General features: G+C 35.8%; 1 pseudogene; it reads right to left on the bottom strand.

The window, feature by feature from the left end:
- Positions 1–63,424: 63,424 nt before the first annotated feature.
- Positions 63,425–253,018, bottom strand: LOC116758373 (annotated as a pseudogene).
- Between the last annotated feature and the right edge of the window lie 35,340 nt (positions 253,019–288,358).

Here is a 288,358-nt window from a genome sequence, read left to right as displayed (position 1 = left end):
TTATAGTTTAGAGTGGGCCTTTCATCTACCACAGCAAAAAGGCAGCATAAGAGCTGCACACTTTAATGTAATTTTAAGCCATGTTTATTTTCTCAGAAATATAGAGAAACAGCAGCAAATTTTGCCCTCTTTGTTTGCTGGTATTTTTATGGCAGCTACACAATTACTCTTTTTCCCTAAAAAAAAAAAAACCTGCGTCTGCTGAGGAATGGAAGCATTTGGAGTAACTTTAGTTAATGCACTATTAATTTGTCAATTATTTGTCAGAACAATTGTCACCTTATGGCCTCCTAGACGTTGCGTACTATTTAGAAACAAACACAAGATAAACAAAAATAAACAAATATACCATGTCTTCTGAAAAGTGTCTGAATAATGATAAACTAAATGCTGAAATCCCCATCGATGTATTTAGAGATGTTTGGGCTTCTGGGGAGATTTTAAGGCACCTGTGAGATCTCACCTCACCTGTGAGATCACTGTACATGAGTCTTCAGTGCAGGATTTTCAGAGCCTCAAAAGTTCCCTCTAAGATCCATTCATGGGAAAAAAAAAATCTTCAAATTCTATTGCTGCTGATTCTAATCCTTCAGGGTTTGGAGCCCAGAATGCAGTAGACTGTATCACGATTACTTCCGCGTTTAGAAAACTTTCCTAGACAAGTAGCCACATCCTGGAGAGAGCTGATGACAGTCACATGTCCTGCCTTCACAATGATTTCGATTTATGGGCAGCTCAGATGTAAACCAAATCCTCCTTCCTTCTCACTAGTGATAATTAACAATTAATAGAGCAGGAGAGAAGTCAATCTTACAAGATTCCTTTCTCTCCTAAGAGATCTGCATATAGGTCATGTTTTCCGTTTACAAAATTTACTCACACTAAAATTGTGTTTAATACAGAAAAAAAACATGACTACTTTTCTGAATTAGTTACATCATTTATCAGTAAAACCTCAAAAATGTTGACTAATTTCAGGGAAAGGGTAATTTAGAATGGAGAAAACTTTGCATTATCTAATTTTTAAAAGGATGAAATATAGTCTGGGTACATTGTGATTAAGAACAAAAAATCAGGGCATGAGATGAACATGGATTTGGACTGTGAGTCCAGGTGTAGGGCCTGATTTGTCTAAAACTGACCCTTTCATTCTGACCCTTTCTTGGCTCCTACTTCAGTGTTTTTTTTTTTTAATACTAAGTAAAGTTATTGCCCCCAGTTGCTCAGACCAGATATTGTGAAGTTCCACATTGTTTTTAGCCTAACAGCTACGAAGTCTATTGATTTCACCTCCTAACTATTGTTAGAATTTGTTTACTTCTTTTTTCTCCTTATTCACCACTCAGGTCTAAACTACCAGCATCCCTAGGTGTGCCCTGCAGAAACAGCTTGTAACTGGCCTCTCTACCTTGGGGTTTTGTTGTTCTTTTAATTATTTCTCAACCATGTAGCCAAAGTGGTCCTCAAAATCTGATTATGTCAATCCAACTCACTCTACCTCTCTCCTCCCTGGCAAAAAACAACTACAAACACACACACACACACACACACACACCCACACACACACACACACACACACACTCGTCTTGAGAAATTTCTCTTAGGAGAAATTCTCTACTATGTTGCATGGCTTATGGTTTCCTAAATATTCTAGTCTCTTGTCTGTCTCTCCAGGCTCTGAAATCACTGTATTTAAGCCCCCATACCCACACTTTAACCAACTGGCATTGAAGCATAAAATTTTATGCCAACATTCCCAGCAAAATGCAGAGACTCACTCTGATGTGATGTATAGTTTAGTTTACTGTGGACTGTATAGCTAGGTATGGAGCTACCTTTGCTGGAACTATGTGGCTTTCCAAATCAAAATTATGAACATTTGGGAAAAAGATGGAATGGACACTAAGAAGAGAACCCACCAGTATACATTAGAATAGTATTTCTAGAATTTTAATGTGCATATGAATCACCTGGGATGTTATTAAAAAGCAGATCTGATATAGGGTGGGACCTGAGATTCTGCATTTCTACCAAGTTCCCAGGTGATAGTGGTGATATTGCTGGTCCACAGATCTCTGAGTAGTAAGGCATTAGAGTGTTTTATTCATATGTGTATCAGATAAAGTAGAGCCATTAGAATCTGGGTTTGGCAGTCAGAGAGGTCAGAATCCAAATCCTGAATCCAATTCATTTTGGCTGACTTCGGGCAGTTCCTTAAAATATCTAAGCCTCAGTTTTCACATCTATTAAATACAATATACCCACCTCAAAAGGATGTTATGAGTATTAACTGAGATGATATATTCATATCACTTCCTATAGACTTTCAAGCCATTAAATATAACGTGCACATAGTAAGTATTCAATATTGTATTATTAATATTGATTTATGAGATAAAACATAACACAATAGTGAAGATCATTACTCTCAAAGAAGTTACTGTATTCAGAGAAAGAACAAACATGGCTATGTGAAGTCTCACTCAACTCAAAAATTCCATTAGCAATGATATAAAAATAAAATTATTAGTAAAATCAGTAAAATATACAATTTTTGTAATTCATATAAATGGCGACTGAGTTAATGAAGTTTTCTCTAGGCTGAATTTCTTTTTAAAATCTATTAGGAAAAGAAAATTTGGAATAAAATTACAATTCTTTCCAAAAGATCAAAAAGGATTTAGTCTCAATTTGTTTATCTGCTTACAGAATCAACATACAATTTAAAAAGGAAACTAAAATTTATATATTGGCCAGATTAAAGAAATATTTTTTTCAGATTATGCTTAGAATTCCCCTAAATAATGTACATGTACATAAATCTAAATTGCAGTTAGGTGCCAAATTATAACTTACTTTGGGAAAATTAGCTCTTTTCTTGAATTTTATGGGAGTAGCAGCCTATGTTACTTTTGCCTTGCTTGTCCAGTTGGAGCAAGTAACTGACAAATAGATTAGAATGCAAGTGTTTTCTTTTCCCTGTGATTACTATTTCTGGTTGAAAGAAAAGAACTTAGGTATTTACTATATGAATTCATTTGCATTTGGCTGCAAATTGAGGATAAAATCAAGGGTGGGGAGTGGGTGAGGAATGGATTTAGCCAAATTTGAGATAAGTTGGAGGGAAAGAGAAGAAGAAAATGCCACGAGACCTTCTAACTGTCTTCTTTGGGTTAAATTAGGAGCATACACTACAATAGTAAGGTTTTTGAAAATTACAATATTTGCATTCAAATTATTGTGCAATAAAATCCCATCTCCATGTTAAAATTCAGTGCTAAATTTACAAAAATACAAATGGAGTGGGAAATAAAGGTATATTATAAATTCAGATGCGTATTTTTAAAATGCAATATCTGGAGTAATATTCCTTAATTTCCCACTGAAAGGAGTTAATACTTTATATAACGTGGATGTAATAGATATGGCTTGAAGTTCAACCCCAAACTTAGTTTCAAAAAAAAGATAGGGCTTCCCTGGTGGCGCAGTGGTTGAGAATCCTCCTGCCAATGCAGGGGACGCGGGTTCGTGCCCCGGTCCGGGAAGATCCCACATGCCGCGGAGTGGCTGGGCCCGTGAGCCATGGCCGCTGAGCCTGCGCGTCCGGAGCCTGTGCTCGGCAACGGGAGAGGCCACAGCAGTGAGAGGCCCGCGTACCGCAAAAAAAAAAAAAAAAAAGATAAAGTAGTGCATCTAATGAAGGTCTGACGGTATTTGCTTCCTGAACTTCACTTAAGTTTGATTTTCATGAAGCTTAGTTTGGGAAGAATATGGGAGATGGTTTGAAGGCAGTAGGATGTCTCTGGACCAATCCTGTTGCTCCTAGCTGTGAGTTGTCCTCATCAATTGAACTATAGAAACAGATTGGAAAAGAGCAATAGAAGTTTTATGCACAGGTTGCAGGATGGAGGATGAGAGTGAGAGCAGTGTGTATATTGTGGGGATGAGGGTGGGGGAACCCCCCAAATCATTTTTCATCATAGCAGAAAGAAAAGGGAAGTTAGATCTACCTATGTGTCTACGAGAAGCAAATATTTCTAATCAGGTTTTCTCCCTTGTTTCAAAGGTTGCTTCTGTATTATGTTGCTTATCTATACAGCACATGAGAAATACTTTTATAAAGAAAAAGATGATAAATATAAGGTAGGGCTTTAAGGTAAGATTACTTGCCTTTACTTTTGGACAGGGATTCTGCCTCCATGGGACACTTAGCAATGTCTTAGAGACATTTTCAATTGTCACAACTCCAGGAAGGGTGCTCTTGGCATCTAGTGGAGAGAGGTGAGGGATGCTGCTAGATATCCTATAGTGCACAGGACAATCCCCCACAAAAAGGAATTATTGCACCCAAAATGTGCCAACGTTGAGAAATCCTACTTGAGGAAATACTCAGAGCTTGCTTGCTTGCTTGCTTTATCTATCATCTATCTATCTAGCTAGCTAGCTAGCTAGCTATCATCCATCTATCTATCTATCATCTATCTATTCATTTTAACGGGAATAAAAGGTGACTTTACTAACTGTGGATATCCCATCCATGTTTTGGTGTCTTTTTAATTTCCCACCAAGTCAAGACAGCCAGCTGTGATTTTTTTTCTTTCTGTACCTAATTGTCTTCTAAAAAGTCAATTTGCTTATTATAAGTAGCCCAAGTTGAGAGAATTAGGTTGAATTTTCTCAGGAACTTATTGAAACAGGTATTTAGATTTGATGTTTTCTAGAGAAGATTGATGTATCCTTGGTTCTAGAGTCAGAATACCTGAATGTTAATCCTGACTTTAAGTTTCTCATCTGTGAAATGGACTTATACTTCAACTACTTCATAGGAAAATTGTACAGATTAATTGAAATAATTCATATAAAACACTTAGAATAGTACCTAGCATAAGTGCTAAATAAATGTTAGCTATTTTTAAGGAAAACTACTCCAAAATGATGACCCATGACAGCCTTGATGGTAGGCTTGATTGTACATCCTCAAGCTCCTCACTGTATGAGTGCCGCTAGACGAATGTAAGTGCCATTATGTGAATGTATGTGCCGATAAGTTGAGTTCTTTTATCCTCTCATAGGGGACACTAGCTGCATATCATAAAGTAATAGTGGATTATATAACTATAAATGCAACCAACAAATTTGCTAGATCGCCTGGAATTTTACATAGCTGAGGATTGTTGAAGATTCTTTGCCAAGTTGTAATAATAAAAATTAGAATGTATTCTGTGTAATTTTCCTTATGGGACTAGCTCCTGTTGCTGCTATTGTAGAATATGCTTAATCCTCCTCCCACTTGGCAGCATTTTTAGATATTTTACTGAGTTGCAGTTGTGCCCTTTGTATCTATATTTCATATTATATGAATACATTAATACAAAAACCAGTGTTGTTTGTGTACAAAAATCATCATTTATTCAGCAAGTGGCATTGTGCTAGGTGCTTGGAATACAGAGACAAATAAGACAAGCTCCAGCTGTGAAGCAGACAGACATACTCTAGTTTCAGAGAGAGACACAGAGAAGTCACAGCACAGCATGGTAGGTGGTATACTAGACACATGAGATAAATGTGCTGAAATGCACCATTTGTAAACTATGTTTAAGTCAACGGATATAACAGGCAACAATTTCAAGCATCAGATTCAGAATGGATAAACAACAAGGTCCTACTGTATTGCACAGAAGACTATATTCAATATCTTATGATAAACCATAATGGAAAAGGATATTAAAAAATAATGTATATATTTGTATAACTGAATCACTTTGCAGTACAGCAATAATTAACACAACATTTTAAATGAACTGTACTTCAATAATTAAATAAATAAACAAACAGAAGAAAATTATGGAAGTAAACTCCTGCTGCACTTTTGTTTACTTATCTGTAAATTCAGGTAATGCTGGTCAAGAGTAATAGAGATGGGAGTTGATTTACTTAAATGTATCCATTTTACATTTTATTCTCCATATTGGAAGTTTCAAGGACAAAAGATGTCAACTATAGAAATGTGTTGTAACATTACCCACCACCAGAAAAAAAAATTAGTTTGCATACAAGAAAGTATAAAAATATCTGCAACAGAAAAGTGAAGCTCTGGTCTTCCTTTGTCCCATAGACACAACTCTAAAAGTATTAGATGCAATTGGGGGCACCTCATCTTAAAGGTTACAAACACAGTGATGGGAGAGAGAGTAATCAAGGTAATACAGTGAACCCAAATAGTGTAATATGGAAAAAAGTTAAAAAAAAACTGGGCATAAATAGACCAGCTATAAGGAGTCTTGTGGGGCAATATAATAATTGTTTTCCAATATTACAAAAGGGATTAAACCATGTTGTGAAATAAAGTGTAGAAGTAGAACTGTTGGGTAAAGTATTCATTTCATCCTATAAAGAAATGTTAAAAAAAGTTTAAAAATATATGAAATGAACTGTCTTAGGGATGCAGAGAATTCTTTCTCATTCGAGTTGTTTGTCCACAGGAGTGAACACAGGTGGTAGGATTACTGTAGAGGAATTCAAACATCATATGGGTAATAATGAATTACTGCTCTTTCCAACATTGAGAAATTCTGATTTTAAAATGGAACACAATTAATTGGTACTTGACTAAATTTACTAATGAAACTAGAAATGGATTAAATGTTGAATACTATTCTGGGCTGCAGTCAAGTACAGAGAAATAAAATTACATCACTGGTGACCCTTGGGTCTGCCACAGAAATGAGATATCTATCTCATGAGTCTATTACAGTCAGCAAAAAAAATATTTTTAAATGACAATTAAAGGGTGACTACCTTCCCTAACTAATGAAAGTTCAATGTCTTCTAATTATATTGGTGGCACAGTATGGTTGCAAAATGTGACTTAGTAGCTGTAATGCAGTACTGTAATGAGTCTTCTCATTTTGGCTCTATGCTGTATGCTTTTAAATCTCTTGGGCCTATGAAATAGGCCATTATCAGAGGACAAGGAACTCAATGCTCAATGTTTTTGACATGGTATGGGAAAGTGGCTGCTTAGGGAACAACAAAATATTTTTAAAATTCAGTTTATTTCAGCAATCATTTATTACTGTTTACCCTGTACCATTCTGCTTGTTAGATGCTAAAAGTAATAAAAAGATCAATAACGTATGCATATTCCCTCAAGGTGATCACTATTTAGTGGGAGAGTAAAACATGTTAAAAATATCTGTTACAGAGTGGGGAAAGTGTGTTAATGAAGCTGTGATGATAACACCATGGAGGGGACTTCCCTGGTGACACAGTGGTTAAGAATCTGTCTGCCAATACAGGGGACATAGGTTTGAGCCCTCGTCCGGGAAGATCCCCCATGCTGCGGAGCAACTAAGCCCATGCACCGCAACTACTGAGCCTGCACTCTAGAGCCTGCAAGTCACAACCACTGAGCCTGTGTGCCACAACTACTGAAGCCTGTGTGCTCAGAGCCTATGCTCCGCAACAAGAGAAGCCACCGCAGTGAGAAGCCCATGCACCACAATGAGGAATTAGCCCCCAGTGGCCGCAACTAGAGAAAGCCCATATGCAGCAACGAAGACCCGATGCAGCCAAAAATAAATAAATAAATAAAAATTTTAAAAGAGGAAGAAAACAACTCATGGACAGGGTCTGTTAGATCTGCTGGTGGATGGTGATGACGGTGGGGAGGAAGGTTGGAAATCTACGAGTAAGTTACATCTGAGCAGGGTCCTAAAACAGAATTTGTCAGACTAAGCCTTATAAAAACTGTAGAGTAGGCATTGTAAACACAGCTCACTACACAAATGAAAGCATGTGAAGGCGTGACAGGGTTGGTGGGATTAGGTATTGGACGTCTCTGTTGGCAAAGACCTGAAAGTGAAGCTATAAAGTCAAATGGAATTGCAACTAAACGAGGTTGGATCCGCCAAGGATCTTAAACTTATTTCCCTCAATCTTTGTTTTTAATCCAGAGTTTACTTACTTCCCAGCAGACTGAGATTGCTCTTCATGACTGTTTCTGGGCTGTTACTTTTCTATCTTGATATATTAAAAACAAATCTACTCCTTTGAGCTGCACACCATTTTACAACATTCAACTTTCCACTTACCCACACGGTTGCGTTCACTTTCTGTGTTTTAGATTCAGTCTCCACAATTTATCAAGAACCTCAGCACCTGTTCATGTTATTTGACTAAAGCCCATACAATTTTGATTGAAGTCAAGTCTATATGGATAGTAATCCTCCTAACATTTTGGCCTCTCAGTTTTCTTAACATCCTGACCCTCAAGGACCTTCTCACTTTCTTCACTTCAGCCAGTCACCTTCGAATTCCTACCTTTTAATTTGTTATCTATTGCTTTCCTTTTTGTCTCAATTTTACCCCCCCCCAAAGACATTACTTCAAGCATTTTAAACTCTGACCACAAGATTATCTTTACCCAGATGGAAAGCTTGATCATGTCCAATACATCCATTCTTTATCTTCATTTCCACCTGTAGGCACTTCTTTCTTCTGTTAATCCTTCAGCTCTCAGATATCTTCATTTCCAATCTACCCAATACAGATTGCTTGGTCCATCCTTTTAAAAACACAGCTGTATCTTCTCTAAACATTTTCCGTCAGTGTTCCTACAGAAGCCCTGAGACTCGACGGTAACTGAGTTAATCAAAGTACCTGAAACTTGAGTTGTCCAGGTTGTTCTCACTGTCAGAGAGAATGGCCCAGCACTACCTTGAGAAGAAAGAGATTGCTATTAACCCTCCTATAAAAAGTATTTCAGGACTAGTATTCCATATAAGCTAGTAGTAAAGTGAACCCACTTTAAAATTGTTAATATAAGTTGGAGCAGTAAGATTTTAACAGTTGGTTAGAAGAGTAAAAATGAATTGAAACTCGTGAGGTTCACATTTGGACATGAAAACTTCAGAACCATCTGAATTTTTATATGCAGATGGACCTTTTTAAGTAATATATACCATAGAACTGAAGAGTAATGTGTTTCTGGTCTTGTTTTATTAAATTCGTGGCTATTGTTTTTCCTACATAATTCTATATATTAGAGATTATCTTCTAACCATCTTTCAAATCCACACATTCCTTTCTATCTCCACTTCAACTATTCTAGATCAAACTTTCATCATGATGAGACTGTAATATCCTCCTAATCAGTTTCCTTGATTCCACCTTTTCCTCCTTTCCACCTTCTAATTCATATAGATGCTATAACTGAAGTTACATTTTTCAGCTATAAATCTTTCCCTTTTGCTCTTTAAACATTTCAGTTCCTATCTGTCCTTCTTCTGGTAAAGGTCTAAATCCTTCAGATAACCTAAAGAGTCATGCCCTGGCCCCTATCTTCCTCTTTATCTGCAACCCTTGGAATACCCTTGTTTCCTCTCTCTCTAGTCTCTCTCTAGCCTCTTTCCCAAACTTGGGATGCACCACATTCTCTTTGGCCACTTCTATATTTGCTGTTTTGCTCCAGAAATGTTGAGAAAAGATCAACCTTTACTCATGATTTTGTCCCCTTTGCTGATGACAGCGCTTGGCATGTAGAAGTAGTTCAGTAAGTATCTATTTATTTAATGAAAGGAAGACCAAAGGAACTCTGTCCGTACATAGAACTAATATTTATTGTTACATAGTGTATTTCATTCTTCTAAAATAATCCCCCTACACACACATTTTTAATATTTCTGGAATTCAAGGTGTATCTTTTAATTGATAATATTATATAGTCAACTTTGTGCCCAGTGGCTTTCACATCATAGTAGTCAAGACAAGCACTGTATAAAATTGCTTTTGCAGATGACGTGATGGTACAGTTATAACTTCTTGACTTTGCTGTCAACAAACCATTGGTGAACCATTTAAACAAGGAATATGAGTCCTGGTTATTGTCTCAAAACCTTGTGTTGAAAGTGTCTGTAGGAAAAGTTACAGAATAGGTGCAGTGGTTTGAGAGGCAGTCTAAGTGATAATATTGGAGCACACTTTAAGAAATGCCACATTATCAAAACTCTTATTAGAACAAAGGAGGATACCTTGTAGAAAAATATGGAAACTAATAGCTCTGAGTTGAAAAGTGATTCACAAGAGTAGAGCCCTGAATGAGATGATGTTTTAGGAAAACCACAATCAATGTATTCTGATTATATATTTCTTATCGTGTTTGTACAACACATTTGTACAAACGTTATATATGACAGAATATTTTTAAATAAGTTTAAATAAAAAATTCTAGCCATCATCAAAAAATCTACAAACAATAAATGCTGGAGAGGGTGAGGAAAAAAGGGAACCCTCCTACACTGTTGGTGGGAATGTAAACTGGTACAGCCACTATGGAGAACAGTATGGAGGTTCCTTAAAAAACAAAAACTAGAGCTACCATATGATCCAGCAATCCCACTCCTCAACATATATCCAGAGGAAACCATAATTTGAAAACATACATGCACCCCAAAGTTTATTGCAGCACTATTTACAATAGCCAGGACATGGAAGCAACCTAAATGTCCATCAACAGAGGAGTGGATAAAGAAGATGTGGTACATATATACAATGGAATATTACTCAACACTGAAAAAGAACAAAATAATGCCATTTGCAGCAACATGGGTGGACCTAGAGATTATCATACTGAGTGAAGTAAGTCAAACAGAGAAAGACAAATATCTTATGATATCACTTATAGGGGGAATATGAAAAAAAAAGGGTACAAATGAACTTATCTACAAAACAGAGTTAGAGATGTAGTAAACACACTTATGGTTACCAAGGGGTAAGGGGGAGAGGGATAAATTGGAAGATTGGGATTGACATATACACACTACTGTATATAAAAGAGATAACTAATAAGGACCTACTTATAGCACAAGGAACTCTACTCAGTACTCTGTAATGGCCTATATGGGAAAAGAATATAAAAAAGAGTGGATATATGTATATGTATAACAGATTCACTGTACTGGACACCTGAAACTAACACAACATTGTAAATCAACTCTACTCCAATAAATTTTTTAAAAAATTTCTAAGTGATAAAACATTGTATTGATATCATAGTTTATGTAATAGCATTTATTCTTTCTTAGTGGTTAATAAAATACACAATGGGATCTTTAATAAAATTTATTAATATCCACTATTTTAGAAAGTTTGGGGCATTTCATAGATTTGTTTTTTTTTTTTTTTTTTTTTAAAATGGGTGTCATGCTTTTTTTTTTTTTTTTTTTTTTTTGTTGGGGGTAGGAGTTTATTAATTTATTTATTTTTGCTGTGTTGGGTCTTCGTTTCTGTGCGAGGGCTTTCTCTAGTTGTGGCAAGCGGGGGCCACTCTTCATCGCGGTGCGCGGGCCTCTCATTATCGCGGCCTCTCTTGTTGAGGAGCACAGGCTCCAGACGCGCAGGCTCAGTAGTTGTGGCTCACGGGCCTAGTCGCTCCGCGGCATGTGGGATCATCCCAGACCAGGGCTCGAACCCGTGTCCCCTGCATTAGCAGGCAGATTCTCAACCACTGCGCCACCAGGGAAGCCCCATAGATTTGTTTTTATTAGAAAAAGTCATAGAATCATAGCTACTCAGATGGGATATTGGGTTTTCTCAAATCAACACTACAAATCTTAAATGATGATTAAAAAGAGTTACTTTACTATTTTCAAGTAGCTAGTTACTGACCCCATAAATTCAGTGATTTTTTTTTTCTTTTCTGTTGGATCCATATTGAGTCATTTCTCTCTCTCAATATTATATGGAAGAACTGTATCTCAGCAATGTGGTTTTGTACTAGAAAGAGCTGGATTCCCAAGCAGATGGTTCTAAAGACATACCAAGATGGTAAGAAATTCCTGAAGCCTATTTTATCCTTTCTGTTCCTCATAACTTGCCTACCTGCCATGTGCTATGAGGCCTATGATTCAAATGAGCTCTCTGCAAAAATCTGGATACCAAAAATACGCCTTGCTTCAGAAAAACCTCACCATCCACTCCCACCACCAAAAGGAGGAAGACAAAAATTGCCATGGTTAGCAGCCTTTCCACAAGGAATACTTTACACTTCATATTAATTCACTCTGAGCTTCTCATAAGCAATAGGAACCACTGATACACTAAGAAGGTTTTGATTTTCCACGATTCAAGTTAGTCAACTTGTTATTTTAGCTTTATTGTCATTTCACAGGAATTCAGATTTAGGTTGGCAACTTGAGAAGTACTCAAGAAAATGTACTTTTTTTCTCTACTCTTTTTTTAAAATTTATTTTTATTTTATTTTTAAAAATTTATTTATTTATGACTGTGTTGGGTCTTTGTTGCTGCACACGGGCTTTCTCTAGCTGCAGTGAGTGGGGGGGCTACCCTTCGTTGCGGTGCGCGGGCTTCTCATTGTGGTGGCTTCTCTTGTTGCGGAGCATGGGCTCTAGGTGCACTGGCTTCAGTAGTTGTAGCACGCGGGCTCAGTAGTTGTGGCTCGTGGACTTAGTTGCTCCGTGGCATGTGGGATCTTCCCGGACCAGGGCTTGAACACGTGTCCCCTGCATTCACAGGCGGATTCTTACTGTGCCACCAAGGAAGTCCCTATTTTTATTTTTTTAATTGTTATTTTATATTGGAGTAGAGTTGATTAACAATGTTGTGTTAGTTTCAGGCTCCATCTTTAGGATGAAAACTGACAAGCCTGGTGATCGGACAATAGCTGACATTTAATCAGCATCTGTTAAAATGAAAATAGAATGAAAAAGAAAAAGGATTATTTTCATTCAGTCTGAGGCTGAAAGTGAGCTTAATAGTCACTGCAGAGCCAAACATTAGCACCAAAGTGAGTCCTGCAAAAGGGCTTTGCTGGGAACTTTGTTTCTGGTGTCAGATTTCTTTAATGGCACTGCTGTGTCTCCTGGACCACTGACTCAGTGGGTTTGATGGGAGGAAAAACCTACTGTGTCAAGGAGCTAAGAAAAGCTGACTCCAACTATTTCTAACAAGCTAGATATGGGCAGTAATACAGAGCCATTTCTATGTTTTTTCTCTCTTTTTGTCTCTCCCTGCCTTTTTTCTTTCTTCATAGCAAAAATACTTTAAAAAAATCTATCAGTTTGCATTTGCATTTCTCTTCTGAATGACTCTAGAGCTCCTGCTTGGAGTTTCAGAATAAAAATGAGACTGAAGTCCTTATTGTTGTGATTGTGTAGCGTGAACCTAGCATAGCTGACTACGGTAGGAGAGAGATGGATTCTTGAGACCCATAAATTATCTAAACTGGAAGCTATGCAGATCATAGAGTCCTTTTCTAAGAAAGGACTTATTGCCCCCCACCCATGTCACCCAGTTAAGAGGACAAAGTAGTATTTGGGTCTTGTGCTCAGTGGTAGGAATTATTCAAGACCAATCTATTCTTTTATCTTAAATTAGAGAAACTACTAACACTGAACCTGGATAGAGTGGTATAAGTAACAACCCACAAGGAAGGGAGTCATTGGGTTTTATTTTTACTCTTTCAGGGAATTGTGTAATGACAAAATCTGGAAAGTTGAGTGCTGAATATACACATAATTTTTGGATAAGTCGGCCAGTCTGAGGGATTTCTGTTAGACCATGGCAATACTCAGCTGATTCCTAATTTGACCCCATTGATTGTTTTATAGAAGTATACTAAGTACGATCAGTGTTTCCCATATGAATGATGTTAGTGGAATAGAATTATATTTGACATTTTCTGCTACAGGTTCTGTTTCGTTGTTAGGTACATACATGCTTTTCTTCCCAGTGTCAATTTCTTCTTCTCTTGGTTATTTCTCTGCTGTTATCCAGATGTCCACATCTCCCCTGAGGAGTCTCCATGCTTTGAGAAAAGTGGCTTCACCATTGGTTTGCTGTGGAGCATGTGGCTGATGCCTAAGCTAATCAGGGAAATACTATCTTTTGTATTATTGATTCAAAGATAAACGACTACCCCAGTGCAAGCCAGTGAGATGCAAGTTGTTTCTGGGGAATTCCTTAGAAGGAATCTTACTCACTTTTCAAACTCTCCCTCTTTCTATGGACTTAAAGGCAGAGCAGGTAGCCAGGGATTTACGGCAATCATCTTGTGACACGGAGGGATGCTTTTCTTAGAATGATGTTGATACCACAGGGCAGAACAGAGGGCTGAAAATTGAGAAGTTGAATGCTAGGTCAGTGGAAAACAAATTGTGACACCTGCTCTTCTTCTGGCCTCTGAAATTGTAAGGGATAATAAATCATTTTTATTAAGTGGGTTTGAGTTGAGTTTTTTGTTACAGGCACTATCAAGTCCTAACTGCTAGATTATATATTTAAAATATTTGACATAACTAAATAGAAATGAGGCTTATTAATAGAAGATTCTTCAAAAACTACTACTAACATTTTTTGTGAATTTAAGAATCATAATCTGAGCTTCATTGTTTAGTTTGTATCTTCACAACCTGCACATCGATTTAGAATGAACACAGAACTCTTTGAACTCAACAAAAATATTCTTTGGGAGTGATGATTTACAATAAAGAATGAAAATGATATGCATTCTATTATATCATTAGACATAGTATGTAAATACGAGTATTAAATTTTTAGGACACACTTTAGAAATTCCATGGATGAGAGTGTCCCCTTGACCTGCAAACACGAGCTACTTCCAATTATGGGAGAAAGTTTTGTATGTTTTTCCGTAACATTTCAGCTTTGTATCTCTCTCAGTCCTTTGATGTAATACTGTGACCTAGAAAGTCTCTCAAACTTTTTTTGGCAGGAAGAGTCATTAGGGTTTGAGTCATTTCATGAGAACATGGTGCACATCCTAAAGGAAGCTGGCACTGTGCGGAGACAACTTGTCATGTGTGCTCCAGAGACTGTAAATATCTGAGTCAGTCTGCTCAGGGACACACTCCAGATTATCTTTAATAGATGCCAGCTAATCTATTTACCCCCCAAATGAAAACCCAGCAAGATTCACCATTCCCAGATTGTCTGAAGTGTTATTCCCCTCCTTTTTCTACCCTGTCTTATCAATCTGCTTCCTTCTTTGTTTCATAAAAACAGTCCAGAGGCATTCTCTCACATCTGTGTATACACTTTGCGCAACAGCCCAATAATATCGCTGACTAATATATCCAAGTTATTTTTTAATGACTAAATAGTTCTCGGTTATTCTTTGACAGGTCCAAGCTGAAACGTATTCCCATTTCTTCTCTGACACTGTTCAGAAACATGAATTACTATGATTCCTCTATACCTTTAGACTAAATAATCAGGACTCTTGCTTAAAATAGCTGTCCACCTTTTCAGATGAGACTGTCATGTCTTATACAGCTGTATCTCAGTCAGGTAGTGCACAAAGTTCAATCCTTCTGGTCCACCTAACAGTATGCAAAACTGCACACACATGCTGCTCTGCACAGGCCATATTCAAGTTTGATTCATGCCCCACACCTCTCAATCCTCTGCCACAATGACTGTAGCCACATTTATTGGAACTCTTTTAAGGGTTCCTTTTCTCTTTCTTTTCTTTATCTCTATTTCTTAATTGAAACCTGGCTGTCTACCAAGCTCACCCTCTTCTCTGCAGCTCTCTCAAGTGGAAGGGGTTTTTCTTCCCTCTCTGAATCTTACAAATTGTGGCAAGTATCCCACCCCCGCTTCTTATTATGGAAACTTCCCAATCATTTTCGTTTCCTTTCTTAAAACAAAAATAACATCAACAACAAAAGCAAAAACACAGATCCTTTGAATTTCATGCATCTTGTGCCACTTGGGAGCTAATATCTCCAGCATTCCCAGTCACTCCCACATATTAGTTGGAGAATTTTGGTTTTGGCTCACAGAACTAGGTATGACATTCTGGTATTTTCTGCATTGATTTTGATGCATGTAATATATATTACATGTTCACAATCTGCCTAATACATTGGATTCTTAATATCTCGGATTTCTATCTTCTTATAACCTTTTCTGCCATATTACTTTAACAACCTACTCCCTACTTACCCCCAAAGTGTAAGCTAACACAGAATGCTCATCTTCCAAAATCTTAGCTACAGGCCATCACTTCCTATTCTCCCAGTGTATTTTTTTGTAGTGTCCAAATTATCCAAACTGATATTACATAAAATCTATTTGGATATGCTTCCAATTTTATTTTCAAAATATGTCTAAACTATTATTCCTCACCACCTCATCTGCTACAAATCTATCCCAAGAGTGCATCATCTTAAAACTGGGTTATTTTAATGGCTTCTAAAAATGACATTTACACTTTTCCTCTTGTGTTCTCCTCCCCCAGCCCCAGGAAGCATTCTGAATACAGCCAGTGGCGTGTGTGTGTGTGTGTGTGTGTGTGTGTGTGTGTGTGAATTCAGAAAAAGCATTCTAATAGTTCCCTTCTCACTTGCCATGAAATCCAGCCTTACCTATGTCTTGCAAAACTTACAGCTTACCATGCTCTGACCTATGGCTTTCTCTTGGCTGCCATCTAACTCTTCCAGTCACACTGGTTTTCTCTGCATTCCTCAGTTTCCCTGGGATACTTGTTCCTTGCTTCTATTAATACTCTCTCATTGTTTCTCTGAAATCTGTGTTTTTAAAGAAAGATATTTTTACTCAGTAATGTAAGGATCAGAATTAATATTATTTTATGTATTTTCTAACTCACATTAATAAAATGTTATAAAAATAATTTGTAGAATCAAAGTATAGTTATGTGACTAACAGTGGGCAGTTTATACAACAGCTTGCTCAGAAAAACATGACATGGAGATTTGGGGAGGATAGTCTATAGTAAATATCCAGTGAGATACTATAAAGTGACATTGGATAGCGGGTTAATTAAGAGCACTTTGGCGTCAGACCTGCGCTTAAATCCAGGTTTCGCTAAGGTTGGTTGTGTGACAGTGCAAAGTGCTTAATGTACAAGGTTGGAAAGGCATGGTAAGAGCACATCCTTCACTGATTCCTGATCTTAATGGAAAAACTTTGAGTTTCTTGGAATAAGTATAATTTAGGCTGCAGGTTTTTTGTGGATATTCTATATCAAGTTGAGGAAGGTCTCCTTTAATTCTAGTTTACTGAGAGTTTTTATCATGAATGGGGGTTTTGTCAAATGCTTTTTCTGCATCTATTGATATGATTATGTGATTTTTTTTTAGCCTGGATATTATGGTTGCTTTAATTGAGTTTTGAGTGTTGAACCAGCCATGCATGTCTGAGATAAATCCTACTTGGTCATGGTATATAATTCTTTTTATACATTAATGGATTCAATTCACCGATATTTTATTTAAGGCCTTTGTATCTATGTTCATGAGAGATATTGAGCTGCAGGTTTTTTTGTCTTGTCTTTTTCTGGTTTGGGTATTAGGATAATACTGACCTTATAAAATGAACTAGAAAGTATTCCTTCTGTTTTTATCCTCTGAAAAAGATTGCAGAGAATTGGTATAATTTTTCCCTTAAAATATTGTAGAATTCACTAGTGACCCCATCTGGGTCTGGTTCTTTCTGTTTTGGAAGGTTAATAATTGTTGGTTTAATTTATTGAATAAATATAGGCTATTCAGATGGTCTGTGTCTTCCTGGGTGAGTGTTGGCAAGTTGTGTCATTCAAGGAATTGGTCCATTTCATCTAGGTTACCAAAATGTAGGGCCATAGAGTTGCTCATTGTATTCTTTGATTATTCTTGTTTTTTCATTGAGAAATAAATGGACATATAACCTTGCATTAATTTCAGGTGTACAATGTAATAATGATTCGATCTATGTATATATTGTGAAATGATTACCATGATAAGTACAGTTAGCATCAATCATCACACATAGTTACACTTTTTTTCTTGTAATGAGAACTTTTAAGATCTACTCAGCAACTTTCAAATATATAATACTGTACTGTTAACTATAGTCACCATCCTGTGCATTATATCCCTAGGACTTATTTATTTTATAAATGGAATTTTGTACCTGTTGACCACCTTCATTATTCTTTTAGTGCCTATGGTACCTGTTGTGATGTCCCCTCTTTCATTTCAGATATTAGTACTTTGTGCCCTTTTTCTTTTTTTCTTAGTCTCATTAGAGGTTTATTGGTTTTATTGATTTTTTCAAAGAACCAGCTTTTGGTTTCATTGGTTTACTCTATTGATATCTTGTTTTCAATTTCATTGATTTCTGCTCTAATTCTTATTATTTCTTTTATTCTGCTTACTTTGGATTTATTTTGTCATTCTTTTTCTAATTTTCTAAGGTGAAAACTTAGATTACTGATTTTAACTCTTTCTTCCTTTTGAACATATGTATCCAATGCTATAAACTTTCCTCTAAGCACTGCTTTTGCTGCATTCTGCAAATGTTGATAAGTTGTGTTTTTATTTTAATTTAGTTCAAAATATTTTAAAAATTTCTCCTGAGATTTCTTCTTTGACCCATGTGTTATTTATAAGTGTGTTGGTAAATCTCCATACATTTTGATATTTTCCATTTACCTTTCTATTATTGATTTCTAATTTAATTTCATTGTGGTCTGAGAGCAGACATTTGTATGATTTATATATATTTTTACAGTTTGTTATGCGGTGTTTTATAGGATGGAATGTGGTTTATCTTGGTGAATGCCCCTTGCAAGCTTGAGAAGAGTGTGTATTTGTCTGTTGTTGGATGAAATAGTCTATAAATATTCATTATATGTGGTTGATTGATGGTGTTTTGAGTGCAACTATGTTCTTACTGATTTTCTGCCTGCTAGATCTGTCCATTTATGATAGAGAGCAACTGAAGTCTCCAGTATGGAGTCATCCAATTCTCTATGAATCATTATGAGTTTTAGCCTTATCTATTCATAATAACTTTCCTTGCTTTGAGGTCTGCTCTATCTGAACTTAATATCACTACTCCAGTCTATTTTTATTCGTGTTTGCATGGTATGCTTTTCTCCACTTATTTACTTATAATCCGTATGTATATTTATATTTAAAGTGGGTTTCTTATAGATAACATAGAGTTAGGTATTGTTTTTTGATCCACCCTGGAAATCTCTGTCTTTTAATTGGTGCTTTTAGACCATTGATATTCAAAGTGACTATTGAATTATTGATATAGTTAGATTAATATCTACCATATTTGTTACTGTTTTTTATTTGTTGCTCTTGTTCTTTGTTCTTAGATTTTTGTCTGCCACCCCTTTTCTGAATTTTATGATTTTAATTGAGCATTTTATATGATTTGATTTTCTCTCTTTCTTAACATATCACTGATACTTCTTTGAAAACTATATTTAGTGGTTGCCCTAGAGTTTGCAAAATATGTTTACAACTAATCGAAGTCCACTTTCAGGTAACACTATACTGCTTCCCTAGTAATTTGAGTAACTTATAATAACAATGTAACTCTAATTCCTCTCTCCCATCTCTTGTATCATTGCTGTCATCCATTTTTTATATATAAGCATATATATAAATATATATATGCCTATATAATTAAGTACATCGTTGCTATCATTTTGAATAAACTATCTGTTCAATCAACTAAGGATAAGAAAAATCAAAGTTTTTATTTAGTCTTTATTTATTCCTTTTTCAATGCTCTTCTTTCTTTATGCAGAACCAAGTTTCTGACCTATATATTTTCCTTCTCTCTAAAAAAACCTTCTTTTAATATTTCTTGCATGATAGGTCTACTGGTAAAAAATCTCTCAATTTTTGTTTGCCTGAAAAAGTATTTAACACTCCTACACTTTTGAGGGACAATTTCACAGAGTACAGAATTGTTAGTGTTTTTTCTTTCTTTCTTTCAACACTTTAAATATTTCACTCCAAATTTTTCTCTTTTTGCTTGCATGGTTTCTGAAGAGAAGTCATAGGTAACTCTTATTATAGTTCCTCTATATTTAAGGTGTTTTCTCCTTTTTTTCAGAATTTTTTTCTTTATCTTTATCTTTGATTTTATATAGTTTAAAAATGACTTGCCTATGTATAGTTTTCTTGGCATTTATCCTGCATGGTATTTACTGAGATTCCTGGATATGTGGTTTAGTGTCTTATATTAATTTCAGAAACTCTGTCATTATTTCAAATATTTATTTTCTTCCTCTCCTTTTTTCTGTTCTTTCTGGTATTCCCATTATGCGGGTGTTCCATCTTTTGTGTTTGTCTCAGAATCTCTGAATTCTATCCTTTTTTTTCATTTTTTTCTCTTTGCTTTTCACTTTGTGAGGTTTCTACTGAGATATTCTAAACTTAGAGATTATTTTTCTCAGCTACTAATAAACCCATCAAAAGCATTCTTTATTTCTGTTACAGTGTTTTTGACATTCAGCATTTCATTTTGATTCTTTCTTAGGGTTTCTATCTCTCTGCTTGTATTATTCATCTGTTTTAACATGCTGTCTACTTTATCCTTTAGAAACCTTAGCATAACAATCATAGCTGTTTTAAACTGCTGGTCTGGTAATTTCAACATTTTTTGCCTTGTCTGGTCAGACATTTGCTCTTCTTCAAATTGTACTTCTTGCCTTTTAGTATGTCTTGTAATTTGTTCTTGATAGCTAGACATGTACCAGGTAAAAGGAACTGTTGTAAGTATAACTCTAATAATATAGTTGTAGGGGAAGGGAAGCTTTCTATAGTCCTATGATTAAATCTTATTCTTTTTAATGAGTCTATGCTTCTAGACTGTGAACTTCACCAAGTATTTCTCAGTTTTTTCCTTCTTCCATATGTGGGACAAGATTGCCAGAGTGGGCTGGAATTGGGTAATTCCCTTCTCCCACGTGGAAGTCTACAGATGACTATAGTTGGGTATTTCTCTCTCCCAGGTCAGTTAGGCCCTGAAAATACTCCAGCAGATTAGGTTCTGGTTGACTAGTTTCTCCTGAGCAAAGGCTTGTTGAGACCACCAGAATGCTCTGGTGTATTTCAGAATTGTTCCTTTTCACCTCCCCTTGCCAAAAGCATAAGGAGATTTTTCTCTTATATTTACTGTGAATACCTGGTGGAGCTCCTGGAAGCAAAACTCACAATACTGTGGAGCCCTCCATATGACTGAGCCCCCTTGGAGTTTTTACCTTTCAGGGTTGTACACACTGAGCCTCCAGCAATTCAATTGCAGTTCAGGTTTTCCTACCTTCACACTGGTTCCCATGATGATCTCCTCTCCTTAGTCTCTGCTCAGAGAAGCCACAGCTCCCTGTATTTGACTGCCTATTTCTCCAATCTTCGAGAAGTGAGTTTTTCCCTCACTTTTCTTACAAATGCAGAAGAGTTGTTGATTTTTGCTCTTCTTTAGCTTTTACTTGTTGTTAAGACAAAGTGATGACTTCCAAGTTCCTTACATTCAGAAATGAAAACTGAAAATTTATTAATTTATTCTAATTTTTCTCCTCTGTGAAATATAGCTATTAAGTTTGTTTTGACTAAAAAACTGTTACTGATAACTTATGTATTCCCAACTCTTTGGGAACTTAGGATAAGGAAATTAAAGATTCAATGTGAAATGCTTGAATCGTAAAAGTGTTTTATAAATGTGACTTATTACATCATATCAATTTTTAAACCCAGACAGTAGATGTGGTAGCCATTATATTACCTTGCACTTTATATTTATATCACATTATTATAATGTAAATTATGTTTATATTATAATTTATTATTCCCCTCATTATCATATATTTCCATAAAACTTACATTTGGTTCTTGGCCATTTTCAATATATTTTTATTTTTATTATTTATGTAGTACTTGACCATTTTAAAATTTAAGTAGGGGCTTCCCTGGTGGTGCAGTGGTTGAGAGTCTGCCTGCCGCTGCAGGGGACACAGGTTCGTGCCCTGGTCTGGGAAGATCCCACATGCCACGGAGCGGCTAGGCCTGTGAAACATAGCTGCTGAGCCTGCGCGTCCGGAGCCTGTGCTCCGCAACGGGAGAGACCACAACAGTGAGAGGCCCGTGTACCGCAAAAAAAATAAAAAATAAAAAATAAAAATAAATAAATAAATTTTAAGTAAATTAATGATCCTTAGTTAATTACTTAAATGAAAATTTATAAGGTACAGTATAAAGAACAAAAAAATCTTCTGAGTGATTGATAAGAAAAAATACTCGAGCTATAGGTGATTATTCTATATTTGTTTAAGACCTTCACAATAATGAAACTATAAGGACCAGCTTCATTTAGGAAAAAAAAAGAGTACCTTATAACTATGATAGGTGGTATGCTAGAGAAACCTTTAATTTTATTTTGTTTTATTTGTCTCCAAATGCATGTTGATAAATCAATGTTTAGGCAAAAATAGTTGAGTTTCTCTTACTTTTCATTGTTAAACAATCCTGAATATTAGAGCAAATTCTATCAGAGCATCACATTAGTTTTTCATTTTTTGAGACCTTGACTTAGGTCACAGTGAAGAAAATGAATTAAGATTGGAAGCTCATTTGGGATGGATAGGGCCTTGTCTAGCAAAAAACTAATCAATGCTCCCTGCCTCACAGGATAGAATTTATTATCCATTACCTACTGCTAAGAGATGGCTGTCCATGGTCCTCAACTGGGGGGATCTCAGTCCATTCGCCAGAGGTCATATGTTTCCAGGGAAAACTACTGCCCAACTGGTATCACACCATTTTAGTATAGCAGAAACTGGGTCAGTGAAGACAGAAATCTATGGGTCAGAATTTAGTTGCATTGTTAATTGGTCAAAGAAAATGCATGTTTGGAGATTCATAGGTTGCAGATATAATTCTCCCTATTTACAAACCCAAGCCAGAAATCAAATCACTATCTTTAGGACACTTTTTTAAGAATACTGTTTCTGAAGTAATTTGTCATTGACAGATACTGCAAGAGTGTATTAGGAAGAAGACAATTCCAAAGATTAAAATTTGCATGGGAGTATGCAATATTATCAATTTTAATGGAAGAACCTTTCTCTGAAATAATCCTAGAGATTATAATTCTGTTAAATTAAGCTGTGCAATACACATAGACTTACAAATGTAAAATAGTAGAAATATCTGGATTGACTGCATATTGCTAATCTTAGCAAAGGGTTGAGGATGACAAAGATGCACATTTCTCGTACAGTTTCCAGGGCTTTTTTACATTGATTATTTCATTTTATCCTCCAGACATCTTTTTAATTAGTTACTTCAATCCACAATTTTTCAGATGGAGATATTATATAAATTTCTCAAGAACACACATTTCATAAGTGGTGGAGCTGGACTCAAACTCGCATCTTTGGACTCTTAAGCACTGGTCTTTTTCAATAAACTTCAAAATTAAAAATAAATTTATTTTTCTTTCATTGGAGTGATATTTTACTTTCCCTTGAGACAATGGCTGTCTTTTTTTTTGGCTGTCATATTTTACTATCACTTCCACAACTCACTTCAAGGGAATTTATACTGAAGAAGAAACAATAGAGAAATTCATGAAGATCCAGGAGGATATTCTTACCTACACATTTTTTCACATCGGAGATAAATCATAAAAGGTTGTAGAAAAGGGAAATGATAGGAGCCGCAAACAGTCTTTCCACACGTGTTCAACCATCTTAATTCTTGCTTTTCCACCTTTACTTCTTTTCACCTATTTGGGCCTTTCTTGTTGTCTTAGGAAGAAAAACATCATCTGATTCCTCCAGTTAACACAAAATTATTAGTGATCTAGTAATTTATACCCCTATGATTCTGAACATTTCTAAAAGATAAAAGTATATAAAATGTCTATACATAAAGAAAACCAAACAAATGAGATAAAATCCATGCAATTGTATGTGGTGCTAAGGGTGGAGGTGGGGGAATCTCAATATAAAGAGGACAGAATATTCATACTAATTATTATATTTGGGAGTTTGGCAGCTGCATGATTAAAAGGTAAACTTGGACTGTGTTTCTGTTTTGTTTTTTTTGCATTATTGTTTTGTTCTCTTCATGTTAATACATTTACAAGAGAAAACTAATAATCCCACTCAAAAAGACCAAGTAGAATGGGAACAGTTTAGTTCTCCTCCCTATGCCTGAGACTTCACAGACAGTGTGCCCTGAAAAGAAAAAAATCATATTTCTATTTGTCCCTTCTGTATTGACAACATCTAGAAATCAAAAGGTAATTGTAGACAGATTGGATTTTTAATTTAAAGATATGCCTACTTAAAAATTGTCAAGAGCCACTTACTTTTTTTTTTTTTTTTGCCGTACGTAGGCTTCTTACTGTTGTGGCCTCTCCCGTTGCAGAGCACAAGCTCTGGACGCGCAGACTCAGCGGCCATGGCTCACGGGCCCAGCCGCTCCACAGCATGTGGGATCTTCCCGGACCGGGGCACGAACCTGTGTCCCCTGCATTGGCGGGGGGACTCTCAACCACTGTGCCACCAGGGAAGCCCAAGAGCCACTGACTTTTAATCATTTCTTCTTTCCTAGCACAGAACAAAAGATATATATATATATATATATATATATATATATATATATATATGTTTTTTGTTTGTTTGTTTGTTTTTGCATTTTTTTTGGCAGTATGCGGGCCTCTCACTGTTGTGGCCTCTCCCGTTGCGGAGCACAGGCTCCGGACGCGCAGGCTCAGTGGCCATGGCTCACGGGCCCAGCCGCTCCGTGGCATGTGAGATCTTCCCGGATCGAGGCACGAACCCGCGTCCCCTGCATCGGCAGGCGGACTCTCAACCACTGCGCCACCAGGGAAGCCCAAAAGATATTTTTTAATAATAATTTCTTCCTACATAGAACATAAGGCATATATATTTTTTAAAGTGAACAACAGTATTCAACTTTTAGGGGGCTTTCCCCCCCAACCAATGCAAAGGAAGTATTAAAATTACAAAATAATTATACAGGTAAGTTTCAATGACAATAGTAATTTAGGAAATGTGTTCAAATAGAATCAAATCAATAATACTGAATCTCCTGTGAACACAGTTTTAGATATTGCTCTCTGTCCTTTCTAGGGTTAGGTTATGGATTACAAAAGTTGCTCCCAAACCTCCCTTTGGAATAATTATACTCTTACTTGCTTGTCTTTTCCCCCCAGTGCCATGAAAATTACAGCATTCTGATCAATAATGATACAAAATGAGAGAAACAGAAACAGTGATTTCTGCCTTTCCCAGGCACTTCACCTTTTTGTAAACACAAATATTTGTCTGCAATTACTTTTCTCTGAGGCTTGTGTTTTCTGAAACCTTTTCAAATGAGAAATACTGGATAAGTTTTCGTTTTGTTTTGTTCATTTCTCTTTTCACATCCCATTGGATTTTCAGCTAGTTTCATTTGTTTACATCATGCCTCAAAATATAATGGTGAGAAATACGAACACAAGTTTCAGCTGTAGTTAAAAAAATGCTACAAATGCATTTAAAATCAATACAAGCATCTAAAATCAATGCAAGCACTTAAAATCAGTAAGCATTCATACTATTGATTCAGATTTGTTGAGCTTAGTTTTATTTTCTTATTGCTAATGTGCCAATCCGATCTTAATTGGGTTGGGTATTAGAAGACCAAGGATACATTGAACCATATTCTCTTTAGCTAAAAGTAGGATTCAGATAATTTTAGTGATTCCTAAAAATAATGTAAAAGAAACTATGTCACTGCTTCTTGATGATAGGTAGAGGCATATCAAAACAGATTAAGTGGAAATTCTACTTCAGTTTGAGGTTTTCTAAATTGTTAAAGGAAAAAAAAAACACAAAAAAACAAGAAGCATTCACCTCACCCAGAAGAGGTCCTTTAAAACCCAACCCCCTGGGACTTCCTTTGTGGTGCAGTGGCTAAGAATCTGCCTGCCAATTCAGGGGACACCGGTTCGAGCCCTGGTCCAGGAGGATCCCACATGCTGCGGAGCAACTAAGCCCGTGTTCCACAACTACTGAGCCTGTGCTCTAGAGCCCACTAGCCACAACTACTGATTCCAAATGCCACAACTATTGAAGCCCAGGCACCTAGAACCCGTGCTCCACAACTAGAAAAGCCACTGCAATGAGAAGCCCACACACCGCAGTGAAGAGTAGCCCCCCGCTGGCTGCAATAGAGAAAGCCCAGAAGCAACGATGACCCAAAGCAGCCAAAAACAAACATAATTAATTAATTAATTAAAAAAACCCCAACCCCCCAAAAAAAATTCACACACAAAATTTGGCTACCAGACCTTTATTTTAAGTATGTGTTCTAGAACCAGGTGCACATGGATTTGAATCTTATCCCCACTGCTTTTTGGTTGTGTAATTTTGGCCAATGTTTAAACCTCTCCAAGATTTGGTCTCATTCTTTGTACGCTGTGGTAACATTAATGCTTATGATGAAGTTGCTGAAATAATTAGATAATTTGTTTCTTATAAAGTGCTTGACAGAGTATAAGGCAAGTAGTAAGTATTCAGTAAATACTATTAATTTTGTAACTTTATTATTATTATTATTAAATAGTCCATGGTAGCTGTCAGCTACTTCAATCAGGGACTACTCTATCTCCCTCTCTATTGAACTTACTGCAATACCTGGTAGATAACAGATTTTTTAGAATGAATGAGCAATGATGATTAAATGAAAAGAAATAATGAGGAAAATGGGAGTTAGTAGTACTACAGCCTGTTTCCTTTGCCTGTCATATCTCCTTTGCCTTACTTTTCTTTTCTTTAAAATTATTTATTTATTTATTTATGTTTCTGGCTGTGCTGGGTCTTCGTTGCTGCACCGGCTTTCCCTATTTGCGGCGAGCAGGGGATACTCTTTGTTGCGGTGCGTGGGCTTCTCGTTGTAGTGACTTCTCTTGTTTTGGAGCATGGGCTCTAGGCATGTGGGCTTCAGTAGTTGTGACACGTAGGCTCAGTAGTTGTGGCCCATGGACTTAGTTGCTCTGCAGCATGTGGGATCTTCCCTGGCCAGGGCTCGAACCTGTGTCCCCTGCATTGGCAGGTGGATTCTTAACCACTGCACCACCCGGGAAGCCCCTCCTTTGCCTTTCTAAACTAAGAAAAGTCTACTTGACTTAGCATAAAAATATATCTTTAGTTTTTAAGTATTGATTACCCGTCCTGATGCTGCCGCATCCTAGTTTGTTACTGATTATATTAAAATCCATGGTTGCCGACTCATAACCTTTCATGAAGCTGCCATGTCCCTAAGGACCTTTCTCCATACATTTTTGATCCCATGGACTGCATTCATTTGGTAATGAGATGTAGTTACACTTGTTGATGACTCCCCAAGTTCTCCTGAGAAAGAACAGTGTGTGATTCCAGTGGAGTGTGGGAGGTCAGAAGAAGGAGAGAAAAAGACAATGCACTAAGCTCCCAGAAATTCAGCTCCTTTCCAAATTGCTTTTTCTTTGAATGCCCTGTCTATTGTCTAACTTTCTTTTTGTCATACCAGTCTAGTTAACTTTAGAGATGGAGTGTTGGGGATCAAGAAAATTCTATTAGTTCAAAATAGTAGCATATTTTCCATATTATAGAATTTCTTGCATCCCAAACTCTGCTCTCCTTTTAGAAGAGCAGAAGGCACCTTCAGGAGGATTTTTATAAGTTTGTGATATTATTTTGTGATCTCTCAGTTGCTGTATCTTGAATAACAAAGTTCTGCTTGGGGTACATGTATTAGTGGGAAATGATCTCAATCAATGCTTGTTCATGACGCTTATAAAAGTCAGTTGACCCAGTCAAAGTAACAAGGAAAAAAATTGGAGGGGAATAAGTTTAAGTCAGATTGAGTGATAATTCCTGGGAATTGATCCCTTAGTAGCAGGGAGAAACAACAATTGTAAATAGGCCTTTTCAAAATCTCCTTATTAATAGCAATAGAGTAAGTGGTTACATTATAGAGCTCATAAGCATAACTTTGTATGAAAAGTAAAAGGCAAACTTGTTCTAATGCATATGAATGGGTCCCAGTGGCTTGGATAAAAGTTTCAGTGATGGAAACATACATTATGCATAATTTCACAGAACTCTTGATGAAAGTGAAAATTATATATTCTAAAAACCTAGGTGATTTAAAATGTGAACCCAATAATGACCCATACACTAACACTGAAGAAGGACAGGGAGAGTTTTAACAAGTTGTTATAAAATACCAGTATAAAAATAGCAATATTTCTAAATTGCTACAGTACTCTCTATGAAAATTTCATGCATTATTATAATGAAGTTAATGAACTAAGTATCTTCAGAAAGTATTGTACCAACATGTCAACCAATAAAACATTGAATGTTCACTGTATATATAGAAGCTTGCCTCACATTCTGGTTTTTATTACATTCAGGCATATGGCGTAATTTATATTTATTATTACTTAAATCTTTGAGCTTTCTGCCAAGTAACCCAATCGCTTTACTTTTGGTGAGTGTGTATGTGTGAGTGTCTGTATGTGTCAGGGAGGATCTAGGGGCGGAAAGGACAGTTTGAAATGCCAGTGACAGGGAAAGTGACCTTATATTACCAGATAAATTATGGATTCCTTTATTCCCCTGTTTTTAAAAATTATTATCACTTTCTTTGCTTTTTCCATTTCTATTTCTCCATATGAAGCTCCATCCATGGCTTACTAAGAAGAATTTATAAATTCAGGTGTGTATGTGTGTGTGTGTGTGTGTGTGTGTGTGTGTGTGTGTGTGTGTGTAATTTTTGGGGTGGAAGAGGACCAGAAACATCTAATAACCAACATTTTTCTTGCCCGCAAAAATTGCAAGAAGCCGAAGAACATGTTGTGAAATGAAACAAATATAGGACTTTAACCAATATCAAAAGGAGAGAAATAAATCCCTTTTCTCAACAATGGTCTAAGTGTTCAAGAATAAAGAACAATTTTTGTTAGAGCTGTAAAATAGAGCTTGCTGTGGTGAAGGGCCATGGTGGATTTAGATGTTGAATGAGTTTTTAGCAGGCGCCTTACATTAAAATACTTTTATTTCTAGTTTTGAAAGAATATGTTTTGCTCATTTGGAAAATCCTGTACCAGAGTAGTTCACAAAGCTGCAGATCTGAAACATATTATTTTAAATAACTAGACAACTTTGAGTATTCAAAACAAAGTACATTCAAATTGAGGTAGAATGTATAGGATATGCTGACAACAAGGATTCCATTCAGTTCACACTACTTTAAATAGACTTTATTTTAAATGACTTACTCCACATAACTGTGTACTTTGAGTGGTAATTACATTTAAGTCTTTGATGCCTCTTCTGATAAAATTTTTATTGAGCAATGAGCCATACTGCATAATCACCAAAAGGCAAAGGAATAGTCACTTCTCTTGTTAGTTAGACCTGGTGCCTTTGCAATACAACTGAGAATGTTGTATTTTTATCTGATAGTATGTCTGATTTTCTTCTGTGGCCATTAGACTGAAGTACTGGAGTCAGATAAGTTAGTTGAATGCTGAGCCACTCAACGAATTGCTGGTTATTACATGTATAACATGTAATTGAGTAACATTCCTTGTTACTCAATAAAACTCAGCAGTTTTGCATTTTCCATCACTTAAGTATGTGATTTATCACATTTTAATTACTTAAACAAATAGATACCTTGCATTGTGTGGTCTCCAAATAAGAATGTTAACTCTTAGGTTATCTTTGAAACAACTGGTAATCATACAGGTACATACTTGGATCCTGTCCAAATCAAAAGATAAAACAATTGTCCTTTAGTATATTTATCCTCCTCCCAAATATACATGAACCATCATGGTAACTTTGTAGTGATTCTAGACAGATATTTGAATAAATAGCTATTTACATTGGATATTAAAGTACAAAAGTATTTCCATGGAAACCTCCTAATGATTATTTTAGATAGAAAAATAAAAACTGTGTGCCAAACCCCATTTTAATTACATTTCTGATGTAATGAACTTTTAACTGATGATTCAATTGGTATGTATGAAATAAAAAGTGAATCTTTTCTTTGTTCTTAGAAAACTTGTTAAATCGTGTGATTTCATGAATAGAGGTATTTTTTGGTAAAAATCAGTCTTTAATTTAAAAGGAAGTTGGCATTTCAGCATCTACCTTAAAAAGGAACATTGACTCAATGAGAATGCCAAATAAGTAATTTTTTAGAGTTCTGTTTTTAGAAATAAAATATATGGTACTTTTCACAAGAGGCTTTGGGAAAGATATTATAGATTGAATATTTTCATTCTGCGGGAAAAACATGCCCTTTCATTTGGTAGCAAAAGAGAGCATCAACATAATATATGATTCTAAAATCATCTTTGATTATGTGCATATGATTTTATGTGCAGGAATTTTGATAAGATCACATCATACACAGAAAAAACACTCTGGAAAATTGGGCATAGAGTTTTGAAAAAAAATAGGTAAAGATGGAAGATATGAAGAGTTGATGTGTTCATTGTTTGGAATGTATGAATACTGTTAATTTTTTAGAATTTACTTTAAAATTTATCTTAAAAAAATTCTCTTCTTCTTTGTATTACTCCTGTATATGTTCATTTTGTTAATCACTCTATTAATTACTCCCTCACCCTTCTTCTTTTCCAACACATATTTACAATCTCTGGAATTAGGAAAACCATGTTTGTTGGACAAATTCTGTACCTCTCATGACTAGCTATGAAATGGCAGCAACTGGTTACTTTCTAGTGAGGGGAGACGAGAAGTAAAGTACATAAGTAGATTTTATAGCAGGCAAGATACTGACAAGTGCTAAGGAGAAACTTTAGGCAGTAAAAGAGGATAGGAAGTATGTACATATATGTATGTTGGGGTGGGGGAGTTAGCATTGTCATTTTTAACAGAATAGCCAAGGAAGACGTCAACGAGAATATGAGTAAATATGTGACAGAAGAAAGGAAGGTATCCATGAAGATATTTACAGAACTATCCATTTAGACAGAGGAACTACAACAGTCCAAGGGAACAGCTCCAGTCTTTATGGTGGGGCATGCCTGGGATGTTTGAAGACCATCAGAGAGACTGGAAAGAGTAGAGGGGACAAGAGAAAGAGATGCTGTCAGAAAGATCACAGCAGCCTTACCATCTAGACCTCATGAATATATTAAAGACTTTGGTATTTCTCCTCTGTGAAATGGGAGACTGGGGAAATTTTGAACAGAAAAGTGGCATGCTGTAATGTCTGGTTTTTGTGTTCAGAATAGTCTCAACAAGGCTGAGGACAGAGAACAATAAGAAGGAAGCAAATCATCTGGCAGATGACTGTGGCTTGGAAGAGCAGGATAACAGTAGGAGAGGTGAGAAGAGATCAGATTTAGATATTTTTTGACCATAAAACCGATAGGATTTGTCAATGAATTTGATGTGGGTTATAAAAGAAAAAGTGGATTAAAATACAGTTTACCCTTGAACAATGCAGGGGTTAGGAGCATTGGGGCCTCCCTCCTCCCCTTCAAAATTCCTGTTATAACTTTACAGTTGGCTCTTCTTATCCATGGTTCTGCATCTGTGGATTTAACCAACCAGGCATCCTCTAGTACTGGAGTACAGATTTATTTTTTAAAGTCGACATATAAGTGGACCAGCGCATTTCACACCCATATTGTTCAAGGGTCAAATGTATTCCTTTACTGTTTTTACCAAAGAAATGAGAAGAATTGAGATGCTGTTAACTGAGGTAAGGAAGACAGTGGAAAGAGCTGAGTTGAGGGGAGGGTAGGCCTATTGGAAGCCCAGTTTTGGACAAGTTGACATTGGGATGCATATAACACATTCAACTGGAGAGGTTATATAGGTAATTGAGTTTATGAGTCTGAAATAGGGATCCTCAGCAAATAGGTGATATTTATATATTCCATTATTCTTTTATCTGTTTTGCCTTTACTTTAGTGAAGTACTGAGGATCAAGACTGGGTTTGAATATTAGCTTAGGTGTAGCAGGATGTAAACTTAGGCATGAAAGTTAGACATTAATCTGTGGTCATTGTTCACTTATACAGTCTTAGCTAGAAGTTAAGAATTTGTTTTTATTTTCCATTTTTATGGAAGTTTGTAATATTGATTGTTTTAAAATAAATATAACAACAATTATGTATCTTTCTGACATTTTTTTTCACAGTTCCAATGGTTAGCACTTATGGGTATGAGGCTTGGAGAAAATGATGACCAAGGAAGCTACTGATCTTGATGTTAGTTTAGACATCTGGCCAGAGATGCCACAGTACCCATTCACTATTGGCAAATTCACCAAGAAATTATCCTGAACTTTGGATCAAAACTTTGGTTAGTGGTATTTTCCTCTGCACATATATCTCTCTCAAAGGTGATTGTAGTAGGAACAGGATTTAGAGTTTCTAATCCTGCCCACGCTCTGACACCATTAACTGGGGCACCGTGGTTAGTTGGGTAATTCTCAGAAGACCTCTTTCCCCTCTTTCCTTCACAATGTTCTTTCCCTGAGGCAGCTCAATCCATGAAAGCCACAAAGCAAGATGTATGAGGCAGTTACCCAGAGTCTTTACTCTCTAGGGATGGTTCTTGCCTACACTTGACCTACATCTAGCACCAGAAGCTTCATCTTTTTCTCTTATGATGAAATTTTCTTATTAATTGGCACAAGTGCTCTCCATAGGGATAAGAAATTGTTGGGTGAGCATTATTGGGAATAATTATTTCCCTCCAATCTACTAGCTGTCAGTTCTGTAAAAATTAAAAGACATATAAATATTATGCAGATAAATACTCTAGAGGGATATTTAGATGCCATACACTTTAATTTCTAATTGAAAGAATCAGAGAGTGGACAAGGTGTTACCTATGGTAGAGGGTGTGGAAGCATAAAAAAAATGCATTTGTTCCCACCCCGGGTTATGTGACAGGCTTTGCAATCAGAATCTGTCATGTGTTGTGGCTGGATTTCAAAGATGTAAACTCAGTAGCTCAAAACTTAGTGAGAAATGCTGCAGGAATGACATTTTCAAGGTGATAGCTTGTTAATTGAGAATACTGGTGGTTTTCTTCAGTTCTGTATAGATGTTTGTTGTTCCCCTGCAAAGATAGTTCTGCTGGCAAAATTCGTATTTGTGTGTGCAAAGGCAATAGCCCCTTGACATTGAGGAGAGAGTCTGAGTGGTTTTTATTGAGATGCAAATAATACAAGGTCCCCTGACTCTTTGCCTCGCTACCTGATTCTGCCTGCTTAGGGGCAGCAGAATAGCAAGTGTAATTCAAAATCACGCTTGACATGTATTGTCTTATTTAATCTTAACTACTCTGAGATATAGAAAGTATATTTTCATTACAAATAACTACATATCATGGGTGTTGGTGCTCCTTGCTAAAATGCCAAACCTCAGCTGTTAAGCATATAAATGTATGTGGATTAATACACTCACTTCTGTATATGACAGATAACCAACAAGGACCTACCGTATGGCACAGGGAACTCTACTCAATATTCTGTTATAACCTATATGAGAAAAGAATATTAAAAAAATGAATATATGTATGTGTATAACTGAATCACTTTGCTGTACACCTGTACATCACTAACACAACATTGTAAATCAGCTATACTCCAATAAAATTAAAAAACTGTAAGTGGTTTACTCTTATGTATATATGACAAAGACACTGGGTTATGGAATTTTATTCAGGTGCATATTTTTCATAAGCTTATTTTGAGGCATCTTGTCTTTAGACTATTTTTTAGAAGACCCGGTGTTGCTTTAGGTTCCTTCTTTCTTTATGATTGCTTACTCATTTGTCCAAAATGATACATTTCATAAAAATGTCTATAGTGAGCTTGGATTTCTGGAATCTTTCTTGTTTTCATCGTTGAAGTTTCCACAAATCCTGTTGCAGAATAAAGCAGGATGAAGTAAGGCTTTTCCCTTGGCATTCTTAAAGCATATATTTATTCTGTAGCCATCCAGGAAGTGAGAGCTGGTCCTTGACAGCTTGCTCAAGTAGCTATACATAGTTGCCTTAGATACTTCTCACTGAGCTTTTAATTCTGTAACTTGAATTTCCCAATTTCTAAAGATTGGCTAATTAAGGTATGCTGACATTCTTCTTCACAAAGCATACAAAGTTATTCTTGAGTTTTACCATTTAAGATGGTTTATATGAGTCCTCCAGTTTCTTTATTGCCAGAAACCTTCTTGGCTTGTAGGTATTAACCGAAATTACTTAATGGCAATTGCAGATTGGGTTCAGAAAAATACATTGTGTTAGCCAATGTTAAAAAAAATAAAGTAAAACACAAGTAAACCTAAAAAAGATATTAAGGTAACATTGGCTTATTTGCCCATCACTTAGTAGTTTCATTCAATCTATCATCATGGATTTCTTATATTACTGTTACACTAAAACACTTCTGCAGATTATTTTATGAAAACACATTCCAGGGATTTTGCAAGTGCATGTAAGTGGATGAAGAATTTATTTGACATTAATTAATTTCTAACTACTTTATTAATGTCTATGTGTTTTTAAATGTCCAATATGATGAAACAAAGAGAATTGTTGATCTTTTTCAGTGTTTTTGCTTGCTACTCCTTCATCAAGATGCCTGATGTGGTGCCGGAAGGCTGCACCAACAATGTTTTCTTAGAAATGTTGGTGGTGAACCTGGGGCAAAAAGTACCATACTCCAGTGACACCATAGCATGACATATTAGGAATTACTGAAGTACATGGAAGATCCCATCATAGAACATATAAACCTACCAAAATACTTTTCTATTGCAACTTGAAGAATGCACAAAATTGTCAGTATGACTTACCATATGCATACTTTGAACATAATAATAATATGAATAAGAATACTTTTGCTTCAGATTTACTGCCTAGATACTCAACTGGTTCTGAACTGTATAAAACTATTAAGGATTATGTTGTCAATGAATAAATTTGGTATGGAAGTATGTTCTGATGGTACAGCTGTAATGATGGGACAACATTCTGAGTAATTACCCAGATTAAGAATCTTTCTCCACAATGTAAATCAACTCACTGCTTTCTTCACAGAGAAAGTTTTATGATGGAAGAAAAAGGCAATTGATATAACCACTGTACTTAGCAATGTAGTAAGATTTGTGAATTATATAAAGACTATTAGAGTCTATTTTCTTTAGTATCTGATAATATAAATGTTGATTATTAAGAATTACATTCATAAGTATGATGGTTATTGAGAGGAAAATTTCTGCTGATCGTATTTGAACTATGCAACAAGTTCTTTGTGTTCCTGCAAGACAAGAAAATAATTTGGTCCAACTTTTAGTATAAATCAGCAGCAAACATGCTTATTTTTCTGATTTTTTTCTTGTTTTTGTTTTTAATGGCTTTAAAACTTTCCTATAAGTCATGTCATATATATATATATATGTGTATATATATATATACACATATATATATATATCTTTTTTTCCCCAATGCCAGATGACATCAAAGGAAAAAACAAATTTAAAGCTTGAAAGAACAAAGTGTCTACACATCATTATGGCATGCTCCATAATTTAAAGACAATCATCAATCTATATCACACATATGGAAAAGTAATCACTGAGCATTTTCCACATTTGATAGAATGATTTGAATTTTATTTTTCACCAAAAGAAGATTCAAATGTAGAAAATTCATGGACTTGATACTCATTTTTAAGATGAAAATGTAATTTAAATTTAGCTATATTTTTATGGCATAAGTTGCTGAAATTGGCTACTTATGAATGACTAACATTAACTTTTGAAATGATGATATTCTTCACTTTATTTTGGATGAAATAAAATTAATATCCTGAGATTGCTTTAAAATATCTTTTTGATTCGTATCAATATATCTATTTTCATCTGTTTTTTTCTACTCTGAGTGTTATTAAACACACATTATAAAATTTAAGATATACATTATGGCCCATGAGTAGTGTTGTAAGGGTATGTGTGCTGCCTGCAGGAGACTGGGCAGATTTCCATGAGGTCCTTTCTAATTTTCAGAAGTCACTGTTGACTACTTCTTAAATTCTGTCTACATTCTGCCTTCCCATGACTTCTAGTGCCTTTGTGTACAATATTCCTATATCGCATGATGTATACCTGAATAAAACCTAACTGTAGGAACTTTACATATAATATCACTATAAATTCCACAAGATTGGAGTATACAAAGCAAAGTCTTGCCATCAGGTTTTTGCTTTACACAAGAACTACTATACTTTTGCCCTAATTTGAATGTGATAAAATAGTTCAGTGTGTCAGTTCTTACAGGGAAGTGATTGTTTCCCAACATATTTAGGTATAGTAATTTTGGATAATCATCTGCCATTTTTTACTCATTCCCTGTATTATCCGCTCCCTGCTTTTTTTTTTTTTTCTTAATGACTTTACAGTACCTTCCTCTTGAGTAAGTGGAGCATATTTCTTTCTTTTTTATTTTATTTATTTATTTATTTATTTACTTTGCGGTACGCGGGCCTCTCACTGTTGTGGCCTCTACCGTTGCGGAGCACAGGCTCCGGATGCGCGGGCTCAGCAGCCACGGTTTACGGGCCCAGCCGCTCCGTGGCATGTGGGATCTTCCTGGACCGGGACACGAACCTGTGTCCCCTGCATCGGCAGGCGGACTCTCAACCACTGCGCCACCACGGGAGTCCACGTATTTCTTTCTTTTTTGTTTTCCCCCCATAGATACTGGCTTGGCCCCATGACCAATGAGATATCAGTGGATTTGATATGAACAGAAGCTTGAAATGTGCTTATGTGGTTTGACTAGCTCACATTTGCTTTTGTGATCTGTTGCAAAAAGAATATGCCTCCAACACCTGGTGGCTCAGGGATAATGTGGACACATTTGGAGTGGACTGGAACACAATCCAGAACCTGAAACTAAGTCCAGATGAGCCCAGCTGACCCAGCAGAGCTATGGCAAACTCACAGACTAGTCCGTTGAAACCACCAAAATGTTGATGGCCATGGATATTTTGAAGCAGATAATTAATATATAGATTCCTAAAATTTAAAAAAACCTTTTTAATTTCTGGCATTTCTTGGGCTCCTATGACTATCATTTTAAATCTTTTCTTCTAGAAACCATCTCTTTCAGCAGGGTAAGATGAAGGAATTATTACAGCTCTTCCACCTGAGTTTACATGTTATGTAGTTTGGTGTATTACAAAAAATATACAAAAATGGGACCAAAATGATGGGTCTTCTGTCATCCATTCCCTGACAAAGTAGATGAGGAGCAAAATAGCAGTGGTGTTTTTGTAGCAAGATTTGTTTGGAATGGATTCTATTGTTTATAGCTAAGAATCCTGGCATTGGCCACGAGAAAGCAATATCCCTCTCCCTCTCCCCCTCCTTCTCTCTCTTCCTTTTCATTTATAGATTCTGTGTGAGATGGTAGAACCATTTTCTTAAATCTTATAATGACCCTTTCTAGATGGCTTTCATTTTGTCCCAGTTATCAGTGATTTTAGCACAAAGTGCTATCTGCAGTAACACGTCCTCCTTCAATAACTGCTGTACCATCAGGATTTGACATGAGCATTTTCATGTAAACATACACCTCTTTCTTTTTGCTACACTGTTTGTATCATGAAACATCTTTGCCACATTTACATAGATCTTTCATTCTACAAGGCTGTGCTTCACAAATATCACCATTGAGGGATAATTTTTAAAGTTTTTCATAGTCCATTGTGACATTTTGCAAAATATAATAAGAATGAATTGCTAGAAAAATAAAACAATTAAAAAAACAGACATTCATAACAGAAGCTCATTTATCTTTATTACAGATTCAACAGGAATATAATTACATTTCAGTAAATATAATAAAAATAAATAGGGTCAAAAACATAATTTTAAAACTGTACACATTGTTTATTGAAAGTGTGCACATAGGTGATTAATCTAGAGAATTTCTATTATGTGTGTAAATTTGCATGTTATACAATACTAACGAAAAATTATGAGTAAAATGGAAAAATTTTTATATCAAATGCCTATTCACACCCTGAATGAATACCACATATATTGATATTTAAACTCTGTTACAAATGAGCTTGCTTCTTGCTTGTTAACTTATACAGTCTCAGGTGGATCTGGATTATGAGTGAAATTTTTCCTCTGATAACCTATGACATATAAGTTTATTATTCTGATAGTATAAGTGAATTGATCGTTAGAGAAGACGAAATTTGACTTACAGCAATTTTGTTTTCTACACGTCGGCAGATATGCTGTGGTTCTACTGATTAAGCTGGAATCAGTTTGCCTTAGTGAGATGGGCTGGGACCTGGGACCCTTTGATGCAGTGCTGCAATGCTTGTACCTGGACACACCTCTCCTCGAGCAATAAAATATAAAGAAACTATATGGGACTAAAAATAACTGTGTGCATGCACAGTTGGGGCAAATTATTGACAAAAAGATACAAAAGACCAAAGCACTCAACTGCCACTTCTAAAGAGCCAGGAGCAAAAGCAGGGGGTCAGAAGCAAAGGTAGGGTACTGCCCATGCCCCCTGCACACAACACCACCTAAGGGGTGGGCAGACCACCTAAGCCACCCCTCAGGCCCGAACCCTGGACACACCCCTACCTTCACCCCATATAAGGAACAAGCTCGCCCCCCTGAGGGAGAAAGTGAGCAAGGGAACTTGTTTATTATAGCTCCCCCCTACTGCAGCAGGGGCCCCAGTAAAGCCTTGCCTGAATTTCTTGTCTGGCCTCTAGTCAATTTCTATTGATTGGGGAAGGCCAAGAACCCTGGTTGGTATCATTAGTGCCAGATGTGCTTTGTTTTCAGGTCCTCCCCATATGCCTTCATGTCCTTGGACTGAAAGCTACTTGGAGGGAGTATGCTTTTCTTGTAGTGCATAGGATCACACAGAGCAATGCAAATGATGCACAATTAAAGCCTCTACTCAGATCAGGAACACTGACATCCCATGGTTTGAAGCAAGTTCCATGGGCAAATCCAAGTTTAATAAAGCATGTCTACTTACTCATTGAAAAGCTGTTGATGCCAGAAGTGACTGACGACAATTATCTAACCTACCACATCTATTTTCACTAGAATCCATTTACCAAATTCAGTGTTAGTGCTAAGACATGGTTATTGATTAAGCCAGCACAAAGCAGGGTAAAAGTGTAATGATTCTTGGCCAAAGTCATAATCCTAGTGGCAAGACTTCATATTGTAACCACAGTTCCTCTGGTATTCTTGGTGGACTTTGGGAGCAACTGTAGAAATGGGGTTTGCTTTCGGCATCTACTTTCTTTCTGGTTTAATGTTTATCTTAGATTAGCATTTAGAGTTTATTATCGTTGGTAGATTTGTTTATTGGAAAGTTCCCACATTATGGTTCTGTTTTATACACTATATGTAATATACTACTACGATATAACAACTAGAACGCACAAGAGAGCAAACTGTAGATAGAAATTGAGAGGAAGTCAAATGGCAGGTGAGAAATAACCTTAGGGAAATGTGACCGCTCTCCTCCAAGACAGGCCATATAGCCATCACTGGCTTCAGAAAAAATTATCCTGACCCTCTTTATGAATCTCACAGAGAAAGGCAACATATAATATCACATTATATCATAAAAGACCACATTATTTTAGTACATTTAGAAAAATGCACAACCATTACAATGCCACTATTAGTGATGAGCTATAGTGGAACTATTGCTACATTTTTATTTATAGTACCTGAACCTTTAGTAGTAATACAGCAATGTGAACTTCCTGAATTTGATGGCTTGCACAGTATTATGACTATATAAAATATGTCTTTGTAGAAAATACGCAATGATGTATTTGGGTATAGGGGACATTGTGTCAGCAACTTACTCTCAGTAGATTCAGGAAAAAATAAAAAATTTCCTTGAACAGTTTTTTCAAACTCTCCACAAGGTTGAGAATTGTGTCAAATTATTTTTTAAAAGCTACACCAGTGACAAAAATGTAATATAGTTAGTAATAAATGTAACAAAAGACATTAAACCTTTTGTGTAGAGATAATAAACTTGTATTAAAAGATATTAAAAAGTAGAGACCTTCAAGATGGCAGAAGAGTAAGACGTGGATATAACCTTCCTCCCCACAGATACATCAGAAATACATCTACATGTTGAACAACTCATACAGAACACCTACTGATGCTGGCAGAAGACCTCAAAGCTCCCAAAAGGCAAGAAACTCCCCACGTACCTGGGTAGGGCAAAAGAAAAAAGAAATAACGGAGACAAAAGAATAGGCACGGGACCTGCACCTCTGGGAGGGAGCTGTGAAGGAGGAAAAGTTTCCACACACTAGGAAGCCCCTTCACTGGTGGAGATGGGTGATGGTGGGGGGTCAGGGAAGCTTTGGAGCCATGGAGAAGAGCGCAGCCACAGGGGTGTGGAGGGCAAAGCAGAGAGATTCCCGCACAGAGGATTGGTGCCGACCAGCACTCACCAGGCTTGTCTGCTCACCCACCAGGGTGGGCAGGGGCTGGGAGCTGAGACTCAGGCTCTGGAGGTCAGCACCCAGGGAGAGGACCGGGGTTGGCTGCGTGAACACAGCCTGAAGGGGGCTAGTGCACCACAGCTAGCTGGGAGGGAGTCCGGGAAAATGTCTGGAACTGCCTAAGAGGCAAGTGACCATTGTTTCAGGGTACGCAAGGAGAGGGGATTCAGAGCACCACCTAAACGAGTTCCAGAGACAGGCGCGAGCCGCGGCTATCAGCACAGACATCAGAGATGGGCATGAGATGCTAAGGCTGCTGCTGCCACCACCAAGAAGCCTATGTGCAAGCACAGGTCACTATCCACAACTCCCCTCCCAGGGAGCCTGTGCAGCCCACCACTGTCAGGGTCCCATGATCCAGGGAAAACTTCCCCAGGAGAACGCACGGCGTGCCTCAGGCTGGTGCAACGTCACGCCAGCCTCTGCCACTGCAGGCTCGCCCCACATCTGTACCCCTTTCTCCCCAAGGGCCTGAGTGAGCCAGAGCCACCTAATCATCTGCTACTTTAACCCCATCCTGTCTGAGTGAAAAACAGACATGCTCAGGCGACCCACATGCAGAGGCGGGGCCAAATCCAAAGCTTAACCCCAAGAGCTGTGCGAACAAAGAAGAGAAAGGGAAATCTCTCTGTGCAGCCTCAGGTGGAGCGTATTAAATCTCCACAATCAACTTGATGTACCCTGCATCACTGGAATACCTGAATAGAAAATGAATCAACCTAAAATTGAGGAGGTGGAATTTGGGAGCAACTGTAGAAATGGGGTTTGCTTTCAGCATCTACTTTCTTTCTGGTTTAATGTTTATCTTAGATTAGTATTTAGAGTTTATTATCATTGGTAGATTTGTTTATTGATTTGGTTGCTCACTTCCTTTTTTTATATATAGATATATTTTTTTTTTCCTTTTTCTCTTTTTGTGGGTGTGTATGTGTATGCTTCTTTGTGTGATTTTGTCTCTTTAGCTTTGCTTTTACCATTTATCCTAGGGTTCTGTCTGTCTTTTTTTGTTTATTTTTTAGTATAGTTTTTAGTGCTTGTTATCATTGGTGGATTTGTTTTTTTGTTTGTTTGCTCTCTTTCTTTCTTTATTACATTTCAATTTTTCTATTTTTAATAATTATTTTAAAAACTTTATTTTATTTATTTATTTTTTCTTGTTTGCTTTTTTTCTCCCTTTTCTTCTTAGCTGACAGGGTCTTGATGCTGCAGGCCAGGTGTCAGGTCTGTGCCGCTGAAGTGGGAGAGCTGAGGTCAGGACATTGGTGCACCAGAGACCTCCCAGCCCCACATACTATCAAATGGTGGAAGCTCCCCAGAGATCTCCATCTCAATGAAAAGACCAGGCTCCACTCAACGACCAGCAAGTTCCAGTGCTGGACACCCCATATCAAACAACTACCAAGACAGGAACACAACCCCACCCATTAGCAGAAAGACTGCCTAAAATAATAAGTTCACAGACACCCCCAAAACACACCACCCGATGCGGTCCTGCCCACCAGAAGGAAAAGATCCAGCCTCATCCCCCAGTACACAGGCAGGCACTAGTCCCCTCCACCAGGAACCCTACACAACCCACTGAACCAACCTTAACCACTGGAGGCAGACACAAAAAACAATGGGAACTATGAACCTGCAGTCTGTGAAAAGGAGACCTCAAACACAGTAAGTTAAGCAAAATGAGAAGACAGAGAAACACACAGCAGATGAAGGAACAAGGCAAAAACCAACCAGACCAAACAAATGAAGAGGAAATAGTCTACCTGAAAAATAATTCAGAGTAATGATAGTAAAGATGATCCAAAATCTTGGAAATAGAATGGAGAAAATACAAGAGATCTTTAACAAGGACCTAGAAGAACTAAACAACAAACAAACAATGATGAACGACACAATAAATGAAATTAAAAATTCTCTAGAAGGAGTCAATAGCAGAATAACTGAGGCAGAAGAACGGATAAGTGACTTGGAAGATAAAATATTAGAAATAACTACCACAGAGCACAATAAAGAAAAAAGAATGAAAAGAACTGAGGCCAGTCTCAAGAGACTTCCTGGACAACATTAAATGCACCAACATTCGAATTACGGGGGTCCCAGAAAAGAAGAGAAAAAGAAAGGAACTGAGAAAATATTCGAAGAGATTTTAGTTGAAAACTTACCTAATATGGGAAAGGAAATAGTCAATAAGTCCAGGAAGCACAGAGTCCCATACAGGATAAATCGAAGGAGAAACACACCAAGACACATATTAATCACACTATCAAAAATTAAACGCAAAGAAATAATATTAAAAACAGCAAGGGAAAAACAACAAATAACATACAAGGGAATCCTCATAAGGTTAATAGCTGGCCTATCAACAAAAACTCGGCAAGCCAGAAGGGAGTGGCAGAACATATTTAAAGTGATGAAAGGGAAAACACTACAACCAAGATTACTCTACCAGCAAGAATCTCATTCAGATTTGACAGAGAAATTAAAAACACTTACACACAAGCAAAAGCAAAGAGAATTCAGCCGCACCAAGCCAACTTTACAACAAATGCTAAAGAAACTTCTCTAGGCAAGAAACACAAGAGAAGGAAAAGACGTACAATAACAAACCCAAAACAATTAAGAAAATGGTAATAGCAACATACATATCAATAACTATCTTAAATGTAAATACATTCAATACTCCAACCAAAAGATATAGACTGGATGAATGGATACAAAAACAAGATGCATATATATGCTGTCTACGAGAGACCCACTTCAGACCTAGGGACACATACAGACTGAAAGTGAGGGGATGGAAAAAGATATTCTATGCAAATGGAAATCAAAAGAAAGCTGAAGTAGCAATTCTCATATCAGACATAATAGACTTTAAACAACTATTTACAAGAGACAAAGAAGGACACTACATAATGAACAAGGGATCAATCCAAGAAGATATAACAATTGTAAATATTTATGCACCCAACATAGGAGCATCTCAATACATAAGAAAAATGCTATCAGCCATAAAAGGGGAAATCAACAGTAACACAATCATAGTAGGGAGCTTTAGCATCCTACTTTCACCAATAGATAGATCATCCAAAATGAAAATAAATAAGGAAACACAAGCTTTAAATAATACACTAAACAAGATGGATATGATTGAAATTTATAGGACATTCCATCCAAAAACAACAGAATACACTTTCTTCTCAAGTGCTCATGAAACACTCTCCAAGATAGATCATACCTTGGGTCACAAATCAAGCCTTGGTAAACTTAAGAAAATTGAAATCATGTCAAGTGTCCTTTCAGACCATGACGCTATGAGACTAGATATCAGTTAGAGGAAAAAATCTGTAAAAAATACAAACACATGAATGCTAAATAATACACTAGTTAATAACCAAGAGATCACTGAAGAAATCAAAGAGGAAGTCAAAAAATACCTAGAAACAAATGACAATGAAAACACGATGACCCCCAAACCTATGGGATGCAGCGAAAGCAGGTCTAACAAGGAAGTTTATAGCAACACAATCCTACCTCAAGAAACAAGAAACATCTCAAATAAACAACCTAACCTTAGACCTAAGGCAATTAGAGAATGAAGACCCAAAATTCCCAAAGTTAGCAGAAGAAAAGAAATCATAAGATCATATCAGAAATAAATGAAAAAGAAATGAAGGAAACAATAGCAAATATCAATAAAACTAAAAGCTAGTTCTCGGAGAAGATAAACAAAATTGATAAACCTTTCACCAGACTCATAAAGAGAAAAAGGGAGAAGACTTAATAGAATTCAAAATGAAAAAGAAGTAACAACTGACACTGCAGAAATACAAAGGATCGTGAGAGATTACTACAAGCAACTCTATGCCAATAAAATGGACAACCTGGAAGAAATGGACAAATTCTTAGAAAAGCACAAACTTCTGAGACTGAACCAGGAAGAAATAGAAAATATAAATAGACCAATCACAAGCACTGAAATTGAAACTGTGATTAAAACTCTTCCAACAAACAAAAGCCCAGGACCAGATGGCTTCACAGGCGAATTGTATCAAACATTTAGAGAAGAGCTAACACATATCCTTCTCAAACTCTTTCAAAATATAGCAGAGGGAGGAACACTCCCAAACTCATTTTACAAGGCCACCATCACCCTGATGCCAAAACCAGACAAAGATGTCACAAAGAAAGAAAACTACAAGTCAATATCACTGATGAATATAGATGCAAAAATCCTCAACAAAATACTAGCAAACAGAATCTAACAACACATTAAAAGGATTATACACCATGATCAAGTGGGATTTATCCCAGGAATGCAAGGATTCTTCAATATACACAAATCAATCAATATGATAAGCCATATTAACAAACTGAAGGAGAAAAACCATATGATCATCTCAATAGATGCAGAAAAAGCTTTCAACAAATTTCAACACCCGTTTATGATAAAAACCCTCCAGAAAGTAGGCATAGAGGGAACTTTCCTCAACATAATAAAGGCCATATATGACAAACCCACAGTCAACACTGTCCTCAATGGTGAAAAACTGAAACCATTTCCACTAAGGTCAGGAACAAGACAAGGTTGTCCACTCTCACCACTATTATTTAACATAGTTTTGGAAGTTGTAGCCACAGCAATCAGAGAAAAAGAAATAAAAGGAATCCAAATCAGAAAAAAAGAAATAAAGCTGTCACTGTTTGCAGATGACATGATACTATACAGAGAGAATCCTAAAGTTGCTACCAGAAAACTACTGGAGCTAATCAATGAATTTGGTAAAGTAGCAGGATACAAAATTAATGCACAGACATCTCTTGCATCCCTATACACTAATGATGAAAAATCTGAAAGAGAAATTAATGAAACACTCCCATTTGCCATTGCAACAAGAAGAATAAAATATCTAGGAATAAATCTACCAAAGGAGACTAATGACCTGTATGCAGAAGCCATAAGACACTGAAATTAAAGATGAAAGAAATGAAAGATGATACAAATAGATGGAGAGATATACCATGTTCTTGGATTGGAAGAATCAACATTGTGAAAATGACGATACTACCGAAAGCAATCTACATATTCAGTGCAATCCCTATCAAACTACCAATGGCTTTTTTCACAGAACTAGAACAAAAAATTTTACAATTTGTATGGAACACAAAAGACCCCTAATAGCCAAAGCAATCTTGAGAAACAAAAACGGAGCTGGAGGAATCAGGCTCCCAGAGTTCAGACTATACTACAAAGCTACAGTTATCAAGAGAGTATGGTACTGGCACAAAAACAGAAATATAATCAATGGAATAGGATAGAAAGCCCAGAGATAAACCCACGTACTTATGGTCACCTTATTTTTGATAATGGAGGCAAGAATATACAATGGAGAAAAGACCACCTCTTCAATAAGTGGTGCTGAGAAAACTGGACAGCTACATGTAAAAGAATGAAATGAGAACACTCCCTAACACCATACACAAAAATAAACTCAGAATAGATTAAAGACCTAAATATAAGGCCAGACACTATAAAACTCTTAGAGGAAAACATGGGCAGAACACTTTATGACATCAATCACAGCAAGATCCTTTTTGACCTATTTTTGAAATAAAAACAAAAATAAACGAATATGACCTAATGAAACTTAAAAGCTTTTGCACAGCAAAGAACCACATAAACAAGACAAAAAGACATCCCTCAAAATGGGAGAAAATATTTGCAAATGAAGCAACTGACAAAGTATTAATCTCCAAAATTTACAAGCAGCTCATGCAGCTCAATATCAAAAAACAATCCAAAATTGGGCAGAAGACCTAAATAGACATTTGTCTAAGAAGACATACAGATTGCCAACAAACACATGAAAGGTTGCTTGATATCACTAATCATTAGAGAAATGCAAATCAAAACTACAGTGAGGTATAACCTCACACCAGTCAGAATGGCCATCATAAAAATATTTACAAACCATAAATGCTGGACAGGGTGTGGAGAAAAGGGAACCCTCCTGCACTGTTCATGGGAATGTAAATTGATACAGCCATTATGGAGAACAGTATGAAGGTTTCTTAAAAAACTAAACATGGAACTACCACATGACTCAACAATCCCACTGTTGGGCATATACCCTGAGAAAACCATAATTCAAAAAGTGTCATGTGCCACAATGTTCATTGCAGCTCTATTTACAATAGTCAGGACATGGAAGCAACCTAAGTGTCCATCGACAGATGAATGGATAAAGAAGATGTGGCACATATATACAATGGAATATTACTCAGCCATAAAAAGAAATGAAATTGAGTTATTTGTAATGAGGTGGGTGGACCTAGTGTCTGTCATATAGAGTGAAGTAAGTCAGAAAGAGAAAAATAAATACCGTATGCTAACACATATATATGGAATAAAAAAAAATATATTCTGAAGAACCTAGGGGCAGGACAAGAATAAAGACGCAGATGTAGAGAATGGACCTGAGGACATGGGAATGGGGAAGTGTAAGCTAGAACCAAGTGAGAGTATCGCATAGACATATATACACTATGAAGTGTAAAATAGATAGCTAGTGGGAAGTAGCCACATGGCACAGGGAGATCAGCTCAGTGCTTTGTGTCCACCTAGAGGGGTGGGATTGGGAGGGTGGGAGAGAGATGCAAGAGGGAGGAGATATATGTATATATATAGCTGATTCACTTTTTTCTAAAGCAGAAACTAACACACCATTGTAAAGCAATTATACTTCAATAAAGGTGTTAAAAAAGCAAAAGATATTAAAAATTAAATAAGTACGTATACCATGTTCATGGATAGGACGTTGTAATATTTAAAGATGTCAATTATCCTAAAATTAAGCAATTCATTAAATTGATTCCCTTATAATTAGTAATGGAGTTTTTCATGGAAGTTGGCAAGTCGATGCACAACTTCACATGGAAGCGCAAATGGCTGGGAATAGCAAAAATTCTTTATAAGAAAAATAATAACAAAAACACAAAAAAGATAAATTTAGTTGTATAAAAATCAGGGAACTTTTCTATGATATAACAAGTCTTATTATAATGCTTCAAATACAGAGTTCAGAAATAGATTTATATACATATGGAAATTTAGTTCAAAGCAGATTTGACACCTATATCAGTGAGAATAGGATATCTTTTTCAAAATAATATTATGATTACCAGTCATACAATTAGATTAATATTTCTTACCGGAAAATTTTAGTGCTTTTTCAATTCTCTCATTGCTCTCAAAATCATGAGTATGTCCCTTTGTGTAGATTATTTTTATTAACTATGCAGGAAGTATGGTAAATATTTTAAATATGAAAACTAATGCAATTCATTTAGTCTAAATAATTTTCTTGAATTAATTTTTTGGTAATTTCCTAAATTTTATTTATGATTTTTTTCTGATTTTCTTGCAGGCACTCTCATTATTCACATATTGGTCCTTTTGTACTTATCTTCTAATATTGTTTTATTTTCTCCTATTTTAAACCTATTTTTTAGTATACTTAATGGAAAATTACCACAATTTTATTTCTGTACCCCTATATTTAGTTTTAATTTCTCCTATATTTTTATATTTCAAGGGCTGGTTTTGTTCTTTAAATATTCCTTTTCATAGCAGGCTGTTCTTTCATATGTGCGATGTGTTCTTTCTTTTTGTTTTTTTTTTTTGCAGAAATTAATTATAGATCCTTTTTGCAATTTTATTCTCCCCACTTTGTTTCCACTTATTCCAAAATCTTTTTGGAAATTTGTTTTCTATATGTTCTGATAGGTAATTTCCTCAAATAGCTATTGGTATTTGGCTGTTGCCTAAAAATAAGAAAGGCACCTCTCCAAAACTGATTGGAAGCTCTATGAGTTGGTGAGGTCATTTCTCTGGTGGGTTTTACTCTACATGACCTGCCTGGGGTATTTCATTTGAGAATTGTATGTGTATGTTTGTGAATATATATGTTTATGTGTGTGTCTATATATATATATATATATATATATATGTATATATATATATGTATATATATTCACATATACATATTTTTTCCCTCTGTGAAGAATCTTCCATTTTCAGCCTGTAGAGTATAAATTTCTCTATCATTATTCTGGATCCTGAGTAGGGGGATAATAAGAGTAGTTAGCACATATGTAGTACTTATTTTTCTGCCCAGCACTAAAATATGTACTTTACATGTATTCACCCATTTAAACTTTGCATCAATCTAATAACTGTGTACCCATTTTTCAGTTAAAGAAATTGAGGCACAAAGAAGAACACTAACTTAGCCAAGGTCATAGAACATGTTACATGCAAAGCTGGGATTCCAACTCAAGAGGCTACACTCCTAAGTGGGATATACCTGGTTTCCTATCTAGACATACATTTAATCCCCCACCCCTGCTTTCTTTTTTGATGAAATCACCCTCTTGTCTGCCTAGTGTTCCTCCTGTTCTAACTATTTATTGTTGACTCTTTGTAGATGATATACCTTCAATATTTTTCTAGTGCAGGGAAAGGGTCATTGCCAGTCTGAGTCAGGTCGGTGAAGATCAAAGTGTCCAACAGCTTCTTAAATAGATTTTCAAACTATCCCCTGTATTTAGCTCCCTCTAACCCCATTTACAGAGGTCTGGAATTCAGCAAATTCTTGCACATTTCTAGGGTAATGCAATGCAAAGCAGGCCATTCTCTGTCTTTCTCTCTGGCTATCTTAAGTTTCTGCTTTCTCTGGTCTTCTAAATTTGTTACCACTAGCCATCTGTTTTACATTTCCTTATATTTTCTTTGCCATTTTAATTGTCCTTATATACTATTTCTTCTTTGAAAAAAAATAACTTTACACTTGTTTCCATGGGAAATTAGGAGGAAATTATGTTGGTTGTATTTATGCTCTTATGTTTAATACAAACCCACATTTATCTATTTTTCTTGATACAAATTTACTTGCTAATCACCTCATATTTGTAGGTGGCAGACTCCATAGCTGAGAATGATGTACTGGATAAAGAAAATTCTCTTTTATTATCTAAGTTTTTAAATTTCAGTTTGTCGAGGAGATAGCAAATCAGATGCCTGATCCTAGAGATTAGCTGGAAATAATGATTTTATCGCATCAGTTAGGGGGTTTCTAGGGCACAGGGTATGCGAGTCTTAAATCTAAGTTTAAGATGGGGGGAATAAGAATGACACTTTCAGGCTCTACTCAAAAGAGCAGGAACCAGAAGCTTTAGGAAGATGAATATTGATGCAGCATTTCTGTTTGCCTATTTAAAGTTCCTCCGTCTTTAAGCTACTACAGCCTTAAGGCTACACAAATTGTCTGTTTAAAAACCAGACAAAATAACTGCTACAAGGACGAAACTATGATGAAATTTAACTGTGTAGTGCAGTGGTCTTTAGCCTCTGCTTCATATAAAAATTACCTGTGGAGTTTTTAAAAGTCCCAATTCAAAGTGTGCCTACAAGCCCAATTAAATATGAATCTCTCGGGGTTGGATCCAAGTAACAGTATTTTTTAAAGCTTCACAAGTGATTTCAATATGCAGCCTTGTGCATTGGTCTTGTGCATGATTTGAGCAAACTTGGCTCTAACAATGAGTATTTTAAAGGTACCTAGCTTTCAGTTTCTCTGCAGCCATCCCTGGCTCTTTTGGTATGAGACTAATGCAATTACAGAGCAAAACTGAAGACAATTGATCTGCAGTAGAGTGTTTGGCTAGTCCCTCTCATTGGTATTCCTTTCAGAACTCACTCCAAGCATTTCTTCTTTTATGAGAAGTTATTTTTTCTAAGACCTCTTAAACTCCTGCTATAGGCTTGTTAAAAAAAAAAAAAAATATATATATATATATATATATGTATATATGATTTTTTTTCTTTGTAGAAAACTTTTTAGCAATTAGAGACAACTCTTACAACAAGGTGACTTGGAAGGCTGAATATAAATAACTCCATCCTGAGCTGCTGCATTAATTGGTAGAGATGGGAAGTGGGAAAGTGAATTTCAGGCCTGTTAGATTTTGTTACGAAGCCACCTCTTTCCCCAGCAGCCATCTTAATTTAATTACCACTTTACCCATTATTGGCTGAATTTGTGACAATGGCAGTTTTATGTGTCTCTCTTAATAGGAACTGAGCTCATCTTCCACTTAAAGTGTCAGGGTCAGAGGAGCAGTTGTTGAAATGCTTTGGTATATCACCTGAGTGGAAGAGCTTTCCAGTTAACATACTTAGGGGAAGTATGAACCACTCCACTCCCTCCCCTTCAGCCCTTTGAAAAAGCATCCTGCTGAATCCTAACTGTGTTGGGAAATACTAAAGCTCATTTAAGGAAACAGTTTGTATGGCATATAAGGAGAGAGGAAGGGCACGGAATCTTTAAAGAAGTTGACGATGAGAACAGTGTTAAGCTCCTTGCCATATGGGAGACATACATTCAATCAGAAATTGGAAGTAGTCATTATGGGAAGGATAATATCCCCTCTGAAATAAATGAAAACTCCACAGTGCAAACACATGCTTATGTTTATGTCTGGGGAAGTGGACTGCTTGAGGAATACGAATGCGAAGCACTCTTTCTCATTTTTATCACCTGTTATGGCCACAGATTTACATGAGATTTGTCTCAGGCCGGTGTGGAATCTGAAACCAGTTTCAACAGTGCAGATTCAACAGATAAATGACCATGTAGGATCTTATTTATTTCTCATTTCATCCCAACTTTGACCCTAAAATTTCTCCATTGGATAGTTAGAAATAATGGTAATAATCTTGTAGTGCTTGATTTTTATTAAAACTGAGGATTCTTTTATTTGTGCTTGAAATAAAATTCCTGAAATTAATTGACAATAAAGGTAAACACTGTATGAACCAAACACAGAACCCTAAGAGATTTCCATTGGCCAGCTCAGGATAGAAGTTGGGTGAGCAGTTGGGGGATGAATGGTAAAAAAAAGACTAAAGTTAGGAAGCAAAAAGCAAAGAAAATATGCTTGCAAAAACTTTGCCAACCAAATTCCTGAACCACTTTATTAAAGAACTGATGACATTATAAAACAATTTTAAGACAGTCAAAGAAAAAGAGTGAAAAACTTAAAATTGTGTTAAAATATATATCAAACAGCACGGTATTGAAGTTTATTTTAGAAAAGTGGAGGATGGATGCCATTTTCCAAACCCACATATAAATAACTTTGGAAATTACATGTTAAAAAGATGCAGGAAAATTAGCATGATACCTGACACATAATGGGTACTTTTACTGGTCAGAATTCTTTTGGCTGCAATTAACAGAAAGCTCAAAAATTTAAGAAAAAAACAAGAAATGTATTGTCTATATAATTAAAAGTCCAGTGTTCATCAGTGAGCAATTTGGAATTAAACACTTGACCAAGATAAATGAAATATGCTGATTGGAGAAGTAAAATCAAATGCACACCACCAAAGGAAGGAGGTCAGATCTAAGCCTTCTGAAAACTGTGTTGGAAGTAAAAGGAGGGGTGATTTTTCCCAAAGGAAAATCAAGATGCTGTCATCAGAGTAAAATGGGATAGATAACCGGAAAAGAAAAATAGCCGATGTTACCATCAGCAATCAAGTCATGCTAACTGAATGAATGACTATGTCATGAATGGGGCAAAAAGAAAATAGTGAAAACAAGTACATGAACAAATTTAGAAGACTGAGGCAAAATTAACATTCTGCAGTGCCGCAGAAGTGTACAGTGGTGTCCTGTTTACTTTTATCATTTGGATTAAAAAGATCTTCTTTTTTCCATTTAGGTACATACAGTTGGTTTGTTTGTATGCTTTTGTTTTTACTCTCTTCTTTTCCCCCTTGTTTTCCTCCATATAACAGGATCTCCTCACCCTTACACACTTTTTTTTTTTTTTTTGAATTAGGGTTTAGGGGAAAAGGAATAGAAAATAATCTAACTTTGTAACAAGAGCATGCAACACTGATAACGATGTTTTCTTTAGGACCTCTGATGATTAGGTGAAGAGCAAATCAGCTGTGACCTGGAATGGTCATTCCCTGCTAGATCTCAGGATTCCCAGTGAGGGCAGCCACGTGAAATTTCAGTAACAGTTCTATTTCCAGTGTTTCTTAGGGGCCCACAGAAAGATTATACTCATTCTTAGTGCATCTTGTTAAACTTGATAAAATGAAACAAGTTCAAATAAAATAATACTAAGAGACTAAGAAAATAAAATCTCCTCGAAAAAGTACTTACATAAATGAGAAAAACTTCTAGAGTCTATAGAACTATTGTTTTAATAAAATTTGAGATTTAAAGTATTTTAAGTAAATATCTTAAATAAGGACAACATGGGATGCCCTAGAGCAAGATGGAGGCTTTCAAAATGTGACTGTGTCATTTGAATTTCCTGTAGCACTGAAAAGAGCATGAAAATCAGCTGTCCAGGAGAAATACTCAAGGAGAAATGTAGTGAAAGTTAGGAGATTCTTTGATGAACTATTTTATTCATTTGCATGTTTATATACTTTTAAACTATATGTGTATGTAGTTGAATATGTATCTCTACATCTACATCTATTTCTATATCTATATTTATATCTACTTCTTTATCTATATCTACATCTACTTCTATATCTACCTATATCTATATCTATATCTATACCACTGGAATGTAAGTTCCTTGTGTGCTAGAATACTGTCTGTCTTGTTCACTTCAATATTATTAGCATTTGAGATAGTGGCAGGCATATAACCATCATTTCAAATAAGTATTTGGAAATGAATAAATAAATGAACACTCGGGTAAAGATTTTTGAAAGAGTTTGGAAACCTAGTTGGAACATAACAAAGAATGATTGGAAAAAAGTGACTTTGTGTTTTTTGCTCAACCAACTGAATATATCAGAAAAGGAGACTATGGAAGGATGGATTTAAAAGCAAAAAGCAGAGATTACATGTAAACATTTAAAAGTCCCTCTAGGGCTTCCCTGGTGGCGCAGTGGTTGAGAGTCCGCCTGCCGATGCAGGGGACACGGGTTCATGCCCCAGTCTGGGAAGATCCCACATGCCGCGGAGCAGCTGGGCCCGTGAGCCATGGCCGCTGAGCCTGTGCGTCCGGAACCTGTGCTCCGCAACGGGAGAGGCCACAGCAGTGAGAGGCCCACGTACCTCAAAAAAAAAAAAAAAAAAAAAAAAGTCCCCCTAGAATGAGTATATTTATAGCTTAATTTGGAGTGCAAAGAAATTTCAGACTTTGCTGCATGCTCTACTCTTCAATATTTAAGGTGGGATGGAAGGAATTGACATGATGTTGACTCAAACAGTTTATCCTTATTATCTGCATGCTCTGTTATACTTGTCCACACAACAGGGAAAAATATCAACCATCATCAGCTAGTGTGGGATGGTACCTTAACTCTTAGGCTAAGACTTCTATATACCCTTTAACAGACAGAACTTCTTTGGGGTGTGGGGAACACACTCAGTTCATTCCCACCCTTGAAGCAAGGGTTAATTTACATACTCATACATACAAATACACACATTCACACATACACACACACATTTAGACACATAAACATACATCTTAGTCCTTCACATTGAGCCAGGAGTGAGATTTCGGAGGGATCTGGTTTCTAGGCTCTTTCTTAAAAGGTAGAAGAAAGAAAGGACTTCAGGAGGAAAACTTAAAAAAAGTGTTATTAAATTCTCACTAAAGTCCTGTCCAGCTGTAAAGTATCATATAAATGTATATAACGTTACCAAATATTCCATATTCTTATACTTTGCAATCCCCATGCAGCTTGGTGAAATCAAATGCCTGTCCCTCAGCTTTCATTGTCTGATCTCACCACCAAAGGGACTAAACAGTGAGAGTGAGACCACAGAGAGTAGACCTTCCATCATTCTGAATCTCAGAATTGCTCTATGAACACTGGCAGACATTCAGTGTAAGTGATGACAAGACACTCTTCTTAATGTAATTTTAATCAGGCTCCTTTGAGCCCCCTGCTGGACCCGGGTGGACATTGGGCTCCCTCTCTCCCCTTGAGAAGAATCCTTCTAAGTCAGTTTAGCAAAAATCCCCATCCACCCTCAGTGTCCGACCACCCTCAATATCTCATCACCTTGGCCTCTCTTCAGCAAGAATTCTGTTGAGTTAGTCTAACAAGACTCTCTCTTACTCCTGATGTTTTCTCAGTAATTTTCCATTCACTGACCCCCACCCTGCTCCTTAGTTATAAATTCCCACTTATCCTTGTTGAAGTCAGAGCTGAATCTCATCTCTCTTCCCCCAGGGCAAGGCCCCATTGCAGTGGCTCCCACACCCATCTCGATGTCTACCTCCCTTGAATAAGGGCTGCCTTAAAATTCTTAAACAAGGGTCATTAAATATTTTTTTCTTTAAGCATGGGCAATACATTTTATTCATTGAAATCTTGATTTACTGAGATCTTGTGGTTATTTTATTATTACAATAGAAATTAATCTTTTCTGTCCTTGTGGAATATTGCATGGAAAGTAATAAGGTTGAGAACAATAAGTATGGATGGATGTGTCAAGCACTTCTTGGGTTGATTTCTTGGTTATGTGATCTTAGCTTAAGACTAAGTTTAACTCAATTTTCTCATTGTACTGATAACTATTTCCTAGAAGAGTTAGGAGAATTAAACTAGATAAAGCGATTAGCATTTCACCTGTCACCTGGTGGCTATCAGAACAAGGATAGTACCCTTCATTTTTAGATTACATAATTTATCAATCAGTCTTAGATTTCTAGAATGTTATTTAAGAAATATTTTTCTGGAATGTCAATTTTTTTGTCATAGGGAATAATGAAGTAAATAGTATGTTCTATTTAATTTTTGAGGAAATATGTTGTTCAGTTTAATTTCTCTTCCTTGTAAACACTTTATTATTTTTAACATGAAATTATAGATTCAACTTAAGAAATGCCAATTTCTAAACAAACAATGTTTTATCTAGAACCTGCTTTAACAGGAAATAAGTTATTCCTAACTTCATGCTATTTTGATCTAGAAATCGAGCTAGAATTCAATACGATGTGATTTGAACCTCACTATGACAAAGCTCAGATTTCTTTAGCAACACAAAGTATTTGCATACTTGAGAGAAATGTTAATTTTTAAGACAACAATGCAAAGAACAAAGGGGTATAATAGTTCAATGCTTCCAGTGTTCTCCAAGTAAAAACAGAGCAATTAATAAATACCCACATCACCGATCTAAATTATACTCCTTTATTCTGTCAATAATTGTGACAGCCTCAAAAGGGATTACTTATGAAAGATTTTGTCACATTTCTGTTAAAATGTATTTAATGACATGCATCCTACCTTGGATCTGAGTCATAGTTACTTATTTTTTGAGACGTTTTAGTGAAAATTGTACAGAGATGAGGAGGTGGGTTAATCAGAAAAAATATATTGCCACATACAGTGTTTTTCTGTTTGTGTAGTGTAAGACTGGCAGTATCTTACCCTTGTTCATTATTATTTTATCTCTAGAATATTTGCTTCTCCTTTTTGTTGTATTCATTATTATTATTTTCAGATCACTGAATAATAATCTTAGATTTCATCAATAATTTTAATTTCTAATATAGCCTTACCTATTATAGAGTGAAAAAAAATCCTTTAATCTTTATCCATTAAACACTACTGAAAATACAGAAGCTGGTATTAATGCAAGATGTTTTTGGAGAGAAGAAAAATATTCTGCGGTAGGCTTTTACTTGTCTGAGAGAACACAATTCTCATGCATGAGTTTATATTTTCTTATAATCAGCATCTACAATCCAACTCCAAAGCAGCAATGTCTATGGATGAAAAATAGCCATTCCCCAATGACTCATTCATACTTTGCCCTTCTGATCAGAAACATCAGAAAACATGCTAATACATGTCAAAATATGTGACTTCTTAGATATTCCAGGTTTTTCTTGGTTCCTTGAATAAATGGGCTATTTTGGCTTTTTGTGGTTCTTTGGTGCTTATTATGTTCCTTTTATGTGCCAGCTACTTCATTAAATGAGCACAGCCAAATTTTTTTTTCAGATTTAACCAGTATTAACATTTTGCCATATCTACATATATATATTCTAGGTTATATATATAGTTTTATATTAGGTTTCTTTTTTTTTTTTTTTTTGTGCGGTACGCGGGCCGCTCACTGTTGTGGCCTCTCCCGTTGCGGAGCACAGGCTCCGGATGCGCAGGCTCAGCGGCCATGGCTCACGGGCCCAGCTGCTCCACGGCATGTGGGATCTTCCCGGACCGGGGCACGAACCCGTGTCCCCTGCATCGGCAGGCGGACTCTCAACCACTGCGCCACCAGGGAAGCCCATATTAGGTTTCTTTTTTTAAAAAAAGACATAAAATATTACCTCTAAAGTTTCTCTCCTTCCCCACCCACTCACTGTCAGCCATCCCCAGAGGTAACTGTTATCTTGAGGTTGGTTGTTAGTCCTCCCATGCATAACTTAGTACTTTAATTTCCTATGTCATTGTCCAGTCATAACGTATTGTTTTGTGAATTTTTAAATGATTGAAGACTGTGTAATACTTTCATATCTATTTGCAATTTGCTTTTATACAATTATATTTTTATGACATATCTGTGAGGCTATGCCTAGCTCTAGATCATTTAACAGCTGGATGGTATTCTATCCTATGAATGTGACATGTTGTATTTGTTCGTTCTTCTGTTGGTGGCCAAAATAAATTAATAAATATTTTTTTAAAAATTAGAAATAAGTAAAATTGAGCACAGCCAAATTTTATACAACATATAAAAGTATCAATGTAAATGATAAATACAACAGGAAATACTGGAACTAAATCCAGATCCTGGTTCTACCATGTAGCAGTTTTATCATTTCTGTGCCTAGGTTCCTTCATCTGTAAGACCTAAGGTTGCTGTGGGTATAAATTATACTCTATATAGTATAAAATAGTTATACTATTTATAAACTATAATATAGTTTATAGTATATATAAACTATATACTATTTATAAACTATATAAATAGTTTATAGTATAAAATAATTATCCATATTTTTTTGATTTCTCTTTATCTACCTTAGAACACTGCCTGGAATATATTTTTTGCATAGGTATTTTTTTTTTTTTTTTTGCGGTACGCGGGCCTCTCACTGTTGTGGCCTCTCCCGTTGCGGAGCACAGGCTCCGGATGCGCAGGCTCAGCAGCCATGGCTCACGGGCCCAGCCGCTCCACGGCATGTGGGATCCTCCCACACCGGGGCGCGAACCCTCATCCCCTGCATCGGCAGGCGGACTCTCAACCACTGCGCCACCAGGGAAGCCCTGCATAGGTATTTTTATTCATCTAAAACCACATACTTATTTTGTTTTAATTTGTTTTTGTTGTTTATTATTGTTATAAATGTATCCACCATTGGACTTGAAATTGTTTGAATATACTTCACTGGGTCATAATCAAATGTCAAATTTACACCACTGCTACTTTATCTAGTACAAGTACTGGAGGCATAAGCTGACTAAATGTTGACTTGAATTGCTAGAAATCCAACCTATACTTAGACAGGCTAGTTTCAAAAGAAATTGGAAACTGAATGATGAAGTAAAGGATGAAAACTAGACAGTTATAGGTAATGGTTTACTGCATGTTAATTTACATCAAAATTGCCTGATGTTCAGTATCTTGATAAGCCATGTTTCATGTATTTCATGGAGATTTTTTGTTTGTTTTAGGCCAGAGCATAAATTCTGTGTTTGTTACTTGATATTGGGTGGAGTAAATGTGTTTCTTAGGAAAGGAAACATATCTTATTAAATGAGATTTATTCTCCAATATGACACTACAGGTGTGATATTGGTTACACAATCAATTTGACAACTTATGAGTCTGTTTTTCCAATTATATATCTTGGTAAAAAGGAGGATAGATTTTCATTGAGCCTATGTAAGTAAAGTGATTGCTTGGAAAATGTAAGGTGATTCAGCAAAGTATTTCTCTCTCAATTCTGAAGAGTTATTGAGAACAAATTTTATTTAAAATGGCTAATTTCAGTTTGGAAAAGCATAACCTACTATATTAAGAATTAAAAGGGTTTCCTCATTTTCTTAGTCCATTTGGGCTGCTATAACAAAATACCATAAACTACGTGGCTTATAAACAACAGAAATTTATTTATCACAGTTCTGTAGACTGGGAAGTCCAAGATCAAGGTGCCAGTAGATTCAGTGTCTGGTGAGAACCTGCTTCCTGGTTCACAGACAGCTGTCTTGCAGTCTCCTCACATGGTGGAAAAGACAAGGGAGCTCTCTGGAGTCTCTTTTATAAGGGCATGAATCCATTCATGACAGCTCACAGTCATGACTCAAATCACCTCCCAAAGGCCCACCTCTAAATACATCACATTGGTCATTAGGATTTAACATATGAATTGGGGGCAGCAGGGTGGAAACAAACATTCAGTCTATAAAACTCATATATACATAAAATTAGGACAATAAAATGATACCAACAATATTTCCAAAATATCACCACAATTGAATTTCCTTCATCATTTCATTATGTAATTTGTAATTTTTTTAACTATGCATCTTGAGTAAGTGGTCTGCTTTTATAAAGTAGGTCTGCTTCCAGATAGAAAAGAGTTCTAGAATTACTGACTCAGACCACCTATATTGTACGAATGTTTCCTAAGCGTTGTCAGCTTGGAAGATACTTCTAATTATCTGTTCCTTGAAGCAACAATAATTTAGAGTGTCTGGTGAAGTCCTTTCAGTAGGCATTCTGACTGCCTTTTTAAATCAGTATCACAAAGTCCAACCTATAGTTTATAGCAAGTCTTCTGGCAAATTACTTGAGTGCTGCATAATTTCTGAAATACTGATTATAATAATATTTGACCTATATAAACTTTAATAAAGAAAAGGTTGTGTGTTTCTGCTGTTTTGATGATTCTTCCCACACAGATTTTACAATAATGTTAAGCTAATTATGAAATATGGAACACAGCAAACAACCCTAATTGTTACTATCATCTTTTTTTATAAGGTAAAGCAACAGATCTTAGTACTTGTCTAGAAGACCTATAAAGACCCCCTAAATATATTGTTTTATTTTTTTCTAAATTTGGGATCTGATATTTGAGGCAAACCAAAAAATTAGAGCAGATTTGATGACTCAAGATAGGACCATTGATGCGGAGAAACAGTATTTGGCTATCTACTTAAAGGGATAAAATGCTTTAAATAAAGATAAAATTATAACAGTTTTGTAAGAAACTTTCCTTTTTCCATAAGTGAATAAATATTTTCCTTTTTTGTTTTAAATTAACCAGTTGCATATAAAGTCAAACCTAAGCAGAGAATATTATTCTGATAAGATATGGCATCTCTGCTACGTGGGAAGTTTATGTAGAAGATAAAGAATGATATTTTATTATCCATTAAGAGTTTCTAAGACTTAGTTTTCAATTTGACAGAGAAAAAAGCCAAATTTTAATTTTGCATCAATGCATGTTTGACAGCAAAATTTTCATGAGTCTCCCCAAACCTCTTTAAATTATCTGGTGAGTAAGTCCATTGAAACTGACTTAACTTTGCCAAAATTTAAAACTCTTCATAGAGCCTTTCAAGCCCAGGTATTATAAACCAAGGCAAACAAAATTAACTTCCCTCATACCTTCTACTACTTGCTGTACACAGCAAAGTCTTTTTTCCTTTTCTGTGTTTTTTCTTATTTTGGATCAAACTTGTACTTTAAGACAAAATTACTCTCCTTTTTTCTTTGAAAGCAAATGCCTCAATTTTACATACACAGTGATTTTCTCAATGATTATTACTCCTAGTATAGTCTCAGTAACCGATATTAGTTATAATTTTTAACCAAAATTACCATCTTCTATTGAAAGAGGAAACTGGAAGATGGTACTGAAACTTTATTATATCTAAGCACAATTTTAGCAAATTATCACAGCTCATAAATACATATAACATAAGTATAGCTACAAACATCCATTTTCTGCCTTATTAAAGTGGCAAGAAAGAACAGGTTCATTACTATGAACCAAAGATAAAGCCACTCCACACCACATGCAAATAAGAAGTAAATAATATAAAATTAAAATTATGCTATGTAACCAGTTGTTCACTATTCAGTGTAAGAAATTATCTAAGAATTTAAAGATTATTCACTAACTCATTTTAGTATTAGTTGAAGGATTTTGGTTATCTAAAGATCTAAGAAATTTTGTTCAGTATGATATACTATAAAACATATTTATACTTTTTATAAAAAAATCTTGTCAGAATTATGATTCAACTTAATTAAATCCACACTTACATTTTTAAAAATCATTTTCACATTTGTTCTCTTTTTTCAAAATTTGTTTATTTTTGGCTGCGCTGGGCCTTCGTTGCTGCCTGTGGGCTTTCTCTAGTTGCTACAAGCAGGGGCTACTCCTCATAGCGGTGCACAGGCTTCTCATTGTGGTGACTTCTCCTGTGGTGGAGCATGGGCTCCAGTAGTTGTGGCATGTGGGCTCAGTAGTTGTGGCTAGCGGGCTCTAGAGCACAGCCTCAGTAGCTGTGGTGCATGGGCTTAGTTGCTCCGTGGCATGTGGGATCTTCCTGGACCAGGGCTCGAACCCATATCCCCTGCATTGGCAGGCGGATTCTTAACCACTGTGCCACCAGGGAAGCCCCTCACACTTACATTTTTATGAGCTTAAACATTATATAGATTTAATGTTAGTAAACCAGTATGAGAAGTTTAGAAATTTCAGACTAATTTATCTCTTTATGAGAAAACAAATCCAAATTTTATAAAAAATAAAGCTGTTATAAATCTTATAAAATAGATAATATTTTTATAATCTTAGAAAAGGTTTATATTTTATGCCATATTGAAACAAGTAATAAACATATAGTTATCATTTATCTTTAAACATAAAATTATTTAAGTAATAATATAATTTTAAAAATTCACATTGTTTATATGATCTTGGACTCTAAATGTTTCTATGATAGCAGTGTCTATAATAAACATATGTCTTAGTACTTTTAAAGGATCATTGATTCATTTTACTTATTTACTGTGAAATTTAAAAATATTCTAATTTTTATATGTGCATACATATAACTAAAACAATTGGAAGATAATCTATTTAATTAAGAAATGTTATAATCTACTTTGTACCCTCTGGAATTAGGAAAATATTTCACACTCAAAATGAAAGGTTAAAGCTTTCTTCAGTTACAGACACATAGACAAATTATGTTTCAATTCTACAAACTAAATCCTGAGTCAAAAGTAAACACAAGGGCTTCCCTGGTGGCGCAGTGGTTGAGAGTCCGCCTGCCGATGCAGGGGACATGGGTTCGTGCCCCGGTCCAGGAGGATCCCACATGCCGCGGAGCGGCTGGGCCCGTGAGCCATGGCCGCTGAGCCTGCGCGTCCGGAGCCTGTGCTCCGCAACGGGAGAGGCCACAACAGTGAGAGGCCCGCGTACCGCAAAAAAAAAAAAAAAAAAAAAAGTAAACACAAAATGAAAAATCATCTTTTCAGGTTTCAAAGAGCTGTTTTCCTTCTCAGTGCATATGCAATTTTTAATTGATATACACTCACAAATAAATCAACAGGCTAAAAAGCAATTTTAAAAAACTAACAAATAAATAGACTAACAAGCCATATACTCCTTCCTAGCTCAAACAACATAGAATAGATCTCTATAATCTTTTTGATGGAGATTATCAAATATTTAGACCATAAAATCAAATATTTGATTTTTATTATTACCATAGTAGAATAACTTGTTGTCTGTGTACAAACTAGAAACAAAAACAAAATGATAAAAACAGTAGGAAGTAAAGAAAAAAAAGTCACAAATATCTTAGTACTATTGTCATTTGGGATTCACTCATGGAACCAAGAAAAGATATGCCTGGGTTTAAATCTGTCACAGGGTACACTTCTCTGCCATTACTGCTTACTTGCTGCCATCAGGTGTGTCCATCTGTCATTTCAGTGGATGATATACAGTTTTCTTTCTTTCTTTCTCTTTCTTTTGTTCTTTTTTCATTTTCTTTCTTTTTGCCATTGACATAGACTTTTATTTCCCTGTGCCGTGGTAGTATGGGGCTTTAATATCTGACTTTTCCTTATTTTGTTGACACATTACAAAAAAATAATGCAATGTAAAATGACCTACTTCCAGTTCATAAGCCATTAAGAAACAGAAACAGCAAATATCATTATTCAAGAAGGAGTCAAAGGTAATGAATGAGTAGGATCTACGTACCATTCACTTTATGTGTGCAATGTCATTTAATCCATACACCAGTCTCATGAGATAAGATTCCTATTTTATATATGAGGACCCTGAGTCCAAGGTCTCCTTAAACAGTGGTGGCGTTTAAGCTGTGGTTTGCCTAACCAAAAATCCTGAGTATATTTTCCATTGACTATACTATTTACTAACCTCTCCATGGGATTTACTGAAAAAAAAAAAAATCTTAAATACAAGGAAGTGTTATCCCTATTTTAGATTCCCTAAGTATCAATCTTTGATTTTCACAAAGGCACAAGATTACTTTTGAGCACTTATTTGAGTTTCAAGCTTTGTTTTAGCCATATGCCAATAGAACTATAATTTACTCAACAGTTCTCTTGTATGAAGTCATTTTTAATTTAAATTTATTTAAAGAGGAAGCTTTACATCACTATTATAAAGGTAAATCCACCATGTTTACCAGAAAGAGAACAAAAAAGAGAAATAACTATGAAAATATGGGAGTTCATACAGCTTCTAGAATGCTCTTAGGCAGGCATCCTCAACTGTGTCTCCTGGAACCCTGGGGTGGTAGTGGTGATACAGGACTGGCAAGTGAGAAGGCTTCTTGCAGGTAGAGGAGTGGTCTGCTGGACGAGTTTCTTGAGAGTCCCATCCAGGCCTCAATGTCATCACATCATTTACTTTTCTACTTTCAGACATCAGAGATTCATGGTATTATGGATGAGATTCAGCCCATTACATGAAATTTTCTCTCTTAAACATGACAAAATTACAGTAACAAGGATCCATATGTTATTGGAGCAGGAGCTTTAGAATTTCAAGTGTAATAATAATCAGAATAAATTAGTTTCTGCTGTGTACTTATTTTGGTTTTCCTGATATAAAAACTTGCACTGAATGCTGATATATATACATAACACCCAGTGACTGTGTAATCAAAGATTCTAAAATGAAAGTTTAAATACACTGTATCTCCAGTACAAATCTGTTCAAATGGCTGCTTCTCCTGGCTCTTGGCTCCAAACTTACAGTTCCATAAAGAGTAATCTTCATTAATTTTGGAAACCTTGGGTCAATAATCCAGATCAATAAAGTTTTCTCTTAAAACCTCTGAGCTGACGAAACTAAATTTGTATTCCAAATATGTGATTGGACTTCTATTATAAAAAGGCATATGAGCTTCACAAAATTAAATTATCTTTTATGTATATTTTCATGAAGTTTTAAATCAGAAGTTATTTTTAATTGAATTTTTTTATCTGATTAAAAATAAAAATTGGTGGGTCAGAGGCCTGGAAGCCTCTGATAGCATCAGCTGAATGACTCTAAAAGGTGAATTAAAAGGAAATTTGTAGACTTTCCTGGTAGTGCAGTTGTTAAGAATCCACCTGCCAAAGCAGGGGTCACAGGTTCAATCACTGGTCCAGGAAGATCCCACATGCCGCAGAGCAGCTAAGCCTGTGCACCACAATTACTGAGCCTGCACTCTAGAGCCCAGGAGCCACAACTACTGAGCCCACACACCAAAACTACTGAAGCCCGTGAACAAGAGCCCATGCTCTGCAACAAAAGAAGCCACCACAATGAGAAGCCCGTGCACCACAATGAAGAGTGGCCCCTGCTCTTCTCAACTAGAGAAAGCCCTTGTGCAGTGACAAGGACCCAATGCAGCAAAAAATAAATACATAATTAAAAATTTTTTAAAAAACAGGAAATTTGTAAGGCCTATTAAATGTAGAATCATCGGTTGCATCAGTACTACTAGAAATCAGAATGGCAGAGTCAAGCAAAATCACACAAGGATGAGCCAGAATATCCTAAATGGAAACCCACTGGTGGGAGCAGAATGTTTAAAGTTAAATTTTTTAAAAGGTAAAATCATGACTTTCAGGCTCATTCAAAAACAACTTTTTTTTTTTTTTTTTTTTGCGGTACACAGGATTCTCACTGTTGTAGCCTCTCCCATTGCAGAGCATAGGCTCTGGACGCGCAGGCTCAGCAGCCATGGCTCACGGGCCCAGCCACTCCGCGGCATGTGGAATCTTCCCGGACCAGGGCATGAACCCGTATCCCCTGCATCGGCAGGCGGACTCTCAACCACTGTGCCACCAGGAAAGCCTGAGAAACAACTTTTGTCATAGATTTTATTTAACTCATTAATTAATGAGGAAACTGGGAAGATGTTAAAACTTGTCCACACAACACTTAAGAAACTAGGGTATTTGTAGTAAATTTAAGAAAGTAATGTTAGAATAAGATTGCCTGGTTACATACAAAACTTGTTAATATCTCACAGAGCAATAAAATAAAACTGTGTACACACTACTATATATAAAATAGATAATCAACAAGGACCTACTATATATCACAGGGAACTCTACTCAATATTCTGTAATAACTTAATGGGAAAAGAATTTGAAAAAGAATAGCTATATGTATATGTGTAACTGAATCACTTTGCCATACACCCAAAAATAATACAACACTGTAAATCAACTATACTCTAATATAAAATAAAGATTTTTAAAAAAAGATAACCTTGTGGTTATCTGTTTTACTGAACAAAAATTGGCACCTCTTCTAGATTAAAAAAATAAAATACCTAGGAATAAACCTACCTAGGGAGACAAAAGACCTGTATGCAGAAAACTATAAGATATTGATGAAAGGAATTAAAGATGATACCAACAGATGGAGAGATATACCATGTTCTTGGATTGGAAGAATCAACATTGTGAAAATGACTATGCTACCCATAGCAATCTACAGATTCAATGCAATCCCTATCAACCTACCAATGGCATTATTTACAGAACAAGAACAAATCATCTTCAAATTTTATGGAGACACAAAAGACCCCGAATAGCCAAAGCAGTCTTGAGGGTAAAAAACGGAGCTGGAGGAGTCAGACTCCCTGACTTCAGAGTATACTACAAAGTTATAGTAATCAAGACAATATGATAATGGAACAAAAACAGAAACATAGATCAATGGAACAAGATAAAAAGCCCAGAGATAAACCCACGCACCTATGGTCAACTAATCTGTGACAAAGGAGGCAAAGATATATAATGGAAAAAAGACAGTCTCTTCAATAAGTGGTGCTGGGAAAACTGGACAGCTACATGTAAAACAATAAAATTAGAACACTCCCTAACACCATATACAAAAATAAACTCAAAATGGATTTGAGACCTAAATGTAAGACCAGACACCATAAAACTCTTAGAGGAAAACATAGGAAGAACACACTTTGACATAAATCACAGCAAGATCTTTCTTGATCCACCTCCTAGAGTAATGGAAATAAAAACAAAAATAAACAAATGGGACCTAATGAAACTTAAAAGCTTTTGCACAGCAAAGGAAAGTATAAACAAGATGAAAAGACAGCCCTCAGAATGGGAGAAAATATTTGCAAATGATTCAATGGACAAAGGATTAATCTCCAAAATATAAACAGCTCATGCAGCTCAATATTAAAGAAACAAACAACCCAATCCAAAAATAGGCAGAAGATCTAAATAGATATTTCTCCAAAGAAGACATACAGATGTCCAAGAAGTACATGAAAAGCTGCTCAACATCACTAATTATTAGAGAAATGCAAATCAAAACTACAATGAAGTATCACCTCACACTGGTTAGAATGGGCATCATCAGAAAATCTACAAACAACAAATGCTGGAGAGGGTGTGGAGAAAAGGGGACCCTCTTGCACTGTTGGTGGGAATGTAAATTGACACAGCCACCATGGAGAACAGTATGGAGGTTCCTTAAAAAACTAAATATAGAATTACCATATGATCTAGCAATCCCACTACTGGGCATATACCCACAGAAAACCATAATTCAATAAGACACATGCACTCCAATGTTCATTGCAACACTATTTACAATAGCCAGGTCATGGAAGCAACCTAAATGCCCATCAACAGATGAATGGATAAAGAAGATGTGGTACATATATACAATGGAATATTACTCAGCCTTAAAAAGGAATGAAATTGAGTCATTTGTTGAGACGTGGTTGGATCTAGAGACTGTCATACAGAGTGAAGTAAGTCAGAAACAGAAAAACAAATATTGTATATTAACGCATATATGTGGAACCTAGAAAAATGGTACAGATGAACCGGTTTGCAGGGCAGAAGTTGAGACAGAGATGTAGAGAACAAACGTATGGACACCAAGGAGGGAAAACTGCGGTGAGGTGGGTATGGTGGTGTTCTGAATTGGGCAATTGTGATTGATATGTATACACTGATGTGTATAAAATTGATGACTAATAAGAATCTGCAGGGCTTCCCTGGTAGCACAGTGGTTGAAAGTCCGCCTGTCGATGCAGGGGACACGGGTTCGTGTCCCGGTCTGGGAAGATCCCACATGCCACAGAGTGGCTGGGCCCATGAGCCATGGCCGTTGAGCCTGCGCGTCCGGAGTCTGTGCTCTGCAACGGGAGAGGCGACAACAGTAAACAAACAAACAAACAAAACAAAACAAAAAAACACAGTTAATCTACACCCTCACTCAATTTAAGACTTTTAATCAATTGGAAACAAGTCAAACTAAAGACATTTCCTTTGGTTTTCATCTGGTGGCCTTCAGTCCATCCCACCCATCTTTTTGATTAATTCATATATTTTGGTTTACATTTTCACAACAGTATAACAAGAGAATAGTGATCCCTGGCACAAAATAAAGATATCCTGAGCATTATCCGACTCATTTCCCATCCCTTAAGTTCAAAGCAGAGGTTGGGATGATCAAAGGTAAAAAGAAAATCCCTTTATTAACAGCAATCCAAACGAATATGATAGGGGTTTCCTGCCACCAAGGAGCTAAGTGTGGAAGTTCCAAATGTATTGATATTTGGACCTATACCGCTATGTTGTGGGTACAACTGAAAATAAGGGAGAAATTGCCATACTACCTGGGAAAAAAAAGGAACACTGGAGAACAGGAGTCAGGTAGTCACCCAGCTGTAAATACTTGATGCTGGAAGAGTACAATACATGCCTTGAAGTGCACTGTGGGTAGACTGAGTATCACCAACTGAGCTGCTTGAGAACTTGCAACAGACAATCAGGAGAAGTGCAGACAATGATTTTGAGGAAAAATTGAACAAGAGTTTAGGTGATGATGAGTACTGGCATGAACTTGTTGCAATTCAAATACTGATGACCAAAACAACTGTTGATAAAGGTGAAAAGCAGTTAATGGAGTGTTAGGATAGCAGAGAAGTAAGTACTTTGACAAAGTATCTGTCTTGGAAATTCCCAAGGGAAGACCAGAATGAGAAGGGACTTGCATCCTGTTTGTGAGTTATAAAATTGGCCCTGTGGACTCTAAGATCAACTAAAAAAGCACATTTCCATGGAAAGTACAAGTTGGTGATGACCGTGTGGTATTAAGGTTACAAATAATACTGCATAAGGGGGTGAAGTCAAAGAGTTCTAAATCTAAAGTTACTATATGCAGAGACGAATTTTATCATTTCTCCTCATCCAGTCAGGGAAGAATAGATATTTCCTGTACTTCTCAGAATGTAATTAATATACGTTTCTCTCAAATAGAAAGCCCTGATTATCCTACTGAAGCTGTCCTGACACACCCATAGTGTGTTAATCTCACCTGATTAAAAAAAGGAGGAATATGGAGCTTGGCATCAGATGAAATTTTGTGGGTAGAGGGGGTTAGCAAAATAGCAGAGGTTAGATCAATTTTTGAAGAGAGAAAAAAATCTGAATGAAAGAAATTAAGATGAAAATAGTCCTTCTCTATAAAGGGACCTTCTTCCCCGCCTGCCTCCTTAAAGCTTAACCTCTTGAATAAGTACCCTTATTTTGTAAGAAAATTATTATGTGGCACATATACCAAAGTTTTCTCCTCCTACACTGTAATTACATTTCATTTTCTCAAGGCTTTAATTAAGTCTTATACACCTGTATGTTTTATATAATAGTGTCATGGAAAATAAAGATAGAGAACAGTAAATAAAGTGTGACTTGCCCTATAGTAACCTCTCCAATGGCACTAGTTGGAAGAATTTTGAGTCCTATCGAGGAAACAGTGAGACCAGACAAGGCCTTGATCCTAAGGAACTCCTCTTCAAGACTTTGGTAAAAGTGGGTGACAAGCAGAATACCCCAAGGAGCACTAATAAACAGACAACAAGAAAAACTAGAATAAAATCTACACTAGACAACGGACCATTGATTGTAGTGGGATAGAAGCTTTGTAGAAGTCTCCTCAGAAATGAAGAAACTGTACATGAGCACGCATGACCACAGGCAAGCTGCTTGTCCACAGCAATATCAGATAGAGCCTGAGATTTTTCAGATGCAGGTACAATATTATTTTCACTGGATTAGTTTTCACAGGAAGAGACTTAATGGGAATACAACCCTGACAGGTTCCATGAAGGTAAGAGCATACCTCATCTTATTGTGCTTTGCTTTATTGCACTTCACAGATAGAACGTTGTTTAAAAATTGAAGATTTGTGGCAACATTTCTTCAAGCTAGACTATCAGTGCCATATTTTCTAGAAGTATTTGCTCACTTCATGTCTCTGTGTTACATTTTGGTGATTCTCACAATATTTCAAACTTTTTCATTATATTTGTTATGGTGAACTGTGATCCGTGACCTTTGATGTTACTATTGTAATTGTGTCGCGGCACCACAAACTGTGCCATATAAGGTGGTCAACTTAATAAATATTGTGCGTATGTTCTGACTGCTCCACCAGCCGGCTGTTCCCCCATCTCTCTCCCTCTCCTCGGGCCTTCCTATTCCTGAGGACAAAACCATATTGAAATTAGGCCAATTAATAACCCTAAAATGGCCTCTAAGTGTTCAACTGAAAGGAAAAGTCACAAGTCTCTCACTTTAAATCAAAAGCTAGAAATGATTAAACTTAGTGAGGAAGGCATGTTGAAAGCTAACATAGGCCAAAGTCTGGGCCTCTTGCACCAGTTAGCCAGGTTGTGAATGTGAAGGAAAAGTTCTTGAAGGAAATTATAAGTGCTGGTCCAGTGAACACACAAATGTTAAGAAAACAAAACAGACTTATTTCTAGTTATGGAGAAAGTATTAGTGGTTTGGATACACCAAATCATACACAATATTCCCTAGAGCCAAAGCCTAATCCAAAACAAGGCTCTAACTCATTTCAATTCTGTTAAGGCTGAGAGAGGTAAGGAAGCTGCAGAAAAAAGATTTGAAGCCAGCAGCGGTTGGTTCATGAGGGTTAAGGAAAGAAGCCATCTCTGTAACATAAAAGTGTAAGGTGAAACCATGAGTGTTCACGTAGAACTGCAGCAAGTTATCCAGAAGATCTAGCTCAGATAATTAATGTAGGTGGATATACTAAACAACAGATTTTCAATGTAGATGAAACAACCTTATTTTGGAAGAAGATGCCATCTAGGACTTTCATAGGTAGAGAGGAGAAGTCAATGCCTGGCTTCAAAGTTTTAAAGGACAGACAGGCTGACTCTCAGCCTGTCTAAGGGCTAATGCATCTGGTGACTTAAAGTCAAAGCCAGGTCTCATTTACCATCCCCAAAATCCCAGGGCCCTTAAAAATGATGCTAAATCTATTCTGCCTGTGCTTTAGAAATGGAACAACAAAGTCTAGATGATGGTACATCTGTTTACAACATCATTTAAGCCCACTGTGCAGACCTACTGCTCAGAAAAGATTCCTTTCTAAATATGACTTCTCACTGACAATGCACCTGGTCACCCAAGATCTTTGATGGATATGTACAAGGAGATTAATGCTGCTGTCATGCCTGTTAACACAACATCCATTCTGCAGCCCATGGGACAAGGAGTAATTTTGACTTTCAGGTCTTATTTAAGAAATACATTTCACAAGGCTATAACCTATAAATGGCGATTCTTCTGATGGACCTTGGCAAAGTAAATTGAAAACCTTACGGAAAGGATTCATCATTCCAGGTGCCATTATGAATGTTTATGATTCCTGGGAAGAGGCTAAAATAACAATATTAGCAGGAGTTTGGAAGAGGCTGATTGCAATCCCCATGGATGGCTTTAAGGGATTCAAGTTTTCAGTGGAGAAAGTAACTGTAGATGTGGTGGAAAGAACTAGAATTAGAAGTGGAGCCTGAAGATGTGACTGAATGCCTGCAATTTCATGTTAAAAATTGAACAGATGAGGAATTGCTTCTCATAGATGAGAAAGAAAGTGTTTTCTTGGGATGAAAGCTACTTCTGGTGGAGATGCTTGAAGATTGCTTAAATGACAAGAAAGGATTTAGAATATGATGTTAACTTATTTGATAAAGCAGCAGCAAGATTTAAGAGGATTGACTCTGATTTTGAAAGAAATTCAGCTGGGTGTAAAATGTTATCAAACAGCACTGTGAGCTACAGAGAAATCTTTCGTGAAAGGAAGAGTCCATCAATGGGGCAAACGTCATTTTTGTCTTATTTAAAGAAATTGCCACAGATACCCCAGCTTCAGCAACCACCACCTAATCTGTCAGCAGCCATCAATGTTAAGACAGGAACCTCCATCAGCTAAAGATTAGGACTTCGCTAAAGGCTCAGAGGATGGTTAGCATATTTTAGCAATAAAATTTTTTTTTTTTTTTTTGCAGTACGCGGGCCTCTCACTGCTGTGGCCTCTCCCGTTGTGGAGCACAGGCTCCGGATGCGCAGGCTCAGCGGTCATGGCTCATGGGCCCAGCCGCTCTGCAGCATGTGGGATCCTCCCCGACCGGGACACGAACCCGTGTCCCCTGCGTCGGCAAGCGGACTCTCAACCACTGCGCCACCAGGGAAGCCCTAAAGTATTTTTTTAAATTAAGGTATGTACATTGTTTTTTTAGACATAATGCTATTGCACACTTAATAGGCTAGAGTATAGTGTAAACAAACTTTTTATGTACTGCGAAGCCAAAAAAAATTTGTGTGACTCACTTTATTGTGATTTAATTTATTGATGTGATCTGGAATTGAACTCACAATATCTCTCAGGTGTGCCTGTAGTAGAGAAGATGCACTCTCTTCCATAAAGTAAAACAAAAGAAACCACCAGAACCTGGGTTCAAGATTCTACTTGACCCCTAATAGTTATGGGAATTTAAGCAATACAATTCACTACTTTGAGCCTTACTTATTAATGAAATGGTTATGTTAATACCTTCTTGGAGTGTTGTTGTGAGGTAAAATAATAATCTGTAAATATAAAGTTTTGATAAAATAAATGTTCTATAAATCTAAAGTATAGATAATATGCATACAATAAAAAGATTCTTTCCAAATCTTTATGCCTATCTGAACTTTCTCCCCTTCTTTAGTTGAATTTACCCAGGTAGGTATAGTCATCCATTTAACAAACACTATCCTTATCACTAGAATATGATTCCCTTACCTTTATATCCCATTCCCTCCCTCCCCCACATTTAGAAGACTGCCATAGTAGAAATGTAATATTTGTTAAATGATTAAAACCATGACGAATTTATTTAGTGCCACATTTTTCCTGATTCTTTGCTTACTGCTTCGAATGAGATAAATAAGAAATATCCCTTGTCCCCATCGTCTTCATCTTTTTTCTGTCTTAATTATATAAACTTTTAATCATTGCATTTTGACTTCCTAGTTTACCACCAAATGTGATTCTTTTCAGTAAGGAAGTGCACCTATGCAGAGCAGTTCACATTTTATGCATATTTAAGGAGCCCAGTGAATTGAAATCTGTGTATACATCTTACCACGTTGTGGTGCCATTTTAGGTGATAAATACAAACCCAGTGTGTGCTTATCTGGCTCAGTTTTAAATAAAGCACATTTTCTATCATGTGTCACCTATGAACACATCTTTGTTTTAAATGTGGCCACAAAAAGGAATCTTAGCAAAATTAAATCAAAAATTAAATCAATTATAATTATCATTATTCTATTGTGGTTTTCGTAATACATAATACTATGTGAATTTAGCAAGTGTCCTTTGATAACCCCTCTGTATCTGCCACAAAGTACACATGGCTGCTGGAAACCTCGCAGAGTATCCTCCTCCTCCTGCTGGTACATATGTGAGGGTGGTGAGAAGTGAAGGTAAAATAATAATAAGGAATAAAAGGTCCTTCTCACCCTCAGATGATGTCTTAAACTTCAGTGGGTTTCTGTAGGCCCCCCCTCAGAGAGGAAAAGGGCTACTGTCAAGTGAAAGCCTGCATTTCAAAATCGTCTCTCTGAGGCTGGTGAAACCATGATTAATTGTAACTTCTTACATCATTTCTCATATCCTCTCATTTTTTCCTTTATCATATTACATGTTTCCATTCACTCAGTGCTGTTTTTTCCTGCTGTGTGCCTACCATTTGCAAAAGACATATGTAAAAGGCAGTATTTGATTACTTTGGAATTTTAATTTTGCCATAACTTTATTTTTATTTTTGTATATAAAAATAAAATGCTAGCTATTTTATCTTATGCCAAAACAAAAAGAATAAAATATCTAGGAATAAACCTACCTAAGGATACGAAAGACCTGTATGCAGAAAATTATAAGACACTGATGAAAGAAATTAGAGATGATACAAATAGATGGAGAGATATACCATGTTCTTGGATGGGAAGAATCAATATTGTGAAAATGACTCTACTACCCAAAGCAATCTACAGATTCAATGCAATCCCTATCAAACTACCACTGGCATTTTTCACAGAACTAGAACAAAAAATTTCGCAATTTGTATGGAAACACAAAAGACCCCGAATAGCCAAAGCAATCTTTAGAACGAAAAAAGGAGCTGGAGGAATAAGGCTCCCTGACTTCAGACTATATTACAAAGCAACAGTAATCAAGACAGTATGGTACTGGCACAAAAACAGAAAGATAGATCAGTGGAACAGGATAGAAAGCCCAGAGATAAACCCACGCACATACGGACACCTTATCTTTGATAAAGGAGGCAGGAATGTACAGTGGAGAAAGGACAGCCTCTTCAATAAATGGTGCTGGGAAAACTGGACAGGTACATGTAAAAGTATGAGATTAGATCACTCCCTAACACCATACACAAAAATAAGCTCAAAATGGATTAAAGACCTAAATGTAAGGCCAGAAACTATCAAACTCTTAGAAGAAAACATAGGAAGAACACTCTATGACATAAATCACAGCAAGATCCTTTCTGACCCACCTCCTAGAGTAATGGAAATAAAAACAAAAATAAACAAATGGGACCTAATGAAACTTCAAAGCTTTTGCACAGCAAAGGAAACCATAACCAAGACCAAAAGACAACCCTCAGAATGGGAGAAAACATTTGCAAATGAAGCAACTGACAAAGGATTAATCTCCAAAATTTACAAGCAGCTCATGCAGCTCAATAACAAAAATACAAACAACCCCATCCAAAAATGGGCAGAAGACCTAAATAGACATTTCTCCAAAGAAGATATACAGAATGCCAACAAACACATGAAAGAATGCTCAACATCATTAATCATTAGAGAAATGCAAATCAAAACTACAATGAGATATCATCTCACACCAGTCAGAATGGCCATCATCAAAAAATCAAGAAACAATAAATGCTGGAGAGGGTGTGGAGAAAAGGGGACACTCTTGCACTGCTGGTGGGAATGTGAATTGGTTCAGCCACTGTGGAGAACAGTATGGAGGTTCCTTAAAAAACTACAAATAGAATTACCATATGACCCAGCAATCCCACTACTTGGCATATACCCTGAGAAAACCAAAATTCAAAGAGAGTCATGTACCAAAATGTTCATTGCAGCTCTATTTACAATAGCCAGGACATGGAAACAACCTAAGCGCCCATCATCGGATGAATGGATAAAGAAGATGTGGCACATATACACAATGGAATATTACTCAGCCTTAAAAAGAAATGAAATTGAGCTATTTGTAATGAGATGGATAGACCTAGAATCTGTCATACAGAGTGAAGTAAGTCAGAAAGAAAAAGACAAATACCGTATGCTAACACATATATATGGAATTTAAGGGAAAAAAATGTCATGAAGAACCTAGGGGTAAGATAGGAATAAAGACGCAGACCTACTGGAGAACGGACTTAAGGATATGGGGAGGGGGAAGGGTGAGTTTTGACAGGGCGAGAGAGAGTCATGGACATATACACACTAACAAACGTAGTAAGGTAGATAGCTGGGGGGAAGCAGCCGCAAGGCACAGGGATATTAGCTCGGTGCTTTGTGACAGCCTGGAAGGGTGGGATGGGGAGAGTGGGAGGGAGGGAGACGCAAGAGGGAAGACATATGGGAACATATGTATATGTATAGCTGATTCACTTTGTTGTAAAGCAGAAACTAACACACCATTGTAAAGCAATTATACCCCAATAAAGATGTTTAAAAAAAAAAAAAATTCATTTTTCATTTGTATAGCAACTTTCTTAATATCTCCAAACTCAACTTTATGTAGTTTCATCCCGTATGGATCAGTTTACCATTTGCTTGTTCATAGTTATTTCTAATTTTCAATGTAGAGAGATTCTCCCTTCAATGACACCAAAAGTTCCTGGAAGTATGCTATCTTTTCTTTTTTTCCGAGTTTTGAAAAATGAGATGATTCTCTAAGCAGAAAGGAAGAGGAAGGTCATTCTTGACAGAGAGGACATTGTAGGCTTAGGGTCATATAGGTGGAATATGGCAACTCAGAGATGTGAGTCCAGCTCAGTACCACTGCAAAACCCACAGAGGCCCTCTGAGTTCATATGCAATAAGAAATCTAGTTGTTTGAAAAGTTCTCTAATAAGTATACAAATTTTGGCAATCATCTATGTGAGAAAACATTTCCAGGTGACCCTTGATTTGAAAGTCTAAGCAGATTCTGGAGATATTTTTGTCTGTTTCTTTTTCTGGTGCTATTTACATAAAGGAAACATTGGCAGAAATCCTCAATCCTGGTGTACATCCAATTTCTTTTTGTTTTGATTGGCTAGGCTTCAGTAAATGATTTTCACATTAACAAAGAGATATTGAAATACTAATTTGGAATCCTGTATTCCTTTCTGATGCTGATGTTGATGAGTCTGAAGTTCATGAAGGTAATGTACACAGGTTTTGACTTATGAAAAAAATATGGCATTTATTTCAGATTACCGGTTATATTACAGTAAAGTAGACTTCATTTTTGACTTGGAGAAAGGAAAGGAAAGGTAATCAGATGCCACTTAAAACAAATTTCTAGATTGGAAATATGTAAAAAAGTTTAATTGTCTGCCATAATTTTGATAGGTTATATTCAATTAATAAGAACTATTTAATTTGTTTACCTCAACTACTTTTGAGAAGATGCAGATTTGTGTGGTTATATGTAATTTAGCTCTAATTGTTAAGTTTTAAGATCTTAGAAACAGAAATCAGCAGAAAAACTATATTCTTTGAGAAACTGATTTATCAGTTGCAGAGAGGTTGGAAATAGTAAAGACTTTTGATGAAATTTTAGTAGTTTAAATACATGATTATTTGTGGAATATAAGGAGGAGTAGTCCAATATGATCTAGTAGGTGAATTAATGAATAACAAAAAATTTCCTTTATACATGATGTGCTATTCTGTGCTGGCTACAGTGTACAAATATGCATTGTACATGTACATTGTACAACTGGCTACATTTTACAAATATACATTGTACATGTACATTGTACAACTACAGTAAGATAAGAAAAGCAAAGGTGAAAAAACTTAAGAGGAATGAGGCCATTTATTTTCAACAGTTTATTCTGATTTTAAAAGTATTCCCTGAGAAATGTTGGACAATATAAGAATATAAAAAGGAGATTAAATTATTGATAATTCCAATATCCAAAGTTTAATATTTTGTTATGCTGAAAAGTTTTTCACTACTCAGATGATTAATAAATAGATGGATAAAAAATAATGAAGGTAGAAATAGATATACATTTATAAAATTGGCATTAAACTACTATCCTGCAAATACATTATTGTATATTTTTTAACTCAATACTTGCTTTTAGCATTAGGCTATATTAAATATTCTTCAAAAGTATAAAATATTTGATGAATAACATTCTATAACATATGAGTAACATAAATTACTGAACAATCTCATCTATTAATTTGTAGGTTAGTTCTTTTTTTCCCCTGTAAACAATTCTATAATGCATATTCTCACCTAAATTGCCACACCTATGAATGAAGTTTTGAGGAATTTAATTCTGGCCCAAAGGATAGAAAAATACTTTTGTCCTCTCTATATAGACCTCCAAAATAATTTCCAGACCTGCACCACAATTTTATCTTTCATCAACAGTAATAATTTCTGGTCACACCATACCCTCTCTTACAAAGTACTAGTCCTAAAAAAAATTTTGGCAGCAAATAGAATTTAGTTATTTTAAATTAAGTAATTATATCAATATTAAAGTAAAACACTTCTTTAAAAAATTGTACCCATTCTTTCACATCTATTTTTATTGCTGTATATGTTAATAAATTTAGATTTATGACATTTTTACATATTAAAAATTAACTTCGATCATACTTATTACAAAATTTACAAGTTTATTTTTTAATCTTTTAATGTTATCTGTGACTATTCAGGGTTTAAAATATCTATAAAATGTGTACTTAATATGTCACCTTATTCACCTCTGATTATTTTCCCTTAGAACATCATCATTTTACATTTTGTTTGTACTGTTTTTGGTGTTTTAAGACTGTTCATTTTTACACATAACTTGTAAATTTATTGGGCGGCATATAGTTTAGTTGTTCTATGATGTAAAGATCCAAACTTAATTTTTTCCAACCACTTTTCTAAAAACTGTATTTTTTAAAAAATACTTTTCCATTAGTTTGTAATGCTCTCTTTAAGATAACATTTAATTCTTACATGCCAAAAATATTCAACAACATTTGTAGGTTTCTCCTGGCTCGGAGAACATAGGAGATTTAACTCCTCTTAAATCGGATGAGAGGTGCTACGGGGAAATTAGTCATAAATACCAGCGCTTACTTGGGAGCAGTGTGTGTCACACTGCCCAATCATTTCCATCTTGAGTTAGTAAAACACTAAAAACTCTTTAGCTTCTTTAGCAGGTTTCTTGTACAGTCTGAATGAAGAGAAATAAATGGTGTTTTGGGGGAGAAATCACAATAACAGGACAATTTTTAATGAACAATTATGTCTCCGGATAGAGTTTGGAAAAACCAGATATAGCTATAAATAAGTTTGAAATTGCTTCGCATAATAATATAAAGGAGTTTTTTTCATTTCTGGCATGTCATATTTCTACCAATTATTGCTTTAGGAAAACAATCATTCTTTATTAATATGGATTTAGACCTCATTGAATCTGAGAATAATTTTATTTCCTTAGAAGATATATGTGAGTGTGCGTCTCTGGGGTGTGTGTGTGTGTGTGTGTGTGTGTGTGTGTGTGTGTGTGTGGCATAGCCTAGTCTGAATCAACTCTTTTGCTGAAATTACTTTGCCCCTTTAACACACCGTATTAAATATGATAGGGCTTCCCTGGTGGCACAGTGGTTAAGAATCTGCCTACCAATGCAGGGGACACGGGTTCGAGCCCTGGTCCGGAAGATACCACATGCTGCAGAGCAACTAAGCCCGTGCACCACAACTACTGAGCTTGCACTCTAGAGCCCGCGAGCCACAACTGCTGAAGCCTGAGCGCCTAGAGCCTGTGCTCTGCAACAAGAGAAGCCACCGCAATGAGAAGCCTACGTACCGCAACAAAGAGTAGCCCCTGCTCACCGCAACTAGAGAAAGCCTGCACACAGCAACAAAGACCCAACACAGCAAAAAATAAAATTAATAAAAAATTTTTAAATGATATTATTCCTAGATTGAGCGTTGCAATTTGGGGAAACGCATTGGTGAAAGATTTTGAAAAAATGTTAAAGATATTTTTTCTCCTTTTTTGACATTTTTGTGGAAGTATAATATATATATATATACAGAAAAATACACAAATCAGAAATGGGGGGATTAATTTATAAATTTACTACACCTGTAACCAGCACTGGCATGTAGGAACAGAACATCCTAGCAGCATCCTAGAAAAATCTAGCATGTAATCATCTATTCATTTCTCCCCCAGGGTAATCACTATTCTGATTTTTAATATTATAGATTCATTTTGCCTGTTTTAAACTGTACATCAATAGAATCATACACTTTTGGTATCTGGCTTCTTTGGCTCAAAATAATATATCTGAGATTCATCCATGTTGTTGCAAGTAGGTGTAAATCATTTATTCTCATTTCTGTAGAGCATTCCATTGTTTGACCATATCATATTTTATTCATTCAACTCTTGATTGGGATTTGCGTTGTTTCAATTTTAGGGTAACTTATGAATAGTGCTGCTATAAACACACTAATATATGTCTTTTGGTGTGCACATTTCTGTTAGTTACACACCCAGAAATGGAGTCGGTGGGTAATAGATTATGTTCAGTGTAGTTTTGTGCTACCAAGTAATTTTCTAAAGAGTTTGCTAACAACTTATATACCCACCAGCAGTGTATAATGAGATTCTCTTTTACTCCAATTCCTTGATACCTGTTGCTATGATCCCTTTTACATTTTACAATGTCCCTTGTGTATTCAGTGAAATTTTATTGTAATTTAAATTTACATTTCCCTGATAACAAATGAAGTGGGACACTTTTCATTTGCTTTTTGGCCATTTATGCACATCCTTTTTTATAAAGTAACTCTTCAAGTTTACTTTTTTCTACTGATTTTAATCAACTTGTAAAATTTTCTTTTGCTATTTTTTGAGAACTAGATATTTATCAAATATGTGTGCTACAAATATCTTATTCCGTTCTATGTATTGCCTCTTCATTCTTATGACCCATCTATTGATGGAAAAATGTTCTTAATCTTCTTCATACATTGCTCTTTATTTTTTATTTCCTTTTTTAAAAGTATTTTTAAAAATTGAGCAGGAGATGGCTACGCCTAATCCAAGTTCAGGAGACATTCTCTATGTTTTCTTCAAAAGTCTGTATTAATTTACCTTCCATAACAATGTCAGCAGCATATCTGGCATTGAATTTTTGTTGTTATAAGAAGAACAAAGTTCCTTTATTTCCTGTATGGAATCAACTTACCTAGCACCCTTCATTTTATTTTTTTGAATTTTATTTTATTTATTTATTTATTTATACAGCAGGTTCTTATTTGTTATCTATTTTATACATATTAATGTATATATGTCAATCTCAATCTCCCAATTCATCACACACACCTCCCCCACGCCACTTTCCTCCCTTGGTGTCCATACATTTATTCTCTACATCTGTGTCTCTATTTCTGCCCTGCAAACTGGTTCATCTGTACCATTTTTCTAGGTGCCACATGTATGTGTTAATATGTGATATTTGTTTTTCTCTTTCTGACTTACTTCACTCTGTATGACAGTCTCTAGATCCATCCATGTCTCTACAAATGACCCAATTTTGTTCCTTTTTATGGCTGAGTAATAGTCCATTGTATATATGTACCACATCTTCTTTATCCATTTGTCTGTTGATGGGCATTTAGGTTGCTTCCATGACCTGGCTATTGTAAATAGTAGCACCCTTTATTTAAAATTCTACCCTTTCTCCATTGTACTGTGGTGTCACCTGTTTCATGAATCAGTTTACCATGTATGTATGCATCTTTATTGTGCTCCATTGGTCAATTTGTGTATTCTTGTTAAATTACCACACTCTTTTGAAAATTATAATTCTATAATAGAAATCAATATCTTGTACTGGCTCACTTTGTTCTTCTTGAAAAATACCTTGGCTATTCTTGGCCATGAAAATGTAATTGTGTCCTAGTTTACCCTGCTGATGTGGGTGATGGAATGAAGGATGCAGAGAGGTTGATAGAAGTTATAGAGCCAAGCCATACCCTGAGAAAAGAAAGGTGTTTTTTTCTTTGTTTGTTTGTTTTTTAATTTCAATCAAGTCCTCTTTCTCAAACATAGAAGAGGACATACTTCAGGTCAGGCATGCTAGTTTGTATGTGAGCTGAGTATGTGAGTAGTCTCTTCTAAAAGTTTTGGGTTTTTTTGAAAGACTTTTTTTCCTTAGTATCCAGACATATTTTCCTTTAGTTTTTCCCCAAGTAATCTATAATGTTTCATATATACAATGTTTTTATTTAAGTTGAATTGAAGCCGATTTAGGGATAACACTGTGAAAGGAAGGGTGGTTTTCCCCTGGTGTTCTGTCTCTACAATAAAATTTCACAGCTGCAAAGAAATTTAGAGACAATTTTCTGCCTTTGATCTTAGCATAAGATGAAATACAGAACTTGAGGAAAGGGCAGAATTTGAGGAATCTGCAGACTTTAAGTTTGAAGATTATACTCAAGATTTTATTTGAGGAACTACTAGTCAAATGTCTCATTGGTTATTATTAGTGGCAGGGCACTATAAATTCGATTGCAGAATATTCCATGTTAAGATAATAAATGGAACTGTCAGAGGTGGCTTTTGTCTTAGCTTTAAAACACATTAAAGCAACACTAGTTATATTTATAGTACTGGAATGGAATCACTTCAGCATACTGATTTCATTTCTTCACATGTCAATAACTAACATTTTCATTTCCTGGACTTAAGCCAATCAGGAAAGAAAAATAGAATACTCATCATTTATAATAAATCATTTACCACTCAGTCAAGAAAGTAGGGTTGTATATTACTTTCTATAGCTGTCAGAAGCTTTAATTATTAATACAATTGCATCTTGGGTTATGAGGGCTTAAAACTATGGGGCTTATGATTTCTGAACTTCCATAAGTGACTTCAAAAAGACAATAGAAAGCTATAAGCATATTTTTATCATTCTTGTTTTTAAGTTCTCTCATTTGATACCCAATAGTTACAAGATAATTGTTCTTCTGTTTTTTGCCAAAGGCTTTTAAGTAGTATCTTTTCTTTTGTTATTGAATCCCAGGGTTAGTTTGTCTGAACTCAGTATTTCAACTAGCTCCACGCTGAGAACTATACTTGAATTGGTTCTGTGAAATGTGAAGGAAACAAAGACTGGATACATTGTCATTTAAACTTTCACTAGCCTGGACCCAAAAGGTTAGAAAGGTATTTTCCATATTCCAGTTTAAATGGGTATGTAAATAATATTTTAGAGACAAAAAATGTATAATATACTATTTATTGCAAATATATGCAAATTATAAAGCATGATAAATTATTTAAATTTTGGGAGCAAGAACAATGTGAAGAACATGACCTTTAAATACCTTAACTAATTGTTTAAAGCACCCAATAATCACTTAATTTTTTAGGAGAGTTTACTTTATTTGATTTGACTATTTGCTGTTAAGGGCTTAGACTACAGAAGTAACATGTTAACTTGTAGACCTGTCTAGTCAAAATAATAAATTTCTGGTAGAAAATAGAACTCTAAAGATTACAATTTTATTGCCCTATGCTATTAACCAGTTTGATTTAGTACACATATTTTGTACTATCTTCCCAAGTGGATTATAAATACTCTGTTCCTAAAAATATCATTTGAACATGCTTATTAATTAGTAAGCTGCCTAAGTCTGACATATAATCACATTTTAAAGTGTTCATAAATTGTATTTTGACAGTTTTGGAGAACCCACCAAAAGTTCAAAGGACTCACCTGCCAGAGACAATTAAATCGTCTTGTCTGAAAAGCACACTTCATGGACTCAGGCAAATCTTTTCATAGCCCCTGAAATGATTCTCAGGTAACACTAGGACCTTACTTTCACTGACTCTATTTCTCTAAGTTTGTGTCCTTTCTTGTAATCTTGATTTTTTTGGTTTCTTTTTTTTCTTATTGAGTGTGTTATTTTGTTTGTATCTTGCCTAACTCATGGTCATGTCCATGCCTTTTCCATAAAAAGGCCCAGGGACTTATTAATCTGTATCTCATCCTGGGATATACTACGTTGTCTTACCTGTATAGCAAAGAGAGTACTGCAGGTATGTGTCAAGCTGATTTGTACACAGTTGATAATTTATTCCATTATGAAGCGGCAAAGATTGTATTCTGGTTTATGTGACCATTTGATGATCTCAGTCAGGTGGATGATGGGATCTATTCTTTGTTGGATAAGAGATGACAAAGGATCAAGTTTTTTTAGACTATTTCATTTTAGTCTATTTGTGAGATTTACTGCCGACTGGAAAGGAGAACGGCTCTTTGAGATATGAAACTGTGATTTTTTTATGCTTCTGTGTTTACTTTGACTAGGGTAATCTCTGAGCTTTCTGTAGGTCTGTCATCTGTAAATAGAAAGGGTCTTTATATCTCCTTGTATGAATGTGAAACATTTTTTCTATGTTTAAAAGTATTAATAAATTAGATTAAAATACCTCTTAAAATAAGAATATTTTAATTGGTTCATAAATAAATGTATATAAATTAAATATTCCAACATTTCCAGGAGATAAACTAAATTTCTAATACTTTAATCATGCTCAGTATTTCTCAAAAGTGTGTTGTCTATGAGGTCAAAACTATTTTCATAATAATATTAAGACATTATATGCTTTTTTATTCTCACTTTTGATGGGAATATAGTGGATCTGTCTAGATGTTGCATGATATTTGATGAGAATATTTTTCAGACAGCTAATGGAAAATGTTTTTATGATTGCTAGAATTTCTAAGGTAGTAGCTTTTGTATGTAAATACATGCATATTCAGACATTGACTCAGTATATTCTCAGTAGTATTACTATCCTCTTACTAGCTGTACCTACTGCTATCTCCGTAACCCCATCATTGTCCATTTTTACTTGACAGAATGATAAATAGACATAGTTATTCAGATTTGGATATTTAGCACATATTTTCTTAAAAGTGAATACGTACATCTATTAAGTCAAGGAAAAACTGACAGCACTTGTTAGTAAAAATTTTTGAGCTTTCAAACAAAAATTATAATTTTGGAAAACTTGTATCTGTCACCAGGATCTTAAGAACTTGCTAGTAGTAAGAGATTTTTCTGATGAGATCACTGGTGATATTAACTAATACAATTTCTGATATCATATGATCAGTTGTGTTTACATTTGGAAGATCTGTATAACCCAGTGAACTAATATTTTCCAAATGACCAATGGAAGATCTTACAAAAGGAAGGGCAGAGAAAAGATCCATTCAAAAGACAGAATACATCAATGGATTTTAAAGAAACAGTATGAAAAATTTACTGATATGATATCAAATTCCACATTGCAAATAACCTTTAGAAATAACATATCATGTTTTTGAAGTAGTATCAAAGGAAAATATCTACAATGATCTAAAAAAGCTATTCAAAATACTCTTTGTTTTTCTAACTACATATCTAGTGAGGACAGACGTTCTACATAAACTTGACAGGTTGAATGCAGATATATATTTTATTAAGGAGGTCTATTTTATTAAGGAGATATTAAAGTATAAAATACTCCCATTCTTCTCACAATTTTATTTTGGAAAATACAGTTTAATAAATAAATCGTGTTTAGACATTAATATGTTATGGATTGATTATTGTTATTTTTAAATAAATTAGTAAAAAATATTTAAAATGGCTAATACAGTAAACGTTGAGAGATAAACCCACCGAAAACACTTAAAGTTTTTCATATATTTTTAGGAGTTGTAGAGAGTTCTTGAGTCCAGAGTTTGAGCACTGATGATATTAGTCTTTCGAGAAAGAAAGAGAGTCAGAAACTGCTAGCTCAGAAACCTTCTTATGTAAGATTGAAAGTTCGTATTAGTAAGAAGAATCCTTGGTTGAATCAGACTAGTTTGATACTTTCAGTTGAAAAGAGGAGAGAGAAAATCACTGAGGTCAAAAAGCACTATAGGAGGGCTTCTCTGGTGGCGCAGTGGTTGGGAGTCTGCCTGCCGATGCAGGGGACACGGGTTCGTGCCCCGGTCCGGGAAGATCCCACATGCCGCGGAACGGCTCAGCCCGTGAGCCATGGCCGCTGAGCCTGCGCGTCCGGAGCCTGTGCTCTGCAATGTCAGAGGCCACAACAGTGAGAGGCCCGCGTACCGCAAAAAAAAAAAAAAAAAAAAAAAAAAAAAAAGCACTATAGGAGAAATACAGTGGAGAGAATTTTTTCTTCTTGGTTAGCCTCAAGATGAAAGAGATAATAATAAAGGCTTTCACATTATACAATTTGAGATTCCTTGACGAAATTTTGAGACAGAAGTTAATTCTCTTGCTTCAGAATGTGCTCAATACTGTATACTCAGAGAGCTTTATATGGTTAATTAACACTTCTTGTAGCCCTATGTAAATAATTAAGCCAAAGCCCATTGGGACTATTTTTTTTTAACATCTTTATTGGAGTATAATTGCTTTACAATGGTGTGTTTCTGCTTTATAACAAAGTGAATCAGTTATACATATACATATGTTCCCATATTTCTTCCCTCTTGCATCTCCCTCCCTCCCACCCTCCCTATCCCACCTCTCTAGGTGGTCACAAAGCACCCAGCTGATCTCCTTGTGCTATGCGGCTGCTTCCCACTAGCTATCTATTTTATGTTTGGTAGTGTATATATGTCCATGCCACTCTCTCACTTTGTCACCGCTTACCCTTCCCCCTCCCCATATCCTCAAGTCCATTCACTAGTAGGTCTGTGTCTTTATTCCCGTCTTTCCCCTAGGTTCTTCATGACCTTTTTTTTTTTCTTAGATTCCATGTATATGTGTTAGCATATGGTATTTGTTTTTCTCTTTCTGACTTACTTCACTCTGTATGACAGACTCTAGGTCCATCCACCTCACTACAAATAACTTAATTTCGTTTCTTTTTATGACTGAGTAATATTCAATTGTATATATGTGCCACATCTTCTTTATCCATTCATCTGTTGATGGACACTTAGGTTGCTTCCATGTCCTGGCTATTGTAAATAGAGCTGCAATGAACATTTTGGTACATGACACTTTTTGAATTATGGTTTTCTCAAGGTATATGCCCAGTAGTGGGATTGCTGAGTCATATGGTAGTTCTATTTTTAGTTTTTTAAGGAACCTCCATACTGTTCTCCATAGTGGCTGTATCAATTTACATTCCCACCAACAGTGCAAGAGGGTTCCCTTTTCTCCACACCCTCTCCAGCATTTATTGTTTGTAGATTTTTTGATGATGGCCATTCTGACTGGTGTGAGGTTATACCTCACTGTAGTTTTGATTTGCATTTCTCTAATGATTAGTGATGTCGAGCATCCTTTCATGTGTTTGTTGGCAATCGGTATGTCTTCTTTGGAGAAATGTCTATTTAGGTCTTCTGCCCAATTTTGGATTAGGTTGTTTGTTTTTTTGATATTGAGCTGCATGAGCTGCTTGTAAATTTTGGAGATTAATCCTTTGTCAGTTGCTTCATTTGCAAATATTTTCTCCCATTCTGAGGGTTGTCTTTTGGTCTTGTTTATGGTTTCCTTTGCTGTGCAAAAGCTTTTAAGTTTCATTAGGTCCCATTTGATTATTTTTGTTTTTATTTCCCTTTCTCTCGGAGGAACTATCATTTTTGTGATGAAGAATAACCTTTGGAGACTATATATTATCAAATTGGCAGGGTCATTAAGAACAATTATTTACAACTTGGAAATAAAGCAGAAATGTGGACAGTATATTCTTTCAAATTTATATAGAAACTTCTGCAACAAATAACGCTCTAGAAAAATGTAGCTGTGGTTGATGTTGCTATTAAATAAAGGCTCACACACTCATAAATTACCTGTTAAACTTGTAGATCTTATCCAATAGAATTGCAAATAATTTCTGTTTAGTAGAAAAATAACTCCAAAGGTTATGTACTGTCCTGTAGGTCATTAATCATTTTTGTTGCTAACTAAGTAGACTATTTTAGAATGCCTTTTACAGTGGACTTATAATCATTTTTCTTCTAATTCTTGTTTGAACCAGGTTTACCATCTGATCAGTTCCCTCCTTCATTAATGAGCTGAATAAAATCTTTCTCATGTTTTCATTGTATATGTGTCTGAAAATCATTTTTTTAACTTTTTGAAAAAATGAACACTTTTTAAAGGTTTGCATTTTGCTTTGTAGAAATATTTAATTGCTATATCACCTGTGAATGCAGTGATATGTGGGGACCACTGAGTATTGGCGCCAAAGAGCTTATTATTTGCACGTTTTCCCAATTTCACTTTCAGATCTGCAATGTTGCTAGTTAGAAAATCAGCCATGATGGCAGTATTTACACCACAAAAATCAGTATAAACTAAAAATCATGACTTTTTGTTCTCTGAAGAACCAATTTACCATCACACCACTTTATGCATGTTTAAAAAATTGCTTAATTTTGCTTGTTTGAATTTTAAAATGGTCTTGTACTTTCTTTTTTCACTAAATATGTTTCTTAGAGTTATCTGTATTGTTGCATCTAGTGGTAGTTCACTCCTTTACCCTGATGTATTATATCAATATGTGAATATTCTATTTATTCATTCCCTTACTAATGAACTTTTGTGTTGCTTCCAGTTTATGTTGTTACAAACATATTGTAGAGCTATAAATACCAATGCACATTATTTAAAATACTAGTTTAAATCTTATTCATTTTCCTACTGGTTTTCTTTATGTTAAATTCATTTGTGGGATATTTATACTTACATATTATAGATATGTGGAATATATACATATATATGTATGTTTTATATATATACATTGTGTGTGTGTGTGTGTGTATGTGTGTGTGTGTAGCTTGTGAGATATATTTGTTGCAAGTAATTTCTCCCACTCTGTGGCTTTCATTTTCATTCTCTTGGCAGGAGTCTCTTGATGAATTCAAGTTTTTAATTTTAATGTAGCCCAGCTTATTATCTTTTCTCATTAACTTTAAAAATATTCTTTGTGCTTATTTATTTATTTATTTTTTTTTAAACATCTTTATTGGGGTATAATTGCTTTACAATGGTGTGTTAGTTTCTGCTTTACAACAAAGTGAATCAGCTATATATATACATATGTTCCCATATGTCTTCCCTCTTGCGTCTCCCTCCCTCCCACTCTCCCCATCCCACCCTTCCAGGCTGTCACAAAGCACCGAGCTAATATCCCTGTGCCTTGCGGCTGCTTCCCCCCAGCTATCTACCTTACTACGTTTGTTAGTGTGTATATGTCCATGACTCTCTCTCGCCCTGTCAAAACTCACCCTTCCCCCTCCCCATATCCTTAAGTCCGTTCTCCAGTAGGTCTGCGTCTTTATTCCTATCTTACCCCTAGGTTCTTCATGACATTTTTTTCCCTTAAATTCCATATATATGTGTTAGCATACGGTATTTGTCTTTTTCTTTCTGACTTACTTCACTCTGTATGACAGATTCTAGGTCTATCCATCTCATTACAAATAGCTCAATTTCATTTCTTTTTAAGGCTGAGTAATATTCCATTGTGTATATGTGCCACATCTTCTTTATCCATTCATCCGATGATGGGCGCTTAGGTTGTTTCCATGTCCTGGCTATTGTAAATAGAGCTGCAATGAACATTTTGGTACATGACTCTCTTTGAATTTTGGTTTTCTCAGGGTATATGCCAAGTAGTGGGATTGCTGGGTCATATGGTAATTCTATTTGTAGTTTTTTAAGGAACCTCCATACTGTTCTCCACAGTGGCTGAACCAATTCACATTCCCACCAGCAGTGCAAGAGTGTCCCCTTTTCTCCACACCCTCTCCAGCATTTATTGTTTCTTGATTTTTTGATGATGGCCATTCTGACTGGTGTGAGATGATATCTCATTGTAGTTTTGATTTGCATTTCTCTAATGATTAATGATGTTGAGCATTCTTTCATGTGTTTGTTGGCATTCTGTATATCTTCTTTGGAGAAATGTCTATTTAGGTCTTCTGCCCATTTTTGGATGGGGTTGTTGTATTTTTGTTATTGAGCTGCATGAGCTGCTTGTAAATTTTGGAGATTAATCCTTTGTCAGTTGCTTCATTTGCAAATGTTTTCTCCCATTCTGAGGGTTGTCTTTTGGTCTTGGTTATGGTTTCCTTTGCTGTGCAAAAGCTTTGAAGTTTCATTAGGTCCCATTTGTTTATTTTTGTTTTTATTTCCATTACTCTAGGAGGTGGGTCAGAAAGGATCTTGCTGTGATTTATGTCATAGAGTGTTCTTCCTATGTTTTCTTCTAAGAGTTTGATAGTTTCTGGCCTTACATTTAGGTCTTTAATCCATTTTGAGCTTATTTTTGTGTATGGTGTTAGGGAGTGATCTAATCTCATACTTTTACATGTACCTGTCCAGTTTTCCCAGCACCATTTATTGAAGAGGCTGTCCTTTCTCCACTGTACATTCCTGCCTCCTTTATCAAAGATAAGGTGTCCATATGTGCGTGGGTTTATCTCTGGGCTTTCTATCCTGTTCCACTGATCTATCTTTCTGTTTTTGTGCCAGTACCATACTGTCTTGATTACTGTTGCTTTGTAATATAGTCTGAAGTCAGGGAGCCTTATTCCTCCAGCTCCTTTTTTCGTTCTCAAGATTGCTTTGGCTATTCGGGGTCTTTTGTGTTTCCATACAAGTTGCGAAATTTTTTGTTCTAGTTCTGTGAAAAATGCCAGTGGTAGTTTGATAGGGATTGCATTGAATCTGTAGATTGCTTTGGGTAGTAGAGTCATTTTCACAATGTTGATTCTTCCCATCCAAGAACATGGTATATCTCTCCATCTATTTGTATCATCTCTAATTTCTTTCATCAGTGTCTTATAATTTTCTGCATACAGGTCTTTCGTATCCTTAGGTAGGTTTATTCCTAGATATTTTATTCTTTTTGTTGCAATGGTAAATGGGAGTGTTTTCTTGATTTCACTTTCTGATTTTTCATCATTAGTATATAGGAATGCCATAGATTTCTGTGCATTAATTTTGTATCCTGCTACTTTACCAAATTCATTGATTAGCTCTAGTAGTTTTCTGGTAGCATCTTTAGGATTCTCTATGTATAGTATCATGTCATCTGCAAACAGTGACAGCTTTACTTCTTCTTTTCCGATTTGGATTCCTTTTATTTCCTTTTCTTCTCTGATTGCTGTGGCTAAAACTTCCAAAACTATGTTGAATAAGAGTGGTGAGAGTGGGCAACCTTGTCTTGTTCCTGATCTTAGTGGAAATGCTTTCAGTTTTTCACCATTGAGGATGATGTTTGCTGTGGGCTTGTCATATATGGCTTTTATTATGTTTAGGAAAGTTCCCTCTATGCCTACTTTCTGGAGGGTTTTTATCATAAATGGGTGTTGAATTTTGTCGAAAGCTTTCTCTGCATCTATTGAGATGATCATATGGTTTTTCTCCTTCAGTTTGTTAATATGGTTTATCACATTGATAGATTTGCGTATATTGAAGAATCCTTGCATTCCTGGAATAAACCCCACTTGATCATGGTGTATGATCCTTTTAATGTGCTGTTGGATTCTGTTTGCTAGTATTTTGTTGAGGATTTTTGCATCTATGTTCATCAGTGATATTGGCCTGTAGTTTTCTTTCTTTGTGACATCCTTGTCTGGTTTTGGTATCAAGGTGATGGTGGCTTCGTAGAAGGAATTTGGGAGTGTTCCTCCCTCTGCTATATTTTGGAAGAGTTTGAGAAGGATAGGTGTTAGCTCTTCTCTAAACGTTTGATAGAATTCACCTGTGAAGCCATCTGGTCCTGGGCTTTTGTTTGTTGGAAGGTTTTTAATCACAGTTTCAATTTCAGTGCTTGTGATTGGTCTGTTCATATTTTCTATTTCTTCCTGATTCAGTCTTGGCAGGTTGTGCATTTCTAAGAATTTGTCCATTTCTTCCAGATTGTCCATTTTATTGGCATAGAGTTGCTTGTAGTAATCTCTCATGATTTTTTTTATTTCTGCAGTGTCAGTTGTTACTTCTCCTTTTTCATTTCTAATTCTATTGATTTGAGTCTTCTCCCTTTTTTTCTTGATGAGTCTGGCTAGTGGTTTATCTATTTTGTTTATCTTCTCAAAGAACCAGCTTTTAGTTTTATTGATCTTTGCTATTGTTTCCTTCATTTCTTTTTCATTTATTTCTGATCTGATTTTTATGATTTCTTTCCTTCTGCTAGCTTTGGGGTTTTTTTGTTCTTCTTTCTCTAATTGCTTGAGGTGCAAGGTTAGGTTGTTTATTCGAGATGTTTCCTGCTTCTTAAGGTGGGCTTGTCTTGCTATAAACTTCCCCCTTAGAACTGCTTTTGCTGCATCCCATAGGTTTTGGGTCGTTGTGTCTCCATTGTCATTTGTTTCTAGGTATTTTTTTATTTCCTCTTTGATTTCTTCAGTGATCACTTCATTATTAAGTAGTGTATTGTTTAGCCTCCATGTGTTTGTATTTTTTACAGATCTTTTCCTGTAATTGATATCTAGTCTCATGGCGTTGTGGTCGGAAAAGATACTTGATACAATTTCAGGTTTCTTAAATTTACCAAGGCTTGATTTGTGACCCAAGATATGATCTATCCTGGAGAATGTTCCATGAGCACTTGAGAAAAATGTGTATTCTGTTGTTTTTGGATGGAGTGTCCTATAAATATCAATTAAGTCCATCTTGTTTAATGTATCATTTAAAGCTTGTGTTTCCTTATTTATTTTCATTTTGGATGATCTGTCCATGGGTGAAAGTGGGGTGTTAAAGTCCCCTACTATGAATGTGTTACTGTTGATCTCCCCTTTTATGGTTGTTAGTATTTGCCTTATGTATTGAGGTGCTCCTATGTTGGGTGCATAAATATTTACAATTGTTATATCTTCTTCTTGGATCGATCCCTTGATCATTATGTAGTGTCCTTCTTTGTCCCTTTTAATAGTCCTTATTTTAAAGTCTATTTTGTCTGATATGAGAATTGCTACTCCAGCTTTCTTTTGGTTTCCATTTGCATGGAATATCTTTTTCCATCCCCTTACTTTCAGTCTGTATGTGTCTCTAGTTCTGAAGTGGGTCTCTTGTAGACAGCATATATAAGGGTCTTGTTTTTGTATCCATTCAGCCAATCTGTGTCTTTTGGTGGGAGCATTTAGTCCATTTACATTTAAGGTAATTATTGATATGTATGTTCCTATTTCCATTTTATATATTGTTTTGGGTTCGCTACTATAGGTCATTTCCTTCTCTTGTGTTTCGTGTCTAGAGAAGTTCCTTTAGCATTTGTTGTAAAGCTGGTTTGGTGGTGCTGAACTCTCTCAGCTTTTGCTTGTCTGTAAAGGTTTTAATTTCTCCATCAAATGTGAATGAGATCCTTGCTGGGTAGAGTAGTCTTGGTTTCAGGCTATTCTCCTTCATCACTTTCAGTATGTCCTGCCACTCCCTTCTGGCTTGTAGGGTTTCTGCTGAGAGATCAGCTGTTAACCTTATGGGGATTCCCTTGTGTGTTATTTTTCCCTTGCTGCTTTTAATATGCTTTCTTTGTATTTAATTTTTGACAGTTTGATTAATATGTGTCTTGGCGTGTTTCTCCTTGTATTTATCCTGTATGGGACCCTCTGTGCTTCCTGGACTTGATTAACTATTTCCTTTCCCATATTAGGGAAGTTTTCAACTATAATCTCTTCAAATATTTTCTCAGTCCCTTTCTTTCTTTCTTCTTCTTCTGGAACCCCTATAATTCGAATGTTGGTGCGTTTCATGTTGTCCCAGAGGTCTCTGAGACTGTCCTCAGTTCTTTTCATTCTTTTTTCTTTATTCTGCTCTGCAGTAGTTATTTCCACTACTTTATCTTCCAGGTCACTTATCCGTTCTTCTGCCTCAGTTATTCTGCTATTGATCCTATCTAGAGTGATTTTAATTTCATTTATTGCATTGTTCATCGTTGCTTGTTTCAACTTTAGTTCTTGTAGGTCCTTGTTAACTGTTTCTTGCATTTTGTCCATTCTACTTCCAAGATTTCGGATCATCCTTACTATCATTATTCTGAATTCTTTTTCAGGTAGATTGCCTATTTCCTCTTCATTTGTTAGGTCTGGTGGGTTTTTATCTTGCTCCTTCATCTGCTGTGTGTTTTTCTGTCTTCTCATTTTGCTTATCTTACTGTGTTTGGGGTCTCCTTTTTGCAGGCTGCACGTTCGTAGTTCCCGTTGTTTTTGATGTCTGTCTCCAGTGGCTAAGGTTGTTTCAGTGGGTTGTGTAGGCTTCCTGGTGGAGGGGACTAGTGCCTGTGTTGTGCTGGATGAGGCTGGATCTTGTCTCTCTAGTGGGCAGGTTCACGTCTGGTGGTGTGTTTTGGGGTGTCTGTGGCCTTATTATGATTTTAGGCAGCCTCTCTGCTAATGGGTGGGGTTGTGTTCCTGTTTTGCTAGTTGTTTGGCATAGGTTGTCCAGCACTGTGGCTTGCTGGTCGTTGAGTGAAGCTGGGTGCTGGTGTTAAGATGGAGGTCTCTGGGAGATTTCCGCTGTTTAATATTATGTGGAGCTGGGAGGTCTCTTGTTGACCAGTGACCTGAAGTTGGCTCTCCTACCTCAGAGGCAGAGCCCTGACTCCTGGCTGGAGCACCAAGAGCCTTTCATCCACACGGCTCAGAATAAAAGGGAGAAAAAGTAGAGAGAATTAGTAGAAGTATGAGGAAAGAAAGAAGGAAAGGAGGAAAGGAAGGAAGGAAGAAAGAAGCAAAGAAGGAAAGAAAGGAGGGAGGGAGGGAGGGAGGGAGGAAGGAAGGAAGGAGGGAAAGAAGGAAAAAAAGACAGAAAGAAAGATGATACAGTAAAAATAAAATAAAGTATAATATAGTTATTGAATTAAAAAATATTTAGAAAAAAAAAGGGACGGATAGAACCTTAGGACAAATGTTGGAAGCAAAGCTATACAGAGAAAATCTTACACAGAAGCATACACATACACCTTCACAAAAAGAGGTAAAGGGGGAAAAATCATAAATCCTGCTCCCTGATACCACCTCCTCAATTTGGGGTGATTCGTTGTCTAAAGGAGGGAGGGAAGGAAGGAAAGAAAGAAAGAACGAAGGTAAAGTATAATAAAGTTATTACAATTAAACTTAATTATTAAGAAAAAGAATTTTTAAAAAAAAGTCATGGACGGATAGAGCCCTAGGACAAATGGTGGAAGCTAGAGTATACAGACTAGATGTCACACAGGAGCATACACGTACACCTTCACAAAAAGAGGAAAAGGGAAAAAAATCATAGATTTCGCTCCTAAATTCCACCTCTTCAATTTGGGATCATTCCTTGTCTATTCAGGTATTCCACAGATGCAGGGTATATCAAGTTGATTGTGGAGCTTTAATCCGCTGCTTCTGTGGCTGCTGGGAGAGATTTCCCTTTCTCTTCTTTGTTTTCACAGCTCACAGGAGCTCAGCTTTGGATTTGGCCCTGCCTCTGCGTGTAGGTCGCTGGAGGGCGTCTGTTTTTTCGCTCAGACAGGACGGGGTTAAAGGAGCCGCTGATTCGGGGCCTCCGGCTCACTCAGGCCGGGGGTTGGGGGATGGGGGAAGGAGGGGCACTGTGTGCGGGGCCGGCCTGCGGGCGGCAGAGGCAGTGTGACGTTGCGGCAGAGGCCGGCGTGACGTTGCACCAGCCTGAGGCCCGCCGTGCGCTGTCCCGGGGAAGTTGTCCCTGGATCCCGGGAACCTGGCAGTGGCGGGCTGCACAGGCTCCGCGGAAGCGGGGTGTGGAGAGTGACCTGTGCTCGCACACAGGCCCCTTGGTGGCGGCAGTAGCAGCCTTAGCGTCTCCCGCCCGTCTCTGGGGTCCGCGGTTTTAGCCGCGGCTCGCGCCCGTCTCTGGGGTTTGTGCTTTCAGCCGCGGCTCGCGCCCGTCTCGGGGGCTCGCGCCCTCAGCCGCGGCTCGCGCCCGTCTCTGGGGTTCGCGCTTTTAGCCGCGGCTCGCGCCCGTCTCTGGAGTTCCTTTAAGCAGCGCTCTTAAACCCCTCTCCTCGCGCACCAGGAGACAAAGAGGGAAGAAAAAGTCTCTTGCCTCTTCGGCCGGTGCAGGCTTTTCCCCGAACTCCCTCCCGGCTAGTCGTGGTGCACTAACCCCTTCAGGCTATGTTCAAGCCGCCAACCCCAGTCCTCTCCCTGAGCTCCGTCCAAAACCAAAACCCGAGCCTCAGCTCGCAGCCCCGCCCGCCCCGGTGGGTGAGCAGCAAGCCTCTCGGGTTGGTGAGTGCCGGTCGGCACCGATCGTCTGTGCAGGAATCTCCCCGCTTTGCCCTCCGCACCCGTCGCTGTGCACTACTCCGCGGTCCCGATACTCCCCCCTCTGCCTCCCGCAGTCTCCGCCCGCGGAGGGACTTCCTAGTGTGTGGAAACTTTTCTTCCTTAACAGCTCCCTCCCACTGGTGCAGGTGCCGTCCTTATTCTTTTGTCTCTGTTTTTTCTTTTGCCCTACCCAGTTACGTGGGGAGTTTCTTGCCTTTTGGGAGGTCTGAGGTCTTCTGCCAGCCTTCAGTAGGAGTTCTGTAGGAGTTGTTCCACGTGTGGATGTATTTCTGGTGTATCCGTGGGGAGGAAGGCGATCTCCGCGTCTTACTCTTCCGCCATCTTCAAGGTCCCCCTGTGCTTATTTTTAAAAAAGGGTTTTGCCTATCCTGTAGTCAAAAGCATGTTTTACTAAATAATCTCCTAAAATACATATTTTTCACATTAACATTATTTTACACATCTCTTGAAAGCGTATCGCAATTTTTTCTCAAAAAATCTGAAGTAGGATTATGTTCCACTCTTTTTCCCATGTAGGTAATTTTCCAGCAACTTTTATTGAGAACTTTATTATTTGTCTATCACTCTGCAGTAATACATTCAAGGGTCCACTTATATGTGAGTTTGTATCTGAGTGTTTATCTCTTTATTCTTATACCAATGTGTATTGCCATATTTATTATAGCTTTATAATTAGTCTTGGCATTCAGTAAAGGAAGTCTTCTCATCTTATCCTTTCAAAATAAATATTTGGTTCTTATTGACCACTTATATTCCCAAATAAACTTTAGTTTTACCTCGTCAAATTTCCCCAAATTCTTATTGGATTTTGATTGAAATTGAACTAAATCTATGGGGGAAAGTGTCAAATTCAAAATATTATCTTCTGTCTAATAAATCTGATAAATCTTGCATTTTATGAAACACAGCTTTTATGGGTTTCTGTGTAGAAATCTTTTACATCATTTGTTAAATTTATTCCCAGGTTTATAATATTTTTGTACTATTATAAATGGTATATGTTTTTACATTTTATCCTATATTTGTTGTTAATACACAGAGTGAAATTGTATTTTTTTAGAAATTTGTTTTATATTATCATCAAACAAAAATATATAGAATATTTTCATAGAGAGAATTGTACTTTAGATATGAAGAAAATAATTTTGCTAATTAATTTTGAAATCTTTGCAAGTTCATTAGCACAAAACAATCAAATTCTAGGATTATTTCTTAAATAGGGTGATATGCAAGAAAAATTAAGAGTAATATACTATACAGGATATCTGGCTTAGGTAGTATCCATTTATGTACCATAAAGCCAGAATAATTTCAAGAAAATAACTTGCTGTTTTGTGGTTCTTTAAAAATCTACCAGTTTTCACAGGTTTTCAATCAGACAATTATGTCGATGTGTTATTTGTTATGTTTTTGAGATGAGGAAGACTAGAGGTGAGTATGTAGTGAAGAAAGTATTTGTGTTACTACTTGTACATAAAACTTGAGATGCTTATTAGACATTAAAGAGGAGATTGCAAGTAGCTTGAAACTCATAGAAAGCTTGCCAAGAATAAGAATTTAAGAGTTATTGGCTTATGGATGGTATTAAAACCTATGGGTATGGATGAGATCACAGGAAGTAAACATCATTTTCATCAGTCTATTCACATTTCCTTACCTCACTGTCAGTATTTCCACACCTCATTGTCAGTATTTCCACACAGCTCATGCACCTATCATTCGGTAATGTTCATCCCAGTTCATGTAGGTGCCTAATTGCTAATTACCACTGAATTTAACAAAATTGTTAGGGGACAGCTACGAAACAAGTTCAGTTAAAAGGCATTTGCTGAAATCTCTGAGCTGTAATAAACATTGCATGCTTACTGGTGTACTAATAAAGGTCTAGTTTTACTAAAATAATTTAATTTTCTTTCCCCAGAAAGAGTTTAATAAACATTTGGATTAAATTGGCAGCTTAAAATACTCTGTATAATCATGACTGCAATAGGAAATGTAATTGTGGTTCTCAGGAATGAAGTGAATAGTGATCAGTTATCAGGAAGAATAGAGAATATATATGGAGAAGGAGAGAGATCCCTGGTGCTGAATAAATCATCCCTGTGAGGTCAGGAGTTAGTATTTGAAAATCAAGGTTTACAGTGCATTCGTATTAATGACACTTTCTTCTATTACTTTGTCTCAGATGCAGAAATGAATTGAATAGGGGATGAGTGAAAGGTGCTGATGGTTTTCCTTCCATTCCTTTGGGAAGGAAAAACGATTTTGTAAATAAAATTTCCCCAATTCAACTCCTTATTGGACAAGATTTTAATTGCTAATGAATGGGAGTTTATAGACAACTGTCCTAATGGTAGGTGAGATATTGTTACCAAACCAAACTTGGGTCCACTTGCCTGCTTGCAGTAAAGCCAGTCTACTGACACCAAGTCATGGTGAAGGAGAGTACAGCATTTATTGCAAGACATCCAACCTGGGGCCAAGCAAGGAGAATGAGCAGCTCATGCTCAAAAGACCTGAACCCACTGATGGCTTTCAGGGAAAGTTTTTTAAAGGCAAGGTGAGGAAGAGGGCCACAGGGTGTCTGATCAACTTGTGGACATTCTTCTGATTGGTTGGTGGTTAGGTAACTGGGTGGTATTTTGGGAGTCAACATCATCAACCTCCTGGTTCCAACAGGTCTTGGGTCTACATGCTGGTGGTCAGCATGCAGTTAACTTTTTCCACCTGGTGGGGATTTTATTGTCTGCAAAACAACTCAAGGATATGGCTAGGGATATTATCTGTAGCCTCTGAGGAGGAACTAAAAGTCCTTGACTTTTTATCTTATGGCTAAACTATTATCATTTTGTTTTGCATGAATGTTTTCCTTTGATTCTGCATTTTCTTACTTCTCTGATTAAATGCGCTCTTTGGAACTCAGGGAAGCCCCAGGAGGCTAAAGCTGAAAAGCTTTACAAACAAGAGGCAGACAGGGGACACCTGGGATCTGTCCCTGGGAAGGCCCTGCAGGGTCCTGCTCAGTTTCAATATCACATACCTGACACTAAAGATTTAGTGTAATCAAGACACCCTAATTTCGATTCAGGAAAATGTGGAATGTGAATTTTAAAATTAGATGGCAAGACATGCATACTGCTTATTACAAATGATGCACATTGTGTATAGATGTGTAGGGTTACACTGGAATTCTTGAAAAAGTCTTGAAAAATTTGGAGGAGTTCGTGGCAAAGAGATATTTTAGGCATCTTTTTGTGCATGCTTGAGGACAGAAGGCATTTTAGGAGAGAAATAAGTGAACCAAAGGATGGGATGGACTCTGCTAGGGAGAGTAGCTGAATAAATACTCTTTATAATGATAAAATTTCTACATTATGTGGGAATCATTCTTTTAGGGCTCCCTCTATATTAATTACTATATTAACTTTCATGCTTTATCTCATGTAATCAATTCAACAGCCCTATAAAATTGGTAATAATTGAGTTTTAGAGGTTAAAAAAACAGAGACTCAGAAAATCACCTAATTATTGAATAATTAAGCTTAAACTTGAACCTGGGCTTAGTTGATTCCAAAGCCTACATTTTATATGTACATTTATGTGCAGAGCATACACATTTTAACCATTGTATATTCTGATAAAATGTATATTCTCGCAAGTCTAGTGTAGGTGTATAGAGTCTCTGGTTACCTGAATGATGTTTTAAAAAATCTCTCATCCGTTGAATACCCTTTACTTATATGACAAAAAGGAGATTATTAAACTAGGTCTAATTTAATCACACAAGTTCTTAAACTCAGAGATAGAAGAGGAAGTCAGGGAGAATTGAAGTGCAAAAAGAAATTGATGTACCATTGCTGGCTTTGAAGATAAAAAGAGCAATGTTAAAAGAAATGTATTTGGCCTTCAGGAGCAGGGGAGAGCCCCACATCCACCTCACTGCCCCCAACTGACAGCAGGTAAGGAAATGGGACCTTAGTCCAACTGATGCAAGGAACTGCATTCTGCCAACAACAAAAATGAGTGTGGAAGACGATTCTTCTCCAGATAATGTGGAAAGGACTAGCCCATCCAACCTTTTGCATTTGGCCTGGGGAGACTCTGAGCAGAGGACCCTGTTGAGCCTGCCTGGATTTCTGACCTAGAGAAACTATGTGATAATAAATGGATGTTGTTCTAAGCTGCAAAGTCTGTTATAATTTGTAGACAGTATAGGAAACTAACACAGTAAGAGAATAGTCAATATGCAGCACTCTCATTTTCTTGTATCTGATAATCAGATGAGACAACTGCAAAACTTTCTCTCTGGAACCAGGGATAAGATGGGTTCTCAAGAGACTTTCAGTTCTATACAATAAAGATGGCAAAATAAAGTTTTATTTTTTTATGCTTTGAATGGTCCTCAGTATCGATACCAATTTGAAATTCTGTTTCCAGCATCTAAATGATAACAAATCTCAGTTGAATAGTGTGACATTTCTATTGAATGTAGTTAGAATTGTGAGGTGGGGACCAAGAATTACACTTTGCAACTCTTGGTTTTAATATCCATTGACAAAACATAGACATGACTGATAAAACTGTAAGAAATATCTCCCTTTGAAAGTGAGCACTGTACATTAGGAAAGACTGAGTAATAAGAAATATTGTCATGCAAAGAAAAAAACTGGGCAGTGATCCAATTTGGGGACAAAACACATCAAAAATCTGGTTTTAAAAATTGAATGTTTTTGGTCCAAATCTCCTTGATGTAACATAGATCCAAGCACACACACACACAGACACACACACACACAGAAGCAAATTGAAATATTTTAAGCTAACTATCCTTTTTACAAGTATGTATATGCTGTTTAATCTTTTTGATATATTCTTAGTGTAATGTTAATGTAAGAAGAAAGAAAGATTGCCTGAGTGGATTACTTTAATAAAATTAAAATGAGTTTCATATGGATGCTAATACAGCCCAATGTCCTCAACATCATTTTCCTGCATCAGAGATGCTCCAGAAATGGACACTTACAAGGGCTCTCCAACTAGATGAGTAGGAAATAAACTCAAGTGAAAATGTTGGTTTTTATCATGGATAAGCCTTGATAAATTATGACTGTAAAAAGCTTCAATTTTAATGGCACCACTTTATCTCTAGTAGGCATGCATTAACAATGAATCCCTTCTTCATCTTTTTTGCTCCATAAACTTTTACACCCAGTGTAGCCTAGTGACTTCCCTGGGGAGGGTGATTCAAATAATTGAAAACAGAGGCCCAGGCTATTCCAGTTATGACTCAGGAGCATCAATTACTCTCCTATTCATAAACACACCCAACTCAAAAAAGTATTCATTTACTCTGCCCACTTTCCATGAGGATTCTGCTTTGGGACTAGAGAAGACAAAATAGGCTATTTCTCAATTTTGTTAAAGAATGTGTGAATGTGCAAGCAAGCTTGAAAGTTTTCAGTAATCTAATCTAAAAATAATTCACTTTTATATAGCCCTTGCTCCACTGGGTATCTACTAGGTGTTAAAGAACTGCTTCAATAATCCTGTGTCTTCAATATAAAGCATGGATGATAAATAATATTTATGATCATAATAACCAATGACATTTTTCATTGTTAATATGTTTTGGGTATACATAAAACATACTTTATTCCCTTTAATCTTGACTACAACTCTGTAATAGATACTAGTCTTAAACCTAGATATTACATATTTCAGAGGGTAAATGTCTTACCCAAGGTAAGAAAGTGAGCATATTTCAGAGCCCAGATACTTGATAAATTTGGTGAATGTCTGGATATTGATCTAATCTCCATAGGATTCTTCTACTAAACTCCATTATGATTGAAGTATCATTGAGATCTGTGGATCTATTTATGTGATATCACTAATTAATGTCACTAATTAAATTTCATTATTTTATTTTATTTTTAATTTTTATTATTATTCCCTGTGTTAATCCTATTACTAGGGCCCATGAGATTACTATTATATACCTTTATGTAGGCTTTCCAATTATCTCTCTTTTCTTTCAACTATTCAATTGTTGCTTGCTTGACTCCTACCCCTTTAATGATTAAAAATATTTTCATTGACTACTTTACCTATATTGCCATTCTGACTATGCATCTTTATGATTCCTCATTTTCTTATGTAATATGCTGACATCTCAGCAGATTTCTTTAAATTCTTCACCCATCAAATGGAACAATGTAATTACCAAACAGTTCATATCATATGAATAAAAATATAAAACATGAATCTAAAATGAGACAGTATATATTTTGTTTTTCTATTTTTATGTCCCTAGTTTTCTTATTTTAATTTATATATTAGTAATGTAACAATTATTTGATGTGACTGAATATTAAATCTTAAAAAGACAGTGACTTCTATTCTAGTTGATTTTTAAGTAAAGCCATTCAAGCTAGTCTACCTGATGAGACTTAATTGACACAATAAAGATTTCTTAATACTAATATATTAGTTTAAATCATATTTATTGGTTGAGTAAAAATTCTGAAGAATACACATCAACTACATGCACATATTTGCACATATGTATTTGCACATGCCATGAGAAAAATGAATTCCATTGTCAAATAAATTTTAAAATTTGGGAGGATACACAGTGTTAAATCATTATCTTTGTTAAAGATTTTATCACAGTAATTAGTACATACCATGGCTCTCTAAAAAGGAGCTTTTAGATAGATTTGCATATATATTATCAATGAGAAGTTCTATCAATTAGTCATATCCATATTTTTATCAATATCTATAATTTTTCATCTATAAAATTAAGGATTATTTATAATTGGGGTACACATTACAAGGCAAGCCAAGGTTAAATATACGTTTTAAGAATGAAATTATGATTGTATATTTATTTGACAGTCTCTATAAATAATATGGCTTATTCCAAAGGGTTGCTGATATGTAAATTATATAATTTAGCTTAATATTAGCTTGAGACATCCAGCTTGTGTAGAGTATTAGTAGAATGACAATTTTCACCATAGGTTATCTTAAATTTATACTATTAGCAAATCGTGTGTGAGAGTTCCCTAGGGCCATTTAGCAAACATAACCTTTTGTAAATGAAATTATCAAAATATAAAAATAGAAATAATACTATCATGAAATATTGTATACTTCATTATGCTACAACAAGTATAAACTTTTTGCCAGTCTGTATCCTGTATCCCTCCCCCCCAACTTTTTTTTTAAATGCTAGAGTATTTTCAATCAATCCCAGACAGTATACTGTCTCATATTTTCATATATTTCCACTTTTTCATAAAGACTTTATACTGGTATAGACTTTTCTTTTATTTGTTAGCCAACATGACAATATCAATCTTTAAAAAAATTAATATTACTTACTACCGTGTAACATCAAGCCCATATTTCAATTGTCCCAACTGACTCATAGAATTTATTTTACACTTGCTTGGTTCAAATCAACTTCCAAACAAAGTCCAAACACTACATTTGTTTATTAAAGCTGTTTAAGTTCCCTTTATTCTCTCTATAATACTACTCCTCCCCTTAACTTAAATTTTTATTTGTTGGAGAATTAAATTTGTTTTATAGATTCTCACATATTGTGTGTCTATCTGATTTTTGAACTGTTTCTCTAACCCTTCAATTTCTGGTAGATTTTTGTCAACAGAAAAAATTAATTAATCTAATTAATCTAAGAAAGAAATAGAAAATTTTATTTGAGCCAAACTGAGGATTATAACCCAGGAGACAGTCTCTCAGAGAGCTCTGAGAACAGTTGCCAAAGGGTAAGAGAGGAATGTCAGTATCTATATGATTTTGGAGAAAGGGGTACCTGCAATCAAACACACATCTCAGTAGAAGGTTGCTGCTACCCACAAGGAATAGACATTTTAATTAATGAATTTAGTGCTTTTCTAAGTACGGGAAATGCAAGAATCCAGGTTCATAAAAAATTTCTTCGGAAAAAATCTAACTATGCCTGTTAGTTAGGAAGGGTTCTGCCAGTTTCCTCAGAGAACACAGTGTTTCTTCCTGATCTTCACCCTGAATTCCTTTTGGGGTGTATTGTAGGTCAGCAACTGCAGTGGCTAATGACTTGATTCTTGTAGAACTGGATGGTGGGTAACATTGTTTATTTTACAATCCCTTGCCTTTCGGTCTTAATTTCGACCAAGATTTGGGAGGCATTTTGTGACCAGTTTGCCCCAAGATGCTAGAAATGCTCATTCCCAGGTTAGGCATGGATTTCATTGATAGACTCTCAGTGTACTATCACCAGACTAATCCCTGTTAACAGTAGCCAGAAACCTCTAGACCACCTGTCTTACTAGTCTACTATGGTCTTTGAAATTTTTCCCTCTTGTTGCTTCTGCCCATATCTAGAGTTACACTATTACAATCATTGATCTTACTGAACTGTTATATCCTGTCAATCGTTTTAAGTTGACTAATGATCATAAATTATATCTGAGGCTCAGTCACACATTTGGTAATGCAAGAAACAATAGTCAATAATAATAAATAATAATAAAAACAATAATAATGCCTTTGTAAAAGTGACCCCACAGAGCTCTCTGACTCTTTCTGATATGCTAACAGATGAGGAAACTGCTCAGTGTAGACAGAAATTCCCCAAGGTCACATGATTTGGTCTTATCACCAACAGAGTTGATTTCAAAGCAAAGATTCCTGAACTCCATATCCAGTGTTTTTAATACATTTTTGCTTATGCCACCACTGAACTTAAAAAACAATGACAGGCAAATTATCAGAGGAAACATAAAGTGTCTATAATGCAAATTAAGAAACAAGAAATTAAAATATAAATAAGTATTAAAATATATTAAATTAAGATTTTCTGTTTGTTTTTTAATTTCTTACATGAAGGTAATTATTAAATTATGTATCAGTAAAAAACAATACTAGCTTAAACACCACAAACTTACTTTAATATTTTTAATTAAAAGATTTTTCTTTTTTTTGCAAATAACAAAAAAGTGATACAAAATATCCAATGTAATTTTATATATCTTAATCAAAAGAAAAGAATTTTAATTTGCAATTTTGCTAATTAAATGCAATTTAAATATACATTATAAAACTTTCATGAACAAATTGAAGCCTATAATATATATTTATAATTCATAAATGTAATAGATTTTCTGTAGCTTTGTTTCGACTGACATATATTTGAACTTTCTAACATTTCCAATATTTGTTCCTCTGTAAGACAGGACAACGTCCTCTAGAAACTATCTGCCTTCCAGTATTTCCAGAAATTTTCATTTTCCTGTGTATAGCTCTTTCATGATCTGAAGAAACATTTGTCAATTGCAACTGGACTTGAAGAAGTTGGAACACATGCTTTCTTTGTGATTTGGTATATTACAAGGAGGCAGAGTGAAATGCACTTGAGTAATAAATTGGAACTAAAGCCATAAATAAGACTTTTTTGAGTTAGTTTATGATTGTTCCCAAATTCAGATATAACTGTCCAAGAGAGTGCATAATAATAAATTCTCTGGTTTTCTAATTCAAGATGGAATTAGTAAGAACTCCCTAGTACTTTATCAAAAATTTCTCTACATGTAGCATAATATTCTTGGTATTGCAGGAAATTTAAAGAACTGTAACACAGAGGCCCAGCCCTAAAATAGTTTATACTTTATGGGAAAAGACAGGTGTTTAAATATATACACAGCAGTGTGAATTAAACAACAGCTGTCTCACAATTCAGGTCATGACAATTTGGCTAGTGAACAGAAGAGATAATAAAATCTCCGAGCAGAGAAATTTCTAAGGTATAAAGCATCATTTACTAAGTCCTACCTCTCACTCCAAAGCATAAAATAACATAAAAGATTTTATATATATCCAGGTGAAGTCTTCAAAGCCACTTGCTAGCACCTAGCATGGTGATTTGAATTTAGATAGTTTTTGATAAATATCTTGTAACTCAAATAGATAAATATAGAGCAATATTCAACTTGCACATTGATGGAGCTAAACCACTCCTGGAGGCTGAAGCTTGGAGGCTGGGCCATGTGGTAGGCTTACATCATATCAAGTCCCCACAGCATCTCTGAAATTAGTGGTATTAACTCTATTTCATTGATGCAGTAATTAGAGGTGAAAAAGCCTTGTTTCTTCAAGTTCCCCCAGACAGCAAGCCAAAAAAAGAACCCAGATAATTTGTTTTCAAGATATCTTTAGTCTTTCTTTTTTTTTTCTTAAATTTTTATTGGAGTACAGTTGATTTACAATGTTGTGTTAGTTTCAGGTGTACAGCAAAGTGAATCAGTTATACGTATACATATATCCACTATTTTTTAGATTATTTTCCCATATAGGCCGTTACAGAGTATTGAGTAGTGTTCTTTGAAGACTGGGATTGACATATACATACTACTATATATAAAATAGATAACTAATAAGGACCAACTGTATATCACAAAGAACCCAGATAATTTAGACTTGAACGTTTATGCTCATTCCACTGAACCATTCAATGTTGTTACCAAACATTCTTATTTAAATGTATAGGAGTCATTTCCTTGTTTTTTAGAAGCTCTGATAATTCCCATACTTAATGTCTCTTTAAAGCCTATCCACATAGCCCTTAAGAGGGACCCCTTAAGGAGAGAGAATTTAAGATTACCCCTCTAGTTTTTAAATAGTTAAAAGAGGAGATATAAAACCTAGAGAGCTTTCCCTATTTGAGACCAATCCTTTTTTCTAAGCCACTTTGGAGAAAACATTTTCCAAAGAAATTAGATGTAGCCTGAGTTAGGCTAGCATTTTCTCTTGATGACATATTTAAGTAGCATCTGATAACATACAGCTATTATGCATTAATATTATTAAAGGGAGGAAACTTGGTTGCTGTTGCCTATCTCCTGCATCACAGGGCACCCTAAGGGTCTGAATGTAGGCACAGGTCTGGCATCCTCCCCTACTTCCTGCCTGTACCTGTCCCTTCATTTTCTCCCTTCCTTTTTAACTCTTTTTTTCACTCCCTCATTTTTCTCTTATTCTTTCATTCCCTTATAACTTCCATCTCATCCTCTCTCCTTCTCTCTCCTTTTCTCCCTTCTCTCTCTCTCCTTCTTTCTTCTCTTCTCTTCTCCTTTCTTTCTCCTCACCTTATATCCCTTTTAGGTGAAAGCATCTTGTTTTCTGATTCTGCACAGTAAAAAACATTGTCTTTCCCAAGCTGTTTTTCCTCTGCTATTCCTATTTGTCACTTGGATCACTTTTTATCTGGGAAATAATCAAGTTAGGTTTTTATCTCTATAATGAACACTCGCCCACTGGTTGTTGCACCAGCCCAAAATATTTCCTCTTCCCTAGGAACTACCATTCCAATCTTTTTAATTAATTGTTATTTATTTTTAAAAAATTTATTCAATTTTAAGTGTTACATTCCATTTACAGTTATTACTCAATATTGGTTACAATCCCCATGTAGTACAATATATCCTTGAGCCTATCTTGCAGCCAATAGTTTGTACTTTCCACTCCCCCACCCCTCTGTTTCCCATCCGCTCCTTCTCCCCACTGGTCACCACTAGTTTGTTCTCTATATCAGTGAGTTTACTTCTTTTTTGTTATATTCACTAGTTTGTTGTATTTTTCAGATTCCACATATAAGTCATATCATACAGTATTTGTCTTTCTCTGTCTGACTTTTTTCACTTAGCATAATGCCCTCCATGTCCATTTATGTTACTGCAAAATGGTAGAACCTCATTCTCTTTATGGCTGAGTAGTATTCCATTGTGTGTATATAATACCACATCTTCTTTATCCATTCATATATTGATGGACACTTAAGTTGTTTCATATCTTGGAAACTGTAAATAATGCTGCTATGAACATTAGGGTGCATGAATCTATTTTTGTGAATCTGTCTCCTAAATCCAAGGAAATAAAAACAAAAGTAAATAAATGGGATCTACTCAAATGTAAATCTTTTGCACAACAAAGGAAACCATGGACAAAAAGAAAAAACAACCTACTGAATGGGAGAAAATATTTGCAAATGATATGACTGATAAGGGATTAATAGCCAACATATGTAAATAACTCATACAACTCACCATCAAAAAAACCAAACAACCCAATTAAAAAATTGGGCAGAGGAACTGAATAGACAAGTTTTCCAAAGAAGACATGCAGATGGTCAACAGTCACATGAAAAGATGCTCAACAACACTAACCATCAGGGAAATGCAAGTCAAAATCACAATGAGATATCATTTCATACCTGTCAGAACGGTTATCATCAAAAAGAACACAAGTAACAAACATTGGCAAGGATGTAGAGAAAAGGGAACACTTGTACATTGTTGGTGGGAATGTAAATTGATGCAGCCACTATGGAAAACAGTATGCACGTTCCTCAAAAAACTAAAAATAGAACTACCATGTGACCCAGCAATTCCACTCCTGGGTATATATCCAAAAAGAACCCAAAAACATTAATTTGAAAAGATACATGCATCCCCTGAAACTTTGATATAAAATCTGATCCTCAGAGAGTGGCCTGCTAGGACCACTTGTAAATGTTCCTGTGATAGAACATTTGATGAAAACAGCTGCATTCAAACTAAAAGTTTCTGACAAGGGAGATATGAAAAAACACTTACAGCAATCACTTTCTCAACGTTGGTTAAGCCACAATGTGTTTTATGTTGCTGATTTTTCTGTAGTAAAAACTGCCATCGATGAACAATGCTTTCCATTCTTAGCACATTTAGAAATTATGTAAATTAAAAGAGGAGACAAGAATATTCTGATGCGCTTGAGTATATCTCTGTGTAATGACCATAGTTGGCCTATTTATCTCTTCAAACTGTCAGTATCAGAGGCTTCCAATGAAGAGCCTAGATTAAAAAGGCAAATGAATCATAAATACGCTTGCTCATCCTTTCTGCAGATAACTGTCTAGAATTTTACTTTAGCTTTATTTGAAATATACATGTCTGGTGGAAGCTAATATGGGACTTGGAAGGGATAATGAACAGAGAATGCATCTATTTATAATGGTAAGAGAAACTTTAACTATTGAGGCTTTTAAGTTTATTTGGGATCTGTCATATAGGATTATCTGTATTTAGATTTAGAGCTATCAAAATATCCATGAAAATGACACAAGGAAAAGATAGTGGCTTAAAATATGAGTAGACTCTTCAAGTCAAGAAGTAAATACTTCTTGTGTTGGCATCAAATTTTATCTGTTGTAAATGCAAGTATATTTTTTGTTACTAATTCTACCTTGCTAAATTTGTATATTTAAATTAAATATTAAACAGACAAATACGGTGAGACCTATTTCATGGCAGACAATGTCAACTGCCTATCTGAGAGCTAGCTATCATACTTCTCCAATAACCCTGTCTTTAAATATCTGCTTGCAATTCCTGAGATGCTGAAGTTAGATCGGGAGGACAGTCATCAGTGACATGTTTAGGGTGGCACAGTGAAAATATGCAAAGCTCTAGGAATGTTGATGATCTTCTGAGTTAACTTTGGAATTGTTCAAACTCAATTTTAGTTGGGCAAGACCAGAGGCTGGAAGGCCCATGTTAGAGAGGATTTTATTTTTTTCGAGTTCACTGTGAATCCTTTGTATTCCTGTGATTCTAGAGGATAGATTTATTTTTGCAGCAGAATCATGAAACAAATGGTTGAATTTTGACAGCTAGTGTAGGCTTTTGATGACACATGTCACATCCCCTTGGAACGATGTCTCAGCCCTTTGCTGTCTTGCAGACAATTTTAGAACAATCCTTAATTCTCTAAGATACTGGGATAATCAAGACCCTGGTGCCCATACCAGTTCCCTAAACACATCCTAAATCCTCCTTCCCTGGCTTCGTTTTTCTGACCCTTCTCTGCTGATTTTGCAGAGAACTTTCCAAATAATTTACCTGTACCTCTGTCCTTGTATCAGGCTTTGCTCTTAGGTAGGCTGCAACTAATATACCTACTGTCAAATACATGCAGCATCATAGTTTTAGAAATTTAAGTTATATAATTTTCAAAATGATAAATATTCAAACTAGAAAAGTTTTTACTTTGCTTGGTTAAACTGACCAGTTGTAGATTAACTGTTGTTAAGGTCTGCAAATTTCACACCTGTCTGGTGAAGGAGGATGGGCATGGGTAGGGTAAAAACCGGGGCAAAAATCTAAAGTTTAGGTAACGATCACTACTGGAAGTAAAATTAGATCTCAGATATCTGAATCTCCTTAAATGTAATGAATTGAAAACCTAGTTAGAGTTCTTCTATGTAACTCAAAGGTAAATATAGTTTTAGTTTAGCCAGCATTTAGGAGTTTGAAAGTATTTCTTACATTCTGTTCATCACATTCTTACTACCAATCTTCCCGCTTTATGACTCCCTCCCATACTTTGTAGACAATTTTCTGTATAGAGTATTATATCATCTTAGCTTAGTTTAATTGGCTATTGTCATGCAGTAGGTGTAATTACTATATATAGACATTATATAAAACTCTGATATAAAATTTCAGCATGGAGCAGTTTAGTTGATGTTATATTTTAAATGTTCTTTTTTAACCAATAATGGATGAGCAGACAAGGTATATAATGGAAAAACAAACGAATAGGTATTAAAAGTACAAATATTGCACATTTTTATCAACTGTATTTTGTTAAAACAATTCAGGAACTGAATACATGAGACATGCAAACAATTCCAAGAAAATTTCTGTGGTCATAATACACTCTTCCCCCTCGTGGCAACTTTTTCATAGAATCGTCAATACTTTACTAAATGTGTATTCTCTACTAAAATCATATGTTTTTTTGAAGACAGGTGCAAGGTCTGATTTATCTTTGCTGCATTCACTGTATATCAGGGTACTGCTTCACATAAATACTTTCTACTTCACCTCCCCCCACACACTACCCTGAATTTCAGCTTCATATTTCCAACTGTCTACTTTGCATCTGCACTTGGATACCGATACACAACTCAAGCTAACCATGCCCACATCCAAACGCTAGATTCTTCCCGTTGTCTTGTCATCTTAGTAAGTGTACATGTTATGTGTTGGTTGCTCAGAACAAAGACTTGGGCATTCATCCTTGACAACTTTCTTCCCATCACAATACACATCTAATCAAATAAACAAACAAAGAAACAAACAAAAATCTCTATTAGCTTTACTTTCAAGATAATCTAAAATTTAACCACTTCTTACCATCTCCACCCTTAACATCCTTATCCAAGCCACGTGTGTCTCATTGAGCTATTGCAGTTGCTTTCTCATTGATCACCTTCCTCCTATTCTTCCTCCTCTATTCCCATCTCAGCTATCAGAGCTTCCTTGTGTACGGAATCTGGCTATTAAATATCTGGACCTCCATTACTTCTCTTACCTTATCTCCTGATAACCTCTCCCTTATCTACTCTGCTATAGGAACGTTACCCCTTTACTCTTCCTTTGAATCTGCCAAGGATTTTCCTGCCTCCGGGCTGTTACCCTTGCCATTCCTTTTGCCTGATATGGTCTTATTTTATATATCCTGTGGCTTGTTCCTTGTATTTGTGTTCTAGAGCTGTCATAACAAAATGCCATAGATGGGGTGGTTTAAACAACAATAAAGAAATTTATTTTCTTATGATTCTGGCAGCTGGAAGTCCAAGATCAAGATATTGACACAGTTGGCTTCTCTTGAAGATTCTCTCCTTGGCTTGTAGACTGCTACATTCTCTTTATGTCTTCACATGGCCTTTCTCAGTGCACTCCTGATGTCTCTTCTTATAAAGATGTCACTCCTATTGTATTAGGACCCCACATTTATGGTCTCATTTAACCTTTATTACTTCCGTAAGGGACCTATCTCCAAATACAGTCACATTAAGGTTAGGGTCCCATGAATGTTGGGAGGACACAATTCAGCCCGTATTATTCCCTTATTCTCTTCATTCATCACTCTATCAGTGAGCAGTGAAGGTTTCTCTGACTACTCTTCAAAAATTTCACTCCCCTCATCATCACCTTCTTACCCACCCCATTCCTTCTTTATTCTTCTTTATAGCAATTATTACCACTTCATCATAATAAACTTACTGTTGATTGTCTGTGTCCTTCATTAGGTGATAAGCTCCATGAGATCAAGGACTTTTCCTTTTGTTCCCACCTGGTGGTTTTATTGTCAGCACAGGGATTGATGCTCAGCATACATAGTTGTCAAAATAATAAATGAACTATTTCAATTGATAATTTAAAGATTTAAAGGTACCAGTAAGTGTTTCAGTAAGATGGGAATATTCAGAAAGGTTTAACTGAAATGTGATAAGTGGGGGGACTATTTAGAACGGGGTAGGCAGAGTTAAAGGAGCCAACAGATGATGGTGAGACACCAAGGACCTAGCCACAGGGGGAAAGCATCTCCCTTTCTAGACTGGAAGTATCAAAGAGGGAACGACATCTGTAACTGGAGTCAAGGAAGAGAGTTAGCCTAATGGATCCCTGACCATAGGGATTGGAGACCTTGCCAGCCATAGTGAAACAAGGCAGGTGAAGGGAGAACAAATAGATATCTCTCTCCCTTTCCTCTCTAATCTCCCTTTGGTACCATCCATTGGCCTAAAGGAATTGGACATTGGAGAACAAGAGAGTATAAATGATGTAGCGTGTAGTTAGCCTCCTGATGGGCCCAATCAGGGCAGCAAAGTGAAGAAAATAGATCTGCTTGGAGAGGGGAAGGGGGAAAATGGAAATTAGACAACACAAAGAATTAATATTTTTGAAATTATTAATATGTCTTTCTATTTTTCATTTTGTCTACAGACCTTCTCCCTAGTAATCTTGAGACACTCTCCTACTACCAGGGATAACCCCATTAGGGACTGGGTGAGACATGTACAGAATTGTTATGGGTGGCATGCAAAGAGTAATAAAGAATTGCTATTCAGCTACTAGAATTCCCCCAAATCATCTTGCAACAAACAGAAAAGCTTGTAATCCAGGACTGAAAAAGAGATGGAAGATTTTCTAAATTCTCTCAGCATATCATGAACCAATTCTGGAACCAGATCATAATGTCATAGTGTATAGATAAGAAACCTATGCTTACAACTAGCTCATGAGGTTAACACCCTGAAATAGAGTGAAAGAGCAAGAGATAAGAATGCCATCCCAGAGAGGGTGACATGTATCTGTTAAATGGAGGGACCACTGAAAGCAGGGAGCTTTTCCCTTTAACCAATATGAAACCCTGGGAGACAATATTGATGTACCAAAGGGGTTAGTGATATGGGTTTTCCATTAGTGTAAACTCAGTGGCACGACATGACATTGTTACAGGCAAAAGAGCCTGAGTGTAGCTTCCTTTATTCCCATATAGTGTGAATGTGTCCATTTTCTTTTAGGAGGGATAGTGGCATGGGAGTTAGTTCAACATCTGGCTTAGGAGGTTGGCAGAAGAGGGGGCTCTCCAGAGGGGCAATGGGGATCTTATAGGTAAGGGCTGAAGAGTAGACCACGTGGATGGGGTCTATGGACCTCACTGCCAGACCAGGAGCCAAGGGACAGCAGCAGTAAGAGTTGAGATGGAGGCCAAACAGCCAAAGACCCACCCTGACCAAGCAGGTAAATATGAAAAACTGACACCAGCAGAGGTCCCAGGATGAGCCAGTCACACTTTAGGAGTCTGGTCCAGGGAACAGCAGAACACACTTCAGTCAGTTTTGAGACTCTCTTCATTTGATGGCATGTGTGTATTCAACCCCTTCATACCAGGAGACACTAAAGGGAACTGTAGCAGGAGCAAAGGTAATCTAAAGCACTGGGTGCTTATCCTAGGGAAACTCATCGTCTAAACACTCCAAGAAACTAAACTCCTCAAAGTATATCTCAAATTATAAAATTAAACCAGACTTGACCCTCCCCTCTCAAAAAAATTAACTTTGATTCCTTTTTACTCTTCTTACCCAACAGTGGCTAGAGGTACGCATGAAGATAATATGTCATTTTCAGAGAATAAGGAACTATATTTTTCTACAAACTTGAGTATACTATGCACAACTCTGTAATTCCAGAAAAACTCAAAATCTTATTTAAAGCTACAGATCACAAGTAAGTGTATGGATGTTTAAACTTGTTCAGGCTCAGCTATGCTTTAAATTCACTCTTGGTTCTATCAGATCATTGATTTGACATTGATCTGATTTGATTATACTTAGATGATATCAGCTGTAATATTGAGGAAGTAGACAATGCAAAGTAATTAGTCACAAAGCTCTCTGTAAGCCTCCAATATAATGAACTCTGGGCAAATTAGACCGTAAGCATAATATCTCCCATTTTAATTTGATTTCTGAGCTCCAGAATTAGGAAGGCCATCAGTAAGATCCGTTGTTATTTTTCCCAATATAATTAGAGGGTCAACAATTTGATCTTGCCTTGATGACAAAACAATTATCTTTGGCATCCCCTTTCCCATTTAGAAAAAAATAAAAGCCTGTGCTTACTTAAGTCTCTTTTCTAATTAAGGAGAGTTAGTTCTGCTTTCACAGCCTTCTCTTTTATCTCCATGAGTATGAGTGACTGTTGGTTGCTCTCTTTTCCCATCTGACCTATGTTTGCACTATAAGCTCCCCAGCTATCCTGGCGAATGTCTGGTCACTTCAATTTTCTCCATTTCTTCAGTTATCTTGGTTGGGAGTTTTTCAATGGAATTTCTCTAGCAAGCTATAATAAAATAGAAAATAATTCAAAATAAGGACATGTTGAAGATTTGTGTTTGCTGGTGTTTTGTTTGTTTGTTTGTTTGTTTTACCATACTGCAAGTGTGAAATTCTGTGAACTCCTTTGGCAAACCATTCCAATTGCTTACACCCTTGAATGAGGAAGTTCTCTTAAAAGACTAATTTGAAACTTTTGACATTCAGTTAATCCCACTTCCTTCCTATTAACAATCAATATTCAATACTGTGGCATGTAAGTAATATGATAGTTCTTACATATTATTTTATATTTACCACATTAAAACTCTTGGCTGTTTTTGCTCCCCCACTTACACTTTTTTGTTTTTCCTCCGCTTACAAATGAAAGTATGGACTATATACAAACAGCTGAAGTTCTACTTTTATTATGAAATCGACAGTGTCCTAAATTACTTTTTTGGGAAACAGTCTCAATAGCATGAGTGACAGCAACCTAAATAGAGAGAATGGAACCAAAACCCACAATAAGCCCTGTGGACTATGACAGAAAACAAAAAACAAAACAAAACAAAAAAGAAAAAACAGATTTCTATTGCACAGAATTCTTAACTTTAAAACAAAATGAAGTCCTGTAAAGCTCTGCTTGCGTGGTAAAATTTGCCAAGTATGTGAACCACCATCTTCCCTTTTAATCTTATTGTACTTGTCTTAATTAAAGGATTACTCCTCATCTCTAGTAAAATACCTGATACCTATTTTAGGGCAGAGGAATTAATCAGTTCTTGCCAAAACCACATCCCTGAAGCTAGAGTTCATAGACGTTAGAAGAACATGGGTAAAGACACCTGCTGTAGCAAATTTAGCTCTGTGCCTTGGAGCAAATTGCTTAACCTTGCTAACTTTGTTTTTATCTGTGTTATATCTATGTTTGTTTTATGTATAACAAGAACCATTGCACAAACTTCATAAAAGAGTTCTGGGAATTAGTGAAATCATAAATAAGGTTAAGCCCTCAATATGGTGCCCAGCAAATAATAAAGGCTCAATAAATGTTCATTGTTTTGATTATTTAGTTTTAGTAGTATTCCTAATTTTCATCTGGAGAAGAAATTCTTTATGGGATTTTTGTTCTCTCCAAGGACTGTTTGAAGCCACAATTAAAAGGCAGTTTCACCTATTGTTTTGGGAAAATAGGTCCGTCTAGGAAACCCTCTTGTAACCACGTGTCCTTCTGAAGTACTGAGGATTAAGACTTCTAGAGAAATTTTGAGAGAACATTTCAACCCATAATAGTTCCTTAAGAGTAAGTCTTAATTTTACCTTTAGTATTCAATTTTAGATCATATTTCCTTCCAATTTCCTAAATTGCAACTGTTAGAGCAAATTATAGATGGGGATATTTCTGTATGGTTTAATATTTCCAAAACATATAATGATTTTGACATCTAGGTATTTCAAAAGATCCTTCCCTGCATGTTTTCTTTTTCTTTTTTGTCTTTCTTTGTCCTTTATAAAAGGGCAAACCATGCAAGAATACATCCCCAAATGATTGAATTTATCTGCAAATTGCTTCCAGGTGCTCATACCACTTTCTCTCTCTCTTCAAACAAAAGGAGAAAAAAAAAGATTCAATATCACAGAAGAGCAGAACCATGAGGAATTTAAATGGTTTTCACCTTATTTTCCATCTGAAATATTGCTTGTTTATACTTCTCCAGTCCATATTTACTTATGCTTACCAGTTTATACCACTAGTATAGTATGAGGCTTTTTTTTATTCTGATTTTCCAGTTGCCAACATAGCACATGACTCACAATAGGCACTAAAGAAGTGTTGACTGACTTAATAATGTGGGGTTTTCAAGTGCTTTAAATTCACTCACTTGAGGGTACCTAATGTACCACAACTTCAGAGGATGTATTGGTAATGACAGATCAAAAGAGATTAGTCACCAATACAGAAAAGAAACAGAGTTTAAACTCTGACAATCTCTGTTTATATTCTATTTTCTTATTGTAGATGTAGATGGTACTGTAAGGGGGTTTGAAACAGTATTACTCTGTTATAAACTCAATATACAGCTTTGCCAATATACTTGGCATTCCTCCACCTCTGTTCCTCTTAAGAAATGCAAAGGTAAATATGATAGAAGTTAAACCACCATCTAGTCACTTAGACCAAATTGTTCGTTTTTCTGGTACACAAGAGAGCACAAAAGAACAAAGGCAAAAATAGACCAGCTACAAATAAATCCATATAACTCTGTTGGCCTCTAAATTAAATATGCACCATACAGTATATAAGATTATAAATAATGTATCCATATGTGGATTCATATTGTCTACATTTGGAACTTTCATTAATTGATAGTGTTGCTTAACTTCAGTGAAAATTAAGAAAAACTCTTAAGGACATCTAAATTAATGAGTTAGTATTATTACTTTCTTATTTTAATAGAGTATGTTAGTTTACTGGATAAATGTTTAGCATGTGGGGTGATATATTGAAACTACATGAACAATATTCACTTTCAACTGTGCATCAGGATTTTTTCCAGTTGTATATAACTAAAAGCTAACTCAGCTAGCTTTAACCAAGAAGGGGATTTTCCAAAAACTGTGCCATCAAGGAGTGGAACTAGCCTTAAAGACATCTGAAAAGTAAAAAATGTCATTAGAACCATGTTCTCTCTCTCTCTCTCTCTCTCTCTCCCTCTCTCTCCCTCTGTCTACCTGTACTGCTGGACCTCCCTTTCCCTCTTTGTTTCTTTCTCACTGCTTATTTTTTATGCCTTGGAGATCTTGGATTTGTGGTGGGTATCATTAGCCCAGAAGTTGAAGCATGCATCCTTCCAATTTAGCAATGTTTGAAGGAAATAAAAGATTCCCTTGATCTGAGATGGCACATAAACTCCTAGAGAAACACTCTGATCTGTTTAGTTTGTATGCCTGTCTCTAGGCTGACCACTATGGACTCCAGGGAGAGTGAATACAATAATTTTACTACCCTCAATAAAGTGTCCACTCTTAAGTCACAGAGTTTGAAAACTATGATTTCCAATTAACTCAAACTTCTTAGGTGCAAGATTGAGCAAGCATCCCAAAGAGGAATTGGTAGGTGAAGAGGACTCTATGTACACAAATACAACACATCCTCTAAAGACAGCTAGTCAGATGAGTGAATATCATCACAAATTTGGAAACATTAATTCATCTTTAAAATTACAGTGAACCAGAAGTGTCAAAGTGCTGTCAATTTGAATACACTCAAACACTATTGTTATGGTGGCAACTAAAATACAGATGAGGTGATTTTGCACTTCATATGTTTATCCCTTCATTCATTCAGACACGTGTTTATTTCCCTCTGCCATGTGCTTAAGGGTCATCCTAATCTCAGTTCAGTTTATCTATTTTACATTTTAATTTTTTTCTCCTGAATTTTTTTTTTGCGGTACGCGGGCCTCTCACCGTTGTGGCCTCTCCTGCTGCGGAGCACAGGCTCCAGACACGCAGGCTCAGTGGCCATGGCTCACGGGTCCAGCCGCTTTGCCACATGTGAGATCCTCCCGGACTGGGGCACGAACCTGCATCCCCTGCATCAGCAGGCGGACTCTCAACCACTGCGCCACCAGGGAAGCCCTCTCCTGAAAATTTTAAACCCATAGAAAAGGTAAAAGAGTGATACAGTGAGCCTTTTAAAATCCAAGATCCAGTAAAAGTTGATGCATTTGATTTGTATGCTTTATTAGTTGTTTTAAATCTAAGACAGCCCCTCTACCTTTTCTTTTTTTTAAATTTCAAGGTATATAATTTTTTATGGAGTTTATGCCACTTATCTTGCAGAACATCTTGCATTCTATATTTATCCATTTGTTTTGTCATTATCAGATTTAGATTAAATGCTTTTGGAAAGAATATTACAAAGCTGTTGTTTGAATATTTTATTGCATCAATTCGGGAGGCATGTAAATTCAGTTTCACAAAATTGGTAATGCTTAATTTGATTACTTGGTTAGGGAGAGGGTCAATAGAAATTGTAAAAGATAGTCTTTTTTTTCCTTTTTGCAAGAGGGTATGTAAATATTCAATTCCTCAAAAATGGTTCATCAAAATGTTTTAGCATCCTTTGATGACCTTTACCTGAATTAATCATTACTTTGGGGCTTATATCAATAAAATGGTGGTTTTCCCATTCTATCATGTCTCCTACAATTATTAGCCAGAATTTTTCTATAAAGGAAAGTTTTCCTTCTTTTCCTCTCTCTTGTTTTCTAATATGGTTATTATCATCATCACCATCATCATCATTTTTTCTAGTGTCACTGTAGGTCTATGAATTTTTCAATTCCATGTGTTATGATCTGTTTCTGTTATTATTCACTATTCATTTTAATGCTCAAATTGTCCCACATTTAGTTTGTGGAAGTACCATCACACTAGCTCCTGTGTCCTTGTTTTCAGGCATTAAGTGTTCTAAGTTCACTTTATACTTTATCTGCCTAAACCTGGAATCATTCATTTCTACAAGGAGCCTGGTTTCTTTCATTAGGGAATGGTGTTTCAGAAGCAATATTTAAGACCTAAGTGTGCTTATGATCCTGAAGTGTCATTATTTCTAAGCCTTTTTAGTGAACAGATGTAGAAAAATATTTTTACAAAATATGAACCTATATTAATATTTTTCATTATCATCACACTCCACTGCATTTTTTCTCACCTTCTCTAGTTCACATTACTTTTACCTTCTTAAGCAATGAAAGCTGGTTTCCAAAAATATTAGTATATATACTCATATGCTATAATTTACAATATACTAAAAACAATTTTGAATCACACCTCCAACGCTTTTATCAAGAACAAACAGATAACTCAGTCTTGAGTTTTGTTTTTTTGTTTTTAAGATTTTTTTTGCCCTTAGAATACATTCCTTGAGGAGAGTAGTGTTCAAAAGTTATGTGAAATCATGTGTTCTCACGATTTCAATTTGATATGAAGTTAAATGTTATAATTTCTATTTGCAGTCAATATTAAGATTTGGTTTTTCTTTCTATTTTGTTTATATATTTTATATTTTGAATATGCAAAATATTGACATGGTTTAAAATTGAAACCATTTTAAAAATTAAATCAAGAAATGTCACACTCTCATCCCTCGTCCTTATCATATGTCATCTACCCTCCAGAAGCCACATTTTCCCTTACTTTCTAGTTTATCTTTCTATAATTTATTTTTGCAAACATAAACAAACATCAACCCCCCCCCCCCCACACACACACACACTCTTATTTCCCTTTCTATCTCAGGCAAAAAGTAGCCTATAGACATTCTTTCATTCCTTTCATTTTTCATTTAACAATTCATGCCAAAAAATACTAATGTCAGTTTGTAAAGGTTCTTCCTCATTTCGATTAAGCTTCACTGTACAGCACTATGTGAATGTACCATAGTTTATTCAGTCCAGTCTCTTATGAATGACATGCATGTAATTTCGGATATTTTCCTTTTCCAACTGACCCCAATGTGAACACATTTGTGCATATATTTTCTCATACCAGTGGACATATAGCTTCACGATCATTTCTCATAAGTGCAGTGCATTATTCTAATAAATTTTCATAAGGTAAACGTGTATGTGGTTTTGACGCAAATTTATTTAATTCCTCTCCATAGTGGTTGCATCACTTTGGTCTTTTTTTTTAATTAATTTATTATTTTTTAAATTTTTTAACATCTTTATTGGAGTATAATTGCCTTACAATGGTGTGTTGGTTTCTGCTTTCTAGCAAAGTGAATCAGTTATACACATGTCCCCATATCTCTTCCCTCTTGCATCTCCCTCCCTCCCACCCTCCCTATCCCACCCCTCTAGGTGGTCACAAAGCACCGAGCTGATCTCCCTGTGCTATGCAGCTGCTTCCACTAGCAATCTATTTTACGTTTGGTAGTGTATATATGTCCATGCCACTCTCTCACATTGTCCCAGCTTACCCTTCCCCCTCCCTGTATCCTCAAGTCCGTTCTCTAGTAGGTCTGTGTCTTTATTCCCATCTTGCCCTTAGGTTCTTCAGGACAATTTTTTTTTTTTTTTTTAGATTCCATATATATGTGTTAGCATAAGGTATATGTTTTTCTCCTTCTGACTTACTTCACTCTGTATGACAGACTCTAGGTCCATCCACCTCACCACAAACAATTCAGTTTCATTTCTTTTCATGGCTAAGTAATATTCAATTGTATATATGTGCCACATCTTCTTTATCCATTCATCTGTTGATGGACACTTAGATTGCTTCCATGTTCTGGCTATTGTAAATAGAGCTGCAATGAACACTTTGGTACATGATTCCTTTTGAATTGTGGTTTTCTCAGTGTATGCCCAGTACTGGGATTGCTGGCTTGTATGGTAGTTCTATTTTCAGTTTTTTAAGGAAACTCCATATTGTTTTACAAAGTGGTTCTATCAATTTACATTCCACCAACAGTGCAAGAGGGTTCCCTTTTCTCCACACCCTCTCCAGCATTTATTGTGTGTAGATTTTTTGATGATGGCCATTCTGACTGGTGTGAGGTGATACCTCCTTGTAGTTATGATTTGCATTTCTCTAATGATTAGTGATGTTGATCATTCTTTCATGTGTTTGTTGGCAATCTGCATATCTTCTTTGGAGAAATGTCTATTTAGGTCTTCTGCCCTTTTTGGATTGGGTTTTTTGTTTTTTTGATACTGAGCTGCATGAGCTGCTTGTAAATTTCAGAGATTAATCCTTTGTCAGTTGCTTCGTTTGCAAATATTTTCTCCCATTCTGAGGGCTGTCTTTTGGTCTTGTTTATGCTTTCCTTTTATGTGCAAAAGCTTTTAAGTTTCATTAGGTCCCATTTGTTTATTTTTGTTTTTATTTCCATTTCTCTAGGAGGTGGGTCAAAAAGGATCTTGCTGTGATTTATGTCATAGAGTGTTTTGCCTATGTTTTCCTTTAAGAGTTTTATAGTGTCTGGCCTTACATTTAGGTCTTTAATCTATTTTGAGCTTATTTTTGTGTATGATGTTAGGGAGTGTTCTAATTTCATTCTTTTACATGTAGCTATCCTGTTTTCCTAGCACCACTTATTGAACAGGTTGGTTTTTTTTCCACTGTATATTCTTGCCATCTTTATCAAAAATAAGGTGACCATATGTGTGTGGGTTTATCTCTGGGATTTCTAACCTGTTCCATTGATCTATATTTCTCTTTTTATGCCAGTACCATGCTCTCTTGATTACTGTAGCTTTGTAGTATAGTTTGAAGTCACGGAGCCTGATTCCTCCAGCTCCGTTTTTCTTTCTCAAGATTGCTTTGGCTATTAGGGGTCTTTTGTGTTTCCATACAAATTTTAAGATTTTTTGTTCTAGTTCTGTGAAAAATGCCAGTGGTAGTTTGATAGGGATTGCATTGAATCTGTAGATTGCTTTGGGTAGTTGAGTCATTTTCACAATGTTGATTCTACCAATCCAAGAACATGGTATATCTCTCCATCTATTTGTATCATCTTTAATTTCTTTCATCAGTGTCTTATAATTTTCTGCATACAGGTCTTTTTTCTTCTTAGGTAGGTTTATTCCTAGATATTTTATTCTTTTTGTTGCAATGGTAAATGGGCGTGTTTTCTTAATTTCAATTTCAGATTTTTCATCATTAGTGTATACAAATGCAAGAGACTTCTGTGCATAAATTTTGTATGCTGCTACTTTACCAAATTAATTGATTGGCTCTAGTACTTTTCTGGTAGCATCTTTAGGGTTCTCTATGTATAGTGTCACGTCATCTGCAAACAGTGACAGCTTTACTTCTTCTTTTCCGATTTGGATTCATTTTATTTCTTTTTCTTCTCTTATTGCTGTGGCTAAAACTTCCAAAATTATGTTGAATAATAGTGGTGAGACTGGGCAACCTTGTCTTGTTCCTGATATTCGTGGAAATGGTTTCAGTTTTTCACCATTGAGGACAGTGTTGGCTGTGGGTTTGTCATATATGGCCTTTATTATGTTGAGGAAAGTTCCCTCTATGCCTACTTTCTGGAGGGTTTTTATCATAAATGGGTGTTGAAATTTGTTGAAAGCTTTCTCTGCCTCGATTGAGATGATCATATGGTGTTTCTCCTTAAATTTGTTAAGATGGTTTATCACATTGATTGATTTGCGTATATTGAAGAATCCTTGCATTCCTGGGATAAACCACACTTGATCATGGTGTATGATCCTTTTAATGTGCTGCTGGATTCTGTTTGCTAGTGTTTTGTTGAAGAGTTTTGAATCTATGTTCATCAGTGATATTGGCCTGTAGTTTTCTTTCTTTGTGACATCTTTGTCTGGTTTTGGTGTCAGGGTGATGGTGGCCTTGTAAAATGAGTTTGGGAGTGTTCCTCCCTCTGCTATATTTTGTAAGAGTTTGAGAAGGATAGGTGTTAACTTTTCTCTAAATGTTTGCTAGAATTCGCTTGTGAAGCCATCTGGTCCTGGGCTTTTTTTTGTTGGAAGAGTTTTAATCACAGTTTCAATTTCTGTGCTTGTGATTGGTCTGTTCATAATTTCTATTTCTTCCTGGTTTAGTCTCAGAAGGTTGTGCATTTCTAAGAATTTGTCCATTTCTTCCAGGTTGTCCATTTTATTGGCAAAGAGTTGCTTGTAGTAATCTCTTATGATCCTTTGTATTTCTGCAGTGTCAGTTGTTATTTCTCCTTTTTCATTTATAATTCTATTGATTTGAGTCTTCTCCCTTTTTTTCTTGATAAATCTGGCAAAAGGTTTATCAATTTTGTTTATCTTCTCAAAGAACCAGCTTTAGTTTTATTGATCTTTGATATCATTTGCTTCATTTCTTTTTCATTTATTTCTGATCTGATCTTTATGATTTCTTCCCTTCTGCTAACTTTGGGGGCTTTTTTGTTCTTCTTTCTCTAATTGCTTTAGGTGTAAGGTTAGGTTTATGATTTGAGATATTTCTTGTTTCATAAGGTAGGATTGTATTGCTATAAACTTCTCTCTTACAACAGCTTTTGCTGCATCCCATAGGATTTGGGTCGTCGTATTTTCACTGTCATTTGTTTCTAGGAATTTTTTGATTCCTCTTTGATTTCTTCAGTGATCTCTTGGTTATTAAGTAGTGTATTGTTTAGCCTCCATGTGTTTGTATTTTTTACAGATTTTTTTCCTGTAATTAATATCTAGTCTCATAGCATTGTGGTCAGAAAAGATACTTTATATGATTTCAATTTTCTTAAATTTACCAAAGCTTGATTTGTGACCCAAGATATGATGTATCCTGGAGAATGTTCCATGAGCAATTGAGAAGAATGTGTATTCTGTTGTTTTCGGATGGAATGTCCTATAAATATAAATTAAATCCATCTTGTTTAACGTATCATTTAAAGCTTGTGTTTCCTTATTTATTTTCACTTTGGATTGTCTGTCCATTGGTGAAAGTGGAGTGTTAAAGTCCCCTACTATGATTGTGTCACTGTCGATTTCCTGTTTTATGTCTGTTAGTATTTGCCTTATATATTGAGGTGTTCCTATGTTGGGTGCATAAATATTTACAATTGTTTATCTTCTTCTTGGATTGATCCCTTGATCATTATGTAGTGTCCTTCTTTGTCTCCTGTAATAGTCTTTATTTTAAAGTCTATTTTGTCTGATATGAGAATTGCTACTCCAGCTTTTTTAAAATTTTCATTTGCATGGAGTATCTTTTACTATCTCCTCACTTTCATTCTGTATGTATCCTTAGGTCTGAAGTGGGTCTCTTTTAGAAAGCATATATATGGGTCTTGTTTTAGTATCCATACAGCCAATCTATGTGTTTTGGTTGGAGCATTTAATTCATTTATATTTAAGGTAATTATCGATATGTATGTTTCTATTACCATTTTCTTATTTGTTTTGGGTTTGTTATTATAGGTCTTTTCCTTCTCTTGTGTTTCCTACCTAGAGAAGTTTCTTTAGCATTTGTTGTAAAGCTGGTTCCGTGTTGCTGAATTCTCTTAGCTTTTGCCTGTCTTTAAAGGTTTTAATTTCTACGTCAAATCTGAATGGTATCCTTGCTGTGTAATCTTGGTTGTAGGTTTTTCTCCTTCATCACTTTAAATATGTCCTGCCACTCCCTTCTGGCTTGCAGAGTGTCTGCTGAAAGATCAGCTGTTAACCTTATGAGGATTCCCTTGTGTGTTATTTGTTGTTTTTCCCTTGCTGCTTTTAGTATTTTTTCTTTGTATTTAATTTTTGATAGTTTGATTAATATGTGTCTTGGCATATTTCTCCTTGGATTTATCCTGTATGGGACTCTCTGTGCTTCCTGGACTTGATTATCTATTTCCTTTCCCATATTAGGGAAGTTTTCAACTCTAATCTCTTCAAATATTTTCTCAGTCTCTTTCTTTGTCTCTTCTTCTTCTAGGACCCCTATAATTCGAATGTTGGTGCATTTAATGTTGTCCCAGAGGTCTCTGAGACTGTCCTCAATTTTTTTCCTTCTTTTTCTTTATTCTGCTCTGCAGTAGTTATTTCCACTATTTTATCTTCCAGGTCACTTATCTGTTCTTCTGCCTCAGTTATTCTGCTATTGATCCCTTTTAGAGAATATTTAATTTCATTTACTGTGCTCTTCATCACTGTTTGTTTGCTCTTTAGTTCTAGGTCCTTGTTAAGCATTTATTGTATTTTCTCCAGTCTATTTCCAAGATTTTGGATCATCTTTACTAACACTACCCTGAATTCTTTTTCAGGGAGACTGCCTATTTCCTCTTCATTTTTTATCCCAGATGAGTTTTTGCCTTGCTTCTTCATGTTCTGTGTGTTTCTCTGTCTTCTCATGTTGCCTAACTTACTGTGTTTGGGGTCTCCTTTTCGCAGGCTACAGATTTATGGTTCCCGTTGTTGTTGGTATCTGTCCCTAGTGGCTAAGGTTTGTTCAGTGGGTTGTGTAGGTTTCCTGGTGGAGGGGACTAGTGCCTGTGTTCTGCTGGATGAGGCTGGATTTTGGCTGTCTGGAGGACAGGGCCATGTCTGGTGGTGTGCTTTGGGGGTGTCTGTGGCCTTATTATGATTTTAGGCAGCCTCTCTGCTAATGGATTAGGTTGTGTTCCTTCTAGCTAGTTGTTTGGCATAGGGTGTCCAGCACTGGAGCTTGCTGGTCATTGAGTGGAGCTGGGTCTTGCTGTTGAGATGGAGATCTCTGGGAGATTTTCACTGTTTGATATTATTTGGAGCTGGGAGGTTTCTTGTGGACCAGTGTCCTGAACTTGGCTCTCCCACCTCAGAGGCACAGCCCTGACACCTGGCTGGAGCACCAAGAGCCTGTCATCTACATGGCTTAGAATAAAAGGGAGAAAAAGAAAGAAAGAAAGAAGAAAGAAAGAAAATCAAGGAAAGAAAGAGAGAAAGAAAGAAAATAAAGTTATTAAAATAAAAAATTATTATATTAAGAAAAAAAAAAAAACACGACAAACAGAACCCTAGGAGAAATGGCAAAAGCAAAGCTATACAGACAAAATCTCACCCAGAAGCATACACATACACACTCACAAAAAGAGAAAAGGGGAAAAAAAAATATATATATATCATTGTTTCCAAAGTCCACCTCCTCAATTTGGGATGGTTTGTTGTCTATTCAGGTGTTCTACAGATGCAGGTACATCAAGTTGATTGTGGAGATTTAATCCGCTGCTCCTGAGGCTGCTGGGAGAGATTTCCCTTTCTCTTCTCTGTTCTCACAGCTCCTGGGCTTCAGCTTTGATTTGGCCCCGCCTCTGCATGTAGATGCCCTCGCCTGAGGGCATCTGTTCTTTGCTCAGACAGGAGGGGGTTAAAGGAGCAGCCGATTCGGGGGCTCTGGCTCACTCAGGCTGAGGGGAGGGAGGGGTACGGATGTGGGGCGAGCCTGTGGCGACAGAGCCCGGCGTGACGTTGCAACCAGCATGAGGCGCGCCGTGCGTTCTCCTGGGGAAGTTGTCCCCAGATCCTGGCAACCTGGCAGTGGCGGGCTGCACAGGCTCCCAGCAGGGGAGGTGTGGATAGTGAAAACATCTCTTGTCTCTTTGGCAGCTCCAGACTTTTCACGGACACCCTTCCGGCTAGTCGTGGTGCACTAACTCCTTCAGGCTGTGCTCACGCAGCCAACCCCAGTCCTCTTCCTGGGATCTAAGCTCCGAACCCCGAGCTTCAGCTCCCAGCCCCCACTCACCCCGGCGGGTGAGCCGACAAGCTTCTCGAGCTGGTGAGTGCCGGTCGGCCCTGATCCTCGGTGCGGGAATCTCTCCGCTTTGCCCTGCACACCCCTGTTGCTGCACTCTCCTCCGTGACTCTGAAGCTTCCCCACTCCGCCACCCTCAGTGTCCGTCCGTGAAGGGGCTTCTAGTGTGTGGAAACATTTCCTCCTTCACGGCTCCCTCCCACTGGTGCAAGTGCCATCCCTATCCTTTTGTCTCTGTTTATTCTTTTTTTTTTTTTTTTTTTTTTTTATTTTTTTTGCTGTACGCGGGCCTCCCACTGCCGTGGCCTCTCCCGCCGCGGAGCACAGGCTCCGATGCGCAGGCTCAGCGGCCATGGCTCACAGGCCCAGCCGCTCTGCGGCATGTGGGATCTTCCCGGGCCGTGGCACGAACCCGTGTCCCCTGCATCGGCAGGCGGACTCTCAACCACTGCGCCACCAGGGAAGCCCCTGTCTCTGTTTATTCTTTTTCCTTTTGCCCTACCCAGGTACGTGGGGACTTTCTTGCCTTTTGGGAGGTCTGAGGTCTTCTGCCAGCATTCAGTAGGTGTTCTTTAGGAGTTGTTCCACATGTAGATGTATTTCTGATATATTTGTGGGGAGGAAGGTGATCTCTGCGTCTCACTCCTCCTGCCATATTGAAGCTCTTCCACTTTGCTCTTTAACAAGCAAAGTCAGATAGTGACTGCTTTTTCAGAGATTGACCTAAGAATTTGCTGTTATAATTTAAAAATTTTTGTCAAGCTGCTGTCATGGTGAAAAATATCTTACTGAAGTTTTATTTTCTATTTCTTCTACTATGAGTAATTTGGATTATCTTTTCACATGTTGAAGGGCCTTTGGTGTACATTTATTTGCAAAGTACTTTCCTTGAGAAATATTTTGGTAATTGTTTCCTTTAAAATTTTTTACCTTTTTATTTTGAACTAATTTGGTATCACAGGAAAGTTGCAAAAAAAATGCAGAGTAATATCCCAATGTGGTCTTCACTCTATTTCCCCGAATGCAAATTTCACACATAACCATAGTACACCTAATGAAACTAGCAAATTAACACTTTACTCAACTACACACCATATTCAAATTCTATCAGTTTTTCCACTAATGTCTTTCTTCTGTGCTAGGATCCTATATAGACCTCTTTGAGTTTGAAAAGTATTTATATCTTAAGGAGATTGGCTTCTTTTTCTGTGATATAAGTTACCAATATATCCTTCCAATTTGTCATTTGTCTGTGTTCCCTCTCACTGGAACAAGCATCTGTCATTCACTACACTCCATTTCCATATGCCTGGCTAATTTTAAGCTAGTTAAGTTCTTGTAATTCTCTGTTCACAGCACTCTCAGAGTTTCCCTCATTGCATTTTATCAACAAACTTCTTCATCTGGTTACTGCTTGTTTTTTTCTCTCTCCTCACTCAGTTATAAAAGCCATGAATGCAGGATCTATGTTTAGTCATCACCATACAGCCAGCTCCTGTAAGAGTACCTGCCACATATTCACGTTTTACTTGTTACCATTATCTATTGAGTTCATTAACTAGATCATCAAGAAGCTATGTCATACAAAGAATCATTGAAGAAGTAAGAATATTTAGTTTGGAACAGGGAAGGTTATATAGAAACATGATATATGTCTTCAAATATTTCAGAAGTAACCATGTAAAAAATTAGATTTATTTTATGTAACTCCGGAGGCCAATCAGGACAGCAAAATTCAGCTAATTTTTTTCCAAAATTAGAAACTGTTTTTCTAATCTTTCTTTTTTAGCTAGAAGAATAAAAAAAGCTGTCTGACAATGGAAGTGTCTTCTTAGCCATAGAGTATTTTTAAAGAGAAAATGAATCTCAGTCTGATGAACAGGTTGGAGAAGAGGTTCATGAATAAAATTGGTTTGACTAAATAAATTCTAGCAAGTATATTTCCAAAGTTAAGATTGTATAAAGCCATGAAAAAGAACTTTAAGGGTAAATGTTGACATAGCTGTTCTTTTTTGAAGAAAGAACTAATTGATGAATGAATTCATAATGGTAACATTTTAGCAATTAAACAGCTAAATGAGAATGCATTTTGGGTAGTAAATATTTCTGATCACCAGAAAATAATACTATATTTGTAGTTTTTTCTCAGCTATTGTTCTAGATGATACCAATTTGTGTGAATCATGCACTAATCTGATACATCTATTAAAAATTGAAGCTATTTGCATCTGTTGTTAGTTTCTTTTTTCCTAGATAGAAAATCACACCAACTATAAGCATGTTAGACTTTAGATGGGGGTTTGGAATTTATATATGAATTAATGAAAAAGAGCTAAAAACTAAGTCTTAATGATAGAAATATACATTTCTACAGGTACTTGAGTAGTACCTGAAGTAAATGAACTAATGCATATGCTTGAAGAATAAGAAACTTAATTTTATGTTTAATCTCAAATTTTAAGTAATGGGTTTTGGGAAATAACATGTCCCACTAATTATACCAGTGTTGCCATGGCATCCCAAGGTACCCTCAAAATGTTTCATTTGTGAACCAGCATGTCTTTAACCCATATTTTATTTGTTCACTAATGACAAATTCAGTGCTGATATCTAATTGAATTTGATTCAAATTCATTGATTTGAATGATTCAAATTCATTGATTGAATTTGATTCAATCAATGTGTTGATTCGAAGGATATAAACACACTAAACCTAATGTTAAAGCATAGCACATATGGCAGAAAGAGCCAAAATCTGTGAAATGCAGTGGAAGTGAATTATTAAATCAAATATTGAACACTAGGAGTTTTTTTGCTTATGGCTAGCTACCCAGTTGGAAGGGCCAGTTATTTTTCTGTTTTCTTTAATACAGACATTCTGCACATCACCATATGCTCAAAGAAATTCTGCAATTCATAATCTATTCTACATTTTCTGAGTACATTTTATTTGCCTCAGAGGGCGAGTTTGCAAATGCACCTGCACAGTTTGATGTTTATAAAAATGGCAATTATGATGATGTACCATTGAAATAAAACTTTGCTGGATAGAAATTAAAGAGTGAAAACAATGATCTGCTAAAAACTATTATTTTGTCAGGCTTTCCATTCATCACAATTGCAATTAATTTCTTCCTCTCCAGTGTCATTGTGGTTGAAACAAAGACCAGTAATCTAACATCTGGTTGCAGATTTAAAAAGAGAACACTGCCTTCTTTCACAAAGCTCTGTAAGTATTGTGTTTACATTGTTAAATGAGATAGTTAAAATTTTCTAGTGTTCAATGTTTTATATTTATTCTGATTTAGACTCTGGGAAATTTGCAATCCAAGTATGGAAGATGTGTTTGATAAAAAAATGAATGTCTTGAAGCAACCTCTCTTGCATTTTAGTTGCTTTGAGATGTCTGCAATATTAAGATTTTAAAAATAATGTTAGTGCGTTGTTAGCATTCACTTTACATTTCATATGAAACAATTACTTATTGTACATAAAGAAATCCAGAGTTTGCAAGGGCTAGTCCTCATCTTCTCATTTTACTTGCAACCCACCACTTCATTCTGAATGAATCCCCTTACTATGTATGTTCTTTCTTGTTCCCTGCTCTTATACATTTATACCTTTTGCTTTTCGCATTCATTTCCTCCCCTCTCTCCATCTGTTTGTCTGAGAAATTCTTTATTTCTTCTTTACTTCTGAAGGATAATTTCATAAAGTACAGAATTCTTGGTAGTGTTTTTCTTTTCTTTTAACACTTTATGTGTTTAACCGACATTTTCCTTGCTTGCATGGCTACTGAGAAAAAAGTCAGATATAATTCCTATCTTTGTTCATCTATGTGAAAGTTGTTTTCCTCCTCTGGTTTCTTTCCGATTTTTTTTTCATTATATTTGACCTTCTATAGTTTGAAAATTATATACCCAAGAGTAGTCTTTTTGTTTTTGCTGTTTTTGTTCTGTTGGCATTTATCCTGCTTGTTCTCTGAGTTTCCAGGATCTGTGCTTTAATATCTGCCATTAATTTGGAGGAAATTCTTAGTCATTATTTTTTCAAATATTTCTTCTCTTCTCTGTCTCTTTTCTCCTTCTGTTATTCCCAATTATGTGACTACAGCTATCTTTTGTAGTTGTCCTAGAGTGCTTGGATATTCTGTTCTGTTTTTTCAGGCTTTTGTGCTCCTTGCCTTTTGGTGTCCAAGGATTCTCTAGCTCAGACATTCTTTCCTCAGCTGTGTCCGGGCTACAAAGTATCAAAAGCATTCTTCATTTTTGTTACATTGTTTTTTATCTCTAACATTTCTTTTTTTGGGTTCTTAGGATTTCCACCACTCTGCTTACATTGTTCATCAGGCTTTGCATGTTGTCTAGTTTATCCCGTAGAGCCCTTAGCCTAAAAATCATGGTTGTTTTAAACTCCTAGTCTGATAATTCCAGCATCCCTGCTTTGTCTGATCTGATGCATGCTCTCTCTTGTTAAATTGTGTATTTTGCCTTTTAGTTGGCCTTATAATTTTTCCTTGATAAGTGGACAAAGTGTACAGAGTAAAAGGAACTGCTCTAAATAGGCCTTCAGTGAGATATGGGGAAACAGGTAGCATTCTATAGTCCTATCAGTAGGTCTCAGTCTTTTAGTGAACTTATTTGTCTGGATTATAAATTTCATAAGAGTTTCTCAGTCTTTTTCTCCCCATTTGGTGGGACAGGATGGCTGGAGTGGGCTAGAGTGGCATATTACTCTTCTCCCAGGTCAGTTAGGCTCTGATAATACCCCAGCAGGTTAGGCTCTATTTAATTAGTTTCCTCTAAAAGCAGGCCTCATTAAGAATAGAATGCTCAGGCTCCCCGGGAGGCGCAGTGGCTGAGAATCTGCCTGCCAATGCAGGGGACACGGGTTCGAGCCCTCGTCTGGGAAGATCCCACATGCCGCAGAGCAACTGGGCCCATGAGCCACAACTACTGGGCCTGCGCATCTGGAGCCTGTGCTCTGCAACAGGAGAGGCCGTGACAGTGAGAGGTCCGTGCACCATGATGAGGTGTGGCCCCTGCTCGCCGCAACCAGAGAAAGCCCTCGCACAGAAACGAAGACCCAACGCAGCCAAATAAATAAATTAATTAATTAAAAAAAAAAAAAGAATAGAATGCTCTGGTGTATTTAAAATGGTTTCTTTTTCCCTCTCCCTGCTAGAAGCACAAGAGGATTATTCTTCATTATTCACCTTGATAAACTGGTTAAGCTCTTGGAAGTGAACTCTTTACTGATTTTTAACTCTGTTCACCATTTTACTTGTTGTTAGGACAGTGTGGTGACTTCAAGTTTCCTTACTTGTGGAACCGAAAATGAGAAGTATTTAGATGGCTGTTTTTTGGCTAGAGAGGAATGGTGGTATAGACCTATGGAACTTCTAAGTTGGTATATGTAACCCTAGCTGCAGTTAGATTCATGTATTGGGGTCACAGTTTGTCACTCATCACTCTGTTTCTTCTGTTTCCTTAATTGCAAACTTTGCCTAGGAATGACTGTTGCCTACCCTCAAAACTCTGAATCAATACTGTGTCACTGTAAGAAGCTCAGACTGGCTTTTATAATTAAAGTACTAGGGCTTCCCTGGTGGCACAGTGGTTGAGAGTCCGCCTGCCAATGCAGGGGACGCGGGTTTGTGCCCTGGTCCAGGAGGATCCCACATGCCGCAGAGTGGCTGGGCCCGTGAGCCATGGCCACTGAGCCTGTGCGTCCAGAACCTGTGCACCACAGTGGGAGAGGCCACAGCAGTGAGAGGCCCGTGTGCTGCAAAAAAAAAAAAAAAAAAAAGACTATCACGCCTATCAGCTCAAGGGCACCACTCAAGCTCTCTTTTGCATACTAGCAAAGGACAAAGTACCAAGTACTACTTTAGAATAGAAATGGTTACAAGAAAAAAATGGAAATTCTTTGCATAGGCTTCTGAGTATGTAAGACTTTTGTTCTCTTTCACTATACTTTTTTGTGGTTCATTGAGATAAACATTAGGATGCTTATGCACTTTAAGAAAATTTAACATTAGAAGTAAACATTGTTTTTCATATAACCCAAAATAAACTTGAGGGTTGTTTTTTTTCTTCTTTTGCTCTCTTTCTTTCTTACCTCTGTTTGAGAAACCAGAAGCCTTCACCAAAATATATAAAAATGAATTTGGGGAGAGGAAGTGGTAAACAGACTAAATGTATTTTTACTTAAGGGAAGTAGTGTCTATGATTAATATAAATATATCTGTCTGAAAATAAGCAATTTTCAGAAGTCATTCAAAAATTTGCCTCTGAGAAATGCAACTATTTGCATATACATAATAGTTTCCTAATCCATATTGATGTTGGAAATACAGTTTATAAAATACAATATCAATCCATGTTTAGTTAGTCTGTTTCACAACTGAGAAAACTGAGACTTCCCAAAGTTCAACTTTTTTAAAGTTCTATGCCCATGGGTTTGAGTTGGGAGATCCGAATCTGACAACTTTCCCTTGCTGCATGTTATAATCTTAATACAGTTTGAAAATCTTCCTAAGTATTTTGTCTTTATTATATTAATTAATTTATTTATTTATTTTTATTTTATTTTTTTTGTGGTACGCGGGCCTCTCACTGTTGTGGCCTCTCCTGTTTGCAGAGCACAGGCTCTGGACATGCAGGCTCAGTGGCCATGGCCCACGGGCCCAGCCACTCCGCGGCATGTGGGATCTTCCCGGACCGGGGCACAAACCCATGTCCCCTGCTTCGGCAGGCGGACTCTCAACCACTGTGCCACCAGGGAAGCCCGTCTTTATTTATTTTTGATCTTCTTCATGAATTTAGAATTTTTTTTTGTATTTTTCACTTGTTCTAAAAATATTTTGATTAAAATATTTATTCATAAAATAGTTTTGGAATATTCTTTTCCTGAAGCAAGTTTTAAAAGTTGCAGCTTGTCTGGAAAGTTTTTATCATCAAACACTAATAGTGAAATTCTCCATGGGGTTCAGGGAAAGACGTTTACTTGATTCACTTTTGATAACTGAGAGAATAGTCATTAGCTACTGTTTAGTCTTTACAGGGTAGAGATTTACTTAAAATCTTTATTTTTTTTTATCCCTTTTACCTATTTATTTTTCCCAGAATAGTAGGAAATAGAAAGATTCAAAAGTGGTTGAAATAAAGTAAATTAGTTCAGCAGAAGGAACTAAGCCAAAGGTCAGACAGTTAAGCCACAGGGATCATCTAATCAAATCTGTACAATGAACAGATGAGCGAAAAAAAACTTAAAAATTTTGAATCACTTCCCTTATTCCCCAGTGACTCATGCCTCCTAATATTGAGTTTTTCCTCTGACACATTCCAGGCTACCTGTACAGGTAGTTTTAAAGAATGGTTCCTCTACTTCCCTGGGAGAACACAAAGCGTGCCTCAGGTGTTGCAACGTCACGCCGGCCTCTGCTGCTGCAGGCTCACCCCATATTCTGTATCCATTCCCCCCCAGCCTAAGTGAGCCAGAGCCCCTTAGTCAGCTGCTACTTTAACGCTGTCCTATCTGAGTGAAGAACAAATGCCCTCAGGTGACCTACACACAGAGGCAGGGCCAAATCCAAAGCTGAACCCCAGGAGTTGTGTGAACAAAGAAGAGAAAGGGAAATTTCTCCCAGTAGCCTCAGAAGAAGTGGATTAAATCTCCACAAGGAACTTGATGTACCCTGAATCTCTGGAATACCTGAATAGACAATGAATCATACAAAAATTGAGGCAGGCAGTGGCCTTTGGGAGCAATGATATATATATATATATTTTTTCCTTTTTCTCTTTTTCCGTGTGCTTGACAGGATCTTGGTGCTCCGGCCGGGTGTCAGGCCTATGCCTCTGAGGTGGGAGAGGCGAGTTCAGGACATTGGTCCACCAGAGACCTCCCAGCTCCACGTAATTTCAAACAGCAAAAGCTCTCCCAGAGATCTCCATCACAATGCTAAGACCCAGCTCCACTCAACAACCAGCAAGCTACAGTGCTGGACACCCTATGCCAAACAACTAGCAAGACAGGAATACAATCCCACCCATGAGCAGAGAGGATGCCTAAAATCATAGTACATAGTAAGGTCACAGACCCCAAAACACACCACCAGACACGGTCCTGCCCACCAAGAAAAAAGATACAGACTCATCCACCAGAACACAGGCACTAGTCATCTCCACCACAAAACCTACACAACCCACTGAACCAACTGTAGCCACTGGGGGCAGACAGCAAAAACAACAGGAACTACAAACTTGCAGCCTGAGAAAAGGAGACACCAAGCACAGTAAGTTAAGCAAAATGAGAAGACAGAAAAACACACAGCAGATGAAGGAACAAGGTAAAAACCCACCAGACCAAACAAATGAGGAGGAAATAGACAGTCTACCTGAAAAGGAATTCAGAGTAATGAGAGTGAAGATATCCAAAAGCTTGGAAATAGGAGAAAATACAAGAAACATTTAACAAGGATCTAGAAGAACTATGCAGCAAACAAACAATGAAGAACAATACAATAAATGAAATTAAAAATTCTCTAGAAGGAATCAATAACAAGATAACTGAGGCAGAAGAACGGATAAGTGACCTGGAAGATAAAATAGTGGAAATAACTACTGCAGAGCAGAATAAAGAAAAAAGAATTGAGGACAACATTGGGACACCAACTCTGGGACAACATTGAACATACCAACATTCAAATTATAGGGGTCCAGAAAAGAAGAGAAAAAAAAAGGACTGAGAAAATATTTGAACAGATTATAGTTGAAAACTATATATAGTTGAAAACTTTTCCCTAATTTGGAAAAAGAAATAGTTAATCAAGTCCAGGAAGTGCAGAGTCCCATACAGGATAAATTCAAGGATAAACATGCCAAGATACATATTAATTAAATTATCAAAAATTAAATACAAAGAAAAAATAGTAAAAACAGCAAAGGAAAAACAACAAATAACATACAAGAGAATCCTGAAAAGGTTAACAGCTGAATTTTAGTAGAAACTCTGCAAGCCAGAAGGGAGTGACAGGACATATTTAAAATGATGAAAGGGAAAGAAACTACAATAAAGATTACTATACCCAGCAAGAATTTCATTCAGATATGATGGGGAATTTAAAACTCTTACAGACAAGCAAAAGGAAGAGAATTCAGCACCACCAAACCAGCTTCACAACAAATGCTAAAGGAATTTCTCTATGCAGGAAACACAAGAGAAGAAAAGACCTACAGTAACAAACCCAAAACAATTAAGAAAATGGTAATAGGAACATGCAGGTCGATAATTACCTTAAACGTAAATGGATTAAATGCTCCCACCAAAAGACATAGACCAGCTGAATGGATACAAAAACAAGACCCATACATATGCTGTCTACAAGAGACCCACTTCAGATCTAGGGACACATACAGACTGCAAGTGAGGGAATGGAAAAAGATATTCCATGCAAATGGAAATCAAAAGAAAGCTGGAATAGCAATTCTCATATCAGACAATAGAGATTTTAAAATAACGACTATTACAAGAGACAAAGAAAAACACTACATAATGATCAAGGGATCAATCCAAGAAGAAGATGTAACAATTGTAAATATTTATGCACCCAATATAGGAGCACCTCAATACATAAGGCAAATGCTAACAGCCATAAAAGGGGAAATCGACAGGAACACAATCATAGTAGGGAACTTTAACACCCCTCTTTACCAATGGACAGATCATCCGAAATGAAAATATATAAGGAAACACAAGCTTTAAATGATACATTAAGCAAGATGGACTTAATTGATATTTATAGGACATTCCATCCAAAAACAACAGAATACACTTTCTTCTCAAGTGCTCATGTAAAATTCTCCAGGATAGATCATATATTGCATCACAAATCAAGCCTTGGTAAATTTAAGAAAAATGAAATCATATCAGGTATCTTTTCCAACAACAGCACTATGAGATTAGATATCAATTACAGGAAAAATCTGTAAAAACTACAAGCACATGGAAGCTAAACAATACACTAATTAATAACCAAGAGATCACTGAAGAAATCAAAGAGGAAATCAAAAAGTACCTAGAAACAAATGACAATGAAAACACAACAACCGAAAACCTAAGAGGTCCAACAAAAGCAGTTCTAACAGGGAAGTTTATAGCAATATAATCCTACCTCAAGAAACAAGAAACGTCTCAAATAAATAACCTAACTTTACACCTAAAGCAGTTAGAGATACAAAAACAAAAAAGCCCCCAAAGTTAGCAGAAGGAAAGAAATCATAAAGATAATATCAGAAATAAATGAAAAGAAATGAAGGAAACAATAGCAAAGATCAATACAACCAGAAGCTGGTTCTTTGAGAAGATAAACAAGATTGATAAACCATTAACCAGACTCGTCAAGAGAAAATGGGAGAAAACTCAAATCAATAGAATTAGAAATGAAAAAGGGGAAGTTACAACTGACACTGCAGAAATACAAAGGATTGTAAGAGATTACTACAAGCAACTATATGCCAATAAAATGGGCAACCTGGAAGAAATGGACGAATTCTTAGAAATGCACAACCTTCAGAGACTGAACGAGGAAGAAATACAAAATATAAACAGATAAGTCACAATCACTGAAATTGAGACTGTGATAAAAATTTTCCAACAAACAAAAGCCCAGGAACAAATTGCTTCACAGGCAAATTCTATCAAACATCTATAGAAGAGCTAGTACCTATCCTTCTCAAACTCTTCCAAATTATAGCAGAGGGAGGAACACTCCCAAACTCATTCTACAAGAGCACCATCACCCTGATACCAAAACTAAACAAAGATGTCACAAAGAAAGAAAACTACAGGCCAATATCACTGATGAACATAGATGCAAAAATCCTCAACAAAATACTAGCAGACAGAATCCAACAGCATATTAAAAGTATCATACACATGATCAAGTGTGGTTTATCCCAGAAATGCAAGGATTCTTCAATATACACAAATCAATCCATATGATAAACCATATTAACAAATTGAAGGAGAAAAACCATATGATCATCTCAATAGATGCAGAAAGAGCTTTCAACAAAATTCAACACCCATTTATGATAAAACCCCTCCAAAAAGTACGCATAGAGGGAACTTACTACAACGTAATAAAGGACATGTATGACAAACCAACAGTCAACATTGTTCTCAATGGTGAAAAACTGAAACCTTTTCCACTAAGATCAGGAACAAGACAAGGTTGCCCTCTCTTCACTATTATTCAACATAGTTTTGGAAGTTGTAGCCACAGCAATCAGAGAAGAAAAAGAAATAAAAGGAATCCAAATTGGAAAAGAAGAAGTAAAGCTGTCACTGCTTGCAGATGACATGATACTATACATAGAGAATCTTACAGATGCTACCAGAAAACTACTAGAGCTGATCAATGAATTTGGTAAAGTAGCAGGATACAAAATTAATGCACAGAAATCTCTTGCATTCCTATACACTAATGATGAAAAATCTGAAAGAGAAATCAAGGAAACCCTCCCATTTACCACAGCAACAGAAAGAATAAAATATCTAGGAAGAAACCTACCTAAGGAGACAAAAGACCTGTATGCAGAAAACTATAAGACAGTGATGAAATAAATTAAAGATAATACAAACAGATGGAGAGATATACCATGTTCTTGGATTGGAAGAAGCAACATTGTAAAAATGACTATACTACCCAAAGCAATCGACAGATTCAATGCAATCCCTACCAATGGCATTTTTCACAGCACTAGAACAAAAATTTTCACAATTTGTTTGGAAACACAAAAGACCCCGAATAGCCAAAGAAATCTTGAGAAAGAAAAATGGAGCTGGAGGAATTAGACTTCCTGACTTCAGATTATACTACAAAGCTACAGTCATCAAGACAGTATGGTACAGGCACAAAAACAGAAATATAGATGAATGGAACAGGTTAGAAATCCCAGAGATAAACCCACGCACATATGGTTACCTTATTTTTGATAAAGGAGGCAAGAATATACAACAGAGAAAAGACAGCCTCTTTAATAAGTGGTGCTGGGAAAACTTGACAGCTACATGTAAAAGAATGAAATGAGAACACTCCTGAACACCATAGACAAAAATAAACTCAAAATGGATTAAAGACCTAAATGTAAGGACAGACACTATAAAACTCTTAGAGGAAAACATAGGCACAACACTCTATGACATAAATCACAACAAGATCCTTTTTGACCCACCTCCTAGAGAAATGGAAATAAAAACAAAAACAAACAAATGGGACCTAATAAAATTTAAAAGCTTTTGCACAGGTAAGGAAACTGTAAGGAAGACGAAAAGACAACCCTCAGAATGCGAGAAAATATTTGCAAATGAAGCAACTGACAAAGAATTAATCTCAAAAATTTACAAGCAGCTCATGTAGCTCAGTATCAAAAAAACAAAAAACCCAATCCAAAAAACGGCAGAAGACCTAAATAGACATTTCTCCAAAGAAGATATACAGATTGCCAACAAACACATGAAAGAATGCTCAACATCACTAATCATTAGAGAAATGCAAATCAAAACTGCAAGGAGGTATCACCTCACACCAGTCAGAATGGCCATCATCAAAAAATCTACACACAATAAATGCTGGAGAGGGTGTGGAGGAAAGGGTACCCGCTTGCACTGTTGGTGGGAATGTAAATTGATACAGCCACTATGGAGAACTGTATGGTGATTCCTTAAAAGAGCTGAAAATAGAACTACCATACAACTCAGCAATCCCACTACTGGGCTTATACCCTGAGAAAACCATAATTCAAAAAGAGTCATGTACCACAATGTTCATTGCAACTCTATTTACAATAGTCAGGACATGGAAGTAACCTAAGTGTCCAGATGAATGGATAAAGAAGATGTGGCACATATATACAGTGGAATATTCCATATACAATGGAATATATATGAAATATATATTCCATATACAATGGAATGTTACTCAGCCATAAAAAGAAATGAAATTGAGTTATTTGTAGTGTGGTGGATGGACTTAGAGTCTGTCATGCAGAGTGAAGTAAGTCAGAAAGAGAGAAACAAATACCATATGCTAACACATATATATGGAATCAAAAAAAAATGGTTGTGAAGAACCTAGGGGCAGGACAGGAATAAAGATGCAGATGTAGAGAATGGACTTGTGGACACGGGGAGGGGAAGGGTAAGCTGGGACGAAGTGAGAGAGTGGCATGGACTTATATATACTACCAAATATATAATAGATAGCTAGTGGGAAGCAGCCACATAACACAGGGAGATCAGCTCAGTTCTTTGTGACCACCTAGAAGGGTGGGATAGGGAGGGAGGGAGGGAGATGCAAGAGGGAGTAGATATGGGTTTATATGTATATGTATAGCTGATTCACTTTGTTATAAGGCAGAAACTAACACACCATTGTAAAGCAATTATACGCCAATAAAAATGTGGAAAAAAAAGGTTGCTCTTTTCATATATGTATGTACATGTACATCTATGTATGTATCCATTCATTTTTAGTCCAATATCCTAAAGGTTGATGATTAATTGCCAGAAATTATTTTACATTTAATTATCCAAAGCCAGAACACCACATATCAGTATCAGAAGAGATAAAATTAAAATCTGTATTCAAAAAATATAGAAATATTTTACTCAATTCTGAGCAGGGGAAAGAGTATAGGTAGGTAGCAGAGCTTAGTTGAAAATACTATCAATTATACCCAGATCTTGGCTCCTTAAAAGTCTTTCTTATGATTATCATTTTCAGCTATGTTATATTTTCAAGCTTTTTTTATTACTCTTTTTTTTAAAGGTTTATGACTTTTTTCAAAAATGGAAAACTGTAGTTGAATGTAATTTCTAAGTAAGAACATTCCTTTTAATTGAGACAATGAAACTTTTGTGAACTGAGGCAACTCCTTTCACTTATCAGTATCTTTATTTAAATGCCAAGATTCCTAAAGAGGAAATCAAATGAAGATCAAACTAGCCTCAGAAAACATTACAATGCAATTTGTGGAAAAAATAGTTTTTGTTTTGTTTTTTATTAGTAATAGTACATGAGTTCAATCTTAATGAATCACCTTCCATATGTGATAACTTGTGACTGCTGATGTATAACCTCTATGATCATACTTTTTGTCAGAGCTACACCATCTTGTGTTTTTCCCAGTTTTTATTTCAATTATTTTCTTGAATTTAAACATGATCCAAAGGTGTTTTGTGCCGTTGAAGTCAATGCTTAATTGACACATTATTTTACAAAGCACTATGATTCAGATAGAAAATGTACTGTAGTAGAGTGATGATTGGCTTTGTATGGAGACAAAACTTAATGTGAAAATCCCTGCTCTACCATTTTCTAGTTGTAAATATGTAGGCAATTTATTTAAACTCTTTCTATAATCTCGTTTTTCTCATCTGTAAATAGGGATAGAATATTTTCTTCACTCTTTACTTACGAGTATTAAATAAAATACCATATGTGAAATTTGTGCTCCACACATTTTGACATAGAATCAGTAATAGAAAGTGTGGCTTTTCCTTTCCATCTATTTTCTTCTGTTCAGCCCTCCTCTTTCCTTATTTCCATGGTAAGGCTCCCATTCAATCTTGGGGACAGACTGTTCTTTGTTTTTTAGGGACATATATACCTGAAGGTTCAATCTCTCTTTGGTTTCTGCCATCTTCAAATAACTAAGAGGATTTTGGCTCTTTTCTGCAATTGAAAATCCCTAAGCATATAGGGATTTCCTACTTGATTGATCCCTACTATGTCAGCCAGGGCAGTTGAGGGCCAGGGTGCGGCTGATAAATATGTCTAAATGTATGCTTTACTTGGACAATTAAAGGAGAAGGAGGGGGCTTCCCTGGTGGCGCAGTGGTTGAGAGTCCATCTGCCGGGTTCGTGCCCCGGTCTGGGAAGTTCCCACATGCTGCGGAGCAGCTGGGCCCGTGAGCCATGGCCGCTGAGCCTGCGCGTCCGAAGCCTGTGCTCGGCAACGGGAGAGGCCACAACAGTGAGAGGCCCACATACCACAGGAAAAAAAAAAAAAAAGGAGAAGGAGACAGGCAGCATTCAAATTAATTCTTGTCTCTAATATTGATGAAGAGTTAGCCAAATAGAATGGGCCTGCCTCACTAAAATATGAAAATCCAACAATGACCACAAAATTTAGATGGAAATCTGAACAACAGAATTCCTTCTAATTCATTGGTTTTATATTAACAGCATAAACCATATGTCTTATGTATTGTTTTGTTTTTTAAGATCTGATATCGTCCCCAATTGATATAAAAATATATCTGGCTCAGAGTGTTTTGACTGTATTTTGCCCAAAAATTATAAGTGGCAGAGGTAAAATTTGAATAAATAGCTGTCTACAAAGTCTATATTTAAAATATGAGTGGTCAACGGTGACCGCAGGTCTTCTAATGGAATTATCCCTATTGTTTTCATTAGCTTTAGATCCAAAGCACATGACAGAGTTGAAAAATTTTCAAAATTCCCAATTCCTAGATGCCTGAATTGTTTTCTGAAGTATCAAAATTATTTCCCTTCTTTTTTGCTGTAATTCAAATATTGTTTTTCCCTGAAAGATGTATGAATGTGTAGCAACTTAATCAAATTGTCTAGAACTGAAGAAGAAAAAAGTCTCACTATTATATATTGATCTTCTGTGAATAATATTTAAGTAGGAATAATATATAAATAATAGTTAACGGAGATTGTTCAGCTTTCACATTTCACCTTCCTTCTAGTGATAAAAATCATCACAGGAAGAAATTCCATGTTTTATTTGTTAGGACCCTGAAGAGATCAAAATGAATAAAAAATAGGATGTGGGGCTGGCGGTAAGATTGATATGAGATTTCACTGAAATGTTAAATATTCTGTTTATGATAGATTCACCCCTTGTCTTCTCTATTGTCAAAGTTGTTAAAGCTGAAAGGCTTTGAGGCAAGAGATGAAGAGACTACAAATGCACCAGAACATAGTTAGAAGTATGACTTGTTATATGAGTTTATGTATGACACCAAGGAAATCATGTTTTTGGAAATAAAACTACATAGAGAAGATATATGATCAATACAAATGTGTATTGTGTCTTATGACTACAACAAAGGTCTACTGTTGTCTTTTGGGATCCACATTCTCTGCTCTATAACTTAATTTCCAAAAAGCATCCAGAGTAATTAAAATGTAAGTTAGATTATATTGCTTTATACTTAACTATTTCCAATCTCCTAAAACAGGTTTTTTTAACCTGGACACTATAACATTTTAGGCAGGGTAGTTCTTTGCAGTGAGAAACTGTCCTGCGTATTGTACAATGTTTAGCATCATCCTTCAACTCACTCAATGCCAGTAACATCTCCACACACTCCCCCAATCTGTGACAACCAAAAATGTGTTCACATTGCCAAGTGTCCCCTAGAGAGCAAAACTGTCACCTTGTTGAGAATCATTGTGCCAAAGACTGTACACAATTCAAAATAAATTTCACACTCATTATCCTAGCCTACAAAATCCCATACTGATCTGTTCATATTTGCACAGGCCACATGCAAGGCCCCACCCCCAATGGCAGGAGAAGAAGAACACTTTTGTAAAGGGGAAAAGGAAGTTGGGAGGGCTATCATAAGGGAAGAGTCCATGGCTTCTCACTGGCTGAGTGCTTGCCCAGAAAGAAGAGGAGTCTTTCATCTTCCTGTTGGGCTCTGCTATGGTCACAGGTCATGAGATCTCTCCATACTGGTCTCCTGACACTATTTAATTGAATTTTCTATTAATTTTTACAAGCCGTTAAATAAATTGTTCTCTCAATTTGGACTACTTGATCTCAAGATCTTCAAGTAAGTAGCTCTTTCACATCTCTTATCGGGCTTCCCTGGTGGTGCAGTGGTTGAGAGTCCGCCTGCCAATGCAGGGAACAGGGGTTCTTGCCCAGGTTCGGGAAGATCCCACATGCCGCGGAGCGGCTGGACCCGTGAGCCATGGCCGTTGAGCCTGAGCATCCGGAGACTGTGCTCCACAATGGGAGAGGCCACAACAGTGAGAGGCCCACGTGCCACAAAAAACAAAAACATCTCTTATCAATTGTCACTTTCTGAGAACCTTCCTTGTCGACTCTACTTAAATTAGCCACCTAGTCCTTTGTATGGCATCACCTTGTTTTATACCTTTCATAAAACTTATTACTGTATTTTGAAATTTTTGTGTTTTTTTAATACCCTTCCACTGGAATATAAGGTACATACAGACACTTTGAGTTTTTATACATTTTTATTAAACCTAAACATTATTCTAAGCATGAGAAGCATAGTATTAAAATGCCAAAAACATGTCTCAATAAACACACAAGCTGTAAAAATCAAGTAGAATTTAATTATTTAGTCATATCAGGACTGGACTAAGTTACAATAAATATAAGAAATGTGTTCAAGTTCTATAAATCTGTATCGAAGGTGAGAGTTGTTAAAAAGTTTTAATTCCTCTCTCCAATAAGATAATTAGCTTTAGTATCATCCATGTGTATGATATGATAATGAATGGGAAGATGACAAAAGAATGAAAGAGAATGAAGGTATGAGAATAAATAAATGAGAAGCTCCCTAACTGCTCCAGGTGGTAAAAGATGCTCTATTCTCTCTTTTTCTATTGCACTAATGTATCTACACTATAATAATTAACATGAGGTCTCCAGCTGGTTATAAGGTTTTGAGGGCAGAACCATGACTTTTCATTCAGTTCTCTGCAGCATATTTCAGTCTTGATATAAGTAGACCACCAGTAAATGTTTCTCTACTGACTGGTGAATACATAGCATTTGCGTATTGATTATTTTGTTCATGAATCATGGTTTATGTAATCAATCAACATTTATTGTTTACTTTGTAATCCTCAAGCACTGTTTTAGGCACTAGGATTTCACTATTATGCATGTTTTTACCTTTACCTTCTCTTCTCTTGGGTATCATGAAAAAATGCTTGAACAGTAAGAGCTCTGCCCACTTTCCCGACCCTCCCAAAAAAAGGAATAAAGAAATTCAGTAATACTAAACTGACAGAACTTCACTGTTTGAGCTTTACTTTTCTTTAATTTGAAAGCCTGCAACCCAGTCAGTGAAATTAATGATGGGGAAATCGAGAATCAATGAAAGGAAATACGTTCTTTGCGTTGTGTATAGTCAGGCGATAGAATTCTCTGACTCAGGTGAAATCAAGTCAAATAATGTGGTTGGATATGAAAGTAGAAGAGAAAGCTTTATCTTCATTCTTAGCACTTGTAGTTATTAGGCTATTGATCAAACACAGGGGAAATTTATCTTTTGCTTCTAGGCATATTGATATGTTGATTGTCTGCAAAGATAAATGTGTGATTCTTTGATCTTCTGTGGAATTTATGTTTCAGTGTGCAAGCAGGGGAGGATTGATGTATGGGATTGATCTTAGTGCTCCAGAAAAGCTAGAGATCAGATACCTAAATTGAACCTGTGTGACAAACAGAATGTTCCAAATCATGTTTTATAAGACCTTCAAAAGTAAGCAATGAAATAGCTATTAAAGAAAAAAAGGAATTGAAAGATAAAATGTATTTATGGTAAATTTCCTTTATGTAAAATAACCCTGGATTGATAGAAAAAGAGAGGGAAAAATGTGTATTGAGTACTGATTCTGTCCTAGACACAATTTAAATGGTCTTATCTAGTTATTCTAATGAGCCTAGAAAATGATAGAGGAAAACTACTGACTTAAAGTAAATCATGTATAGGGGCTTTCCTGGTGGCACAGTGGTGAGGGTCTGCCTGCCGATGCAGGGGACGCGGGTTCGTGCCCTGGTCTGGGAGGACTCCGGCTGGGCCCGTGGGCCATGGCCGCTGGGCCTGCTTGTCTGGAGCCTGTGCTCTGCAGCAGGAGGGGCCACGGTGGTGAGAGGCCTGCATGCTGCAAAAAATAATACTAATAAAAAAATAAAAAATAAACCATGTATTAGCAAAGATTGCATTCTCTGTATATTGGTAAAATTTTAATATTAAAAACAATGCATGAAATTTTATATTATATTTTCTTAAGATAAAATAACTAAAGAAAGATGACCTGAAATGAAATCAGTAAATAAAATTATGGCTCTCTGATACCTAAGCTTGTGTTTAAGCCTCTCAACACCATTTTGCCAAGGAGAAAATTGAAGCTCATAATGGATAAACAATTTAGTTGTGGTGTGTTACAGTAAAAGAGGAGGAGAGAACATTTTGCGAATATCTGGAGTATGTTCTTCAGAATAAAAATCACAGTAGATATTTTACTTTTATTTAGAAAATGCCCTGGGCCATTACTTTACCGCAAAATAAACTAAAATGAACATTTCAAGTGTGCTTTTAATAGAAAAGTCTGATTTTAAAAAGGAAATAATCATTTGAGAGTAAAATTTAATTTAAATATTATCCTGAAAACCTCCTAATAATGTTTCTCACAGAACAGAATTCCACAAGAAGATTTATTTATATCACATCTCACTGCTCATTCTAGTGTCCCAAAGGCTTTATTCAGAGTAATTTAAGCATCAGGAACCAAGAGATTGTGTGTATATAAAGACAAAATCATGTTTTATAGCAAAGAGATACACAACACTGAGTGGGAGAAGAATTTGAGGGAAATTATCAATACACAACTTTTCTAATTTCAAGCTCACACAATGAACGGGCACAAATTAGTAAAATCCTCAAGAAAAATATGCAGGCATTGGTAGTTATACAGATTTTGTGGCTTAAATTCATTAGTATCGCTATTTGGGTATGCTAATTTAGACAGCACATATTTGTTGAACTTGTTCTAGGTGTCAAGCACTGTTTCAGATTCTGGGTATGTAGCAGAGAAAGAAATTGACACCGTTCCTGTCCTTATGGAACTTGCAGTCTAGTTGGAGAGATCAATATTTTTCAAATAGATATATAACCAAAAATATACAGATAAAAATGTCTTTAGTTTTAAGAAAAAGTAAAGTGCTATGATGGCATATAACAGGTGATGTCTAATTTGAAAGATCGGGAAGAACATTCCTAAGAAAACTGGGAGGTGAAGACTCTTACAGAAGTGCCTGTGAGGAAAGGATATGGGCAGTGTATTCAAGTAAGGGGAAAAACAAATTTACAGGGTCTGAAAAAGGAAGAGAAAAAAATGCCAGAGTCTAGTGAAATGGGTAGGGGCTGGAGAGAGAATTTGTGACTAAGACTTACCTTATGGCCAAAACAACCTCCAAATTTCAATCTCTTACAGGAACATCTGTTTACTTCTTACCATGTAATATGAGTGCTACATGGTTGCTGTAAACTTACTGCGTTCCTGTCACTTCTCATGGGCTCATCTGGAATCAGTCTGGGGTTAGCTTGGCTCTACATGGCTTCCCATTTTGGTCCCCAGCCACTCTGTTCTCATGGTGGGAAAATACACTGCACTTACAAGACAGCATGGGAAGGGGGAAGAACAAATAGATCATTGTTAACAAATGACATAATCTACTACTACTGCCTTCTTTTTTATTACAAATATTTGCTTCCCTCCTATGAGCAGAATATACTCAATATCTTCCCCCAAGCCACCCAGGAAGTTCAGCGACATATCTGACTCAAATTACAAGATCTCATGATCTACCTAAAGTGAGTTTTGAGTTCCTTTTGATCATGGAATCTCCATACAGAAACTACAAGGCATCCAGAGATACATGAGGTAAAAATACCTAATATACCGAAACATGGAGTGAAAAGGGAGTGATACTCCCTGTGAACCCCTCCATTCAGAAAAGGGAAGGAATGGGAGGGTGGAATAGTCACTGGTTCTAATCATTTTTGAAGTAATTCAGGCAAATGTTGTAATGTCTCTTTACTCCTGTAACAAGGGACTTTCCTCCCCCCAAATATTATAGAGCTTCCTTAAAAAAAATGAACTACTTTATTCCAGTCAGTTTTGCATACCAAAAGCAACATCAACAATTCTTTTTTTGCTAGAATTAATAAAGGGTACTTTGAGCTTACCAGACTTCCACACAATCTTACACTTGATCTCTTTTTCCAAGTCATTTTGTCTGACAGGATTTATTGGGGGCCAACTTCATGCAAACAGACCTTAATCTGGTCTTTGCCCAGCGTCTGGGTCTTAATCTGAGAATCTTTTACAAAATGAGGATAAGAAAAGTTGACTCAACACTGAAACCCATGGAATTTCTGGTTCCTTTCTTTTATATTTCATCTCTAATCACGAAAAGACCAATTATTTTCTAAACATTTCATGTAACCGAATGTACCTAATGACCCACAATTCATGATATACAGCCACAGTTTCTTTAGATACATTTTATCTTCCTACCAGTTTATCAATAATGACAGCTGTATCAAATATTTCATCACTGCAAGTTTGGGGTAATATTTTTCATCCTCCTATAATGGTTTACTTGTAACCTGCCACCCAGCCTTAAAGCCAACACCATATACTTTTTATTTTATGTTAGCCTCTACTTTTAGATTCCAATTAATGTATTAGTTAACTTCTGCTAGGTTATTTGTATGATAACCCACCTTAAAATCTCAATTGGTTACAAAAACATTTATTTCTAATTTGCGTTACATGAGAGTTGTGGGTCAGCCATGGTTCTCCTGGCTCAGCTGGGGTCTGCAGGGCTCTGATGAGCTCATGTGGGCTCTTATAACTCCACAGGTCTTCTCGTTCTGGAACATAGGCTAATTGGATATCTTCTGTTATAGGCTACTCTTCTCATAAGAAAGGTCTGGAGGAAAAGAGTTTCCAGATAAACCATCCAATCATATATTTTTACTTAGATATGACAGATCCTAGAAACAAAAATGTCACATGAAAAAGCTCAAAATTAATGGGGCAAGTAAAAATGGCAAAGGTATGGAGAGAACAAATAATTATAAACAAATAATATAATCTACAATCCTCACAATAAAAAATATTAGGGAAAAATCAAAGCATTTAGAATCACATAAACCTAGTTTCTTGTGTTGCTATTGTTCTCTACCAGGTGTTCAGTCTTGGGAAATACCATGACATTTATAAAACTGGTTCTTTATCTTCAAGAAAGGGATAATAATTTCTTCTGTGTTGGATGTTTGGTAAACTAAAAACTAGAAAAAAATATACAATCTGGAGCAAAAAACTTTACATTTAGTAGATGTTCAGTAAGTGTCAGATAGAATTTATGTACTTATTCATTCATAGGAGTAGAAATTTTGAGTAGCCATATATTCATTCTAATTCTATTCATATCTAATCTAACAATAAGGATAGATCTTTAATAATTTACCTAAAAATTCACTAATATGAAGAGAAAAAGAAAGTTGAAAAGAGAATCTTGTGGTTTTGAAAACTGGCTCACAGGTAACACATCAGATGTTTTTATATCCTAGAATTAGTGATAGGGTATTAGGCTTAGGAGAAATTTACTTACATATGAATAGGTTCTGCAGGAAGACATGGGATTAATTTGACACCTATAACATTTCTTATCTTACTCTTAAATGTACCTTAAAGATCTCATAGAATTGTTGAGATTCTCAAAACACTGGCAAAAATAATGTGAAGCTGATGAAATTTGGAAAAGAATATTTTAAATGTTGGGCCTTGTTTCTAGTGAAATCATGATATATGTCATTATTCTTATTTTAACACTAATTGATGTTTTTAAAAAGTTCATATTTTTACATTCTAAATTGAATTTCAAACTTTCTAAATATTGCAGTTCAAAAATCAAACTTTATATTTTTTTCCTTAAATTAGTCTTAAACTAAATATATTTTTAAGATCTCAGAAAACTCATGGCCAATCCCTTGCAGAGGTGGAATTGCTCATTTAAAGAAAAAAATAACCAAATTGTAACGTATCCATAGAAAAAAAATTATCTCCAATGTAGGAGATCATTTATGGAAAAAAATGGTAAATAATCAGTAATTATTTGGCAAATATAACTAATATTTTGATTGAAAACCTAATACTAACCTTCCTCAACATTACAGAAAAAAAAAGAAACCATTAAATCAATGTTAGAGGATTCTTTCCCTAGTTCTACTAGAAATTAATACATGCTCGCTTAGATTTTAAATAAATTATGTTTAATTTTCTTTACTTATGCTTTATTTTCATAAAAATATTTACTAATTTCCTAATGGGAATTAGAGTGTGTCACATTTAAACACTGTATTAGTTAGCTATTGTGACACAAAGCCGTATAACAAAGCCCACCAAAATTTCAGTATTTTATAACTGCAACTTTTTGATTTTGTTTCTTGCCCACGGTACATTTTGGTTGCAGGCTCTGCTTTACTTCTTTTCCTCTCTAGGTTTGAGGATGGAGAAACAATAGAGGGAAAAAGGAAGGAGGTAGACTACTCAGGAGCTATTAAGTATTCTATTTGAAAATTGAATATTTCACATCCATTCACATTCCATTAAACAAAGCAAGTCATGTCACCAATCTGAAAGTAAAATGGGGTAGGGATGTAAAAATCCTTCTGATATGGGGGTGGGGATATATCATAAAGAGATAAAGTGAATATATTTTAAATATTATAACATCACAAACATTTGTCAGACGTTAAAGATTTTCATTTACTTAATTTCCATTTCAGGTGATTGTGCACTTTTATTACATGCTGCACATAATTGAGTGTATATGTATGTGTCATGAGCAAGTATATCAGGGAGTAAACATTTAAATATTTCAAAGAAAAGGTTGGAGAGATGTGAAATGTCATGATAGTGTAATGTGATAGGAAAACTATATTTTCAGAATGATTACTTGCTGATTATATAGAGAAAGGGATAAACCAATAGGCTTTCAGAGTTTGTGACTCAGATAACAAGCTTACATTAATTAGTGTTCCCCTCCGGCTCCAGTCTCTCTCTATGTAATGAAGTGCAAAATGAGATTGACTGTGCCAATAAGGCATGTAGCTGAAAAATACTACCTAATTGGTTTGTTGTGCTTCTACTCAGCCACATCATGTATGAAGGGCTGTGCTGATGTCATAGGGTTACAGGGTTATAGGATTGCAATCTAGGACAAGAAAACATGAGTTTTGCCCTTCCTATGATATAAAATAGATTTGGGGGAAAATCTCTCCAATTTTATTTTATGGTACTATTAGCCCAAAGGAACAGAGAAACTAAAGTACCTAAACATCTACTCAATTCACATTTACCACAGTTGTCGATTTTATAAAGTATCCTGACTCAGATCCTCTCAGATCTTTCTGAGTTGCACTACAATATGTTCCACTGCCCATTTTTATTAAAAATCTTATGAGTTTTTTTTGCCTGTGACTGTATTAGACAATGTATTTTTATTTAAAACATTTAAAAAATTTTCATAAAATTTTTAAAGGCTACTTTCCATTTTCAGTTATTACAAAATATTGACTAAATTCCCCATGTTGTACAATACATCCTTGAGCCAAACCCAATAGTTTGTATCTACCACTCCTCCACCCCTATATTGTCCCTCCCCCCCACTGGTAACCACTCATTTGTTCTCTCTATGAGTCTGCTTCTTTTTTGTTATATTCACTGATTTCTTGATTGTTTTTAGATTCCACACACAAGTGATATCATACAATATTTGTCTTTCTCTGTCTGACTTATTTCACTTAGCATAATACCCTCCAAGTCCATCCACGTTGTTGCAAATGGCAAAATTTCATTCTTTTTTATGGCTGAGTAGTATTCCACTATATATATAGTGTGTATTTATATATATATACATACACACCACATCTTCCTTATCCAATCATCTGTTGATGGACACTTAGGTTGTTTTCATGCCTTGGCAATTGTGAATAATGCTGCTTTAAACATTGAGTTGCATATAACTTTCAAATTAGTGTTTTTGTTTCTTTCAAATATATACCCAGGAGTGGAATTGCTGGGTCATATGGTAGTTTTATTTTTAGTTTCTTGAGAAACCTCCATACTGTTTTCCACAGTGGCTGCACCAGTTTACATTCCCACCATAGTGCCCCAGTGTTCCCTTTTCTCCACACCCTCAACAACATTTGTTATTTGTGTTCTTCTTGATGATGGCCATTCTGACAGGTGTGAGGTTATAACTCATTTTGGTTTTGATTTGCATTTCCCTGATGATTAGTGATGTTGAGCATCTTTTCATGTTCCTGTTGGCCACCTCTATTTCCTCTTTGGAAAAATTACTATTCTGCTCTTCTGCCTATTTTTTAAAAACAGGTTGTTTGTTTTTTTGACATTGAGTTGTATGAGCTGTTTTTATATGTTGGTTATTAATGCCTTATTGCTCATATCTTTTGCAAATATATTGTGCCATTCAGCAGGTTGTCTTATCATTTTGCTGATGGTTTCCTTTGTTGTGCAAAATCTTTTAAGTTTGATTAGGTCCCATTTGTTTATTTTTGCTTTTATTTCTTTTACTTTAGGAGATGGATCCAAAACATATTGCTGTGATTTATGTCAAATAGTGTACTACCTATATTTGTTTTCCTCTAGGAGTTTTATAGTATCTGGTTTTACATTTAGGTGTTTAATTTATTTTTAGTTTATATGGTGTTAGAGAGTGTCCTAATATTATCCCGAGGAGGTGATATAGAAACATCTGAGTTTTTATTGTTTAAGCATATATGAGATTAGTACACATAATTTAAATATAGCAAACTCTATTAAGAGTTTGTGGTGTGTAGAAATATAAAAGAATTAAAACATGTTATGATATAAAGAACTGATGAAAGATTTTGAGACAACTTATGCAACATCTTGGAATCATACAATTTTAAAGTAGAAAAAGCACTAAGAAATCTAATACCAATGTATTTAATATTATACATGGGATCTTAGGAGAAGTGAGAGTATTTGTATGCCTGAGTTATACAAAGTTAGCAGCAAAAGTGACATTATTCATTCATAAATTTGTTCATTTATTTATGTAAACATTCATATATATTTAATAATGAACATGTATTGACTATATATAATATGCCTGGTACAGGTGTAGATGTTGAAGATGCAGCTGTGATAAAGACACAGACTCTTCGGCATTTGGAGGTTAAAATCTAATAAGAAAAATATTGAAAATTAATTAGAAATTACAGCTAAGGAGACGTAAAGAATATTGACTTAAAAAGAGAGAGAGTGAGAGAGAGAGAGAGAGAGAGAATGGATTAGAACCCAGCATGGTTACTCTCAGTCCTATGCTTATTCTACAACACCCAGTGTATTTTGTGACTCGTTTTTATAGTTCCCAACTTGGTCTTTAACTGGTAAAAATATTTCTCAATCTTAATCACATTTATGTGTGTCTATCATCTCTTTTTCAGCCAATCTCCTTTTAACGGATCTTTAAACTATTTTCAATTTTTTGCTATTATCAAATAATACTTCAATGTACATACTATACATGACTCCCTGACATATGCACAATCATACACCTTGGGTAGACTATGGTGTAGAATTGCTGAGTATAAGAATATAAACATTTAAAATTTTAACTGACTCTGTCAAATCACTCTTGAAGAGTAGCTGTATTGATTTGTATTCTCAGAGTGTCACACACTTGCCAATAGTTGATATCATTAAACATTTAATTTCTGTGAATCTTATATGTGAAAAGTGGTTTCTCATTATTTCAATGTGCATATCTTTGATTTCTAATTATTTTGAGTGTTTGATCAAATCTGTTGGTTGCATTGATTTTTATTTTATTGCTTTGTGCTTTCATTGATCTTAACACTCAAATATTCCTCAGTGTTGGCTACATCACTTTACCTCCCTCATTGTTATTCTAGAAAATTGCCTATGTTTTCTCACATGGATTACTGCAGTTTCTTTTTTTTGTGGTATGCGGGCCTCTCACTGTTGTGGCCTCTCCCATTGTGGAGCACAGGCTCCGGACGCGCAGGCTCAGCAGCTATAGCTCATGGGCCCAGCCGCTCCGCGGCATGTGGGATCTTCCTGGACTGGGGCACGAACCCATGTCCCCTGCACCTGCAGGTGGACTCTCAACCACTGCACCACCAGGGAAGCCTACTGCAGTTTCTTAACTCGTGTCTCTGTGTTCACTCTGACTAACACCATCCTTCAATCAATTTACCACGTGTAGCAAGAAGGCTTTTTTCAAAATGCAGTCTGACCACAGCACATCTCTTCCTCAGCTTAAACCATTTCTACGGTTTCACATTGCTTTTAACATGAAGAACAATGTCACAAACATGGACTAAAGACCTTATATGAACTTGTCACTAACTTTCTTAAAGCTTCTCCTTATATCATGCTGTTTTCTAGACACACAGGTCTTCCTTTAGTTCCTGCATTGTGCCATGTCCCTTTGGACCACAGTGCCTTTGGACTGGCTCCTGTCTTTCAGCACGCCTACCCCATCAACTTCCCCTAGTTAACACCTACTCATCCTTCAGATCTCAGACTGGTCCAAACTTCCTAAGGAAAATGTTCTCCGAATTCCTCAACAAAGTAAAACTCTCCCATCAAATATTCTTCTTTGTGACACCTATCTAAGTGTTTGTTTATATAATTTTTGTCTGCTTCTTTGGTGTTTGTCTTCTTTAATAGAATCTAGGCTGAATGAGGTCAGAAAGAGTATCTGTTTTTGGTAGCCATTGCATTTTTTTAGCCACTATTTTTTAGTGGCTGGCATATATTATATGTCAATGACTGGATGAATGAATATCCCACTTAACATAGCTCCTCCATATCTTCTAGTTCTTATTCTAGATTCTTGGTTATTTACACAATTTATTTTAAATCTGTATTCTAACACATACATTGAAGTCATAATATCTTTCTAGGTGTTCTGATTTAGACACATTACACAGGTGTTGATACGCACTGTTTTTACTTTATTTTACGTAGTCGCCAGTCCCTGTTTTGCTTTCCTCTTTAATAAAGATAGTAATGTTTGTTGACACATTTAAATTTTTAAGTGGATGGATTTGTTGAGCTCTCTTTTCATTGTTAATTTCTAAATCAACTGCATTTTAGTCAGAAAATATGTAATGTGTGACTCATGTTGTGACATTTGCTGGTTTTACTAAACAGTGAAAGAGTGGGGATGAACCACGAGCAGTTGAAAAAAATGTATTCTCTATTTTGGGGGTACAAATTTATACCTAATAGTCCTTGTTCATTGGAATATTCAAAAGTTTTGTATTCATTAAATTTATTAATATTCCTCAGAAGATTTGATGTTTTGGCCCTGAGAAGTCTCTTTCTGTGGTTCATGAGGATATTTTTCCTTCCTGTAGTATATGGAGAAAGATGTTGGAAATTTTTGTCTTTAAAAAAAAATTCTCATAACTAATAAGAACCTGCTGTATAAAAAAATAAATTAAATAAAATTCAAAAAAAATGTATCTTTCTCCATTCCATTTCTCTGATTTGTACTACTTCAATAAGTATTTATTGAGAATTTACTGAGTGTCAGCTGGGAATATATCAATGAGAAAAACAGGAAAATTAATTGCTTTTACAGAACTTGCATTCTGGTGAGGTGCATACATTCTAGTGTAAACTGCATTTGGCATTCTAGCATAACACTGTACTTGAACTTTTACATCATTAATTCAGCTCTATGCATTTTTTTTCTATTAAACTTGCTCCTCTCTATGTTATTTCTTCTGTTAATATGACTCTTCTCTTTAAAATTGTTAGACTTCCTTCAGAGTTTTGATGATTCTTGGTTGTCTGCTAATCACTGAAATTTAATATCCATGCACACCTGTCTTTTGTCACAGGTACTGATAACTTGAGTATGGCTTTTTGATATAGAAGGAGGGTCAAGACAGGTAGGGTGTGCCCATCATTTGTCTTCTGGATATGGAATTACAACAATCCGATGGGGTTATGCTGGGGCCACTGCCCTGTCTCTCTTTCTATTATAGGAGATAAAGATCTCTTTTATCTAGTATTGAAGTCAAGCAGGATACAGTTTCATTTATTTCCAGTGCAATTTTCCAAGTCATCATTCTAACATTGACTCCAGGGACCCCTACAACTCATTATACCGTTAGTAACTCTGAATTGAGAGTTTTGCCATCATCTCTTTGACACAATTTACTGCAAATAATTTAGGCTATGTTTATTCAATATTTGTTTTACTGTGAATCTGATCCTCTTTATATTTTTAATACTGAGTCTTTATTGTCCAATACTATTATACATGTATTATACTCAAAAATATTGCTATAGAAGAATAATACTGTGAGATGAATATGCTTAGTAAATGCTCAGTATGTTATGTTGCTGATATCTGAGTTAGATCCTTTACCAAAATTTCATTGGTCAATTTGTCAAAATCTATAAAATTTTAAATTCCCGGTGCCTCTGATTAGACAGTGTTTCTAGGAATCAATCTTAAGATAAAGACATTTAAACATAATAGACGAATCTGAATGCTACCTTTCTTTTTTTTTTAAACACCTTTATTGGAGTATAATTGCTTTACAACTGGGTGTTAGTTTCCACTGTATAACAAAGTGAATCAGCTATACAAATACATATATCCCCATATCTCCTCCCTCTTGTGTCTCCCTCCCACCCTCCCTATCCCACCCCTCTAGGTGGTCACAGAGCACTGAGCTGATCTCCCTGTGCCATGCAGCTGCTTGCCACTAGCTATCTATTTTACATTGGCTAGTATATGTAAGTACATGCCACTCTCTCACTTCATCCCAGCTTACCCTTCCCCCTCCCCGTGTCCTCAGGTCCATTCACTAAGTCTGCATCTTTATTCCTGTCCTACACCTAGGTTCTTTAGAACCTTTTTTTTTTTAGATTCCATATATATGTGTTATCATACAGTATTAATTTTTCTCTTTCTGACCTACTTCACTCTGTTTGACAGATTCTAGGTCCATCCACCTCACTACCAATAACTCAGTTTCATTTCCTTTTATGGCTGAGTAATATTCCATTGTATATATGTGCCACATCTACTTTACCCATTCCTCTGTCGACGGACACTTAGGTTGCTTCCATGTCCTGGCTATTGTAAATAGAGCTGCAATGAACATTGTGGTACATGACTCTTTTTGAATTATGGTTTTCTCAGGGTATATGCCCAGTAGTGAGATTGCTGAGTCATATGGTAGTTCTATTTTCAGATTTTTAAGGAGCCTGCATACAGTTCTCCATAGTGGCTGTATCAATTTACATTCCCACCAACACTGCAAGAGGGTTCCCTTTTCTCCACACCCTCTACAGGATTTCTTGCTTATACATTTTTTTAAAGATGGCCATTCTGATAGGTGTGAGGTGATACCTCCTTGTAGTTTTGATTTACATTTTTCTAATGATTAGTGATGTAGAGCATTCTTTCATGTGTTTGTTGGCAATCTGTATATCTTCTTTGGAGAAATGTCTATTTAGGTCTTCTGCCCATTTTTGGACTGGGTTGTTTGTTTTTTTGATATTGAGCTGCATAAGCTGCTTGTAAATTTTTGAGATTAATCCTTTGTCAGTAGCTTCATTTGAAAATATTTTCTCCCATTCTGAATGTTGTCTTTTTGTCTTGTTTATGGTTTCCTTTGCTGTGCAAAAGATTTTAAATTTCATTAGGTGCCATTTGTTTATTTTTATTTTTATCTCCATTTCTCTAGGAGGTGGGTAAAATAGGAGTTTGCTGTGATTTATGTAATGGAGTGTTCTGCCTCTGTTTTCCTCTAAGAGTTTTATAGTGCCTGGCCTTACATTTAGGTCTTAAATCCATTTTGAGTTTATTTTTGTGTATGGTGTTAGGGAGTGTTCTCATTTCATTCTTTTACATGCAGCTGTCCAGTTTTCCCAGTACCACTAATTGAAGAGACTTTCTTTTCTCCATTGTATATTCTTGCCTCCTTTATCAAAAATAAGGTGACCATATGTGCATGGGTTTATCTCTGGTCTTTCTATCCTGTTCCATTGATCTATATTTCTGTTTTTGTGCCAGTACCATACTCTCGTGAATACTGTAGCTTTGTAGTATAGTCTGAAGTCCGGGAGCCTAATTCTTCCAGCTCCATTTTTATTTCTCAAGGTAGCTTTGGCTGTTCAGGGTCTTTTGTGTTTCCATACAAATGGTGAAATTTTTTGTTCTAGTTCTGTAGTAAACGCCATTGGGAGCTTGATAGGGATTGCACTGAATCTGTAGATTGCTTTGGGCAGAATAGTCATTTTCAGAATGTTGATTCTTCCAATCCAAGAACATGGTATATTTCTCCATCTGTTTGTATCATTTTTAATTTCTTTCATCAGTGTCTTACAGTTTTCTGCATACAAATCTTTTACTTCCCTAGGTAGGTTTATTCCTGGGTATTTTATTCCTTTTGTTGCAATGGTAAATGGGATTGTTTCCTTAATTTCTGTTTGAGATTTTTCATCATTAGTGTATAGGAATACAAGAGATTTCTGTGCATTAATTTTGTATCTGCAACTTGACCAAATTCATTGATTAGCTCTAGTAGTTTTTTGGTGGCATCATTAGGATTCTGTATGTATAGTATCATGTCATCTGCAAAGAGTGACAGCTTTACTTCTTCTTTTCTGATTTGGATTTATTTCATTTCCTTTTCTTCTATGATTGCTGTGGCTAAAACTGTCAAAAGTGTGTTGAATAATAGTGGTGAGAGTGGACAACCTTGTCTTGTTCCTGACCTTAGAGGAAATAGTTTCAGTCTTTCAACATTGAGAGCAATGTTGGCTGAGTGTTTTGTCATATATGGCCTTTATTATGTTGAGGTAAATTCCCTCTCTGCCTACTTTCTGGAGGGTTTTTTTTTTTTTTATCATAAATGGGTGTTGAATTTTGTCAAAAGCTTTTTCTGCATCTATTGAGATGATTATATGGTTTTTCTTCTTAAATTTGTTAAGATGGTTTATCACATGGATTGATTTGTGTATATTGAAGAATCCTTGCATTCTAGGGATAAGCCCCACTTGATTGTGTGTATGATACTTTTAATGTGCTGTTGGATTCTGTATGCTAGTATTTTGTTGAGGATTTTTGCATCTATGTTCATCAGTGATATTGGCCTGTAGTTTTCTTTCGTTGTGACATCTTTGTCTGGTTTTAGTATCAGGGTGATGGTGACCTCATAGAATGAGTTTGGGAGTTTTCCTCCCTCTGCTATATTTTGGAAGAGTTTAAGAAGAAAAGGTGTTAGCTCTTCTCTAAATGTTTGATAGAATTCACCTGTGAAGCCATCTGGTCCTGGACTGTTGTTTGTTGGAAGAGTTTTAATCGCAGTCTCAATTTCAGTACTTATGATTTGTCTGTTTATATTTTGTATTTTTCCTGGTTCAGTCTTGGAACGTTGTGCTTTTCTAAGAATTTGTCCATTTCTTCTAGGTTGTCCATTTTATTAGTATATATTTGCTTGTAGTAATGTCTCATGATCTTTTGTATTTCTGCAGTGTCACTTGTTCCTTCCCCTTTTTCATTTCTAATTCTATTGATTTGCATCTTCTTTTTCTTTTGATGAGTCTGGCTAATGATTTATCAATTTTGTTTATCTTCTCAAAGAACCAGCTTTAGGTTCTATTGATCTTTACTATTGTTTCCTTCCTTTCTTTTCATTTATTTCTGTTTTGATCCTTATGATTTCTTTCCTTCTGCTAACTTTGGGATTTTTTTGTTCTTCTTTCTCTAATTGCTTTAGGTATAAGGTTAGGTTGTTTATTTGAGATGTTTCTTGTTTCTTGAGGTAGGATTGTATTGCTATAACCTTCCATCTTAGAACTTCTTTTGACGCATCCCATAGGTTTTGGATCGTTGTATTTTCATTGTCATTTGTTTCTAGGTATTTTATGATTTTCTCTTTGATTTCTTCAATGATCTGTTGGTTATTAAGTAGTGTATTTTTTAGCCTTCATGTGTTTGTATTTTTAGAGATTTTTTTCCTGTTATTGATATCTAGTCTCATAGTATTATGGTCAGAAAAGATACTTGATACAATTTCAATTTTCTTAAATTTACCAAGGCTTGATTTGTGACCCAAGGTATGATCCTGGAGAATGTTCCATGAGCACTTGAGAAGGAAGTGTATTCTGTTGTTTTTGGATGGAATGTCCTATAAATATAAATTAAGTGCATCTTGTTTAATGTATCATTTAATGCTTGTGTTTCCTTATTTCTTTTCTCTTTTGATGATCTGTCCATTGGTGATGGTGAAAGTGGGGTGTTAAATTCCCCTACTATGATTGTGTTACTGTTGATTTCCTCTTATATGGCTCTTAGCATTTGCCTTATGTACTGAGGTGCTCCTATGTTGGGTGCATAAATACTTACAATTGTTGTATCTTCTTCTTCGATTGATCCCTTGATCATTATGTAGTGTTCTTCTTTGTCTCTTGTAATAGTCATTATTTTAAAGTCTATTTTGTCTTATGTGAGAATTGCTACTCCAGCTTTCTTTTGATTTCCATTTGCATGGAATATCTTTTTCCATCCCCTCTCTTTCAGTCTGTATGTGTCCTTAGGTCTGCAGTGGTCCTCTTGTAGACAGCATAAATATGGGTCTTGTTTTTGTATGCATTCAGCCAGTCTATATCTTTTGGTTGGAGCATTTAATCCATTTACATTTAAGGTTGTTATCTATATGTATGTTCCTATTACCATTTTCTTAATTGTTTTGGGTTTGTGATTGTAGGTCTTTTCCTTCTATGGTACTTCCTGCCTAGAGAATTTCCTATAGCATTTGTTGTAAAGCTGGTTTGTTGGTGATGAATTCTCTTAGCTTTTGCTTGTCTTTGAAGTTTTCAATCTCTTCATCGAATATGAATGAGATCCTTGTTGGGTAGAGTAATCTTGGTTGTAGGTTTTTCCCTTTCATCACTTTAAATATGTCCTGCCACTCCCTTCTGGCTTGCAGAGTTTCTGCTGAAAGATCAGCTCTTAACCTTATGGGGATTCCCTTGTATATTAGTTTTTGATTTTCCCTTGTGGCTTTTAATATTTTTTCTTTGTATTCAATTTTGCTGGTTTGATTAATATGTTTCTTTGCATGTTTCTCCTTGGATTTATGCTGTATGGGACTCTGTGCTTCCTGGACTTGATTGACTATTTCCTTTCTCATATTAGGGAAGTTTTCAACTATAATCTCTTCATATATTTTCTCAGTCACTTTCTTTTTTTCTTCTTCTTTGGGACCCCTATAATTCAAATGTTGGTGCCCTTAATGTTTTCCCAGAGGTCTGTAAGAGTGTCCTCAATTCTTTTCATTCTTTTCTCTTTATTCTGTTCTGAAGTAGTTATTTCCACTATTTTATGTTTCAGGTCACTTATCCATTTTTTCTGCCTCCGTTATTCTGCTATTGATTCCTTCTAGAGAATTTTTAATTTCATTTGTTGTGTCGTTCATCATTGTTTGTTTGTTCTGTAATTCTTCTATGTCCTTGTTAAAGGTTTCTTTTATTTTCTCCATTCTATTTCCAATATTTTGGATCATCTTTAGTATCTTTACTCTGAATTCTTTTTCGGGTAGAATCCCTATTTCCTCTTCATTTGTTTGGTGTGGTGGGTTTTTACCTTGCTCCTTCATCTGCTGTGTGTTTCTGTGTCTTCTCATTTTGCTTAACTTACTGTGTTTGGGGTCTCCTTTTCACAGGCTGCAGGTTTGTAGTTCCCATTGTTTTCTGTGTCTGCCTCCAGTGGCTAAGGTTGGTTCAGTGGGTTCTGTAGGCTTCCTGGTGGAGGGGACAGTGCCTTTGTCCTGGTTAATGAGGCTGGATCTTGTATTTCTGGTGGGCAGGTCCATGTCTGATGGTGTGTTTTGGGGTGTCTGTGAACTTATTATGATTTTAGGCAGCCTCTCTGTTAATGGGTGGGGTTGTGTTCCTGTTTTTCTAGTTTTTTGGCATAGGGTGTCCAACACCCTATCTTGCTGGTTGTTGAGTGGAGCTAGGAGGTCTCTGGTGGACCAATGTCCTGAACTTGGCTCTCCCACCTCAGAGGCACAGGCCTGACACCCAGCCGGAGAACCACGACCCTGTGAGTCACATGGCTTAGAAGAAAAGGGAGAAAAAAAGAAAGAAAGAAAGAAAGAAAGAAAGAAAGAAAGAAAGAAAGAAAGAAAGAAAGAAAGAAAATAAAAAGAACTAATATTATTAAAATTAAAAATATTATTAAAAATAAAAAATTAATTTAAAAAAAGAAAGAAAGATATAAGAGAGCAGCCAATCCAGAAAACAAACCCACCAATGATAACAAGCTCTAAAAACTACACACACACAAAAAAGAGCAGATAGAACCCCAATACAAATGGTAAAAGCAAAGCTATACTGACAAAATCACACAAAGAAGCATACACATACTCACAAAAAGAGAAAAAGAATAAAGTACATATATCTATATATTTTAAAAAGGAAGAGAGCAAACGAATCAATAAACAAATCTACCAATGATAATACTAAAAATTAAACTAAGATAAAAATAAAACCAAAACCAGTCAGCTGCATACAGAAAACCCTAAGTCTACAGTTGCTCCCAAAGTCCACTGCCTCAATTTTGGGATGATTCGTCATCTTTTCAGGCTTGCCACAGATGCAGGGTACATCAAGTTGATTTTGGAGATTTAATCTGCTGCTCCTGAGGCTGCTGAGAGAAATTTCCCTTTCTCTTCTTTCTTCACACAGCTCCTGGGGTTCAGCTTTGGATTGGCCCCGTCTCTGCATGTAGGTCACCTTCGGGCGTCTGTTCCCTTTTTGGGAAATCTGAGGTCTTCTGTCAACGTTCAGTAGGTGTTCTGTAGGAGTTTTTCCACATGTAGATGTATTTCTGATATATTTGTGGGGGGAAAGTGATCTCCATGTCTTACTCCTCCGCCGTCTTGAAGGTCTCCCCTGAATGCTGCCTTTCTAACAATATTTGTCAGTTGTATACAACGAATGAAAGTTTACTCCATCTTCACGAAACCTATTCTCTGATAATGCTTAATTACATGGCAAATATTTGGAATATATCTTATATAATAATAGTTATGATTTCAAAGTTATGAAAATAGGAATTTCATGTGTGTGAAACTATAGCAGAGAGACAAATGTAGAATATATATTCCTGTCTTTTCTAAATTGTATATGATACACATGCAATAAATTTAAATTATCAAGTAAAAATTCTCATATTTATAATTATTTTTCATGTCTGTCACACCTGACATTTGATTCTAAGACAAATATTAAGAAGGGTCTTAGAGAAAGTTATAACCCACTCCCACGTGTACATATTTGACCAATAAACAGGTGCAAAATGGATAAATGAAACATACATGAATATTTAATAACAAAAGAAGACTTTTGATATATCTCCCACATATTGGTCCAAGATATATTCTCAAAACATTGAGAATTATTTCTCCTTTATAATCTATCACTTATGTCAATAAAAGAGTGAACATAATCCAGCAAAAAATATATGTGCTCTTCTATTTACTGAATTGCAGAATTCCATGGAAGTTAAGCAATTAAATTCATCCCAAATTAACCAAATAAGCAAAACAGCACGTTTTCTATGATCTTTTCAATGGAAAAAGCTTTGATGAGACTCTTTACTCCTCTGTGTCATGTCTGTTGTTACACATAACTCTATCATACCACAATAGCTAAATATTCATAAAGACTACTGAAATTAATTTTAAATAAAATTAAATGATTTTTCTAATCTATTTATAAAGCAGGGACATGTAGATATAAAAATATAACAACTAAAGAGTTTTTCCAATTGCTATGTAGGGAACATTCAATTATTTTAAATATCACCTTCCTTTAGGATCCTTCTGGAGAGTCTCACTAAATAAACAAAAACAAAGTTCTTACTCTCCTAATGACTTGACTCAACGTTTATAAGTTCACTCTTGTTTGGTGTGTTGTTGTAATGCTCACAGTTGACTATAAGAATGATACATAGTGTCAGCAAATGGCTTACTTCATAATAAAGAGCTTTCATTTTCTGTCCTTTAAGTGAACATTGTATTGAGTAAAATATAAGAAAATAACTTCAATATTCTATCCTTGGTAGGACTGAGGAAGGAGAAGTCTTTCAAAACCTGACCGAGTAAGACAAACAATGTGAGGCATAATTAAGAAAAGTCATAAAGACAATATGATCAAAACACACTCTAAGCATCAAAGTCTGTGTTTAGTATTTGCATATTTAAAAATAGTTTCAACATGTTATTGTATAAAGAAAACAAACGAAAAAGAAAACTAAACAACACCCACAATTCTGTTAACACCTGAGTTAGATTTGGGACTTTGCACATTAATGTAAACATTTTACTCAACATAGAGTCTGTTTCATCTAAGTATTTCATATTATAACCTGAGTTGCTTTTTAGCTGTTTGTTTAAGCATATAATCAAAACATGTGATTTCTTCTCTGATATTCATTTGCATTTTGCATATAACAATGTTCATAATGATATTGAACATTTATAAGTGATTCAATATAGGAAAAAATCTGTGAATTCTAGTATGTAAACACATGACTACAAAGATGAATAAGATATAATTAGTATTTACCATCTTTCCAATCTTAGAAAACTCAACTAATGTTATTTACTTACTTACTTACTTATTTATTTATTTATACTTTATGGAAGAAGATACGGGTTTTGAATTGTGAAATCACTTGATCAAGGTTACACTTGTCAATTAACAGTGTATAGGTGGTTAACAAAATTTCATTCTCAGAACTGAAGTGACAATTATTTACCTAAGACAATGCCTCGCATACAAAACACACTTAATTTATGGTAATTTTTTCTATTTTTGATTAGTGTTTCTTGAAGGGAAAAGTAGGACACAAATGCTGAGTGGTTAAAAGGAAATATATAACATCAAAGATTTCTCATGCATTGTAGAGGCATATATTCAGAGAATCTATCCATAAGATGGAAAATAGGTCTTGACTAATATATCAAAGCAGAATAGCGCATCTATGGTCTTGCTGTTATTTGGACTCTGCAAGAGAATTTGCTAAAACTAATAAATAATATTAGGTTTGTGTGTAGAATTTTGGGTTCCATGTCTACACCCATACAGATTATTTTTTGTTCTCAAATATTTTCCGTTCCCATACAACCATAATCTTCTTTCTTAACATAGTTTCTCTAAAATTGAAGCTGAAAGTATCATAACCAGTTCATCTTTAAATAAAGGTATCTTTAATTTAGAAATGACCAGATCCTTTCAGGTTTGGGCTGAAGTTTATTTGAGTATAAACATTACAGAAAAAGTTTGATTTTTTGTTTTTTGGTTTAAGATGATAAAATTACTTTTTAAATAGGCTATTGAACACTCAATAAATAGTGATTTCACACTTAAATCCATCAAAAAGTTCCCTATCCCATCCTTAATAAAGAATAGCTTTCAAAAGAAATTGAATTAATTTTCGTCGCCTATTGAATTAAACTGAAAGAATGCTTTAATAACATAATTTTTTTAAATAACCAAATTTAATCGCAAAAAATAATTTCTGATTTATTGAAACCATGAAGTAAGGTTTATTTTTGCATATTTCTATCTGATAATTACTATACGGTCAAACACATTTCTTTTCCATGGGTATAAAGCCACCTCTGTCTGGGGTATCAGGCTAAAGGAATTTCTAACATACCTTTAGAATTGCCAAATGAGAATTTGAAAGACCCAATTTATTTTTTACTGGTATATGTAGGGCGACACTAATATCACAACTATCAGAACTGTTCCAGTCATGTTGGATTCCTATGGTGGCCAGACCCACATTGAATGAATGTATTTGTATGCTAGCAACTATACTACCACGTAGACGATATACTTATTTAATTTTCATAAAAACACGGTGGAGGTAGATTTTTAAGTTCCTATTTTATACTTAGTTCAGTAAGACTAAAAAATATGCCAAAGATCAGACTTAGTAAAGTTTTAAAGTCAGTTTAACTTGACCCCCCAATACCAAGTAATGAACGTCAGTAAGAATAGGTCCCTATGGATCACTGTGTGCTTTTTTTGTTTTAGATGTTTCCTCTCATCCTCTCTCTTGCCTACACAAAACTATAGAAGACATTCTGTCATCATAAATTCTCTTACTGGTAAAAGTAACATTAAAGGCAGGTTTTGTAGGATATCAACATACATAATTCTTCAAATGGATCTTGGAGCATCTACTCTTAGGTATTTAATTGCCCTTGAAAGCACATTCCAAACTTCATCTTTTATGAGTAAAGGGTCCTGTATAAATATGTCTATTTAGACATTTTTCTAAAATCTAAGGTAGATATTTTTATTTCAAGGAAGTCACTATAGCTCCTAAAAGGACACCTAGCTAGGCTGAGGATTTTAATAAAAATGGGTTTATGGTTCATTTTGAACTATGATTTCAGATAAAAGCCAGTACTTTCTATTGCTTTCTTTTAGATGTTTTATACTAGTAACTAATTTTATTAATCAAAATTTACTTTCTCAGATGAAAGGATCAGAAATTTTTTCCCTAGGAAATGAAAATTTCCATGAGCCATTTCTTAAGTATAAAAGAACTGTATTTGAATCCTATAAGATATCTATTTTCTGTAATATTAACTAACCATGCCAAATTTTCATTTTTACCTTTAATAACATTAAATTTTATATTATTTTAAAATGTATTCATCATTGTAACATTATATTTAGTTTGTAATAACATTAAGATAGTTGAACATTTTGACCCATAATTCTTTTACTTTTAAAAAGATGCTTTAATTTTTCACCATCTTTGTCCAATTTTAGCTACTATTTACAAGATAATTTGCTTGTTTGCTACATATTATAAAATAAATTCACAATTATTGAGAATTTCATCCTCTGTCTCCCAGTCACCCCTCATATCCATTGGCTGCCATCACACTAATGATTTCTACATCTAGTGGGTGTGCCATGTAATAAAAGACTTGAGATTTCCTCATCTACTCAACACCAGTGACTTTGACTTTCACCATACACCTGATGTTGGAAGTGGTACAGGTATTGTCAAGGGTACAGAGGATAAGATGAGTGATTTGTGATTTTTAAGTCTTTATATTCAACTATCGTCTAGCCAAGCCCCCAGCTGACTATAGATTTACGAGCAAGCCCTTCTGGAATGAGTCAAACCCTGCCCGAATTAGCTATTTCTGCGTGAGAAAAAATGTGTTGAATTTAGCCTAACATTAGCTTTTGATCATCAGATCTTTATTCATAGTATTATTGTGGAAATATTTTACAGACACTTTATAGCACCTTAAATTTACTTTTTTCTAAATTTGAAATTATCTTTCACTTGCTTGATCCCCCCGACCTTGTAAATTTGAAAATTTCTCCTGAGTTATTCATTTTGGTGAATGAATAACATGAAAATCTATGCAATTCTGCAGATCCAAAATAAAATTTTGGTTTTTTTCATCCCTTTCATTAACTTCCAACTTACAAATTTTTAACAGTTTCTGTTAATTCTACTTTCTACTAATGTTCAAAATTCATTGTTCTCTATCTCCACACTACACATTTCTTACTTCAGTCCCTAATCATATTTTGCCTAAACTATGATCAGTACTTCTCTCTTCAATTAAATGTAACTCACGTTGATACCACATTGATCTTTCTAAAAGGCAAATTTGAGTGGACTACTTTCCTGCTTAAATCCTTTCATTATGTATCTGGAAAGAGAGTTGACACTATTTTGGATGTTATAAAAAGCTCTTTAGTGTGTAGCCTACATCTTCCTATCTGTCCCCAGTAAGGTCAGTTCTAGAAGTTCTGTGTTTATATGCTTCTGTGTGCATATTCTTTTCTGGCATGATTTTCCAAAAAACACCTCTATTTTAGCATTTATTAATTATTTCAACAAATATTTAGCATATTTTACTTCATTTGTAAGCTCCCAATGACAAGGAACATGTCTTATAAGACATAATATGGTTTGCTCCATAATTTAGAGGAAAAATTATCCTTTTTTCCTTTCTTGAATTATTTTCTTGGAAGACATTACTGAGAGTGGCATTATATTATGAACTGACTGCACCCAACACTAACAATAACTAAAAAATTAACATTTTCTCATCATTGAAGACTTTTGCTTTTCAATGAATGATTAGGCAATAGTATATGAAATATTTTTAAAATTTAAAAACTTATAAAACTTGATTTAAAATAATCAAAAATATTGGAAACTCTTCAGAGCTTTCCATAAATTAAAATATACCCCCAGAAGTTTCCTACACTGAAGGACATCGTATTGTAATCCTCTAAGGTCTGAGATTCATTAACCTGCGCATTTCTTGAAATTTTTTTAGCTAAGATGTAACACAAGTCAAGGAAGTCTCAGAAATACATGGGAAAAATCAATACAAATATTTCTAATATTCTATATATCATAAACTTTTGATCAGAATGAATATTTCTTGATCCATGTTCTAAGACCTTGGGAAATTCCTAGTGTCAAAATTCTTCTCAATCTCCATTAATAATATAGAAATATATATATTAAGATGAACATCATAGCAACGTATTTCAATTGCAGGATCATATATATATATATATTTTTTTTTTTTTTTTGGTCTGTGTTTTCTATGAGATTGTATATGACATTTTGAGAAGACTAAGAAAAGGAGCTAACACTTTCAATGAACATGAGGAATTATTAACAGGTTGCTATTTATTTTAGAACACAGACACATTCACAGAAACTTGGAAAAAGTACTACATGAATATGAATTGCATTTATTGCTGGCCTATAATTATTTGAGTTCACCTCCCATTGATTTTTATTCTTTTTAAGTGTGACAAGACTACGTTACTTGTTTTATACTTTTGCGGTTTTTTTTTAAAACATCTCAGCAGAATTTCTTGGTGTGTATTCTCAGATGGTTTTACAAAATCTCATAGGATTAGTGTGAACTTTTTAAGTACAGTCCTCTTGAACAACACAAATTTGAACTACATGAGTCCACTTACACACGGATTTTTTTCAATAAATAATACAGTAGGACACCATCCACAGGTGATTTAATCCATGGATGTGGAACTTAGATTATGGAGGGTCACTGAGAAGTTATACTCAGATTTTTGACTCTGCTGAGCATTGGTGCCCCTAACCTCTATGTACTTGTACCTCATCAGTGTCTAAGCCATAAATTCACACTAATTTTTAAACGATAGCCCTGAGCTATGTTTTAAATTTGATATACTCTATAAGTACTTGTGACCTTCATTAATTTAGTTATCAATTTTACATGTATTTATTGAGCGGATATTGATAATAGGACAATATGCTAGATGTTCTTGGAATCCCCCCCAAAAAGAGAGGCAACTCAGTATAACTTCTACCAGTGGTTTATGTATTTGAGATCAGTAGATAAGCAAGATGCACGTGTTATGCTCAGAAACATCACCCTATACAATTAAAGTCTTCCAATGAATAATACAAAAAAACATAGTGAATGTAAGAAATTAAAAGTAATGAGCATGTCTTCTGAAATCAGACATTATTATATTGTTCCACGCTCTCTGTGGGTGGAGAGAACCAAGCTGGTTTTTCTAAAGTCAGGTTTTTATTGACTTTATTTTTGTTACCATAATTCCCTTTGCAATGGCTTACATTCTCAGGAGGTTCAGCCAATAAAAGAAATTGCTTTCTTCCTGAGAAGTCCTTTGTCTTTAATTAACTGACAACACAAATAAAGTAGGTAAAGCAAAATCTGTTGTCCAAAATGAATTTATAGGGGACAAGAGAAATATCAGATGACAATGTTCTAACAGTTGAGAGTCATCCAAATTAGAACCAGAAATATAGTAGCTGTACTGAGTATGAGACAGCCAATTGAATTCTTTCTAATTTCCATCCTCTTCTCACTTATTAGCTGTAAAATAGTAATGATCTTCTTTTAAATAATTTGTGCACAAATTGCTTAAGATATCATTTTTATAGAAACATGAAATGTAAAAAATTTAAACTGTAAATTAGAGAAATAATACAGCCTTTGTAGAAATTAATAGCACTCTAATTATCTTTTCATTGTGTCTAAATAGAAGTAAGCCTATTTGTATCAGAGGCTGGGATAAGGCAAACCACTGTGGGGTCTCCTGAACAGGAGGACAAAAATGTTCTTTTCTGCAACTTGATCAGATAGAGCTCTAGGAAAGAAACTGGATTTATTTTGAAAGAGAGCAATGGGTTAATTTTTAGGAAAGAGTCTTTTACTCAAAAGGACCTTGTGAGAGGGAGCAGAGCTATAGGAATTTTAAAAATAAATGGAAAAAGGGAGAGAGAGATGAACATAAATGATTAGGAGATAAAAAGAGTATTAAGGCAAAGATTAACACCCTCAATGGGGAAAGAGAAGAAACAGATTCCTTGCATGTGGTTTGAGAGAGAAGAAGAGCAATTTTGATAAAACACGTGGGTCCAAGATTTGCCTTTTTTCCATTAAACCTTATATTGGCAGGGATTATTTTGATTTTTTTCAATTATTCAGTTCAAAACACTTAGTGTCTTTTGAATTCTGAGAGATTGATTCATATGAATTTAACTCCTAACATTATTTTAAATTTGATATTTGTCTGACTATATATATATATATGTATTTGTATATGCTAAACTTTTTAGGTAAGAATATTTTCAGTTACATATTATATCACAACTAATATGGCATTCTCAGTTTATGACTTCAAAAGGGCTGTGAGCAATTTTTTTCCATATCCATGTAAATGCCACCAAAATGTAACAGCATTACTTGGCCAGGTGGATTTAATACTGGTAAAATTTACATGTCACTTATAGACTCATAAGTAATTCAAAGGAGAAAATAAATAAATAAAACCTTTGATTTTGATCTCCATGCTCAGAAATATAGTTGTTAATTGTCAACTTGGTCTTTTATAACTCATTTGCAAAAATGCAGTGATTTTTCAATGGAAAAAATGGGAACTAAAATGGAAACAATGAAAAGATGAGAAATGACACCTTCTTATGGTGAACAGTAGGTGTCCTATTTTTATTCCATTTTGACTTCTCATCACATCAGCTTACTATTTATACTAATTCATGTATGAGCAGAGACATAACCCAAATTATGGTGATTTGCAGAGGAATCTTTAGAGATAATATGTTGGAATAAAATGATTATATTAACCTTTCAGCTCTTAATTTTTATGGATTTCCAAGTTTGGTGCATTTACCCTAGGATCTTTCTTTCAACAAATGTCATGTGACATCCAAATAACAAATGCTTCCTTCTATCTTAATTTTTTTTTTTCATGCAGCAAAAATTTGCTGGACTTCTACTTAGTTCCAGCAAAGAATACAAAGATAAATAATGAATTAATACTAGAGGATATTTCTTATGAATGTAATATACATTAATTTTTTAGTTCATATATTTTTATAGAGATATCTTTCAACTACAGTTCACACATATAAATAGGTTTTGCAGGTTTGATATTTTTCAGCCTGTTGAAACACATGACAAGTTGACATTGCTGATGACAGGCATTACTTTGTAAAAAGAGACAGGGTGTTAGAGACATCAAATCTTAGATCTAGAAAGGAATGTAGGAAACGTGGCCTGCTCATTTTCTAGATGAATATGTTGCCACTGTAAAAAATTAATAAACAGAAACCCCAATTAATAGAGTTGGGAGACCAGAAGGGGGAGCTCTCATGCCCCATGATGATCGCAAAGCCCAAGGGGAAGAGAAGTTAAGACTCCTTTCCTGGCAAGGACTCAGCCAAAGAAAAGCCGTGGACTCTTTGTTTACTAGAGCCCTCCCAACTTCCTTTTCCTGTCTATAAAAGTGTTCTCCTTACCTTGAATGGGGACTTGCATTAGGCTCACCATAGTTGCAGACCCCAAATTGCAACACTCTGCTGATTTTGAAAAAACTCATCTAAGGTTCACCATCTTTTATGCATTTCCTGAGCCAGGTTGCTTGCACCACCTGAAATAACTACAAAATTATTTTAGCCTGACGGATGTAGTGCTGGACAAAAATCACACATTTTTAAGACATAGGCCTTGAGATCTCCATGTGGAAAAGCCTGCAATTGATCAAGGCTGCTTGTAATTGTTTTTTGTAAGTTTGAGTTCACTACTAGAAATGACATTACTGTTGTCCAACTAAGCCACTTTCTCTGGTATTCGTTCTATTAGTAAAGTAGTAACATATTAATCCTTATTGTCTGTTTATTTCCAAATCATTCAGAGCTTGGATCACCCTCAAATCCCAACAAAATTTATTTTATAGTTTTTGTGTGTGATGTGTGTGTGTTTGTGTGTGTGTGTGTGTGTGTGTGTGTTTTGAGGAGACTAATGAAATATCTGTATGAAAAAGTATAATGACCATGTGAGTAGACTTTATGAGAACAGAGGTATGCAGGGATTTATAATTAGGTTTGCTCGATAAAATAAAAGACATTCAGTTAAATTTAAATTTCATAAAAACAGTAGTAACAACGATATATTTAGTATAAGTATGTTTCTTTCATCCTTTATCTGAGATTCAAATTAACTGGGTGCCCTTTATTTTTGTTTGCTAATTCTGGCAATCTTGCTATAATGATTTTTCTTTTCTCAACAGAAGAAAATGCAGTAAAAAATAATGACAAATAAACAATACTAGTCATGGTGTGAATTCACTTCCTGGATATTTACCCTGAGGTTTCTGAAAGACAGCCTTGTTTAAAATGGCTATTCTGGTGCACGCAGAAGACAGAAAATGCTAACTGATCTATGTGGATTCATATTTGAGGGCTTTATTCCACGCTGGAGTTAGCAGGCAAGAAATTCTTGAAAAGATGTATGAAAATCTTTTCACTAAGACCCATCTATCTCTCTTACCTTTTATACTTCACTGAGAAACAGAATCTTCGGTGAATTTGATGACCATCAAATTATTAAGAAAACATTTCCCCATCCCTATCAGTCACTTTTCAGCCTTTAATGTCAGAAACAAAATCATCAGTGATCAAAAAGATAAATAAAAGTTGAAAACAAGGCACAGTAACTTGCCCTTAAGAGATCTAATTTAGTAGTAAAAACATAAAATAAACAAAAGTCCTAAATGCATCAAAATAACATGAACTCAAATGTCAAGTGGCCCCACATTTCTCAAAAAAATAGCTGTAGATAAGAGACTTCCTATTTTTACTAACTTGTCAATCTGGATGCTTAATAGTGTAGAAGAGATAAATCAAACATATTATATTATTGGATTAAATTAGTTGTAAAAATTTATTAATGCACTATTATATATAATGTATTAATTTAGAGAACTTTTTTCATAGTCACTTTAATGAAAGTAATTTTATTCAAACTTATACATACTTCCTTGACATCAATGTTATCATTATTAGTAAATTTCTAAGTGATCTAGCAGCTTTTCAAAAAGATTGTCTTTTTATAATATATTATTTGAGATAGAGTACATATTTTTTGTATACAGTGTGCCAATATGCACAGATTTCTTGATAGTAAACAACTTTTAAAAAACCCTATTTGGTCGAAATTTGTATTTGATTAATTATTGCTGCATTTTATATGCTATTATGTCATGTAAATATTGTATGTGTTTCTGCGCATGCCTTTCTCCATATGTGTGTGTATAAATATACACATACACATACATAGATAATGATTATTTGCTTTTAATCTAATTTTATTTTGTTGTCATGAGTGTTTTTGTTTATTTCAAGATGTTCTTTTGTGAAAAATGATGAGAAGTTATTAAATATTTTGCATATTCCAGAAGAATTTAAATAAAATGTCAATTTTCTCTTTAAAGGAGTAATTGATCTGGTTCTAATGCCTTTTTCAAAGGAAGAACTGAAATAGCATTTCTAATCTCTTTTCCCAGCACACAAAATGAGAACATTTTGAACAGCTTTTCCTTCCCAAACTTTGACAAAGCCCAGGTTTCATGTGTCCCTAACTACTCTTAAGCCCTTTTTTCCTCCAGAAAATTAGTTGGGAGTTGAGAGTGTAGTAGTAGTAAGCTGTATTCTGATGGTTAACTTTAAAACAGTACTATAACTAGGTCTTGCTGAAATCATTGGAAGTTGTATCCCAAGTTACAGGCATTCTGTCTTGCTTTATAAAGGGTGTTGTCTTTGCCCAAGTTTCCGGTAAGCAGAGTCAAAGGGGTGCATGAAGGTGTATTATCTGAGAGCAAACAGAGAAAAAGGAAAACCTCTGCTTTATTTAAGTTTATCAACTTAGCCTCTGTTACAGAAAATAAATATACTTTTTTTTTTTTTTTGCTATGCAGTAGGAACTTGTTGTTTATCTATTTTATATATAGTAGTATGTATCTGCTAATCCAGGTCTCCTAATTTATCTCTTCCCCATCCCCAGATAAATGTGTTCTTAATCCCACCTGGACTTTCTGAGGAGCCTCATATAATATGTTGCAAACTGTCTTCCCAGGAGATGAATGAAGGAAATACCCCTACCTCCCAATGATTAATTGTTGCTCTATAGTTGTTGAACTTTGTCCTTCCTACGTATAAATATGTGAGTGCAAAGCAGGCACACTGCTTAGTGAATGTGGGATTTCAAGCCACGGCAGAAGTGGGCTGGTAGAACATACTTTCAACCCACCCCTTAATAGGAAAGGAAGTTCTTACCATGCTACGCTGTTCCTTCATGAGAGGCTTTACCTGTAGGAGTGCTGTGTACACTACTATGAGCTATTGCTGTATGAAGGTACGTTGTGTTTCTGTCTCTTTACAGAACTGGGGACCAAAATCTTAGGGGTACCCTTTCCTTCTGTTGTCTCTGCCATAGTGTCAAACCCACAACTTCTGGAATCACAGACACATCTAACTCAAATGGTAGCCCTGCTTGGGAGGTGCCCAGAGCTTTAATTTGCTTCACTAGTACCTCAAGGCAGCATGTTGTTCTGATCATCCCCAGTCTCACACATATCCTTTCTTTACCAAGCAGTATAAGGAATGGAGGCACTGTGTCTGAGGGGTGGGGTCATAAAAGTCCTCCAAAACTTTCAAGTCCCTACAAAAGTTTGCACCTCTTTCACATTCTCATGGGTTGAATAGGCTTACAGCTTGTCAATCACAGTTTCTGGGATGATACACATCTCACCTGACCAAATAACTCCCCCAAACTTCGCAGCAGTGCCTGGGCCTTGAATTTTCTGCAAATTCACTACCCATCCTCTCCCTTATAGATGTCCCAGTCAAGTTTGTAGAGCAAAACTGCAGCAAACACAAGTCATCACGTGTTATGTTTATATCATCAATGTAACAGGCCCATTTTACTGCCGTGGAGAAGGAGAATAGGGACAGATCTTGGGTTACCACCCATGACATATGGTGTAGTTGTACAGCTAGGCTTGGGGAAGCAATTTGAAGGTTCACTGTTGCCCCTCCAATGTGAAGCCAAATTGCTTTTGTGACACAGAGGCCAGGGGAATATTGAATAAAGCATTTGCTAAGTCCAGTACAACATGGTACACTCCTAGGACCTTGACCAATATATCTAAGATGGTGGCAAGGTTGGACACAGCTGCAGGGATGGGAGCCAATGCTTTTTAAATTTTTGTAGTCAGTGGGTATCCGCCATGGGTCATCTGGATTTTTTTCCATCCATACCAGGCTGTTTGAAAGCAAGATGAGCAGAGCATACAATACCCACTCAGTGCAGTTCTTGGGTAGTTCCTCCTATTTCCTTTTACTTCCCAGGCAATTTATATTGTTTGACAGTTACCACTCTTCAAGGGGGTGGTAGACTTACTGATTCCCAGGAGGCATTTCCCCTCAGCACTGAGTTTTCCTTCTAAACCAGAGGCAGAATTCACTGAGACAGGTTTTCAAAGTTTGACATTCAATGCCCAATATATATGTTCTCATGGGGGAAAACACCCAATTTGCAGTATCAAAGGGACATTTTAGACCATAAACATTTGCCATCTGTAACCATCGATGGTGCTGAAGGGGTCAGAAAACTTCTGAGGGTTAGCAAGTACTAGGGTAAATTTGGCCCCAGTATCAACTAGAGCTGTCACCTTGTCTTTATTTCTGGACAACCAGCTCAATATGAGGACTTCATTGCCTCCCATGACCGTCACTTGGAAGTCATCTTGACCTTCATCCTGAACCTGGGACAGAGAAGAACCCACCAAAGAACAGACTGTATCCCTGAGGCCTCTGCTGGAGAACATGGGGCAACAGGGATGACTGGGGTAGAGCGAGCAGGTCTGAACTATTGTTCAGGTCTTAATGTTTTCCATATGCTCCCAACACAGCATTGTTGCTTGCCTGTTTTTAAGGTGGGGGTCTGGGCAGCAATGAGGTCAAACCATATTTGCTTCTGGGTTACTTTTACCAAGCCCTTTACAGCCTTTCTTTTCTCTTGCAACTTTTTGATTTTCCTTGGATTAACAGTTCTTCCATATTTTTAAAATTATGCTTAATGTCCCATGTACCTATTGCTAACTTTTTTCTTAATCTTCGTTTACAAATCTCACCTAATAATTTTAAGAAATGCAAAGACATGCATAATAATATATATAATATATAATATAAAATATATAATAATATTTTTTCCTTACATTTTTGGGTAATTTTCCTACAGCTATTCTCCTGCAGCTACTCTACACTATCCACAGCTGTTATCCCTTTCTACAACTGTCTCATGCAGGACTTGGTGCTTTCTGGATACTGTCATTTCACCTCTTTAGGTTTACTGTTTCATTTTGCTAAAATAGAATCTCAAATAGCTACATAAGAAAGTGTTCTAGTATTGAATAGAAAATTCATCACAGGAACTCCTAGAAGTTCTAAAGATATAAAAACTCAATCAAAGTAGTGATCAGCAAACCGAAGTACCCTCATTTCAATTCATTTCAAATTGACACAAAGTTAAAAACGGCAACACCAAGTGCCAGATGCGTACACAACTGATGGGAGTATGAAGAGGTAAATTTAATTTGAAAGCAATTTGGCATCCTCCAGAAAATCCAGAATGTACTGATTATGAACAAAAGGAGACATGTACAGGAAAGAAATGCTTGACATGTCCATGAAGAGAAAAATATGTAAGTAAATTGTAGTACATTCTTAGGGTAGAACACTATACAACAGTTAAAACTAGCATGCACAATGTACATGTAGCAATATGGAAAAATCTAAAAATATAAGTTTGATTAAAAAAGGCAAGTTGCAGAGGATCAATAATGTATATCATTTATATAAGTTAAATAGCACATAGAATAATATTATTTTGGGATAAACAGTATATGAAGGATTATTCACACACATACACATACGCATACACACACACACATCTGAGTGATAAGTCCATGCTAGTTCTTCTCTCCTGAAGAAAGAGGGATAAGAAAGAGACTGGGGAGTGTTGTATAGATTTCAATGGAATGTATAATAATTTAAAAAAAAAATCTCGAAAGTTTAAGAGGTGACAAATCTGAGTGATAGATATATGGATGTTCACTATATAGTTCTTTATACTTGCTTGAAAAATATTTTAAGAGAAAGGTTGCCTAGGTGACATGTTTTTGAATATTTGTCCATCAGAATATATCTTTTTTCCTAATTCTTTATTGATAACTTACCCCTGCATAAAATTCTCAAAAAAAATCATTTTCCCACAGAATTATAAAGCATCACTTCACTGTCTTCCAGTGTTGATATTGAGAATTCTTTAATAGCTTATCAAAATTTATTGCAAATTCATTTGAACCTGGTATTTTGTGTTGGGAAGACATAACTGTTTTGACAATTAATTTAATGGATATATTTAAAATTACTAATTCTTCAAGAATCAATGTTGGTAATATAGAAATTTACAGAAAGTTATCAGAGTATTCTTTTCTAGACATTTTACAAATGTATTATCATAAATTTGTTCACCATATTGAGTTGGCTTTTTAATCTATATTTGTAGTTATATACCCCTTTTCATTTTCAACATTATTTATCAGCACCTTTTATCTCCTTTTATCAACAATCATCAATCTTATTCCTTCGTTTCCTTGCTTCTTTTTTTCTGCCTTTTGTTAGTTTCATTAATTTTTCTTCATTTTCTTCACCTCTTTTGTTGTCACTCTGCTGGTTTAGAAACTGTGAATTGTATCTCTATTCAATAGAAAGAGAGGGAGAGAGAGAAATATACATACACACATACTTTTACATATATATAATATGTAAATTTACCACTATATACAATATATTATATATATTTAGCATTCATAATTAACCATGTATTTTTGTTTCAAAAATCTAAAGTCATTAAGTATTTCTTTTCTCCTCCAGACATCATCATATTTTAAATACAAATGAAACAATTTTTCATGTTTTTGTTTAAATGTTAGTTTTATATTTTATATATTTATAATAAAATATATTTATTTTTTTGCACACACAACATTAGCTATTTCAGTTTATAATTAATTACATTTGTCAATATATTCTGTTAGCCTGTGTTCATGATTTTCAGTGGTATCTCTCCTCTTCCCTCTAGGTTCACATTTGCTGAAAACTTAGCTTTCATTGTTATTTACTCTGTAAGTTGTGAACTAAGAGTCTTTATATCTGAACATATCTTCATTTTGTTTTCATTCCTAGACGTTAATTTCACTTGGTATCAAATTCTAGATTGTTAGAGACTTTTATTGGCATTTTCAAGATATGTTCTAGTAACTTCTTAAATATATCATTGCTTTAAAAATAGCCTAGAAAATATAAAAGATAAAAAAAAAAATTGTAGGGCGCGGCTGGATAGCCATTACGCATGCACTAAGTATGCCGCTAGGGCGTATGCACCTAATATGCTAATCAGGTTTTGAAGCAGTGGCCTATCCAAAGCCCGGCTTGCGAAATGCGATAACCATACGGACGAATCAGGGACTTACACGAGTCCTTAAGCCCTTATATAAGCAGACAGGCTCGAGCGTACGGGGTCTTCCTTCCATCCGCCCGAAACCAAGCTGTACTCCAATAAAGTGTGATGCGAGAAGAATCTAGCGTGTGGTGATTCGTCATTCTGCTGGTCAGAAGCGGCTCGCCGCAAATAATAATAGCCTAGTTGCAGCCCAGTTAAGGTTTTATATAATCACTGATATTCTGAAGTTTGCCTATGATACATCTGGGTGTTAATTAATAATTTTTATGTTCAGTATTTACTTTCAATTTGAAGATTCATGAACAATTCTTGGGTGCTATATCTTCAAGATTTCTTAACAAAATTTTCTCCATTTTCTTTATATGTAGAGGCATTGGTCTATCTTCCATCAATGTCTAATCCTCTTCCATACTTTTAATATTTTTTTCTCCATAATGCATCCTGGGCGAACTGACACTGCATGCAATTTCACTATTTTTCTCATTAATAGCAACCTAAGTAGATTTTATTCTGTTTCATTTTTTTATGCTCATGATTATACTTTTTATCTCCAAATTTTCTTTTATTTTCTTGTCTGTACTGTCTTGAATTATTTATTCATGTTTTGATTTCACAACTGTTTACTTTTTTTTCCCCAGTTGCCTGTAAGGGATATAATGTATTAACAATCTACTTGTTCTTTAAAGAGAAGGCACATCTGACTGGCGATGGAATAAAAATTAAGGCCCTTTGCAGAAACACAAATGTCATTATAGTTTTTGAGTATGAGTTCTGTGCAGGGCTAAAATAAAGCACCATGAGAGTTTTCTGACCTTTATCACCAGTACTTTCCCAATCAGATTTATCCTCCTCCTTCTTTATCCTCATTTCTCTAAGGAAAATGGTCCCTTTTCAAGCTGTACTGGACATTCATAACACTGAAATATGGGTTTAGGAGAGATGCAGTGATAAAATCGTGAACTGGAAAGAGAATGAGAAGAAAGCACTAGCGAAGAGAGAAAAAATTAGCAGAAGTTAAGGTTATGCATAGAGAAGAAGCTAGGAAAAAAAGACCAAAAAGCTCCAGGACTACTTGTGCAATGGAATTTTAGGAGTTTGGTTTATGAGATGCTCAAAAGAGAATTGGGAAAAAAGGAATGAGGACTTTAAAATGTTTGTTGAAGCGTATAAGTCAAATCTTATTTAATTATTTAAAATGCAAATAAATAATGGACTTACTATTCATTTATTTTTTGCTGTGAACTCAGTTTTAAATGAACCTTACAGTCAGTAGACCACAGGAGCCCTGGATATTATTGCGGTTATATTGTTAAACATTCATTATCACTATGGGAGCTTAGAGTATTATTGTTTAATCATTTCTTGCTCATAATTTTGCTGGCTCCTGATGATGCAACCAACACTAAAAAATATTAAAACTGATTATTTTGATTTTCATTTGAGGTTATCTGATCAGAATTAGATAGATGATTGATAGATAAATTGGTAGATAGGTAGATAGATAATGTCCTAGCTAAACAGTTTAAGTGTAAATTGTGGGGAAAAGTTAGTTTCAGCCAACTTCTCTGCTCATCATAGAATGTTTCTTCATAGTGGATAAATGGGCAAGGTGGAAATATTCCATTTATTCTATTGGAATATGTGCTAAAATTGTGATGAAGATGGTGAAAACTATTAAAGTAATAACATAATAGAATAAAATGTCAGGGGACGGGGCTGTTGTGAAGAGCTACTGAGGTTTGGGGGTCTAAGATGGTTTCTCTGAAGAAGAGGTGACTTTCAATCTATGACCAGAATGATGAAAGGGAGCCAGCACTGAGACAACAAGAAGAAACATGTTCCAGGAAAAGAACCATATATTCAAAGAAAAGAAAGAGTTAGTTATATTTGAGGAACTAAAAAGAGGCTAATGTAGTTGGAGTGTAGCAGCCTTAGGGTAGAGAGGCATGTAATGAACATAGAGAAGGAAAAGTACATGATTCTGCAGTGCCTTCTAGGCTAAGTACAGGGTTTAAAAAAATATATTATGATTATTTTATGTGAAGTGGACCAGGAAGACATTGAAGGGTTTTACATAGATAGAATTTACTGGGTAGGACTTAGGGTTAGTCATTAAAGTCTTTTAGTATGATAAAAACACCAAATGACTTGGAATTTTGAGATATTTGTTTGTCAAATTCTGCCTTCAGTTGAAGGATTAAGACATTCAAATTGGATAATACTGATTTTCTTCATTTTTAAAGTGAGGGGTTTCATTGGATGGTACCTAATTTCTTGTGATGGGAGAGGATGGTGAAGTTGGTCAGTGATTTACTCTTCTGATGAAATGATTCACTTTTGAAAGACCAGAGCAGTTATGAAAAAGCCTCTTATTCTCTTTTGAGGAGTCATTTCTCCGAGCTGCTACTCCAAATGGTGTTCATTATTTATAGTAACTTTTTAATTAATGGCTACGTAAAGCAACAAACATTTACACACTGTAAGCTTTCTAAAAAGAAAAAAGATATATAAATATCTATTGGAGATGAATAAAGGGGATTCAAGTTAAGACTATATGAGGTGTGTAGATTATTCTTAATGTCTCTTTGAATTCTGAGTTTCTTTGTTGTAGACGCATTTCTTCCAACCATTATCTCTGCTATATCCATTTATGGCACCAACATTTGGATTTTGCATCTTGGATTTAGCATCTTACAAATGCTAATTGATGTTTTAAATTAGCACAAGTACTGGGGAAAGCAAGAACCTGGTTATTTTCCAGCCATGCTGGAATCTAATGAAAGCTATAAACCCACACTTAGAAATATGCGTATATATTTTTATAAAGTTTCAGGAAACCATAAACTCTCTGAAGCTTTTTCATGGACCTTCCACATGCAAGCCCTGTGGGGTGAATAAGAACCAAAAATAGGTACCTTCCAAGTATAATCTGTGATTTTCCTGACTGGTTCCTGCCCTACATCTAATAGTCCTAATTAAAGTAATGTTATCTTCATTTGATTTTTCCTTCATACCATAAGTGTGAAAATATTAAAACTGCTGATGCAAGGAAGTAAGTAGGAACATAAAGAGAAATTTCAAACATACAATTTTCTGACAACCTAGAGGTGTTAGCACAGCTCATTTTAAACATGGGTTAAATTGTTTTCTCTCTCACCATATTGGCTGAAAGAACCTTGTCTTACACCTGGGCTGAAACTGATTGAAAAATTCAGAGATAAATCTGTCTTTCTTTTTTTTTTTTGGACTTGGTAATAAGTGTCTATGCAGTTCTTTAAAACTGATGTTATCTATATGCAAAATTCAGTAGGAATGTAGAAATCAAAAAGTCACCATTTTTTCTCTCAAGGTAAATTAGTGTATTTACAACTGTACTTGGTTTTCATACTTATCACTGCTATCTTTTATGTGCAGGTGAGCCATCATATTTTAAGGTTGATAAGTAAATTTGAAAGATAAAGTGTTGAAGATATTTAGGTTTGTGGTAAAGTATACTAAAGTAGCAGTAGACTGCTGGCAGTCTTTTTAGTTTCTTCAGGAAAAAGGATTAAATATACAAAGTAGTGCAGTTCATAGTTATACATTTGTTAACACATAATTCTTAGAACAACCCACTAGGCTAGTTGATATTGTCCATTGACCTTGGGCATGAAATGTAAACTCTGAGTTTCAGTATCCTCATCTGAAAAATGAGGGCAATCACACCTCAGTGGGTTGTTCAAAAGATTATAATGAGGGGGGTGGAGGCAAGATGGTGGTGTGGGAAGATGCCGAGTTAGCATCACCCCACAACTAGGGCACCTGCCTGCCACTGGTGGAGGACCCTGATGCCCAAGGAGATAGGAGGAACCCCTAAGTGAACCAGTAGGACATGGGGGGAATGAGGGGCGAGGAGAAGTGGAAGCCAGATAGGATCTGCGCCCCTGAGGCCAGGGAGATCCAGAGAGGCAGGCAGGAGGGGCCCTCTGGGAGGAGCAGGAGAGGAGTGGAGGGCAATTGTCCCACCCACTTGGGGCAATTGATTGTCTTCAATTCTTTTCATTCTTTTTTCTTTATTCTGCTCCTTGGCAGTTATTTCTACCATTTTGTCTTCCAGCTCACTTATTCATTCTTCTGCCTCAGTTATTCTGTTATTGATTTCTTCTAGTGTATTTTTCATTTCAGTTATTGTGTTGTTCATCTCTGTTTTTTTTGTTCTTTAGTTCTTCTAGATCTTTGTTAAACATTTCTTGTATCTTCTCAATCTGTGCTTCCATTCTATTTCTGAAATTCTGGATCATCTTTACTATCATTACTCTGAATTCTTTTTCAGGTAGATTGCCTAGTTCCTTTTCATTTATTTGGTCTTGAAGGTTTTTACCTTGTTCCTTCATCTGTGACATACTTTTTGCCATCTCACTTTTTTCAATTTTTATAAGTGGGATTGTGTTCCTGTCTTACTGGTCATTTGGCCTGAGGCTTCCAACACTGGAGTGTATAAGCTGTTGGGTAGAGCTGGGTCTTGGTACTGAGATGAGGACTACTGTGAGATCTCACTCTGATGAATATTCCCTGGGGTCTGTGGTTCTCTGTTAGTCCACTGGTTCAGACTTGGAGCTCCCACTGCAGGAGCTTCAGCCTGACCCTTGGCTCGTGAACCAAGATCCCACAAACTGAGTGGGGTGGCATGAAAAAAAAGAAAATAAGAACAATAACAAAGTAAAAAAATAAAATAAGACTAGGAAACTAACATATATGTTAGAAAGAATATAAAAATAAAAATATAGATGAATCAACAATAGGAAGGTATAATAGTTCCACAATAGTAAAAAAGAGGAGGATGAAAAGGAAAAAAAAAGCAGGAAAAGGCCTTGGCTGTGGAGGGTGGGGCCTAAGCAAGGGCAGGTTTGAGCAGTGAATGGGGCCTATGCTCAGGACCCACAAGGCTGGTAAAGGAGCTGGGGGCTGTGGGGGGTGGGGCTTAGGCTCAAGGAACAGAAGGGGCCCAGGTGTGCCTCCCATACCTGGTCTCAGAGGGCAGGGCACCTCACCAGGGAGCCCAGCAGGCTTCCTGGGCTTGAGTGGGTGGGGCAAATGCTCTCCTCTTCTCTCCTGCTCCTCTGGTCAGGAGGGCTCCTCCCACCTGTCTCTTCTGATCTCCACGGCCTCTCTTCTATGCCCCAAGGACCAATGCGGCCAGGGGGAGGGGGGCACCCTAGAGGGCAGGGGACCAGCCTGGGAGTTCAGCAGGCTCCCAGATACCTCTGTAATGACACTAAAAACACCAACATCCAAATTATAGGGGTCCCAGAGGAAGAAGAGAAAAAGAAAGGGTCTGAGAAAATATTTGAAGAGATTATAGTTTAAAATTTCCCTAACATGGGAAAGGAAATAGTCATCCAACTCCAGGAAGCACAGAGAGTCCCATACAGGATAAACCTTAGGAAAAATACATCAAGACACATATTAATCAAACTAACAAAAATTAAATTCAAAGAAAAAATATTAAAAGCAGCAAGGGAAAACCAAAAAATAATATATAAAGGAATCCCCATAAGCTTATCAGCTGATTTTTCAGCAGAAACTCTGCAGGCCAGAAGGGAGTGGCAGGATATCCTTAAAATGATGCAAGAGAAAAACCTACAAACAAGATTACTCTACCCAGCAAGGATCGCATTCAGATTCGACAGAGAAATCAAAAGCTGTTCAGAGAAGCAAAAGCTAAGAGAATTCAGCACCATCAAACCAGCTTTACAACAAATGCTGATGAAACTTCTCTAGGCAGGAAACACAAGAGAAGAAAAAGACCCACAAAAACAAACCCTAAACAATTAAGAAAATGGTAATAGGAGCATACATATTGATAATAACCTTGAATGTAAATGGATTAAATGTCCCAACCAAAAGACACAGACTGGCTGAATGGATGCAAAAACAAGACCTGTATATATGCTGTCTACAAGAAACCCACTTCAGACCTAGAGACACATACAGACTGAAAGTGAAGCGATGGAAGAAGATATTCCATGCAAATGGAAATCAAAAGAAAGCTGGAGTAACAACACTCGTATCTGATAAAATAGACTTTCAAATAAAGACTGTTACAAGAGATAAGGAGGGACACTACATAATGATCAAAGGTTCAACCCAAGAAGAAGACAGAACAATTATAATTGTTTATGTACCCAAAACAGGAGCACCTCAATACATAAGGCAAATGCTAACAACCATGAAAGGAGAAATTGACAGTAACACAATAATAGTAGGGGACTTTAACACCCCACTTACACCAATGGACAGATCATCCAAACAGAAAATAAATAAGGAAACATAAGCTTTAAATGACACAATAGAATAGATAGATTTAATTAATATTTATAGAACATTCCATCCAAAAACAGCAGATTACATTTTCTTCTCAAATGCACATGGAACATTCACCAGGATAGATCACATCTTGCATCACAAATCAAGCCTCGGAAAATTTAAGAAAATTGAAATTGTATCAGGCATCTTTACTGACAACAATGCTATGAGACTGGAAATCAATAACAGGAAAAAAAACTGTAAAAAACCCAAATACATGGAGGCTAAACTGTGTACTGATAAATAACCAAGAGATCACTGAAGAAATTAAAGAAGAAATAAAAAAGTACATAGAAACAAATGACAATGAAAACACGATGACCCAAAACCTATGGGATGCAGCAAAATCAGTTCTAAGAGGGAAGTTTATAGCAATTCAATCTCACCACAAGAAACAAGAAAAATCACAAATAAACATTCTAACCCTACACTTAACACAACTAGAGAAAGAAGAACAAAGAAATCCCAAAGTCAGTAGAAGGAAAGAAATCATAAAGATCAGAGCAGAAATAAATAAAATAGAAATTAAGAAAACAATAGCAAAGATCAATAAAACTAAAAATTGGTTCTTTCAGAAGATAAACAAAATTGATAAACACTTACCCAGACTCATTAAGAAAAAAAAGGGAGATGATGCAAATCAATAAAATTAGAAATGAAAAAGGAGAAATCACAACTGACACCACAGAAATACAAAGGATTATAAGAGACTACAACAAACAACTGTCTGCCAATAAAATGGACAACTATGAAGAAATGGACAAATTCTTGGAAAGGCAATCAAAGAATTTGGTAAAGTTGCAGGATACAAAATTAATGCACAGAAATCTCTGGCATTCTATATATACCACCAACAAAAATTTACAAAGAGAAATTAAGGAAACAATCCCATTTACCCTCACAACAAAAAGAATAAAATACCTAGGAGTAAACCTGCCTAAGGGAGCAAAAGACTTGTACTCAGAAAACTATAAAACACTGAGGAAATAAATTAAAGATGACATAAACAGATGGAGAAATATACCATGTTCTTGGATTGGAGGAATCAATATTGTGAAAATGATTATACTACCCAAAGCAATCTAGAGATTCAATGCAATCCTTATCAAACTACCAATGGCATTTTTCACAGAATTAGAACAAAAAAATTTTACAATTTGTATGGAAACACAAAAGACCCCAAATAGCCAAAGCAATATTGAGAAAGAAAAACGGAGTTGTAGGAATCAGGCTCCCTGTCTTCAAACTATATGACAAAGCTACAGTAATCAAGACAGTATGGTACTGGCACAGCAACAGAAATATAGATCAGTGGTACAGGATAGAAAGCCCAGAGATAAACCCATGCACATATGGTCACATAATTTATGACAAAGGAGGCAAGAACATACAATGGAGAAAATACAGCCTCTTCAATAAGTGGTGCTGGAAAAAGTGGACAGCTACATGTAAAAGAATGAAATTAGAACACTACCTAACACCATACACAAAAATAAGCTCCAAATGGATTAAAGACCTAAATGTAAGACCAGACACTATAAAATTCTCTGAGGAAAACACGGGAAAAACACTCTTTGACATAAACCACAGCAAGATATTTTTTGACCCATCATCTAGAGTAACAGACATAAAAACAAAAATAAACATATGGGGCTTAATTAAACTTAAAAGCTTTTGCACGGCAAAGGAAACCATAAACAAGATCAAAAGACAACCCTCAGAATGGGAGGAAATATTTGCAAATAAAACAACAGACAAAGGATTAATCTCCAAAATATACAAACAGCTTATGGAGCTCAATATCAAACAAACAAACAATCCAATTTAAAAATGGGTGAAAGATCTAAATAGACATTTCACTAAGGAAGACATACAGATGACCAAGAGGCACATGAAAAGATGCTCAACATCACTAATTGTTAGAGAAATGCAAATCAAAACTACAATGAGGTATCACCTCATTCCAGTCAGAATGGCCATCATCAAAAAATCTACAAGCAATAAATGCTGGAAAGGTTGTGGTGAAAAGGGAACCCTCCTGCACTGTTGGTAGGAATGTAAATTGATACAGTCACTATGGAGAACAGTATGGAGGTTCCTTAAAAAACTAAAAATCGAACTACCATATGACCCAGCAATCCTACTACTAGGCATATGAGAAAACCATAATTCAAAAAGAGACATGCACCACAATGTTCATTGCAGCACTATTTACAATAGCCAGGACATGGAACCAACCTAAATGTCCATAGACAGATGAATGGATAAAGAAGATGTGGCACATATATGCAATGGAATATTAGCCATAAAAAGAAACAAAATTGTTATTTATAGTGAGGTGGATTGACCTAATTTCTGTCCTACAGAGTGAGGTAAGTCAAAAAGAGAAAAACAAATACCATATGCTAACGCATATATATGGAACCTAAAAAAAAATAAATGGTACTGATGAACTTAGTTGCAGGGCAGGAATAAAGATGTAGACATAGAGAGTGGACTTGAGGACACAGGGTGGGAGGGGGAAGCTGGGGCGAAGTGAGAGTAGCATAGGCATATATACACTACCGAAAGTAAAATAGTTAGTTAGTGGGAAGCTGCAGCATAGCACAGGGAGATCAGCTTCGTGTTTTGCGATGAGGGTGGGATAGGGAGGATGGGAGGGAGGCTCAAGAGGTAGGGGATATAGGGACATATGTATGCATATGGCTGATTCACTTTGGCGTACAACAGAAACTGAAGAGTATTGTGAAGCAATTATACTCTAATAAAGATCTATTTTTAAAAAATTATAATGAGATAACAAATCTCTTGCTGACCAACAGATACCTGTCTCCATGATTGCTCCTGTGATCACCATGCAGCCAGTAGCCACAGAGAAATTTGGACTCTTCAACTCCAAGTTTTCTTCTTCTGTGGAGAGCAAGCTGAGATCATTTGAGAGCACATGAATGAGGAGGCACATGTGGGTAGCCAACAAAAGCAGGTGATAGTGAAGTCAAAGCATACTCAGCTTCACCTGATCTTAAGTATGTCACCAGGATTCACAGGTGCTCCCAGAGCAGTGTCCTCATGTTGACAAATCTCATGTGTCTTTAAGGAATGGAGGTGGTTTGTAGGCATAAATATACAGGATGATCAGGTTAGAGACGGAGCTTCAGATAAAGTAAACAGCATTCAGCAAAATGTCTGTTGCAAGCTGAAAATGTTTCATTTAGAGCCAGGGTTTTGACATATCTAAACATCAGTTATTTAATATATATATTGGACTCATATCTTATTTATGCTTTAGAATCTGTGGTATTTAAGATAGCCAGCCTAGAGTGATTTAGGAGCATACTCTGCAATGAGATCAGAGTATTTTATTCCACTCTGAAAATTTCACATATTCTTTTATATCAGAATCGTATTATTTTTTTTCACCACATTCCAAATGGTTTCCAATTTTCTTTTTCTGACTTGTCGGGACTTGATATTGAATGGATAGTGGAGATCTTAATTATAAAATGGCATATTTATGCTTTACCATAAAATAACAAACTAATAAATAGTAGTGAAATATATCATTTTGCACACTTATTAACTCCAAGTAAAGAGCACATTCCTTTTCGACACTTTTGTTTCTCCTCCAGAGCATCTGTTCCTGTTCATATCAAGATAGAGAACAAGAAATGCCAGTTAGAATTTAGGTAAGAGGCTTTGAACTCAGGGTTTGATGCAGCTCAATCCTTAACTTTGACTTCGGGCAAATAACTTGAACTCTATAAACCCCAGTTAACTCAATTATAAGAAGTGAGAAAATATCTCCCATGCAGGGTTTGATGCAGCTCAATCCTTAACTACCTTTGACTTTGGGCAAATAGCTTGAACTCTATAAACCCCAGTTTACTCAATTATAAGAAGTGAGAAAATATCTCCCTTGCAGGGTTTTGATATAGATTTGAGATAATGTACATAAAGTGCTTATTATACAGTAATCATCCAGTAAATATCAACCACTCTGTTAATTGCTATTATCATATTTTGGAGTACTGGTAATACATTGAAATATCACTAAGATATTCCTCAATATCACTAAGATATTCTCTGAGGATGAGAATTTGAAACTGTTTTGTAAAACATATCATCTAAATACTAGTTTGTAAATAGAGATGATGGGATTTTCTGGGCTCTTATTTTTTTCATGAAAAGAGTACTTTCAGCTTAAAGCTTCAGCCAAAAAAAACCCAAAAGATATAAATACTTAAAAGAAGAAAATAACCTCCAGAGAGAGGACAGAGACTTTATAGAGAGTGGTGATTTTCTCTTGGGGAACTTTAGTTCTTTGCAATAGTCTGTGGTCCCTACTTCCTCTTGGTAGCAGAATCTCTTTGCCACATGAATGTTGAGTTTGGACATGTGACTTACTTTCACCTAGGGGAAGCAAGTGAACTTCCCCAGAAACTTTTAGAGTTCTAGTGAATTTTCATTACTCTTTTGCTTCTACCCTGTGTTGTGAGAATAAATATGTCTCATCTGAGTTTGCTACTTCAAATTTAGGTTGAAAACTACCTAAAGACCTGTGGAACAAAGTTGCAACCTACCCACAGCATGGTATGGAAGTAGAATTTATCACAGTCACATCAAATGAGCAATCTATATTCAATATGGACAAGAAATCCTTTGTTTTTCTAAATCACTAAGATTTGGGCGTTGTTATTGCAGCGAAACTGACAAAGTACCTACAGACCAATTAAATGTATTGACCTCACTCACACACTTACGTACTAATGTGGTCTCTGCTTCCCTTCTAAGTACCTTTCAATCATCCACACCCAGCCAGAAATAGGTTTTAAAACGTGCATCAGATTATGTTTTCCCTCTATGTAAAATTCTCCAGTGACTTAACAGTGTACTTTGAATAAAATAATAATAATATGTTTTTAAAAAACGTGTACTTTGCCTGGAAGGCACTGCAAAGCCATGTACTTTCTTCGTCTCCATGTTCACTGCCTGCTTTTCAGCCTTATTGCTGTTGTAGTCCAGCTACATTAGCTTCTTTTCAGTTCCTCCACTATAACAAACTCTTCCTTTTCTTTGAAAGTATAGTCTCTTTTGCCTGGAAGATATTTCTCCTCATCTCAGTGCTTGGCTCCCTTTCTGCATTAATGTCACAGTTTGAATGTCACCTCTTCAGAGAAACCATTTCAAACTACCATGCCTCAGTAGATGATCCATTTCCTCTTCATCTCTGCCATTATTTTCTGTCATTTCATTATTGTTTCTTTCAACACTTCACAATTTTAATACCATTATCGCAAGTAATAATAGCCAAGAGATATTGAATACTTACTAAGTTCCAAGCACTATTTTAAGTGACTAGCTTAGAATAACACATGAAGTAGGTACTATTTTTAAAAAGGGGAAACTGAGGCACAGTGGGTATGTATTAATTTGTTTATTTCTCTAGATTATAAGACACATGATGGCAGGAGTCCTGAAAATTTTTTTTCACTGCTTATACTCAGCATGTATTATGAAGCTTGCTACAGAAAAACAACTCAAAAGTATTTTTGCATTTTCAAAATTAAGTACTGAATTTCTCAGTTGTTATTCTCATAGAGATCTCCTTACACTCCAGTGCCTAAGATCCTTGGTAATTCTAATCTTAATTTTAAATCAATACACTAAAGCACTGTTATGAAGATAAGTCTTTATAAAGAGATTTACACTAGATATTTCTCTGATGACAGATCTTTTATACTGTCCAATACAGCAGCCATTGGCCATATGTTAGACTGCCATTAGCCTGGCTACAGAGAGATTAAAATGTGGCTGGTGGAACTGAGGAATTAAATTAGTTATTTTATTTGGTTTTAATTAACTTAAAATTTTTTTGAATTATTGAATTTATTTGATTTATTTTTTATACAGCAGGGTCTTATTAATTATCTATTTTATACATGCTAGTGTACACATGTCAATCACAATCTCCCAATTCATCCCACCACCACCAACCCCCCCACCACTTTCCCCTACTTGGTGTCCACATGTTTGTTCTCTACATCTGTGTCTCTAAATTTGCCCTGCAAACCAGTTCATCTGTACCATTTTTCTAGGTTCCACATATATACGTTAATATACAATATTTGTTTTTCTCTTTATGACTTACTTCACTCTGTATGACAGTTGCTAGATCCATCCATGTCACTACGAATGACCCAATTTCATTCCTTTTTTATGGCTGAGTAATATTCCATTGTATATATGTACCACATCTTCTTTAGCCATTTGTCTGTTGATGGGCATTTATGTTGCTTCCATGACCTGGCTATTGTAAATAGTGCTGCAATGAATATTGGGGTGCATGTGCCATTTTGAAATATGGTTTTCTCTGCGTATATGCCCAGTAGTAGGATTGCTGGGTCATATGGTAATTCTATTTATAGTTTTTAAGGAATCTCCATACAGTTCTCCATAGTGGCTATATCAATTAACATTCTCACCAACAGTGCAAGAGGGTTCCCTTTCCTCCACACCCTCTCCAGCATTTGTTGTTTGAAGGTTTTCTGATGACGCCCATTCTAACTAGTGTGAGGTGATACCTCATTGTAGTTTTGATTTACATTTCTCTAATAATTAGTGATGTTGAGCAGCTTTTTGTGTGCTTCTTGGCCATCTGTATGTCTTCTTTGGAGAAATATCTATTTAGGTCTTCCACCCATTTTTTGATTGGATTGTTTGTTTTTTTAATATTGAGTTGCAAGAGATGTTTATATATTATGGAGATTAATCCTTTGTCCATTGATTCATTTGCAAATATTTTCTCCCTTTCTGAGGGTTGTATTTTCATCTTGTTTGTAGTTTCCTTTGCTTTGCAAAAGATTCTAAGTTTCATTAGGTTCCATTTGTTTATTTTTGGGTTTATTTCCATTACTCTTAGAGGTGGGTCAAAAAAGATCTTGCTGTGATGTATGTCAAAGAGTGTTCTTCCTATGTTTTCCTTTAAGAGTTACAGTGTCTGGTCTTACATTTAGGTCTCGAATCCATTTTGAGTTTAGTTTTGTGTATGGTGTTAGGGAGTGTTCTAATTTCATTCTTTTACATGTAGCTGTCCAGTTTTCCCAGCACCACTTATTGAAGAGACTGTCTTTTCTCCATTGTATATCCTTACCTCCTTTGTCATATATTAATTGACCATAAATGCGTGGGTTTATCTCTGGGCTTTCTATCCTATTCTATTGATCTCTATTTCTGTTTTTGTGCCGGTACCATATTGTCTTGATTACTGTAGCTTTCTAGTATAGTCTGAAGTCAGGAAGTCTGATTCCTCCAGCTCTGTTATTTTCCCTCAAGACTGCTTTGGCTATTCGGGGTCTTTTGTGTCTCCATACGAATTTTAAGATTTTTTGCTCTAGTTCTGTAAAAAATGCCATTGGTAGGTTGATAGGGATTGCATTGAATCTGTAGATTGCTTTGGGTAGTATAGTCATTTTCACAATATTGATTCTTCCAATCCAAGAACATGGTATATCTCTCCATCTGCTTGTGTCATCTTTGAGTTCTTTCATCAGTGTCTTATAGTTTTATGAGTACAGGTCTTTTACCTCCCTAGGTAGGTTTATTCCTAGGTATTTTATTCTTTTTGTTGCAGTGGTGACTGGAATTGTTTCCTTAATTTCTCCTTCTGATCTTTCATTGTTAGTGTATAGGAATGCAAGTGATTTCTGTGCATTAATTTTGTATCGTGCAACTTTACCAAATTCATTGATTAGCTCTAGTAGTTTTCTGATGGCATATTTAGGATTCTCCGTGTATAGTGTCATGTGATCTGCAAACAGTGACAGTTTTACTTCTTTTCCAATGTGTATTCCTTTTATTTCTTTTACTTCTCTGATTGCTGTGGCTCGGGTTTCCAAAACAATGTTGAGTGATAGTGGTGAGAGTGGACATCCGTGTCTTGTTCCTGATCTGAGAGGAAATGCTTTCAGTTTTTCACCATCGAGAATGATGTTTGCTGTGTGTCATATATGACTTTTATTATGTTGAGGTAGGTTCCCTCTATGCCCACTTTCTGTAGAGTTTTTATCATAAATGTGTGTTAAATTCTGTCAAAAGCTTTTTCTGCATCTATTGAGATGATCATATGGTTTTTATTCTTCAATTTGTTAATATGGTGTATCACATTGATTGATTTGCATATATTGAAGAATCCTTGCATCCCTGGGATAAATCCTACTTGTAATGGTGTATGATCCTTTTAATGTGCTGTTGGATTTTGTTGGCTGGTATTTTGTTGAGGATTTTTGCATGTGTATTTATCAGTGATATTGGTCTGTAACTTTCTTTTTTTGTAGTATCTTTGTCTGGTTTTGGTATCATGGTGATGGTAGTCTCATAGAATGGGTTTGGGAGCATTTCTTCCTCTGCAAGTTTTTGGAAGAATTTGAGACGAATAAGTGTCAGCTCTTCACTAAATGTTTGATAGAATTCGCCTGTGAAGCCATCTGGTCCTGGGCTTTTGTTTGTTGGAAGATTTTTAATCAGAGTTTCAATTTCTTTACTTGTGATTGGTCTGTTCATATTTTCTTTTTCTTCCCAGTTCAGTCTTGGAAGGTTATACCTTTCTATGGAAATGTGTCCATTTCTTCCAGGTTGTCCATTTTATTGACATATTGTTGCTTGTAGTAGTCTCTTACGATGCTTTGTATTTCTGTGGTGTCCATTGTAACTTCTTTTTCATTCCTAATTTTATTGATTTGAGTCCTCTCCCTCTTTTTCTTGATGAGTCTGGCTAAAGGTTTATAAATTTTGGTCATCTTCTCAAAGAACCAGATTTTAGTTTTATTGATCTTTGCTCTTGTTTTCTTTGTTTCTATTTCATTTATTTCTTCTCAGATCTTTAGGATTTCATTCCTTCTAATAACTTTGGGTTTTGTTTGTTCTTCTTTCTCTAGTTCCTTTAGGTGTAAGGTTAGATTGTTTATTTGAGATTTTTCTTGTTTCTTGAGGTAGATTCGTATTGCAATAAACTTCCCTCATTGAATTGCTTTTGCTGCATCCAATAGGTTTTGGATCATCATGTTTTTGTTGGAATTTGTCTCTCGTAGGTTTTTGATTCCCTCTTTGATTTTTTCAATGATGTCTTAGTTATTTAGTAATGTACCGTTTAGCCTCCATGTGTTTGTGTTTCCTACGTTTATTTTCACTGTAATTAATTTCTAATCTCACAGAACTGTGGTTGGAAAAGATGTTTGATATGATTTCAATTTTCTTAAATTTACCAAGGCCTGATTTGTGACCCAAGATGTGATCTATCCTGGAGAATGTTCCATGTACACTTGAGAAGTGTAATCTGCTGTTTTTGGATGGAATGTCCTATAAACATCAATTAAATCTATCTGGTCTATTGTGTCATTTAAAGCTTGTGTTTCCTTATTAATTTTCTGTCTTGATGATCTGTCCTTTGGTGTAAGTGAGGTGTTTAAGTCCCCCACTATTATTGTGTTACTGTCGATTTCTTCTTTTATAGCTGTTAGCAGTTGCCTTACATATTGAGGTGCTCCTATGTGTTGGGTGCATATATTTTTATCATCGTTATATCTTCTTCTTGGATTGATCCCTTGATCATTATGTAGTGTCCTTCCTTGTCTTTTGTAACATTTTTTATTTTAAAGTCTATTTTATCTGATATGAGTATTGCTACTCCCACTTTCTTTTGATTTCCATTTGCATGGAATATCTTTTTTCCTTCCCCTCACTTTCAGTCTGTATGTGTCCCTAGGTCTGATGTGGGTCTCTTGTAGATGGCATATTTATGGGTCTTATTTTTTTATCCATTCAGCTAGCCTTTGTCTTTTGGTTGGAGCATTTAATCCTTTCACCTATAAGGTAATTATTAATATGTATGTTCTTATTACCATTTTCTTAATTGTTATGTGTTTGTTTTTGTAGGTCCTTTTCTTCTCCTGTGTTTCCCAGTTAGAAAAGTTCCTTTAGCATTTGTTGTAGAGCTGGTTTGGTGGTTCTGAATTCTCTTAGCTTTTGCTTGTTTGTAAAGCTTTTGATTTCTCCATTGAATCTGAATGAGATCCTTGCCATGTAGAGTAATCTTGGTTGTAGGTTCTTCCCTTTCATCACTTTAAATATATCATGTGACTCCCTTCTGGCTTGGAGAGTTTCTGCTGAGAATCAGCTATTGATCTTATGGGAGTTCCCTTGTATGTTATGTTGTTTTTCCCTTGTTGCGTTCAATAATTTTTCTTGTATGTTATGTCATTTTTCCCTTGTTGCTTTCAATAATTTTTCTTTGTCTTTTATTTTTGTCAATTAGATTACTATGTGCCTCCATGTGTTTCTCCTTGGGTTTTTTCTGACTGGGACTTTCTGTGCTTCCTGGACTGGAGTGGCTATTTCCTTTCCCATTTTAGGGAAGTTTTTGAGTATAATCTCTTCAAATATTATTTCAGGTCCTTTCTCTCTCTCTTCTCCTTCTGGGACCCCTATAATGTGAATGTTGTTGTGTTTAATGTCCCAAAGGTCTCTTAGGCTGTCTTCATTTCTTTTCATTTTTTCCTTTATTCTGTTCTGTGGCAGTGTATTCCACCGTTCTGTCTTCTAGGTTACTTATCCACTCTTCTGCCTCTGTTATTCTGCTATTGGTTCCTTCTAGTGTATTTTTCATTTCAGTTATTGTATTGTTCATCTGTTTGTTTGTTCTTTACTTCTTCTATGTCTTTGTTAAACATTTCTTGCATCTTCTTGATCTTTGCCTCCATTCTTTTTCCGAGGTCCTGGATCATCTTCACTATCATTATTCTGAATTCTTTTTCTAGAAAGTTGCCCTTATCCACTTCATTTAGTTGTTTTTCTGAAGTTTTATCTTCTTCCTTTATCTGTTACAAAGACCTCTGACTTTTCATTTTCTCTATCTTTCTGTGAATGTGGTTTTCCTTTCACAGGTGGCAGAATTGTAGTTCTTCTTGCTTCTCCTCTTTGCCCTCTGGTGGATGAGGCTATCTAAGAGGCTTTTGCAAGCTTCCTGATGGGATGGACTGGTGGTATGTAGAGCTAGCTGTTCTCTGGTGGGCAGAACTCAGTAAAACTTTAATCCACTCTTCTGCTCATGTGTTCCCTCCATGTTGGTTGTTTGGCCTGGGGCGACCTAGCACTCTAGCCTACCCCACTCTTTGGTGGGGCTAATAGTGGATTCTGGGAGGGCTGATGCCAAGGAGTACTTCCCAGAACTTCTACTGCCAGTTTCCTTGTCCCCGTGGTGAGCCACAGCCACTCCCCGTCTCTGAAGGAGACCCTCCAACACTAGTAGGTAGGTCTGGTTCAGTCTCCTGTGGGGTCATTGCTCCTTCCCCTGGGTCCCAATGTGCACACTACTTTGTGTGTGCCCTATAAGAGTGGAGTCTCTGTTTCCCCCAGTCTTGTTGAAATCCTGCAATCAAATCTCACTAGCCTTCAAAGTCTGATTCTCTAGGAATTCCTCCTTCCATTGCCGGACCCTCAGGTTGGGAAGCCTGATGTGAGGCTCAGAACCTTCATTCCTGTGGGAGGACTTCTGTGGTATAAGTGTTCTCCAGTTTGTGAGTCACCCACCCATCAGTTATGGGATTTGATTTTATTGTCATTGTGCCCCTCCTGCCATCTCAGTGTGGCTTCTCCTTTGTCTTTTGATGTGGGGTATCTTTTTTGGTGAGCTCCAGTGTCTTCCTGTCAATGATTGTTCAGCAGTTAGTTGTGATTCTGGTGCTCTCACAAGAGGGAGGGAGTGCATGTCCTTCTACTCCCCCATCTTGAACCAATCTCTAATTTAAATTTAAATTTAATTTGAAACAGCTACATGTGTGTAGATTGTGGCTACCATATTTGGAAGCACAGCTCTAGAAGTTATGATGAAAGGCTAGTTAAAATACTTAAGGGGACCTTCAACTTCCAATCATACATTTCTTGAACTATGGCATGAGAAATTTCTACTAAGGAGCCCATAGATTTTTCTCTGTAAATAACTACATCATAATGATGGAACATTAATTATTCATTCATCAAATATTTAGTGACTACTTATTATGACCCAGACTCTATGCCAGGCACCTGTTATTCAACAGTGACTGTGTACAAACATTGACATTGTCTTCAAGGAGTTTATAGTCTGGAGGGAAATATAAATAATCACTATTGGAGACAGAAAGAGATACAGTAATCACAGTATACAATAAGTGTTATGAAGGAAACAAACGTGTGGCTAAGCTAAAGAGTATGTGATTTTGTGGAACCAGTTTACACACTTCAGTTGGAGGTGAAGCCTTCTCATTTGAGATGACATACAAATGAGGCTAGATGGGTAAGAAGGAGCTACCCATGTATGAGGGTGCGAAGGGAACAATTTCCAAAAGGAGGGACCAGCATATATAACAAACCCAGAGATAGGAAAGAGTGTGGCAACTAAGAGAAGGTCCATGGGATTGGAACATAATGAGTAGTACTAGAAGCTCCCGGGCAAGAATGGAAAAATAAATGAGTTAAATCAGTAGGTCTCATATCATGAATGGAATTATTATTGTTATTATTATTACTATTTTAATTAGGAATGCAAAAGAAAGGCATTTTCAGTACGGATGTAACACATCTCAAATTTGTTTTTACTAAATCGTTCTTGTTATTATTTGAAGAAAAAAAATTGTAGGGTAGAATAATGGCAACGGGAAACCGATTAGAAAATAAAAAATATGGCATTCAAAGATGTTGGCAACTTGCATTTAAGTGGTAGTAGCAGAGGTGAAATAAAGTGTAAAGAATCAAAATCGAAAATTGATGCTATTTGCTGGGCCAAAGAAGGTTCAGTTTTGAATTGCTTCTTAGAGATTGTTCACAATAAACCACTGTCAAAATAAATAAAGTAAAAATAAGTAAATTAGTAGGTAAATAAATAAATAATCACTTTGTTCTAAGTAGCAGCAGAAATGTTTTTGGTTGCATTTGGATATATCGCTATCAGGAAATCATACTTATTTTACTAACCATTATTAATCCAAAGAATCCAGTCACTTGAAATTGCACTGAGTTTTACAAAAGTTTCTAAGACAGAATTTCATTTAAAAGCTACATTTTTCAAGGTTGTTTAGTATTAAAATTAATAGAAATTTTTCATGATAAAAAATCCCTGAGATCTAAGATAGTGACTTTTTTTTAGGTCAGTTTATTTTTTTTTCCAATTCTTTCATAAAGAGATTTCATCATTTTCAAAATCAATCAGCTGTCTTTGGGTATCTGTTTTATCTGAAAAACAAAGGCATTGGGTTAGATGGTCTCTGAAATCTTTTCCATGTCAAATCTCTGTGAATGCTCTAAATAATGCTGTGCTAATCAGGAAAAACAAGCTCTTTTTCACCAAATTTCAAAAGAAAGCAGCCAGTTTTCTCTATCTGGTTGTAGGTCTTTACATCTGACTGGAATGTTGAGTTACTGTATAAGGCCAAGTGTGTTTGCATGAAAGCAGACCAACTCTGACACTAATAGATCAGACATTTAAAAAAAATCAATCTATCTGACACTAATAGATCAAACATTAGAAAAAAATCAATCTGTCACCCTAGGACATTGCACTGCCTTGCCTGCTAATGTAATTCATACAGAGAGCAATAAATTATATGACTGAATCAACACTGCACAATTTCTATCTCGCTGACTATCCGATGTATTTTTGCATATTTTTTAAAAATTAAGCTTATATCTTATCAGTGTTTTCTAATGTCTTATGAACATGTCCTCTTAATTCTATCCTGTTATCCATTCATACAGAAGGATTTTTAGATACTATGTGCCAACCACTGTTCTGAGGATGAAGGAGTGAATAGTGCAGACTTAGTCCTCACAAAGCTTACATTCTTAAGAATAAAATTTAAGTCCAAAACAAATATACCTTAATAAAAGGTTAAACATTCTCTACCAACCATTAAGAATTCCAAGTAGTTTAGGCATTCACTTGGCAAGAAGTCATTTAATCCTCCAGAGAATCAGTATGAAAAGTGGAAAGTAAGTGAAACTTTAAGTCCAAACTAGGATATCATCCCAGAGACTGGTTTCATTTGTATTTATTTACTTTACAATGTCACTATAAAGCATAAATATGTCATTTCCTAATTTAAAATTTCCCCTTTCTTAGTCAATATTAAGTTTGTGTCCTGACAAGGCACCAAAAAGAAATTTCAAAACTATTTATAATGTGATGAAAGAGAATAATAATGATGCTGATGTGGAAACGTTTGTCTGAATTTTACGAGTGTAATAAAATACTCTGATCTCATGGTAAGGTATGCCCCTAAATCACTCTATGACTATCTCTAAATATAATATATTTTACAGAGTAATAAGATAACTAAGATAATTAAATAATCAGGTAAAATACAGTTAAATATCCAGTCTACACATTTCAAACCACTGTCTCTGAAAGGAAAATTCATCAGAGGGTTTAGCTGGGCTTTGTACAGAATCCTGTTTATTTTATCTTGAGCTCAGTCTCTAACCCAACCATCTGTTAACGTTTATGCCTACAAATGAAGCACATCCATTCCCTAAAGACACATGAAATTTCTCAATATGGGGACACTGCTCTTGGAGCTCCTAGAAATCTCTGGTGACATGTTAGGCAAGTGTCCTTAAGAGAAGGTGGAGCTGAGTCTGCTTCACTATCACCTGGTTTCGTTGGCTTCCCACAAGTCTCATCATTCACATGCTCTGAAATGATCTCAGCTTACGCTCCACAAAAGACTGTTAAGTTGGAGTCCAATAGTCCAAATATCTCTATGGAGACTAGATGTATAGTGATTACAGGGAATAGTGGGGAGGGGTAACTGTTGGTTAGTAAGTGGTTTGAAACTAGCTCTCACTAGTGATACCTAGCTTGATATATTAGGCACCATTTGTTATTTTATTGGTGTGCTATTTGTGTAAAAGAGAAATAATATTTTGAGGCACTGACTCTCACAAGACAAATGATGTTGTGGACCTCTTAGTAAGGAAATGATTACATAGCAGTTGACCCAAAAAATATGCTTATAAATAGACTAAGGGCAGAACTACTGGCAAACATATTTAATGGTAAGTGCTACCTGGAATACCCTATCCTCAGGGGTGCTTTCAGAGGATGTACCTGCTCTGTCTAGCTTTGCTTATGGGAAATAAATATGGAATCTGAATTCATGAGACATAGTTCCTTGGAAAATGAACTTTAAATAATATAACTGAGGACGAAAAGTTTATGAAACAAATGACTCCTGCTAAGGTCTGAATGTTGAAATCCTAATGCCCAGTGTGTTGGTATTTAGTAGGTGGAGCCCTCGGGAAGTGATTAGGTCATTACTCTGGCTAGGAAAATTGTTGAGTCAGGAGTTTTGAATCCCACTAACCCCTTATTTAATAGTCCTGTCTAGCCATAAGGCATAAGGCAGATGGTTCATGGAGTCAATAAGGGATGATCAAGAATTAAACTGGGTGGTTCCTCCAAATGTTTTAGCTACATCTGATATGCTAGAGAATACACAGAGTACAGCAGATTAAGGAGGACCAGTAGGCTAATGGATGCCTTCTTTTCTATTTGAATTTTGGAGTTTAGCCAGTCATAGTTTACATTCTTATGGACATAGTAGACATACACCGTTTTGCCACAGTGCTATTTTATTTGTCAAGGAAATTGCCTTATCTAGTGAGTCTGGACTTGAACTTGCTTCTCATTAAGTGCAAGTTCATGCTCCACATTGATGCAGTCATGATCATTGTCTTTTCTGAGGGACTTAAGGATTATTTGTATCAATATAGCTAATGGAGAGTAGTTGATACATCTGGCTAAAGTTTTAGAGCTGGCCAGTTTACAAAATTCCTGGGATTTACAGGAGCTGGAACAACCCAAATACATTCTTTATCACTGTAAAAAATAAGTTAAAAATCTCTCACAGAACCTGCTCATAAGCAAGAAACTCAGAGATGGAGATGGCTATTTGAGTTTTAGTAAAAATCATATTTCCAACTGAAGAATCCTATTGGCTCCTCTTCATAATCTCCAAAAAGAAGCTTTAATTGAAATGGGACTCTGAGCAAAAATAATTATTACAGGATTTACTGAAGTCTCTGTCACAGGCAGCCCACTCAGCTTTGTAAAATTCTAGAACATAAACCTAGGGATGGAGCTGAGAAGTTTTAGCATCTCTGCTGTTATTGTCTGCCTGGAGGGTGGTTTGGGTCCAAACCCAAAATAGATTGAAAGTGGAAGAGATCATAGTAAATAGAAAGAGTACTCATAAACGGGCCATGATCCCAATGAGGAATACAGCCATACTAGGTCCAGGAGGGCACCACAGAGTAAGACAATCATACCTCTTTTTAAAAATTTTATTTTATTGAAGTATAGTTGATTTACAATGTTGTGTTCATTTCTGCTGTACAGCAAAGTGATTCAGTTATACATATGTATACATTCTTTTTCATATTCCTTTCCATTATGGTTTATCACAGGATATTGAATATAGTTCCCTGTGCTCTACAGTAGGACCTTGTTGTTTACCGATCCTATATATAATAGTTTGCATCTGCTAATTCCAAACTCCCAATCATCCCTCCCCCAACCCCTCCCTCGTGGCAACCACAAGTCTGTTCTCTAAGACAATAATACTCTTAATTATACCTCTCAGATCAAGCATTGAAAAAAAGTTGATGCTGGGAGGAACCTTCAGACCTGTTCTTTCTGGACAAAGGAAACTGGGGTCCTACTGGCTTCTAAACTGTGCATAAATACTTTCTCTGGATACTTTGGAGGAAAAAATGTGATTGCTCAGCTGGTATGTAGATGACTTCAGTTATCATTCAGTTGCAATTTGCAGGCTAAAAGCGAAAGGGCTAATCAAATAATGACTAATGAAATCATACCCATCAATGACCTGAGAGAAAGCTTGTAATCCCATAGAGGGAAGACTATTAGATATTCTAATCACTGTGGGATCAAATGTCTTTATAGATCGGTAACCACCTACAGTGCTAAAGATCAAGGCTATAGGGTGCCTGGGAGGGAGCATAATGTGAAGCCTAGTTGTGGCAGGATCACTGAGCAGTGTAGCTTTGTCATTATTCTCTAATGTCCTGGTGCTACAGATTAAAAGGGAAATTGCTTTCCTTGTGGTGCAACTGCTTGAAATTTCACAGGGGAAAGAAAGCAACACCTTGTCATTGTTCTGGGGGGCAAAAACTTTGTGCTGTAAGATCTGGCAGCTGGTGTTTGTAAAACATTTAGTATTGAATACAGAATTTCATATGCAAAAGGTTATCTAATCATGATCCAGTAACTCAGAATGTGTGACCCATAGGGAAAGCCTTTCCTGTTTGGAAGAAATAGAGTTTTACTGTCATTTTAATTGATATATGGTATAACAAACATTACTTTAATCTCTCCATCACAATTATGTAGTACAACAAAGGGCTAGTATATTTACACCATCAGGTTAGAAAAGATAGTGAGAGTCTGATCTCAATCTCTCAATATAATATAATTATATTATATTATGTAATATATAATATATTATAATATATATAATATATTATATTATTAATATAATACCTGTGGAAACCAGAGGGACAAAATAAGAAGTGAGTTTGGCCTTAGAAAAATGACACAGAAAGATGTCTCCATCAGCACATATAAAAAGATTCAAGTATAAATAATTCATGTATATTTTGATAATAGAGGGGGAAAAACCTGACTGATCTAGTAAGAGAATAATTAAAAAAAACCTGTGAAACAATATGATTCTACTTAATACTTTATAAAAAATAAATCCCTAATCCCATTTGAATGGTTCAAATTCTGGTCATTGTTATGGTGTTAGGGGACTTCTGTCTTTTGTGTAATATATTGTTGAACAATGGAAATTCATGTGACACATACGTGGAAAGTAGAAATTTGACCAAAGTCAGAGGGTGGACTGGGAAGGAAATAGTTTAAAACAGTTTTGTGATCCATGGTCCTTCTACTCATGGAAAGAAAGAATATGTTATTAGTACAGATAATAATGACAGACCTCCTGGAAAACACACCAAAAATATTTGCCAGGAGAGTCCTTACCTATGGAATTATTTTAACAGGATGTACTGTCTCTGTATGGAATAGTTTATGGTACATACACCTGGAATCTATGAATCTATGGTGAATGTCTCCATGTAGAAGTTTTTTCCTCTGAAATGCGTGTTCATGTCTTTTGTCCATTTTTCCTATTGATTTATAGGGATATTTCTATTTATTCTAGATACTAATTATCAGATATATGGGTTGCAAATATCTTTTCCTAACTTGCGGTTTGTCTTCATTTTTTTATGTGCTTTTTAAGAAACACAACTTTTTAAGTTAAAATGGTTGTATTTATCCTTCTTTCATATTGTAGTTATTACTTGCTGTGTCTTTTTTTTTAAACTTCCCTCTCCCAAGATTATTAAGAGAATCTTTATAACATCTGAAATTGACAGTTTTGTCTGACATGAGATAGGCACTAATTTCATATTTTGTTTAGCACCATGCATTGAGTAGTTTATCCTTTTTTCATTTTAGAATGTCACCTCTGCCATATTTCAAGTCATATATAGGCCAGGACTATTTTAGGCTCAAATCCATTGAACTACAGTAAGGATTTCAAGTTTTTAATCTGACTGAGATAGGGAAATACCATAAAGAGAATAATGGCCCCCAAAGATTTCCACAGCCAATTGCTGGAAGCTGTGAATATGTTACCTTATATAACAAAAGGAAATGTGCAGATGTGATTAAGTTAAGGGTCTGGAGATGGGGAAATTATCCTGGGTTATCCAGGTGGGCCTAGTATAATTACAAGGGCTATTATAAGTGGACAAGAGAGTCAGTCAGTAAGGAGATTTGACTAAGGAAGCAGGTGTTAGATGATGTGTTTTGAAGATGAAAGAAGGGAACATAAACCAAGGAATGCAGGCAACCTTTACAAACTGGCAAAGGCAAGGAAAATGATTCTCCCTGGAGCCTCCAGAAGGAATGCAGCTGAAACGTTGATTTTAACCTCTGTAGAACTCATGTCAGACTTCTGACATACAGAAATTAAGATAAATTTGTATTGCTTTGAGTTGTTACAGTAGCAATAGGAAACAAATAGAGGGGGTCCTTGGAGAGTTTTACACAGAGGAATTATGTGATTTAACCTACATTTTAACAAGAGCACTCTGGCTGCTAAATTGAAACAGAATGCACGGGTCTAGGGTGGAGGTAAATCTACCAGTTAGGGATTATTGTTACAATGGAGGGAAACTACAGTGGAGGATTAGACGAGGGTAAAATGGTAGAGGTGGTAAGTGGCTATATGTGGAAATATTCTAAAGGCAAGCTTCTCAGGGTTTTGGGTAGATTAGCATTGATCTGTGAAGAAAATAAGGTCAAAGTCAACTCTAAGAGTTTAGATTAAGCAACTCAAAATTGTCTAACGATGTACTTCATTTAAACACAGAGATTCTCCCCCCCATCATCTTTCTCTTCCTTCCCTCCTTCCCTCCTTCCCTCCTTCCTTCCTTCCTTCCTTCCTTCCTTCCTTCCTTCCTTCCTTCCTTCCTTCCTTCCTTTCATCCTTCTTTCCTTCCTTCCTTCTTTCTCTCTCTCTGTCTCTCCTATCTATCTGTCTATCATCTATCTATCATATATCATCTATTTAAATACGCCTTGCCGTTTCCCTTAGCAACTAGTTCTGCTTTTAGCAATCTGGACTTTTAAAACAGATTTTACTGCCTACTTTGGATACAGACTGCTTTAGCCAAGTAGCTTCTTAAAATCTATTTCTAGAAGAGCCTGTATTCTAGTCTGAAATAGGTCAGTGCTGTGTGTAGATTGAGTAAGCAAGCCTCTGTTAACAGTATTTGTAGGGCACTGGGTTGATTGGGTGACCCACCCAAATCCCTTCCCACTCACATATGGTGCTGAAATGTTACTGGCCAATACAGTCATTCTCAGTGTTTATTACCTTCATGCTGTTCGTTTCAGTGACACAGTCCTAACAGTAGCATCTTCACCCATTGTGAGAAAGATGAGGTGATGGCTAATGAGGTGTTTGAGGGGGGACCTCCTTTTATAGAGGGATATATCCTACTATTCCAAGATGAGGAGAAAACTGTATAGAGGGTTTTAAGCTATTAATAATCAACTAGGTCTTTTTTGTAAATGAAGGAACTGAACCCAGGTTTTAAAAAAATTTTTTATTGAAATATAGTTGATTTACAATGCTGTGTCAATCTCTGCTGTACAGCAAAGTGACTCAGTTATACACACATATACATTCTTTTTTTATATTCTTTTCCTTTATGGTTTATCACAAGATATTCAATATAGTTCCCTGTGCTATGCAGTAGGATCTCGTTATTTATCCATTCTAAATGTAATAGTTTGCATCTACCAACCCCAAACTCCCAGTCCAACCCTTGAATTCAGATTTTTTTTAAGCTAGGTGAACATGTGTGCCTTTAAGGAAGGGAAAAGAGATATCTGAAGGAAACTTACACAATTAGGTTGCTGAGAGTTTAAAAAGTAGATTTTTCTATAGCCCCACATCCTGCATACTGGAAGAAAGCCACATGAAGCACATGTAAACAGAAAACTAGGTGAATAATAACATATTGAAAAACAATGTGACTCTGGTACAGTACTGCAAGTGGATAGTTTACAGGTATGAAGAAGATAATATTTGGTCGTCTTCTTTTGATCTAATGAATCTTCTACCCCAGGGTAGAAAAAAATCTGACACTGTCATTAAATAATGATCTACAAGCCCCCTTTTCTGCCTCCCTGGCCCACTTGAAAGTATATGTGAGGTCAAAGATTGTTAAAACAGAATATTGGATCTGTGCTGAACAGATTTCCTGGTTTCGTTCAATATATCAGACTTTTCACATACAGGTCATTAGTGTAACAAATAAGCCTGAGATAAAAATTTAAAGTGAGAATAAATGATCAAGGAAAATGTCATAGATAAAGTTGAAATGCAAAAAATATTATTTTCTGTTTGATAAAAAATTCACTTGTCTATCTTGTTGCAGTGTCCCCAAAATCTTTTAATTTATTACGGCTAGTCTAATTTCTGAAACAACCCTCAAGTTTTAATACTTTATACAATAAGCATTTGTTTTTATCATATCATGGCTCAACTCAGTGGGGATCTATTCTATTGGGTCATTAAGAAACCCAGGCTTCAGAGGGGGAAGGGTAAGCTGGGACAAAGTGAGAGAGTGGCAGGGACATATATACACAACCAAATGTGAAATAGCTAGTGGGAAGCAGCCGCACGGCACAGGGAGATGAGCACAGTGCTTTGTGACCACCTAAATGAGTGGGATAGGGAGGGTGGGAGGGAGGGGATATGGGGATATATGTATATGTATAGCTGATTCACTTTGTTATACAGCAGAAACTAACACACCATTGTAAAGCAATTATACTCCAATAAAGAAAAAAAAAAGAAGCCCAGGCTTCTTCCATTATGTCACTTAGGGATCCACACTCCTTCCACTGACTCATTCAGAGAGCCAGGATCCTTCAGTCATGTTGGTCTGCCATCTTCTGACTGGATCATTTGCCTCCAGCCGGCTGATAAGCATAGAGAGAAGAGAAGAATTATGCTAGAGGTTTTATAGGTCAGCCTGGAAGTTCTGTTGCTTGACCTTAGTCTAATGGCCCCACCAAATTATAGAGGGTCTTCATTACAGGAAGAACAGAAAAATGTATATTGTTGGGAATAAGCATTTCCTCCCCCAGTTGCTTCTCTTGTGTTAGGAAATGCAAGAATCTGTTTGACCTTTTATTTATTCAGGCAAAATTTGGGCCATGCAATTTTCTAGACTCAAACTATGAGTACACACAAAAAGCAATAAATAATTTTATCTTCAAGATAATTAGGAATCTGAGGAAGATAAACATACAAATAGTAAAAAAAAAAAACAAAAAACAAAAAAACCCCACAGTAACAGAAGATAACACCATATTTGAGTATTACAGAAATACAAACGTGGTATGTCCACTCCTCACTGAAGGGCATTGAGGAAGACTTTCTGGCTGGGATTATCTTTGAGCAGAGTCTTCATGTGAAATAGAGTTAGCTACAGAAAGGGGCTGATGGGGAAGGGTACATACAGAAGCTTGGGACTGTACAAATGCTGCTTCTTTCCAAAGGGATGAGTTTGGACTGGTGAAAACACATGGTGACTACGTTGAAAGTATATGAAGCTGAATCCAGATCACCAAGAGATTTTTGTGTCTTTGTGTGTGTCTTTTTCAAGAATTTGTACTTTATTTGAAGTTGCACATTGTCATTAATACAACAGCCTTTATGGCAGGGAGAACGTGGTAACACTTTAAACATCACATTTAGTCATCAGTATACCTTTCCAAAGTAATCTCAAAAAAAAAAAAGATAAAAGAAAAAAAGAAAGAGTGGCACTTTTTGGGTCAGTTTCAAAGATGAGTTTTGTCCATTGACCCATTTTTTTCTTCCTCTGAGCCAAGGGGAATTCAGAAAAGTGCAAGTCAGTTAAGAAGAATTCTAAAACCCTTTCTTGTGTGGGAATGATTAATCTCACCTTGTTTATATGTGCATTTATTGTCCCTCATTTCCTTCTATATATTTTCAGTTGAAGAGATTTGTAATAGTGAATCAGCAAAGGTGTGGCCTAAATCAGAGAAAATCCCAAACACTGTTTAATAGTATTACAAAATGAGGATGCAGGTGTGATATGATCTTTTTGATTAAAGAAAATGGCCTGATGAATCATTTCTTCACCATATACCCAATAGATTTTGCCCAATTTAGCTTGAGTCCAGCCTCTTGAATAATCTTTCCTTGTCTCCCTCAGAGAAAACAAAGGTGAGTGAAGAACCAGCTAGCAGAAAGATTGCATATAAGCCTAAGGCAAAAGTAAATGCATTTGAACAATCTTGAGAAACTGCTGTGACAAGAAACTGTTTGGAATAATGCTGCCAAGGACTCTGGCTGTGGAAATACAATTGTTTTGTGTAGCCAACACTTAAGTCACCTCACTGTTGTGCTGATGAAAATGATTAATTTTCCACACCCTTCCATACTACCCTACTACTGTCCTTGGCACAAGTTGGGAATACTTTGGAGTCTTCAACTGCACCATGGATAAGCCAATTTCTGTCATAACTATTTCAGAAGCAGGTACAATTAGAAAGTTTGCTAATGAACGAGACTTCAGTGTAGTTGTCCATGGTGGCTAACAATGTGAGTGATTTTTGTTCCCTGTGCAGGTTGAGTGGAAGAATAGAGGAAGTATGGGCTTTAGATTCAGTTGGAAAGGAAATGGAGTAACTGATGAACACTAACCAGTTAAGTGATCTTTACTTAGCTAACCTTTCTAAAACTTGCCAAGTAGAAATTTTAGATAATAATACTTTCCTTGTCAAGTACCTTGTGGATTAAGAACAGTGTTATAGAAAAAGCATCTAGTGCATTCAAAGTAGTGGGTGCCTATTTTCCTTAGGAAGTTATATTTGGTGATTTCATTCAGTCCAAATGCCTTATCTACAAGTTAACTTTTTTTAATAATAGTTTCTACAAATTATGTTAAAGGTAGATAATGAGTAAAATGTAGTGTGGCAAACATAATTTTAGCCTGTATTCTCCTATAAGATATGATTTCTTGAAAGGAATTGAAAGTGGGCTTCCTCATCCTACCTGAATGAGCTTAACACAACAAGGGCAACTCTTTTGTTAAAAAAATGATGGGAATGTAACTGGCAAGTTGACTTTGAATGAAATAGACAGTGATGACTAACTACCAAAAGCCATTCATCCTTTCTACCCTACTTTTGTTCTGGCAGGAAAAAAAGCTCAGGGAAAATAATCTCTTCCACCAGCCATGGAAGATAAACAGTTGGTCTTGAACAATGATTTCAACCCTCTTAGCTAGTATATGGCTTAGAGTACTTATGTAGTCCACTTTTAGTCAATTGATGTAAAGGTGAATCTTTGGCATCCAGTGGTAAATACAAACTTCTGTGATGGATTTAAAACATAGTTATTAAAAAATCAGAAAAAAATCAGTCTTCATCCTATACTCAACATGGTTCAGTAAGTTTAATGATGGATGGAGTTTCCTCAGTCATATTCTAACCAAGCAATAACAAACTTATAAACAACAACACTTGCTAATACATTGATAATGGCAGAGATAAAAAGATTGCAAATATTTGAATATATGTTTGAGTGCTTACATGAAGCCTATGTTTTCATTAATTAAGTCATTTTATTTGGCCACTATGCTCCTTGCAGCTATATGTACCCAGATTGGTAAAACTAACTGAAAGAAGGGAACTGACAGCCAATGCTAGAGAAGAACAAGGCTGCCGAGAAAATGACACAAACATTTTAAGCATTTAATTATTTTCTTTATATTCATTTATTGAGCAAATACGTTTTTAAAATACCTACTCTATTGAAAAGCACTGTTCTGGGATAATCTACAAAATCTCAAATCTTTTAATAAAAATATACCAGTGTATAATATAAATGCAATTTTATAAACAATTATTTGCATCTTATTCACAATGCTGAGTGTGGGTGTGTAATAGGGGAATAAATATTAAGCACATAGAATACTTGAGGCAGTATCATATTGTTTAAGATCACTGGGTTCATAGTCAAACAGAACTAGGGCTAAAATCTGGCTTTGGAATTTTCAAACCATGTGACTTTGGACAAGCTGTTTATCTTCTCCAAGCATTAGTTTCTTACTGCATTGGATTGCTGCTCTTACACCATAATAAACACTATTATGTAAAATATTTAGACTATTTAGGCACATAGTAAGTGTTCAATATATAGTAGCAGTTTTTATTATTCGTTGAGTCACAAAATATTTATTATATACCTAACATGTCTTTATTCTAGGTATTGGGAATAAAAACTTAACAAAACGGAAAAAAAAATCCTTCTTTCCTAGACCTTATATTCTAGTAATATTAGGTCTTGAAAGAAGGCACTAAATACTGGTCACACAAACTAAAGAAATGTCTGTATTTAAGGGGTTTAATGTGTAATTGAAAGCAAATTACATGTATTTTGCAAACTAGCATGTATTCAGTACTAAGGAAAGCAAATCAGCATGTATTCAGTACTAAGATTTTTGATACTAGCTTGACATACATTCTCTCTAAGACTAAAAATTTTTAATGATCCTACAAGTTTTTTTTTAACTGAAGTATAGTTGATTTACAATATTGTGTTACTTTCAGCTGTACAACATAGTGATTCAGTATTTTTGCTGATTATATTCGATTATAGGTTATTACAAGATATTGGGTGTAATTCCCTGTGCTAAATCCTTGTTGCTTATCTATTTTATGTGTAGTAGTTTGTATCTGTTAACTTCATACCCCTAATTTGTCCCTCCCCCACTCCCTCTCCCCTTTGGTAACCACAAGTTTGTTTTCTATGATTATACAAGGTTTTATATCTAAGTGCATTTCTAAGCAAGTATTGATAAATTGTCATCTACATCCAGGGTCTGTAGGACATTGTTATCCTCCTCACAATCTGAGACAAAGTGAGAAGAGTATTGGGAGAAGTATCTGCCACCAACACAAACGTGTTCGAGTTTGAAGAACACGTATTTCCCAGGTAGAAGAGAAAAAAATATGCAGAAATTTCACAAATAATTATAATGTATCAGCCCACAAAAGTTTATAACTCCACCACCCCTTCTCAGGCAATATAGAGATGGCAAATTAAAATTTACATTCTCGTCTTTTATCCAGCAGGAATTGTTATTCTTCATGCAACTAGAGATGTTTGCAAAGGTAATTAGACAATCAGATTTATAGCCAGGTTTAACCACTCAGCTCTAGAAGAATAAATAAAGAAATAAATATATAAAATTCAGAATTTTATTATAAAGCTAAAGTGAAATGTATCCCAAAGACCTCTTTCTGTTTTCCATAACATTTCCTTTTTCTAACACACCATTTGGCCACCATTTACAGTTTGCAGTAAAATTAACAATGTGTTTATAGCCCTGTGAGGCAGAAACTTCACTTTGACTAGTGCAAAAATTCAGTGTAGACCTAAGTGTGGGTCCATTAGTCCCTGTCCAGGGTTCCCACAAACCTCAGTATTTTTCCAGTCATTGTCCTCCACTACCCCAGTCAGAGGTTCACCTTGCAAGTGAGTTCATAAATGAGTAAGAAACTCAGTTTGTTCCGGTAGGATGAGAATATGTAGATTTTTAAAATTCTGTAATACCTAGACCGTAATGTATTTACCCCAGGAGCTCTATTAAAAAAAAAAAACATTCCTTTATTAGAAAGCTGAATAAATAAATAAATAAAGATGAGGTTCCCTGGGAAATTGAAGGATGGATCAATTCACTGTTTTCATTGGATTATGTAATAAGCCTGTAAAACTATATGGCAGGACTATGTAACCCAAATGAATGATTAATCTTCTTTTATTGCTCCTGCCAAGTATTTGGCCTAATTATTTACCAAATAATTACCAGGAAATACTATGATGTTGTGAAGAGTTTATTTTCAGTCCTATCATGCCTTAAAGCGTTATGCTTTAATGTGCAGTTATTAGATATTATCATTTATCACATATTAGCAAGGACACAGTCTGATCTACAAAAGGTCTTTAGATACTGCCACATTTTCTTTCTCAAAAGACTTCTTCTATGTGAGAATATTTAAATGGAATATATTATAAATAAAAGTGTAAATGAAAGCAGATTTATTTGTGCTTAAAAAAATGAGAGTTGAATTTAAAGAAAAAGATGATTCTTTTTAACTAAACAATAATTAAATAAGGATTCTGTGTTTATTCATAAGCCTAATTACAAGTACTACTTGCTACTGCCATACACACACACATTCATACAAACACAGGCTAGATCTAAATAACTATTTAAAATATTTTATTGAAGTATAGGTGACTTACATTATTTTAGTTTCAGGCGTACAATGTAGCAATTTGATATTTTTATAGGTTATAATTCATACAAAGTTGTTATAAAATATTGACTATTATCCCTGTGCTATACATTACATCCTTGTAATTTATATATTATATATCTAGTAGTATGTACCTCTTAATCCCGTTCAACTGTCTTGTCCTTCCCCCTCAACTCTCTCCCCTCTGGTAATCACTAGTTTGTTCTCTACATCTGTAAGATGTAGAGCTGCTATTACCATTGGAGTACATATGTCTTTTTGAATCAGTGTTTTTGTCTTCTTTGGATAAATACCCAGGAGTGGAATTGCTGGATCATATGGTAGTTCTATTTTTAATTTTTGAGGAAACTCCATACTGTTTTCCATAGTGGCTGTACCAATTTACGTCTCCATCAACAGTGCAGGAGGGCTCCTTTTCTTTCCACACCCTGGCCAGCACTTGTATTTCTTTTTAATGATAGCCCTTCTGACAGTTGTGAATTGGTATTTCATTGTGGTTTTGGTTTGCATTTTCCTGTTGCCTGTTAGCCATCAGTATGTCTTCTTTGGAAAAATGCCTATTCAGGCTCTCTGCCCATTTTTCAATTGGGTTGCTTGTTTTTTGCTTGTTTGTTTATTTTTGATATTAAGTTCAATGAGTTCTTTACATATTTTGCATATTAACCCCTAATGGGACATCTTGTTTGAAAATATCTTCTCTCATTTGGTAGGTTGCCTTTTCGTTTTGTTGATGGTTTCCTTCATGATGCAAAAGCTTTTAAGTTTGATTAGGTTCCATTTGGTTACTTTTGTTTTTGTTTCCCTTGTCTGAAGAGACATAGCCAAAAAAATACTGCTAAGACCAATGTCAAAGATTGTACTGCCTATGTTTTCTTCTAGGAGTTTTATGGTTTCAAATCTCACAATTTAGGACTTTAATCTACTTTGAGATTATTTTTTGTCTATGGTGTGAGAAAACATTCTAGTTTTATTTTATTACATGTGGTTGTCCTGTTTCCCCAACATCACTTTTTGAAGAGATTGTCTTTTTACTACTGTATATACTTTCCTCCTTTGTCATAGGTTTATTGACCACATAAGTGTGGATTCATTTCTGAGCTGTCTATTCTGTTCCATTTCTCTGTATATATGTTTTTTGCCAGTACCATACTGTTTTGATTATTGTAGCTTTGTAGTATAGGCTGAAGTCATGGATTGTGATGCCTCCAGCTTTATTCTTTTTTCTCTGCTTTGGCTATTTGGGGTCTTCTGTGGTTCCATTCAAATTTTAGGATATTTTTTCTAATCCTATGGAAAATGTCATGGGCATTTTGATAGGGGTCACATTAAATCTGTAGATTGCTTTAGGTAGTTTGATCATTTTAACAATAGTAATTCTTCCAATCCACAAACACAGGATATCTTTCCATTTTTTTTGTTTTGTCTTCAATTTCCTTCATCAATGTATTATAGTTTCTAGAGTACATGTCTTTCACCTACTTGATTAAATTTATTTTTAGGTATTTTATTCTTTTTTACATGATTGTAAATGGGATTCTTTCCTTGATTTCTCTTTACTGTATAGAAAGGCATATAGATTTATGTAAATTAATCTTGTATCCTGCAACCTCACTGAAGTTATTTATTAGTTCTAATAGATTTTTTGGTAGAGTCTTTAGGGTTTTCTACATATAGTATCCTGTCATCTGCAGATAGTTACAGTTTTATTTCTTCCCTTCCAATTCAGATACCTTTTATTTATTTTTTCTTGTCTGATTGCTGTGCCTGGGACTTCCAACACTATGTTAAATAGAAGTGGCAACAGTGGGCATCCTTGTCTTGTTCTTGATCTTAGAGGAGAAACTTTCAGATTTTCACCATTGAATATAATGTTAGGTGTGGGTTTTGAGTAATTGTTTATTAGAGTGTTTCTTTTATAGTTAATCAGATCTCCAGACTGTTGCATATTTAAGTGAAAACTCAACACCATTTGTTTTCCCTACTGCAAAGACTTTTAAAAAATATTTAAGTGCACTTCTCTCCAAATAACTTATTCTTATCCTAGGAAGGATTTAAGGGTTTAAGAGAACCTAAACTCATGTCATCATTTAAACTAATTTTTTTTTCTACCATATATATTTAGCATAAGTCTTTAAAATAATTTTATCAATCAGATTCTATATAACTTTAAACCCTGATTGGTTTCTCAGTGAATAATTTGTTCAGATAATATATTACATTAGCTTAAGTTATTCCCCCACCATCACCTTACCACCCCTCTGAAGTTACCCAAAGGATCTTGAAGTGTGATAGGACCTCTAGGTAAATCTACTAGATATGAGCTCTAGGAGGGTTACTAACTTTATAGTCAAATTCTTAATTGCTTTCCTGGAGGCCACTAGGTCTGGCACAAGAAACTTAGTAATTGACTGACTCTAAAATGGTGACAGGATTAAATGGGGTTGGGTTGTCCTGGACATGTCTTAGACATGAGGGATTTTTCACTGAAAGACAACAGTGTATAACAGGAAAAAGCCTGATCTCTAGAGATAAAGAACATGCTCTCAAATTTTTCTTTTACCACCTATGAGTACTTGAGAAAGTCACCTAAATTCTCTGAGACACAGTCGTAATTCATATTTGAAAGATTTGTAAGGATTAAAAAAATAGGCATTTGGATGTTCTTAGCATCTTATTTGGCACATAATAAGTATTTATTAATATGAGTTTCAGTCAGCATTGTGCATATACATTCACTCACCCTTAGTTCCCATTTTGATTGTGCGGACTTCAAATAGCCCATATTTCCTTTCATTCTTGATTTTAATTATTTTATTGCTCTTTTAGATGCTTCAGAGAATAGATTTCCAAATGTGCCTTTTCTTTCACCTTTTTCCTGTGTGTAACTTCTCTCATTCTGTTTTGCTTCTCCTAATTATTCCTTTTTTTAATTTTAATTTAGTTTGAGCTTTTCTGTTTTTCTGGGTTAGGACTTCCAAAAGCATATCAGGTTGCTCATTATAAGGTATAATGCATACTGTGTAGGAACCAAAAATCTGTCTTGTTAGAGCTATTTAATTACCAACACAATGGAATTATTTGATCCTGTGTCCTTCAAATATTCTGTGCAGATATCACAAACAAAAACTACGTTTGATTTTCTTCATGCACAGTTTTCATTTATTCATTCAGAGATGTATGGTTATTGACACAGTCTGTCTGGTTATTAGGTTGTATGCTGTAAGAAAAATGACTGGAGGGACAGATTTTAGAAGATTTCACAAACATTAGAAATCATTATTAATATTCCCCCATCCTTAATTTCATAACGAATGGCAGTTCTTTAAACATTTTTGAAATTTGAACTGCCAGGATCTGAAAGATCTTTGAGAAGCTGTTTTGTTTTTGTTTTTAAGTTGGCGTCTTTTCATTGTGTCTGCTTGTCATTGAAAGCACCTGTCTGTAACATGACAGACAGAAAGAAGAGAAACAATGAAATTAATGGAGAGCTACAACATACCTTGGCAATAAAATAGATCTGTCACCAAGTCATAATTTTATTGTTCTCTCTGCAGTATGAAGTCTGTCCAACAGAAAATGAGTTGCAATCATAACCCTGTGTGTGAAGAATAATAATGGAAAAACTGCAAGGAGAAAAACTATCTGTTCTCAGATAGTTGAGTGACATCATCTGGATGAAAGGGTGAGGGGTTTGGGAAATAAAATTTGAATGCTTGCAGATGAAACATGAAACTGCTCAAATAATATTCTAATGCACAGCTGAATCCTTTATTTTTATTTGGGTTTCAACCCAAAAGATACTTCCTCAGATAGACCTTCTCTGAATATCCTAGAGAAAGTATCCCCCTAGTTTAAGCACTCATTATGCCATTTCTTCTCATTACAGCACTAAAAATGATATTTATTTAGTTATTTTATTGACACAAGGCTATGAATAGCATGAGCATGGCCATTCAGACCTTTGCTAGTTTTGTATCCGCAGAACCTGGAACACTGTTTATAGCCCTTACCCGGTAATCAATAAGCATTCATTGAATAAATAGATGAATGACAACAAATGGGGGGAAAAAAACCCTTAAAGTTAATCTTTGACAATTTTTTAAAATTTAAAATTGAGAAAACCAAACATGACAAAGGAACTATGTTTCTCAAGATCACACAGAAAAGACTATGAGTCTTGATTCCTAAACTACTAAACTTTAGTTTGGAAAAAATATTTCCACCATTTAGGGAGACTGAAAATGTGCAGCTTGATTAACTCTGGGCACAAGTCAAAATGCTATCCTCCCTTCATGGATACTGTGCATGTTGACTGTGGGAAATTTACCATAGAAAGGGATAGAGGCAGTGGTGCCCCAGTAAATTTTTAAAATTTTCTTTCTCTGTACAGGAACAGTGAAGCTAGATTAGCTACAAGATTGAGTTTAGGGGAGCTGAAGTAGTGAAAAAAAAAAAAAAACAGGAGAGAAGGGCTTCCCTGGTGGTGCAGTGGTAGAGAGTCTGCCTGCCGATGCAGGGGACACGGGTTCACGTCCCGGTCTGGGAGGATCCCACAAAAAAAGGAAGTGAGGGAGCAGTGTTTCATGGTGATAACAACTGCAAAAACTAAACCTCCCTTCTTTCTTCTATTCAATTAATACATGACCTATGTTTCCACTAAAAACAAAACAAAGAAAAAGAAAAATGAAAAAATTCAGCTTTTCCCACCAAGGAGTTCCTCATTACCAATATCTGACTCCAGTAAGGCCACACTCTTTTCTTTCTTTGCTAGTCAGAATGTTGCTTTGAGAGTCCTTACCATGTGGAGTTTAGCTTATCTTGTCTACCAGATTAGACATGGCATGAAAGAACAGGGCAAGCTGGCTTTTATTTATTTATTTTGTATTTCCTGCTGCAGCACCTAGCATCTTGTTTACAAAATGCACTTAGTAATCCTCTTGATTGGCAATAAATCTTTATCAGTACCAAGTGAATGCCAACACTAGGATCATGGTTTCTCCGATATTTACTGTCCACGGTATGGTGAGCTGTCACTATGTCATTTATTATCTTCTAGGTACCTCACTGATTATTAGAATATAATGCTCCAGGTGAAAAATAATGTGTCAATTCCACACATCAAATTTTCACAGCCATGGATAAGAGAGATACATTTGTACTCACTCTTGATAACTTTGAAAGAGAAAAAAAAGAAATTTTCTTTGAACAATAGGTGAAATATTAAAAATTGGTTAGAAATTCTCTCTTTTAATCCCAGAGAATAAGGTTTTCAAGAAAATGTCAACTTTTAGGTTTAGTTGGATTTCTTATAAATACTCTTATTTATTAATCCTTAAAAGCACTAATTCTTCTAGCTCCAGCATTACCCTTGACTTTAGTAGACCATGTCCTTTCAACTGACCTTGAGTTTAAACTTGAAGCCTAAGCTTTCCTAAGACATAAGGATGATTTAAATGTTTTCATGTTTTAAGCCATGTGTTTGCTCTGGAATTGCAGTGAGGAATTTAACAATGGATCATGTGGAAGGTGTCATTTTACATATTATATAGCTTCTTTTCTTAATTAGTATGAAAGAAGCAAAGTCTTCCCTTTGGTCCACTGCTCCTGATTTCCTGTAACTCTCTTGATGCTGGAGCTAGGATGCTTATACAGTAGCCTGAGACTTCTCTTTCCAGTGACAACAGTTAGTATTACCTTTTATCCTAACCAAATCAAAGTCCCTCAGTTTAATTAACAACCTATAACACACTAATAGCCGTGCTTTATTTTTGTGCCATCAACACCCACCAATCATTTTGACAGATATTGTTTTAAATGATATTTATATTCAATTATCACCATAAAAATACCTAAATTTACTACACGACATGTGAGCATTTTTCAAACAAAAAGTTTGTACTAAAAAAATGTATATATATTTATATTTTTATCTACATATCAGTTTATACCAAAACAGAGTGATTAAAAACATTTAAAATCTATAGCAACAGCAATAATCATAAGGAATTCATACAAGAAATACAAAGTAGTTTTACCATTGTGTCCTAAAGAAGAAAGTGTTTGGGTCAGAGGCCATATTTATCTTTGCTCTACCATTAAAGAACTCTGTGAATTTGCAGTGGTTAACTTATTCTCTAAGTTTCTGCAGTAAGGGGTTATCTTTACCTTCCCAAAATCTCTCACCTAGTTTTTTTTTGTAGAGGACCCCAGTTTTCCTTTGGCAATATACTGAAATTAAGGCCAAACCACTCCAGGAGGGATGTCATGAACAAAGTTCAGCTAGAGAACACCTAGCTGAAGGTGGTCACTAAGTTCTGGAGACCACCTTGGTTTTGGTGGCTGGTTCTAGAATATGAACATAAGCCAAGCTGGGTCCATGAGGGCTGGTCCAGGCAGTTGCTGGAACTTTGTCTTACTGTAGTGTCTGCTGAGCTATTAGAATGTAAGCTTAGATGTGCTGGTAGCTATTTTTGCCATGATATCTAAAGAGTTTACCTGAAAATGATGCTTATACAGAGTAAAACATAGCAAGAGATAGAGACTGATTCCTGTCAACATATTTTTGTACCCTTGAATCTTTACAATGATATAAATAAATATATAAATCTTTTCAGCTAAAGCTAGTTTGAATCGAATTTTTTGGTTACTTGTAACTAAAAACACCCTGACCATCATAAGCTCAATTGATTCAAATTTAAGACATATGGTAATATGTCTTGACACTTAAAACATATGGCAATATGTTTTGTTGGCTGAACCATCCTGATTCACTTCATAGATATATGAAAATAATTTAAAATTTAAAAACAGCAAAATACACCATCTTTTTCATTTTTCTTACTCTAGACTAGTGATAACACATTATATCAGTCACATCGGCCCAGTTTGTTGTTACTATATTTTCCACCCTCAGTGAGAAATATTCTGTATGTTTAAATCTCTTGATAACTTTAGGTCAACATCTTGAATAACATAAATATACTAATGAATTAATTGAAACAAGAAACTTGGGAGCAATTTAACTAAAAGTATTGGTAAATTTAAAAGTTACTTTAAAAATAAAGTAGTAGGGCTTCCCTGGTGGCGCAGTGGTTGAGAGTCCGCCTGCCGATGCAGGGGACACGGGTTCGTGCCCCAGTCCGGGAAGATCCCACATGCCGCGGAGCGGCTGGGCCCGTGAGCCATGGCCGCTGAGCCTGCACGTCCGGAGCCTGTGCTCCGCAACCGGAGAGGCCACAAGAGTGAAAGGCCCGCGTACCGCAAAAAAAAAAAAAAAAAAAAAATAAATAAATAAATAAATAAAGTAGTAAAAGTAAAAAGGAAATTAGAATAAAATAAAAAGCGGAGAGACAGCAAGAATCATTGTGAATGGAATGACAGAAATATCAATGTAAACAAAGATATATAAATTTGATTCTTTTCTGTAGACTTGAACTGCAGGCTACCAAAGCATATTATTTGGGTCATAACAAAAATTTATGGTGTGATATATTTAAAAAGAGACCAATATTAATATATATTGCCTCATGCTTAGTAAAATAATTAAGATTTTCTTTTCTGTCTCGTTGAACAAGTCTGCAAAATTTTCTAAAACACAGATGAAAGAAAGGTGTACAAAGTGAGGGTCTTAGAGATAGGGGTAGATTTTGCTGAAGTGTTCATTATGATTTCATTCTCAGTTTAAATCAATCTGTATGCAATCAATATTATTTTTGACAGACACTGTTCTAGGACATTCATATACAGGAATGTGAATACTTGGGTGCAATTTTATAATACCCCCATAGATAGAAGTAAACCCAGGTTAAGAGGACACTCTAAAATAATTTTTTAAAATGCTTTGTACTGTATACAGTCTTACTTAGAATAGAAATTTATGTTGTAGCAATAAAAACAAACACCCAAATCTCAGTGGATTAAGGCAAAAAAAGAGCTCATTTTCTTGCTCATGATACATGTCCAATTTGGGTCAATGGAAGAGGGTACGAAGCATCTGCATATCATTGTCACAAAGGGAACCAGGCTGTAGAAGCTTTTTCTGAATACATGTTTTCTCAATCACGAAAGCAATAAATAGAGCTATGTGGACATGCATATTGGTTTTACTGACTTTAACCCACAGTGCTATGTATTATTACTGTTCATGTTGCAGTAAACAAAACAGGACCCCACTTAACTTCTGAAGGTACTTAGAAGGAGGAAAATGGAAAATATTTGTTGAACACCACTCATGGCTATCAGAATTCACCATTTTAATAATCACAGATTTGGTTCCGTCTCCTACCCACAAAACTCTCCTACTTGCCAAAGTAGACAGAACAAAATTCCATCCAATGTTAGAATCAATTAATTCAATATCTCTAGATGGTACACAGTAATCACAATAATAGGGGGTGATGTGTAGTACTTCCACATGTGAATCATCTTGATGTACAAATTGGCAAACTAAAAAGGAAAGTTAATTGAAACCCATACAACTAAAATAGACTGTGGAAGAGAGAACACCTAGCATTTATAAAGAAGAATAAAGGGTCATATAGCAGTCATTGATCTGTATTAAGTCTTAAATCCTGGGCAGATATTTCCAGAGTGGCTTATGCTACTGTAGAGAATTATCCTTTACTTGGGTCCATTTCTTCCTTGGAAGAAGTTCACCAACCCATTCTTCTGGACTTTGGCTCCTCTTAACTCAGAGAATTTCTTCTTTTTTCTTGATTCTGTAAGCTACATCTAGACTGGGCGTCAGAGACGTTGACCTCTTTGAGGGTTAAGCAATTCCTTAGCTCACTGGTGGCATGAATGTTGGTTGACCAAACTGTGGTTGTAATTCTTCTCAGACAATTGCACTATCTTTTAATCCAGGTTGGCAGTACTTTTAGCAACATAAATCTCTCAGCAGAGTCCAGTTATCTCCATGTGCCTATAGTCATGCCAACAGTTTTTTATAGACAAATATTTTAGACTCTGTGTGTGTATGTGTTCAATATAGAATTTTCTACTTGTATTTTCTTTTTTTTTTCTTTCTTTCTCAACTTAGCTCTTTTGGCTTTGATGGAAGAACCATACTTTGTTTCCCTTTTCTTGAGCTATTTTGTACAGGTGAAGAATTTTAATCCATTCAGAGGTTGGGGGTAAAGCCGATATCATAGATTGGATCCTTCCAGTCAAAGTTGTATTTTTATCAGGTTTTGTCATTTGGGATTCAGAAATTACTTCTTCAACTCTCTGAAGTCCCTCTATGTCTGAATCTTCTCTCTTCTATTTCTCCTTGCAAATTGACCCATTCTTTTCTGAGTTCATCTCATTCATTTAATACCTTACTAACTGCAAGTAGCATCAGTCACCACAAGGTATCAAAGTTCTTTTTCCCACCATTTTACCTTCTGGCTAAAGTTTGTAACTTGAAAGTTCCTTTCAAGTTATTGCAAGTCATGTTTTACTACTATCCATTAGATAACCTGCATTATCATCCTTTCAGCTTCCAATAACTATTTCTTCAGTGTCTCCTTTCTGCCCCTTAAGTTACTATCACCTATTTTTGGTGTTTTTGTTTTGGCAGCTTTTCATCTCCAGTACTAACTTCTATATGGCAGTATACGCTGTAGTGAAAAGCAATCCAAGGTCTCAGTGGGTCAAATATCAATGGTTTATTCCTCAGAGAATTTATGAATTTCTTCTAGAATATTAAACTACTCTGGAAACAAACAGAATAGTTGAATATTCCAGAAGAAATTAAAAAACATATATATATACCCAAAATCCACATATAGTAATAAATTTGAAAATCTGGATGAAATACATATTTTTCTAAGAAACTGTACATTATTTGCTTGAATTATGAGTTAGAGAGCTTAGTTATGCAAGTAATTATAGAAAAAATTAAGAAGAATAATTTTATAATCATACTGATGGGTTTGGAAAGATTTTTCTAAGCCGGAAGAGGACCAAACACAAAAGCTGACAGAAAAAGAAAGTACAGTTTAACAAATAAATGAGTAAGAATTTGAGAGACAAATATATGATAACCAAAGTTGACAGACATATGAATAAAAATTTCAACTAATCTCTAGACATAAAATTATGGTCATACTAATTAGTACTAAAATATCATTTTCATCTCTCAGATTAATTACAATTAAAATAATTGAAAATACTCTGTTAAAAAGGCATTGTAGACACATAGGCATTGTCTTAAGTAGTATAATATATACAAAAGATAAAAATTTTCTGCAGAATCATCTGTTTAAACAACTCTGGTTCTACGGATTTACTATATGGAAGCAATCAGGCAAGTGTGAAGTGATGTATGCAAAGAATGTCATTGTAGCAATAGGATTATTTATAATCATACTATTTTGGAATAAATGAAAGAGTAAAAAGCCAAATAAAACTAAACAGAGGCAGGAGCTTCAAGATGGCAGAAGAGTAAGATGCTGAGATCACCTTCCTCTCCACAAATACATCAGAAATACATCTACATGTAGAAAAACTCCTATAGAACACCTCCTGAACACTGGCATAAGACCTCAGACCTCCCAAAACGCAAGAATCTCCCCATGTACCTGGGTAGGGAAAAAGAAAAAAGAAAAAACAAACACAAAAGAATAGGGATGGGACCTGCACCAGTGGGAGGGAGCTGTGAAGGAGAAAAGGTTTCCACACACTAGGAGGCCCCTTCACCGGTGGAGACTGCGGGTGGCGGAGGGGGGAGTTTCGGCACCACGGAGGAGAGTGCGGCAACAGGGGTGCAGGGGGCAAAGCGGAGAGATTCCCATGCAGAGGTTCGGTGCCGACCAGCACTCACCAGCCCGAGAGGCTTGTCTGCTCACCCGCCAGGGCAGGCGGGGCTGGGAGCTGAGGCTCGGGCTTCAGTCAGAGCACCGGGAGAGGACTGGGGTTGGCCGTGTGAACACAGCCTGAAGAGGATAGTGCACCACAGCTAGATGGGAGGGAGTCCGGGAAAAAGTCTGGAGCTGCCGAAGAGGCAAGAGACTTTTTCTTGCTTCTTTGTTTCTTGGTGCGCGAGGAGAGAGGATTAACAGCGCCACTTAAAGGAGCTCCAGAGATGGGCGCGAGCCGCGGCTATCAGCTCGGACCCCAGAGACAGGCATGAAATGCTAAGGCCGCTGCTGCCGCCACCCAGAAGCCGGTGTGCAAGCACAGGTCACTATCCACACCTCTTCTCCTGGGAGCCTATGCAGCCTGCCACTGCCAGGGTCCCGTGATCCAGGGACAACTTACCCGGGAGAACGCATGGTGCGCCTCAGGCTGGTGCAATGTCCTGCTGGCCTCTGCTGCCGCAGGCTCGCCCCATATCCGTACCTATCACTCCCCGAGGCCTGAGTGAGCCAGAGCCCCTGAAACGGCTGCTCCTTTAACCCCATCCTGTCTGAGCAAAGAACAGACACCCTCAGGCGACCTACACACAGAGGCGGGTCCAAATCAAAACCTGAACCCTAGGAGCTGTGCAAACAAAGCAGAGAAAGGGAACTCTCTCCCAGCAGCCTCAGGAGCAGTGGATTAACTCTCCACAATCAACCTGATGTACCCTGCATCTGTGGAATACCTGAATAGACAATGAATCATCCCAAATTGAGGAGGTGGACTTTGGGAGCAAAGATATATATATTTTTTCCCTTTTTCTCTTTTTGTGAGTGTGTATGTGTATGCTTCTGTATGTAATTTTGTCTGCATAGCTTTCCTTTTACCATTTTTCCTAGGGTTCTAGCTCTCCTTTTTAAAAAATTTTTTTCTTAATATGTATTTTTTATTTAAATAACTTTATTTTATTTTACTTTATTTTATCTTCTTTTTTTCTTACTTTCTTTTATTTCTCCCTTTTATTCTGAGCTGTGTGGACGACAGGCTCTTGGTGCTCCAGCCAGGAATCAGGGCTGTGCCTCTGAGGTGGGAGAGCCAAGTTCAGGACACTGGTCCACAAGAGACCTCCCAGCTCCATGTAATATCAAACGGTGAAAATCTCCCAGAGATCCCCATCTCAACACCAAGACCCAGCTTCACTCAACGACCACCAAGCTACAGTGCTGGACACCCTATGCCAAACAACTAGCAAGACAGGAACACAACCCCATCCGTTAGAAGAGAGGCTGCCTAAAATCATAATAAGGCCACAGACACCCCAAAATACACCACCAGACGTGGCCCTGCCCTCCAGACAGCCAAGATCCAGCCTCATTCACCAGAACACAGGCACTAGTCCCCTCCACCAGGAAGGCTACACAACCCACTGAACCAAATTTAGCCCTTGGGACAGACATCAAAAACAACGGGAACTATGAACCTGCAGCCTGGGAAAAGGAGACCCCAAACACAGTAAGTTAAGCAAAATGAGAAGACAGAAAAAGACACAGCAGATGAAGGAGCAAGGAAAAAACCCACCAAGGACCTAACAAATGAAGAGGAAATAGGCAGTCTACCTGAAAAAGAATTCAGAATAATGATAGTAAAAATGATCAAAAATCTTGGAAATAGAATAGAGAAAATACAAGAAATGTTTAACAAGGACCTAAAAGAACTAAAGAGCAAACAAACAGTGATGAACAACACAATAAATGAAATTAAAAATTCTCTAGAAGGCATCAATAGCAGAATAACTGAGGCAGAAAGACGGAGGAGTGACCTGGAAGATAAAATTGTGGAAGTAACTACTGCAGAGCAGAATGAAGAAAAAAGAAGGAAAAAAATTGAGAAGCATCTCAGAGACCTCTGGGACAACATTAAATGCAACAACATTTGAATTATAGGGGTCCCAGAAGAAGAAGAGGAAAAGAAAGGGACTGAGAAAATATTTGAAGAGATTATAGTTGGAAACTTCCCTAATATGGGAAAGGAAATAGTTGATCAAGTCCAGGAAGCACAGAGAGTCCCGTACAGGGTAAATCCAAGGAGAGACATGCCAAGACACGTATTAATCAAACTATCAAAATTAAATACAAAGAAAAAATATTAAAAGCATCAAGGTAAAAACAAATAACACACAAGGGAAACCCCATAAGGTTAACAGCTGATCTTTGAGCAGAAACTCTGGAAGCCAGATGGGAGAGGCAGGACATATTGAAAGTGATGAAGGAGAAAAACCTACAGCCAAGATTACTCTACGCAGCAAGGATCTCATTCAGATTCGATGGAGAAATCAAAAGTTTTACAGAAAAGCAATAGCTAAGAGAATTCAGCCCCAGCAAACAAATGCTAAAGGAACTTCTCTAAGTGGGAAACACAATAGAAGAAAAGGACCTACAAAAACAAACCCAAAACAATTAAGAAAATGGTCATAGGAACATACGTATCGATAATTACCTTAAACTTGAATGGATTAAACGCTCCAACCAAAAGACACAGTCTTGCTTAATGGACACAAAAACAAGACCCATCTATATGCTGTCTACAAGAGACCCACTTCAGACCTAGGGACACATACAGACTGAAAGTGAGAGGATAGAAAAAGATATTCCTTGCAAATGGAAATCAGAAGAAAGTTGGAGTAGCAATTCTCATATCAGACAAAATAGACTTTAAAATAGACTATTACAAGAGACAAAGAAGGACACTACATAATGATCAAGGGATCAATCCAAGAAGAAGATATAACAATTGTAAATATTTATGCACCCAACAGAGGAGCACCTCAATACATAAGGCAACTGCTAACAGCCATAAAAGGGGAAATCGACAGTAACATAATCATAGTAGGGGACTTTAACACCCCACTTTCACCCATGGACAGATCATCCAAAATGAAAATAAATAAGGAAACACAAGCTTTAAATGATACATTAAACAAGATGGACTTAATTGATATTTATAGGACATTCCATCCAAAAACAACAGAATACACATTCTCAAGTGCTCATGGAACATTCTCCAGGGTAGATCATATCTTGGGTCACAAATCAAGCCTTGGTATATTTAAGAAAATTGAAATCATATCAAGTATCTTTTCCAACCACAACGCTATGAGACTAGATGCCAATTACAGGAAAAATCTGTAAAAAACACAAACACATTGAAGCTAAACAATACACTACTTAATAACCAAGGGATCACTGAAGAAATCAAAGAGGAAATCAAAAAATACCTAGAAACAAATGACAATGAAAACACGAAGACCCAAAACCTACGGGATGCAGCAAAAGCAGTTCTAAGAAGGAAGTTTATAGTAATAAAGTCCTACCTTAAGAAACAAGAAACATCTCAAATAAACAACCTAACCTTACACCTAAAGCAATTAGAGCAAAAAGAACAAAAAATCCCCAAAGTTAGCAGGAGGAAAGAAATCATCAAGATCAGATCAGAAATAAATGAAAAAGAAATGAAGGAAATGATAGCAAAGATCAATAAAACTAAAAGCTGGTTCTTTGAGAAGGTAAAGTAAATTGATAAACCATTAACCAGACTCATCAAGAAAAAAAGGGAGAAGACAAATCAATAGAATTAGAAATGAAAAAGGAGGTGTAACAACTGACACTGCAGAAATACAAAGGATCATGAGAGTTTACTACAAGCAACTCTTTGCCAATAAAATGGACAACCTGGAAGAAATGGACAAATTCTTAGAAATGCACAACCTTCTGAGACTAAACCAGGAAGAAATAGAAAATATGGGGCTTCCCTGGTGGCGCAGTGGTTGAGAGTCCGCCTGCCGATGCAGGGGACGCGGGTTCGTGCCCCGGTCCAGGAGGATCCCACAAACCGCGGAGCGGCTGGGCCCGTGACCCATGGCCGCTGGGCCTGCGTGTCCGGAGCCTGTGCTCCACAACGGGAGAGGCCGCAACAGTGAGAGGCCCGCGTACCACAAAAAAAAAAAAAAAAAAAAAAAAATATGAACAGACCAATCAAAAGCACTGAATTTGAGACTGTGATTAAAAATCTTCCAACAAACAAAAGCCCAGGACCAGATGGTTTCACAGGTGAATTCTAGCAAACATTTAGAGTAGAGCTAACACCTATCCTTCTCAAACTCTTCCAAATTATAGCAGAGGAAGGAACACTCCCAAACTCAATCTACGAGGCCACCAACACCCTGATACCAAAACCAGACAAAGATGTCACAAAGAAAGAAAACTACAGGCCAATATCACTGATGAACATAGATGCAAACATCTTCAACAAAATACTAGCAAACAAAATCCAACAGCACATTTAAAGGATCACACACCATGATCAAGTGGGGTTTGTTCCAGGAATGCAAGGATTCTTCAATATACACAAATCAATCAATGTGATACACCATATTAACAAATTAAAGGAGAAAAACCATATGATCATCTCAATAGATGCAGAGAAAGCTTTCAGCAAAATTCAACACCCATTGATGATAAAAACCCTCCAGAAAGTACACGTAGAGTGAACTTTCCTCAACATAATAAAGGTCATATGTGACAAATCCACAGGCAACATCCTCCTCAATGGTGAAAAACTGAAAGCATTTCCACTAACATCAGGAACAAGACAAGGCTGCCCACTCTCACTACTATTATTCAACATAGTTTTGGAAGTTTTAGCCACAGCAATCAGAGAAGAAGAAGAAATAAAAGGAATCCAAATCGGAAAAGAAGAAGTAAAGCTGTCACTCTTTGCAGATGACATGACACTATACATAGAGAATCCTAAAGATGCTACCAGAAAACTACTAGAGCTAATCAATGAATTTGGTAAAGTACCAGGATACAAAATTAACGCACAGAAATCTCTAGCATTCCTATACATTAATGATGAAAAATCCCCGGCTCACCACAACTAGAGAAAGCCCATGTGCAGCAACGAAAACCCAACGCAGCCAAAAATAAAATAAGTAAATAAATAAATACATTTTTTTAAAAAAGTGATTTTGGGAAATATATCTCAGGAGAGAAACAAAGGTCAAATCTTAAATGTCCTGCTACATAGTTTAGACTTTAATATTATTAAAGGGGCGGGGGGGGGGGGACAGGAAACCTATAAAATAATAGGATACTGATTAAGCCCAGAATGAAAAATTTTACTACTAAGCAGTCAACCCAATCCATCAAACAGTCTAGGTAGGCACTGAACTATTGATATAAGGTTCAGAGGACTACAACCTTCCCGCTCCCCCATTATAAGAAAGCAAAGTCTCTTACAGTTGGTAATTGGCTGAAGGTATCTTGGCTTGCTGGTTAGGTAAGTACTCGGCTGACTAGAGGTGGTCTTCTGCATACATGGGGCATCCATTCCAAGATTGTGGTACTCTGCTACTTCTAGGACGTAAGTGATGAGCCTGGGTCAAAGTGATGACACCCAGTCAGGTCTACATTGGTTTCAGTAGGCTAAGTGGTCAGCCCAAGGTATATTAATGTATATCAATATGTGATAGAGTTAAACAATGTTTTAAAAAGAGAAAAATTATAACATTTTTGGTTTAGAATAACAAGTTTGAGTTATCAACAAGTAAAGAGACAAGCCTATAAACTAAGGCAGCGGAAGCTATGCTAGGAGTATATAGAAGTAGAGATACCAGGAATGGATGAAAGATTCAGTACTGAACTTTGGGAACAAGAAGAAGAATAAAGATTATCTTTTGTCACCATGAACTTTCTATTATCAAGAATAGGGTATTCAAAAGAGTAGAAATAGAGGAAATAAGAGGGGGAAACAATTTGGTTTGGGAATATTGAGTCAATGTACTATCAGATTAGTTAAGTAGATATAGCTTTTAGACGGAAGGTGCAATTTTTTGAATATTGGATCAGGGATTAAGGTTAAAAATAAGTACTTTTTGGTCAACAATATAGTGTGGTAGTTAGAAGTATAGAAGTGTCTGGATAAAATACTCAAGAAGATATAAATTAAGAAAGGAAGTAAAGGTTAATAACTGATCAGTGTGGAACAGTAATTTTTACAGAATTAAGTTGACAATTCATTGGAAAAACAAAAAGTGATCAGAAAGGTAGAGAAGAACCACAAAATACAAGGGCAGTAGAAACCAAGAGAAAACAGAGACAGAACAATTAACAGCAACAAATCTCAAAAAAGGGTCCAAGGTTTTAAAAAAAAAAGGACAAGAATCAATACATTTTCAATCAGGTGGTCAATGGTTATTATATAAGGAGCTGTTGCAGCACAGAATTAGGTACAGACTTTAGAAAGCAGCAGCCAAGTCTGTAAATTAAAGTTCAGGAAAAGGAAATTAAAATTTATTTATAAGAAAGCTTGGTTACGAAGAGATGAAAACCTGAGAATACTGCTTTTAGAACAGAAGTTTCTTGAGAATGTTCTTAGAATGAAAGAGCTTTCAGCAAGTTTAGAGGCTGAAAGTTTGGAGCCAACCAAGCGAAAGAAGCTGAAAATGTAGAAGAGAGATGAGGCAGCATTCCTGGGAATGACTAACAGCCCAGGAAGAGGAATGAGGTGAGATAAGAGGATGGAGACCTTTAGGATTTGTGAAGATACATTTGTAGGTTTAGGGGAAAGTTAATTACATTAATGTTTCACAATGTCTATTTCCATTCTGAATTTCAAGGACAATTTGTATGCTCCAAAGTGGTGGACAAAGTTAGTTTAGTAAAAATTGGAATAGGTGTTGAAGGAACTGGGAGAAGGAGTGGAATGGCAACATGTAAAAGGATTTCCAAGTGGGACTGAGTCACATCTGAGATTGGTAGTGTACTTGTGGCATCAATCTATATGGTTTTGCCATTTTACGTTATCTACCATAGTGGAAAGGTGTGATGGAGATTGTTGAGTTTAATCAGAGTTTGAAATTTTCAGGGCAGGTGTGGTGAAAAGGCAGCAGCATTCAGTGACTACTGTGCTAGTAAGAAAGAAATGCAATGATAGAATTTCAAATCAAGTCTGGGTAGATGAAGAAGCAAGACAAAAATAGTGCTAATGGATGAAGAACAAGATAATAGAGTGCAGGCTTCCCTGGTGGTGCAGTGGTTGAGAGTCCGCCTGCCGATGCAGGGGACACGGGTTCATGCCCTGGTCCGGGAAGATCCCACGTGCCACGGAGTGGCTGGGCCCGTGAGCCATGGCCGCTGAGCCTGCAGGTCCGGAGCCTGTGCTCCGCAACGGGAGAGGCCACAGCAGTGAGAGGCCCGCGTACCGCAAAAAAAAAAAAAAAAAGTAGATAATAGAGTGCTAAGGAAGAGAAAGCAAACGAGAGTGCCAAATGATGAAGAGCAGTTTAAAAGGGAAGGGGGGAACAGTAGAGAGAAAGAGAGAGGGAGAGAAAGAGAGAGAAGGGGGAGAGGTCTGGAAGGATAAATAACTAGTGATGAAAAAATGATGCTTGAGAGTTTATTTCACAGGTGAATCAATTTAAATATGAGAAGATCATAGGTTTATTTTTTTTAAGAATTAGTAAATTGAAGAGGAATTGATAATTGTACTTGAGACTATAAGTAACACTGTACTTAGAGTTTGGAATGACTCCTAATGGACTCGTATAGGATAGTGACAGAATTGGGGATGAAAGAAAAACACAATTTAAGTGTCAGCATAACTCGATGAACGTGAGTTCACATTCACCAGTAAATAATAGGAGACAATGACAATGTGACGTGAAAAGTGAATTTTACGTTTTAAAGAAGGAGGATTCATGTACAAAGGAGGAAGAGTAATTGTTAAGAGGTGGAAATGGGGAGCCATGATATTACTGTGTCTTTTATTTGCAGAAAGGTTTTGCGGAATGGGGGAAAGAAAAGGAAATGGTTTTTGTTAAGGTAGGTGGAAGCCAGGTACTCTATGAAGAAGTAAAGAATGCTTTAGACATAGGCAACTGAAAGCTTGGGGCAGGGTCAAAGTGAATAATGAGAAAAATGGGGAAATGTAATGGAGAGCATACAGGAATGGTTGTAAAAGAAAGAATACAGTTGACCTGGGAGATCTGTATGTTCAGTTGATTTGGGTGTTGAAAGGATGCAGGAATATGCATAATTATTCTCAAGTTTCTAAATGTTAATTGTATATAATGTTGTTTTAATGTACTGGAAATAAGTGAAGGTCCTGACTGCTGTCTGAATTTGAAATGTTCATGTAATTAGTAATTAATATTTAGTAGGTCAAGTTGAACTTAACAGAAGGATTACCACTAAAAATGCATTTGACATCACTATTTTGTTTTCTACTATGAAGCATGGCTTTGCTGGTTACAAGAAAGATTTAAGAAAGGACTTTTCCGTGGAGAATGACTAACTTCAGGGCTGGGCAGGAATGGGGTACAATGAGCTTGGACTCTTTTGTTATGCCACAAAGTAAGGAAGTATTCTTAAGGTGGGTGGGGGTGGGCCACAAGATTGTGGAGTCAGCATGAAAGGGTTGCTTCTGGATGAATCTTAAATTCTTTGAGCACCAAAATAATTAAGGACAATAACAAATTAAAAATCATCATAGAATGTGAATCCATTAGTTCATAACAATAATAAATAGATAAAGAAAAAAATGGAAGAGGAGGGAGGGCTCTTGTTTACAGTAGAATGCCAAGTGCAAACTGGTAAATTTGGAGAGGATAGTAGTTTTTATTTCCAACCATCATGTAAAGATTGGTTCAGTCAAGAATCATCAATTTAGGAGAGAGGGGGTTTGAGAAGAAGCAGGATATTTGCAAGGTTTTGAAGTGTTTTCCTATAAACTATTAGTAGCAAGAAAAAAATAGTAACATTATAGTGGAAAAATCAGACACTTAGGGTGATTAAAATTAACATAAAAAATAAAAGACAAAACCCAAATTGAGATATGTTTTGCAACATACCTGATGGTCACTCTTCAAAACTGTCCAAGTCATGAAAATCCAGGAAAGACTGAAAAACTGATACATCAGTGTAGGTTAAGGTGACATGCAAACTAAATGCATTGTCCAGGATGAGCTCCTAGAACAGAAAAGATATTAGTAGAAAATCTGGTGAAATCTAAAAGAAGCCTGTAGTTTATTTTGACAGTAAAGAACCAACATTAATTTCTTAGTTCTGGGAGAAGAGTATATGGGAAGTCTTTGTACCATCTTTGAAACCTTTCTGTATGGCTAGAATTATTCCAAATTAAAAGCTTATTAGGAATGGGGGAGGAGGAGAGCAGATAGACATTGCGAGCCTTCAGATGTGATAGCCTGAGAAGGACACCATATCATTTATGTAGCATTCCAGCTGGGACTGCATAACCTGAACTAAACATAAAGAAACATCAGACAAACACAAAATGCAAGGCACTTGATTAAAACACAACATACTGCATTATTCAGAGCTGTCTGACTGATTATGTCTGACACTGTCAGTGTCATACAAGACAAAGAAATGATAAGAGAGTGTTCCATATTAAAGGAGATTAAAAGGCACAACAATGAAATGCAATACGGCTTCTTAGACTGGATTCTTTATTGGAAGGAAAACAGTTATAGAAAGAGTACTAGTGGTTCAACTGAAAAAAAAATATTGATGATAGACTAGGAAAATAGATTATATCACATTTAAATTTAATTAAGATGACAACGGTGTTGTATTTATGGAAGAGAATATCCTATTCTAACGAAATATACACTGAAGTATTTAGAGGTAAAAGAACATGATGTATACATCTCAATCTCAAAAGCTTCAGAGAAATAAGCATTATATGAATACATACAGAAACAAAGAAAAGCAGGGAAATATTGCTAATTGGTGTACGTGGTACTTTATTTTTAAAGATAAAAGATAAAGAACATGTGGGTGTTCCTTTTACACTTGCAACTTTTTTGTACATTGGAAACCTTCTAGCATTTGCTTCTTTTAGAAAGAAACAAGTTTCTTCTAAGGACAGTACCGTGACCAATACTTGAGGTAGAATAATTATAGTAATAGAATTTTTTAAGATAGAAGGAGCTCCCTAAAATGTTGAGCTTAGATAACATGTTTTGCATGTTTATATCTTCAGAGCTTTGAATGGTGTCTGGGAAATAAGAGATGTTCAAAATTCACCTGCTGAAAAATGAATAGATGGATCAATGCTGGTAGGGACAATGTGGAGAATTGGCAACATCAGTTACTGGTAAATGGTAGATTGTTTTCCCTTCCTTGAATAAGTATGTTGAGGCAGTAGAATCTTATAATACTGTATCCAAATCTATGGAATAAACTGTACAGGCAACATTGTGACACCAGGTTAATAGAAGGCTTGACCTTTCCATGCATAGTCACTACTAAAGGATCCTTGGTGTTCATGACTGTGATTTAGACATTTAGAAAAGAGAAAAAATGGTATTTGGGCCTAAGTAAAATCAAGGGGATAGGAATTTCAGGCTGCATATCTTAACCCAGGTTCTTCTGCCACAATGCTCTAGGAATTTAGATAAAAACATGTAAACTTTGTTTTTGGCTTCTCCATCAGTGGGCCAACCAGGTGTATTTGCTAACAGATCATACATGGAAGAAGGTAGTGGAGATTCTTTTATTTCCAGTTTGTAAACATAGCAGAATGACTGAAAAATTGGGGGAAAAAAGATCGAGATAATTTGAAGCAATATGGGTTTAAACAGAAAAACATAGCCACATCTCTTTGATGAACCCTTAAAATGTGTGGGCACGTGACCTTCTGTGAATATAAAGAGAATGTGCATTTCCTGTGTATATACAGACAGCTTCCTGAAATGTTCTTATTTTATTTTTTTCCACTTCATATATCAACACCCTTTATTATTTTTTTTGGACATACAAAATCTGAAAGGATTTACTTCCATCAAACATGCACCACAAGAAACATTAAAGCACAGCATTACTCTGAATCACATAATTTAAAAGATACATATTTGGGTGTTTTTTTTTGTATATGGTATGAGGAGATATTCTAATCTCATTCTTTTACATGTAGCTGTCCAGTTTTCCCAGCACCACTATTGAAGAGACTGTCTTTTCTCCACTGTATATTCTTTTTTTTTAACTTTTTATTTTATATTGGAGTGTAGTTGATTAACGATGTTGTGATAGTTTCAGGCGTACAGCAAAGTGATTCAGTCATACATATACATGTATCTATTCTTTTTTGTATTCTTTGCCCATTTAGCTTGTTACATAATACTGAGCAGAGTTCCCTGTGCTATACAGTAGGTCCTTGTTGGTTATCTATTGATATTTTATGTATAGTAGTGTGTATATGTTAATCTCAACCTCTTAATTTATCCCTGTCCCCCACCTTTCCTCTTTGGTAACCATAAATTCGTAAATTCATTCTCTAAGTCTGTGAGTCTGTTTCTGTTTTGTAAATAAGTTCATTTGTATCATTTCTTTTTAGATTCCACATATAAGCAATATCATACAATATTTCTCTTTCTCTGTCTGACTTACCTCACTCAGTATAACAATCTCTAGGTCCGTCCATGTTGTGAGGTGTTCTTATTTTAATAGCTAGATGTCTCCAAATCAACTTAACCATCATATAAATGGTTTTGACATGTACATAAACTCTTACTAAGATATATATTGGGCAATTAACAAAGGATTAAGAAGCAATGAATCCTCAGATAGCCACAATGTTAGTTTTCTTCCTGCCTTTCTTGAAGAGGAACACAGATAACCATGTATTTGTCTGAGTAATCTAAATGAAAAATGCAATTTTATTCTCCTATTTCTCTAAGAAAATTCCCATATAAGCAGTTGGTAGGTTCTCCATTTCAGTAACTGTTCTGTAATAGAATTTTAAAAAGCTGAAACAGAAATTTAGGCCTTTTTTATAGTTCTCTCTGTGCTCAAGCTATCTGCTTATCAAAGTGGTTTTCAAAGTGATGAGTTAAATACTAGCGAGGAAATGACTGGCAGAAACAAAGCTTTTAGCATTCAGACAGAACGTGAAATTGTGAACATTGCTTGTGCCTGTGTACTTGCATAGAGCCGGGAGTTGAGGCTGTTTTGGAACCTTGGGCAAATCATTTTACAATTCCATACATCGATTAATGGATTGGTGAGTTGAAGTTTTCAAACTTGTCTTAATTAATATTTTCACTGATTCTGGGCCTTTGCAGGAACACCTCTAGAGGAATAAAAAGGCTGCTTTATGTGGAAGGAAAAAAGACAAAGTTAAGTTAAAGGGAAAGGATTTTCTTTTTCTATCACACAGATGATCTTTTCACTGTAAGACAAAGTTTAAGTAGATGGCAGCGGGTAATAAGCACACTTTTTCTTTCATCAGAGAGGTTTGGCATATTACCATGAACACTACAAATACACTGGAGGAGTTTGATTCCAAGAAGAATCACTAAGTTGGGTCATGGTAGAAAAAATAAAATAAAATAGTTGAAGTATAAGAATAAAATGAGAAAAACAGATGAAATTTAATAGTATTCAAACGCATGTTGGCTATAAAATCTAGATGATGGGGAGTAGCTATGTTTAGCTTTCAATAAGGATAGATAAAGAGAAATTGAAACTTTTGAGTAGGTTCTATGTTTGACTGTAACTGAGACCACAACCTTGAACAAAAAAAAATGCGGGTTTAAACAAATTATAGCTTTTACTCTTTGTTTTTTCTCACTCCCAAATATTTCTGGTGCCTCTATAATGACTCAACAGGGACAAAGTTTCTGTCTATCTTTCTGCTCCAGAATGCTTTGTGTGCTCTTTTCATACTGAAGGTCATCTTATGGTACAAAATAACTGCTAGACTATAGCTATCTAGACTGTATATTAGGTCAAAAAATGAGAAGTAAGGAGGAAAAGGCTAAAAAAGTATATTTCTGGAAATTTTACTCCTTTTTTTTGCTTATATTTAGAAGACTCCCCTTTTTCAGGCAGTTATATGTCTTTTATAGCAATATTTGTCTTGTATTGGTTAAAAAAAGAAAGAAAAATAGATATTGGATAGGGTACCATGGCATCTGCCACATTCATACCTAAATAGTGTGAATGTAAGTCCTTGAGGAAACTGTCAGCTGTCTTGAGATAATATGAAAGAATATATCCAAAGTGTAGAGGGAAAAGAAAAATGGAGGAAAGAAAAAATTGGGGCTGCTTCAATTTTACCTGCTTCTGGACATCCATTAACTTATTATTCTCTGACGATTTGTGTGATCTTCTTGAAGGACATACAAATTACGTGCACTGAAAGATCCCATTTAGCTCTAAGCCTTAGCCAGTCTTTTACTCATTTTTACATAGTAATGTGATTTGAGAGGTGAAAGAAGGCTCTTGATTCAAAGACTGTCTATTTCTGCTTACCACCATTTCTTCTAACATTTCACCATTAGCCACCATCAGAACACAGGTGATGTTCCCTATTAGGTGTCCATTCTCTTGAGTTTAAATGATCTTTGAAACTGCAGCTGCAGCTTTAGGAACTATTGTCCAGGGACTGGGTTAAAAGGAGAGAACTAAAGATGCATAAAAAGTGTTCCATGAACTCAAGGAGTATGCAGGCCAGTGATGGATATGAATAAGTTTACAAAAAAATAAAGTAAAAGGTTGTAAGTGCTGTACTTTAAAAAGCTTCAAGGGCATGGAGGTAGAGTGTCTGTGATAAAGTTGAGAGCTCAAAGACCTAAGAATATTTTCCCTATTTTCTTAAACATTTAGTAGTTATAGCCATTTATGATAGTACTTTGGAGCAGATATTTTTGCATTTCCACCTAGCTGAACTGAAAGCACTGCCTTGGAATATTTATCATAGTAGAAAGGCAGAGAGGGTCTTGGGCATAATGGATATAGTTTAGGTGAACTAGGCCAGATCACAAATTTGAGAATTGTTGAGACTTGGAGCAAGGCTATCTTTGTACTTTGTTTTTGTTTTCTGAAATACCAATAGACAGTGTAAAGTATGTGTATGGGGATGGCTAAAATTGGACTACATAACTCCCCACTGATTCCTACTAGCAGCTCACACAGAACCTCCAAATTTGGTGATCTTGGCAGTTCACATGAGATGGTATATTTACAAAGTGAGCATCATTGCCTTTTTATACTCTTAGCATCTGTAGTGCCCAGAAATAACTTACATCTCTGTACAAAAGATCTTTTATTAAATAATATTAAAATGATGATCCACATTTTATTTTCTATCTGGACACACTTTTCTAAGCACACACACACACACACATACACACACAGCATGCTATTTTATAGCCGTCTTTTTTACTCAATACTATGTTGTAAGTAATAGGTTTCATATTAATAAATAAATATAGATTTTAATTACTGCATTCTAGTTCATTGTGCAAATGTATTACATAGCTATATATCCAGTTCTCCATTATAATAATTTAAATTGTTATCAATTAACAAATAATAAATCAGACTCAGTATATATCCTAGGCTAGCCATATAGTCAATGTTTAATTGCAGAAAGAAAGGTCTGAGCTTTTATAAAAATTGTTAGCATGGCTGAAAGACTGAGTTCTAGACTGGGCTTGCGGGAGTGATTTCCAGGACAATTCCATGGAACAGGGCCACCAGGAGAATGGCTATTTTTCCTACAATCTGGAAGCTTGGCCATCAGGTAGCAGTCCTTGAAACTCTTAACTCCAAGAGAACAAGGCCTTACTTACGATGCACAGATCATGAAACTTTTGACCCAAGAAATAAAAGAAAATCTATCATCTCCAGAGTCAGAAAGGTGCTGCTGCCATCTCAACAGCTGGTCCCAGGAAAATTCTGCTGAGCTGTGACCCAGGTATCAGGAAGCTCTGGCACAGGATATGTGGACCCAGAGCTTTGCCACACTGTAAGAATTGCACTGACAAAGTGTATGTCATGAGATTTGACACCCATGAAGCTAGTGATTGGTCCTTGGCTGCTGCCACAAGAAACCCAAATGCTTCCACACTGTATTTGCCAGCAGAAAATGGAAAGAACTGCTAAATGACCTCCACATTAATCCTGTCTGCCAAATCTCATGGGAGTGCACCTGCATAAATGAACCTAAAACACATCAGGAACCCTAGCTTCAAGTGAGTCTGTGAAATGTGTGTGTTAGCTTTCCCGATTCTTCAGTAAAGGAATACCCAGAAAAAGGTGGAATGGAGGCTGAAGTTCAATCCACTTTATTTACTAAGATTACCTGGTTGTGAAGATCTGCTTAGGAGACAGGCAGCCCTATTTCAGTCACAACTGTTGTGACATTGACCAAGTTATTTAACTTCTATTATCCTGAGATCCTTCAGCTATAAAACTGGGATAGTAATAGGTAAAAATCATTCATAGTGTTTTATGGTGATTAAATTAGATAATTCATATATAATACGCAAAAAGTGTTAGCTATTGTTATCATTTTATGGGCATCTTTGCAAATTTGTCTAATTATTCCTTTAAGATAAATTTCTATAAGTGGAATTTTATGACTAATGGACATGCACATTTATGTATTACAGTAAGACATAAAATGTAAAAAATGGCCAGAGTTACACTGCTGACAGCAAACTGTGAGGGTGGCCATTTCCCAACAACATTGCCTGTATTGAGCGTTGGTAATATAATCTTTGCTATATGAGAGAGGATGTCACGGTTTTGTTTAAATTTGCAATATTTAATTAATGAGGGTAATCAAATTTTAGTAAATAAACTAATCAATTGCATTTATGCTAGAAACTGTTTATTCCCTTTGATAACTTTCTGTTGAGGTGTTTATACAATTTATATTATTGAGATAATAAATTTACTGCTGATATATAAATACTCATTATAAAACAAATATTTTAACCTTTTGTCATATGTTACAAATATTTTATTTTTCCCCAACTTTATTGATGTATTGATATACAACTAAAATTTTATGTATTTAAAGTGTACAACATGATGATTTGATATTTGTGTACACAGTAATATGATTACAGCAATGAAGTTAACGCATCCATCACCTCACAGTTATCCTTGTGTGTGTGTGTGTATGTAGTAACAACACATAAGATCTACTCTATTAGCAATTTTCAAGTATGCAATATAGTATTATCAACCATAGTTACCATGCTGTACATTGGATCACCAAAACTGATTCATCTTATAAATGAAAGTTTAAGCCCTTTGACCAACATCTGCCCATTTACCCTACCTCCCAGCTCCTGGCAACCATTATTCTACTCTCTTTTTAATTTTCTGAAGAACCTCCATACTGTTTTCCATAGTGGATGTGCAAATTTACATTCCCACCAACAGTGCATGAGGGTTCCCTTTTCCACATCCTCACCAACATTTGTTGTTTTTTCTTTTTGATCACAGCCATTCTGACAGGAGTGAGGTGGTATTTCACTGTGGTTTTAATTTGTATTCCCTGATGGTTAGTGATGTGAAGCACCTTTTTATATTTGCTGGCTATTTCTATACTTAATCATAAATCACATAAATATATTATTGTACTAATACATTATTAAATATATTCAAAATAAAAAATAAAACCTTTAAGTTAACACATATATTTAATATTCCTAATATTTCCCCCTCAAACTATGATAGATCCTGAACACCTCCAGAACGTCCTATATTCTACTGGGTATAATTACTCTAGATATCTTTTCTTTCCCTACAGTATGACCTTGCAGAAGGATAAAGAAGAAATTATGCAAACTTGTGCTTTTCTTTCCCTCACATTACGAGGGGATTTTTGGCGTATCAAACTCAGCAATACCCTTGTGCTCAATACCTCTTTTGAGAGAGTAAAGAAAGGGGCTAATTCTGATGATAAAATAGATAATACCTGTGCATGCACAAAACAGATTGCCTAAACAATCCATGCATATCAGAATAAATGTCATACAGTTCTCGAGCTCAGCATCATCAATGGGGTGATGCTGATTTGGAGTCTCTCCGTCATAGCACCACTGTGTTACACTTGGCACTATTTAAAACTTCGAATTGGCAAAAACAGTGCTTTGAGTTGCTACATCTCTGTTAGTAGAGTTTCCAGCGTAGCCCCACTGACAAATATCACAACAAACACTGCCAGAAGAGTCATAGCAAGATTCCTAAGCAAGATCTGCTCCGCCAAAAAGGTATCTTCCAGGAAATTTTAAACTTTAGTGTTTTTAGCTTTACTCATTGCAATGCTTCATTTTCAAGAAAGCTCCTATATTTGAGTTTGCAGAGTTTGAATAATTGGGGACTTTGAAAATAGAAAATAAATCAATAAAACTATGACTTTTACAATCTAAATTTTCAGAGTAATTTTGATGTTTTTCCAAAAAATTTTACTGTAGATACTGAGTTCATTCTGAATTATAAGAAAATATAGTCTCTTTAATCTAATGATAAAGAAGTTTGATTCAATGTTTGATGCAGGAGAGATTAAGAACAACGTGTCGGGCTTCCCTGGTGGCGCAGTGGTTGAGAGTCCGCCTGCCGGTGCAGGGGACACGGGTTCGTGCCCCTGTCCGGGAGGATCCCACATGCTGCGGAGTGGCTGGACCTGTGAGCCATGGCCGCTGAGCCTGCGCGTCCGGAGCCTGCGCGTCCAGAGCCTGTGCTCCGCAACGGGAGAGACCACAACAGTGAGAGGCCCGTGTACCGCAAAAAAACAAAACAAAACAAAAATCCTAAAGTTTGTGAATGTTCTTCCTTAACATACACACACACACACACACACACACACACACACACACACACGCACACACAAATAATAAAATGGCAGGTATGATCTTTTAAAAAAAAAAAAAGAACAACGTGTCTTTTTCAGCTTCAATTCTTCTCTCACAACTTTAACTCTGGTTCTTTTTCTGTAGCCATTTCTTCCTGAGCCCCTTCTTTCCATTTTTTCCCCCTTTTTTCCTGATTGATATCTAAATACATAATTAGGGATTTGGACAGCGGTAGGGTAAGAGATGGTGATAAAATTAAAATCAAAGAAAGCTAATGTGTCCAAAGATCTTAGAGATCATTTATTCAAAGTCTCATATTTTGTAAATATAAAAACGAGGTTTGGAGAAAATAATTTTTGTGTGTGTTTATGTGCATGTACGTGTGTGTTTTTCCCCTGGGGTGAGATAAGTAGTAAAAGAACCAGAGCTAGAGCTAAATATTCAATACATTCAAGTAAAAGGTCTTTTAGGATATATGTTCATATAACTTATACATAGAGTAGAGAAATTGAGGAAGAGACATGAGACACATTTATAAAGCCATATATAATCTTAGAATAATCTCTTATACTATAGCTTATCTATTATCTATTTATCTATGTCTTGTGTACTCTGTGTTGTATTTTATATTACATCTTGCAGTGCTCAGTCTTCTGGTACCAAGACTGCTTTTACTCAGAAACATTCCATACACACTGAATGTGTGAAAATAGTCTTATTTGATATTTCTGAATTTTTAGCCTAATTGCCAAAATATTGATATTAGGGCACCTGAACATTTACAGCTGTTTCATCTAATATTATTTAATTCTGACAATAAAATGGTTAGTTAGATAATATCATCCCCCTATTTTAAAGATGAGGAATCTAAAACGTGAAAGGCACATTATAGGAATGGGGTCAGAGACTAAATACTAAAGATGAGAACATCCCTGCTCAGAAGACGAGAAAGTCAGTCCTTTTCTACTAGAGCACATTTTGTCTGGAAAACTAACCTAAATTTGAAATCTTTTCTAGGGCCTCCTAGTTTTTCCTTCCTACTAAAGGAGACTTTGTTTTTTACTTTGTGTCTTACTTTTTGTTTATCACAAAATTGAGGATTTAGGATGTTAATTTGTCAGCTAATATAAAGATAGTAATTGCAATTCTTCATTGAGTGAAGGGGACCTCTCTTTTTCTAACCTTTCCACAGTTGAAGCCTCAACTCTGAACTACAGGAAAAATTGACATGCCACTCGTTTCCCAAGTCATTTTAGAACAGACTTTCACATGGGAGTCAACTTTATCACTTATCACCAAGAGACTCATGTAAAAGAGTATGTCGCTGGTAAACTAAATGCTTGGGTTGTGGACTGCCATTGGTTTTAAGACAAAAAATGTCATCCACACGTTATAAGGCACTTAGATATCAAGGCTAGTTGTTAAATCATGCTGAGCATTACTAATTTAGTAAGGCTGTTATTTGCTGCACACTAAGACAGGTAATTAGTAACACTTCCATGAGTAATTTTGAAATGTGGCAACTCACTTGATAATCATCATTAGTGTATCTTTAGTCTTTGAAAATGGCAAAGAATCCCCTTGAAATGTTCAATGTTACTCACTTCCATAGGCTGAGGACATGGCTTAATTATTTATGACTTAAAATTACACCATGCTCAGTCAAATTGAACACTTGACATATGCCCTGGAATCCAAGCTGCTCAGTGTTTCTGGTGATTGCCAGACCCTAAAAACACCAGACTAACCTTGAACTTTAAATGTGTAAACTTGTTTTGCCTTTTCAAAATGTTTACTATTTACGCCACTTATGCCTTCTCATTTTCTTTTTTTTTTTTCTTGAAACCTATATGAATAAATCAAGGCTAGAATCTGGAGAATGCCATAAAAGACCTTCTATGGTTATTTCAAACTGCTTTGCAGGTCCATTCACCCCTATTCCCCAAAACTGTGAGATTTCAATTTCTTTTCTCCTGTTAGAAAACAAATACTTTTTGAGATCAAGACTCCACAACTCTCATTTTCTCGATAAATCTATGTCTGATCCTTCTCATCTCACTCCCTGCCATCGTGACCTGCCTTTCCTAGCAGTTGGCCAGTTTTGACTATAAACTCCCAGAGCAGTGACATTTTTCACAGTTATCAGGATGCATTGCAGCTCGTTGTTTCTCTGTTCATCCTTCCCACTAGAATGTTAGGTCCCTGTGGTTTGCATATGCCTTAGTAATCTTTGTTCCAGTGTCTAGTGCAGTGTCAGTGTACAGTAAATGTTCAACTAATGTTAACTTGAAGTAGCAGCAAAAATACTTCACCCTTTCAGTGACCCTGCCCCTTAAGATTTATTATTCCTTTATTTGATTTCAATCATTTTAAATGTATTGTGACTTGTTTTATGGCCTAACTTATAGAATGTTCCCTGTACACTGAGAAATATGTGTATTCCGCTGTTGTTGGGTGGAATATTCTACAGATGTCTGTTAATAGTAGTTTGTTTATACACACTACAATATATAAAATAGATAGAACTATACTCAATATTTTGTAATAACACATAATGGAAAAGAATCTGAAAAAGAACATATATATATATGTTCATATATATATATGTTCTTTTATATGTTTCACATCTATATGTTCATATATATGTATATATGAACGTATATATATGAACCACTTTTTTGTACACCTGAAACTAACACATTTTAAATCAACTATACTTTAATAAAAAAAGAATAGTTTGTTTATAATATTATTCAAATCTTCTATTTTCTTGCTGATCTTCTGTCTAATTGTTCTATCCTTGGTTGAAAGTGAGGCACTGATGTTCAATGATTATTGTAGAACTATATTTCTCCAATCAGTTCTTGTAATTTTGCTGTATGTATTATGTCCTCTAACCATGATGGAATGAAATTAGAAGTCAATAACAGAAAAAAATAGGTGAGATATACAAATATGTGGAAATCAAACAACACATTCATAAATAATAAATGGCTGTGAAGAATCACAAGGGAAACCAGCAAATAATTTAGGAGGAATTAAAATATAAACATAACATACCAAAAGTTATGGAGTGCAACAAGTCAGACAGAAATGTGTTAAAAAAAGTTTTGTTATTGATATATCAGTTTCTCTGACATGAAAAACTCTGTGTGTATGTAAAATCAATTGACATAATAGTATGCACAAGATGATTCCATTGTCATTTTTTAAGTTCCTGTTGTCATGAAATTTATCTTAGAGGGGGAAACTTAGAAAGCAAAATAAATACAAGTGAAAATAATTTTAAAAATGTTTTTCCTATTTTAAATATAAGGAATCTCGATTTAGAAAGTTTAGGTGAATAGCCCAAGTTCACATAGGTAGGAAGTGATTTTCTTTGCATTCCTGTGGTCAACATCTTTCCTAAAGAAGACAGTCAAGGTGAGGGTACAGCTGAGATCACAGAGGAGTGGGGAATTAGTGGCAGTTTTTCTAGGACTTAAAGATTTCAGAATGAATATGTGGGGAAAATCTGTTCTTTAGGCAAAGTTAATCTTAGAATATAATCTATTTCAAGTTATAGCATTTTTGCCATTTTGCAGTGGTATTTTTGTAGAACATAAAAATGTCTATTTCAGTGCCATGTGAGCATAACTTTATATAGAATGTGAAAGTATGGGACGAGGGAAGGAAATGCTTGCTGCTTTAGCACCGCAGTGGCAAAACGGTCTGAACATGATGCCGGTCCTCATAGACTAAACGTGAAAACAAAACTCTGCGCAGTGAGGAGAAAATACAGTTGGTTGTCAATTCATCTGCTCCTGTCCACACAGGTATTGTATCTACCACCCGCTGTGACATTTACATCTACCACCCACGCTTGGTGTTTCCTGCAGATGGCTCACAAGAGCTGTCATTCTTCTCTTATCTGGGTCCATCACATCCAGCAGAGTTAGGAGAGATTTAACCCTGACAGAATGTTGGTTAAAAGAGATGGAAGCAAATAACACACACAAAAAAGATTTCTACTCTTCACACAGGGTGAGAGCGCAGTTCATGACAATGTGTGTACTTCAGACTTGGCTTTGAATCCTGGTATCTGCCTCACTATTGACTGTGGGCATATTACAGATTTGGAGTCACAGCCTCAGTGATTTAATCGGGAATGTGGGAGAATAATGTTTACCTCTGGAGGACTGAGTATGAACATGCAATACATTAATACTTTCAGCACTCCACAAACATCAGTTTCTCTGTTTAGCAGTAAATTTATGATTTGAACTTTCCCTATTTACTCAGCAGGAAGATTAGCTGATATACCAAATGGCCAAATACTCAAAACAATTTTTTTCCCCTCCTTGTCAGGTTATATGTGTTGGAACAGCCATGTATGATGTACAGTTCCAGTCTTCAGGTATACTCCCTGACTAGTAGTAACCACTGTTTTGTTTTCTCATCCTTAATAGAGTTTTCTTAAGATATTCTTAACTATATAACTATATTCTTATTGAAAACATTATTCTAATAAAATACCTGCAACAATGGAGTTACCATGTGCGTCATCTAGGGAAGGAAGATGACAAAGAGAAGCTGTACTATTTGATTCGGGGTAACTTCCTGACTTCAAACAGAAAAGTGCAGTTTTAAAATCTATTTCACATTTTGAGGAGCCATGTAATATTTCATTTGACTAAAGAATTGCACTCTTTTAAAGAGTTTTAAAGCTAAAACCTGTAAATGTTTTAAAAAATCTGTTTTTGTAGATAGTTGAAGCCCACTGAAGGGATGCGACTTTGAACAGGTCTCCCAATATTTTAACGTAAAAGGAAAAAGAGACTTTGTTTCTCTCATGGTCCCACTCCTTTTCCTTGTCAATGAGCAACATCGTATTTAGACGTTGGCTAAATATGTAACTAAATAGATAAATAAATAAATAAATGGAAAGAAGGAAATAGAAGTAGAGAAACAGAAAAGATAAAGAGCAAACAAAAAGAAATCACTAGTTGTATTAGTTTTCTAGGGCTATCATAACAAAGTTCCACAAACTGGGTGATTTAAAAGAACAGAAGTTTATTTTCTTAGAGTTCTGGAAGCTAGAAATCTGAAACCAAGTTTTTGGCAGCATCACGCTCCCTTCAGAGCCTCTAGGGGAGGATGCTTCCTTTACCTCTGCCAGCTTCTGGTAGTCCCAGATGTTCCCTGGCTTGTAGATGCTTCATTCTAAACTCTGCCTCTCTCTTCACAAGGCATTCCCCCAGTGTATTTGCCTTTACAGCATCATTCCTCTTCTTATAAGGACAGCAGTCACATCGGAATAAGGACCCATCCTACTCCAGTATGTACTTAGCTTAGCTTAACTAATCATTATCTATAATGATCTTATTTCAAAATAAGGTCACATTCTGAGCTAGTAGGGGGTTAGGACTTGAACACATCTTTTTGAGAGATACAATTCAGCCTGTAGCACTCATTGTTTCTAATAGGTTAAGGTAGGTTCTTTGGAGAAAACATTGGGTTGTAAATGGCGAGCAAAGATGGTGTTGGCCACAAAACTGGTTCAGGGCTGGCTTTCCTGGAAAACAAAACAACCTGCAGGGGACAGGAAATGAGTCAAATCCTAAGAGTCTTCCCACCCAAAGTTCCTTTACTGACTGCTTGAATACACCACTAGAAATATTCCGTTTGAATGAATTTTTTGTGTTTGTTAAAATTCAAATATCCCTTGACAGAATAATACTTTGAACTGTGTGTGGTTTTTTAATACCCTAAGAATAAATGAGTTTAATCAACTTTTTTTCCAAAAAAGTTTTTTAGTTCCTGATGTAGAGGGTGTTAGGACAGTGGATAACTACCAATTTAGATAGAAACTAAGACAACCAGAACAGAAACTTGAAATCTGTTGAATCAGGGGAGAGGAGGGACAACTCTTCACAACTCCTCACTATATTTCCTGTTGCATTGTGAAAAACATGACAAGAACGCTAAAAAAAGAAAGAAAAAAAAGAGAAACTCCAAAACTATGCACTTCCTAAATATGTTCAGTTAAGACTGGGAGGAGAGGGAAAATAATTTTTTTCTTCCATCCCCTGCTAAATGCCCCAAATTATTATGCTGAATGAGTGCTAACAAATTTCCGTTTTCACATTAATTTATTCCTAAATTGCATTGTGAGCCTGGTTTTACTCTTCATTTATTTGTTTTTTTTTCTTCTTCTTGGTTCTCATGTATCTCCTGAAAGCTGTACATCTGAAAGAGCAAAGAAAATGAAAATTCACTTCACAGATGGATTCAGATTGATTGACTAGACAGTAGAAATATACTCTTCAACAAACCAGTGTCTTGTAAGAATGTTTTCTTAAAGTTGTATGTTATTTTTAAAGCCCCAAATGGATAAAAATATCGGATGCAACCCAGTAACAACAACAACAACAAAATAAGCCAATTAAAAAATGGGCAGAGGCCTAAATAGACATTTCTCCAAAGAAGACATACAGATGGACAACAGGCACATGAAAAGATGCTCAACATCACTAATTATTAGAGAAATGCAAATCAAAACTACAATGAGGTACTGCCTCACACTGGTCAGAATGTCCATCATTAAAAAGTCTAAAAATAACAAATGCTGGAGGGGTGTTGAGAAAAGGGAACATTCCTACACTGTTTGTAGGAATATAAACTGGGGCAGCCGCTATGGAGAACAGTATGGAGGTTTCTCAAAAAACTAAAAATAAAGTTGTCATATGATCCAGCAATCCCACTCCTTGGCATATAACCAGAAAAGATGAAAACTCTAATTCCAAAAGATACATGCATGCCAGTGTTCAAAGCAACACTGTTTACAATAGCTAAGACATGGAAGCAACCTAAAGGTCTATTGACAAATGAATGGTTAAAGAAGATGTGGTATATATATATATATATATATATATATATATATATATATATATACACAATGGAATTACTAAACCATAAAAAAGAATGAAATAATGTCATTTGCAGCTACATGGATTGACCTAGAGATTATCATACCAAGCAAAGTAAGTCAGAAAGAGAAAAACAAATACCATATGATATCATTTATATGTGGAATCTAAAATATGACACAAATGAACCTACCTACAAAACAGAAAAAGACTCACAGACATAGAGAACAGACTTGTGGTTGCCAAGAAGGGTGGGGGAGGGATAGCTTGGGAGTTTGGGGTTAGCAGATGCAAACCAAATTATATATAGGATGGATAAACAACAAGGTCTTATTGCATAGCATGGGGACCTATATTCCATATCCTGTAATAAACCATAATGGAAAAGAATTTCTAAAAAGCTTGAAGAGCATACGTTAATGGAATGAAATTTGATGTTAAAAACTCCTACTGGTATGTTTTGTCGGTATGTTTTGTCAAAATGTAAATGAGTCAGCTTATTAATCACCATGGTTTAGATGTTGGCTCCTCTTATCACATTCTTTTCTTCTTTTCCTTGAAACATATAAAAGCAGATTGACCGGCGCAAGGGACCAGGTCTCTGCAGCTCCTACAGAAGGCAATAAACACATATGGTCCTCAGAGTACTGGCCCATTATGGTTTATTTAGTCTGCCTTATTAAATTTTTGATAAGAGAGAAAAGGAAAAGACAATTGTGTCAGGCATATGCATGCCCTACTGGCGTGCACAGTCCTGTGTTTTGACAATGGAACAACAAATCCTAACTAAGGGAACACACTGCTGATCAGATAAGAGCATTCTGCAGTAACTAGTCAGCAGGTTCTCCAAGAGCTACAAAGTCTTGGAAACCATGCGTAATAGAGAAATTACTTGAGTGTATGTCAAAAAAAGATACCCCAGGCTCAACCAGAAAGAACACTGTAATGTGCTTGTGGTCACCTTCTTTTCTCCCTGCTGTGCTTCTTTCTCATATACATCAGGCCCTGGGTCTGTTCTGAGTCTGCATTCTTTTCGAAGCCAGTATAGCGAGCTTTGGAGTTAGTTGGTTCAGGGCTGTTAATTCTTCATTTCCATGAGGATTAAATTCAATGCTCCATAGGAAGGCTGTAGGAACTGGAGTTTTACTTTCAAATTTGTCTCTTAAAAAAAAGTCACAGTGGGACATAGGAGGATGTGGAAGTTATGATATTGGCATCTCAGGCAACACAGTCTATGGCATGAGGTTTTTATCACCACCGAGAGTGAAAGAGTACAATGTCTATCTTGTAGCATGAAATGAATGCTTCTCTGTGATTTAAAGAAACCATGAAACCCCTTCTCATAACAGGAAAAAGAAAGGTTGTACTTGGTTGAAACCAAATGTTGCCAGATGAAGAATCCACACTGAGATAGAATAGCCTGGTGCGGAACTCAGTGAGTTACCCTTTCTTTGAAACTCAGATAAGGCTGTCTACCATAAAAATACACCTCTGTGAGATTTATAAACCTCTAAGCAATCTCACAAACTCCTTCAGCATATCCCTGTCCAGTAGCCATTGAAATTTATACTTTTGTTGTTTTTGTTGGTCCTGTACTAATTCTTTATGTGCACTTTGTGGGAGTTGAGAATAGTTATGAAGGGAATGGATATGTTGTAAATGTTTTGAAATTTTCATTGCTCTCTAAACTTCTTTGTCCCTAGCATTTTGTACTTCCAAAGCATTATGGTCTCAGAGGATCCCATGGCACCAAACATGCTATTCTTTCTGGGAAGAATATCCTACTATTTTAAAGCACATGGCAAACTTACCCATCCTCAAAACTGGTTTCTAGGAAAACACAAATAACAAATGCTGAAGAGGGTGTGGAGAAAAGGGAATCCTCCTATACTGGTGGTGAGAATGTAAATTGATACAACCACTGTGGAGAACAGTATGGAGGTTCCTTTAAAAACTAAAAAGAGAGTTACCATATGATCCAGCGATCCCACTCCCGGGCATATATCCAGACAAAACTATAGTTCAAAAAGATAATGCACCCCTGTGTTTATAGCAGCACTATTTACAATACCCAAGACATGGAAGCAACCTAAATGTACATTGACAGAGGAATGGATAAAGATGTGGTACATATATACAATGGAATGTTACTCAGCCATTAAAAAAAAAGAATGAGAGTATGCCATTTGCAGCAACATAGATGGACCTAGAGATAATCAGACTAAGTGAAGTGAGTCAGACAAAGACAAATATCATATGATATCACATATGTGGAATCTAAAAAAAAATGATACAAATGAATTTATTTACAAAACAGAAACAGACTCAAAGACTTCAAAAACAAATTTATGGTTACCAAACGGGAAAGGTGGGTGGGTGAGGGATAAATTAGGAGGTTGGGATTAACATATAAACACTACTATATATAAAATAGATGAGCAGGGGCTTCCCTGGTGGTGCAGTGGTTGAGAGTCCGCCTGCCAATGCAGGGGACACAGGTTCGTGCCCTGGTCCGGGAGGATCTCACATGATGTGGAACGGCTGGGCCTGTGAGCCATGGCCGCTGAGCCTGTGTGTCCGGAGCCTGTGCTCCACAACGGGAGAGGCCACAACAGTGAGAGGCCCACGTACCACAAAAAAAAAAAAAAAAAATAGATGATCAACAAGGACCTACTGTATAGCACAGGGAACTCTACTCAGTACTCTGTAATGGCCAATATGGGAAAAGAATTTTTAAAAAAGAGTTGCTATATGTATATGTATAACTGAATCATTTTGCTCTATACCTGAAACTAACACAACATTGTAAGTCAACTATACTCCAATATAAAATAAAAAGTAAATTAAAAAAAATACTGGTTTCCATATCAAACCTTCCTCATCTAACTGATTTGGTTGTTCCATTTTCTGGACCATTACAGAAATTTCTACTGAACTCTATTCCATTCTTATCACAACACACTGTAGTTTAAAAATTCTTTAAACATTCCTTAATGATTATTTTATTCATTGTATCTATGATACATAGCACAGCATCTGGCAAAGAGTAGGTACTCAAGGAATGGCTACTGAGTGGATGAATGAAGAGTAATGAGATAAACCAATGAACAAATCTAAAATTGTTGAGGGACTGTTATCAAATTCCTGAACTGTAGTACCAGGCGAGTTTTCAATCCCATGTGGTCATTTGTTCATTTGTTTATTTATATCTCACTGATGTATTAACTTAGCAAATAGTTTTTGAAAATCTACTCTGTCCAGAGATTATAATAGACCTGGAGAATATATCAATGTATAAGGCAGTTTTTGCTCTTGAATTACTGAAAGATAACCATGCTCCTGGTTTATCTTAGTTTGGAGACTTTTCCCTTCTTTAATCAGTGAAAATGCAAGTACACCACAGAAGAGAATACTCAGCATTACAAACAGTATTTACAACCTATAAATATCTCTAGCTGAAAGCGTGACTAAGAGGCGGTGACAGATATTACCCAGCTGAGCCAAAAAGTGAGCCTCATAGCCTCAAGCCACCTTTGTTATTTACTAATTGCTTTTAACCTTCCAGACTGTGGTTCCTGTTCCACTACTGCTCTTGATTTATAGTGTTAGTCAATGTTCCTTTGTTCTAATGGTGATGGTTTGCTGTAAAAGTAGTTGTGTGCACTCTGTCCCTTCATTCTCTTATGAAAATGAGATGTTGCATTTTCAGAAGCTGTTTCCCCAAGGACAATTTTTAAAGGATAAAAACCATTGTAATAACCACCATGCAAACACCCATAATCGTGGGCACATTTATGTACCTTTAAAATGACTGAAAGTGATTTGTTATATTTTTGTAATGAATTCAATAATTTTGAGTTCCAAAATTACACATGTCTTAAGAACATACCTAACTTTAAAAATCTATAGCTTTTTTTTTTTAAGAAAAAAAATATGTGTGAAAATCAGACTTATAATATTCCCACAATAATGAATGTGACCTTGTTACAGTGTCTGCTTAGGAAAAGTAGATTTAAGGTAGACTGTAGGTATCTTCACACCCCTTTCTCCTGGCTAATGAATGAATTATATTGGCTGAGAGGGTACATTTTCTTTCTTCTTGGTGGTGGAACACATTTTTATCATTTAAGTTAATTCTGATGCTTTCCAAGCTAAATATACTTTTTCAACATTAAGTTATAAGAAGAAAGGTAATCTTTCTTCCTTAGAGATTCAGTATAAGAACGTTGTCATATTTCCACTTTTTATGGTAGCTGTATCTTCCATTAGAAGCATAAATTTAAATAGTTCTAATTGTGAATTCTCCCTTTAAATTTTTTTCTATTTCTCTCACTAGCCACTGTCTTACCTTCTTCCCATCCAATTACTGGTGCAGCTTTCATAATAAATACATTCTACAACTGAAAGAGGTAAGGTTTAGTGAAATGTCCATTTGGCATCTCCTGTCAAGGCTGGTATGCTGGTTCAAGAGTATGGGACGCAAATGATTTAAACTATTTTACTTTTGTGGTATCCTGCACTACGATGTTTCCTGGGAAGATGATTTTAACAGGTACTTTCAGAGCTAAAAGAAAAAAAGCTTTGTAAATATTAAGTAACATGTAATAGAGACATATATACACTGCTTCCTTTTTTAATCTGAGGATGTAGCCATTTAGAAGTCTCTCAATTAACAAATATGCAAAACGCTTTTTTCGTTAATAAGGTAAGTTCTGCTTTGTGTTTAGCCAGAGTCCAATTACCCAGTTGGTATAAAGGGATTTAAGTACATTTTTCTTTGGATATTGTACTCTGAAGAATTATGACCTTTAAAATGTTGTGTGGAATGACTGCTTTAATTAGAACATCAATTAGCAAAAATTCATTAAATAGTTGTTAAGGGTAATGCTATGGAGATATTTGAAATTATAGATTTTTTTCTCTTTCACTCAAGAACTTTTACATAAAATTAAAAGGATAAATATACAAACATAGTAAGTGTCTGAGAATGCTGTTCCTTTTGCCTGAAGTGTGTTTTCCATGTCCTTGAATTTTCACCTCAATGATACCTCCTCCAAGAAGTTTTACTGGGCATCCCCCTCTACGTTAGATGCTTTGTGTTTATATTCCCATAGCATGGAAAGAGGTAATCAATACTGGGTCAAACTCTAAAACAATCTAAAGGTAGAAAACAGCAGTTTGGCTTGGATATTTAGGGAAGTTTTCCCAAAGGAGGTACAGTTCATGTTGAAACTTGAAGGATTGCTAAATTGGGCAACTGAAAAGAGATGGAAGGACCATCTAGTGATTCTCAGTAAAATCTAAAAGAAAAATGAAAAAGAAGTGTGGGCATTTCCAATCAGTTATGAAAGGGTGAAATATTTAATTATATGATGTTAGGACAAATGGTTAACCACGCGGAAAAACTAATTTTCTTACTTCACACTAACAATAACATTAATTCCAGTTGAATTAAAAACAAATATGTAAATCAAAATGACTTTTTTGAATTATTAGATTAAAAAATATCAGAGCCAATATATCACCTTGATTAAAGACATCTTAAAATCACAAAAATAAAAATTATTAAAAGCATCATAAATTTAACGTCAAAATTTTAAGTCTAACAAAAGCTATTATAAACAAAGTTAAATCAGACAGTATCCTGGGAGAAATTGATTACAACATATATAACTGATAACAAAATTATACCCAGACTATATAAAGAACACCTGCCATTAAAAACAAAACAAACAAAAACTATTATTTAGAAAAATGGGTAAAAGCTAAAGGCAGAAAGATTCACAGAAAAAGTTATATTATTGCCATGTAAATATACGAAATAATGACTAATGTTTTTAACCAAAGTTTAAAAAAATAATAACCCTTTTCTTCATCACTATTGGCAAAAGTCAAAATATTTTCCACTATCAAAGTTCAGCAAAGTCATGAGGAAACCTGCACTATTATTTACTGGTGACTTAGCTCTTTATAGGTCAATTAGGCAGTAGAGCGAACATCTCTCATATTCATGGCTACCAGTCAAGTTTGAATAGTTTTTCCCATTGAGGGATATTTCAACTTATGTTTCTTAACATAGAACTAACAAAGGAGTCAGAGCTCAAACTTCCAGCCCTCTTGCATGTAGAGGACAGGTTTGTGGCCTCAGAACCAACAATCAAAATCACCGGTACTGAACTTCCATTGAGAAGTGAGCAATGCAAGCACATGGGCTCTGGGTGGGGCTTCCATTTTTCCATTTTCTTTCTCTCTCTTGCTCTCACTCTCTCACCCGCTCCAGGCCCAGGTGGCAGAAGAGGCCACATTTCCACGGAAATCTTGGCAGCCTGGAGAGACACACAGGAGACGCATGGAGAAGGTCCACTGGTACAAGTGGCACAGTAGGATTCCCTCTAACAGTCAAGAAAGCAGATGCAGTGATCGTGGATCCTCTGTAAAGCCGGTTCTGCAATGCAGGTTGGGACATTGTTCCCAGAAGCACAGACTTGACTCAGGAAGATTTTCCAGGCTTCCCAATATCCTTTTTAAAAAAAACTTTCTGCTTAATCAGCCAGAGTCAGCTTCTGCTGTGTTTAGTCTAAAACCTTCACTGATAGCAATTTTATGTAAAAGAGAAAAAATACATAAAGGAAAGGAAAGGAAGGAAAAAAGAAAGGTATGCCACCTTATACTCTGTCAATAAAAAATATAGCACAGCACATAGCTTGAGACATTCTGACCATAAATACACTGTGTAATAGTAAAAAATGGGGAAAATACATTTTCCCATGAATTGGGAAAAGTATAACAAGATGTAGTATAGTCATACAAATGAATCTGTATTTATAAAAAACAAATTTGTATAAAACATACCCTATAAAAACACAAGTCTTTATGTCTTTTTTTTTTTTTTTTTTTTTTTTTTTTTTGCGGTACGCGGGCCTCTCACTGTTGTGGCCTCTCCCGTTGCAGAGCACAGGCTCCGGACGCGCAGGCTCAGCGGCCATGGCTCACGGGCCCAGCCACTCCGCGGCATGTGGGATCTTCCCGGGACGGGGCACGAACCCGCGTTCCCTGCATCGGCAGGCGGACTCTCAACCACTGCGCCACCAGGGAAGCCCTATATCTTTTGTTTTTACATAAATATCTATATATGTACATAATTTCAAATCCAAGGGGAGGCACGGAGGTAAAGGAGAAAACAAAAGTGGATAATGGGAATTTGAAACTCCAGCTTCATTTAGAATGTATCACTTTTTTGTGCTGGTCTCAGAATATCAATAACCAACGCTGTGGTTGAATCAGCGCTTGTGGTTCTTATTATGATTGCAAGACACCCTTCTGCAATAACCATCAGGAAACTTTGAAAAAATAAAGGTTTATTACTTAAGAGACCTGGAAATTACACAGCACACCTGAGGCCACACAACAGGTAAAGGGAGAAAGAATACCAGGACCTGGGGTTCTTGCTTTTATTGGGGCTTGTAGGGTGGGAGCTAGGGATTTTTGGGCTCACTCCTTATTGGTGAATTTAAAACAGAAGAGCAGGAATTTAAAGCGGAGAAAGAGAAATAAAAAACCAAGTAGCCCAAATGATCAGTTATTGAAACCAACCAGTTAACCTAGATCTCTGAAACAAAGCAGCTTCAGTGTGGGGAGGTGGTCTGGCTCCTTATCTGTTCTTATGGCAGGCAATGTGTTTAATCCCAGATAGTAGTCTTTGAGGGGGATACCTCTTTGAAACGGATGCCTCTGCAATCAAAGCTGAAGTCAGGCATCTGCTTTACCAAAACAAAAAAAAAACAAAATAAACCTGTCAATCTACAATCACTCAAAGGAAAATGTCTTCCAGTCTTTCTAATAAATTAAAAATAAATTTAAACACCAGTGTCTATGAAATTCTTCAAAGAGTCATAAATAAAAGTAAACAAATAAAATTTACTGCAAACGAATACACATAAATCAATAAATACAATTTCCAGCATTGATATTTTAATTGATGAACTATAATTATATGGAAATGCATTTTGTTTGACTCAAGACAGTGTCTTCCATAACTTTTGTACTTTTGAAAGGAGATTATATGGTCTCAAAATGCAGAGTGTGCATAGTCCTTATTATTTTAAAATGCACGATGTGTACCAACAAATTAGATTAGAAGTTTAAAGATCTTTTGTAACCAAAATAGTGTCTCCTTTGCAGGTGTGTTTCTTTTAGAATCAAGATGAAGAAATACTACTCTGTGAGGATGAGGTTTTTTTCCTATTCCCAGAAGATGTCAGTTTCTGCAATAGTCAAGTCAGGAGTTAAATTTACCTTTTAAAATGAGGTTTTCAAATTATAAAGCAGATTATAACCATGCCCCGCAGCCATCTTCTTTTTATTGCATTATACTTACATAGAAGCCATCGTGATTCTGATGGCAGAGATTAGCTTGAGTAGGTGGTACTGAGTTAATTCATATCCTGGTTGCCCTGGGAGACCTAAATTTAAGCTGCCTATTCTTTCTCAGGGCAAGAAATAAAAATGAGCCAAGTGCCATTTTCTTGGTGCTGCGCATTTCAAAACCTAGGCTTTGTCTCATTTCTTCTCTTAGAGCTGCCATTTATTTGCATTTTCTTTACAAGAGAGGTTTTACACTGCCAACTTTGGTTGAACATCAGGGACACCAAAAAAAGTTTGTTGAACACACAGCTTTCAAGTTTAGGCACTAAATAAATGAATGGATCCGTGAATAAGTTGAATGGTGATTTCACTCATCCGTTCACACATAAATCATTCACACTTAAAAATCATCAAGTGGGATAAAATCACAGTTACAGATTGCTTACCAAGATAGTAAATACCTTGAAAATAGGAACTGTATCTCAGTGATCTTTCATTTGATAAACATTCGCTGACTGATTTCCCTGTGTCAGACATTGTGCCAAGCCTTGCATTTACAAAGATGAAGACATCAGTGTCATCATTTCCAATCAGGACTCACAGTCTGGAGTAGTCAGATGCATAAGTTGATATTTTCAAAAAAAAAATTCAGAGCAAAGTGGGATATGTCTTTATATCTTCCATAATTCCTCTAATGGTGCTCTGCCTATATTTTACAAAATGTACTTAACAAATATTTATTGACTGAATTGTGTTTACAGATAAAGTTCATTACAAATACAAAAAGATTAATTACCTGAGTTCCTTCTTTCCCAATTTCCTTGAGGAAACTAACAAATACAAAACATGTCCATGGTTTTATTATGTCATTCATGATTGTAATAGGGTTTCAGGGTTAACACTGGAAACTATCAGTATCAGAACTGATTAAATTCAACACACCCTTGTGCCTAAAGTATTTTCTGTGGCTACCCAAAGGGAAACCTCTCCTACTCTTATACAGCCTCTGATTAAGAAAAGAAAAAGAGGGGCTTCCCTGGTGGCGCAGTGGTTGAAAATCTGCCTGCTAATGCAGGGGACACGGGTTCGAGCCCTGGTCTGGGAGGATCCCACATGCCCCAGAGCAACTAGGCCCGTGAGCCACAACTACTGAGCCTGCGCGTCTGGAGCCTGTGCTCCGCAACAAGAGAGGCCGCGATGGCGAGAGGCCTGCGCACCGCAATGAAGAGTGGCCCCCGCTTGCCACAACTAGAGAAAGCCCTCTCACAGAAACGAAGACCCAGCACAGCAAAAATTAATTAATTAACTCCTACCCCCAACATCTTCTTAAAAAAAAAAAGAAAAGAAAAAGACAAGAAGCACAGTCAAAAGCTGGCTGACCTTTTGTACAGAGCTGTTGTCAAGACTGTTACCATTTTGCACTTGTATGATCAGAAATTGCCGCAGTGCTGCATGAAATAGAGTCAAATGATGGCTCTGCATGTAAAACAGGGCTCTGAGTGTCTCTTCCTGCACTCTCCTCTTAAAGCCTTCTCCCAATGCTTGCTGTCTCCACGGTAACAGCATCACTGGGATTCTGTTGAAGTGTGTTTGAAAGTTGCATTTACCTGAGAAGTTGGAATATGACAGAGTTGTCCATATCTCTATTTCTCTCAGATTATTTTTCTAGCGAAAAAGAAAAGTATGTATAGAATACCATTTCTTATTAATGATCAGACGCCCACATCATTTTTTAAAATTTTTGTGAAATGTTCCAAATAATTATGATACCCAAAGTATCATTATGCTACTTAAAAGTATTATGTGCACAGTTTGAATAAATTAATAAATAGATAAATTTTAGCTTGGCCAAAGCATTTGGGTTATGCTTACAAGCTGCAGAAAACATCCATGGCGAGAAGTGATCAAGAACCAGGAGGCGTGAATTTCTGTCCAGGTTTTTCTACAGACTAGTGTAATAGTGGTCAAGTCAGGTCGGCCAGGACTCAGATTTCTCATCTAGAAAGTAAGGCTAAAGGAGATGAGGTCAAAACGGCCTTAGACTAGTTCCATCATAGATTAGTTCAAACTGGCCCTGTCTTAATAACAGAATGTCAAAATTTTCTTGTAAGGACCGTGAGCCAAAACTGCAAGGCGCGTTTCTGGAGCATGCGCACAAGAGGAAATTTTGACGCGGTATTGCCAGAACCAGAATGTCTCCCCTCAACAAAACCAAAGATCAAGACACGACTGGAACTCGAAAGCCAAAACTTCTTCAGATGCGAGGGGTACATTATACAGAAAGATCCAGTGTTAAAGCCCTTTTTCATACCTTACCATAAATGGCCTGGTTTAAAGTCCTTCCATTCCAAATCTGTCTTGCCAGGGCTTCCACATACAAACCCGTCCGTCTCTAACTCAGAAAGGCTTGGCCCAGCCCCAAATCAGAGAGAGAGATTTGAGTCCTGCCTCCTCTCTGCTTGCTGGTGGACCTTGCAGTCGAGTTTTTCTTTTGTCAAAAGCCTGTGCCACGGTACTGGCTTCTATATAGGGCAGCGAGCCCTTGCTTGGCAAAAGGTCTTTTTAACATCTCTATTAAGTCAGGCAAGATGGTTTTACTCAATGAATGATTGATTTCATTGTCTTATTTTCCACTGATGATCACCCAATGCCCAATATTTTTTGTCTATGATCGTATTATCTGTTTTAATCGATGTCTGTCTCTGGTATTTTGTCCGGATCCTAAAAGAACACTTGAGACTGGCAATAGCATCATTGTGGTTTGCTTTTTTATGTAAGTCCATAGAAAAGTCAATAAAGTGTAGATCTGTGCTGTCCAATTCTATAGCGTCTGGCCATGTGAGTATTCAAAATTAAATTGAACTTAATTGAACTTAACTTAAAATTTATGTCCTTAATTGCAGTAGCCACATGTGGCTGAAAGCTGCCATACTGAACCACACAAATATAGACTATTTCCATCATTGCAGAACATTCTACTGGACCTGGCTCAATTCTTATTTCTACCACTGGAGTGCATTTTTCAGTTTTAAGTAAAAAGAAACAACAGTCTTGTCATGAGAATTCTGTCCCATTCATGAACTACTAAAAAAATGACTTTGTGTTTCGGAAGCAAACTAATATTTGCAAAGTGATGTCTTAATACTCAGTAGAGTACCTAACATAATATTCGAAAAAAGTTTTTACTAAATGAATAACAAAATTAATTAATTTAAAGCCACGTTTGGTAATTTTTATCAAATCTGAGGAAACCAACTTAAAGAAAAATAACTCTTTTTTGTAGCAGCTGTTGAGAGAACTTTCCCAGTGGAATAAAAATAATGTCTAACATGGCTTCAATGATTTGGAAACGTGGTTATAAACTCAATTGCCCACATAGACAGGAAGGTATAAATTTAAGGGGGTGGATATAAGAAACTTTAAACAGTAACAAGCCTGTGCCAAACTAAGGAAAAAATTCTACTCATTTCATGTAAAAGAAACCAGACACCTAGATATCTAGGTGAAATCTCTTAAGTTTAAATGTTGGCAAATAATTATATATCTCTATGTCATGTATCTGTCTATCTATCTAATAAACTTAACTTGGGGTACACAGTGATATTTTGGGGTAAACTGTACTTCAGTAATTTTTTAAGTTTTCTATACCATGAAATTATGGCTTTCAGAGGTTAGGTAGAGTCCAAATTTTCACAACTAAGAAGTGACAATGTCAAGAAGTGACAATGTCAAACTCCAAATACTTTAGGGTTGATTTCTCCTTGCTTTTTCATGAAAGAATTTATGGTAAAGGCAATTTAAAAAATATTTCTTACTAAAGGGATTCAAGAGATACTACAAATTGGGACTAATAGCAGGATGCTCCAGTTACTTATTACTGCATAATAAACTACCTCAAAATTTGCTACAGTAAATTTTTAAAAAATACAACCTGTCAAAAACTTTTCAATCTTAACATAAAGAAATATTCATTTTTATTAATTCATATAGTCAGTCCTTAGTTATATCCATCAAATATTTATTAAACTTCTGCTATGATCCAGATACCATATTAGCTCCATAGAAGAATAAGACACAACTTAGATGATCATATAATAAAATAATAGCAAGAGTTATTCAAAGCCCTAGTGTAGAGGCAAGTGTTGTATGCAAAAACAAAGAAAACAAAAAAACCTCAACAGGTAATGAGATTATGTCAGCTTCTTGAGTTCATTATTATTTCTTAAAATTTGGGGGATTTACATTCAATTAGGTTGTTTTCTCTCAGGATATCTTATGCAGTGGCTGTCAAAAAACAGCTAGTGCTGGTGTTCTCTTGCATGCGGACTTTCTTATTCTAATGTCTGGCAGCTAGTGGTGATTGGTCTTTAGGACCTAAGTGGGTGTTTTTTTGTTGTTGTTGTTGTTGCTTGTTTTTTGTTTTTATTTTAAAATGCACTTCATTTTTATTTTAATCTTTTAATATTTCTTTTCTTTGCTGGAGTATAATTGCTTTATAATGTTGTGTTATTTTCTGCTATACAACGAAGTGAATCAGCTATATGTATACATATACTCCTTTCCCTTGGACCTCCCTCCCACACCCCCTACCCCGATCCCACCCATCTAGGTCATCACAGAGCACCTAGCTGAGCTCCCTGTGTTATACCACAGGTTCCCAGTAGCTATCTATTTTATACATGATAGTGTAATTATGTCAAACCTAATCTTCCAATTCATCCCACCCTCCCTTTCGCTCCCTGTGTCCACACGTTTGTTCTCTACATATACATCTCTATTCCTGCCCTGGAGCTAGGTTCATCTGTACCATTTTTCTAGATTCCACATACATGCATTAATATATGATATTTGTTTTTCTCTCTCTGGCCTACCTCACTCTGTATGACAGACTCTAGGTGCATCCACATCTCTACAAATGACTCAATTCTGTTCCTTTTCATGGCTGAGTAATATTCCATTGTATATATGTACCACATCTTCTTTATCCATTCATCTATTGATGGACTCCTAGGTTGTTTTCCTGTCCTGGCTATTGCAAATAGTGCTGCAATGAACATTGGGGTACATGTGTCTTTTTGAATTATAGTTTTCTCAGGGTAAATGCCCAGTAGTGGTATTGCTGGGTCATATGGTAGTTCTATTTTTAGCTTTTTAAGGAAACTCCACACTGTCTTCCATAGTGGCTGTATCAATTTACATTCCCACCAACAGTGCAAGGGAATTCTCTTTTCTCCACACCCTCTCCAGCATTCATTTTTTGTAGATTTTTTTGATGATGGCCATTCTGACTGGTGTGAGGTGATACCTTACTGTAGTTTTGACTTGAATTTCTCTAATAATTAGTGATGTTGAGCATCTTTTCATGTGCCTCTTGGTCATCTGTATGTCTTCTTTGGAGAAATGTCTATTTAGGTCTTCCGCCCATTTTTTGATTGGGTTTTCTGTGTTTTTGATATTAAGCTGCATGAGCTGTTTTTATATTTTGGAGATTAATCCTTTGTCCATTGCTTCATTTACAAATATTTTCTCTCATTCTGAGGGTTGTCTTCTTGAAAACTCCTAGAGCTAATCAATGGATTTGGTAAAGTTGAAGGATACAAAATTAATGTACAGAAATCTCTTGCATTCTTATACACTAACAACAAAATATCAGAAAGAGAAATTAAGGAAACAATCCCATTTATCATCACAACAAAAAGAATAAAAACCTAGGAATAAACTTACCTAAGGACTCAAAAGACCTGTACTCAGAAAACTATAAAATACTGATGAAAGAAATCAAAGATGACACAAACAGATGGAGAGATATACTGTGTTCTTGGATTGGAAGAATCACTATTGTGAAAATGACTATACTACCCAAAGCACTCTACATATTCAATGCAATCCCTATCAAATTACCAATGACATTTTTCATAGAATTAGAGCAAAAGATTTTACAATTTGTATGGAAATACAAAAGACCCTGAATAGCCAAAGTAATCTTGAGAAAGAAAAACAGAGCTGGAGGAATCAGGCTCCCTGACTCTAGACTATACTGCAAAGCTACAGTAATCAAGGCAGTATGGTATTGGGACAAAAAAAATGATAGAACAATGGTACAGGATAGAAAGCCCAGAGATATCACCTATGGTCACCTAATCTTTGACAAAGGAGGCAAGAACATACAATGGAGAAAAGACACCCTCTTCAATAAGTGGTGCTGGGAAAACTGGACAGCTACATGTAAAAGAATGAAATTAGAACACTTCCTAACACCATACACAAAAATAAACTGAAAATTGATTAAAGACCTAAATGTAAGACTGGACACTATAAAACTCTTAAAGGAAAACATAGAAAGAACACTCTTTGACATACATCACAGCAAGATCTTTTTTGATTCATCTTCTAGAGTAATGAAAATAAAAACAAAAATAAACAAATGGGACCTAAGTAAACTTAAAAGCTTTTGCACAGCAAAGGAAGCCATAAACAAGATGAAAAGACAACCCTAAATGGTCGTTGAACATTTATGCATGATCTTTCCAAGTAGTCTGAGCTTCCTCACAGCATGGTGGCTGGATTTCAAGGATTAGTGTTCCAAGAGAAAGGACGATATTGTAACTCTTTTCATGACATAACTCCAGAAGTCACATTTATTATGTTCTCTATAGTCTATTAGTCAAGGCAGTCACAAAGACCTGCCCTTGTCCAAGGGGAAGGTATCCAAGCCCTGCCTCTTGTGAGGGGCATGGCATGGTTATAGAAGAGCTTGTGAGACTAGAAAAATTGTTGCAATTGTTTTCTTGATAAACACAATCTGCTATAGAGGGTTAATTTTTTTTTAACCTTTCTATAAGAAAGCATTCATTTTTTCCACTCATTTGTTCACTCACTATTTTTCAACAATATTTATTGAATTTCTATTATGTTCCAGATATTATGTTAGATTCTAGAAGAAGACAAAATCTCCAACTTAGATCTAAAAAGTTAATAGTAGAGTGTGTTCAAAATCTTATTGGAAAGACAAGAATAACATTCAAAGGAAACACAGAAGGGAATATGAGCCTGCCAACTGTCCTCAGTTTAGAGGGCAGAGATTCCTCCTCCAGTTATTCTTGTGTTTCTCTAACATACAAAACTCAAATATTTATACTACCCTCCCCACTGGTTTGGTACACATATAGTTCTGCTGACTGACTGAATGTTCACTTACTCTTCATAAAGTGCTTGAGCTTCTATTTTTTTTAACTCTTTGCATTGAAATTTTAGTAATTTTGTGATATGAGAAAAATTAAATTATATTCTTTATGATGTAAGATTTGTTCTGGGTTGTAGTCTTTTCTGTTTTGTAAGTAAATTTTTATTTTAAAGATTTGATTTTTTAAGAGCAGTTCCAGGTTTGCAACAAGACTGAGGGGAAGGTACAAAGGTTTCCTGATTCTCCCTGCATCACACATATATAGCCTCCCTCATTATCAATATCATTTACCAGAATGGCATTTTTTTTTTTTTTACCAAGGATGAACCTACATTAACAAATTATAATTATCCCAAGTCCATAATTTTCCTTATGGTTCACTTTGGCCTTGCACATTTTATGGGCTTGAACAAATACATCTATCATTACAAGATCCTACAGAACATTTTCACTGCTCTGAAAATACTATGTTTTGGCTATTCAACTTTCCACCTCCCCTGTCCCTAACAACTACTGGTCTTTTTATTGTCTCCATAGTTTAACCTTATCAGAATGTCATATAGGTGGAATCATACAGTATTCAGCCTTTTCATATTTACTTCTTTCACTTACTAATATACATTTAAATTTCCTATGTGTCTTTAATGGCTTGATAGCTCTTTTGTTTTTAAATCTGAGTAATAGTTCATTTGGATGTACCACAGTTTATGTATCCATTCACCCACTAAAGGAAATATTGGTTGCTTCTTAGTTTTGTCAGTCATGAATAAGACTGTTATAAACATTCATGGGCAGATTTTTGTGTAAAGATGTTTTCAGCTCCTCTGGATAAATACGAAGGACCACAATTGCTGGACTGTAAGGTAAGAGTATGTTTAATTTTGTAAGAAACTGCCAAACATCTTCAAGAAAGTCTTTACCATTTTGCATGCCTACCAACATTGAATGAGAGTTCCAGTTGTGCCACATCCTCACCAGCACTTGAAGTCAGTATTCTAGATTTCGGGCATTCTAATTGGTGTATAGTAGTATTTCATTGTTGTTTTAATTTGTATTTCCTTAAAGCAAATATGATGTGGAGTATATTTTCATATGCTTATTTCTCATTTGTATATCTTCTTTGGTGAGGTGTCGGTTAATGTCTTTGGCCCATTTTTTAGTCTAGTTGTTTGTTTTTTTACTGTTGAGTTTTCAGTGTTCTTTATATATTTTGGTTAGCAGTCCTTTATCAGAAGTGTGTTTTGCAAGTATCTTTTCCAGTATGTGGCTTGTCCTCTAATTCTCTTGATATTGTCTTTCACAGAGAAGAAGTTTTTCATTTTAGTGATGTCTAGCTTATCAATTATTTTTTTCATGGATTGTATCTTTGGTGTTATATCTAAAAAATCATCATCATACTCAAGGTCCTCTAGATCTTTTCCTATTTTATCTTCCAGGAGTTTCATCAGTTGGCATTTTACATTCAGTTCTGTGATCCAATTTAAGTTAATTTTTGTGAAGGCTGTTAAGTCTGGGTCTTGATTCAATTTTTTATATGTGGATGCCCAGTTGGATATTTGTTGAAGAAACAGTCTGTGCTCCATTGTATTGCCTTTGGTCCTTTGTCAAAGATATGTTGACTCTATATATTTCTGGGCTGTGTATTCCATTCCATTGATCTATTTGTTTATTCTTTCACCAATACTATACTGTCCTGATTACTGTAGGCTTATATTTATAGTAAGTCTTGAAATAGGGTAGCATCAGTCTTCCAACTTTGTTGTTGTTCTTTAATACTGTGTTGGTTATTCTGGATTATTTTCTTTTTCATGTAAACTTTAGAATCAGTTTGTCAATGTCCATAAAATAAATTCCTGGGATTTTTATTGAGATTGCATTGAAACTGTGGAGAAAGTTGGGAAGAATTGACACTTTGCCAATATTGAGTATTGCTATACATGAACATAGAATGTCTGTAATCCTACTTTGTCTCAGAATCTGGTAGGGAAGAAGGTAAAATAATTGAACAAAATTTTGTTACACTTTTACTTATTGTCAACAAAATTGTTTTGAATTAATGAACAATAAATATGTCATTATATTAGTTATCTATTGCCAGTTAACAAACCAGTCCAAAATGTATGACTTACAACAGTAATTATTTACCTATCACAACTTCTGTGAGTCAAGAATTCATGAGCAATTTGGTTGGACAGTTCTGACTCCAGATCTTTTCTGAGGCTGAAGCCGGAGCTGTAGGTACCTGAAGGCTTGTCTGGGGCTGGAGGATCCCTTTCCAAGGTAGTTCACTCAAAAGGTGGGTGAGTTGGTGTTGCAAGTTGTTTCCTCTTCATGGGGAACTCTCTTCACAGTTTTTGGGTGTCTTCACAACATGGTACCTGGCTTTCCTCAGAGCAATTGATCTAGGTGACCAAAATAGAAAACAGAATGCCTTCTGAGATCTAGCTTGGAAATAATGGATTCTCAGTATTGCCATACTCTATTAATCACAAAGGACTGTCCTGATTTAACATCAGTGGGAACTCTACAGGGCATAGAGATCATTGGAGGCCAATCTGGAGTCTGCCTACCACAATGATTAGTCTGTAAAAAGTGACATATTTTAAGTCACATAACATCATTGTTCAACATCTGGATTCTGGAATCAAGGTGTTTGGGTTTAACTTCCTATATGACAACTTGCTAGCTCTACAATATTCAGCAAATTATATAATCTCTGTGGGCCTTGTTTTCCCGATTTTATATCAGTGGATGTAAAAACCGTGAAAAAGCTGTAAATGAAGATAGAAGCATTCTCTGTCATGGATTGTCAAAAGAACGAAATGCATTTGTGTGTGTATTCTATATGTGGTCTTCACTCCTTAAGGATTGACTATTATTAATAACAATAATCCACCCACTTATTAACAATTATTTCTTCATAACACAAAAGATGAAGTTTTCCATGTTATAGTGAGAGGTATGTATCTCATTCTTTCTATTGGCAATATAATTCTCCCCAAACTGTGAGCAAATGCAAAATATAGCAAAATTTACATTAATGCTTATCACCTAATGTCAACTCATTATTTACATCTTGAAGAGCAATTCAATTATGTGGCTTCTTACCAATATCCTAAAGTACAAAATCCAACCAGATTAGCAGGAAATGCAGTTTCCTCCTCACTGATATGTCCATGAACATGTCAAGGTGTTTTCTTTACCATGCCCCAGAGCTGGATCTCCAATGTGCTCCCTTGATAAATGTTACAGTACTCTAAATGTGCCTGGACATTGCTCTAGAATGAGAACCAATGTTGCTGCCAATAAAAGTAAGAGGCTTAGTGTTAGAGTCAAAATTTGGACAATGTTTGGAGATACTGTGCTTGAAGCTACTGTTATAATTTATTGCTTTTCCAAAATGATGAAGCTGGGAATGAACCTCTTTTTCTACTTGTTGCTATGTCAAAATGACAAATTCTTCAAACTGTAAGGGAGTACTGTACTTAGTTGAAAGATATTCTGCTAAGAATAAGCCAAGCAGAAATTACCTGAACCTCCCAAAATTGTGACCCTGTAGATTCACTCAACCAGATGTCTCCCATTGGCAAGAGTCTGACATATGGGTATCTGGGTCAAGAGAAGTGCTGGTGTCTAATATTTTGCACTCTACTTTTGGCCCTCATGGTGGTTTTATTTGAAAAATATTGTTACTTTAGTTTCATAATTTCTTACAAAGTTAAGCATAAATTTATTTACCATTTAACTGAGCCATTGTAACACTTCAAGGTATTTACCCTAGAGAAGTGAAAATATATGTTTGAGCATCTCTGTTCATAATATATATATTCTGTTCATTATATATATATATATATATATATATACATATATAAAGAACAAGTTGAAACAGCCCCAATTTTTTTGACAGAATAGATAATAAAAATGTTGTACAATACATCCATACAAAAGAATATTGCTCTGCCATAAACTGGATTGAAACTACTGACACAGGCAACTTAGTTGGATCTCAAAGGCATTATGGTTGTGAAAAAAATCCAGTCTCAAAAGGTCACATACTGTATGATTTCATTTATCTGATGTTCCCAAAAGACAAAACCATAATGACAAAGAGTAGCTCAATGATTCACAGGAGTTAGGAGGAGGGAAAAGGTCTGATTACAAAGGGGCTTCAAGAATGCATCTCTTGGGGTGATAGAACCGTTCCATAATCTGATCAGAGCAGTGTTTATGCAAATCTATACATGATAAAAGCCATAGAGGTGTATACAAATATGTCAATTCATATGTTAATTATACAAATAATAAAAAACAGAAGATTGTTTCTCTCTTTCTCACTTTGTGGTCACTGGTCTACTCTAAGAATATTGTGATTCTTGCAGAGCTCCTGAGCCCTTCTTGCCCTTTTTAATCACGTAGCCTGTTTTAGTCATGTACAAAATTCTACCTCCTAACATTTCCTGTCAAAACTTTCAAGTCCTTCCAAACAAGATGTTTTCTTTTTCCCTCATAAATAAGTAACTTCCTACATATGGAGTTTATAATTTTCTACTTATGGAGCTTATCAACATTCTCTTACATTCCCCAAATTTCCAACATTCAACACAGCATTAACTTTATGCTGTTACTTTTGAGCAAAAGATGTAATGAAATTCTCACTTTTTCTGGCTGATAAAATTTTGGCTAGTCATACAATTGCAGGAAAAATAGTGTAATAATATTATGTTGGTATTTGGAGGCTTATAAAGAAAGGCTTACTTAATTTGAATACCTGTGTACAGCTCAGCTTCTTGCTGCTCCTGGAAAGGAGTCTTTCAGTAGCAGACCTCATTGAGGGGCCTCAGAGACAAACTGAATCAAGAGATGTGACATAAAAGATTGTGCACACAATATACGACAAAATGTAGAACAAAGGAACGAGAGCAGAATGTGGAATTATCGAATGACTTGCAAGCTCGCCCCACATATAAATACTGCAACAGATATTTACTTTCTAGGTATTCTAAGGGTGTAGTTGAGAATGAAAGTTATTTATGTATTACTTTACATTTTCTGAAAAGTGCGTGTACCCACCACAAAGGGAACTAGCTGGGCTTAAGGGATGGTTTCTCTAGAGCATGGAAACATGTGATGAAATTGCTTAACAGGGTGACTGAATTGAAAGGCTTTGGGGTTAGTCAGAATTGGGTTTCAATCTCAACTTCGCTGTTTTCTTACTCAATATCCTTTTGACAGTTAATTATGCTCTCTTTTCTCAGTTCCCTCATTTGTAAAATGATGACCACAGAAGGGTTGACCTCTCACAAGACTGCTGTGAGAATTACATGAGTTAAGTGCTTTGAACAAGGCCTTGTATATTAGAAGTACTCGACCATTGTTGATTATTTTTTATTACCTGCAACCATTGATGGCTTACTCCATTCTGTGATGATGTAGATGACTTCACCCTTATGAGAGGGAATTGTTCATAATCAGCCTCCAAGTTTGCACTGGACCCCTAAGTATATGCAAAGGCTTGGAAATAGCTGGTAATTATCCTGTAGGACAGTCTCAGACAAAAGGTTATCATCTCTCCTATTCACACTTCCCAGGTTGTTGTCTTGTTACTTCATAACCTATAAGCCATATGTTAGCTGGGTCCTATCAAGCACAGTGTTCCCTGGAGATATACATGGCAATAAATATAATATAGTAAGCAATAGATACTACTGGTTTTGCCAGTATGTGCCATCATATTAATTTCTTTTCTGCAACTTTTCTGCCTTTTCCAGCATCACTATCCCTGTCAACTGACCATCTTGGCCTTTTGTAAAACTGCCCTTCCCTTTATTTCATTCCTTAATATAGTTTTCTTTCTCCAGTAGCTGAAACACAGTGTGTTCCAGTAAAGGTGGATTGAATTAACTTGAATTAGAAGCCTTTGTTTCATCAGTTTATATGTATTTAAATTATAGTCTTCTATTTGAAAATATTTAGGGTAATTTTATGTTAATGATCAAGTAATGACTTTTTACTCCACTGGTGTCTTTGAATACCACAATAAATAATAAATAAGGAAAAGTCTGAGAGATAGAAAGAGATAAATTGACAAAGCAAGGGAAATGCCATAGCCCTAAGCCAGTAACCTTGAAGTACATCTGCCAAATACTGTAATGTCTGTGATAAAGGAGCATGCTGAGAGTTTACACATGGCCACCTCAGATGGCCAGCAGCACGCATATTTCCTGCAAAGTAAGTGTCACCATCCTGAAAAGCATATTCAATGATGCTTTGATTTAAAGCAGGTGATCTAATGCCACGGAGAAGCCTCTATGAAGGTGAGAAATGTCCCTCAGCTCAATACTACAAAATGTCAGGTGAGGAGTGAGATGACAGAGAAGACATGAAAACCTATGTCTATGGCCAAGTGTTTTAGCTGAATGTGACTACAGGAGATAAAGTGAAGTGCTAAGGAAGAGGAGGCTGTAAGGACCACATTGAAATCCATAGATTCTGAAACATGAAAGGCTTTGTTATAATGACACTGAACTCTTGAGCAGGAAAAACCAAGGAGAAATATGTTCTCTTCCCTGGAGTGAAGAAAGTAACATATTGGATGAGAGGGTGTTTGAGACAACAAATCCAAGTAAAGATTTCTCACTCATGCTTGCCACTCCCTGTATTATTACTTAGAAGGCAGTTGGTCCTTTACAAGAGTATTAAGAAGTGTAAAGGAACCAACATGAGTCCCATGAATAAAATAAAATCTGCATGAACAAAATCTGGAGCTTTAGTTAAGTGAGAAAAAGCATAAGCAAAAAATGAGTGAAAAGCACACATCCCATAATATTATCCATAGTCTCAAAAATTGTAGACAGCATGAGCTATGTTCAAAAAGAGCTAAACAATTATAAAAGTTCAGGAAGAGAATAGAAGCCAATGAAAGGAAATGCAAAGTGAAATAGCAAAACTCAAGGATCAATTGAATATGTATAACAGCCTAAAGACAACATATTACACAAAATTGAAAAGAACAGTGATATACAAATGATAAGATCAGGAGGATGCTACATGAGGACAAAGGAGATTTTCCATTTACATAAACATTGTTACTAAGAAAGAGAAAATAATATCTAAAAGAGAAAAACAAAAACTGTTAAATATAAAATAAAATGTTTCTAACTTAAAGACCTATATATTAAGTTAAATGTGGCAATTGTGTCCTAATAGAAATTTGTAGAAACAATCACACCAAGATATACCCTGGTAAAATTAATAAAATCTGAAGGAAAATATCATTTAAATGTATAAGCAGAAAAAAAAAAAACTTTTGTAAATTATTTTGGTTAGACAGCATGGATTGGAGTGTTCCTCATGTTTCTCTGAAGCCAGAAGATACAATAATAGATGGAATTTCAAAGGAAAGAGAGTATGATTCAAGGGTTTTATATACAGCCAATTTGGTTTTAAATTCTAAGGGCAGTAGAAAAATACTTTCAAGTTTGTAAGATCTTGGGGACTAAGACAAGCAAACCCATGCGTTTGTCTTCTGAAAAATTACCAGGTGATGAAATATAGACAATGATGAAAATATATTAAATATAATGAGATTAGAAAATGGGAATTGTGGTAAAAAACCAGAGAAAGACATTGAAATGATTTATGTACCAAGTTAAACAAATTTTCAAACAATTTTGTCTAATAAACTTGATAATGACATAGTCAGTATAAAATGACATAATAAAATATAATAGATCAATAGGAAGAATATGGGTATCATCTTCCAATACTACAGAGTCAATAGACACTATAAAGTTAAACTATAAGGTATCCGACTACATAAAGAAGTCAAGATATTTTCCCTTATCTTTGGAAGAGTTTTCTAAAAATTATATGCCTTGTAAAGAAAGATTTTTCTGGACTCAGTAAGGCATACATCTTCTATTCCATGTGGTTTCTTTGCATTTGTTTAAAGTTAAGTAAAAGTAAACTGTGAGTGCTAACTTTTAAAAATATAGATACCTCATTGTACCTTTTGTGTGCATGTTTATAGGCATAGACAAGTGTTTGAGACCTCATTCACCAAATGTCATAATGATGGTTATTAATGACAGGATTTTGTAAATTTTCATTTTTATGTTTGTATGCATGACTTGAGTTTTAAAAAATTGGTTAGGTAGCATTTCTTAACAGTAACAAAATTCATTACCTCCTAAAAATTATAAAAATAACATTTATCTCAAACCAAATTAATTTTAAGGATGTTTTCTCAAAACAGAGAAGAGAGTCCAGTCATGAGTCCAAGCTTAATTTCATCTGTAAATATAAATTAACCACAGCTCTTCAGAAACGCTCACCCTGATGTGTATGGTGTGTGTGTGTGCGTGTGTATGCCTGCGTGTATTTAAGTTGTTGGCAGATTGTTTTGGATTCTGATGGACAAATGACATCAGTATCAAGGTTTCCTTCACAAGCATTTGATAAAACCAGTAGATTTCTCAAGACTATCAGTGTGAGAAAAGGAACAAAGAGTGTTCTCTGGATAACTTTGAGACTCCAGGTAGAAGGGATGAAGCAGTCAAAGCATGCACCATGGAATCAAGAAGAAACAAGAACCTGAAGCTAGTGCATTTGATGTTCTCATAATTAAGACAGTCCCAAGGGAGAACAGAGATGGAAATCAGAGGAAGGGTCATCTGTGATACAGTCATTCTTGCTGTCAAAGCTTTCTTGGCTTTTCAGCAGGCCACAAAAGGCCAAACCACTAGAATATGAATCAGATCTAGTCAAGACCCCATAGAATAAGTAAGAGGCACCATTCTTCCCTGTTTGGATCCTAATAGATTTTCCTAACTCAGTAACCTGTCATAGTATACAAAAAACTGGAACCTTTTAAATTTCTTTTCTTTCCCCTTTGTTATTACTCTCAGGGCCCTGGATAACTGTCAAAGATATAGCAAAAATGCAAATCCATGAACGAAGCTTTTTGAAATTATTTTTGTTTCTGTCAGCTGGCCTATGAATTTAAAAGCTATGACATTGCCCCTTGTTTAGCCTTGGGATGATCTGATCACTAGGCAGAATGAAAGTAAATGTACAAGAGAGAGCAAAGAGAGAGATTCACATCTCAATTTCATGCTTCAACATATGGTAGAGGAAATACCACTTTTGGTAATGGGGACAGTTAATGATTTTTTCAGTCAAATAAGGATAATAAAGTAAGTGTGCTGCTGTACCTTCCCACCCTAAATTTGCTAAATTGATTTAACTTATGCTCAAATATCTTTGAAGTACATAGGGAAGGCTTCCCACTTTGTAGAAATACTCTTTTGGTGGGCTCGTAGCAATCATGAATCTAGTGCCACAATTTATTCTTTGCAGCACTTTTAAACTCCCTTTGTAACAGGGAAGAGCTAAATCAGACTCCATGTTGGATCTGTTTCTTTGACTTTAACCTTTGCTTTTTATTGCTTTTGTTATTATAATCATACATAATAGCCTGCCTCAGGGAAACCTGCCCACCTGTGAATGACTGCAAGAAAAATGAAACTAACACATCCCCTCACCTAGGTTGGTCACTCTAGGAGATGTTTTGCAAGACTGATGGTCCTTTTACTTTACTTTCTCTCTGATTCTATAAAAGAAACTGGCATCCAGACCCAGGCAAAATGGTTTTTCAGAGACACTAGTCTGCCATCTTCTCAGTCTGCCAGCTTTCCAAATAAAGTCGTATTCCCTGCCTCAACACCTCATCTCCAATTCATTGGCCTGTGGCGCGGCAAGCAGAATGAGCTTGGACTCGGTAACACCTTCATGGATAATCTCAATCATGCTGTCCAAAGAAATCATATCTTATTTGCTGATTTTTGCATCTATCTTTTTCTTTAGCACACAAAAGTAAAAGCAATTTATTCTATACTTTAGCAGATTTAGAAGCTATGTTTTATACTTGGAAGGCTTAGGGAGACTCTTGAGTTCCTACAAAACCTTCTACTTCTTCTTACATTATGCCAAGAGTCTTGGCATAGTTTAATTACATGCTTGGGCCCTGAAGGTATTTGAACATGTGACTCTTGGCTCCATTCTCTTGGTAGATTTGTCACATGCAGGGCATCCCACTCTGTAGATTTGACTCAAATAAGCAAGCTATGAAACCATACACTAAGTTACAGGATGTCAGAGACTATCTCTACATATGACTTACCATTGTATCTTAGCACCCAGCATATTGACATATTTAGGAAGTGTTGAATAAGTGGGGTATTTTTTTTAATTTTTAAGGAAGAGTAAAAAGAAAAAAAAAAAAGAAAACCAGAGAACAGTTGAGGAAGCAAATTATTATATGATGTTTTATGATAGTTTTGTATTGTGTCCACTTGGCTAAGCTGGAAATAAGTTTTCCAGAACCATCTTTTCTGAATGGTTTCAGGTAGAGTTATCCAAATGAGAAATTGTTGGGATATTTGTCCAAACTGGAAGACCAGCAGAGCCCTCAGGTGTATCTGATGTATTACAAGTAACGGGAGACTGATGAAGAGGGCTGACTAATTCCAACTTATCCTCACCCCCCTTTACTCTGTGTTCAGCTCTTCTTTCCAACCAGGGCTTTTCTGGACAACAGCAAACCCAGGCCCACTACCAAACAAAGAGGCAACATCGTCCAAGGACACCTACACCAGCTCTCTCCTGAGAAGCACTCTGGCAGCTGATTACAAGTGGCTGCTGAGGTGCCCTTGTCCACTTGTGTCAGTGCTCAAGGATGGCTGTTCAATGACTTGTCTCTGCTCCCCCAGGTTCTGACCCCTATTACTGCAGTTTCTTCAGTAATTATAGATCTTCTTATCCTAAAATAAATCCCTCATTGCATGCTAATTATAGTAGTTCCCTTTCTGTGATTGAACCCTGACTGATACAGGTTTATTTTTATAACACAAATTCTGGAATGAATGAAAAGGTCTAAGAGCAAAAGTATAATTTTCTGTCATGTATAACCTTAAGTCTCTCTCTCTCCCTCTCTCTGTCTCTCTGTCTCTCTCTGTCTCTCTCTCTCTCTCTCTCACACACACACACACACACACAGGTTTTGAAAATACCTGGGTCAGGCTTTTTCAGCAAGATTTAATAAAACCTTATTTCTTTTCACAAACTTGACAAACAGGTAATTAAATTTGTATGGAAAAAAAATACTCTTATCTACATAATTTACAATCTGTTCCTTGCCAGGCACTATTTTTCATTCATAATATTGGTCAAAATAGCAATCAAGGGCTTCCCTGGTGGCGCAGTGGTTGAGAGTCCGCCTGCCAATGCAGGGGACACGGGTTCATGCCACGGTCTGGGAGGATCCCACATGCCGCGGAGTAGCTGGGCCCGTGAGCCATGGCCGCTGAGCCTGCGCGTCCGGAGCCTGTGCTCCACAACGGGAGAGGCCACAACAGTGAGAGGCCCGTGTACCACAAAAAAAAAAAAAAAAAAAAAAAGCAATCAAGTAACAACAAGTGAATGGTTTGCTTCTGTGAGAACATTCTGAGTTCTGGGCCTGACACAAAATTTACTTCTGTATTCTTCTCTGAAAAAAACATGAGTGACACATGGAAAAATATATATCCAACAATATTATGTCTTAGAATGTTGCCAAAACATGTTCATTTCTCATAGCAACCCATGGAATGCTTTTAATCTGAACTTTGCTGATATGTTGAGGGGACGTCTGGGATCCTCATTTCAATGTCTGGGCTTCTTCCAGAATAAACAATTTTATGAGTATTTTATAAACACTGTCAGGACATATTTCATTGGACTTAAACATGTCATGTGCTCTAGTTTTACTATAAGATTAGGTGCAATGTCATTTTCATCCTTGATAAGACTTATCATGGTGTTTGAAATCTCTATCATCACATATCTGTCATTATCATTCCAAGCAGAGGAAGATCCAGTTTTTTCTCTTTCTCTTTCTCTTTTTTATTCCTTTTTATCTGTTTTCCCAAGTTCTTGCCTCTCTTCATACTTCTATTTGATTATTTTTTAAAGGTTTCGTTATTGTTTCTTGATGTTTTCTCTAGTCACAAATCACCTTTTATATCCTTTTCATCATTATTTCTTGTCTTCATAAATCTGTGTATATGCCATAATGATTTTATGAACTACCATGCTGAAGATGCTTTCAGCATTTTTCATATGACCACATTATGGTTCTAAATAAAAGAAGAACATATTTTATTTATTTTTTATTGCCCTATTGTCCTAACATCTCATCTTTTCTGGATACTTTTGACCAGTTAAATTCCATTAATAGAAAAAAAAGAAATTAATAATAGAAATTACTTGTATCAACATGTATTATTTATCTACATATTTGATTTAGGGAGTTTATTATTTGGATATTCATAGAGATCTATGTGCTTTGACAAAGTGAATTATGCATTTTAAATATTTTTAATAAAATATGCCTCATCTAGTAAGTAAATCTGGGTAATATACTAATTTAATAGTATCCTTTATGAGGCTATAGTTCTATCAGATATAGTAAGTAGTTTGAAAACATGTATATATATCTATCAGAAAGAATTGAGTTTCAAGAAGCTTTTTTTAGGACTTATATAAAGTTTTACCCACTTTTCTATAATGTCTATGAAAGTGATTCTAATGCTGTTAATCCTTTTGGTTCTGCTCTCTGTAGATGGGACAATAAATATCCCTTATTGTGGAAGATTTATTTTCTACACCAATGTAGTTGAGTCAATCAATAAAGTATAATGTTTCCCTACGCATACTGCTATGCACACACATTTTATCAACAAGTGCACATTAAGAAAACACCTGAATTCCCCTGTGATAGACATGTCACTTTACAGATCTAAAATAATAATTATAACATAATAATAATAACCAAATGCATATAATCTGAAAATTAAGCAGATAAGTCATTTTTTTCTTATATAATGTTACTTGGACCTTCACAATCTGGAATCTAACTATACCTAAAATTGTTGAAACTCTTAAGAATTCTCAGTAGTGACATCAGCAAAATGAAGGTATAGGGGTTTCCAGCACTCCTCCTCTTTCAGAAACATCAATTTGAACAACTATCCACATGTGACAATACCTTCACAAGGATAAGGATTCCATTTAAGAGATGATTACATGTGGGTGAAGCACAGAAATAAGAAAGATCCCATTGAAGAGAATAGGAAGGATGGTTTTACAATACCCTGTCACCCCTCCCTCAGGCCTGGGCAGCCCAGAGTGGAGAGACACCCTTCCCATGGGGGATGGAGAGAATAGTGAGTGCCTGGCAGCACCAGGCTCTCACCAGTACCAGGTCAGTCACTGGGGTCCCAGGGTCCAGATAGACTCCTGAAGATTCAGACTCTTGACTTCCCCCCCATACCAGGCAAGGCCCCACAGATTCAGCCTCTAGACCTACTCCTGTGGCTCCAGGCTTTCAGCACCCCCCAGCATCAGGCCTCTTCCCATAAACCCAGGCTTCTGCAAACAGCCTCCAGGCCAGCTCCCATGGGCCCTGGCTGCCAACCTCACTGCCCACCTCCCAGCACCAGGCCTGCTTCCATGAATCCAAGCTTCAGGCCAGCACCAGCAGCCCTAGGCCTCAGGGTCCACCCCAATGTCAGACTAGTCTCAAGATAGGCTCTCCCCAGCCTCCAGGATGGCTACCATGACTACTGGCTTCTAGGCCACTCCAGTGCCAGGCTGGTCCCCACAGACATAACCTCCAGACCAAGTGGATAAGTTCCTAGAAACATCCAACCTACCAAGACCGAGTCATGAACAAATAGAAAATCTGAACAGACCCATAACAAGGAGAGTGAATCACTCATCAAAAACCTCCCAACAAAGAAATTCCAGGACCTGAGGGATTCATTGGTGAATTCCACTAAACATGTAAAAAAGAATTTGCACCAATCTTCACACTCTCCCCCAAAACTGAAGAGATGGGAACTTCCAAGCTCATTTTACAAAACTAGTATTACCTTTATATCAAATCCAGATGAGGGCACTACGAGAAAAGAAAATTACAGACCAATATCCCTGATGAACATGGATACAAAAATCCTTAACAAATACAAGCAAACCAAATTCAACAACACACTAAAAGAATTATACACCATGATCAAGGAGGATTTATCCCTGGGGTGCAAAGATGGTCCAGCATATACAAATCAATACATGTGATATACCTTGTTAAGAGAATGGAGGATGAAAATTATATGATCATCTCAGTAGATACAGAAAAATCATTTGACAAAATTCAAAACCCTTTTATGATAAAAATTCTCAACAAATTAGGTATAGAAGGAATGTAGCTCAACAAATAAATGCCATATATGACAAGCTCATGGCTAACATCAAACTCAATTACAGAAAGCTAAAAGTGTTTTCTCTAAGGTCAAGTACAAGACGAAGATTTGCCGCCCAGACCCTGCCCCCGACCACCACTTCTATTCAGTGTAGTACTGGAAGGCCTAGAAAGAACAATTGGGGGAAAAAAAAAAGAATAAAAGACAGCCAAATTGGAAAGAAAGAGAAAAAATCAAATGATTTTGCAGATGACATGATTTTATATAGAGAAAAAGCCTAAAGAGTCCATCAAAACACTGTTTAAAACTAATAAATTCAGTACACGCAAAGATATAAAATCAACATACAAAAATCAGCTGTGTTTCTAAACACTAATGATAAGCTATCTGAAAAAGACATAAAGAAAGCCATTCCTTTTACAATAGCATAAAAAATACTTAGGAATAAATTTAACCAAGGAGGTGAAAGATCTATGCACTAAAAACTTATGACATTGATGAAAGAAACTGGAAAAGACACAAATAAATGGAAAAATATCCTGTGTTCATGGGTTGAAAAAATTAATATTGTTAAAATGTCCATACAACCCAAAGCAATCTAGAAATTCAATTCAATACCTATCAAAATTCCAGTGGCATTTTTCACAGAAATAGAAAAAATAATCCTAAAATTCATATGGAACCACAAAAGACTGCAAATAGCCAAACCAACCTCAAGCAAAACAAAACAAACAAACAGAAAAGCAAAGTTGGGGTTATCACACTACCTGATTTCAAAATATACTACAAAACGACAGCAATTAAAACACATGGTACTAATATAACAATAGACATATAGACCAATGGACCGAATAGAGCCCAGAAATAAATTCATACTGTAACAGTCAACTGACTTTCAACAAAAGTGCTAAGAACACACAAAGCAGAAGGGATAGACTCTTCAATTAATGGTACTGGGAAAACTGGTTTACTACATGCAGAAGCATAAAATTGGACTCAATCTATATACAAAAAATTAACTCAAACTGAATGAAAGGCTTAATTGTAGCACCTGAAACCACAAAAATGTGAGAAGAAAACATAAGGAAAAGCTTGTCAACATTGATCTGGGTGATGATTTTTTGGATGTGAGCCCAAAAGCACATGCATCAAAAGCAAAAATAGACAAAGGGGATTGCATCAAACTAAAATGTTTCTGCACAACAGAGGAAATAATCAGCAGAATGAAGAGACAACCTACAGAATGGGAGAAAATGGGGTTAATATCCAAAATATATTAGGAGCTCAAACAACTCAATAGCAAGAAAACAACAGCCCAGTTAAAAGTTAGGCAAAGGACCTGAATAGACAGTTCCCCAGGGAAAACATACAAATAGCCAAAAGGTATATTAAAAAGGTGTTCAACATCACTAATCAATAAGAATATGCAAGTCAAAGCCAAAGTAAAATATTATCTTACACCGGTAGAATAGCTATTTTTAAAAAGACAAGAGATAACAAGTGTTGGCAAGGGCGTGGAGAAAAGGAAATTCTTGTGCACTCGGGGGGATGTAAATTTTGTGCAGCCAGTATGGAAAACATTATAAAGACTCCTCAAAAAATTAAAAATAGAGCTTGCGTATGATTCAGCAATCGCACTCCTGGGTACATATGTGAAGGAAACAAAATTAGTGTCTTCAAAAGATATTGGCATTCCCATGTTCATTCAGCATTATTTAAAGTAACCAATATATCATTAGAGAAATGCAAATCAAAACTACAATGAGATATCATCTCACACCAGTCAGAATGGCCATCATCAAAAAATCTAGAAACAATAAATGCTGGAGAGGGTGTGGAGAAAAGGGAAGACTCTTGCACTGCTGGTGGGAATGTGAATTGGTTCAGCCACTATGGAGAACAGTATGGAGGTTCCTTAAAAAACTACAAATAGAACTATCATATGACCCAGCAATCCCACTACTGGGCATATACCCTGAGAAAACCAAAATTCAAAAAGAGTCATGTACCAAAATGTTCATTGCAGCTCTATTTACAATAGCCTGGAGATGGAAACAACCTAAGTGACCATCATCGGATGAATGGATAAAGAAGATGTGGCACATATATACAATGGAATATTATTCAGCCATAGAAAGAAACAGAATTGAGCTATTTGTAATGAGGTGGATAGACCTAGAGTCTGTCATACAGAGTGAAGTAAGTCAGAAAGGGAAAGACAAATACCGTATGCTAACACATATATATGGAATTTAAGAAAAAAAAATGTCATGAAGAACCTAGGGGTAAGATAGGAATAAAGACACAGACCTGCTGGAGGACAGACTTGAGGATATGGGGAGGGGGAAGGGTGAGCTGTGACAAAGCGAGAGAGAGTCATGGACATGTATATACTAACAAACGTAAGGTAGATAGCTAGTGGGAAGCAGCCTCATAGCAGAGGGATATCAGCTCGGTGCTTTGTGACCACTTGGAGGGGTGGGATAGGGAGGGTGGGAGGGAGGGAGATGCAAGAGGGAAGAGATATGGGAACATATGTATAACTGATTCACTTTATTATAAAGCAGAAACTAACACACCATTGTAAAGCAATTATACCCCAATAAAGATGTTAAAAAAAAAGAAATAATAAAATATCTTCTTTCTAAAAAAAATAAAAAAATAAAGTAACCAATATATGGAAACTACTCAGTATCCTTCAACAGATAAATGGTTAAAGAAGATATGGTGTTTATATATATATATGTAATTAAATGGCACTTTGATTCCCATCTCTTCACGTGTTGAACTTAAAGTTTGACTCTAACTTGTTGCTAAACTCAGTACTAAGTCCAATACTTTCAAATTTTGCAAACCCCAAAGCTCTGTGGTTCAACCCATGCAGAGTTGATTAAACTCTGGGGTTTTGACTTATGTAGCCAAGAAAAAATAAGAGTGATTAAATAAATAACTGTCAATCCTGGAATTTACAAGGCTATGTGTTTTTCTCATGAAAAGGAATGTATGTCTACAATCTAGGGCACCACATTCTCTGGGATAAGGCTACATGAGCATGCAAATAATTAGGTACAAGGTTGATTGATGGGTCTGGATTTTAAACAAAGCCATCTTAGCTGATGTTGAGGGACATTCCTTCTAGGTAATGGAAAACTGAGTTGTTTTATTTTTATGTTTTAGAATCAGAGAATTTGTGTTTGAGAAATGGCCCTGCCATTTACTATAGAACTTTGGGTAAGATTAACTTTTCTAAGGACTTCCCTGGGAGTCCAGGGGTTAAAAATCTGCACTTCAACTGCAGGGGCACTGGTTCTATCCCTGGCTGGGAACTAAGATCCAGCATACTGTGCAGTACAGCTGAAAAAAGTTTATCTTTTCTGAACCTCAATGGACTCACCTCTAAGACATGAATAATAATGCTGCCTACCTCATAAGTTTCTTAAAAGAATTAAGTGAGATGATGCATATCATAGCATTTAATCCAGTGCCTCCCAAATAATAATTGTGTATACATAGGTACACGTATATATACATATGCATATATATGCACTTCCATTATATATTGAATATATAGACTATATAGAATATATTATTACATATTCTACTTCAGTTCTGGTTCTACAGTATCTTTTTTGGTCTCTAGTAAAATGGTCTCTTTTTATAGCAATGCAGCTCTTATTTTTCAGATCTATTACTATAATTTATCTTGTTACAGCTCTTTTTCATCAATCATGTTTTAGTCACATGATTATAATTTGGCTATCTTGTTTGTACTTGAATAACTTGCTTCCCTATTTTAAAAGATCCATGTCCTCTCTTACATGATTTCATAGCACCCTGTGTTTTTCTTTATATATGATTTCAAGTTTGTAATTTTTTTCTCTGCTTGAAGAACAATAGCCATCTTGTTTACTGAATTATCTAACAACCAGCACAATCCCAGGTATGTAGTTGGTTTTCAATAAATATTGAATGAATAAATAAGAGGGTAAATGAATTAATTAATGAATACATGAAAAATGTTCCTATGTCTTGGTACATTCTCAAAATACATCATTTCAAGTTTGGGGGCACTGTGTATTATTTTCTTTCCTGATTCATGTAAATGATCTAATAATATTTGCCTGGAATCATAAACTCAGATGCCTAGAAGGTCTTGAGAAGTAATATAAAGGGAGTAAAATCAGTTGTGGGTAAAATGACAAATGGCAATTGACATTATGTCTCAGTGTCAGGGAGGCAGCAGACTGCAGTAGGGATTGTGGTAACTGGAAAGGCATGTCCTGTCTGAAGATGAGAGACCCTTCTCAGCAACAACTGATGTTTGCTACATGGAAATTCAAGCCAGTTGATTATCAATTTTTAAAACAAGAAGTCTGAAATCTATCTTTTTTTCTGTGAAATCTGTTAGAGTAGTGTGAACTAATTTTCACATAAACACTGCACCACCAGATACTTGGTTGCATGAACTAGGCTATGGGTTTAGATGTGGCCCATAGACCCCTGGGATTTGCCTCTGGTTTAACCAAGCAAACACACACAGTTCTCTCTGCTTATGTCATATGATCAGTGTCTCCTGAAATGATCTCTGATGACATATTCTCTAGAGACAGTGCTAATTTGGCAAAGTTCATGTTTGAATAAGACAGGTCAGTGGATTAATTTCCCTGTTTGGAATATCTGACTGCTTTAATTCCTACTTGATGAGTTTTCCTTACAACTCAATTTTCTCATTGCTATTTCATTATTAAAAACTTAAAAATATTAAAGAAGAAAATGGAGCCTCTCAAAAACTACAGCAAAAATGTTCCCAAGGCTGTACTTTCAGCCATGTGTAGATGCTAACATCAGAGTCGTTGGGTTTTTTTTTAAATACATTTATTTTATTTATTTTTATTTTTGGCTGTTTTGGGTCTTTGTTGCTGCACGTGGGCTTTCTTCAGTTGCAGCAAGCAGGGACTACTCTTCGTTGCGGTGTGGGGGCTTCTCATTGTGGTTGCTTCTCTTGTTGCAGAGCACAGGCTCTAGGTGCACGAGCTTCAGTAGTTGTGGCGCATGGGCTTAGTTGCTCCGCAGCATGTGTAATCTTCCCGGACCAGGGCTCTAACCCATGTCCCCTGCACTGGCAGGCAGATTCTTAACCACTGCACCCCCAGGGAAGTCCAGAGTCCTTGGTTTTTGATTTGAAAGTTACTCTTTCTTCCTCAGGAAAGAGTTTTGATTGAAAAGCTTTTTCCTCCTCTGCTGCCCCACACAGGAATGAGGTGTCAGTGTCTCAGCCATGGAAAACAGCTGATCCATAGGAGACAGCTTTACAGGGATATCTCCAGAACCTCCTCAGGGATGGGGGATGCAGAACAGAAACGACGGTGCTGGAAGATACTGCAGAATCATCACTTAGACTTCAAAAAGAACCACCATTGATTTATGCTTCTTCATACATTTTTGCTGTTGTTGACAAAAGATTTCCATACAAAAATATTAGAAAATTATAATTTCAGGACATTTCTACTCTCCTTGCCTTGTATCACTCCTCAGGCTCCATTTCTCACCTATAAAATTTGCTCATGGTGTATTTCTCAATTGTCCCAAATCACAGAGAATAAGAACTACTTTTTAGCCAAGATATATTCAACTTCCCTAGCAGTCAAGGAAATAAGGATAATATTTTCCACTAATAATTGATAAATTTTCAAAATTTCATACAACATTGTGATGGTTTTGAGTAGTTGATACTCTCAAATTTTTCTACTGGGAGTGTATATTGGAAAAATATACTTTTTGAGGATAGTTTAACAAAATGCATTAGACGTCTTAAAAGGATTCACTATACTTTGTCTCAGAGAGTCATCTGTTAGGGATTCATTCTAAAGAAATAATTAGAAAGACAGAAAATTTTCTCCATAATAATGTTTATTAAAGAATTTAATTCACTGAAAAAATTGAAACAATTGAATGCATACCTATAGAATATTTAATAAATTATCATAAAACCATACAATGTAATACTGTATAGCTATTAAATATTATGTTGTATGAGACTATTCAATGACATAGGAAAATATTGTTTATGTATTAGGTAAAAATAAAAGAATTAAAGTATAGGATTATAATGTGATATTAATATCATATTGTAAAATTTGCTCATTAATAAATAAGACATTTGCAAACAATTTAGTTTATAGACATTACCACTAAGAGGGAGAATTACATTTAATAAATTTAAAAAGTCCTTCAATTTTAGTTTTCTGCATTTCCTAAATATTCTATCATGAACATGTTTTCTGTATCCTTCCCAAACTTGCAAAAAAGTATGTTATATAGCAGTGATTAAGACACTATCAATGGACTAACTAAAAGGATAATTTAGGTTTTACTTATTTTATTCCATATAGGTTTAATACCTATGACTCAGTTAAGTTGTAGAAGAAGATGTGATCGTTCATTAAATGGACTGTCATGTAATGGCTCTTGGACCTAAAGACTAATAGGAGCCCCTCCTCTACAATGTAGAGGCTCAGACAGTGGAGACACTTTGACAAAGACTAATCTCTTATCCAAAGTCATCACAAGGGCTCCAACTCTCATGCTACTGCAAGTATTAAATTGTGTATCTTTATCCTTAAAAAGAAACATGGTCTTAAGAGCAATAGATGCCAAGACAAGAAACTTTCAACAAGGCAGCTAACTATAAGGCACTTTTATCAGAACTTGAAGTGAAAATTGAGCACAAAAAAAAAGTCGAAACATCTGGAAAGACTTTGAAAAATGTCACCTTTGTTCTACAACTTTTGATTCATTTTGCTATTTGATACCCACAAAAATCAGACAGGATGATGAATTCAGTTAGTTACAGTATGCATTTAACATGTCATTTAATTGAATTTCCAATGTAGTGAGACATCTATTATTCTAAGAAAGAGGAAAAAGTCCAAATTCACTGAGGTGGATATATGCATCAGGATATTCTTGAAAGAATAATTCAGAATTCTCTTTTCAAGTATCACTTCAAAGGACCACTGATCAATAAAGCAAGGCAGAGTGTAATTAAAAGCAATTAAATTCAAACAAAGAAAAAGTGTTTAAGTATATTCATCATCCAGCTTGGATCTTACTATTATATTTAATTCTCCCTCATTCCAATGAACATCACTTTCTTACTGTAATATATACCTTATTCTGGGAGGTTGGGGTGGGGAACTATACCATTGCAGAACTCCACCACTTCTGAGAACTAAAAATGACAATGAAAATCACAGCTACGATTAAAATCACGAATACGTTTATGTTTATTAATTTGTCTCCAGTGTTATAGATCATAAGGGATACAGCATTTAGTATTCTGTACCCGAATGTAGCATGTATCCGTGTTGGCTTACCGTAATTGTTTTTTAAAAGGAATGTTATGAGGAGTGTATTTTTGTTAACAAAGGGAATAACAACAACAACAAACAAATTGGTAGTATAAGTGAGTGATAAGCAGGAAGTTGAACAAATTATCATTTCAAAAAATGAATGCTTTTATTAAGAGACTTTTAATTTCTTGGTCAAGTCAAAAATATATTTCTTATTTTTGGAAAAACCCAGATACTACAACATTGGAGTACATCAGGGGAATAGGTGAGTGTTTATGGAGGGCCATGCTAACGAGATACTTGTTTTTAGCTTATCTGGGTTTCAAAATTGCCATATGCCAAATGTTTGTGCCCCTTAAAATTCATGTATTGAAACCTATTCCTCAGTGTGATGGCATTCAGAGGTGAGGCTTTTGGGAGAGGATTGGGTCATGAGGGCAGCCCTCATGATTGGGATTAGTGCTCTTATAAGAGGGACCCCACAGAGCTCTCTCACCCCTTCCTTCATGTGAGGGCACAGTGAGATGACCATCTACAAACCAGGAATCTGGTCTTCACCAGAGACCAAATCTGCCAGTGCCTTGATTTTGGACTTTCCAACCTCTAGAGCTGTGAGAATGAATTTTTGTTGTTTAAGCCTCCAAGTCTATGTTATTTTTGTTATAGCAGTCTAAACTAAGACAAGAATGAAATTGTTTCACTCCTTTATCAAGTACAACAATTTTTTTTTTCAATCAAAGGGGAAATTTTTGTTTTTCTTTTCCATTTGAAGGAAAAAGAAGCATTACACTCCACACAAAAGAATACCAGGGAAAGTTCAACTTCAAGAACCGTCCTTGTGGAACAAACTGTGTGGAAGACGGAATGACCACCGGAATGACAAAGCAACAGTCACAATTAAAACAAACACAAATTAAAACAGCAACAACTATTACTTCTGCTCTTGTTAGCAAACTCACATATAGAAAAACGCATACACTAAAAGCGATAAGGCTTTTTGTTTGTTTCCAGACGTGTATTCCTCAACAGTTCATGCCTTTGGTATATTATGAAATATTTCCAGCCATGAGATAGAAGGAAATTTTTGACAACATGGGTGGATCTTGAGGGCATTATGCTAAGTGAAATAAGTCAGAGTAAGACAAATACTGCGTGATATAACTTATATGTGGAATCAAAAAAAGAAAAACTCATAGAAATGGAGAGTAGAAAAGTGGTTTCCAGGGACAGTGGGTGGGGGAAATAGGGAGAGGTTGGTTAAATGGTACAAACTTTCAGCTATAAGATGAATACGGCCTGAGGATCTAATGAAACACATGGTGACTATAGCTGATAACACTGTATTGTATAATTGAATTTTGCTAAGAGAATAAAACTTAAATGTTCTTACCAAAAAGAAAAAAATAAATTTGTGAGGTGACGGCTTTGTTAATGAACATTTATGGAGCCCTTGTTATATGAATTTCCAGGACTAGGTGCTGGACAAAAACAAAAATGAAAAAAGAACAAATAAATAAATATGAACAATCTTACCTACAATAATGCCATTTAATGTAATAACATAAAATTCTCTCTTCTTTAGAGTCTGTGCTAGCTTGATATTTTTAGTAGGTGGTTAACCCCTCAGTGAGAATCTTTAGTTATGTGACCACTTAAAAATACACTGTATCAGCAAACAAAAGTCCTGGACCAGATGGCTTTGCAGGTGAATTCTATCAAACATTTAAAGAATAGCTAACACCTATCCTTCTCAAACTCTTTCAAAAATTCCAGAGGGAGAGAAACCCTCAAGCTCATTCTAGGAGGCAACCATCACCCTGATACCAAAACCAGACAAAGATAACACAGGCCAATATCACTGATGAACACAGATGCAAAAATCTTCAACAAAATATTAGCAAACAGAATCCAACAACACATTAAAAGAAACGGACACCATGATCAAGTGGGATTTATCCCAGGGATGCAAGGATTCTTCAATATACACAAATCAATCAATGTGATAAACCATATTAACAAATTGAAGAAGAAAAACCATATGATCATCTCAATAGATGCAGAAAAAGCTTTTGACAAAATTCAACACCCATTTATGATAAAAACTCTCCAGAAAGTGGGCATAGAGAGAACCTACCTCAACATAATAAAGGTCATATATGACAAACACACAGCGAACAACATTTTCAATGGTGAAAAACTGAAAACATTTCCTCTAAGATCAGGAACAAGACAAGGATGTCCACTCTATGCCACTTTTGTTCAACATAGTTTTGGAAGTCCTGCCACACCAATCAGAGAAGAAAAAATAAATAAAAGGAATCCTTTGTTACCCCTGAGATCTCTGATGCTTGATTCCATGTCCACCTGTGTGTTCCTTGTTCTATTGCCATTTGTGGCTGGGATGGCTTGTCATCTAATCTCTCGTGGCAAGTTAGTTCTCCCTAGCTTGCTCTTCCCATTTCACCTGACCACGGAGGGTCTACAGGCTTCCAGGTCCTGGCCAAGTTAGCTATGCAGTCCAGTGGTCTGATAATTCACTTCTAAGCCACAGAAGCTAACCACCTCTATCCTCAAACCTTTGTAATTAACTTCCATCACAACGTCTTGCCTGAAAATGCTTAACTAGCTTGTGTACTTATCCATATCCTCCAAATAGATGTTCAGAGAGCAGAAATCAGTAGTTGAATTTTGACAGCTTTACCTACTTACTTTTTAAATTTTCATTCAAATGCCTTGGGCTTGAAAAAGGAGTGGGGTTTTCTGATTCTTTCCCCTATTGCATATATTATTTCTTCTTTACTCCAGCAAAGAAGAGGTTCTCTTCTCAAGACAAGGGAGAACTCCGTCAGTTAAATCCTTTAATATCAGATTTTAATATGCTAATGTGATGATTTTAGCTTATGAGTGAGAGAAAATCTTTCAGAATATTACTTAAAAGGTCAAGTATTTCCCTCAAACTAGTTCAACTAACTACAATTTTCTATTTTGTGTGTGTCATGGCAGAGGTAGGGGAATGGTGGTGGTGGATTGATAAATTGAACCTAATTTAAATTGAGAATTAAAATAAAATCAGCTTAATGTTACATTGCTCTAGTCATATTAAAATATTACTAGTTACTCAAATATCCACTCATGTTGTATATTCTATTCTCTTGTCCAAGAATGGTCTTATTTTCATTCTTCAACTGAAAAAATTTTATCTTGCCCTTTAAGACAAAAATATCTTACCTCTTGTGTGAGGTTTCCTTGGATGAGTCCCCTGGATTTTCTTAGCATTTGCTATGTATATTTATTGCATTAATCTCCTGTTGGATGTAACTCTTGGAAATGTTCATTTTTTTGTTTGTTTGTTTTTATAAAATTTATCTCAATACCTGGAAGGGTTCCTGGCATGGCACAGGCATTCAATAAGTATATGCCGACAGGATTCATAAATTAAAATTCTCTATGATATTATAATTGGTTTAGGATACACAGAACAACCATGCAAAATGCTAAAGGGAAAAAACTAATTCAATTTATTTAATATAACAGTATAAGAAAGATCACAAGACAGTACATAGTTAAGAGTCAAGTGAGTAAAACAGACAATAAGTACTTGCCAAGTTTGGAGGAGAAAGAGATCACTGTAGTCTAGGATGGTTTAGAAAATCATAAATGGGAAGATGATGTGAACTTGAACTTGAAATACCAGTAATTAGTACAAATTTATCTGGTATCTATGTATTGATTAAATCATGCACACTTGTTTATTAAATTTCTGTCTTTTTAAACATATGTAACTAAAATCTTATCTCTATGATACCAAAAAGATGTCTCTCAATATTACAGCAATTTAGTGGGTAAATATATATTTATTGTGATTATAAGTTTATGAGGTTTGAGAATTTTATTTATTTAATAATCAATTCATAGATTTATGTCTCAGTTCATCTAATCAAAGTACATTTGTTCTACACCTACTATGTTTAATGTAGTCTGACGGAGTAGGGAGAAAATTAAGATGGTTAAGATTCTCTCTCAAGAGCGTATTGTTTCATAGAGGGAGATAAATATGTAAACAATACAATAAAGTATTATAAGTACTATTAATAGAAATACACATAGGGAGTTATTGAGCATATTGAAGACACTTGGCACACAAAAATGAGAGTATGCTTAGTCTAAGTCTTGAAATGTGGATATGTGTTTACCAAGTGAAAAAAAAATACAGGAGAAAAAAATACACTGTAAGTGAACAATGTTAAAATGTGAAAAAACTCAGTGTATTTGGAAACTATAAGTAGTAATTTGTATGGTTGTGTCATAGGCGAAACTCTTATGTGAGTGGGTGTTGCATTATTAATTCCTCTCTCTCTTTATTCTACAGCATCAATTTTCTCATTCAATGCAATCTTTATTATGGTGATACAAATATGCTCAACTACAATACCTTTCATATCTATAAAACCTCTTGATTTTACTTACCGTCATCACCATCAACTTCATTTATTGCCTTCCTTTTAGAGCAAAACTCAAAAGTTTTTTCTATACGTGTTGTCTGAAAGTTTTTGTCCTCTCACTATTTTCTGAAGCCAGTCCAGTCAGATTTTAATGCCCACTTTAAACAA

The sequence above is a fragment of the Phocoena sinus genome, chromosome 8, assembly GCF_008692025.1.
Source record: "Phocoena sinus isolate mPhoSin1 chromosome 8, mPhoSin1.pri, whole genome shotgun sequence".
NCBI lineage: Eukaryota > Metazoa > Chordata > Mammalia > Artiodactyla > Phocoenidae > Phocoena > Phocoena sinus.
This window is presented reverse-complemented; position numbering and strand designations above follow the sequence as displayed.